Consider the following 288,358-nt stretch of genomic DNA (forward strand, 5'->3'; position numbering starts at 1 on the left):
GGGCCTTAGGGGAGGGGGTAGGAAGAGGCAGAGTGAAGGCAGGGCCTTCGGAAAGGGGCAGAGCATCCCTGGAGAAAAATAAAAGTCAGTGCTTATGTGGAAGCTACCTCTATTCACGTCTTCAAAGAGAAATCAGTGATTTAAGGGACCCCTGGCAGAGTCCTTAGAACCAAAGAAATGCTCCCAGCAGAATCCAGCCTCTCTATTCAGGCATGTTTACAGATACCACTACCCAACTCTGCCACAACACAGTCTCAGCCAGGGGGACCCTACCCCCAAGACATATTTGGTACAGTCCTCTTATCCTTTTATTTCTCAACAGGATCAATAGCATTTTGTTGCCCCCAAACTCAAAACTTAACTGCATGTTAACCAAAATGTTTCAAACCATCACAAAACTGAAATGCAAATGAGGCCTGGCCCATTCAGTCATTTCCCCTTGTTACCAGGACATGCTGGTAGAGATCTCTCTCACCAGCGGACACAGGCACTGACTTCCCCTCTTTCCCCTGGGTGCTTCACCCCCGGTCTGCCCCCAGCCCTGCCCCCACTCCACCCCTTCCATGAGGCCCTGCCCCTGCCCCGCCACCAGCCCCAGAGCACCCACGGAGTCGGCGCCTATGCCAGTGGAGCCCCTGTCCATCTGGAGTTGTCAAGCAGCTCTGAGCTGCTCTTCTCCCTGCTCACCTACAGCGAGCTCACTGCTTTCTTGAGTTTCCGGCCAGGGGGCTTACAGTTGTAATAGTCTGATTTTTCTTAGGTTCGGTTTCCCAAAGGAGCATATGGCCAGCTGATTGGTGAAGTGCATTGACACAGAGTTTAATAGTTCTTGGTATAAAATAAATCACACTTGCAAACTCGGATTAATGGTTGGAATAAAAACAAATCCATTTGACTAGTCATCATACGTGAGGCATGGATCAGCTTTCATGTCACACTCCCCATCAGTACCCGGCTTTTGCAAACTTGGATTAAGGGTTGGAATAAAAACAAATCCATTTGACTAGTCATCATATGGGGGCATGGATCAGCGTTCACGTTACGCTCCCCATCAGTTGGGCCGGAGAAGCTAATGATCCAACCAGCGGACCAAATTCGGTGCTGAATCCTGGTCACCGGAGGCATGTTGCTCATATGCGAAGGAGAATCGTCATATGACGGCCGCTGAAATCAGCCTGGGCCCTATCCAAAGCTTGTTGGAATCGGAAAAGAATCTCTTTTACTTTAGAAATGTCATCTTACAAAGGTTTGTCTCCTTGCACAGCAGTATCCGGTAATAAACACCAACATTTTGATTAACCATTTAATAAATGGTAAAGAAATGGAAGACTTGAGCATCCGACCTCAGTCATGTTTGACTGTTTAGATATGTACTGAGAAAGGAAGAAAGGAAAGAGTGGGATATTTTATCATTCATTCTATTCAATGTTGTCTTTGTTGAATACAAGTGAAATTTGCGGTGGTGTAGAGGATCAGCACAAGTAATATTGTTATTATTATTTGTATGGCAGTAGCAATTAGAAGCCTCATCTGATATTGGGGTCCCCAGTGCACTAGGCAATACACAAACACATACGAAGAAACAGACTCCGCTTCAAAGAATTCACAATCTAAATGGACAACACAGACAAAAGGGTCCCCATTATTCCCAGATGGGCAAACGATGCATAGAGAGAAAAAGCATCTGATCCTGCTCCCATTGAACTCAGTAACAAAACTGTCATTGACTTTAATGTCACAGGATCAAGCCCCGAGTGACCTGTGCAAGGTCACAGAAGGAATCTGTGGCAGAACCGGAAACTGAACCCAGATCAGAAACCAGTGCCCTAAATTGTAAGCCCATCCAGGCATGGAATGGGACTTAGTGACACAAAAGCTTTCTCCATGGAAATTGAATTTCACCCAAATAGTGTTTTACACTCTGGACTTGTCTAGTCAAACATTTAGTTCACGGCAAGTTGGGTTATGAATCTACCCCGCACTAGCCTGCTGCAGACTAATTGTCCACATGGATCCTGTTGTTGTGCATTAACACTTCGTTAATGCACTTTGATCTAGTCCCATTTCAAAGAGCTGTATTTGGAGCACAGTCTGCATATTTCTAACAAATAGGAGATGCCTTGATGTCCACATTTCACTGCTTCCGTTGTTCTTTGCTGATGCACATTGTTTTAACCACTTCTGCCCTTAGTTCTCCCTAATTCCTTTTATAATCTTCAAATCAGGTGTCTATACTTACCAAGGCATTACATAGTCCATTGTTAGATTTTCATTGCATTTTAAATACGTATTCATGGCTGCTTTGTATCTTCAGCGTGTTGCATAATAAATCCTCTTCTGAGCTTCTTCCTTTATAGGATAATTTTTAAACAATCTTTATTAAAATGCACATACAGGGAATATTGATACCTTGAATTTTAAAAGGCCACCAACTGTATGGCACAGTAAACTCTGTGTGCAATTCATATTATTTTGGGGTGGGATTTAAAAGCAACCGCAGATATTCCCATTGAGCAATCCCTTAGGCAGCTTTAAAAAATCTTAGTTCTGGGGTCTAACTACCTGTTTATCATATTATGTGCTTACGTATCAATTTGTTGCACCACAGTGAATTATGGGTGAAAACTGTGACCTCGAAATCCAAAGAAACGTCTCCAAATCAGACCTGAACTGTGAATCAAAATGCTGCTTAAAGTAAGGAAAAAACTTCCTAGTGAATTTACTTAAATTACTACATATGGAATGAAAACACAATCAAGTCAGAGGCTGAATACTGAAAACCTCATACGACCTTCTTCCGGTACTGATTGTTTCTAGCCATTCGATATAAAGGAAGGGCTGTCTTATAAAGAAAAGGAGTACTTGTGGCACCTTAGAGACTAACAAATTTATTTGAGCATAAGCTTTCATGAGCTACAGCTCATGCATCCGATGATGTGAGCTGTAGCTCATGAAAGCTTATGCTCAAATAAACTTGTTAGTCTCTAAGGTGCCACAAGTCCTCCTTTTCTTTTTACGAATACAGACTAACACGGCTGCTACTCTGAAACCTGTCTTATAAAGGTTTGTCTAGTGAAATGGTAGTTTCATATAGGAAAAACAGGCACAAATCAGGCCAAGGATTGTCTTTTCATTATGTGTTCAGTGCCTAGTATACTGGGCGGCTTGATCCCTGAATAGTCCCTTAGCCTAGGGGGAGCCCCAATCGTTGACTGAGATCTCTATGCATTGCTGAACTACACGTTTTATTATTGCATGCATAAAAATACTTTTAAAATGTTTGATTCGCAAAAGAGAAAAAAGGAACAGCTGCAGTTATCTTCCCATCATTCTCACCTCGTGTCTCTTTCTTTTTAATTTGGCAAATCTCTTTTGGAACAGGCAAAAAAAACCATAGATGCCTGAAATCTACGCAAATGCGTCTACTCTTGTTATAACGCAGCTCCCCTGGCAAAACAACTGTGTACAGTGCAGCTGTGTTTGGGAAGCCCCGGTGCTCCTTCAGGCTCCTTCCGTATGCTTTTGTAGATGCAGTCCCAGCGTTTCAGTGTCACTCACCCCTATGCAGGAGTCGTTTCCACGTCTGCATTCTTTGTTGCCGATCCAGTTTTCTTTCTACAGGGAAAGACACGCTTTGTAGTTCTGGGGGCGGGAGGAGGAGCTTTCCCAAGCGTGAGATGATGGGTCATTTTAACTACTCGGCTGCAATATTTTCATCCATTCCAGGCCTAGGGGTAAATGGAAAAGAGCACTGGGTCTCTAGTCCTTACCCAACCTGGAGTCAATGGGAATTTTGCCCAGGTAAGGATGTGGCGAACAAAATGTTGGAAATCATTGAGAAAGGGATAGCTAATAAGATGGAAAATATCATATTGCCTCTGTATAAATCCATGGTGCGCCCACATCTTGAATACTGTGTGCAGAGGTGGTCGCCCCATCTCAAAAAAAAATATATTGGAATTGGAAAAGGTTCAGAAAAGGCAACAAAAATTATTAGGAATATGGAGCATCTGCCATATGAGGAGAGATTAATAAGACTGGGACTTTTCAGCTTGGAAAAAAGATGGCTAAGGGAGGATATGACAGAGGTCTATAAAATCATGACTGGTGTGGAGAAAGTGAATAAGGAAGTGTTATTTACTCCTTCTCATAACACAAGAACTAGGGGTCACCATTAATAGGCAGCAGATTTAAAACAAACAAAAGGAAGTATTTTTTCACACAACACACAGTCAACCTGTGGAACTCCTTGCTGGAGGATGTTGTGAAGGCCAAGACTAAAACAGGGTTCAAAAAAGAACTAGATAAATTCATGGAGGATACGTCCATCAATGGCTATTAGCCAGGATGGGCAGGGATGGTGTCCCTAGCCTCTGTTTGCCAGAAGCTGGGAATGGGCGACAGGGGATGGATCACTTGATCGTTACTTGTTCTGTTCATTCTCTCTGGGGCACCTGGCATTGGCCATTGTCGCAAGACAGGATACTGGGTTAGATGGACCTTTGGTCTGACCCAGTATGGCCGTTCTTATGTTATGTCCCATTTTTGTCTGAATAAGAAGCCTCTCTAAAGTTTTCTCCCTGAAAATGCTAGAGGCTTGTCGGCCATTGGCGGTGTGTTCTTTGCTCAGGCTACATATCAGCAAGGCTAGAAACACTCCCCTCCCCCCATGTTATTTGCTGATTCCAGAGCTTATTTGGATACCTTATCTGGCCATTCCTGTGATGACCCTCACCTCCTTTTTAAATGACATCAGGTCCACCTGACGTGTGTCCAGGATATTGCTGCTTATGTAGATCAGAACTAAGCAGAGGAGAAACAAGATCTGTAAGTCGTTCTCTGCCTGCCCCCCTTGTGGTTGTTACACATAAAGGAAGCTATTTCTTGGCACACGCTTAATCACCCACCCTTGGTTGGGAAGACACATTGCGAAGTTGCTGGCCAGCCAGCAGTAAGTGGCAGACCTGCCCTCAGGACTGGAGTGGGAGCAAGTCTAGGGTGCACCTGTGTCTCTGCCCCCTGAAATCTGGCCACCTCTGTCCTCATATGCAGTTGTACATTTGTCCTGCTGCTTTGTCCTCACCTGATGCTGGGCATAGCTCCCACCTTCCTGCACTCTCTTTTCCCTGCATCCCCTTGGACACTACTCTAGGCATCCCAGTCTTTTGGGAACTGATGCTATGCTCTGGTGCATTGGCAGGGGGGGCATGAACTGCAGCGTTTTTCCTCTGACCCTGCTTTCCTTCCACTAAGTCTCACCCTTGCCTATGCTCTTGGAGGACCTGGCAATCCTCTGAGTTGCACTATTCACAACTGTTCTGTGCTCGTCCACACATCCAGGGGTGGCTCTTTTCTTCTTGAAATGTTCACCTTTATCAGCAACTTGCATGGTGTATGACAGGCCCCGGCCCTGTGAATAGGTATTGAGGTCTTCTGGGGCGAAGGCTAAAGAGAGGGATATTTTTCCTGCTTTCTTATGTATAGGATTTTGCTCAGTGCAGCTTGGCCTTGATCCAAAGCCCATTGAAATCAGCAGGGTAACTCCTATTGACTTCAGATCATGAGCCTTGTGATTAATAATGATGTGAAATCTGTGGCCCATGTGCTGTTGTAGCCCTCTGGTCAGTGGTTTGTGTCCCTCTCTGTGCCTTCACATTCAGTGGATGTGAATCTGTTATAAATATAAGCTAGGTAGGCTGGCTTTAACTCAAGTTGCAAAGACATGTGCTTGCTGCTTGGGAGAGCGCTGGTTTAATTCCTAATGGCAACCAACGTGCTGTGTTAGATGCCTTCCTTTATGTTAAGGAACAGTCTTCAAGATTCACCCGTACAAAGAAAACAAATACAAATATTGTGTCTGTTACAGACCAAAATCCTCAGATGATGTAAGCTGTCAGACTTCCATGGACTTTGGTTGTGCTACACCAATCTACTGTGACTGCAGATCTGGACCTGTGAGTGCAGATAGACTCAGGCACTTATGAAACTGAAGCTCTTGTCTTGTAGCACTGCAGCTTGCAGTGAGGCCAGAAACTGATACATGAAACAGGTGAGTTTATCCTCAGGCAGGGTCTTCAGAGGCCTCCAATGTTGAGGCTTGCTCATTTAATTGAGGGAGTGTATTCTAATCATTAGAGCAGTGGACTGGAAACTAGCTGGGGGATGGGTTCATTCCCCATTTCTGTGACCTTGGGAAAGTCACTTAACTTCTGTGCCTCAGTTTACCCACCTGTAAAATGCCTAAATAATGCATACTTTGCAGTGGGGCTATATTGTTCAAAGTGCAGTTCTGCTTTGAGAAGTGGCTCTGTAAAAATGTCATTGTAGGGGTCCTCGTTGATTGTCTCTCACTGAATTCCACATCAAATGTACTCAGTTTAAAAGTAAAAAGATTCTGTTTCTGGACTTGTCACAGATTTCCTGTATGACCTTGGGCATGTCACATAATTTTCCTTCATCTTAGACTCACCCTCCCCAAACATGGAAATAATAATGCTTTCTTTCTCCCATGCTTTGTCTAGTCTATTTAGATATTCACTGACCTGAAGAGATTACAATCTCTTGTTTGCACAAGACCCAGAACAGTGGAGCCCTAGTCTCAGTTAGGTGTGATTGCAATATAAATGATAATAATAAGGAACAGTCAGGTATTTAGCAGTCTAAATGACGTACGAATTGCAAAAAGGGGGAGATTTGTTTTTGGAAGTCTGGCTCTTATGTTTCGGCAAACCTCAGTCTCACTCAAAAGGCCAAGGCATTAAACGATATGGAACTCAATCGATCCAGCTTGGAAGGATAAAAGACTGACGCTTCCCTGCTGAGATCTGAACCTGTGTTTCTAGGGAGTATAAATAATCTCACAAGAGCTGTTTAGAATATTAAGCCAACACCTCCAGCTGTCATTTAATTGATTAAAGACTACGTTTTATTTTTTAAAAAAATCTATCACAGGACCATTGCGACAGAAGGTTGTGTTCAAATGAAATCTCAAACCACCTGGATTTATGAAGCTCAAAATGTGCATGTTGAATCACATCTTTAAACGGAGAACACGTTTCATGAAGGCAGCTCCCGCGTACATCCCGACCGGACTCCAAGAGCAAATCATGAAGTCAGCTTTACCCACAAGCTCATCCTTCCCCCCTACTGATGTTTAGAGACCAAAATGAGTGTGAGCCTGAAGACGGTTTTTAAAGCGGGGGAGAGGAGGGGAGAATAGGAAGGCAGGGCTGAAAATCAAGTCCTAAAGCTCTCATGGCATTTTGACGAGAGCAGGAATTTGTCCTCCCAACACTGTCGATCACAGTTTTGCCCAGCATCCGCCACCCAAAGGTGGTGGCATTAGTGTGTGGCTAACTCTGTACAGCACCTGAAGTGCTTTGCTAGGAAAGATACTATGCAAACGCACAATATTAATCAGTGGCCTTTAAAACCATGCAACATCCCTCCGTGCCACTCATCTCAGTAAAGAAAAACTCTTGTGGATTATTAAATTTTTTTTGGCATCATGTCTTTCATTGCTACTGCCCACTCCTCTTGTCTCATGGCAGACACTGCTGTCACTACGCCAATTACCAGCATTCATTTAGTCCTCCTCTGTGACCCAATGGACTCCTTGTTCTCCTTCTTTTGACAGTCTTAGAAGGCTCCAGCCAGAGTGGCCGCTAGCTACTGACCCCTCCATAGACAACCTTATTATGGTAATTACACGACTGGAAGCAGCAGAGACCGGGGGGGGGGGGGGGCAATTACACCTGTCCCTGTCCAATTCAGCCAGGGTTTGAATTACTTGGATGGGTCAGGGATGGCAGTGTGCTCAGGTGAACAAAAACTTTTCCTCTATTCTTATGGCCTTTGGAGACAGACATTCCTAATTATGCTTGTCATTAGGACATAATAAGCCCAATTTCTTTAAATGGCATCTTTCTTCATCAAGGAAATTGATGCTCCGTATTATAGAACAACACCACTGTACAGCCCATATATGTAGGGGAAGGGAGGATTATTTGGGGTTTCCTCTCTAGTTGGTTATGCCCTGATTTGCCGTTGTAACTTTTTTTATGTGACTGCATTTCTAATTGCGAGCAACGAAGGCTACTGTTTCGGATAAGTGCTATTTGGTTTTTTAATCGAGTTTTGATGAATTAACTGTTGTATTTTAAGTCCAACACTTTTTTGGGAAGCTGGTCATCCAATACAGCAAGATATACAATGCTAATTGATATATAAAGGCAATGAGCCTCACAAATGGGTCTTCTAGGTCTAAATTTAAGCACTTAAATAGGTGGCTTCATTTTCAAAAGCACTAAGCAGTCATTGACATGAATGGGAAATACTCCGGGGGCTCAGCACTTTTGAAAATGAGACCACTAAATATCTACTTGCCCATTGGCCTGTACCCATCTGGTGGCTTTTGTCTTATACTTAGATTGCAAGCTCTTTGGGGCATGGACTGACTTTATATTCTGTGTGCGTACAATGCCGAGCACAATGGGGTTCTGGCTCATGATTAGGGCTTCTAGGCAGGGCCGGTGCAAGGATGTTTTGCACCCTAGGTGAAACTTCCACCTTGAGCCCACTCCCCCCAAGCCCTGCAGCAGTTCCCCGCCCCCCCTCACCCTGAGGTGCCCCCCTGCGGTAGCTCTGCACCCCCCCTCCGCCCTGAGGCACCCCCCCCTGCGGCAGCTCCCCGCCGTCCCCTCCCTCCCTCCCTTGGCCCGGGGAGCTGTGCGGCAATTCCCCACCGCCCCCTCCCTCGGCCCGGAGAGCCATGTGCGGCAGCTCCCTACCCCAGCTCACCTCTGCTCCACCTCCTCCCTGAGCACGCCACTGCTTCTCCCAGGCTTGCGGCGCCAATCAGCTGTTTGGCGCGCAAGCCTGGGAGGGAGAGAAGCACAGCGGGGTGGCATGCTCAGGGGAGGAGGCGGGGCAGAGGGGAGCTGGGGCGGGGAGCGGTTCTCCTGTCCGCCGCCCACCCCGTTACTTGCTGAAGGCGGCCCTCCCCGCCCTCCCCCGCCCCAGCTCACCTCCGCTCCTCCGCCTCCCCAGAGCCCGCTTTTGGCCGCCCCCAAACACTTGGCGCCCTAGGCGACCGCCTAGTTCGCCTAGTGGTTGCATCGGCCCTGCTTCTAGGGGCTACAATGATACAAATAATAAATAATCATATAATACAACTTTAGGCCCTCATTTGAAACCTTTGGCCAGAGTATCTATCTATGTGGTGCAAAATTCTAATCAACCTCATTTAAGGAGGCAAGAGAAAAACGGTTTTCTAGATTTAGGTAGAATGCACTTGTAGGTACACACACACACACACCCCTCCCCATATGTGTATTTATATAATATTATCGATGGGTAAATTCTAACTATTTTCATTTCTCTTTTCAGCATCATTTATAGAATTGAGTGAATAATATGCAAACAATAGAGCTGGTTAAAAACAAGGAAAACAACTTTACATTTTCGCAAAAAACAAAGAAAAAAAGGGAGGTTCAAAATGGATCTATTTTCCATTGCTTGCAATTTTTCTATAATATTTTTAATCCAAATGATCAGAATTGGGTTTGAAATGATTGGATTTTTTTTTGCTTACTGAAAATCATTTTATCTTACTTTACAGTTTCAGAGAAGAAACAAAAAGTAATTAATGATTTTGAAAATAATTTTGATAAACAATTTGAAAAAATGATAAAAATATGGAAAATTTGTGATTTTTTTCCCCCAAAAGTTTCATTTTTTTGGGGGGGGGACCATTTTTCAATGAAAAATCTTTTCATTCAAAAGTTTTCACCCAACTGTAGGAAAGAGTAATGTATTCAGTGAATTTTACCTTTCTTCCCCTCTCCCCCCATTCAGCAGTTGTTCATAAACAGAATACAAATTTCTCATGGTTATTTATTTGAGATTATCCATAACTTTCTTCATTTGGTCAGTAAAACTAGTGTAAACAGTCCATTTGAATATTCACAGTTTGCATTCTGCTGGTGCAAGCAGTTGTATTTACCACCATGACGCCCCTTGTCATCAGAGTGGGATGATGCAGGGATCTTCATCTCCAGTAGCCCTTGTTGACCTGGCAATAGCCTGTCTCTCTCTGCCTCTTTCATGGCCTAGCCCTCCAACCAGTTGACCTTTCAGTTCTGTTCCCTTCTGGGATAACCAAAGTTCAGTTAAACAACCAAATAAAACATCCAAGCAAATTGTGCTTCTGCCCTTCTTGGACTATTCATGCTGCTTCCCTCAGCTGGTCACAGATTCTATCTTTCCTCTGGTATTTTTCTGCCCTCCCCAAGCTACTTTCTGCCTGCAGAACTTTGTGATGCTTCACACAGCTCCTGCTTATTGTAGAACTGTTCTCCAGGCTCTTCTCCCTGCTCACTCTGAGCTGCCTTTTCTCCTGGTTAGCCTTTGCCAAACCCTTCCCAGAGAAACCCTTCCCACCTCCTCTCTCATGGGTTCTCCACTACTGAGCGCTCCACTCCATTCATGTAGTCATCTATGATCCCCCAGCACCGGGCCGTGAGTAATTACAATTAAGTGTCCCTATTCCATCAGATTCAGCTGGGGGATGATAGCTACCAGGTCACATGCAAGGCTGAGCCCAGCTTGCCTGAGAGATCCAGCCAGCTTGTGACAGCTGGGCTATTTAAAAAGGCACATGATATTGTTTCCTATTTTCTGATTGGTTGATTTATGTAACTGTGCAACATGGACCTGAAGTTGCTCATGGTATAAGGGCTTGAACAGAAAAGAATAGAACAAACTGTGTATTGGAGTTAGGTAACTACGTCACATGGTATTGTGTCTGTTCTGGAATCTGACTGATAAATGTAACTAGCGAAGGTAGTCCGAAGTGTGATTGGTCAACTTTACCACTGAGTGTACAATTTACGGATCTCAGTCATTATGACTAACATAAGGATAAAGGAATGCAAACACACAAGTCTATTGCCTACGGCCTTGCTTTAAAGCCATCGCTGATCAAATGTTATGTAACTTATCTCATCTTTCTGACTTCAGTAGGACTATTTAGGTAAGTAAAGTTATGGGTCCTTAAGTGCTTTGCAGGATCAGGGCCTGTATCTGTAAATACTTCCTGACAGTGAGAGCAATTGGCCCATGAAATAATATGCCAAGATTCATAGTAAAAGACCCAGCATTTGGCACATTTAAAACCAACCAGAACAAAACACAAGTAATTCTGCAACAGGGATCAAACCTACAAAGGCTGCGAGGTGGACATTCTCTATTTGATCTTTCCATCTGCAGGTCCTAGCAACTCAATTCTGGCTTCATTTGCCAATCCAGATTGCCCACACTGAAGTCAGTGGAGCTCCTTGAGGTTTATATAAAATCAGATTCTGGCCCATTGACACCATGATTCTCTGTTTTCCGTGAAACTATGTGTGTTTTATTTTATGTAAATTAATTATGCACCCACCTTGCACTTTATATTAGTAACCCTATGTAACACAGCTCCACTTTAAAAAGTATCTTTATTTAAAAACAAACAAAACCCTAACCCTAACCCAAACAAAACAAAACAATAAGCAAGACATATTTGCCCTGGACCTTCCAAGTTATGGGGTTCTGCATGGGCACAAGTGTCTTCCAGAGCTTTATTCTACTGAGTAATTGATGGAGAGAGAGAGAGAGAGAGAGATTGCACACTTTCATACCACCCCCACCAGGCCCCTGATTCCAGAGGCTGCAAAGGAAGCTGATATAGGGGAAATCTCCCAGACAGGGGGATATGGAAAATTTTTGTTCTCTTTGGACATCTGGAACAGTAGCTAGAGTATAGAGCAGGGGGAACCAGACAATCTTAATTCAGCAAATGCTTTGCCAGTAAATTACTGGAGCATGTTCTGAAGTCACTTTCATGTGACAGTATCTGTCATCCTGCCTCTATTCCTGGTGGACTCATCACCCTAATATCTAGCTACCATATACACAATTAGGAGGGCACAGTAGATGGGCCAGATCCAGAGTATGTTCCTCTCAAATCCATGGATTTCATTTGGATTTACACAGGTGCTGCTGAGATCAGAATCTAGCTGTGCGTGTATGTGAAAATGGATACAACTCTCCTGTAGGGTTGGCCCTATTCCTGGAGGTTCATCTCGACGTAATCTTTAATTAAGATTAATCTGTAAATCTTGGAGACTCCAGGACAATCCTGGAGGGTTGGCTATCCTACATCTCCTGCCCATTTAAAGCCGCTTGCTCAATGGGATTAAGGGATTATGTTTTATGGTAATTTTCCAGAAGCAATGTTGCTGGGTGGTTGTGCTGTGGAAAGGCTAGTGCTTAGTAAGTGTAAAATGAAGTCTGTGGGCAGTATGAATGCAAAATTATTGTGCCAAAGTCAGAGTATAAAACTAGAGTAATACCATTACAGTCAATGGAGCTACTCTGGATTTACACCCATGCAAATGACAGCAGAATTTGACCCACTAAATTTAAATTGTTGCTGGATTCCCCAGACTTACTTCTTAGAATGTCATCACCATGGTGAGGTAGAGTACGTCTACACTGCAAAGAAAAATCTATGGCACTGAGCCTCAGAGCCCGGATCAATTGATTTGGGCCCATGGGGCTTGGGCAGCAGGGCTAAAAATGTCAGTGTAGACTTCCCCCTCAGGCTGGAACCCAGGCTCTGAAACCTGATGAGGTGGGAGAGTCTTGAAGCCCAGGCTCCAGCCCGAACGGGAACATCTACATGGCTATTTTTAGCCCCAGGAGCCTGAGTCAGTGTGGATGGGGCCCCAACAAGAGCTGAATTAAAACAGAACAGAACTGACATAGGCTATGTCAGTACGTCCTGTTCTGTTTTAATTTAGCTCATGTTGGGGGCTCTGCCCACATTTTCTGCATAGAAGCCTCTCCCACATTGGATGGGAAGTTTCCTCCGTCGCTGGCAGCTGCACGGTTCAGTATTATCTACCCCCAAAGGCTCAAAATGTATGAGTCACCACCTCCCTCTGCTGCCGCACCTTTCTGAGCCTTGCCCCCCTGTGATCTAGCCTGGAACCTGGGAGACATGGATTCGATTCCCCTCCCTACCACAGACATCCTGTGTGACCTTGGAAGGTTCACTTAGTCTCCCTGGCCCAGATCTTCCGGGGTATTTATGTACCTAACTCATTGATTTGACTCTCTATCTGTAAAACTGGGATAATAGCCACTGCCCTATTTCACAGGGGTCTTGAGAGGGTAAATCACAAGAGACAGTGAGGCATTCTGCTATTATGGTGACAGGGGCCATATTTGTACCTTAACTAAACAGGTAATCCCATTCCAGTAGCTCTTCGTTCTCTCACAGAGGTAATATCTTTCATTGGACCAATTCCTGTTGGTGAGAGAGGCAAGCTTTCCAGTTTACACAGAGCTCTTCTTCAGGAGACTTTTAAAAATAATATGTTTGGGGTTCCTTTTGTTTGCCTTCTGGTTTCTGAGCTTTGGGTCAAAGCTTCAAGCTTCTCTCTGCAAATACAAAGGCTAGAAACTTACATTTAAAAAAAATACAAGCTGAGATTCTCACAAAAATCACAGGATTCCAGGAGCTCAGTCTTTAAGGAAAACATCAAATATTATGAGAGGTGGTCTCATTGCAGAAAGTGCCTTTGCTCCCAACCCTGGGCACCTATTCAAGGTCTCAGCTAAATATTGACTACTAGTGCCTCTTGAGTGCTAGGAAGAGGCTAGCTACACACTCAGCAGCAGCGCTAGTCAGGAATTTTTCATCAAAATTGTTTTTTGTCAGAAAATGCCAATGCATCAGAAGAACACTTTTTACAAGAGGTTGCAATCCCAGACAAGCCAATAACCTGGTGGCCAGGGCACTCACTTGGAATGTGGAAGGCCCAGGTTCAAGTCTGCGGTCTGTCTGATTCAGAGCAAGGGCTTGAACTTGGGCCTTTTACAACCCACAGGTGTGTCCTAACCAGTGAGTTTACTAGCAATTCTAGGGGGAAAGGGGGATTGTCTCTCAATCTCTGCTGTTGGAGCTCTTGTACTTGGTATAAAGAATTAAGTAGTTTTGGGGCCAGAGAGACACTGTCTCTATAGCCAGGACAGTCACCTGTGATCCAATTTCAATTCCATGCTCCAATGACTATTTCATTATTAGAATAGCAGAGACTGACCCAGTCTCGACCCACCAACAGCCAGTGGTCAAGGTGCACACCTAAGATATGAGAGAACAGCAGACAGAGCTCTGACCCTGGCTTTCCACATCCCATATGAGCGCCCGAATCACCAAACTGTTCATTCTTGTGTGTGCGTGCGTAAAACTTCACATGGTCTCGGTTTCATCCCATTGTGTAATGTGAAAACTTTTGAAATCTCCAAAAGTTTCATGGGATGGGAAAACCATTTCCCACTCAGCTCTCCGCCATGGCCTTAAGGATACGTAAGCAGCTTGGTCAGAGAAGCTCTGCTGTGTTGTACCCCTGTGGCACTGTGGAGAAAGCATGCCACACCTTTCCCCAGCAGAAGTAATGTATGATCTACACCACTGCTGCCTTGGGCATTTTGCCTGCCTCTGTCATACAAGCAGAATGGCTCAGAGCACCTCTACTTGACTGCTAAAACTCCATGCCTTCAGAGAGGAACAATGGCACAACGTGGCCCTTAGCTTGCAAAGCATAAGCTAGTAACGTTCATACCTCGTTTACAGGTATTTTTCTAATACCCTCCCCCGCAGAATAATGTGATTACAATGTTCCAAGAGGTATTTGTGATTGCATTACGTCTTGCTCATGTCTCAGATGGTGAGAGAACTGTGAATCGAAGCTGAATGTAGTGAACGTTCTCTTCCTCGCTGCAAAGCCTAAGCTGAACGTGTTCCCTATCGTTAATCTTTTGCGGCGCCAGGGGAAACATTTTCTACTCAGAGTTGAGCAGGGCATGCTTTTCAGAGTCATTTCGCCTGGGTTTGATCTACGCACGTGCATGTGCTATAGACTTAGCTCTCTACTGACATGGAGATGCAAGTGCAATCAGTGACTTACACAGGATTGGAATTTTGGTTTCCTGGCATTGCCTTTGACATCTTCCTGTTCCCTTTTCCTTCCCCATCCCCTGAGCTTTACTCCTGGAGATCCCTTAGGACCAACTGGTCTTGAAAGGTGAGCCTAGCCAAAGGCCCTTCTTTTATTCAGCTACTCTGCAATATGAAGGAACCCAAAGACAGGTTTTACAGCCCACCCAGACAAATGAGAGTGATTCAGCTTACACTGTTCCCTTAACGACTGTCCAGATCCAGTTACTACATGGGATAACTTGTTCCATGGAAAGTTTTATAGAGACTGTTTATGCAACAACAATTCTGAATGCACCTGACCTAGCTCCTTTTGTCATAACAATACGTACTTACCTACTTCACACAGGAGCTACTTACCTACCTCAAGGGAGTTATGAAGACTGGTCAATTCAATAAGGTTTGTAGAGTGTTTTGAAGATGAAACAACCTGTTTCCTGTAAGCGCTAAGTATCATTATTTGACTACCCTGAGTCACACTTTCATCAAAGAAATAAAGACACTATGGCAAAGAGCTTTCATGAGTCCATTGTAAAAAAAACTTTTGCAAAACTATCTTAAACATACCCAAATCATGATTATACGTACTTTCTGGAATTTTGTCAGATAAGTTTCACAGTGAGGCTCACGAGAATTCCCCTTTGGGCAATGCTGAGACAATGATATTCACCTTATAATTTTCCCTTCGGCTGCCTACTGGTTTTGCTTGTGACAATAATGGGGTTCAGATAATCTTTGTCTCCTCCTAACTAGTATCAGTCCATTACTCAACACACTATGCAGATCGGTTTCATTTGTTGTACCATGTAGCATGCAATATCTTCCAGTCATTTAAAAAACGACAACATGTCAACAACCAGAAAACTACATTTTCTTCTCTGCAGGGTAATAACTCCTAATGCACACAGATTAAAAAACATCCTCACTGCGGACAGGCACTTCAGAGCTACTGAAAAGTTGGCAATTTTAAGCTTTTTAAAGACCACCCAATTAACCCACTTGGTACTGCCCTCAGTAAATCTTTTTAATAACATGACATGATTAAGGTATTCCCTGCGTTTTGATCTATGAAGATTTATGAAAAGTTACTCAGAAACACCTGTGTGGAAAAAAAATCCCCAATCCATCACTGTCTTCTGTTTGCCCATGAGCAATTCTCTTCAGCTGAACTAATGGCACAATGTCAGGTGAGAGCCGTATCTTCACACCGCAGAACTATTTTGCCTTTGGGAATAGAAGGATTTTTTTATGCCTAGTTGTTACCTTTGTGGCAATGTATTTCTGCAACAGATGACGTTCTGAAGGCAAGAAGTGAGTCCACCAGTAAAGTGCATTTTGGTTAAAGAATTTCCTCCTGTTCATTTTCTGATTGATTACCCTTCCTACTTGCAGATTGGGGCCTTCCTCCCTAAGAGCTCAAAGGACTTTGCAGGTGATCACAAAAAGCAGCCTCAGACCATCCTTGCAAGGTCAGGGAGTATTACTAGACCCATTTTACAGGTGGGAACAGAGGCCACATTTGTCCAGAGTGTCTTCTAATTTTGTGTGCTTCCATTTTGGAAGTCCCATGTTAAGTCCCAAAGAGCTCAAATCCGTTAGGGTTTGTCTTCCCTGTAGAGATAACCTGAGCTCTTACCTGGGTGTTGTCTCTAGCCCCCTTCCCATCCACATGTGATTGTGGAGAGTATATGTTATGAGTCCCTTCCTCTGCTGATCCACAGAAGATATGGGTTATTATAACCCCTATCTACACCATATTGCCTCTTTAGCTCACTTTTTAACCACTCAAGCTTTTAGCTCTGGAGGTCCCCAGTTCAGTCCCCAATGTGTCAGCCAAGTTAGCAGCCATCTCATGCATACACACACAAAACCCCGCTAGCTCAAGTATGGTGGTATTTTACACCTGGGCTGGCTAGGAGGGTGGGTTAGAGCCCTGTTCTGCTTTCACTCAGGCTGGTAAGCTGCCCACTTTGTAGTGATGATTCAGGCTAAATCACAAAAATGCCAATAGTCCTCCAGTGCCTTCCAACCATTTCCCCCCATGTGCCCAGAAGGACAGATAAGTTCTCCCACAATTCACTGGGAAGGACTCGTAGAGTGGCTCAGTCAACTACAGCATGAAGAATAATGGGATATGCCCCAGAAGTCCTAGCAACACACACAAGCAAGCGCTGCACCAGTGAGGATGCAATAACTTGAGTATGGCTTTACAGAGTGGCAGCTCACACCGGGTCTAGCCTAACTGGGCTCTGATCACCCAGCCTTACCCTGCAGTGAAGACATACCCTTTCTAAAAATCAGTGCCCATTATTGAAAATGCATGTTCAAGTCACGTGGCCAAAGTCATGCAGAAAAATCTGTACCAAAGCCTAGAACAGAAGCTAGGTAACCTGAGTCCTGGCCCTATTCTTGAACCACAGGACCGTCAATACCCACATATACATCTCCCCAAATACAGTATCCATGCAACAAGTGCATTATAATTTACCATGTGTGTACAGATTAAATATTATCAGAGCAGCTACTCACAGTCATTTCTGAAGTTTTCAGTGCATGAGGATTGAGTAGTACAACTCTATTCCTGTCATGAGCTGGCAGAAATGACTAAACAGTTACAGAGGAATATAAGAATCTCCATACACACAGACTAAATGGTCCTTCAAATCAGCAGTTTGTCTCTAATAGTGATCAGGACAGATAGTTTAAAGAAAGGTTAAAAACACCCATATCTAATTATACAACATGGCACCATTTAAGAAGATGTCTTCTACACTCCAGGCGGTGGCCTGAAATAAAAGGACTGATAGCCTGTAACTGAGTGAACTCACCAGCCAATGTGTTCCCTCCTGGCCAAGCATTATGTTGCAGTGACCCTGCCTCAGTTTCCCCTGCCTCAGTTTCACCTGCCTTATGGCTGTTTGGTGCTGCAACAGTCAGTTTCTTCTCACAACTCTAGCTCTCTGTCCAGGTGGGTCATAATCTCTCTGCTTGTGGAGTATTAAAGAGGCTCACAAGCCAAAAGTCCCATGACCCTGTATCGGGTCATCAGCCCCTATCGCAGCCTTGGTTCTACAGCCCTTTCCCCTTCTTCCTCAAGGAGGCTTTCCTATGCCCCTTTGCTGGGGGTAACAGGGAAACCCAGGCCCACCCACACTTGGTTCCAGATCAGGGCCCCTGTATGAAGATGCTGGAATCAATCTCTCCCAACCCCTTACTGATTCCCCGACCTGCTTCCTACCATGGACCTCCTGCTGCTATTGCTCAGACTCAGATTCAGAGGCTCGGATCCTCCCCTTCTGGTAGCCTGGATTGTACCTCATAACTTTACCTAATCTCAAGAAGACTAATGATGCCCAGGGTAGTAATAGTATCACCATTTTACAGACTGAGACACTGAGGCAGGGAGTGATTAAAGCCTACATTTTCAAACCTGACTATCTAACCATCCATCCAGTTCTAACCTGTTCTAAATCAATATTTAGGCACCAAGACAAGTGGGCTGAGTTTTATTTCACTGGCAGCTGCAAGTGTCTGGCATCTTTTGATCACTTATTGATAGAGTCAGTTGGTATTTTTTTAATGTTGAATTTGACAAACAATTTCTTCCATTATTTGCCTAATCCCCCATTGCACCCATTGAAAAATGAAGCCTCAAGCCTCTCTATATTTCTTATTTCAATTGAACGGGTTTGCCCAACCCTTCCATGGAACAGAAGAATGAAGAGAGAAATCCCAGTAACCTAGAGAAGTCCGAGCAATCAACTCAAAGATTCATAAAGTCACTGGACAGAAACCAAATCATGCAGGCTGACACAGTCCAGGGGTAAGAAAGAACAGGGCTGTCAAACTGTGTTATCCGATTGCAAAAATAGGTTTGCAAATGCCCACAAAATGACTGCAACGCCATGCTAAAAGAATAAATGCCCATGCAGATGGCAAGATAGCTGCCTAACAAGACATCCATCAGCACACAGAATGTCATGTTGGTGCAGATTAGTAGCAGGTCTATAGCTGAAAGAACTGTGTACAGTCATGGTTATGGTGCACGTAATTGCAAGCGTGTATCTGCATGCAGTTTTGCACCTGGATCATTGCACCTCCCTTTTTGGGACTAGCCTTAAACATCTAATTGAAGCACATACAAGAAGGGAGTAAGCTGTTTTACAACGAATCTAAAATGAAGGCATCTCTACACAAATCAGTGAGCTCTGGCAGGCCTGCAGGAAGGAAATGAGGAGGGAAAATATGCTGGTGAGCAGGGAAGGGCAACACTTGTTCTGCTACAGAAAGAAATGGCCTCAAAGCTCGTGGGCTACATGAGATGGCTCACATGGGAGGACATTGAACAAGAAGCATAACATAGTAGTCAAGATTACGGATGGATGAGCCAGTTAGGATGAAAATCCAGTCTACAGTTTTGACCAGACCTCATGCTGAGTCTTTCTCCTTTGTTTTTCTACAGTTAAAACTAAAACTAACTAACTAACTAACTAAAGCCCTTTGAATCACTTATTTTCTCCATCATTTCCTGCAGCTCTTCTTGGTCTGCCCCAGGCCAGAACTGGAGGTGGTAAAATGCTAAAAGAGAGACCGCTAGGATGCAAGTCCGATCCAAATTCTGTAAGAAAAAGTAATTAATAGATTTTAAAGCCAGAAGGGGCCATGATGAACTAATCTAAACTTCTGCATAGAACTGGTCCTAGAATTCCATCTAGTGATTCCTGCATCAAACCCACTAGCTTGTGTCTGAATTCACTGGCAATCATTCAGAAACCTCCTCCCCCCTTCCCCAACATGGGTCATCAGCTGTACTTGAACTCAAAAACACACACACACACACATTCTTTTAAAATATTCTTCTGATTGCTAAGAACATGAGACAGAATGAAACTCACAAAACCATAAGATGGGCACTTTAATTAAATGCAACCTGCTTTGGACTACAACATCCCCCTTTTGCTACAGTGGCTCACTGTATAAGCTCTTTTCTGATCTTGAACAGCTGGGTCTTAAAAATGGGGGGCGGGGGGAAGACTGTGAGAGCTGAAAAAGGTTTGAAAGCAACAACCCTATTCTCCGAGGAACCAAGTGTCAGTGGACTGACTAAGTCTCATAATGGGTATGAGTACGTGCCATTGATCACAGACAATCACAGTAAATTTCCCTTAGCAATATCCAGCAGACCAAACGGTGATCAGTGATAACTGAGCCCCAAGGGATTTACTTGCAGCCCATTCAAGACTAAAGCTACCCTCAAAGGAAGGCAAAAAGAAAAGGAGTACTTGTGGCACCTTAGAGACTAACCAATTTATTTGAGCATAAGCTTTCGTGAGCTACAGCTCACTTCATCGGATCACTGCGAATACAGACTAACACGGCTGTTACTCTGAAACCTCTCAAAGGAAGGGTTAGTCTGGTTTGCCTGAGGAAATTAAATACATTGTTTATGGAATTAGCAGGAATCCACATTAGTCCATATTTTCCAGAGACTTTTGTGACAATAGTTCAATAGCAGGCTTTAAGATAATGTGTATCATGTGGCCTGATTTTCCTCTCACACTGAAGTAACTTCAATGACATTAATGAGTGACTCCTGATTTACAGCAGTGTAAGTTAGAGGAGAACCAAGCCCATGGTGTCCAAAATATCATCTTCAGAATAGCTAGATGCATGCAACAGTCGTATCCCAGGCTCTGTGTCTTGGTTATATGTGACACAATAACAGTTCTTAGCATCCTATGATGTTCAGCTTTATAACTTCCAAGTACCTCTACAAGTGCTAAAACAGTTCCTGAAACAGTTACTCACTTATGACTTCGGTAAGAATTTCCCCTGAGTAAGGAACAAGGAGAACTCTCAAAGTTTGATTCAGTCTAATTGTAATTATTTATGTAGCCCCAGTGTCCTTTACAGATATCGAATGAGACAAGGGGTAAAAGTTTTAAAGCACCTATATGTTTAGGAACCTGAGTCCCACTGACTTTCATGAATGAAGATTTTTGCAAAAAAACCCAAACAACCCAAAAACCCACACATCAAGTATATGTATATGAATGAAAGGGGTTGTGGCTTTCCAGTTGAAATATTTCATTGTGCAGCTGAAAAGTTTTCAATTTGGGGGTGTTTGGATTTTCAACAACAAGTCAAAATTTCCCATAGAAAATAAACTCCTTTAAGGAAAAAAATTGTTTCGTTGAAAAGCTAATTTCTGACAGAAAAATTGCATCCAGCCCTAATTAGAGCTTCTGCATGCCTGTCTTCAGCCTCATGCTTAATCCACTAGCCCAGACTTCCCAAATTCTGGTTTGTGGACTGTGGACCATCTGTAGAGTGCTAGTTAGTCACATGACATTGGCTTCTCCTCCTTGTTTTCAGCTTCCAAATTGCATTAAAAGAAGGTAAAAATTCATTAATATGTTCTTAATGTAGCTTTCTATTTAGCTGCCCCAGGGATGTAATGGGACCACAAATGGGAGAGGAGATAGGGTGTGATTGTGTTTGGGAAGGAGATTGATCTACACAACCGAGCACGGGAAGAGAGGCATTCGTGGGACAAAAGCCAAGTCATGAGTGATTCTGGGTGCATAACTTGAGATACCTTAAAGGGACCCTGATTTTCAGAAAGTGCCCTCTAAAAATCAAGCCCCTTTAAAGTATCTCAAGTTGGGCAACCAAAATCATTTGTGACTTGGCTTTCACCCCACGGATGCCTCTTCTCCCAGGCCTGATTGTGCAGATCAACTTCTGAGGCACCCAAAATCTGTCCTCTCCAGAAAGATGTGCTCGATGCTGTGTCAAAGCCCGAGGACCCTTTCACTAGAGCACCCGACCTCCCCGAACAGATGCAGAAAACATCCCTGATTGTCATTAGCGATAATGCTGCAGCTAGCTCCTTCCCTGCTTTCCACATCACTGGAGCAGTAATCTGACCTTTTCTTTTTGGTACCTCTCTTAAGAATACATGCTGTGGAGCAAATCACATCCACCTATTATATAAAGGAGAAGGGATGTAGCTAATTAAGAACAAGGCAATGCAAACTTTTTTTCCTGAGCCCTCCGGAGGAATTCCCAGGTGTGCTGAGGAAGATATGCTTGGGAAAAAAAAGAAAAGAACTGTTCTGCAGTCAATCTAACAGCACTAGGTCTCCTTTCATGAATTGATTTACCCACTAGGTGACATATTGGCAATTTTCTGTTACCTTCCCAGTGATACGACTAAGTAGATGAAGCTTAAAGGCAGGTCAGATAAAAAGGGTTTAATCTAACAAAGGCAGCCTGAATTTCACATGTCAGGGAAGATGATTTAACAGGGACTAGCAGGTTAAGTGTGATACTGTATCAGGATGGAGAGTCCCTAATTAATATTATGCTGCAGAAATGTTTACTAGAAAACTGAATGACAGAAAGAGCCTGATTCTCCACTCATCGAGCTGGCAGTGTACCCAAGGAAGCAGGAGCAGAGGCATGGCTTAGCTGTGTCGAGTACAACCCCCCATGAAACCAGTACTAGCTTGTAGCGTAGGTGTAACCTGAGAGACAGGCCAAGCCCCAGCAAGTATGCAGTGTAAATGGACAAACGGTAGGAAGGGAAACTGACATTAAGTGACTTGCTCAAGGTCATACAACACTGGTGCCCCTTCTGCAAAGCACACGAGCAAATGTTGAAAATACGTACATAATTAGATACTTTGCTGAACGAGGTCCTAAATCAGCAGGAATTTCTTCAGCTTCTGTGGTGTAAAACCAGTGTAACTGAGAGAAGACTCAGGCCTGATGACTTGTTTGTGAAGCAAAAGACAGTACTGCAGAAAGTTTTATGAATATACCAGGCCAGAGAGATCTGTGAGAAATGCCATTCAGAGACTTCATTGCAATTGTTTTGTTTGATGAAGTCTGAAAAAATGTTTTGGAAAGCGCAGTAATATTGCAGGAAAATGACACAAGACTAAAATGTGTTTTAAGACCTATCAATGAGAAGCCCTACGAAACAGCTGCTGCTTTTTCTTCTTCTTGAATCTGGTTAGAAATTTTCAGATTTGTGATGTTAGATTTTTTTTTTCCAGTATTCACCCTTTTCTCACCAGTTCTTGTTATTATTATGACTTTGCAACACAAAATGGATTGTCACCTGAACACTGTAGGGTGGGATGGAGCCAGGGACGGGGATGGCCCAGATTGTGTTCTCTCTATCTCTCTCTCTCACCAAGACTTTAAATCTCTTCTTTCTTTTCTTGTTGTTTTCCTTGATCTTTAAAATAAAGTCAAGTACATGGTTATTCTTTGCCTACTGAGGAAAAAAAAGTCAATACACTACCAGCGTAAGCATTAGCTTTCAAATGCATGATTGCTCTGCTTACACATTCATCCTTCCATGAGGTAGTGTGGTCTAGAGGTTAGGACACCAGCATGGCGACTCAGGTGACCTGGGTTCTAATTCTGCCTCTACCACTGATGTGATGCCTGACCCTGAGCGAGTCTGCTTGCCTTCCTTCTATTCAGACTGCTGGCTTGCTGGGGCATGGGCTGTCTCTCAGCCTACGTCTACACTGTAAGCCAGGGGCGTAATTCCCCAGCTTGTGTTCACGTACCTCACGCTGGCTCTGATCGAGCTAGCACAAGTATAAATAGCAGGACAGTTGTGAATGGGTGGCGCCTGAACCGCCGGCTGGGGGAGGCTAGCCCACAGCCCCGCCCCTTCTGCCCAAGGCCCCGCCCCTTCCCCCCCCACCAGAGCCCCGCCACCATGACAGCTGGCGCTAGGCCCCTCAGTGCACTGGGAGGATGGGCGGCGTGCCAGGCCATAGCCGTAGAGCAGAAGCAGAGGGCCTGGGGGCGGAGCATGGGCGGGGCCATGCCTGGCTGTTTGGGAAGGCACAGCCAATTCCAGCCTATGGTACTTAAGGATAAGTGCAGGGTCCTGCACTTAGGATGGAAGAACCCAATGCACAGCTACAGACTAGGGACCGAATGGCTCGGCAGCAGTTCTGCGGAAAAGGACCTAAGGGTGACAGTGGACGAGAAGCTGGATATGAGTCAGCAGTGTGCCCTTGTTGCCAAGAAGGCCAATGGCATTTGGGGATGTATAAGTAGGGGCATAGCGAGCAGATCGAGGGACGTGATCGTCCCCCTCTATTCGACATTGGTGAGGCCTCATCTGGAGTACTGTGTCCAGTTTTGGGCCCAACACTACAAGAAGGATGTGGATAAATTGGAGAGAGTCCAGCGAAGGGCAACAAAAATCATTAGGGGTCTGGAACACATGACTTATGAGGAGAGGCTGAGGGAACTGGGATTGTTTAGTCTGCAGAAGAGAAGAATGAGGGGGGATTTGATAGCTGCTTTCAACTACCTGAGAGGTAGTTCCAGAGAGGATGGTTCTGGACTATTCTCAGTGGTGGAAGAGGACAGGACAAGGAGCAATGGTCTCAAGTTGCAGTGGGGGAGGTTCAGGTTGGATATTAGGAAAAACTTTTTCACTAGGAGGGTGGTGAAACACTGGAATGCGTTGCCTAGGGAGGTGGTGGAATCTCCTTCCTTAGACGTTTTTAAGGTCAGGCTTGACAAAGCCCTGGCTGGGATGATTTAATTGGGTATGGGTCCTGCTTTTGAGCAGGGGGTTGGACTAGATGACCTCCTGAGGTCCCTTCCAACCCTGATATTCTATGATTCTATGATTCTATGATTCTACCCACTACCCATGCAGCCGTGGCAGCACAGATGCTGGCAATGGAGGCATCCATGGCTTAACTGTGCTGAGTCTGTACCCACCGGTTTTGGGAGGGTTTGTACTCCGTGCAGCTAAGCCATGCTGCTGCTACCTGGGTGACTGTGGCTACACCGCTATTCACCGAGTAAGTGGAAGGATGTGTACCCGAGCAGGGGACTCACCTTCCTAGCTTGTAGTGTAGACACACATCGCCTCAGGCCCAGAGCCGCCAAGGTATTTAGGCCCCGAATTCCCATGAGGGGCCTCGCTGCCCCGGCGTACTGCTGCTAACGCAATGCTGGGACTGTAACACCACTCCTGCCAGTAATCTTGAACGACCTGATCCGGGCTGAACATACAGCTACTCATCTGGGGCCCGAAGCGGTAGATCCTGAAATGTGCCGGGCCCCCATTTCAGAGCACTGCGCGCCCTCAGCTGCCGCTGACTCACGCTGAGGCTGCTCAACGCCCTCCTAGGAACATTTATGGAGGAAAAAAATCTGCAGAAGGCTCTTGATTAATGATCAGCGTTACTCAATCGTTGAACCCATCTTGTCAGCCCTTCCCACTGTGCCTTGCAGGAGGAATAAAACTTCCAATGTGCCTGGAGCGAATGGCAAAGGGAAAACCACACACAGACCAAGCTGCTGACGAGAGCTAAAACCTGCCATTGAGCTCAGCATCTCTGAGTTCTAGAAATACATGCCTGGCTTCTGGCCACTCTCTAGTCCTGGGATTAAAAATCAACCGGAGCCTTTACTTTTGGACCGTGACTAGGGATTTGGTAGGGACGTCCTTTGCGAGGGTCACTTCCGGGTTCTCGTGTTGGTGATGTCCTCCGTCTGAACAACTGACTCACTCGAAGTGTTTCCTTTCATCTCTGTGTGCAATTTACTTCCAATGCTGCGTTCTGGAATGATACAGCAAAGTGATGTGCCCCCAAGCAGGTCATGAGTCATGGCCGATGTTTAGTTTAAATCTAGTTTTGCATTTCTTTAAGGGAGCGCTGAGTGCCTGCATCGTAAATTAAGTTCATTGATCTTAATCATGAGAAAAAGAACCATGAGACAGACACACAAATCCCTCTGTGTATCTCTCTGGATACCTGGGTTCAACCTCTGATTCAGGTCCTGAGCATTAAGAGAAATATGGTCTTGGGGTTAGCTGCACTGGACTGTCATATTGGGCTCAATCTCTGGCTCTTTCACAGGTTTGTTGTCTGAATTTGAGTAAATCTCTTTAATTTCTCGGGGCTGGTCTACATTGAAAACTTATACTGGCTTAGCTATATCTCTCAGGAGTGTGAAAAATCCACCCCCCTGAGTGACACAGCTGTCCTGACCTAATCCCCAGTGTAGACAGCACTATACTGACAGAAGAATTCTTCCATCGACCTGGCTACCACCTCTCAGGGAGGTGGATTAACTACAGTGACAGGAGAACCCCTCCCATCACCATAGTGAATATCTACACTGAAGTAATACAGCAATGCAGCTGCAATGTTTTAAGTGTAGACTTAGCCTCAGTTCCCCTGTCTGTAAAATGGGGATACTAATACTCCCTTTCTCCTGCAACTTCATCTGTCTTGTCTCTTTATAATGCAAACTCTTCAGGGTAGAGACAGTCTCTTTTTATTTGTAGATACAGAACCTATCACAGGGCCTGTCTTCAAATCACTATAGGGGAGGAAGCTTAGCCACTAGATACCTGCACTGTTCTTGGATCTAATTAGTGCTAATAGATCCTCAATTTCATGGGCACCAGACTCACTCCTACGAATTCGAAGCACACACACACACAGGGACGACGATCAGGGAGTCTAACATTCCTGGCCTGACATTTCATTTTGTTTCAATTGCCACAATGTTCTCTCTAAACTAGGAGGCAATTGAGACTTTCAGGGTTATTTTAATGAAATTAATGTAATGAATTTCATGGAGCCTGCTGATTATTGGCTGTGCCATTTAAGCACATCAGCCAATGAAAAATTCTAATGGGAAGCCCATGACAGCCCAAGCAAACCTACACTTTCCCTACAGCCTAAGCTGGGACTGGAGAAAACTTTTCTGTGAAAACTGGTTTTCAATTGAATATTGGGGTTTTTAACTAAATGAAAGTTTTCGCAAAAAGTGTTTGCTTTCTCGGACAAAATGGAAACCCCCTAATTGAAAAGTTTGTGGTCCAAAACTGAAAACTTTTTGGTCGAAAGCCAGTTTTCAACAGGAAGATTTGGCGTTCTGTTTTTTTGATGAAAAATCAACATGTTCCAAGGAACAGAAATCCAACCAGCTCTCCCCTTCAATCCAACCAATCAGAACGTATGTCACAAAGAGGGAACCTTCTATGAACTACTCACCTTTGCAAGGCTCCGTCAAAAGGAAACACCCCACCGCATCGTTCCTTTTAAAACCCTCACCCTGCAAAAGGGAAAGGGTGGTCTTTTTAAAAAATCCACCATGCAAAGAGAAGGGGAAGAGGAAGCCCTTTGAAGGTGAGGAGAGAACGTCATCTAGTTCTGCTTCTATGAGCCCTCCCTACCCTTTGTGCCCAACACAAAAGAACAGTTGCAAGCCCACTTCCCCCTCTACCAGACACAGAAGTTCTAAGAGTTATATGTAAAGAGAACGTGGCTTTCCAGCATTCAGCACAGTCAGGGCAGAAGCCCACATTCATGGATATTTTTGCTTCTAGGGGACACATGGAAGGTGCTTGCACCAACAAGAAATTGACCCAGTTGCTAACGCACTCTAGTAAGTCCATGGCCACATAGGTCTTCCTAATTATCTGTCAGGGACAACAGGCCTTGAACACAGCTCTACAAGACTCTTGAGTAGTGGCACGTTCCAACCCATCACCCAGTGACCTGCTAGCAGGGACCAGCATAGAAGCTGAACTCTGACAGAGGTCTCAAGTCCTGGGCTCTGATTGGTGGAACACTGGGTCCTGACTCATTCCCAGCTCTTATTTAAATGAGGCACAAGAACAGGAAGTTGTCCATGCAATGGGGTTCCCCTGTTTTGGACTGCTTCGCCTGCAATACTTGCTCCTACTGCCTGACTCTGGTCTCCTGGCAACCTGACGCCTAACACTTGACTCTCAGTTTGCCTCTGGCCTGTCTCAGACCCTGACCTCCTGGTATCTGACCTGGCCTGACTCCTCGTCTGACCACTAGGTTAGACTGCGCATGTCCCAGTGGTGACATTATCAGTACACTGTATGGCTTGATGCTTGGATCTTGGATTCCAAGTTCTTGAGTCGGGAAAGCATCTCTATTCAGGAAAGGACTTAAGAACCTGCTTAACTTAAAGCACAGGCAAAAGTGTCACTGAAGTCAAGAAAAAGAGGACTTGTGGCACCTTAGAGACTAACCAATTTATTTGAGCATAAGCTTTCGTGAGCTACAGCTCACTTCATCGGATGCATTCAGTGGACAGAACAGGAATGGCATCTTAGAACTTAGTAAGTAATCTAGCTAGATATGCGTTAGATTCTGATTTCTTTAAATGGCTGAGAGAATAAGCTGTGCTGAATGGAATGGATATTCCTGTTTTTGTGTCTTTTTGTAACTTAAGGGTTTGCCTAGAGGGATTCTCTGTGTTTTGAATCTAATTACCCTGTAAGGTATTTACCATCCTGATTTTACAGAGGTGATTCTTTTTACTTTTTTTTCTATTAAAATTCTTCTTTTAAGAAACTGATTGCTTTTTCATTGTTCTTAAGATCCAAGGGTTTGGGTCTGTGTTCACCTATGCAAATTGGTGAGGATTTTTATCAAACCTTCCCCAGGAAAGGGAGTGTAAGATTTGGGAGGATTTTGGGGGGAAAGACGTTTCCAAACGGACTTGTTCCCAGTAACCGGTGTTAGACGTTTGCTTGTGGCAGCGAAAGTCCAAGGGCAAAAGGTAAAATAGTTTGTACCTTGGGGAAGTTTTAACCTAAGCTGGTAAAAGTAAGCATAGGAGGTTTTCATGCAGGTCCCCACATCTGTACCCTAGAGTTCAGAGTGGGGAAGGAACCTTCCACTGAATGCATCCAATGAAGTGAGCTGTAGCTCATGAAAGCTTATGCTCAAATAAATTTGTTAGTCTCTAAGGTGCCACAAGTACTCCTTTTTTTTTTTTTTTTTTTTTTTTGCGAATACAGACTAACACGGCTGCTACTCTGAAAACTGAAGTCAAGGACATTCTTAAATTCTTTCTTTCATCAGTATGGACTTAAATGCATGCTTAAGTGCTTTTCTGATTTAGGGCCTTAAAGCACAGGTCCCACTAGTTGAGCTAAAGAAGAATCTTTGTAAACGGCTAGGGGCAAATTATTTACAAAGGGCACCTTATCCAACGTGCTGAGACCTTCTTTGCAAAATATCAAAGAGCAGATTTCTGTTGTTAAAATTGTTTGCAGTGCCCAATAAGCTCAAGCACTGACCTTTGGAGACATGTCCAGCTGACCAGATGTGATCTCTGGGGTCTGTGGTTTGCCAGAGGATGACAAAGAGATGACAGGCAATGTGTCTGCCAACTGGTGGTTGACTTTCCCCATGCATGGAGTCCCCTTTTGCAGTGGCCTGGCTCATGCAACAGCTGAGACTCAAACAAAGAATTCTTGTGGCCTGCCTGCTGACTTGCCTCCTGACAGAGCTGGTAGAATTAGGTTTGTCTCACCTGGAGGACGCTCTCTGCATGTATTAAAGTGGGGACACGTGAATGTGCTCAGGGCTGACTCATTTGGCAAATGGGAATGCTTTTGTGTGAGTTGCAGCTAGTCTGCTGAGCTGTGTAGCTACCTGCCACAACAGGCTAGAAGGGATACACAGCTCTGGCATACTCTGTGCATACACCCCTCCCCCCCTCCACCTTCCCCCCCCCCCCCCCTCGCAAAATCATCACCCTAAAATTCCAGCACTCTGTGAAGGGAGACATTGGGTATGTCTACATGGCACTCGAGAAGTGAGATTTGAGAATGTGTAGTCATTAGCTAGCTCATTAAAAATAGCAGAGAAGTAACAGTGGCTAGCCACTCAAGTCCAAGCCTGCCTGGGACCCTGGATACATACTTGAGTGGCTAGCTCATGCTGTCACAGCTTCATCGCTAATTACCAATACCTCAGTTATGCCCATGTGCGCTGCAATCACACCTCCCAATTGCAGCACAGACATATCCATTGTACCTGTTCTAATGCACTGTCTACATTCATTGCCTTGGAAAGCTTTGCAGGAGGATCTAAATCCAGCTTCAATTGTTGTGGGTTGAATTTTGCACCTGTAGTTAATTGTGGGCACAAAAATTAGTATTCAGACTTTGAAGTACCTGATTGACAAGCACAAACAGGTAGATGGATATCCCATGAGAGAGGAGTCAGTTAGGAAAGCAGTCTCACTTCCCCCCTTGGTACAAACCAGATCTGGTTTATTATCCTAACTGTAAAAGCCCTAGTTTGGACAGAATGGTGGGGGAATGGTAAAATGCTTTCGCTTTTGGTAGTTTGTTATGTTGATTAACAATCAAAGGGCATTTAAGAGCTAATTTGTTAGTCTCTAAGGTGCCACAAGTACTCCTTTTCTTTTTGCAGATACATACTAACATGGCTGCTACTCTGAAACCTGATTTATAATGGCATTTTGAAAGAGCAGCTAGAACAATGGATTGCCTCTGATTTTAGGAGAACACCTCTCAACCTACGTAAATATTTGTACCCGCAATTTATGACTGGTGCAAAAATGCAAGTGAAAAATTGCCCCCTGCAAAAATGGAGTCGGTGAAGAAAATCTGCCTCTCTATGTCCTCTTCACTCTTCTACACATCCACTGCCTGTTGATTTCAGAGAATTAGGGAGTCAATACCTTTGCAAGCATCAGCGTTCGCAATATGGCTTAATAAAAAGTTCTGACATTCTTTCCCGTAATCATTAGCTGTGGCGCTTTGCTTTTCATCACCAATCAAAAAAGAATTTTGGACGAGCAACCTGTTTTCAGTGTCAAACATTTGACCCTTCATGGCTAGATACCTAGTTATGTCCCCTTTCATCAATGCAAAAAAAAAGAAAAAAAACCACCCTCCTTCTTAAGTGTCACTTTACTTTAAACACTAAACCAGTGAAAAATTTGTCTTTAGAGTATATAACATGAAGTTTTGGCATTAATAGAATGTGAGATATTCCCAAACAAGGAAAACACTTACTTACGTTTCCACTAATGGCAGACAAAGTCTGTTCCTTTGCTGTTAATTATTTTCCCAGACTGCCAGCCAAATGAATGTGGGAGTGGAGGTGATTACACAGGACCACAGCCTGCAAAGGGTTAAGCATCCATCAAATCTCATGTAAAGAGAGGGCCAGGCTGTGGCTTGTCTGATTCTACCATACAGAGGAGTAACAGAAGCTGCAGGTAGCAGCAGCCTATTCAGAGCTGCTAATGACATGATGCAGCCCTGTGCAGGTTGTCAGCAGCAGGGATTGAAGCTAGAATCTCTGGATCTAAATGCACAAGCTGCTACTCCCTGAGCTCTAAGATCCAACCCTACTAGTAGACTGTTGCAGAGTCATCATCCTCTAGTGTGGCCCACCCACCACTAGAGGGAGACAAAGTACCACAAAGAGTGGGTGTGACTTACACATACACCCTAGCTGCCAACGTTTTTTTCTTGTGTAGGTAGATGGGGAGTTGGCAGGCGAGGAAAGTAATTGGAGCCAGATACAGGGCCGGTGCTGATTATTCACCCTCTCCAAAGCAACAAGGAGACCCAGGAAGCCAATGGCGACTTTGAGCCACAATCTGGTTCCTGGTCCGCTCCTGGCACAGAACCAAATGCACTGCCCCGTCCTCAGGGTAAAACCATAACCGAGCCCCAATTTATTCAGATGCCACTATTTGAACACAGAAATAAAGTGACTTTTCTAATATTTTAGGCCTGCTTCCATCAATGCAAGCTTAACTCTGCCCTCTTTGGGCGATAGCCCAAGATGCCAGTCACTCACAGACTAGCTCTCTGCCATGACAGATGCTCCTTCAGAATGAAGCACTTGAAGATATCGCTTAGAACCCAATGAGGAACAGCAATTTTTCAAGACAACCCATGTGGACTTGAGGGTACTTTGAAAAATGGTCCGTTAAACAGTAAGCGAGTCTCAAATTTAATTGTGTCAGAACTACTTTGAAGGAGCTTGATTTTCAGAAGGTGGATGCTCACCACTTTCCCAACATCAGGCCCTATTGAGCTGTCTCAAGTTGGCCCCACCAAAAATTGTGGTACCCAAAAACACATAGGACCCAGTCAATTTTCGGAGGATAACTGCACTTTAAAATACTAATAACTAGATCTGTTTAAAATGCTGGAGATGAGATCCAAAGCTGCATGAAACTCGCTTAGGTTTGGGTTTATTTTTAGACTCAGAACTAAGGTTAGGTTAATCAAATCTGCAGTGTGTTAACTTTTGGAGCCCAGTTTCAGGGGGCAATCTGGTTTCACATCAAAACCACGCACAATTTGTGGTTTCACATAGTTATGACAGGAGACGGTTTCTTGACAGAGATTTGCTTTCATTTTTGGGACTAAAGCCAAAGTTCATGACAGTCTGACCCCTAAGAAAGAAAGCCCTATAGTTTTGTGAGGCTTTGCCTTATAACATATCCAGGTATGCCCTTAAAGAAATGTCTGGCTTTATTAGGGAAAATCTTCCTGAGAGAAGTTGGTTTATTTCTTGCCATGTTCACGCACCATTCCTGTTACGGAATGTCAGCAATGTTGCCCCAAGCAAACTGACACAACAATAAATGTATCCACTGGAATATTAAACAGTAAAAGGGCTCACGGTGGCAAAGGGACTGATCGTTTCTGCCTTGTGATTCGGGTTGTCAAATCTGTTTGGTCCATTTTTTTTCAAGTGCATTTTGTTGCATGTTTTGTGCTGAGATTTATGACAATTAGTAGTTGAATCTGTAATCAGCAAGTGGTAACAGATGGGCAGATATATCCAGTTCTGATGACACCTCTGACAGATTGACTTCTTCTCCAAAAATACCTGTGAAGCTTCATATTTTAACTGTAACCATTCTTAGACAAAGTCTTGGCAAGCCTGTCTTGGTGGGGGGGAAGTAGTGCGGGGGGAGGCAGCTCTGAAGGAACAAGTTCTCACAAGCATGACAAGACCCATGTATAACCATTTGGCTTTGCAATTAAAAACATGTTCTGTCTTCCTCCGCATCACTGAGGAAAATGTCTAAATAACATTCCCTCTGAACATTTTTCCTTCTGAATTCAAATGAACTGTGAGGTTCGAGTTTCTATCAGTCGTTTGGTTGTTTTTTCCTTTCTCCCCAGAGAGGCATTTCAGGGGTTTTGCATCTGTAAAGGGCATTGTGTTAACCATTCACTGCATAGTGCAGGTAGGGGAATTACCGCCTAATCTGTTTTGAATCAGATTCCTTATGATCTTTTAACTTGCTGCTATAAACTGGCTCTGAAGTCACCTTGACTTGTCAATTCACCTATCCACGTTCAGATGGCAGCACCTTCCAGCGTCACTGGGCTACATAGATGCGCTCTCTCTCTCTCTCATTCCTTTTGCAAATCCTCAGTGGTTGTTTTGAGGTTTCATCATTTTAAAGCAAAGACCAGAAGATTGCTGACCTGGCTTTTTCTATTCTGACCCCTTAATCTTGTCTCTTTCTATGTCTTGCTATTCCAATCTCTCCCCTTCTCTAGCCCACACTGTCCCTCCAGACAATCTAGCCACAGCAGTTGCAAGAACCCTCCCATCTGCCTGGAAGAGGCTACCTGTGTGTCTTTCTCTGTGAAATCATCTTTCCTTGCCCGCCATTATTTATCTAGGGTCTTACACAGCACTCACCTCCAGAGCAGCTGAGCACATCACAGTCATCAACGGATTTTATCCTCACAACACTGCCTTGTAATAGGGAGGTGTTATCCCCACTTTAGAAATGGGGAACTAAAACACAGGATAGATAGTGTCATGCTCAAAGTCATTAAGGGAGTCTATGGCTGAGCCCAGGTCTCCTGACTCCCAAGTCACTGCCTCATCCACAAAACCATCCGTAGCTTTCTCTACCTCTGCTCTGATTTGTTATTTCAATTTGTTTCCTGGTTTGGGATGCAGTTTGTCTGAAGGCTCTCACACAAAATAAAGCTGTGGTGTATTGTTCTCTGAGAATGATAAATCAATGATGCTAAGTGCGTTGAGATGTTACCTGGCATACAAAGTCTCAGGCTGTGAGAGAATTTGGATCTAATTTTAATTGTTAGAGCAGAAGGAGGAGTAAAAATAACAATTCAATGGTTTATGAAAACCAGAGGGAGTGGTGATGGGAATTCAGCAGGAGGCACTGTGCCCAAATTTAAACCTCAGCATGGTGCTAGGCAGAACCGTGCTGCTAAGGGTGCCAACTTGGACGCAATGCAGAATCCATCCCCTAATCACTAGTGGTCCTCAAAGGCTCCTTGACACGTGTAAGGAGGTGGGCCCTGATACCGTGGTCAAATTCCAATTGCATTCTGCCTACATAAGCAAATATAATAGAATCTGAAGAAAACTCCATTAAAAAAAAACAAACAGCGAAAACAGGTTTTTGTTGGAATTGAGGGGCGAATCCTGCCTACTTTAACTATGGAAGTGGTCCATTTTTTGAATGGGGGCCTAATCCTGCAGCAAAATTCCCATTTCTTTGCTCAGTGAAGGTAGGACCAGGCCCTTAGAGCGTTGTTTGCAACCCAAACATTACAGCATTCTGTTAATATATGAGAACCAGAACTGGAAACTGACTAGACATCAAAGTAAAACTGACTAATCTATTTTAAAAGTGAAAACAAATAGCAAACAAACAGTTTTCAAGGTGACAAAGTATATTTTAAAAAATCTCAGATTTTGAACCATCAAAGGTGTTAGGAATAATAACAGATTTGAAGGTTTAAACCTGAACAGACTGTCTCAACCCGTTGCCAGTTGTGTGGCAACATGTTCTGATGGAGCTCGGCTGTTCTCAGTGGTGGCAGATGACAGAACAAGGAGTAAGGGTCTCAAGTTGCAGTGGGGGAGGTCTAGATTGGATATTAAGAAACACCATTTCACTAGGAGGGTGGTAAAGCACTGGAATGGGTTCCCTAAGGAGGTGGTGGAATCTTCATCGTTAGAGGTTTTTAAGGCCCGGCTTGACAAAGCCCTGGCTGGGATGATTTAGTTGGGGTTGGTCCTGCTTTGAGCAGGGGGTTGGACTAGATGACCTCCTGAGGTCCCTTCCCACCCTGATAGTCTATGATTCTGTGATAAAGTAGTAGACTGGGAATCAACAGGCTTGGAGTCCAGTCCTAGCTCTGTCATTGACCTCCTGCATGAACTTGGGCAACTCACTTCCTCACTCTGCCTTGTCTGGTTAGACCAGGGGTGGGCAAACTTTTTGGCCCAAGGCCCACATCAGGGTGCAAAACGGTATGGAGGGCCGGGAAGGGAAGGCTGTGCCTCCCCAAAGAGCCTGGCCCCCGCCCCCTATCTGCCCCCTCCCACTTCCTGCCCTGACTGCCCCCCTCCGAACCACCCCCCATCCAACTCTTCCCCCCCCGCTCCTTATCCCCGACTGCCCCCTCCCGGGACCCTAGCCCATAACTGCCCCCCAGGGACCCCCCCATCTAACACCCCCACCCGTTCCCCATCCCCTGCCCCCCCCCCGAACCTCAGCCCCATCCAACCGCCTCCTGCTCCCTGTCCCCTGACTGCCCCCCAGGATCCCCTGCCCCTTACCCAACCCCCCACCCCCTTACCATGATGCTCAGAGCAGCATGTCTGGCAACCGTGCCGCCAGGCCAGAGCTAGACACGCTGCCGCTCAGCGCTGCAGGAGCGCACAGCCCCGCTGCCCAGAGTGCTGCCCATGCGGCGGTGTGGCTGCGGGGGAGAGGGGACAGCAGGGGAGGGGCGGGGACGAGGTTCCCCGGCCAGGAGCTCAAGGACCGGGCAGGACGGTCCCGCGGGCCAGATGTGGCCCGCGGGCCGTACTTTGCCCACCTCTGGGTTAGACTATCAGCACTGTTGGGCAGGGGGTGTTGTGCAGTAGCCACCACAGTGGGGCCCCGATCTCAGTTGAGACCCGTAGGTGCTACTTCCACAATATAAATAACAGTCAGTACAAAATAAATGGACGATATTTTTTTAAATAGATACCCAAGGAAAGGCACGATCCTAAATCCATATTTAAGCCTCAGTTTGAAGAGTGAGCAGGTCCTGTTCATGTCACAAGGTGTTCATAACTTCTGAAAATAAGGCCACTTATTTAGGTGCCTCAGTATGGATTTAGCACAAAGGGGTTTAGGTACCCAACGCCCACTGATTTCAATAGGAGTTAGGAGCCTAAGTCCCTTTGAAGATCCAAACCAGGAGCCTAATGGTAAGCACCCATGTTTGACAATCTTAGCCGTAATGCTTGTTTGAAAACGATCTTTAGAAGGGGAGTTAGCAGAAATATTTAGCAGTAGCTTCTGTATAATCAGCACTGAAGAAAAACAAACAAACCCATAACACTTTGGTAATATGAAGTATCTGACTTAAAGCCATGCCAGCACATACAGTCAGAGCTAAGCCTAAAATACAATTGCGCTTTGATATCTCACCATGGTCGGGCCACTATATGACATTACTGTCTATAGTATATGCTATGTTTTCCTGCTACGCACCACTACTGTGCATTCCTTACTCAGCAGACTGGACTGGAAATACGGTGTACATTTTTAAGGGTGCTAGTAATTAACCACTGGAACAATTTACCAAGGAGCAGGGGGGATTTTTAAACCGAGATTGGATGTTCTTCTCAAAGGTCTGCTCTCCGAATTATTCTGGGGAAGTTTTATGGCCTGTGTTATACAGGAAGTCAGGCTACTAGATGATCACAGTGGTCCCTACAGTGGCCTTGGAATCCATGTCACCTTACCTATTTATTACCACATCATAGTAAAATATTTAAAAAAATAATAAAATACAATGTAACTCTTTTTTTTTTCTTGCAAAGCATATTCTTTCACAGAAACAAAAACCACTGGTTGGTTGAAGGAGTTGTTTGCAAGATGGCTAGATTAAATTAATTAGTTAATGTTTGTAAAGTACTTTGAAGATTAAAAACACTATATAAGTGCTATGTATTGTATTTATTTTTATTAGTATACATAGTGAAGGTAGACAGCCAAATAGGTAAAAGGATATGGGCAGGCAGATAAAAATAATTATAATACTTAGCATTTATATATGGCTTTACATCACCAAAGTGATTTACAAACATTCACTAATTAACAGAGTTAAGCAGACAGAAAATAGATATGTTTAGAGTAAGTAGGAGGTAGATTAATAGATAGGAACAAATTCTGCCTTTGGAGATACACACATCACTCTCACTGAAGTTAATGGGGATCACACTTAGGTATCTGAGGGCAGAATTTGGTTCACACATATCTTTAAAGGGATGTTACTTACACCTCTGATAATTTAAATGGAGCAATTACTTTGCCTGTTTCTTCACAATCACTGTATGTTCTCATAAGCAAACTCCTATGCAGGAAAAGAAAGGAATATGAGAAGTCAGAATGAATGAGTTGAAGATGTGAACACTTAGCATTCCATATGAGGGATGGCTGTGTGACCCAGTATCTCTAAAGTATGGGACGAGAGCTGGGTGACTGTAGGATTTTTCAGTACATTGGCAATTCTGAAAAATCAGGAGGAAAAAATTCATTCCGTGGTTTTCATTTTTTCATCCAATCACCAAAATCCAAAAATTGTTTTCAGTTAAAAAAAAATGTAGGACTTTGGTAAACATTTTTGGGTTACCGAAAAATTATTATATTATTATTATTATTAATTAATTTTTGTACCAAAAGCAAAAAAACCTTATGATTTTGATGTCTGGGTTTCTTTCAGTGAAAAATCTTGTCAAAACGTAAATTTTTCAATGATAATTTTGACTAAAAGACCTCTTTTTTTTTTTTACTAATTGCTTTTCAACGAAAAAAAAATCTAACTATCTTTAGCTCTACAGAAAGATTTAATTCTTTGTGTGTCATGTCTTTTCAGATTGTAAACTCTTGCATGGGCAGTGACTGTCTCTTACTGTGTGTGTGTATCCAGTGGGATGCCTGACATTGGTAGGTTCTACCATAACACAAATAACAAATACTAATCATATGTATAGAATGCGGTAAGGCATAAGACAGAGTTGAATAACAGCAGGCAGGCTGAGGAAATAATATATAATATTGTGTCAGAGAGGATGCAGTGCGAACGTGGGAATATGATATTAAAGACACTGCTTCTGAAATTACTTTGCCAGTGACATTGCTGTGCCTACCACACATGGGTGTTGTGAGGATTAATTAATCCTTGCACATGGCCGTGAGAACTTCTGAGGGAAGATGCCGTATGTACGCAAAGCACTGTTGTCATTCCAAAGGGGCTGCGATACACCTATGCCTGTTGCAGCATGGGCTGCCCATGATGGGCAGTGGTGCAACAAGGCCCCGGTGCAAAATAGGTTAGGGGCCCCCTTCCCAATTCCAAAATCTGCCCCCCTTTCAGTTCCCCCACAGCCCCAATCCAGCCTCCCCATCCCCTAGCTTCTGCCTGGCTGCTCTCCAGCCCCTCCTGTGGCCCTCATCCAGCCCCACAGCTCCTGCTTAGCTCTCCCATAGCCCCAGTCCAGCCCTCCTGTCCCTCCAGTTCCCCCCATGATCCCCTCACTCCCCTCCAATTCTGATCCAGCCCCCCCCCCCCAGTTCTCCCTTAACCCCCCACCAGCCTTTTTAGCTCCCCTCCTGGCCCCCCCACTTCCTTAACCCACCCCCAGTCCCATTTCAGGCCCCTACAAGCCCTCCCCCAGATCCCCCCTCAGTCCCCTCCAGTTCCACTCCAATGCCCCCCCACACTCTCCCCATCTCTCCAAGTTGAATCCAGACCCCCCGCTCTGCTTCAACCCCCTTCCTCTGCCCTCAGCAGCTCCAATCCAGCCCCAAAGCTCAACCCTGTTGGCCTCCAGCCTCCTTCCCCTACCCCCCAGCTCTGATCTATTCCCCAGCTTCCCCTCTCCCCTCCCAGGCAAAGTTGTCAGTGTTTTTACCTTGCGCTCAGTCTCCGGGCCCCTGCTCCCCACACATGCCACAGAACTGCAATCCCCCCACGTCTTCTCCGTGTGTCCTTGCCAGCTGCTCAGGCCCAGGGCCTGGGGTCACCCCAGCCAAACAGGCCCCTCATCCCAGTCATCCCGTGCCCTGGTGGGGACGGTGGGCAGCCGCCCTGCTCTCCCCTAGTCAGGTCTCTGCTGTGGCACACTGCAGCTCAACTTCTGCCAGGCTGGCAGTGGCATGAAGGGGTAGATGCCTTGTGGCTAAGTCCAAGCACTCTCCATGGCTAGCAGTGCCAGAAGGAATAGCCCTCCACCCCGACCTCCAGACAGCTGGAGGGAATTTGTATATTCCGTCCGGGTACATCTCCGGACAATGGCTCTACACTCTTGGACGCCTGGGTCCTATCCACAGCACCAGTGAGGACACACGCCTCGTCTATCTCCAGAGAGAGGACGGTACACCCTCCCATTTCACTCCAGACTACCAGGTTCGATATCAAAACCGTTCTCTGGTTACCCCCCCCCCCGTCACCTTGTGGGCCTTGGCGCGACTGTACCACTTGCACCATTGTAGTTATGCCCCTGTGGACGGGGTGACACCACACTCGCTGTGCTGGTGTGTTTTCGGCATGAGCGAGCGTCGGGTCTGGGTGCTGCTGGATGCTGTCGGCTGGGAGCCCGCCCGCCCACTCTGCCGCACCGTCGGCCCTTCCCTCCAGCGTCGCGCTCGCTCTCCCATCTCTCTGACTGCCGTTGCCCAGAGACAATCCACCTTCCAACACGGAGCTCTTTTCCATGGCCTCCCTCTGCCTGCAGACTCCCCATCGTTTACAGGGACGTATTTCCTACTGCCCAGGACTACTGAGAGCCTTTGTTCATTCACGTCTGTAGCTCACTTTGAGAGCCTCAGATGAAAGGGGCTAGAGCCAGGTATGTGCTTATTATGAGCCCTATTCGTGACTCGTTATAGCTGGGTGAAATGTCCAGCTTGCACTGCAAATAGTCTCCGTGCTTGGGGAGCAGGGAGTAGCAGGGGGCAAAGAGGAGGCAGCGGGGTAGGACAGCTCCCCTTGCGGTTTTGGACTGATTTAACTGAAATCTCTGAGGGCTAGATGGTGCCTGGAGGCCCAGCCCGGGACAAGGGGTGGCGTACTTGAGGCACAATTACTTCCCTGGCCCCAGCTGCTGCAGGACAATAGCAATCAGCTGCTGGATGATACCATCAGCAAATTTTAACACTCGTCTACCCTGCTTTGGCTCAGCTGCACTGGACCACGTGTTGGAAGAGTCCAGGGTCCAGGCCACCTCCTGCAGTGCCTCACAGCCCAGCTTATTCCTACATCTCTAGGGTGCGGCGTAAGTGCGGAATCCAAGACGCAACCTACCAGAAATGGTGGGAGGTCAGACAGTGAGATAAGAGCAATGTTCACGGTGTAACCCCTGCGACAGAGGGAGAGAGAGAGAGAGCTCAGTTTATTAAGCCCTTCACAAAACCCAAGCCCTCCAGCTTCACCAACTCCTGCTTAAGAAAAGCTGTGCTTTTTGGTTACATTGGTTTCGTGCAGTGCACCTGTATCATTACAAGCTCCACTGGCCCCACTGTGGAATGCACTACAATTACACTGTTGTGTTTTTCTAGCATTGTGACAGCACACATAAGAACATAAGAATGGCCATATTGGGTCAGACCAAAGGTCCATCTAGCCCAATATCCTGTCTTCCGACAGTGGCCAATGCCAGGTGCCTCAGAGGGAATGAACAAAACAGGTAATCATCAAGTGAGCCATCCCCTGTTGCCCATTCCTAGCTTCTGGCAAAAAGAGGCTAGGGATACCATCCCTGCCCATCCTGGCTAATAGCCATTGATGGACCTCTCCTCCATGAACTTATCTAGTTCTTTTTTGAACCCTGTTATAGTCTTGGCCTTCGCAACATCCTCTGGCAAAGAGTTCCACAGATTGACTGTGCATTGTGTGAAAAAATACTTCCTTTTGTTTGTTTTAAAACTGCTGCCTATTATTTTAATTTGGTGATCCCTAGTTCCTGCATTATGAGAAGGAGTAAATAACACTTCCTTATTCACTTTCTCCACACCAGTCGTGATTTTATAGACCTCTATCATATCCCCCCTTAGTCGTCTCTTTTCCAGGCTGAAAAGTCCAAGTCTTACTAATCTCTCCTCATATGGAAGCTGTCCCGTACCCCTGATCATTTTTCTGTACCTTTTCCAATTCCAATATATCTTTTTTGAGATGGGGCTACCAGATCCGCACACGGTATTCAAGATGTGGGCGTACCATGGATTTATATAGAGCCAATATGATATTTTCTGTCTTATTATCTATCCCTTTTTCTAATGATGCCCAACATTCTGTTTGCTTTTTTGACTGCCGCTGGACACTGAGTGGATGTTTTCAGAGAACTATCCACAATGGCTCCAAGATCTCTTTCTTGAGTGGTAACAGTAATTTAGACCCCATCATTTTATATGCATACACTGTGCACTTACTACATTTGGCTAATATAACAGTGAGGCAAGTGGAATGAGGGCATGGGGGAAAGGTGGGTATGTAGCCAAGGCACCTGCAGGCGATTCAGGAGACCTATGTTCAGTTCTCTGCTTTTCTACTAACCTTACCTGCAGAGCTGGTTGGAAAATGGCTTTGTTTACTATGGGACATTTTGATATTTTTTTCTGGCAGAAACTCTAACATTCCAAAATTCCAGCTGACAATCAAAATATTTCAGTTTTGGGCATTCCATCTTTTGACAAAAATTAAAACAAAAAACACCACAGCAAACAGACTTTTCTTGCAAAACATTTTGCTGCGTTGAAAGGCCAATTTTCCATGAAAAGACAGTTTTGACCAGCAACATTTCTGTGTGACCTTGGATTTAGTCTCTCTGGCCCAGACCTTCCAAGGTATCCAGGTGCCCAGCTCCCTTTGGGGATCTGGGCCTCATTTCCACCTACACAAAGGAATAATGACACTTCCCTACCTCACAGGAGGGTTGTGAGAACAATCGTATTGGAGACTGTGGGGTGGTCAGATAACAGTGGCAGAGGCCAGAGAAGTCCATAAATAGAAACTCATTGAGCACAACAGCAAGCTCCCACATGACCTTGCCATTCAGATTCCTTTGCATTCCTTTTCCTTGCTTTGTCTTTGTGCATGTGCTTTGCCTCCTTACAGAAGCCCCAGTTCCGCCATCCTGTACAGCCAACTAATAAGGTCAATTTCAGATGCAATGCAAGAGGACAATGCATTAGCCCTGGCCACTCTTCTTATTCCCTCTCGCAGGTTCTGCAGGTTCTTCTGGTTTCTCTGCCAAGCTTCAAGCACAAGGGACACACTGATCCCTTCACCATCCCTTCTGCTGCTCTTCAACAGCCCCGTTCTTTGAAGAGCTCTATAGCAATCATGCTACTGAAAAATACCAAAGGACACATTTCCTTTTGACTCCCTCCTCCCCACTTGAAAGCAAGGCCATGAATTGTTACTGAGTAAACAAGAACCCAATAGCTTGCCCAGTGACACATTGAGGCTCGGGGTGATGTAGTACCTGCATCTGACTGGTCTACTCCAGCCAAAACCATCACCTACCAAGTTCAAAAGGATCGTGAGTCTGCAACATATAAGGGGCAGGGGTGTAGCTCTGGAACAAAGCATGTTGCTGTGCAGGGGTCTGTTCTTTAAAACAACTTCCTATAAAATAGCCATGTAGGATTCACCCTGTAAAAAAACAGGCTACTGCTGAAAAAGCCCAGCCTTTCCCCACCAACACGTGTAGCTGGAGCTGTGAAACTGTTAATGCATGTACAGATCACATCCCATGCAGTGTAGCCAATCACGTGACTTGGGCTTGGGGGTGAGAGGGGTGTCTACAGGCCATTGTGCCCCCTGTATGCTGAACCTGCCCACCCCCGTGTATAAGTTAGAGCACCCCCTGGGCTGCTCTAACATACACTCTGCTTCCTGTGGCCTCTTTATGGGCTCTGGCTCTTCCTTACCCTTTCTGATCCCTTTGGACCTAAACTGGAGCAGGGAGAGAGCAGCATCTTGGTCCTCTGAGGACAGAGACTTCAAATCCTCCTGACTATTATATGTGCCATGCAGCTACCCCATTCCCAACAACAGTGCACCCCCCTATAAAGATTGGATAGAATCTGGCCTTTGAGAAATATGTTTGCTGGATGTTATGCCAAGCAAGGTGGTCTGATGGAAATAAAGAGCATTATTGTTAATGAAAGATAAGGAATTTCCCAGAAAGACAATCATTTACCTGGGAGCTGAATTTATTCTCATTATTACGTTTCTATTGAAGTCAAATTTTCACCGTTAAAACTATAACATGCCTGGTTTATTTTTTTAATTCATTTATTTATTTTCCTCTTGTTCACAAGCAGGGCATTTGATTCATTTCTCCATGCAAAGGTAAGTGCGTAGCATTTATTTAAACATAATTTGACTACTGTAGAATTTTAATCAAAATGAGTAACAAGAGATAAAAGGTTAGAAACATCAAGATAAACTTTCCAGAACCTCATAGGTCTGGAAAAGGGACTTTCCCACTGAAGTCTTACTCCTAGGAAAGTCCATGGTAGACCAGTGTCCCTAAGGCAATTTGGTGGCTCAGCAGGTTGCTCCAGCAGGTTGAAAAGGGCCAGATTTTGATACTATTGTTTGTACTGCAGTGGTGCCTAGGAAACCTAGGCATGGCCCAGGACCCCACATTTTCAGACTAGAAATAAGGTGTAAATATTTAGCAGTGAGGCTAATTAGCCACTGGAACCTCTTACCCAGGGTTGTAGTGGATTCTCCATCACGAGTAATTTTTAAAGCAAGACTGGATTTTTTTTCATTAAAGATGTGCTCTAGTTCAAATAGAAATTATTTTGCGGAAGTTCTCTGGTCTGTGCTACACAGGAGGTCAGACTAGAGGATCACAGTGGTCACTTCTGGCCTCAGAATCTACGAATTTATGGATTGAGCTGGGTGCTGTACAAACACAAAACAAACAAAAAAAGATCTCTGCCCCAAAGATCTTACAATCTCAGTATAAGACAAGAGGCAACAGGGGGATCCAGACCAATGGGGAGTACAAGGAAACAAGGAGACAGTGTTGGTCGGCATGACAGGCAGTGGTCTCAGCACCCCAACAACCAAGTCACCATCATGTTTTTGTAGGCCTCACAGACGGTAGCACTTTGTTCCACAAATGGGACCCCTTGAGGTATTATCTTCTCCCCTATACTGATCCCAAGTGGAAAATTAAGCAGACTACAGCTGTTATGTAAATGAGGACGAAGTACAAAATTCTACAGGTAAAATGGAGATGAGTCAGAACTAAAGCCCATGGCTGTATCTGAGATCTGGAACTGGCTGAACATGGGTACAGAGCTGAATTTCAAAAATAACCTTGAAGCTAAACTATGGCTTTTATGGCCATGTGATGAATAGCAATGCTGGATTCTAAAGGAAGTTGTAGCCAGCCTTCCTTGCCCAAGGAGGGATGTTACAGCTCTGGGAGAGGAAAGACAAAGGGAGGTACATGTCCCTCTCCCAGACCATGTCTTTCTCACCTCATACATGCCTATAACATACCACAGGGCCACCCTTTCCTGCCTCGTACAGCTCTGTGATCCCATTGGAGCATAAAGTATGATGTGACATGTCTGTCTGTATCATCACTTGTGGTTACTACATCACTGCCTTCTTTTCTCCTCTTGCTCTGCAACCTCACTTTACCACTGACTGTCAGGTGTCTGATATGGCATTCCGCTGGTAGAAGGGTCTTATCAGTAGCATCCGTTCAGATATGGTAGAGGAATGCAAGAGTAAACCACCTGCGGTGAAGAGTTAAATACCTTTTTAAAAAACTAGTTAGAAGAAAAGGGCGTGGGGGGTAGGAAACCACATTTAGATGCAATACAGCAGTATCACCACATGGTGGAGTCATCAGCAGATTGCACATGCTCACAAGCAATCCATTACTAGTCTACTCTGTCTCAAATGAAAATCCCATAGATCACACACACGCGTAATTACATGGAGGCATATAAAAAGGAATCCATGAGTAGTCTGTTTTTGGTTTGGGGTTTTTGCTCAGCTACAGAGAGTCTGTAGGTAGAAAAACGCAGTGCAGCACAAGCTCATGCCTCATACAATGATGTTTGCAGCTCTGAGGTAGGAGTACAGGTTAGGTAGGCCTACAACTGGATCTAAATCCAAACCCCATATCAGAATATCTCTGAGCTTTGGGGGTACCCAAATGTTGTTTCTGGCCCCTATCTCTATAAAGGACTAAGCCATGCCCTTAATACAAACATCATTCCGGGATGGCGCTGAATTTTGCAGCTCTGGCTGGGAATCTCTCTGTTTGCATAATTACTGATTCTCCCATAAAGGTCAAACATCAGGGCTGATTGAATTCTTTTTAAAATTTGAAATGTGGATGAAGATTTTCAATGGACTTTTGACAAATGAAATGAGGGTGGGAGGAGTTTGGATTCAATTTTCTCAGTTCTCCCCCTGTACCGCATGACTACCACCCGCTTTCCAACGAGAAATAGAACTGGTCAAAACTTTATCAAAAAATGTTCCCAGAGATTCAAATGTTGATTTAAAGAAATGAATTTTGATTGAAAAAAAAAAACACAGAAGAAAGCTGGGTGAAAATGTTCACAATTTTATAAGCATTTGGAACCAGTATGGTCCTAGAGGAAAAGGGGCCAGGTGGGCAGATGCTGTATCATTACCAACAGAAAGGTCCCTCATCTGGAGACACGGAGCCAGATTTTCACCTAACTCCCATTGATCTGAATTTTGATCTGATTGCTTGCATTGATCTGATCCCAGATCTGAACTTTGCATCTGGTTCCTAATCACCATGAAAGGTTGAACCAAAACTCTAGCTCTAAACACCCGGAAATCTGGAATAATTTGGATCCAGATTCAAATGTGAGCAGTTCCAAACTTATCTCAAATCCCTCTCTATTTTTTTCTGAACCTCAGAATGCATGAGCACACCAGCCGTTATTCAGGTAGGCCCCAATCCAGCAAACCTCCTAAGCACATAGTTAAAACCCAGGAGTCAACCTATTGATTTCAGTGGGACCTTTCACATGCTTAAAGTTAAGCACTTATAGAATCATAGAATCATAGAATATCAGGGTTGGAAGGGACCCCTGAAGGTCATCTAGTCCAACCCCCTGCTCGAAGCAGGACCAATTCCCAGTTAAATCATCCCAGCCAGGGCTTTGTCAAGCCTGACCTTAAAAACCTCTAAGGAAGGAGATTCTACCACCTCCCTAGGTAACGCATTCCAGTGTTTCACCACCCTCTTAGTGAAAAAGTTTTTCCTAATATCCAATCTAAACCTCCCCCACTGCAACTTGAGACCATTACTCCTCGTTCTGTCATCTGCTACCATTGAGAACAGTCTAGAGCCATCCTCTTTGGAACCCCCTTTCAGGTAGTTGAAAGCAGCTATCAAATCCCTCCTCATTCTTCTCTTCTGCAGGCTAAACAATCCCAGCTCCCTCAGCCTCTCCTCATAAGTCATGTGTTCCAGACCCCTAATCATTTTTGTTGCCCTTCGCTGGACTCTCTCCAATTTATCCACATCCTTCTTGTAGTGTGGGGCCCAAAACTGGACACAGTACCCCAGATGAGGCCTCACCAATGTCGAATAGAGGGGAACGATCACATCCCTCGATCTGCTCGCTATGCCCCTACTTATACATCCCAAAATGCCATTGGCCTTCTTGGCAACAAGGGCACACTGCTGACTCATATCCAGCTTCTCGTCCACTGTCACCCCTAGGTCCTTTTCCGCAGAACTGCTGCCTAGCCATTCGGTCCCTAGTCTGTAGCGGTGCATTGGATTCTTCCATCCTAAGTGCAGGACCCTGCACTTATCCTTATTGAACCTCATCAGATTTCTTTTGGCCCAATCCTCCAATTTGTCTAGGTCCTTCTGTATCCTATCCCTCCCCTCCAGCGTATCTACCACTCCTCCCAGTTTAGTATCATCCGCAAATTTGCTGAGAGTGCAATCCACACCATCCTCCAGATCATTTATGAAGATATTGAACAAAACCGGCCCCAGGACCGACCCTTGGGGCACTCCACTTGACACCGGCTGCCAACTAGACATGGAGCCATTGATAACTACCCGTTGAGCCCGACAATCTAGCCAGCTTTCTACCCACCTTATAGTGCATTCATCCAGCCCATACTTCCTTAACTTGCTGACAAGAATACTGTGGGAGACCGTGTCAAAAGCTTTGCTAAAGTCAAGAAACAATACATCCACTGCTTTCCCTTCACCCACAGAACCAGTAATCTCATCATAAAAGGCGATTAGATTAGTCAGGCATGACCTTCCCTTGGTGAATCCATGCTGGCTGTTCCTGATCACTTTCCTCTCATGCAAGTGCTTCAGGATTGATTCTTTGAGGACCTGCTCCATGATTTTTCCAGGGACTGAGGTGAGGCTGACTGGCCTGTAGTTCCCAGGATCCTCCTTCTTCCCTTTTTTAAAGATTGGCACTACATTAGCCTTTTTCCAGTCATCCGGGACTTCCCCAGTTCGCCACGAGTTTTCAAAGATAATGGCTAATGGCTCTGCAATCACAGCCGCCAATTCCTTCAGCACTCTCGGATGCAACTCGTCCAGCCCCATGGACTTGTGCACGTCCAGCTTTTCTAAATAGTCCCTAACCACCTCTATCTCCACAGAGGGCTGGCCATCTCTTCCCCATTTTGTGATGCCCAGCGCAGCAGTCTGGGAGCTGACCTTGTTAGTGAAAACAGAGGCAAAAAAAGCATTGAGTACATTAGCTTTTTCCACATCCTCTGTCACTAGGTTGCCTCCCTCATTCAGTAAGGGGCCCACACTTTCCTTGGCTTTCTTCTTGTTGCCAACATACCTGAAAAAACCCTTCTTGTTACTCTTGACATCTCTCGCTAGCTGCAGCTCCAGGTGCGATTTGGCCCTCCTGATTTCATTCCTACATGCCCGAGCAATATTTTTATACTCTTCCCTGGTCATATGTCCAACCTTCCACTTCTTGTAAGCTTCTTTTTTATGTTTAAGATCCGCTAAGATTTCACCATTAAGCCAAGCTGGTCGCCTGCCATATTTACTATTCTTTCGACTCATCGGGATGGTTTGTCCCTGTAACCTCAACAGGGATTCCTTGAAATACAGCCAGCTCTCCTGGACTCCTTTCCCCTTCAAGTTAGTCCCCCAGGGGATCCTGGCCATCCGTTCCCTGAGGGAGTCGAAGTCTGCTTTCCTGAAGTCCAGGGTCCGTATCCTGCTGCTTATCTGAATGCTTTGCTGGATTGAGGCCTCAGTGGGGATTATTTGTTTTCCAGGGATACCTTATTTCCTTCTCTCTTCCCTTAGCAAATCCTTCAGGTATTTTTTGTTTCGCTTTCTGTGCTTTCAGTTTATCCATCCAGAGTAGTGATTTTTGGCACACCTAGTACATTAGATAATTATATGTCAGTTGCAAAACTCTCGGCTCCTTGTCACTAGTCTACAAAGCCCTCTATAATGTTGTAATACAGTGTCACTGATATCTCAATGAGATAACACATAAGTGTCTACTGGCTATATAATTTGAACCTAAGTTAACAAAGAGAACTGATCTTTTAATAAACATACCGTCTATTTTTTGTCAGCTCTTCCTGATAGTGGTTTCGATAAGCAGATTTAGATGTTATCCTCCGATTGCTTCAACGGTATGTTTTCAAGACAGCTAACCACCTCATAATTCCTGAGACATGGCATTCCCAAGCACTCACTGATCGATCACTCGCCCCATGAATTGGTTATGGTCACTGACATTACTAAACCACCCAGTCACTTCTTCTTCACTTGAAAAATCTCAGATCATTATTATGGTCCTTGGATTCCAATTAAGGCAGGAAAAGCAACTTAAGCAATCAGGTACAATAGTGATGGCTCAGACAGTTGCTCACAGAGGGTTAGCGTGTGCCCGTACCTCTAGCCATGAGCAAGGGGTAACACATCACACCACCATTCCAGGAGCAGACCTGGAAAGGAACTTCAGCTGTCAATCATTCTTTCCCTGATTCCTCTCTTCCTCCGGGGGCCAGTAATCTGCAACAGACGCACCCCAGAAGCAAACTACTTCCCCTCCATGCACTGGCTAATGTATGCAGGGATCAAAATCAAGGCTCTATTTCCTGCTCATCTCCCCTGGACCTGTGAGGGGAAGAAACAGCTGTGGGAGGAAGAAGGAACAGCTCCGAAGAACCTTCTCTCCCCACCTTGCTAGTGATGCAGGCAGCCTGTGCAAAGAGGGCCTGGTTCACTGCCTTACTGCCCTGCACAGACAGGTAGGGCCAGTGACAAACCCACCCCACATATTCTGGGGCTCAGGTTCCTTTAGTAGAATACTCATATGTGTGGATGTTTAGCCAAAGAGTTCAATGAATGATCCAAATGTATTGGATCTTTGAAAACTGGCTGGAAATCCTTCAAGAAAGCCTTTCGTTTCTGGTACAACTTGCTTTTGGCAGGGCTAGACATACTGCAACCAGCCTTTCCTACCACAGCTTAGCAGTAGGGTGCATGAAAATGAGGCAACACGGTGGAAAAAAACAGGCTTAGAACCCAGATATCCCAAGCCAGTTTGCTATCCCCTGGGAAGCACTGCCTGCATTTGAAGAAATGCAACTGGGAATATTTTCCCCTTTCTTCCCACCCCCCACCCCACCCCGCCCCTCTACATTTTCTGACAGCTGGCTCTGAAGCTAGCTAATGTGGCAAACAAGTTCCAGCCTGCACTGCTGTTCTCCCACATCTGCATAGGCTGGAAGCCTTGTTAGCCAATCCCCTGGTCCTTCAGGCTTCCTCATTTTATGGGATAAATTAACTCGGTGGTGCCAGAGTCAGAGCTGCCTGCACAATTAAATCTGATGGAGTGAGTGATATACACCCATGGGATAGAAAAGCTGAGTTTAGCTTCAGGTGTCTCGAGTCGGGCAACACAAAAAACCTGGGGGTGCCCAAAACGAATGTCTCGGTGGCACAGTTGGTACCTTGGTTCTAACCCTGCTGCAGTTTCCCCTCCCTTCCCAATAAAAAGCCCTTGGGGCAAACTACAACTTTCCATAACCTCTCCAGGTTCCACGGTGTTGTTATATCGAGTCCTGGGCTATTATCAGGTCTGGCTGCCTCAGCCCACTTAGGTTAGCCCTGGTCTGAATGTGTGTGCATAGTACAGCATGTGCTTCATAGCTACCGTAGGTGGAGAGGGAGGAAGCTGTGTTCCAAGCTCTGGGAATTTCTGGAGGGAGTTGTCTTGCCAGTGGAATGCTGTAACTATGCCAATAAGTGAGAACAAGAGTTGTTCAAAGTCCAGGGAGCGTTCAATCTGAAAAAAAAAATACAAATATAAATACAATCACAACATGAAAGAAGGAATTCAGGTCAGACAAGTGAAATTAGTCCAACGGTCAGCCTCAAGCCAGACTTAATGGATGTTTGGGCACATCACAGAAGGACGAGGCAGTGTGGCGCAATACTCCACGGTCTTTCCCCATGAGAAAGAGCACTGTAGCTGGGATGGTGCAAAACAGAGCTGGGGGGGTGTCGATGGATCAGTTTCCATTGCATCTGCCCAGTTCAGGAGTAATCACTACTCTGGGGCGCTTGCTTTTCACGAACACCAAAATAGTAAGAGACTATTGAGTCCCTAAAAAAACCGCCCTTGGCTATGTCCCTTTTTGTAATGCGATTCCTGATTCTGAGCGTCACTCAAAGTAATATCAGTGTGCAACACGGGTATGATGGCTGAACCAAAGAAATCGCAAGCCTTCTGTTGGTGTGCAGATTAACAGGGACTAAGTCAGCTCACGAGCACCATTAGGAATGGGATATTCTATACTGATTCTTGAACAAAGAAGGCCAGATCCTGAGCTTTTGTAAAAAATCAATGGAGCCATGCCAATTACACCAATTACACCATCTGGTCCAGCTTTTCTGAAGTTGTTATTATTAATTATTGTTATTAATTATTAATTATTATTAATAATTATTTGTATTGCCATAGCATCTAGGAACTCCAGTCATGGACCAGGACCCCATTGTGCTAGGTGGTCTACAAACAGAAGTTAACTCATTGAGCCAGCTGCCTTACCACAGTTCCCCATAGAACTCCTGGTCCGACACTCCTCCACATCTTAGATCAAAAGTCAGTGTTTTTAAACCACAAAGCTAAAATAAGCTTGCATCTGTCTCCTCCACTGGACGGGAGTGGCATGCTGGCATCTCAATAGTCCATCTTGACACACGCTTTTCAAGGTGGACCACTTACATGAAAGATTGTTACTCTAATGTGGTAAAGGAAAGGCACTAGGAAAGGAATCTTCAGGTATACTTTAGAGCAGCTTATTTGGAGAAGTGAAAAATCAAATTATTTGACCAAAACACACGGTTAAAATCAGTGCTGGTCAAATACTAGGAAAATAATCATGCATGCTAGATGCTAGTCATGTAACTTAATGAACTCCAGGAAGGAACTTCAATGTCATTGTGATGGGTGAAGTATAAGAACCTGCATAGAATACAGTAGAATCCAGCTTCAGTCCTATTCATCTGTAGGCAGAACCTTTGGTATTTGCAAATGTGTGAACCTTCACAACTGCTCCAGCTTATTGAACAGTGAACACATGTGGTTGATCCACTAGTGCTGCTCCATAAGCATGTTGCTTCTTTCTTATCTCCTGCTGACTCTCTCTCTCTCTCTCTCCCTTTCCCCTGAGTCCTTCCTTTTCCCTATGACAAACTGGATGAGGTGTATTCAGACCTTCCTCCTCTTTATCCATTCAGGTACCATAAACAAAACCATGTGACCTGGGTGACCAATCTCTAAATTTGACTACCAAATACTAATATTAGATATTTTGTGAATAATCCATAGGTTGCCATTGGTCACCGTAGCAAGGCAAAGTGGCTTCCCTCTGGACTGCAGAGCGAGGGGTCACTACACTTCCCTTGATGGGTGGAGCCAAACCCACCCCGCCCCGCTCACCAGAAGTACTAGGGCAGGACAGGAAATATAAAGGGAGCTCAGGTTTCAGAGTAGCAGCCGTGTTAGTCTGTATTTGCAAAAAGAAAAGGAGGACTTGTGGCACCTTAGAGACGAACAAATTTATTTGAGCATAAGCTTTCGTGAGCTACAGCTCACTTCATGGGATGCACTCAGTGGAAAAAAAAAAGGGAGCTCAGTTGATCAGGAGTCAGGGAAGGAAATGAGCCGGGAGCTAAATCTGTGCTCTGCAACACCCTGCCCCTGGAGGAGACGTACCCAGAAGGGGAGTTGCCAGGACTACCATATGATGTGTACCCAGATGAGCCAGAGGACCTGTGAATCCCAGAGGTACCAAACCCTGGGGAGGTAGGAAGTAGCCCTGGGGCAGCCGACGACTGTCGGCTACGTAGCTGACTGCTTCTAGGTCAGTGTGTTGCAGCTGAATCCCCGCTGATCCAGTAGTGGACCACTCCGCTGCTGTTAGGACCCTGGGCTGGGAGGCGGTGGAGTTGGGCGGGCCCGCATCCCCCTTCCCCAGCCACCCTATCCCTTGGATGGCCGATTCCACACTGTAGGCCAGGAGGCCTGCATCAATCTACCGTCTGCCAAGCTAGGACACTAGACTCGGCTGGGGCTCTCACCCCTAGTGGATCCCTATCAAGGTTCCTTCCCCACTCTGAACTCTAGGGTACAGATGTGGGGACCTGCATGAAAAACCCCCTAAGCTTATTTTTACCAGCTTAGGTTAAAACTTCCCCAAGGTACAAACTATTTTACCTTTTGCCACTGGACCTTATTGCTGCCACCACCAAGCATCTAACAAATATATAACAGGGAAAGAGCCCGCTTGGAAACGTCTTTCCCCCGAAAATCATCCCAAACCCAACACCCCCTTTCCTGGGGAAGGCTTGATAAAAATCCTCACAAATTTGCATAAGTGAATACAGACCCAAACCTTTGGATCTTAAGAACAATGAAAAAGCAATCAGGTTCTTAAAAGAAGAATTTTGATTGAAGAAAAAGTAAAAGAATCACCTCTGTAAAATCAGGATGGTAAATACTTTACAGGGTAATCAGATTCAAAACATAGAGAATCCCTCTAGGCAAAACCTTAAGTTACAAAAAGACACAAAAACAGGAATATCCATTCCATTCAGCACAGCTTATTTTATCAGCCATTTAAACAAAACAGAATCTAACGCATATCTAACTAGATTGCTTATTAGCCCTTTACAGGAGTTCTGACCTGCATTCCTGCTCTGGTCCCGGCAAAAGCAACACACTTACTGAGAGAACCTTTGTTTCTCTCCTCTCCAGCTTTGAAAGTATCTTGTCTCCTCATTGGTTATTTTGGTCAGGTGCCAGTGAGGTTATCCTAGCTTCTTAACCCTTTACAGGTGAAAGGGTTTTTCCTCTGGCCAGGAGGGATTTAAAGGTGTTTACCCTTCCCTTTATATTTATGACAATCCCCTAGACTATGTGGGTGCTCATCCCTTCTGGAGCCCCTAGACTGTGTGGGTGCTCATCCCTACCCAAATTCAGAACTGAGCGTTTGCTGGCTGCCTTAGCCAGGAGGCTTAGGCTACAGCCTGCTCCCTGCTTGTCCCTACCCAAAGGGCTAGAGCTCCAGACTATTGTTGTTTGTTTGCCTCTGTCAGACAGACCCAGAACTATAGACTACTTACAGCTTGGCCCCGCGACCCGAGCCCGAAGGTTCCACTCAATACAAGGCAGAGTGGCCTCCCTCCCCACTGGAGAGTGAGGGACCACTACAGTCACCTTGTGATATTTACTGAGGCCCAGATCCTCAAAAGTATTTCAATGGGAGTTAGGCACCTAAATACCGATGAGGATCTGGGCTCGAGTGTCATCAATACCAAACAGATGAATAAGGCACACACACCCCCAAACATACCTCAAATTTGTCAAATTTTGTATTCAATAAAAACTGTAACACTGTGGGGGGGAGGACACTAAATAGATTGAGTCTTTTAAATATTTTTCATTTAATTTACAACTTCAAACACTATATCACACTACTAATGGTATGTTTATTTCTTGGTGTCACTATAGGGCAGAGTTAAGGTTGTTTAGGTGCCTTAACTGTACATTTCCATACCTTAATACATTGGATTTTTTAAAAGTTTAATCATAGCTCTGAATTTCCTGATTTTACAGTTCTTGATTTGGGCATAATTATAACATCCCTGCAGTGTTTTTATCCTTAACTTATCCCAACCTTAACTTCAGTTCAACATAGTTTTATTTGGTCAAGGCATGTTGCTATGCCAAGTATAATTTTTGCCATTGTTTCCAGGGTTAAATAGTCCAGTGGGACATAGGTGCAGTGTGATGAACAATTAGAATGAAAAGAAAATCGAAAGAGTACAGTCACTGTCCCAAAGCTGGTGAATATTAGCGACACTTGTTCAGTGTTTCATGATCCTCAAAAGGATTTAAGACTTAACTCCAATCTATGGAATTAGGAACCTTAATACCTTGAGGGTCAGGACCTAATTTACTAGAAAAACTGCCTGATTGCAAGAAACATGAACAGGTCATTGCTGAGTCAGAAGCTGGCAGGAGTGTCACCAGCAAATGTTTTTTTTAAATGCACTTTTGGCATTTGGATGGGCATTTCTCAGCCATTTGTTAGGGTTTCTGGAGAAGGGTATGCTTCCCATAATGATGAAGAAGTAGAAAGGAGTTTGGTAGGTGGCTGGCTAAGTTCCTGTTGAACTAATCTTTTAATGCTGTTGAGATTTAATCACATTGTTCATTTAATTACATTGTCGAGGGTGCCTAGAGCCTTGGTCTTTTAATTTTTATTGAAATTGAAATACATAAATAAACCCTAAAAAGTGCTCAATTTGAAGCTATGGTTCACATCACTCTGAAGGCCTGAGAAGCAGGAAGTGACACTGACTAGAAATTGATTAATTAATTTTCAGTCTCCAAAACGAAAAGCAAGATATAAAGCAGGCAGCACATACAATGAAAACTGAACTGGATTTTGAGAAATTCTTTCAGTTTGGGTAATCTAAGTTATTATTTGGAACAAAGATACGAACCGTTGGAGGGTTGTTTTTTCTTTTTCTTTTCTTTCTTTTTTTTTTAACTCCCTACTTATTAACCTGTTAGTATCCCTTTAAGTGTTTATATACTGTACTCATTCTTTTTGCCTAATGTTCATAATTAAGCCCTCATATATGCTTTCCATACTGAAGTTTATAACCTCGGCCTACACAAGTCCAGCACAGAAAGATCTACTGCCTCCAGGCAGAACGAGGAAGCTCTTTAAAGATGAATCATTTTCATAAATGAGTGCAGAGGGAGGTCAGGCCAGGGGACACAGAAGGTTACATGTGTGTCTGAGATAAGGCCTCATTCATCCTCCTCTTACTGTCAGGTCTTGATGGGTGAACATTGCCTTGAGCTCCCATAAAACATGTTGTTTGCAGAAAACTTGCAGGTGGTTCATAAAAAAGTCCAAACTGTTACCACAAAATTTATCTCCCAAGTGCTGGATCTGTTTGTAATAGAAGTGAAGGATCTCAGATAGAAATTAAGTATTGTAGACCGACTTATATGGGCACGGAGGACTGAAAAATCCAACCTGCAATCCAAACACTGCACTAAAAATGTCAACGTATTTGTAGTGCTGACATCTTGACAAGATACGGTACGAGACTGTTAAAGATAAAACAACAACAACACAAGAATGTGAGCTGTTTACAGGGAACGTCTCCCTGGGGTAAGGATGTGGCTAGTTGATGAGAGACTTTTATTGAGGAAATCCAATTTGTACTTGCTGTAACGCTGTTTCAAAAAAGTTTCAAGTGTCTTTCACTACCCTGGTACCCATTTGCACTGCTGCTTTGAAAAGGGTGTCACTGGTTTTCGCTGTTTTTCAAACAGAGTAAGACATTCAGACATCAACAGGCCTGTGTGTTGGAGGGAGGAGAGAGGAAGGTTAAACTGAATGCATCAGATTGACAGCAAATAGCATCAGATGGACAGTTTGATTCTGATTGGATGCTTATCCACTAAGGCCCAGATCCTTATAGGTATTTAGGTAGCTAATGCCCATGGGGAGTTAGGCAACTAATATCTTTGAGGATCTGGGCCTAAAGGCCTAATCCAAAGCCTGTTGAAGTTAATGGAAATTTCTTCAACAGGCTTTGGGTCAGGCCCTAAGAAGACTCAACTGAGATCACCTACTGCTTTCATATAAGGTCCCCAAGAGCCATCAGATGGTAACAGCTTTTGGTCACTACCAACCTGCACAGGTAGAAATGGAAGGCTCTGTACCTCATTACGGTTCCCTGCATGGTCCTGTCTCCTCCTGAAGGAAATGCAAAGTTAGTGCACAAGGCTTATCTTCAACTTGTTTTCTTATGCTTTGGTATTCATAGATTTTAAGGCCAGAGGCACTGTCATCCTCTAGTCTGACCCTCTGTATAACCCAGGCCATAGAATTTCACCCAGCGATTCCTGCACTGAACCTGTAATTTCACTGGAACATATATTGCAGGGGTCATGCTGACCAATATTACCACACTGGTTTCTTGTACTCCCCAGTCTGTCTGTCTGTATACATCTGTTGTCTCTTATATTGTACTTAGACTGTAAACTCTTTGGAGCAGGGACTGTCTTTGTTGGTGGTGTTCTATGTTTGTACAGTACCTAGCAAATGGGGTCCTGGCCTATGACTGGGATTCTTAGGTGCTACCATCATACAAATAATAATCAATAATAATAGTAATAGATCAATGATGTTATGCAAACATGTTGGGCCTGATTGTGCCACCAGTGACACTTGTGTCCCTTGGAATCAAAGCATCCATGGGATTGCACCAACATCACTGAGGACAGAATTTGGCCTCTAGCTATTCCTGAAGACATAGACAATGCAGGGTGAGTTAAGAATGGGATGGAAATATTAATCATGAATTATTTGCTTTGGGGGCCACAACTATACTTTAGGGGGGATATTTTGTTTTGTTTTTACAGTAATTTTAAAAAGAGGCTCTCCAGGCAAGTGTGCGTTATTGCCACAATTGCTGTAGTATTCCTGAGCAAGCAGGGACTCTAAAGTTTCAGTGAATTACACTATTACACTATTGGATCAGGAACATAATGGATGCGACTGGATTTAGTTGTTCCCTCAGACAGTTCCCATTCCCTGTCTGTTTCCATGTCTCTTTCTAGCCTACTTCCGCTGACCTCTCTCGACCTTCCTTTTAGATATATTTGGTGCCCAGAAGATGGCGCTATGCCATAATAACCACTGGGGCTATTGCAGCAGCACCATTCCCAACGGAAGACTCATAGCAGCTTCCAGCTGTTGTGAATGGTTCTCAGGGGTCCTCCTTCTGATCCTGAGGCATGATCCAGCAAAGGGCAGGACACCTCTCAGGACAGAGCCTATTGGTTTTAATGCACTCTGAGGGCACATAATATCTTGCAGCATGCATTTGGCACCTCTCAGATCAGACCGGGAACTGGACACCCTGCTAAACACCCAGTGCCTCACTGCAGCCATTTCCAGGAGAGGTATGTGTGCTCTCACCGACCTTGGCTTGTTTTTGCAGCCCCTTATCCCATCATGTAGCTCACAAGACTGGAATTGGAGCAGCGTTCCACAGCTCGATGAATGGGAAATGAGGAGCCCCAGTCTAATGCCATCAACTGGTGCAAAATCACAAAGCAACTGGGAACCACCAGTCTGTCGTGTCATTTGTGTCTAGGGAGATTTAATCCCCCAATGGCTGCAGTGTCCCCTTTGGGGATCCAGGGCAGCTTTCATTCTCAATAAATGTCAGTGGCGATTTAAGTGGCGGAACGCAGGATAGCAGGTAACTACTGTTTAATGACATGGTACTTAATGAGTCTGACTGGCAAATAAATGCAGGGTGATTACAGAGTGATGACATCTCTCTGCAGATTTCTGAGTAATTGCATTTAGTAGCCCCAAAAGGAATTTCCATATCACCTGCAATGAAGCTTAGATGACAGAGATAATTAGGTCTCTACTCTCAGCAACTTTATAGGTACTTATTTTTTAATTTGCCTTCCCACTACATAGTAATTATCAGAAGCACGATCAGCCCTCCCACGTTAAAACCTGCTGGCAATAGCTAAGGGGAGGAGAACTCCACAAGGTCCCCCTTGCTGAGTCCCTCAACTGCTGCCAGGGCTTTCTCTTTTAGTGCAAAACTACACCAGGGTGGTGAAAGGTGTAACATCCCGTGACTTCAAATGGTTTGGTCCCTCTGCACTTAGTCGCACAGCCTCACTTTCGTTCAATTTCTGTCTGCTGCCAGAACAATCAAGCCACCACGGCAGACACCTGGGCTTAAATCAGCTCCTCCTGCCTCTGTCTCCTCCGCTGGATCCAAATAGAACATGCATTCCTCTGGCTGCTGCTTTGCTCACTGCACCATGGGCCTACTGCCCACCTGCGTTCCACCCCGTGATGATCCTGCCTTGGGTGGAGCCCTCAACAACCCCAGAAGGGGTTGGAATGGGGCCACAAAGCCAATCTCTCACCCTCCTGCTTCCATGCAGGAAAAGTGAGATTACCCTAATGGGGCGAGATGACTTTTCTCTGTGTAATTAAGTGCTTGGCACTGATTATGTATGTAAAGAGGGACATTTGAATGACGCGGGTTTGTACAGGACCTTGAGTTTTGTAATTTGCACACTTGCAAATACCTAGCACTTATATAGCACTTTTCATCCATAGATCACAAGGCGTTTTGCAAAGGAGGTAGGTAGCGTTATTCAGTGGGGGAAACTGGGGCACGGGGAGATGAAATGCCCAAGGTCACTCCCCAGGCTAGTGGCAGAACCAGGAATAGATCCCCGGTCAGAGCCCCAGTCTAGTGCTCTATCCACTAGGCAGCACTGCCTCCAATAAAAGAAGAGGTAGGACAAACTCAGATGCTTGAAACATGCAAGCACACGCACCGCACACATTCTGAATTAGGGGACTCTGTGGGGGGAGCTGTACCCTTCTGAGCCCCTGTGGGAAGGGCCTGGGGCAGCTCCACAGCCCTTCCATGGCTGCTGTGCTAGCCCCTGGGATAAAATAGTAGCTCAGGTAATGACACAGGAGATTGTGGCCCCTGAATCTCCTCCATCCCCATCCCCTCTCTCAGGTTTATGCAGAGCCCAACTACTGCATAGGTAAGGACTGCAGATTCCTCCCACAAACACGCTGTGTGCCCATCAGTTTCTGCTGCACTGAGATCGGTCCGCATCCCCTATCAACCATCACAGACCATAAAGAAGAGGAGGCAGAGGGATAGCTCAGTGGTTTGAGCATTGGCCTGCTAAATCCAAGATTGTGAGTTCAATCCTTGAAGGGGCCATTAAGGGATCTGGGGCAAAAATTGGGGATTGGTCCTGCTTTGAGCAGGGGGTTGGACTAGATGACCTCCTGAGGTCCCTTCCAACCCTGATATTCTGTGATTCTATGATGCAGAGGCATCTGCTTTCTCTGTCCATGCAGCTACTCAGGTTAAAGAAAAGCGAGACGCTGTTTGGGTTACTTGCGTTACATTTCCCCTGAACTACGCAGAGTAGTCTCTGTCTGTGCCCGAGCAGAGGGAGGGGGTTATTTCAGCAGAGAAATATGAAGACCCAGCAATGTGGGTAAGTGTCAGGAAATACCGACGGTTCCTCTGTTGGTGGAATCAAATCGAACGGGTCTGAGCCAGAGTGAGAAACTGTCTAACATTACTTTTGAGGAAGTCCCTTCCTCTCCCAACAGGCTGAGTTAAACAAAATGCTCATGTGGGTATTAAAACATAACGAAAATATCGGTCTGACTGGAAGGGGTCCTGAACTTTGTGAAATACTTTTTACTACTGTCATTTCCTCCACTGTAGCAACAGAGCCTGCTTCCGCGATTAACTCTTTGGGCTCAGAAACCCCAGGCTGCGTCTCTCCTTTAAACAGCAAAGCCAACGGGTTTTTGCCAGTTTACATCAGCTCAGGATCTGGCACCCTTTTTTTGAAATATCAGGCCAGAGGGTGATTCCCTGCAGCTCTGTGCTAACCTGGTGTGATGGTCCACAAGCAAAAAGACCCCGAGAAAACAATGCCGGTGAAAAGCGGTTTCATTTCTGACTTAGTGAAAGGTACAGAGTGGGTTTCTTTGTACATCTCTCTCCCCTAGCCTGCTGCTCATGACTGAGACAAGCAGTCTGGGTGCATTTGAAAACCCCTAATGGGGGCTCTGCTCTGCTGTGCCCTGAGTTACAGAGGTGTAAATCCGGAGGGGCCAAATTCTGATCTCATAGAGGCTGGTGTAAATCTGGAGTAACTTTACCTAAGTCGATGAAGTTACTTTGCATTTGGCTTGGTGTGAGAGCAGAATTTCACCCCTGGCCTGTAAACCAACAGCCAGATTCTCCCCTTACTCCAGTTCAGAATCAGTGTAACTCCATTGACTTACTTTTGATCAATTCCTCTCAGGGAGCCAGCTGCAAAAAATCAGTCTTCTAGCAAAGTACTGGCCTCAGCAGATCCTGGCTCGGGCTGCCTGATTGACTGCACTTCCTCATTGGTGAGGGGGAAAGCTAAGCTGCCACTTCAGCCAGCAGCAGCTAGAGCTTCCGGGCTGCTCAGTGTGCTTCATGCTGCTGCTGGACTTGATCTTGCTTCCTGTTCCTGCTCCACTTCCGGCCCTTTGCCATCCATAACACCGCTGGCTCGGACCCCTCTGCGGTGTTTCCTGACCATGGCTCTAGCTCACCCTTGGCTCTGGCCTTTGGCTTCTGAGCCCTGGCTCTGACCCTCTGCTCTGCTCTGCTCTCAGCTACGTTGCCGGGTGACCCATGGCCCTGATTCTTGACTCTGGCTCTGCTCCGATCTAACCGCTAGGCCTGGCTACCCCACTGGTTCTGACCATTAGACCTGAGTGCCCACATCTAGGTCTCAGAGGAACAGCCGTGTTAGTCTGTATTCGCAAAAAGAAAAGGAGTACTTGTGGCACCTTAGAGACTAACCAATTTATTTGAGCATGAGCTTTCGTGAGCTACAGCTCACTTCATCAGATGTATACCGTGGAAACTGCAGCAGACTTTATATACACACAGAGAATATGAAACAATACCTCCTCCCACCCCACTGTCCTGCTGGTAATAGCTTATCTAAAGTGATCAACAGGTGGGCCGGATCAACGGGGTGGAGGGTGAGAAAACCTGGATTTGTGCTGGAAATGGCCCACCTGATGATCACTTTAGATAAGCTATTACCAGCAGGACAGTGGGGTGGGAGGAGGTATTGTTTCATATTCTCTGTGTGTATATAAAGTCTGCTGCAGTTTCCACGGTATACATCTGATGAAGTGAGCTGTAGCTCACGAAAGCTCATGCTCAAATAAATTGGTTAGTCTTTAAGGTGCCACAAGTACTCCTTTTCTTTTCACATCTAGGTCATGATCCTGGTCCTTCAAACTGTACCATGCAGGTGGACCTGTAGAGCCCTGTTAACTTCAGTGCATTTGTCTACGTACTCCAGGTTGCAGGATCAGGCCACAGACAAAGGTAAGAAATGCAACCTTGCTTGCTGATAAGGGCCAAATTCTGCCTTCCTTCCTCAAAGTAATACCTCATTCCATGAGCAGAGCCACTGGCTTCATTTAGACTGGTTGCAGAATCAGGTACTACTCCAGGTGAATAATGATGGGAGAATCTGGTTGTATATTAACAGATGCTGGTGTAAATGATGAGCTCATAAGCAGGGAGTTGGAGCCAGTGAGTGGGTGACCTGAACAGAAAGTGGAAGGATTTTTAGACTACTGGAATTATATATTGTGACAGGAGCTGGGAGCAAGAGGCACTAGGAGCTGAGAGTGAGAAGGCGTACTGCTGGAGGACTGAGGAGTACAAGCATTATCAGACTCCAGAAGGAAGGTCCTATAGTGAGGATAAAGAAGGCGTTGGGAGAAGGCCATGGGGAAGTAGCCCAGGGAGTTGTAGCTGTTCCAGGAGGCACTCTAGACAGCTGCATTCCACAGGGCCCTGGGCTGGAACCCGGAATAGAGGGCGGGCCCGGGTTCCCCCCAAACCTCCCAACTCCTGATCAGACACAGGAGGAGTTGACCTGGACTGTGGGTTCCACCAGAGGGGAAGGTCTCTGGGCTGTTCCCTGACCCACATGGTGGATCAGCAGAGACTGCGGGGATTGTTCTCCTTTCTTTTTTCCCATGCTGGCCAGTGATGAGGTTAGCTGAGAGAATCACAGGTTTGAGCCACTAGCAAAAGTGGCCAAGCTAAGGGCTGCCGTGAATCTCTGAGGCAAGCAAATCTGTCAATAAGCACAGGACCCGCCAAGGCAGAGGAGGAACTTTGTCACAATATTTTTGGGAAATATGAAGTGTCCATGAGAGATGAGCTGCATCTCTACTGGACACAAGCAAAGAGGTGCTGACATGGGAAATTACCTGGACATTTCCCAACATTTCTTTAAATAGAGAGGACTTTTGAGGGAAATTCCTGAATCTTAGGGTAATGTGTTTACTGGCTATTGTCACAAAGGTTAGCAAGACACAATAAATCAAAGGAGATGTTTAAAATATATTTATAAAGCCGAATATCTTGTATTCATGTGATAAGGACCTATTTAACAGTGCAGTTCAGTGTTACACATGTCTGAGGAAAATAAAAGCAGATAAAGGGCATGGATGAACCAAACGAAATGGGTGCAGTGAAAAAGACACCAAGATACTTAGTTTACCAGGTTTACCAATATAGAAAGCCTGGGCATTACAGGGATTTTCCTACAAGGGGAATTTTCAGAAGCTCTTAGCTCCTGTTGAAGTCAATTGGAGTTTTTCCATTGGTTTCAAAGGGAGCAGAGTTAGGCTAATGCTAAGTACTTTTAACACTCCCATCCTAAATATGCAGCCATGTCACAGGACCCAAGTACAGCACGTTTGTCCCCTGTTCCACTTATAACATGGTTCCAGTTGGTGGAGGGAGGGACCCCAGCTGTTTTCAGTAAGGAGGCTAATGTGCTGGATGTGGCCCAGTGAGAGGCAGCCATTTGGTGAAGCCTGGGGGGGATCTGGCTGCAGAGAGTTGTATGAGCGGTGCCTTTCGTTTCGATCCATGGAGGCTTGTGGGACGCAAATGTCACATAAAGTCTGGGGCCTGACCTAATCTTAAATCACCAACCGAGCCCCATTTGAAGCCAAGTTTCTCCTGCTTTGAATAGAATTTTACACAATTTGGGGGCAGTTCCCATAGTAAAAAAGCCCCAGGTTCATTCATGATTAGGCCCAGGTTGGTGAAATGAGCCAACCCACTGATGGCCATAACAATGCCTTGTACTTCCATCCAGCATCTTACAGCACTTAGTGAATGCTAATAAAATGAGTCTCCCCACCCTTCTCGCCCTGTTGAGAAGACAAGTATTATTATGGATCCCCTTTTTAACAGACAGAACCGTAAGCAGAGGGAGATTGGGGCCAAGAGTTACAGAAGTGACTTTGGCCGCCTCCATTTTTTTGGCTGTTCAAAGACTTAAAAGCATGATTGTTGGAGTGAGAATGTTCAGCATTTTCTGTTAAGTCAGGCCCCCTGTTGGTCTCCGCACTATGCCAGAATCACTAGTTGCTTTAGGGAAAATTGTCCAACCATTGCAAAAGCATCTGCTGATATTGGTGCCCAGCTGGAGTCAGTGGTGTCCCAGCCAGAGGCCTGACTATTTGGCTACTGCACTGGACTGGAACTCAGGAGACCTGGGCTCTATTCCCAGCTTGGCCGCTGGCCGGCTTGGTGACCTTGGGCAAATCACTTCCCCTCTCTGCACCTCAGTTTGCCCATCTCTAAAAGGGGGATGATACTGACCTCCTTTGTGGAGAGCTTTGAGATCTACTGATGAAAGGTGCTGTGTAAGAGTTGGGTGTTATTGTTTACTAGAACTAATCCCTAGCAGAGCCAAGGGAGAGCTCCTGGCTTTAACCATTTCCTTTCCAGCCTTCAAACTTGTCTGACTTCTTAGTTTGAAGTCAGATGGATGTGGCTAGTGGCGGGATTTTGCTGCAAACATCTCATGCCGTTCTACAGCTTTAAAACTCTCCCCTCCCTTCCTTGCAGCTTCAATTTGCCTAGCACCTGCTCTATGCCCATCCTGACTATTTTGGTGTCAGAGCCCTCTCGATCGCACCTCTTGTCTGCTGAACACCCTGTTATCTCTCTCCTCATCATTACCTGCCTGCCTCTCTACAACCCCCATCTGACAATCCCTCTTTTCTCCCTTGTTTATGCTTCTTAATGTCATAAAATCATAGAATATCAGAGTTGGAAGGGACCTCAGGAGGTCATCTAGTCCAACCCCCTGCTCAAAGCAGGACCAATCCCCAATTTTTGCCCCAGATCCCTCAATGGTCCCCTCAAAGATTGAACTCACAACCCTGGGTTTAGCAGGTCAATGCTCAAACCACTGTGCTACCCTCCCCACCAGACTCACTGGAAGACAGCCACACTCCACAATGCACCACTTTCTGTCCTTCTCCTGCTGTTCCATTCTAATTCCCCTGGATATAACGGGCCAGATCTTCAGCTTGTGTACCTTGTCACAGCTCCAGCCAGGTCAATGGCACTAACCCAAGTCCCAGCACTTGAGGACCGGGCCTCACATGCCATATAAATAACTACATGACATAATTTTGAAACTACCTGCAAAAGGTCCATTGTGATATGTCGATAGGAGTGACACTCTATAAAATAACGTCTATGGACTGAAGATCCCATGTGCTGTAAATCAGAGCAGCTGCTCTGGTTTATCAATGGAGTGACGCTTATTTACACCAGCTGAGGATCTGGATCTGGCCATACTATTACTAATATGCCTTGACTGTTTTGCTTGTTCATGTTATTGGAGAACCAGCCGAGATGATAGAGAAGAAGCTGCATGTTCAGTAACGTCTCATCGTCCCTCCGGTTAACAATTCACAGTATCAGAAAGGTGAGCAGGAAATCAGGCACTTTCAAAATGCCAAACAACATCTGTTCCTCATTGAGGAGAATTACAGTGTCTTCTTCAGCCCCTTAACCCTTTAGCCCGCTTTATCTCCAGAAGGCTTTCAACGAATGACACTTGATATGGAAAGTGAATCTCTCATTCTGACCCCCTCCAAGAAGCAGTGGAGAGATTTATTCCAGCAACCCCCGCATTCCCCGAGACGCTCCAGCTGAAGGTCGTGTCAACTTTTCCATTGTAAACCCCTCTTTTCCAAGGGTGTCTTTCCTCCTGCCTGGAATCGGATAGACGAGGCCTCAGCTTGGAAACTATTTTGTTTCTGAGACCAGATTTGGACAGTTGCTCATTTCCGGTTTTTATAGAATCAAAGCGATGGTGAGGAAAGTTCTGCCAAGTTTTTCCCAGAGATTCAGAGTGTCTCAGTTATTAGGGTGTCCAGCGTGAGATGGCTGTCTTTCAGAAAGTGCTCGGCATCCACAAGGCAGGGCGGGAGCTCCCTGAGAATAGTGGGAGGCGGCGGGATAAGAGGGGGACTGAAGGGAGGTGCTGAGTCCCAGTGATGTGGGAGGGACTGGGGGGCTGGGACAATTTTTATAGTTGGGGAGCTGAGAGCCATTGAAACAAACTGTAAACCCTGGATAGAATTATATTGGGATCACCAAAGGTTCAGAAAAGGGCAACAAAAATGATTAGGGGTCTGGAATGGCTTCCATATGAGGAGAGATTAATAAGACTGGGACTTTTCAGCTTGGAAAAGAGACAACTAAGGTGGGGATATGACAGAGGTCTATAAAATCATGCCTGGTGTGGAGAAACTAAATAAGGAAGTGTTATTTACTCCTCATAACACAAGAACTAGGGGTTACCCAATGAAAATAATAGGCAGCAGGTTTAAAACAAACAAAAGGAAGTATTTTTTCACACAACGCACAGTCAACCTCTCGAACTCCTTGCCAGAGGATGTTGTGAAGGCCAAGACTATAGCAGGGTTCAAAAAAGAACTAGATAAGTTCATGGAGGATAGGTCCATCAATGGCTATTAACCAGGATGGGCAGAGATGGCGTCCTTAGCCTCTGTTGCCCAGCAGCTGGGAATGGGTGACAAGGGATGGATCACTTGATGATTATCTATTCTGTTCATTCCCTCTGAAGTTCCTGGCATTGGCCACTGTTGGAAAACAGGATGTAGGGCTAGATGGACCTTTGGTCTGACCCAGTATGGCCGTTCTTATGTTCTTATAATGGAATCCACCTCAAGCCAGGGGGTGTGGCTGCACCCCCAGCATCCCTAGTTCCAGCACCTATGAGAGTGGGAAGGAAACCAGCTGGCTCTAGGTTGGAACAGATGGTCCTGGGGTTCCTAACTATTTTTAGACCCATTTCAGCCACTCTGGGTCCTGCTGTCTGCTCTCCAGACCAATTCTTGGCCACACGATAGCTGCTCCGGCCCCTCTGGTTCTGACCCTCACCTCCACCCTGGGTGTGCACAAGTGTACATGGGGCAGAGCCCCCACAATATTTCCCTTACTGGAGCACTAGCTCTCCCTGCCCTCTCCCCCCCCCACCCCACCCCACCCCTCTTCTACCACCCCTGGGCACCTGACCTCCAGAGATCGGGTTCCTTCTAAGATGTTTCAGGCTGGACACCCAAATACTAAGGCACTATAGCCATTCTGGAAAATCTTAGCTCTTGTTTAGATAGATAGACAGATAGATCTTACCCAAGCAGACTAAAAATTCAGTTGACATTGACCTGGCCATTAGTCTGAAATATGGGACAGAATCTCAGGATTTCTGGGGGGAGGGACTTTAAACAAGACTCATCCTTTCATTTAGTAAAGTAGCCCCTGCCCATCCTGAATACGCTGAGTTGAAATAAAGAACAGAGGATTCTTTGCTGAGCCCAGCTGGGTCGGGTGTAAAAAGGGGGCAGCGTTCCTGCTCCTGGTGTGTGCTCCTCTTGTGTTCATGGAGTAATTCTAGCTGAGTCAGGAATTCCACACCCCTCCCTCCTCCACCCCTCTGTAGGCTGCACTTTACAAGCCACAAGATAGCCCCGAGTGCTCTCAGTCATTCAACAGGAACAAAAGCACTCATATAATAGGCCTAAATTCTGCGCTCAGTTGCAAGCACAGAATGAATGGGATTACACAAGGGAAAGTGAGAGCAGAATTTTGTCCCCTGTATTTTTTGCCAAGAGCTCACAGCGCTGTTTGGGGAGGGCTTGTCTGTAATACACTCTATGGTGGCGTGATTTCTAAAGTGCACGAATGTGTTGCACGTTAACTGGTCCCCTAGTGTCTTTCAGCCTAGCGCTGTTTCCACCGCCGGCTCCAGGCACCAGCGTTCCAAGCAGGTGCTCGGGGGGGCAGTTCCTCTGGCCACGGCAGCAATTCGGCGGCCGCTTCTCTGTTCCGCCAGCCACGGCCGCAAATGGGCAGCAGCTTCTCCCTTTTGCCGTCCGCAGCAGCAGGGTTTTTTCACTGCTTGGGCGGCAAAAACTAGAGCCGGCCCCGGTTGTTTCAAACAGCACGACATTAAAGCCCACCCGTAGAAGCTACACACGCCAGTTAATGTGCCACAATACCTTAAGGCCTGATCCAAAACCCAGTGAAGTTAATGGAAAAGACTCCTTCACTGGGCTTTGGATCAGGCTCTTAAACAATATGGCCTAACTGTAGAACCCTCTCTCAAATAATTAAGAACAGTGAGCAGCAGGAAACAGAGTCATAGATTATAAGGCCAGAAGGGACCAATAATCTGACCACCTGCATAAACAGGTCATGGAATAATTCCCGTTTGAACTAGAGCATATCTTTTAGAAACGTATTCAGAACCTCTGCCAAATGTTAAATGTTGGCAGCGTGGACTGGGGCAGCACAGATAGTAATGGAAATCAAGTTACATAATCAAAGCATATCAGGATAAAATCTGTTCCCAATCAAATCAGTGGAGATTTTTCCATCAGCATCAGTGTGACTAGCAGGATGTTCTCCATAATTATTAGTAAGGCATGAATCTGTTTGGACAACTCACCACTGCAAAAGCTGCATCAATGAGCTGGAGCAGAAGGGAAACGGATTCAGCAGGACAAAGGCATTATAACAAATAACAGCTCTCTGGAGAATAGTGATTCTGGTTCATGACAGCTTCCAAAGTTTGGACATTTGTTTTCGTTCCACATTGGAGCAAAACCGAAACCTTTTGAATGTTCTCATGAAATGGAATTGTGTCAAAATTGTTGTTTCCAAATCGAAAACATGAACTTTTTGACTTGGGTTTCTGTCTCTCTCTTTCTTTATCTGACCAGGGAGCCCTGGACCTCAACAAAATATTGTTGAAGCTCATATGTCTCAGAATGTTTTGGCATCAATGAAGAAATGGTATTAGATAGCAGGAACCCCCACGGATCTGTACTAAGACGTGTGCTGTTCAACGTCTTCTGGAAAAGAGAGTGAACAGTGAGGTAGCAAAATTTGCAGACTATACGAATAGTATATTATTCAAAATAGTTGAGTCCAAAGCTGTCTGAGAAGAGCTACAAAGAGATGTCACTATAGTGGGTAACAAAATGTCAGATGAAATTCAATGCTGATAAGTACAAAGTAATGCGCATTGGGAAAAACAATCCCAACTGTATGTACAAAATAAAGAGGCCTAAATTAGCTGTTGCCACTCAAATCTTGGAGTCATCATGGATCGTTCTCTGAAAAGATCTGCTTAATATACAGCAATAAAAATAAAAAACTAACAGAATGTTAGGAACCATTAGGAAAGTGATACATAATAAGACTGAAAATATCATAATGCCACAATATTAATCCATGGTACACCCACACCTTGAACACTGTGTGCAGTTCTGGTCACCCTATTTCAAAAAAGATATATTAGAATTGAAGAAAGAGAAGGGCAATAAACATGGTTAGGGGTATGGAACAGCTTCTGTGTGAGGAGAGACTGAAAAGACTGGGACTGTCCAGCTTGGAAAAGAGCTGATTAAGGGGGTATACAATAGAGGTCTATAAAATCATGAATGGTGTGGAGAAAGAGAATAGGGAAATGTTATTTACCCCTTCACATAACAAAAAAAAAATTACTTCTTCATACACTGTACAGTCAACCTGTGGAACTTGTGGCTGGGGATGCTGTGAAGGCCAAAAGTATAACTAGGTTTAAAAAAAATTAGATAGGTTCATAGAGGAGAGGTCCATCAATGGCTACACTTCAGTTAAAAACCTGAGGCGGGCCGATACCAGTTAGTCGGGCTCATGGGGCCCAAGCTGCGGGGCTGTTTAATTGCAGTGTAGACTTCCAGGCTTGGGCTGTAGTCCGAGCTCTGGGACTCTCCCACCACACAGGATCTTAGAGCCCAAGTTCGAGCCCTAATCAATCAGCTGATTTTCTAAAAAGCTAGAGTAATTTAGGAGTAGAATCATAGGACTGGAAGGAAGCTCTAGAGGTCATCTGCCATGAGTGCAGAGGACTGGACTAGGGCTAAGTATACATCCCTGACAGGTGTTTGTCTAACCTGCTCTTAAACATCTCCAACAATGGAGATTCCATAACCTCCCTGGGCAATTCATTCCAGTGCTTAACCACTCTGACAGAAATTTTTCCTAATGTTCAGCCTAAACTGCCCTTTCTGCAATTTGAGCCCATTGCTCCTTGTCCTATCTTCAGGCATTAAGGAGAATATTTTTTCTCCCTCCTCCTTGTAACAACCTTTTTTGCACTTGAAAACTGTTATGTCCCCCCCATTCTTCTCTTCTCCAGACTAAACAAGCCCATATTTTTCAGTCTTCCCTCATATGTCATGTTTTCTAGACCTTTAATCATTTTTGTTGCTTTTCTCTGGATTCTCTCTAATTTATCCATATCCTTCCTGAAATGTAGTGCTCGGAACTGGACACAGTACTCCAGTTGAGGCCTAATCATATTGGAGTCTTACTTACAACACTCCTGCTAATACATCCCAGAATGATATTTGCTTTTTTTGCAACAGTGTTACACTGTTGATTCATATTTAGCTTGTGATCCACTATAACCCCCAGATCTCTTTCCGCAGTACTCCTTCCTAGGCAGTCATTTCCCATTTTGTTTGTGTGCAACTGATTATTTCTTCCTAAGTGGAGTACTTTGCATTTGCCCTTATTGAATTTCATCCTAACCATTTCTCCAGTTTGTCCAGATCATTTTGAACATTGATCCTATCCTGCAAAGCACTTTCAACCCCTCCCAGCTTGGTATCGTCCACAAACTTTATACGTGTACTCTCTATGCCATTATCTAAATCATTGATGAAGATGTTGAACAGAACCAGATCTAGAACTGATCCCTGCAGGACCCCACTCAATATGCCTTTCCAGCTTGACTGTGAACCACTGATAACTACTCTCTGGGAATGGTTTTCCAACCCACCTTACAGTAGCTCCATCTAGGTCAGTAGTGGGCAACCTGCGACCCTTCACAGTAATAAACTTGCGGGCCGTGAGACAATTTGTTTACATTCACCATCTGCAGGCATGGCTGCCCGCAGCTCCCAGTGGCAGAGGCCACAGGGACGTGCTGGCCGGTGCTTCCCGCAGCTCTCATTGGCTAGGAACGGTGAACCACGGCCACTGGGAGCTGTGGGTGGCCATGACTGCGGACAGTCAATGTAAACAAACCGTCTTACGGCCCTCCGGTAGATTACCCTGATGGGCTGCATGCGGCCCGCAGGCTGCAGGTTGCCCACCACTGATCTAGGTTGTATTTCCCTAGTTTGTTTATGAGGAGGTTATGTGAAGCAGTATCAGCCTTACTAACATCAAGATATACCACATCTACTGCTTCCTCCCATCCACAAGCGTTACCTTCTCAAAGAAAGCTATTAGGTTGGTTTGAAATGATTTGTTTTTGACAAATCCATGCTGACTGTTACTTATCACCTTATTATCTTCAAGGTGTCTGCAAATTGATTGCTTAATTATTTGCTCTATTATCTTTCTAGGTACAGAAGTTAAGCTGACTGGTCTGTAATTCCCTGAGTTGTCCTTATTCCCCTTTTTCTAGATTGGCACTATATTTGCCCCTTTCCAGTCCTCTGCAATCTCTTTTTTTCTTGTATATGGTGTTGGGTATGTGGTAGGAGAGCAAGATCATCTGCGAAATCCAGGTCTTCAAGGGATGAGAAGAGTGTCCATTTAATGCCTCTTGGCATGTCTTCTGTTGTACGCTGCATTACCCAGTCGATGGCAATGTTGAAGAGGATTGCAGACATGACACACCCCTGATGTACTCTTGTTTTGACTTCAAAACTGAGCTAACTATGATCAACACTGCATGTAAAGTTGAAATAAAAGCTTTTGATTATGTTGATTATACGGAGAGGGATTCCATGTGCCCTCAGAATGCGCAATAGGCTGGTCCCGTGAATGCTATCAAAAGCCTTCTCAAAGTCTATGAAGTTTATGTGGAGTTGCCATTGACATTCTAAGCATTGTTCTATTATGTTTTGTAGAGTGAAGATCTGGTCTGTGCATCCACGCTCTTTCCGGAAACCGACTTGCTCTTTTCTGAAAATGCTATCAACTGTCTTTGATATACACTGGACTATGATCTTACACAATACTTTGCTTGGCACAGATAAAAGTGTGATACCATGCCAGTTATTACAATCATTGAGAGTTCCTTTCTTTGGTATCTTCACTATAACCCCACTGGTCCACTCATCTGGCACTTTTTCCCTTTTCCAGACTGATGTAAATAGAGGGGCCGGGATAGATGCTGCTAACTCAGGATTTACCTTGAACAATTCTGCATTCAAGTTATCCTGTATAAAAATTATATTCTATTATGGATCCTATTTATTTTTTTAAAATACATATTGGATTTTGGAACGTACGGACAATGTACGAAACAGGGAAGCTAGCTCAGGTCACAGCAGAGATGAGATGCTACAGCTTACACATCCTGGGTGTCAGCGAGAACAGAGAGCAAAATATATCATATTTATAATATAAATCCTATTATATTTATAAAATATAAAGAAGGGGAAATAAATCAAATAGATGGGCTACAGCCATTGAAAACAACAAGATTTTAAATGCAGTGAACATGACAGGAAGTCAAAGTGTGAATTTAGAAATGGTGAAGAGGCTGTGTTGCCTGTCAGGATTCTCGTTCCAGGAAGGATTTGAAACACCTCTGTTGTCTCTTGGGCATGGTTGAAGTTGACCTCACTTGTAGAGTCAGAGTTGGGCAATTTTGGGAAGTGGCAACTAAGGGGTTAAAAATATTCCCTCGTTCATTTTCCTCCCTGCTGTTTTCAGAGCAGGGCAGAGTGAGATCACTTGCAAAACTCCAAACACACCTGTTGTGCCTACACAAAAAACCCTGCATTCAACATCTGGGCATGCAACAAGCCCTTAGACACGAATGAATTAATCCTTCCTACAATGCCTCTATGAGTCAGCTACGTGTTGTTAGCCCCATTAACAGATGGGAAACTGCACCGAGAGGTTAAATAACTCACCCAGGACCACAGCGTGAATCCGGAGCTAACCCAAGATCAGGACCCAATCCTGACATGTGCTGAAGGAAATCAATGAGAGTAGAGGAGACTCAGGGCCAAATTTTTAAAAGTATTTAGGCACTTGAAGATGCAGATGGGTGCCATGGCTTTTGAAAATGTCACAAGGTTCCTTGCTGCATCTTTACACAGTTAAATGCCTTTAAAAATCGGGCCTCAGGACCTTGCAAGTGTTATTCAGCTCCTTGCCAGACAGGGTACTTGAAACTTAGGGGTTCCTCACTCTTAGTCCTTCAAGCCAGGCTAAAGGCAGCCAACCCAGACTGCTTGCACAGATGCTCTAGCCCTGTTCCCTTGGGCACAGCATCATGCTCCAGGTTTCTTTGTTTGTTTGTTTGGCCAACCAATTGTTCCCTTGTTTGCAAAGTGTGGCCCCAAGGCCTGATCCTGCGAGGCACAGAGGGGGCCTCCTCAGGTGAACATCACTCACAATGGAGCCAATAATACCTCTCATGGTCTCTAGTCAGAAGGCGCTCTAGCGGCTTGTCTACACTTCAAACGCAACCATGGCACAGCTACGCCACTGTAGCACTTCAGTGTTGATATTACCCAGGCTAACGAGAGGGATTCGCCCCTCAGCGTAGATAACCCACTTCCCCACGATGCACCAGCTAGGCTGATGGAAAATTTTTTCAACTGGCATAGCGCTGTCTAAGCAGGGTCAGCTTAACTACCCCACTCAGGGTGTAGTGGATTTTTCACACCCCTGACCAATGTAATTAAACCGACCTAATTTTCTAGTAGTAGACTAGGCTTAAGGCTCAGCATTAGGGGCCTGATTCAAAGCCGATGGAAAGCCTTCCACTGATTTCAAGGGGCTATAGATCAGGCCGTAAAGCCTTGAATAACTTGTTTAAAAGCATCGATCCCCAAAATGAATCAAGGATAGGGAGCTCTGCAAACACACAGCTGGCTACATTCCCAGCTCCCTCCTCCAAACCTTCAACCGGTGATTTCTGGTGGGGTGTTTTTTAATTTTATTACTATTTGATTTTATTGCAATTAATTTTAATTGCTTGTTTAATTGAATTGAAATGCCATGGAGATTAAATGTGCACATGATGGGGTGTAATTAACGCAATGGCATTGGCACAATCTGGCTGGAGTGGAGCAGAGGTTTGCGCACCCTGTCAGTGACTCACCCCTTTTCTTTTTTGCCTGCGCTCAGTGGCACGAGTCTGGAAGACCTATGCAGCGGGGGCTGGTTTTGCAAGAGGCACTGCCCAATGGCAGGCTGAGCTGAGTTTCCAGGTGGCATTGCTGAATCTTGCTTTGCTTTGGAGGGTTTAATTGTGCTACCTTGTTGAATTAGTGGTGGGCCCTGAGCTAATAAAATTACTAGCGAGGAAAACAGCCTTTGAATCAGGGGCGGTAAAATGAATCCATTCACATAAAGTTCCCTTTTGCAAGTGCATGTGAAGCTGTCTGATGCGTTCTGTCAAGCAATCATATTAGGATAGGGGCAAATTCAACCCATCCATTGTACCAGAAAAACAGCGAATGTTTTCACATCATCATTTTAAAAGCTGATTAAAGCGTTTTGATTTTCCTAACCCCGGGCCTTCTTATTAGCATGAGGGTGCATGGACCTCTCCAAGTTTAAACTCCCTTCCTCCCCCAAAGTGGTGTGTCTAATTGCAGTCTGTGTGAAAGGTGAGGGCGTGTTAGTCAAGACAATGAAATGTTCTTCATATTCAGGCACTCTGGAAAAAGCTCAAGGCTTTGTTTGTCCCTCACTGCTCCACCCTGACACTCCCTAGGAGCAACACAACGTGATCTGTGAGATAATCCCTCCAAGGGAGAAATAATAATAATAATAAAAATTTAAAAAAATCAACCACACACAGGGCAATTTTAGCATCTCTGTATATGGAAAGTGGGTCAGATTTGTGCAACCACAGATTTCTGTAGAGGTGCCAAGTTGCAGGACTGGATCCGATAAGATCTTTCAGATTTCAGCTGTTAAGATCAGGGAGACTCCCTTTTATAGACTTTATGGGACAGATGCAAATAGGTAAGTTGGGCCAGTTTCTTATCTCATTTATAGCCCTGCTAATCCACAGTAACTCTTCGATTTGGATGGAGTTAACTGGATTTACACTGACCAAGTGAGTGGGACATGCTAGCCAGAGTAGGAGTGTTTTACACTCACTTTGCACACAAGGAGCAGAGCAATGGAGAGGCAGGCCCCATGGCTGTGATTTTTAAGGGCCTAGTCCTGCAAGTTGCTGCCTGGTAATATGCATCCTCATCCCCCGGTCAGCTAACTGGGAATTGAGAGTGATCAGTATGTTGCTAGTTTGGGTGAGGTGGACTAAAGGAGGCAGAAACTCATAAAGAGGCTGATTCAAAGCCAGTGGAAGTCTTTGGGGAGACTTCTGCAGGTCTTGGATCAAGCCCCCTCTATTAGCACTAAGTCCATTATTTGAAAACCAGAGCTTTGAACTCCAGCCACATGCCATTGCAACAGGGGAAAGAGCAGTGAGGCATGTGAATCCATCCTGCCCACCACCAATTGTAATCTCGCTGCTGCTGTCAGCATAAATTGCAGGCAACTGTGACTCGGTCAATTGAGAGAGATTGCTTCATGTTTCCTTCTTATTTTTTACCCAGTGAAATAATATGAACTCAGGAGTATGCTGACAAAGTTACAAGGCAGGCAGAAATGCCCTCTAACTCCTCCAGACAACTCCCCTGCTTCCCAAAGAACCCAACCCAGGGTGTTGCAGGGCACTTCAAAGGATTGTGCTGCCATATAAACAGCGACAAATTATAGATTAAGAAAAAGCCTATTGGTGTGACAGATGCAGTCCTCACCGCCAAATGGATTCATCTGTCATTGGTACATGATTGCTCCCTTTCCGTTAAAAGTCCCCTAAGAAAAATGTAAATCCTATGTAAATCCTTTGTTATCACCCGACAATGTGTGCGTCACAAGCTGTATTGGTTAGTACACAGGTCCAGTTGTCTCCAGTCTGCGCAACTCCTCTTTCAAATTTCAAGGTCTTAGCATTTCAGGAGCGAGGGGGCAGGAGCAATTGAAAGCCCCCTGGGACAGGTTGTGTGAGGAAAGGCGCTGGAGGGGGAGAAGGAGCCAGAATCTCTCTAATGAGGAGCTGGTTTTACTGCTTGAAATCATACCAGCTTCAGTTTGAAGTAAGTTCACTCCAGGTTCACAAATACTTTGTCATTAACAGAGCGTGCATGGAGTCATTATAACATACCGGTAGCTCCCATAAATGCGGACATTCTTAGGGTACATACCTATTGCATATTTTTGAAATATGTACAGCACTTGTATGTTAGAGACATTATTTGGTAGCGTACTGCACTTATTCCTAACTCCTTTACATCGTGAATATCAAAGCACTTTTAGAAGTATCCCTTAAGCCCTGCAAAACACTCCAGTCTAAGGGCCTGATCCTGAGAGGTGCTTTGCATCTGCAGTTCTCTTGGGCTTCAGGACCTCTCACAGGTGCTCAGCATCTCTCAGGATGAGGGTTAGACCAATAACTCATTTTACAGATGAGTAAACTGAGGCACAAATCAGCTATATTTGTTTAATTGTTAGATGGCTTGCCCAAGGATTCACAGCAGCATGTTTGTGGCAGGCAGAGATGGAAATAGAACCCAGGAGTCCTGATTGCCAGACCTGGGTTCTACCCACTGGATTTGCCGTCAAAATTGCAATAAAAATCAACAACCTTTACTTTCTCTTTGTGGTTTATATCCCTGTAGGCTGATTATAGTAAGCAAGAATCAATTCTTGTTCTCCTCTCTTGTGTAGGAGGTACAGTGCTTAGAAGTATATATGCTGGGTATGGTTGGCTTGCCTACTGGATGATAAACCAAAGATGGCTGAATAAAATAAAGACAGTGTTCACCGCCAGGCCAACTCTTCCTTGTTTCCTTCTTCTATCCAGTATGCTTTGCATTCATCTTTTTCAGCTTAGTAATCAGGCTTTGTGATTAGAGATGGGCAGAGATATGGCTGAATGGAGAGTGAGACACTGCACAACAGCCAGGAGCGGAAAAGAGAATTTATTTCACCAAGTTTAGGAAGATTATGTAAGGGTGGAGTAAAGCTGAGCCACAAGGGACTTGTGTTAAATTACCCTCAGCTCAGGAAATTCAATAGTCTATTCCATTCTTCACCCTTGAGTGTCCTATTCATACCACATAAGCACAGGATTTATGAGCAGAAAATTTTCAATGGAGATTTTATTGGTCAGATGTGGCAGCCCTTATTCACATGAATAGTCATTGACTTCAGCAAGGCTAATCACACGCTGCAGGACTGAGACCTTCTTGATGGAAAGATTTTTTTAAAAAACAGTTTTTATTGAGCACTGTACAAAGTACCTGTCTGGTTGTCCCAACCAGAACCAGGCACACAAGTTCAGAAGTACACAGCCATGGTCAGCCATGGCTCATAAAGCTATGTAATCTTTTCTAACATCAGGAACAATTCAAGAGAAGGGTAAAGGTTGACTTCATCTTTAATCCAAAGTGGTTTCACCCATCCCTAGCCAAGGCAAGCTCTATTCTGTTTAAGTTGGTGCTTGAAAGCAATTGTTCATTTGAAAGCAGTATTGGCTTCTATCACTTTCAGCTGGCATAGTAGGGACTGTAAAACGTGGCCCAAATTCTACCCTGAATGCTCTGATGTGGCTCAAGCTCAAGGCGATGGGAGCTACATAGCTGTATCCGAGGGCAAAAGTCAGCTCCATGAAGAGAAAGTTTGTAATAAAATTAACCTAGCTAAAATCTATCACCCAGACATCATATGGGTACTTCCGGTGCTCGCTCTACCCTTTGAAAAAATATTTCTTTCTGCAGAAATTTTCCAACCTGCCTAAAATATTTGGATTCTCAGCTGCCATCCAAAATAATAGGAAATAGGGCCAAGATCCTCAAAGGTATTTAGGCACCTAATGCCTTTGAGGGCCTTGGTGGTGTTAAAGTCCCCTGGGCTTTGAAATCTCAGCCTTAATTTTTGGCTAACCAGTTACAATGACATAATGCTGTATGGAGATCTAGACACACATAGATCATGGGAAACCAGCTATTCACTTGGGCCCAGGTTCTACTCTCAGCTATGTGCACGTAACTGCTGCTCAAGCCAATGGCAGTTGCACGCAGAGCATATACCATTGAAAACCCGGCACATGCTAACACTGCAGCAGAGCAGTACTCGAGACGCCATGCTTTCCTCCTAGCCCTAGGTCAGGAAAGAGCGCCAATCCCTCTGCTATCGCTGGGTGCCATCACTAGGTAAATGATGAATTTTTTGAAAGAACTGCATCTGAAGGAAAAATATTGACCCTTTGTGTTAGCTGGCTAATTCCACCAAGGGCTTCTGTATTCCAGTTTGCCTGGAGCAGTGAAAGACGCCAACCCCTGACTCTTTATATTGTCCTCCTGCCTCCCCAATTGACCCCTATTGTTTTGCCATACTCGGGTGTCTCACATATGGCCAAGGTAAGTTGTGAACTGTTAGCCTGGGTTCCTACCTGAGAGTCGGTGTGAAGGTGCTTTAGAAAACCCCACTAGGTGTGTATCTGCATCTTTAGGTGCCTAAATACACTTAACAATCTGATCCAAAGTGGCTTACCCAAGGTTATACAGGAAATCTGGGGCAGAGCAGGGAACTAAACACAGGTTGCCCAAGTCCAAGGCTAGTCGCCTAACCACCGGACCATCCGTCCTTTCTCACCTGATGCCTTCTCAGCAACTGGAGACGTAGGGGTAGCCCCAGCCATGCGGCTGCCAGATACCTCTAAGTTACCCCCCTACCTAATGGAAATCCAGGCCAGTGGAGGATGGGAGCAGCAGACTGGAGACCTGACGCTTCTCCTGTGCTGTGAGGGAGGTGAGGCAGGTGGTGTAAGACCCAGACCCAACTCAGTTGCGAAAGCAAGTAGTTCTCCTTTTCATTTCTGTCAGCCTCGTTGTCCCAGATGGGCCCCAGCCAAGGCCTCAATCCTTCCTGAGTGCTCCTATAGCTCCCTTTGTGGCTCTGCTGCTACAGAAAACTAGGGGAACAAGGAAGGGGGATCCAGGCCCACTCACTCCATCAGGGCCCAACCCAGGGCCTTAGGGGTTTCTCAAAGTGTCCAGACCAGTTATTGTTACATTTTCCCCGGGTCACTTCCTACCAGACTGGAGCTCTTCTATTTGGGGCATGGCCAGTGGCTTACAAGCCTCCCCTGGTCTGCTAAGGCCCCATTCAAAGCAGCCTCTTTTAGGGCTTGCCGCTTCCCACGGTGGGGGTGGGGCAGGAGGGAATCCAGATCCCCGCTGCTAGAGAAGCCTTAACAAAGCTGTAACCACTCCTATCCCAGCTCCCAGGATCAACCTTGCTCCCCGGTACAGCCCACATCACCTTCCCTCTCTTTTCCTGGGCTGCCAGTGTCCTTTTAAACTATTCCTCCACCTGAAGCATGCCCTGCACCTGCTGAGGGGTGGGGGCCCCCCCAGCCTCGTATTTCGCTCCTCCTTGCCCTGTTTCAGTGTGGGGGTCTGTAAACCCCATCACAAACTCTTATGTACCACCTTTAATGGCAGTGATTGAAAGTCCCAATACTCTGCATCTGCAGGTAGGGAGTTCACATGTGCAACCATAACGGTAACATACTTTTGTAATGACAACATTTGAAATGTCCTAATGAAGCCTCTGGCCATGTTATTCCTCCACTAGACATTTAGGCACTGATAAGATAGCAAGGCTAGTCTCTTGCGACATCCCATCAATGGTACAACATGCCCAGACAACTCCTGGCCCAAAAGCTGGAACTTGCATTGACCATTCCTGCATTTGCAGGGCTCTTTGCCTCGCTTTTGGAAATGAAACAGGTCTCGCCGGGCCCTTCAAAGTCCTCGCTGTATAATTTAGAAAACTCTCCTAGTCACATTTTCCCCCCGCCCTCGCATCCCAATATTTGAATCTATCACCGCTCATCTTGTAAATTTAAATATTTCTGCATGACACTCTCACACACGGGGGGGGGGTGAGGGGGGGAGAAAAAACACACACACACACACAAAACCTTTCTCAGAGTAACAGAACTACAGAGCTTTTCAAACTTCCTGTTTCATAGCCCTGATAGAAAAAGTACACCGAGTTCCCATGAAGCACCCTCCTGACATTTCCAGACTTATTAGCCATTTTTCACACTGACTTCAATCAACCTCTTTAATCCTCCCTGGAAAGAGCATTTTTAATTCACCGATTGGCTGATAAGCTTGAAGCCAAAAAAATGATTTACACGTAGATGAATTGTGCTTACAAGATGGAACTTGGAGCATTAGAAGCGGATCTGAATTTCCTATCTGTCATTTTATTTGCCACATTCATTTTTGCTCTGCCATTACCCTTGCTGATTATGATCTTTCAGCGCTATTGGGCTCCTGCTTCCACAGTTTTTAATCTGCCTTTAATCCCATAGATTTTAAATATTCCCCGGCACCGAGAGACTGGAGGCAATTAACTGCCCTTCTGATGCTCTCCTTATCAGTTGCCTCCTTGTATCTCTCAGAAGCAGCCTCAAGACACTTCCAGGCTGACAAATACTACCAGCATTTCTGATGAAGCAGCCGCAGCAAATGCAATGTGAAGTCCAGCTGTGTAACCTGCCTCTAAAAAAATCTAGTCGTTCGAAACTAACTAAATAAATGCAGCGCAGGTCCCTGAATTGCTGTTGCATTTTAACTCAGCCTGAACTGCAACAAACAGATCCCCCCCGCATGGTTTTAGACAGTTGCGGGTCGTTTTGAAGGGTATTTTCAGTCTATTCCCATCCGATTGCTTTGTCAAGTAGAAACAATATGGCTGGGGTCCTAGACCCATCGGGGCATTTATGCTGCCCCCGTGAATGGTTTCCTGGAATGCAATGGAATCTTTGGATCTGGATGGTATGTCCATTTTTCTACATGTCTAAGTGATTTCCATTCATACTTGAACTAGTTTAGACTGTGCAAACTCAACTCTGTCCAAGCTCTGATAGTAAAAATGAAGAATCAAATCAGTATAACACAGCTCATCAAAGGGAGATGTTTTCCATGGAAGATCATCTGTTTATTGGCTCGCAAATACATTTACATAACCCGCCAGGACTGCTTTTTGCTCAACCAGGCCACATGCCCTTAGCTGGGGGGATGTATTGAACTAAATTCCAAAGATTCAATTTTTCCACTCCCTTGCGTTTTGTGTAGTCATTTACACCTGTGCAAAATAAATGCACAGGTGTAAGTGGCCACACACACTGCAAAGCAGTAGAGAATCCATCCCTGTACCTGTCTCTGATGCAGTAACATGTACAGTCAGCTTTAGCGTTAAGACTTTGATCAAAGCAATTCTCTACATGATTCATAAAATTCACTTTATTACTATTCTAGGCTCTGAAAGTGTTACACAGGGGGACAAGTTCACACTCGTTAATGATCCCAGTCTTAGCCTGTTCCCAAGGATAGTTGTGGGGAAGTCCTACTCTTCCATTTAAAAAAATATGGAAGGGCTGTATACATCAGATTTCAAATAGACGTAGAGGCTCAGATCCTCAGCTGGTGTAACTCCACGGACTTTAATGGAGGTAGACTGATTTGCACTAGCTGACTAACTCAATAGATATCAATGAAGCTCTGTCCATTCATCCTGGATGAGTACTTCCACTGAGTTCAACAGAGCTATGCACATTTACACCAGCTGAGGATCTGGCTCCGAAAGTTTATTTATTGGTTTGTGTTACAACATTATGCATTCCGTTCTAGCCACTTTGCTATATTATGCCCATTTCTGTGACAAGTGAGCACCTGGTTGACGTTAGTGGGGAAGAAAAAAATCTGTTTGATGTGTCTGTCAAAACAGAGTGGTAAAATTTTGGAGGACGTACTAGTGTCTCCCAGTGTTCCACTGGATCTATCGCTCCATTCCAAAGGGAATGCCATCAGAGTGCAATTAACATATTTGCATTGTTATCAGGCAACAATTTATAGCTTGCAGTCTTCAGGGGAGGTAGAGTAGAGGGAGCAACCGGGTAAGCTTTCCTGTCTTCATGCTTCAGTCTGAAATGATTATCTCTAAGGGTAAAGAGCACTGCTCAATCTGTTTGTTCAGTCAGTCCTTGTCTCTCTGCAAAGAAGTCCGAATGTGGTGGCAGTTTTGGAACATGTGTCACCTAGGAATTAGACTGAGACCACACATTTATTTCCCAGGCATCATCAAAAAAGGGGTAACAGAAGGAAATAACTTTGGGGCACTGCTGGACTAAAGGTTAAATTTACAAGTATCCTATTATAAAGCCCTTCACTTCCTAGGCTGTTTTTCATTCCGGATTTGTCCCCAGTTGGAGTGAAGAAAGCCACCAAACTGCCGTCTAAGGGCCTGATCCACATTCCATTGAAGTCAGTGGAAAGACTTCCATCGATTTCAATGCTGCTGGAGCGTGCTGTATACGGGGGAAGTGTGAGGTCTCACATTGACTTAGACTGTTCTTTATTCCATCTTCAGCCAAGCTGTGCATATTTACAGATGGGATGAAACAAATGGAATAATTGTTCTTCTTTCGTATAAATTTGTACAGTGCCCAACACAATGATTGGGGCATTGAATACTAATGTAATAAATAATTCATAGATTCCAAGGTCAGAAGGAACCACTGTGATCATCTTGTCTCCCCTCCTGTATACCACAGGCCATGGAATTTCTCCCAAACGATTCCCAGAGCCTCTCTTTTACAGAAACACCCAATCCTGATTTAAAAATCCACCACAACCCTTGGTAAGTTGTTCTACTGGTTAGTAACCTTCACCATTAAAAATGGACACCTTATTTCCCATCCGATTTGTCTAGCTTCAACTTCCAGCCACTGGATGTTATAATAAATAACCATAATCAGAAGAAGAAGAATTAATATAATGAATCGCAACGCATATTCAACCGGTTCATTTTATATAGGTGGTGATAGGCATCACTTTCTGTAGTAGAAAGTAATGGTAACTTGGATTAATTAGTGTTACTAAAATATTGTATATTGTATTTAGTGCCTTGTGATCGCAAATGTACCCACAACACTTTACAAACTAATATACAAACTATTCATATGGGTCCTTTGATCCACCACTGAAGAGCAGCCACCTCTGGGATGAAATACAATTTAGGGCAGTTTCCCAGTCGTTTTAAAATGATACCAAAATCATTTTAAAACGATAAGGGAGACTTTTAAGTAATCAAAACAGAATTGCTTTCAGTCATCATGTACATTGAATTCACACCACAGCAGATGTGTTGTGCAGAAATGGGTCATTTTTCACAGGGAGGCAATTATATGTTACAAGTTTTTTATTTCTCTATCCTTTTTGTTAATGAAACATAAGTAAGTACGCTGAGAACCCAGCAAAATAGCAAATGGCGGTAGTGTCAAATGGAGCGGAGTAAGAAACTTTGTTATATAATGTGAAGAACCTGTGGTAACCATGCTCAGTGTGTGTTGTTTGCTGTGACTTACAGCTTTGCTTAAGCATTTTAAAGATTCTTGCAGGTCTTTTTCAAGCTGCCAGCTCTAGCCTAGGAATTATGGTAATGTGCCACTTCTGAGCCCTCGGCAGGATTTGCAACAGAGAAATCACATCAGCCTATGCTGATTAACAATTCCATTCCATCCAGAGATTTATATAAAAAAACTATCTTACATTTTGCTTTTTAATAAGAACGATCACTATCTCAAATTGAGTCCCAGCAAATTTTAATAAAGGCCCAAGGTTGAGTGGCATTTTGCATGCTGATTTAGCTGTGATTGCTTGCTTTTGATGAGCACCAGCCTGGCATGTATAGCTTTCCTCAGAGCAGGTTTAAAGACCAGTAGTAAGGAAAAGGATAAAAATAAAAACTTCCAACTGCAATTCGAGGTCTTTTCTCTCTGTGATTGATTACTGAATAAATACCTACACATCTCTTCACATTCAGCCCACAAGTAAAATTCCCTACAGCAAAACAGCTGTTTTTAATAGCTTTTAATATACTCTCCTGTCAAACTATGTTAAGTTTGACGGCTACAATTATTTAAAAAAAGATATGATCGATCTATTTATCTATCTATCTTCATGACATCTCATCAATTTAACTAATCTGCTTTCATTCTGGGAATAATGTATTTACAGAAGGGATTCTGTTTTGCAAATTCTTTTGTATTGTGTTGGATAGTACCATTAGTGTTCTGAACCACAGTGGCACATAAGTATGACAAGCTTCCAGATCTCTGTCGTGAGACAGAGACTGTCTCCATCACTGGGATGGTAAAGAGAGGAACAAATAGACAAAGTATTAGCTCTTGAATGCAACACTCTTTGTGTCTGGGGCAAAAATACTCATTAGAAATATGTACAGGGGACGAAAATGATCTTCTCTGAAGTTATGGGGGCGGGAAATGGAGGTTGGCAAAATAGTTTAAGCAAAGCTGGCTCTGTCTGTGTGCGTGTGTATGTGTGGCTTACAAAAAACAGCAACACCCAAAAGTCATCAAGAAAAGAATTCCATTTGTTTTGATTTAGCTTTCCTGCTTCTTCTGTGTCATCACTTTCAATATATGCATTTCAACTTTGCTCATAAAAAATTAACCCCTTCTTGCTCCAGCTGAGGTCACAATGGAGGCAAGAAAGCCCTTTCACATATTTAACCATCAGTCATTAGAAATACTGATCCTCCCCTGCAGTAGCTAGCGCAATGTTCATGAAATAGCAACTAATTCACACAGTTTCCTTTGCCTCCTTCCCTTTGTGGTACTGCAAATGCTCATTTAAAGAAACAGTGTGCAAAAGATGCATTAATGTATGGGAAGGTTATTTACATCTTCCAACATGGGAATTACAGAATTGGAGGCGTCTGAGCTAGAAATGATTCTGTCTTCCATTAATAGAGAAAGGATCTTGTTTTTCAGAGACATTCTGAATATTGCCCTGATTGCCAGTGTGGGACACTATTTTTAAACAAATATTGGTGTTTAATAAATAGCAATTTACAACAAAAAGAAGCAACAACAACAAAATGTGGAATTCCCAATACGTAAGTCAGCCTTCACCCTGACTATTCTACCTGTATGTTACAGTCGCTTCTCCCACTCTTTATTTGGTTTGCGTCAGTCAGGTTGTAAAGTTCTTGGGGCAAGGACTGTGTCTTCTCCCGTGTTTGGAAGAGCCTACTGCATTGTGGATCATTTAGGCTCCGGTTCAGCAAAGCATTTGCGCATGTGCTTAAACCCGTCCCTACTGCACAAAGCACTTCTTAAGCCCATGTATCACTTGTAGTTAGTGAGACTTAAGCATGTGCCTACAGTTACACTTTGCGCTTAAGTGCTTTGCTGAATTGGAGTGGGCTGCTGAATCGGGGTCTTATGGTGCAGACAAAACCTCCTCAGCAGCTGGTCCAAGGTGGTGGGACCCACAGTACCTCCTCCAACATCATCCATTTCTGTTCCTGGGGCCAGGTGCATTACTCCAAACTTGCCTCCACAAATAGAAGTATATAGGACTTTTCATCCAGCTAAGTATTTAAGCACATGCTTGACACTAAGGACATGAACAATCCCATCCTTAAGCTTATGCTCAATTAAATGTGTTAGTCTCTAAGGTGCCACAAGGACTCCTCGTTGTTTTTGCTGATACAGACTAACACGGCTACCACTATGAAAACCATCCTTAAAGCGGATCACGTGCTGGATCAGGTGTTGATGAGAAGAAATTAAATTCAGACGCAATTTTCCCATCCAAAGACAGAAGAGGAATAGAGGGGGCACAAAACAATACTGATACCAGTCTCCACCCTTTGATGTATCTTTGGAAGGTACTCAGAAACAATGGTGATGAGGGCAGTACTGGTTGGATTCTGCATGGTGCTGGGCAGATCAGTTATTCATGGTGCTGTGTGAATAACTGATTTTTCAGTTTCCTGGTAGCAAAAGTTCAAGTTCGCTCTGAACTGATGGTGAAGTTTGGGGGAATTTTTAATGAATTAAAGAAGTTAGAGAAAGTGTGCTTTGGCCCCTCACACCAAATTGTCCAGTGGCTAGAGCACTCACCTGGGATGTGGGAAATCTGGATTCAGGTGTCTGCTCCAGAGTGGGGATTCAAACCTCTGCCTCCCCCACCCCAGATGAGTGCCCTAAACAGGGGATGACTGGCTTGAAGTGGGGGGAGGGGGAGATTCTCCTCAGTTTTGTGAATGACGTCTAAATCCCCTTGTGAATCTAGCCCCAAAATGGAACCGTTTCATTCTGGAAATGCTGAAACAGTTTGTTTCGGCATCTCTGAAATGTCGTGGGCTTTTTGTTTTGACTGAAACAATTTGCCAAAATAGACCCAGATTCACCAAATGTTTCAGTTGGCCCAAATCTGCATTTTTGGGTGAAAAAAGTTTCACCCCAAAAAATTCACCCAGCTCTGGTGCTGAGTACTCTGGCTGCAATCCAGCAAAGCAATTAAGCATGTGCCTGATTTCAGCTGGACTATTTACAAGCTTAAAGTTCATCTGGAGTTTACGTGCATTGCTGGATTGCCGGGATGCTCAGCACCTTGCAGGATCAAGCCTTATTGGAACATATATAGAATGGGACAGAACCGAACAGAGGTATTACTGCAATAGAAATGCAAGTACTCCTGCACACTGATGTTGGTGCTGATAATATTATTAATTATAATAATAACTTCTGATAAATCCTGGATGATTGCATAGTAAAAGGTGGAAAAATGTCCCTAAATATGCATAAATACATAGGTATGAAATGAATTGATATCCTTTTCTTCATTCAAGGGGAAAATCTCTTCCGATATCACTGCATCATCCCGTCTCACTGCAGTAATGTGCCATGTGAGAATAAGACACCACTTTCCGTTTCTTGCCTTTTGAAGTTAATTTGCAATCCTAATAGTAAATCACAGTTGTGTAATCTTGCTGATACATTACAGGGCAATGAAAATTTAATTTTTAATAAGATCTCTACTTGAAAAAAATATTTTTTTAAAAAAAAATTAGAAAGCCATATTCAATCAAAACTGGGTCTTCTGCATGTGATGGCTAAGTTTAGAATGAAAAGCAACATCAAAGAAATGTCTTTTAGTATAATTTCAAATAGCACATGCCACCTTGGAAGGGAATTCTGGAACATTTCTGTAAAATCTAGAAAATGCAGTTGAAGCCTAAGGAAATCTAAATAATAAGCAAGATATAACGTTTTATAGTGAGAGAACACATATATGCCACTGAACATTGCATCTGATCCTCACTAGATGTGAGTAAAGATTACGCAGATGAGTAAGATTTTCCAGGTTATGCCCATAACACACACCTGGGGTGCTTATTAATTATCTGGTTGGAAACATTAACTCCTTCATCTCCAAACAGTGGCATCAAGGTTGGAATGTACTGTGGGGATTAGAAGATAGTGAAGCCCCAGTCGCCAAAAAACGTAAGCACATGCTTAAAATTGGCACACCTAGATAAATCTTTGCAGCACGGGGGCTTCAGCAAGTGCACTTCAAAAGTGTTGTGTACGATTTCTATGTTAAGGGCCAAATTTTGAAAACCACGTGCTCCCATTTTTCTGTCTATCTACATGTTTACATGGCATTCACCCAATAGTATTTTGCACGTCTTTATTTTGCACGACTCTATATCTTGTATATGCAATTTTAGTGCACTCGGAACGATATATTATAAATTGGCACAGTCACATGCAAACAGATCATTGTCTATGCAGAGACATACAATTGTGTAAGGCACACGTCACACAGAATTACGTGTTTTACACGGACATTTTGCAAGGGCTACCCAGAGCATTTTGTTCATGCAATACCCATTTGTGTTCATGGGCATTTTTTTTTGTACTCACAAGCTGCCTGCCTTTGACAGTTTGATTCAAAAGCCCATTAAAGTCAGTAATTGACTTCGAAGAGCTTTGGATCAGACTCAAAATATCTTCCAAAGGTAACAACTCTGGGCCTGATTCACATCTGTGGTGACTGGTTTTATGCCAATTTAACTCCCACTTTTAAGGTGGAGGAAGCATAAACTCTGCAGCTCATGCTGTAACCTGTGGGAAGTCAAGTGACACCCTGGAGCACGGAGCATGTGATCCCAACAAGTCTATTATAAGTAGCAAGTGAAGTTAGGGCCCATTTTGTTTCAATGAATCCTTAAAACCTTTGCGGAGGAAAACCTACCTCACATAGAACTGAACGACAGAGAAGATAGTCAGCAAAAGGCTTAGGGGCTCTCAGATGAAAGAAACATGCAGGGAGCACATACAAAGTGATACCTTTGACACTGAAGTACCCTTTGTCAAATTAAATGGCAAATTCTAAAGACCACATTTTTCTCAAAATAGGCCACAGCCCCTAGTTGTGCTTTGACACCACCCACTTTGAGACCTGATAAGATGCTATCAACAGGCCCTTTAAGTACTTGAGAACCACTTTAAGGGGACCACTGGGGCAATTACCATAAAAAGTGAAAGATATGGCATTTACTGATGGGCGCTTAATCTTGCCCACAATGCAATTGATTTTTCCGTGCAATGTTACCCTGGGATTCCAACAGCGTTTTGTGGCCTGCTGTGCTCATTCAGATTTCTTTTAGTTTTATACATCTGTTTATTTTTAAACTATCATTCTGATTGGTTGGAGTTCTTCCAATAAACAGGCTGGATTTTACTTTTAGGGTCTCCAACATACAATGTCTTTCTTTAGTTAACAAGAGGTCTTGGGGTGAAGAACTGGATTGGGACTGAGGAGATCTGGCTCTGCTGGAGACTTATGGTATGTGTCTAAACTGCACGCTAAGCCTGGGCTCTGACTCAGGTTTCAGCCCAAGCCCCCAGTTCCGTCCACACACAAATGAGTCTGACTCTGGTCAGCAAGTATTCAGGACCCAGGTCCTAGGCCCCTGCTAGGGTGGCGGGTCAGAGCCCAAGTTCTGCTTTGACTTGGGTCCAAGCCGTGTCAGTTTTCAAGGTGGATGCAGCTCAAGCCACTGGAAACCTGTGCAGTGCAGTATGGATGTGTGTAGCACAGCCATGTACAGTTGAGTGGAAGCTTGCAAATATGGAGTCCACAAGCCTGGATCCTGTAGACCCTGGCTTAGCGTGCCGTGTAAACATACCCTTCCTGTATGCTGTTGTGCAGACCACTTTGGATCTAAGGGTACAATTTTCAAAAGCACCTGAGTGGTTTGGGAGCCTAAGCCCCATTTTCAAAAGTATCTTAGGCCCATAGGAATCTAAGGTCTTGTCTACATAGGTAAGTTTCAACAATATAATCTAAAGTGTGAATTTAAACTGGTGCAACCCCACCGCCTCTGTGCCTTATAAACGCCTAAATGTATGGAAATAAGCTACCCTGGTATAAGCACCTTTACACCAGTATAACTGCACCCACACTAAGAGACTGTAGACCCAGATCCTCAAAGGTATTTAGGAGTCTAAATCCCGTTGATTTGAATGGGAGTTAGGTGTCTAAATACCTTTCGTGATCTGGCCAAACTGCTTTAACTAGACTAGTATTGTTACAGTGGTACAGTGCTTGTGTGTAGACAAAGCACCAAGAACATCTCCCTGAAGGTTTGCATTTGGGTTTAACGATATCGTTTTAACAACCGATGTAAATTAAATCAGTGCAACTTTCCCATGTGGACATAGCGCTTTTGAAAAGTTTACCCTAATTCTTCATTGCCCTACACCTTGTGTGGTCTTCTACATCAGTGTCAATCAGATCTCAAATGTGCAATGCTCAGGCAGTGCTGGTGACTGGGGATAGCAGCAGATTGGGAGTGAACACATCTAGATTTCATTCTTGCCTGCCGTTCATTGTGTGCTCTCTGGTGAGTCTGCTAAGCTGTCTGTGTTTATGTTTATTTAGCTTAAAGGTGACCTGTTTTTAAAAATTGGGTTTGTGCCCTTCTCTGATTCTTTATGACCAATAAAGAAGGGATAAAAAGGTTAATTATTGTTTTAAAGGCTTTTTGTCTGCTTGTGTTTTACATTAGAAATTCAGGTCTTGCCTAGCCTGGAACACTCAATGTTGACTAGAGAATGAGTGAAATGATGATATCACAAGAATCAAGTGACTAAATTTTTGGCAATGGCTCATGAATTTGGGTGCCTCTAGTTTTGAATGCCCAGCCTGAGACACCTTAGAGGGGACTGATTTTCAGTGGTTGATGTGCAGCACATCTGAAAGTCAAGGTTTTTCAAGGTATCTCTAGATAGCACCCATAAAGGGAGAGTCTTGTAATCACTGATCACTTTTAAAAATGTAGGTCAAGAAAACAAAAGTTCAGCAATTGAGAAAGGAAGATATTTTTAGCCAAAGTGTTTAAAAATCTTTTTTTTTTTTTTTGAAATAATATTAGCACATGTAATTCTCATATCTAATAAACATTATGGAGAAAAGAAGCCTTTGTTAAAGATTACACACAAACACACACCCATGCATATCACATCTTCTTAGTGAGTCATTAGAACCAGGGAAGAACAGAACCGGCATTCCTGGAATTTCTAAGTTTAGAAAAAGGAGAAAAATCTTTAAAATAGCAAAACAAAATCCACTCAGATGCTCTTTATAATCATAAAGAATCAAAAACAGTCACAACCTCAGTATTTTTTGCCAGTCGCCATTAAGTGTTTCCTCAGTTGGGCTTGTCTTTGTTTGAAAATGCAAAACATTCTAGGGCCTGCTAAATAGCCCCTTGTGGCAAGCACAGTGCATTTGCTGGCCAGCGTGCTAATGTATTACTTGCCAATCCCGCGTTCCTTCCACAAACAAAAACTCCCATGGATTTTAATAGAAACTTGCCACAGGACTGGGACCTTAGAGTAACACACAAAACATGGAAGGGAATTAAGTGCCTCCTGTACTGCACATATGATTATTCTGAATTTGTTTTTATCACAGCTGGCCCAGCAGTAAACGAAGTTACTCCCATAAACAGCTCTTTACTTATGGTTAAAGTGAAGCTACTCGTTCCGGAGTAGAATTTGGAAGTGGATATTATTAGTAAAGTTCAATTTGATGAAGGGAATATTTTTAATGCCCTAAAATCTTAAGATGACCGATGCCCACTCAGAGAATGGAATACAATTAATTGTTTTAATAAACTTGCCATATTGATTATAGTCAATGTCTGCACAAAATTTTGAAAATTTAAACTGCTCCTGCACATATGTTCTGAGAAGCATTCTGATCTTCATACTATTGCATTTGATTCTGGATGTGAAGATGGCTATTTGAAAAAGAAGAATTACTCTTACAGAGCACTTTTTATCCATGGATTTCAAAGCACTTTACAAAGGAGGTCAGTAATATCATTATCCTCATTTCACAGATGGGGAAACTGAGGCACAGAGCTGTGATGTGACTTGCCTGAGGTCACCCAGAAATCCAGTGGAAATAGAAGGTAGATCGTCAGAATCCCAGGCCAGTGCTCTAGCCACTAGGCTCCACATTTGTGGAAAATGCTTCTGCAACATGATTATAATACAGCTTGGTCCCATCAGTACAGGCAAGACCAAAATATGCTTTAATATGAGAAAGGTATTGTCATGTTGATAGCATGTACCCCCACATAGTAAATTTGCCCATATAGACAGGCTCACAGATTTCCCCTACATAGCATACTGCACTTGCAACAATGTTCCTGTAGCCCCTACTCACATGAACAGTTTCATAGAGCAGTTGCACGGGGAAATCTTGTACAAGTCACTCTCTGGGCCCAATTCCCAGCTACACCGCTCTGGCAGTGTGACGTGGTCTTAAAGAATATGGAAATAGACCACTGAGAATCACCCCTGTGCAAAAGGCCTCCCTAGCTGATACAGATATGGCATAATGGCACTTACTTCAGCCCTGCTTGCAGCCCCAGCATTGTGGGTTCACGAAGGAAAGGAAGGGAAGCAGGCCAGGGAAGGGGTATGGCCAGTGCATACTACACAAGAGCTATTGTCTGCTTATCAGGGCTCTCAGGGAGCTAGAGGTGGCAGCGTGTAATTTAGAGCAGCCTAGGGGCTACTCTAGCTTACAGCAGGGGCCCAGAATACAGGCAGCACAAAGGTGGCCTAAAGTCCTCCGCTCTGGAAGGGAGGAACTGAGAATCAGAGCTTTGTGCCTTCCCTTGGCCAGCTCTAAAATGGGGATAACGGTATTTATGGCACTGTGGTCTGAGGCTCAATTACTTAATGCCTGTAGGTTGCCTTGAGGTCATCAGATAAGAAGGTGCTAACCAACTTATTTTTGTCCTCGTAATTTTAATCTTACTGGTGTGATGTCTATTAAGAACAGAAAAGCCATTTCACGAAACAATGGTTAAAGTTCCAGGGAAATCCCTCACAAGAAAGCCATTAATTTGTGACACAGTCCTGCAATATTATCAGAGGATCAAAGAGAGAGCGGGGACTGGACTGTAACTTGCATTAACCTCATTTGGCTGCGACATCCAAGATTCCCACTCGTGTCCAGGGGAGTTTTGCCCGAGTAAAGGCTGAAAGATCCAGGTCAGGTTTTTTTCCCATAAAAAATAAGACGTGCCTGATACTGAAGGGAAGCCTGTTCTTGTTTGTTAATTGGAGATCTTGCTCAAGAATAAGATAACTCTTACTGGAGATTTTATACCTATTACGCTGGCAGTCCTGGCCTCTGCATGGGTTATCGTATCTACTGCAGGCATTTTGTGGCCCAAATTAATATTTCTAAAGTTCTTTGAAATCCTTGGATGAAAGGCACTGTAGAAGTGCAAAGCACTAATTAATATTAATATTGCATATGTGGCTTGGCTACCTTAGAGCTGCAGACAACACACAACTCCTGCAAGGTTTGCAGCCCTGAATCAGCAATGTTCATACAACCAGCCTCCCTTTTCTTCCTCTCTGCCCCCACTCTTTAGGACTTCTGCAGCCTCTGCTTTACTCCCCTCCACAGCCCTTATATACATTCTCCTAGCCAGCCCATTACAGGGCTTGCTCCTGCAAGATCTGAGTTGACCTGGTTGGAATTTTCCAAATGTCAGTGTTTTGACCAAATTTGCTGTTGACATTTGATGAAATAAAAAGGAATGTATTTTATTCCAAGATTTTTGACCTGTAATAAAGCTGCTCAAAATTTTCCATATTTTAAAACAAAAACCCGCCACCCCCCCGCAAAAAATATTTTGTGAACAATTTTGCAAAAAAAAGGTCACTTTTTTATCAGCTCTATCCCTGAGCACCTTCAGCTCCCACTGAATGAATCAAGTTCAGAGAGTTCAGCACTTCACAGAAGCCCAAAGGCCCAGATCATCAAAGGTATTTAGGTGCCTAACTCCCATTCGTCCTAAATACCTCTGAAGCACTGGTTCTCAGTGTTTTGTAAGATTGAATCCATGTAGTATGCCACGCTCATTCTCTTTTGTGCAGCGAACATCCCTTTAGATGGTTAGAAATGCCATGGGAAATTAAAAGGAAAATAATGTCACTTTATATGGGTTTCTGAGTAGCAGCCGTGTTAGTCTGTCTCCGCAAAAAGGAAAGGAGGACTTGTGGCACCTTAGAGACTAAGCAATTTATTCATGAAATCAGCCTCACAGAGGACATTCAGAACACAGGAACACAGAGCCACATCAAAGTCCATCCAGTAGCACCTGCTTATACCAGTGATGAATTTGGCCCGTAAAGTCCTGTCTAATTTGTCTTGAAAATGGGGCTTTTGCTAAAGATCTCCACGATAATAAAATCACGATAATCAGCGTTCATTCTATACACAGCGCCCTACTCGTTTTAAATGTACTGGACATTCTAGGGTTATTTTGGTGATGTGCTTGTTGTAGTTTAATTAGAGGGAGCATCCTGAGATCTGAAAAATCATGCCGTGCCTTTTATGATTATCGTTATACACAGAGCAACAACGATTCTGTTATCAGAACTGAGCGGCTGATGCACTAACCAGAACGTAATCCATAGCTTTGTAAGCTATCTGTGGGGCTAATGCTCGTTAAAACTTACATCAGAGAAGTAAGTGAATACAACTTGAAAACAAATAGGGCTTACATAGTTATGCCAAACTCCCATGGACTTGGAAGGAAGTTTTACCTGAGGACAGAGTACAAGATCAACTCAGTAGAAAATATATTGCACTACAATTGACATACATAACAGCCCTCGCAAAAGAGTCACATAGTTCTTCCCAGCATTAAACAACAAAGAGCATAACATTTTCTGAGGTTAAGAATTGCTGAAGGCAGTTTCATATCTCTCTTTACTACACACTTTTCTTCAGTCTCACTCAATGTCAAAAAGTTCCCTTGGTTATACTGGGCACATTTAAAGGCACAATAGGAACAGTTGGGGCTCATACTGTATTTCTCCAACGTCCATGGAAATACAATGTACACTAAAATAATATTGTGTAGTGTATAAAGCAGGGGCTGGGGAATCACAGCACCTCGATTTCATTCCTGGCTCTGCTACTGACTATACTTTACAAACTTCTTATAGTTCTTAAATCTGCTTCCCATAGATTTCTCCTCATATCTCTCTGCTTCCCTTATAAATTTTCTGCAGTTCCTAGATTCTGATTTATATTCATTACTGTCAACTTTACCTTTTGTCCATGTGTTATAGATTTTTATTTTTTATAGTTGTGGTTGCAAATGAGGTTGGTTTTTTAACCAATATGCCCTTTTCCCTTGATTGTGGGATCATGGCTTTTGCGGCATCTAATACAGTGTTCTTCAACAATTCCCAATTATCAGGAATATTTTTCTGATTAAATTCTTTGTCCCAGCTGATCTGACTTGTAGCTGTTTTCAGCTTTGCGAAATTGGCCCTTTTTAAAGCACCAAGCAAGAGAGAGATAGCCCTGGTCTGGACTTTATTCTGTGTGCGCATTATAAATGTGATTAAGTCATGATCACCTAAATTTAAGTTACCATTAATTTTTCGTTCTGTGGTCAGTTCATCTTTATCTGTCAAGACGAGGTCTCATATAGAATCTCCCCATGTTGGAGGCCATGCTTTTTGAGTGTGGAAATCACTAGAGTAAGTGTGGGGTTATGCTGGGGTAGATGAGAGTTTGGCTCAGCAAGTTCAGATCACTAATAATTAATACGTGCTTGACTAGAGTGTTTTGACGTTTGTTTCTTCGATGTTCGCCAATGCTTTAAGATCATCATGTGAAACGCAATAGCATTCCAAAGAAAGGCAGGGTATCCTTACTATTATTAGCACAGTATATGGCTAAAACCCTATTTCTGCAAAGCACTTAAGCATTTGTTTACGTCTCACTAAAGACACTGCTTAGAGTTAAGCACGTATTTACGTGCTCTGCTTCATAGGGATGGATTAAGTGTGTGCTTGCAATTTAGCACTTGCTTAAGCACTTTGTTGAACTGGGACTCTTACTACTGAAGTGGGGAGAGGCTGAGAACCTCCCTCTCTTTTCCATGGGACTGGACATCCTTCTAAATCCAAGGAACGGCTCCCAGGTGAGCACCTGAGAGTGGTTAACAAACAATAATAATCAGAATTAACTACAATTGATTAAAGGAATGTGGAGGCTCAGAAGTGAAAGGAAGCTGCAGGCACTTAGCATCTCGCAAGAGGTGTCCCTCCCCAAAATAATAAAGGATAATTAGCACGACAGAAAATTTAATCAAAACAGAGCTCCTTCGCCTGAATGGGCAACAGGTAGAGCCGCTGACCATCCCTGTGAAAGACTGGCTGGCATCACTAAGCAGCGCTTAATAATAATAGCATGCGACTCATCACTTGAGCATTTGTATAGACAACATGAAAGCAAGAGTTGTTTGCAATTCATTTTACACTCCACTGCCATTCGTCCGGGTTGCTTCTGGGATGCTCTCTGTTGGATGAAAAATGTTCCAGAATGGTAATTCCCATTGGCTTTCCAGCCAAGATTGAAATGACTCCATCGGTGATGGTACACCGCACTTACTCAGAGCCTAGCAGTGTGAAATTGCAGCACACTGCCTTCTTCTTCCGACCACATTTAGAATGCTTATTAGCAGGGCAATCTGCTAGTGTGACTACCATAACTGTTCTATTGGACTCTCCATTAAACTGCTTGGCTCATATTCTCCTCCTACTGGGACAACCCCAGGAGGGTTTTGTAGTCTTCAACCATGGGCTTGCAGTGGTGTAACAGCGAGGAAAATTTGGCCCGATGAGCCCGATTCAGCAATGTACTTAAGCATCTGCCTAATTTTAGTCTGATCCATAACTCAATGAGGTGCACCGATGTAACACAAAGCAGAATTTGGCTCAGAGTTGGTGGAAAGAAATGTTTTGATGAGTATGGGAACGTTTTATTTCTGTCACCATCAGTGGGAATTTTACATGATCAAGAACTGAAGAATTTAGCCCTTTGTTTTTTAAATCAACAGTTTAATAAGCACCAGAGTTGCGAGAAACTTGCCAGTCTCACATATTGTAGTGTTGGAAACTATTGTGATTTTATTGCAAATCTTGTTACATTTGTGGTTGTTTTTTAAGTCCCAGCTCCTGTAATCATGTGATTACATGAGAATCTCAGCTTTTCTTTAAAAGCTTGGTTGCAGATAAGCATAAAAATGTGAACCATAAAAGTTCAAAAAGCCAAAAAGAAAATTGAAAGGGAAATAAGATTTCTTGTTTTCTTACAAAATCTCATGAATTTTAGTCGTGGTGACTGGCTCTTGATTTTTGAATACTTGGTGTTGGCAATGCTGGTACCTGTATATTTAATTGAATTTATACAATACCTTTCTTATGATGGTGTGATTCATGTAGCATGTGCATTGTTTAATGGGATGAGTTATTATTTCTGATATTTATGTTATATTTTAATATGGTGTTATGTTTCAGAGTAGCAGCCGTGTTAGTCTGTATTCGCAAAAAGAAAAGGAGGACTTGTGGCACCTTAGAGACTAACCAATTTATTTGAGGATAAGCTTTCGTGAGCTACAGCTCACTTCATCGGATGCATAAAGTGGAAGATACAGTGAGGAGATCTATATACACACAGACCATGCAAAAATGGATATTTACCATACCCATTGTAAGGAGAGTGATCACTTAAGATGAGCTTTTACCAGCAGGAGAGTGGGGTGAGGGGAGAGAAAACCTTTTGAAGTGATAATCAAGGTGGGCATTTCCAGTACATTTCCAGGAGTAAACAAGAACGTCTGAGAAACAGTGGGGCGGGGGAGAAATAAACAAGGGGAAATAGTTTTACTTTGTATAATGACTCAACCACTCCCAGTCTCTATTCAAGCCTAAGTTAATTGTATCCAATTTGCAAATTAATTCCAATTCAGCAGTCTCTCATTGGAGTCTGTTTTCGAAGTTTTTTTGTTGAAGAATAGTCACTTTTAGATCAGAAATCGAGAGACCAGAGAGATTGAAGTGTTCTCCGACTGGTTGATGAATGTTATAATTCTTGACATCTGATTTGTGCCCATTTATTCTTTTACGTAGAGACTGTCCAGTTTGACCAATGTACATGGCAGAGGGGCATTGCTGGCACATGATGGCATATATCACATTGGTAGATGTGCAGGTGAACGAGCCTCTGATAGTGTGGCTGATGTTATTAGGCCCTGTGATGGTGTCCCCTGAATAGATATGTGGGCACAGTTGGCAACGGGCTTTGTTGCAAGGATAGGTTCCTGGGTTAGTGGTTCTGTTGTGTGGTGTGTGGTTGCTGGTGAGTATTTGCTTCAGGTTGGGGGGCTGTCTGTAGGTAAGGACTGGCCTGTCTCCCAAGATATGTGAGAGTGATGGGTCGTCCTTCAGGATAGGTTGTAGATCCTTGATAATGCGTTGGAGAGGTTTTAGTTGGGGGGCTGAAGGTGACGGCTAGTGGCGTTCTGTTATTTTCTTTGTTGGGCCTGTCCTGTAGTAGGTGACTTCTGGGTACTCTTCTGGCTCTGTCAATCTGTTTCTTCACTTCAGCAGGTGGGTACTGTAGTTGTAAGAATGCTTGATAGAGATCTTGTAGGTGTTTGTCTGAGGGGTTGGAGCAAATGTGGTTGTATTGTAGAGCTTGGCTGTAGACAATGGATCGTGTGGTGTGGTCTGGGTGAAAGCTGGAGGCATGTAGGTAGGAATAGCGGTCAGCAGGTTTCTGATATAGGGTGGTGTTTATGTGACCATCGCTTATTAGCACTGTAGTGTCCAGGAAGTGGATCTCTTGTGTGGACTGGTCCAGGCTGAGTTTGATGGTGGGATGGAAATTGTTGAAATAATGGTGGAATTCCTCAAGGGCTTCTTTTCCATGGGTCCAGATGATGAAGATGTCATCAATATAGCGCAAGTAGAGTAGGGGCATTAGGGAACAAGAGCTGAGGAAGCGTTGTTCTAAGTCAGCCATAAAAATGTTGGCATACTGTGAGGCCATGCGGGTACCCATAGCAGTGCCGCTGATTGGAAGGTATACATTGTCCCCAAATGTGAAATAGTTATGGGTGAGGACAAAGTCACAAAGTTCAGCCACCAGGTTTGCCGTGACATTATCCGGAAATGGCCCACCTTGAAAATGGAACACCTTGATTATCACTTCAAAAGGTTTTCTCTCCCCCACCCCACTCTCCTGCTGGTAATAGCTCATCTTAAGTGATCACTCTCCTTACAATGGGTATGGTAAACATCCATTTTTGCATGGTCTGTGTGTATATAAATCTCCTCACTGTATTTTCCACTTTATGCATCCGATGAAGTGAGCTGTAGCTCACGAAAGCTTATCCTCAAATAAATTGGTTAGTCTCTAAGGTGCCACAAGTCCTCCTTTTCTTTTTGCGAATACAGACTAACACGGCTGCTACTCTGAAACATAACATAACATAACACCATATTAAAACATAACATAAATATCAGAAATAATAACTCATCCCATTAAAGTGCCACAAGTACTACTTTTCTTCATGTTATGTTATGTTTGTTATGTTTAGGGCTATCAATTAATCGCAGTTAACTCACGCGATTAACTCAATTCACCTCATACAAGTAGTGTAGTTCAATCTCTGTCGTGGAATGAAATTACAAATGCAGATTTTTTTTGTTACACAACTGCACTCAAAAACAAAACAATGTAAAACATCAGAACCTACAAGTCCACTCAGTCCTACTTCCTGTTCAGCCAATCACTAAGACAAACAAGTTTGTTTACATTTACAGGAGATAATGCTGCCCTCTTCTTATTTACAATGTCACCAGAAAGTGAGAACGGGCATTCGCATTGCACTTTTGTAGTTGGCATTGCAAGGTATTTACATGCCAGATATGCTAAAAATTCGTATGCCCCTTCATGCTTCGGCCACCATTCCAGAGGACATGCTTCCATGCTGATGACGCTCGTTAGAAAAATAATGCATTAATTAAATTTGTGACTGAACTCCTTGGGGGAGAATTTGATGTCTCCTGCTCTGTTTTACCCACATTCTGCCATATATTTCATGTTATAGCAGTCTCAGATGATGAGCCAGCACATGTTGTTCATTTTAAGAACACTTTCACTGCAGATTTCACAAAACGCAAAGAAGGTACCAATGTGAGATTTCTAAAGATAGCTACAGCACTCAACCCAAGGTTTAAGAATCTGAAGTGCCTTCCAAAATCTGAGACGGATGGGGTGTGGAGCATGCTTTCAGACGTTTTAAAAGAGCAACACTCCAATGCAGAAACTACAGAACTCAAACCACTAAAAAAGAAAATCAGTTTTCTACTGGTGGCCTCTGACTCAGATGATGAAAATGAACATGCATTGGTCTGCACTGCTTTGGATTGTTATCAAGCAGAACCCGTCATCAGCATGGACACATGTCCTCTGGAATGGTGCTTGAAGCATGAAGCTTCATATGAATCTTTAGCGCATCTGTCATGGGCTTTATCTTTATCTGTCCGTAAATATCTTGTGACGCCAGCAACAACACCTGTTCTCACTTTCAGGTGACATTGTAAATAAGAAGAGGGCAGCATTATCTCCTGCAATGTAAACAAATTTATTTGCCTGAGCGATTGGCTGAAAAAGAAGTAGGACTGAGTGGACTTGTAGGCTCTAAAGTTTTACATTGTTTTATTTTTGAATGCAGGGTTTGTAAATTCAACTTTCATGATAAAGAGATTGCACTACAGCACTTGTATTAAATGATTTGAAAATACTATTTCTTTTGTTTTTTTACAGTGCAAATACTTGTAATTAAAAAATAAATGTAAAGCGAGCACTTTACATTTTGTATTCTGTGTTGTAATTGAAATCAATATATTTGAAAAGTAGAAAACATCCAAAAATATTTAAATAAATAGCATTCTATTATTGTTTAACAGTGGGATTAATCGCGATACACTTTTTTAATCACTTGACAGCCCTAGTTATATTATGTTATGTTAAGCAGTGTTGCCTATTGATGGAGCACTTGACTAGGAATCAGGAGATCTAGCTATGCAAATAACTGATCTTTCCATTCATTGGCCAAACCACAAAAGTAAAAATAGTTTTAGTGGAACAAAACATTTTGTTTTATTTCATTTATTAGGAGGGTTTTTTTTACCTTTAAAATGATAAAATTCAACTAAGAGTCTAAACAAAAACTCATTTCAGCTCTGAACAATTGAAACATTTTGTTTCAGAAATGCCCAAATAAAACATTTTGATTTTTCTAGATTTTTTTACTAAAACAATTCTGTAATTTTGACATGAATTCATTAAATATTTTGATCAACCTAAATATGCATTTTCTTTTGGAGGAGGGGAGTTTTTGTGAAAAATTTCACCCAGGTCTATATTCTATTCCTGCCTCTGCCACTGGCCTGCTGGGTGACCTTGGGAAAGTCACATCACTGCTCTGTGCCTCAATTTCCCCATCTGTAAAGTGGGGATAATGATACCGACCTCCTTGTACAATGCTTTCAGATCTGCTGATCAAAAGTGCTATATGAGAGCTAGGTGTCATTATAGGATATTAATGTATGATTTTATATTTTTGTTGAAATTTATATCATCCCTCTTTGCTGAGGCCTGAGAATTTATCACTGGTAGTCATTCTTCAGTTAAGTTATGATTTAAATGAATGAAATAGGTCTTATCAAGGGATAGAGAATAATGCTATAACAGTATGTTCCTTTTTCTTTTCCTTTTACCTTCTCATTTTTGAAATTTGTACCTTTGATATAAAAATGTGTCATAAGCATTGCACTGTTGCTTTAAAATCATAGCACCTAATATCTACGTTGGGTGGAGTCTGCATATAACTGCCTGAGAGGTGTAAGAAAGTTTGCAGCTTATAAAGGCTGAAGGTCAGTTGCAAGTTTCTTTGGCACTTCTTAATAAAGGTAGTGTGTGTCTTTACATCCTGTGATGGTTTAGAGATCTTTTATTTTTCTGCTTACTCTGGTAGGCAGTTGACCGGGTTTTGATAATGAAATTAAGCATCTTTTGGAGAGCTACGAATGAAAGATATGATTAAAGTGCTATGCTGATTATTATTCTATAACGAATAATGGCCTCAATTCAGCAAGGTACTTAAGCACCAGCCTAATTTTAAGCACACGTGCAGTTCCCTTTGACTTCAATGACACTGGTCATTAGCTTAACATTAGGCACAATGCTACTGAATAAGGACCAGTACGTAAAAATATTAATAGTCATGGATAAAATGCCATTCACTTCCAATGACCAGGGAAGAATTTCAGTGATTTCACGTGAGGTGTGTAATCTAATTTAAATGATACAACTCATGGGGTTAGAGAACGTGGCTATTTTACACCCATTTTACACAGGTATAAAATGACTACAAAATCTGCAAAGCGGTGCAGAATCAGGCCCCTTTCCTTCATCTGTGTCTGTACAGCAATGAACACACTGATGGTGCTGGAGGAATAATAAGTCCTAAATAATAATAAACTCGAGGCTGTCTCTAAAAATGCAAAAAGAAAATGAGTACTTGTGGCACCTTAGAGACTAACCAATTTATTTGAGCATGAGCTTTCGTGAGCTACAGCTCACTTCATCGGATGCAGTGCATCCGATGAAGTGAGCTGTAGCTCACGAAAGCTCATGCTCAAATAAATTGGTTAGTCTCTAAGGTGCCACAAGTACTCATTTTCTTTTTGCGAATACAGACTAACACGGCTGTTACTCTGAAATCTAAAAATGCAATTCACTTTTGAACCTGCCTAGGGGTACTTGGCATTAGAAAGTCACATAGCAACAAACAGATCACAATTCATATTTTAAAAATTCCATGCCTCCACGCCACCAGTCTGACATTCAATGTGCCCCAAGAGGAATAAACAACCCTAGCAGGAAGGGGCAAAAGCAAAAAGTCTGCACTCCAGAAGGGGGGAGGGGAGGAAAAATGCTCAGAGGCACAATTTTACAAATTAAACACACACACACAAAACTAAATGGATATCTGAAATGGCGCAAAAAAAAAAAAAAAAGCCACAAGGAATGCACTGCAACCCAAACCACAGTAACCTCAAAAGAGAGAAGTAATAGCCACAACACAGCATAGATCCCATTTATATCGGGCATAAGAGAAACCTACAAGAGGAGAGAAGACAAATAGGGAATGAGAGTGTTTTGTCGCAACGGATAGACTTCAACGTACATCCTGAGCAAGCCTACGAGTGAGGTGTGTCGCTCTGTAACTGTGAAGGTTTCGTTTTCTGTGCAATACACCTGCAGCTGTCATTTTGCGCCCAGGTATGGTACAGCCCATTCCTGAGAAGGCACACACACACTGTGCTCTCTCAGGAAGACTTCTTTCTTGTTCTTTCTCGTTTTTCTTTCACCTAAAAGGAAAGCCATGCAGATCAAAAATATATGCATGAAAAACATAAACACTAAGGCCAGCTCTCTCTACAATATACAGACAGCTGTATTTTTCCTCCATGCCTGTTACAGATAATGATGCATCGTACACCTTGTCTAGAGTAAGAATTTCAGCCAGTGACACAACTATGCCAATATAATCTCCTAGTCTCTCTAGGATTTGCACCCTGCTTGAAAATGGGGTAAGCTGCAACAGCGCATATCACACTTTATAACAGTTTTTGGCTTGGCCAAGATTTAGGTCATTGTGCCTGTTTTACAGATGGGGAAACTGAGGCACAGAGAAAGGGAAATTGACCACTGTCATACAGTAAGTCATGGCACAGTCAGAATTAGAACCTGGTACTTCTGATTTTTGTCCTATGCATTGGACTGTGGCCCAAACTGCCTCCCATGAGGTTACTGAGTTGACTTGTCTCCCGTGGGACAAGTCACTTGAGTAAGGATCTGCCACACTGGATGCTAGAAGCAGCTACATTTGAGTAGAATCATAGAATCATAGAATCATAGAATATAAGGGTTGGAAGGGACCCCAGAAGGTCATCTAGTCCAACCCCCTGCTCGAAGCAGGACCAATTCCCAGTTAAATCATCCCAGCCAGGGCTTTGTCAAGCCTGACCTTAAAAACCTCTAAGGAAGGAGATTCTACCACCTCCCTAGGTAACGCATTCCAGTGTTTCACCACCCTCTTAGTGAAAAAGTTTTTCCTAATATCCAATCTAAACCTCCCCCACTGCAGCTTGAGACCATTACTCCTCGTTCTGTCATCTGATACCATTGAGAACAGTCTAGAGCCATCCTCTTTGGAACCCCCTTTCAGGTAGTTGAAAGCAGCTATCAAATCCCCCCTCATTCTTCTCTTCTGCAGGCTAAACAATCCCAGCTCCCTCAGCCTCTCCTCATAACTCATGTGTTCCAGACCCCTAATCATTTTTGTTGCCCTTCGCTGGACTCTCTCCAATTTATCCACATCCTTCTTGAAGTGTGGGGCCCAAAACTGGACACAGTACTCCAGATGAGGCCTCACCAATGTCGAATAGAGGGGAACGATCACGTCCCTCGATCTGCTCGCTATGCCCCTACTTATACATCCCAAAATGCCATTGGCCTTCTTGGCAACAAGGGCACACTGCTGACTCATATCCAGCTTCTCGTCCACTGTCACCCCTAGGTCCTTTTCCGCAGAACTGCTGCCTAGCCATTCGGTCCCTAGTCTGTAGCTGTGCATTGGGTTCTTCTGTCCTAAGTGCAGGACCCTGCACTTATCTTTATTGAACCTCATCAGATTTCTTTTGGCCCAATCCTCCAATTTGTCTAGGTCCTTCTGTATCCTATCCCTCCCCTCCAGCGTATCTACCACTCCTCCCAGTTTAGTATCATCCGCAAATTTGCTGAGAGTGCAATCCACACCATCCTCCAGATCATTTATGAAGATATTGAACAAAACCGGCCCCAGGACCGACCCTTGGGGCACTCCACTTGATACCGGCTGCCAACTAGACATGGAGCCATTGATAACTACCCGTTGAGCCCGACAATCTAGCCAGCTTTCTACCCACCTTGTAGTGCATTCATCCAGCCCATACTTCCTTAACTTGCTGACAAGAATACTGTGGGAGACAGTGTCAAAAGCTTTGCTAAAGTCAAGAAACAATACATCCACTGCTTTCCCTTCATCCACAGAACCAGTAATCTCATCATAAGTACTGACAGAGTACTGACATCTGTCTGCTAAAACAAACAAGGCAACCCACCCCAAGGAGAGAAAACCAGTTAGCCATCAGAAAGGTGGTGGAACAAACAATGGTAACGGCTTTAACCATCTAAGGAACTGCGAGATGCTGCCCCATTGTTGTTGAAAATCAAACCCAGGAAGGTAAGCACCTCACAGGGCTGCAGACTGGCTGTTGATCTTTGCATCGCCCTGGCCACAGCGAGAGTGGAAGCCACAACTTACATCAATTTCGGATGGGGCACAAGGCAAATCAGGGCTGGGAGCCTATCCAGATCAAACGTACTATAGCCCACGGTTTCGCTCCTTACCAACCACAGTTACATTTAACAACACATTCGGCTACATTTCAGTTTTACCACACATGCAGCAGTCTAAAGGAAAATGGCAGATAAGCACACTGCCCGCTGCAAGCCATCCTGCCTCCTTCTCAGTGTAGATTTCATATGGTCCTGTGTTTCCATTTTAAATCCATGCTGCACGCATTTCATCTATGGATAAAGTCCACCTGTAGAATAAACAGGCCAACTTCCACTGGGAGCTCTGCTTTAGGAATGATGGCAGAGAGAAAAGGCATTTTCACATTACTTTGTTGAGATATTTCTCCTAGGTCTACTAATCCTTAAATGAACGGTGTCATTCACACGTGCCACTGTTTTGTACCAGATGGAATCAGTTCTCTCATCTGTGTTTCATATGCCTATATTGTAAACAGCTAAAGGAGAGTCTTCTTTAGCTCAAGTGGCAAAGGCCTTTGTTTCTGAGGCACCTAGATCCGTGTTGTGCTTTTGCCGTTGCCACATATCCGACGCATAGTGACAATCATGACGTTAGAAGTGGTAACGGAGGTGTAACAATATTTAATAGTCCCTTTCTGAAAGAGTATCTGAAGGAACGTTATAAACACTATATACCTCCCAACCCCATAGTGAGGTAGGCAAGTATTATCAAACATAAGGCACAGACAGGGTTATGTGACTTGCCTATGGTCAAACAGCAAGTAAGAAGCTGCTCTTGGAATGTAATAACCTGGGATTTCTGACTCCTAGCTATAATGACTGTCTACTACTTGAGGCACCAGGGGGAATTGAACTCCAACCTTCTGGCCAAAGAGCATGTGCTTTATTGCTTGGGCAAAAGGAATAACCCCCATAGCTGGTAGCTGTAGTAAGCTCCTACCCTTCATGTGAATGGTCAATCGAGGTGGCTAAAGAGCCACACCCCAGTATAGCATACGTGGTCATGTTTTTTGGCTATTAAAGTTGAAAGCTTAATGTACTGTGCAGTCAAATCACTCCTGAAACTCTGTGCTTTTAAGTACTGCATTTTATGCTTAGGAAAACTATGCACAGAATATGCTCTCAATTCAGAACAACTGCTGTTATGTCACCCACCTTGAAATTCTCTTGGGGAGCAAATGAGGCACAAATGGACTGTGGTTTTGCCAAGAATGCATAAAACGACATACAGAAAAATTATAATAAACCAACTGCAAAGATTTTCTGGAATGATCCATTAACATTTTTATTACCAGATGTAGGTGTGATGGGTCTGAAGCATCTCCTCTCACCTCCAACACCTGCAGATTCGGCAATGTGCTCCATCTGCCAAGAGGCACTAAACTGTGTTAGGCTGAAATACTGTATAAAAATAATTGTGCCTTGAGTGTAACTGGTTCAGCGCAGGAAAGTTGAACCTCCCAAGCTTCTTGCACTGAGTGGCAAGCTAGAGGGGCTGATCATGCATGGTGCTGAATGCCTCCTGTGTGTGGATGAGCTCCTTCCCCTCATGGAATAAGCCATTCCTGCAGCACTATAGCCCTGTGTCCTAGACTCTGTAGAGTAGTGGTCCGCAAACTGTGGGGCACTCCCCCAGGGGGGTGCAGAGGAACAATTGGGGGCACAGAAGGGCCGGACCAACCCCAATTGGGGGGGTGGGAGCACCATCCAGCCCCGCTTCGCCCCCAGCTCTGCTCCGCTCCGGGCCCCGGCCCCGGCCCCGCCACAGCCCCAGCTCTGCCTCCATCTGTGGCCCCGGCCCCAACCATGGCCCCGCTTCCAGCCCCAGATCCCGACTGTGGCTCAGAGGGAGGGGTGTGGACAGTGGTAAGGGGGGGCTCCAACGAAGAAGTTTGGGGGCGATGCTGTAGAGGGCTGGGGAACTGTCAGTGGGGAAGGGGCAGTCAGGAGCCAGAGGGACAGGACAGGGATAAAGGGCTGAATCAGGCTGGATTTCTGGAAAATATGCTTTAGTCAAACACAAGTTACTGGGATAATTGGGCGACATTCTCTGGCCTGTGTTATGGGGAAGGGGGGGGGCGGGTCAGATGATGATCTAATGGAGCCTTCTGGCCTTGGTATCTATGAAACATGCCTCATTCCCCCTCCCCAGAAGTCCTAAGGGGAATAGCTGGGAAAGTTTAGCCATACTGAGGCTTTGGGCCTGATTCTGAGCGATGTGGGAATGAAAGACGCTCAGGCCCCAAAGGCTGTTTCAAAGCAAGGGGGGAAAGGCTAAACTAAGTAAAGATCCCGTTTTGTTTCAGTTCACTTTCCCTGCCATTAGGCTTCCTAACTGAAGCCAGTTTCGAGCCAGGGTTTACTGTGGTGCTGGTTTTCCTTCTATGCCATTAAAATGCAGGTGTTCAACACAGCAGGAACCTGGCACCAAGCGGTGCATTTCCAAAGCCCGGCCTATACCATTCACCAGTTAATGCCTGAAGAAATCAGACTTGCCCAGGTGCATAAAAGAGGTCAGTGTGCACAGGGGGATGGGGAGGGGAGCAGGGGAGGAGCTCTTTGTCAGCAGGTGGATGGCAGCCCCATGATGAAGGCCTTAGGAGAAATTAATACCAGGCTCACCCTTCAAGATCTGTTCTATGGTATTCTATTCTATGGTATCAGGCCAGGGCCTGATGGGGCATCAGCAACTGTTGATTTCAGTGGGAGCGGTTTTAGGCCAAGCCTTTCTTGCACTTCCCACTAAAAACAGACAGGAGCAGCGCAAACTGAGCAGGAGGTCCAGAGTTCTGCCTAGGAGCCCTTGTATTTATCAACCGATCAGTGCTTGGGTGGCAGATTGCACTCGAGGCTGGCACTGACTGGCTTATGTAAGGGAGGAACCAAATCAGTATTAACGTGTTGTTATTTATACCGAGCCCTAGGTGTGTGAAATACTTTACACATAAATAAGAGGCTGGAAACAAGGAATGAAACTCCTGATTGGAAGCAGACCTAGTGGTTAGAGCACAGGATTGGGATTCAGGTCTCTTGGGTTGCAGTCCCAGCTGTGGCATTGATTTGCTGTGTGACCTTGGCCATGGAATCATAGAAATGGCAGGGCTGAAAGGGACCTCAAGAAGCCATCAAGTCCATCCCCCTGCAGTGAGGCAAGACCACGTAAACCTAAGGACCAAAAAACCCTTGGTTCAAGCCACCGCCCTGTGCCTCAGTTTCCCCATCTATAAAATACAGATAAGACTCATTTCACAGGGATGGGAAGGCTAGGGGCATAATTAGGTAGCGGTTTCAGTGCCAAAAGGTTACATCTTCCAGGCTCCTCAACCCAGTTATTTAACCGTGGTGGATTACAGGGTGGGAAGGAAATGGAGAGCTGCCCTATCCCAGCAGGAGCACTGGAAATATTACTTCCCTGGTGCGCTGTGCCCCCTCTCTGGGCTGGTACAGGGGGGCAATGGCCCCGCCTCCTGTTTGTCCCACCCGCTCTCAGAGTCTTTCTCCTTGGAGGAAAGGAGGAGCAGGTAGTACCTGTGCTCTCCAAAGTGGCCTGGGAGCTAGGGGACGAGGGAAGGGAGGCAGCTTCTTGTTCGACCCTCCATGGCTGCTCACAGTCTCACCCTTTTTTACCTGAGGATCTCAAAAGGGTGTTTGGGGCTCAATTGATTGGTGCTGAGAAGCAGTGGCCAACCCTTCCGAGCTCACTCCTGCATCGCAGCGGTCAGCAGACGGACTTGCCTTCCCCCTTGGAGCCCTGTGCTTGAGGAGACATGCATGTTGCCTGGCTGAAGCGGTTTTGCTGCCACAGTGGAGGTATCTATGTCAGGTCAGCGACGAAACAGAGGAGGACAAGGGCACTGGGCTGCTCCAGCCTTGAGGCCTTTGATCCAAGCCCCGCTGCTGGTCAGAAATCACTTTTGATAGGAAATAGGTCAAAGATCTCAGGATTTAAAAGGCAAAGGCAATCATTTTCCTGTCCCCTCAGCGTGCCTTCCCTTGCACCGTGCTCTGGCAGTTACTCACGAGACATGGCCACCCCTCATTATCATCCACCACTTCAGTACTAAATTATTCAGCGGTGCATAACCCTGCTTGTTATGAATCAGCCTCCGCTCGATTAACCAGTCCCTTTCAGCTGCGTACTCTACAACTCACCAATGTGATAAAACACGGTTATATCACACACAATTACACAGAGCATCAGTCAGGTGCTGTTTTCAGAGGAGCTTGAAGATGTCACGGGGTTAACCACCAACGGAAGCTCAAGCTTCAACAGCCTTTATTAACTCTGCCAGAGTTCCTCACCACACTCTTCCTAGACGCAGAAGGAGCCCCTGCCCCCCACCCCCGTTCATTAGTTTCTTCTCGGACCGCGGAGGGGATAATTACCAAGTAAAAACTGACGCTGCAGCTGTGCATTTCTTATGTGGGTTTTTTTCATACCTACTGGGTTAACCCCTTCTTTGCTAATCCGGAATACGGTTGTTGGTTTTGGGGTTGTTATTGGGTTTTTTTTGCATTTGGTTTTGCTACACGGAAAATCATTTCAGATCCTACTGGTGGTACCTGAAATCGTACCCCAGCCTTTCTCAACCGTCTCCTTCGCATTTCAGAGAATAAGACTGAAGAGGAGGGGAGCAGGGGAATGCATCAACATCTAAGGCCTGATAGTTGGATAGGCTGAGGCTCCTTTCACCTGCCTCCAGCAAGGCAAAGGGACATTAACACCTGCAGTGCAAAAGACCGGCCTGTGTAGAGCGGGCATTGGCACCTGCTCTGCTCCCTGAAGGAAGAGGACTGAGGTGGTGTTGGGGGCATATTAGGGGTGTGACTGGAGTGCACTGAACTACAACTCTTCACTGAGGTATAGGGGCTACGGGAAGAAAGTCATAAGATCCAAAAAGAACAGGAGGACTTGTGGCACCTTAGAGACTAACCAATTTATTTGAGCATCAGCTTTCATGAGCTTCAGCTCACTTCATCGGATGCATAAAAGTGGAAAATGCAGGGAGGATGTTTTTTATACCCGCAGACCATGAAAAAATGGGTGTTTATCACTTCAAAAGGTTTTCTCTCCCCTCACCCCACTCTCCTGCTGGTAATAGCTTATCGAAAGTGATCACTCTCCTTACAGTGTGTATGATAATCAAGGTGGGCCATTTCCAGCACAAATCCAGGGTTTAACAAGAATGTCTGAGGAGCGGGGGTGGGGGTAGGAAAAAACAAAAGGCTGCCTTAATTTACACCACAGGCAGGCATGGAAAGAGCTTTCCTCCACCAACCTCTCTCCTTGCCCCAAGTGCAAGAAGGTAGTAAGTAACTGAGAATCAGGCCCCTTGTTATTGAGCTGAAAGCTTCCCACCTACTTACTAGGATAAGATAATTCCCTTCACTGCTGGAATCACTGAGTGAAATCCTATGGCCTGTGCCATGCAAGAGCCCAGATTTGGTTATCACAATGCTCCCTTCTCCCCTTAGAACCCACAACTCTATTGTGCTTTTAGAATTCCAGAGATATGACACCGAGCCCCATACTGCCAATAGGAAACAGTCAAAAAGCATAAGGCAGGGCCCCCAAAGTCATGAAATTAGCTTAAAAGTCATGCAATTTTAAAAAACAAAACATTGTGTAGTCTTTCTATTTGCCTCCTGGTGACAGACCTTTAGGGCTCGCATTTTCAGACTTTTCTTTACAATGACAAGAGTTAGGCATTTATTATTTTAAAATTAAGAAGATGAGATTGCCATGTAATTGTAGGCCTCCAGAAGCTGGAGGCTTATGTACACCACTAAATATCACAAGATTCCCAATAAAACCATGAGACTTAGCAAAACTGTGGACTAGTCATAGAATATCAGGGTTGGAAGGGACCTCAGGAGGTCATCTAGTCCAACCCCCGGCTCAAAGCAGGACTGATCCCCAATTAAATCATCCCAGCCAGGGCTTTATCAAGCCTGACCTTAAAAACTTCTAAAAGTTTTTAAAAGTTAGTCAGGTAAGACAAGAAAACAACAGGAATGGCTGGGGGCAGAGGGGTTGGTGCAGGCCTTGAGCCCAGCTGCAATAAACCAAAGCAAAAGGATTCCTCGCAAAATGTTCTTCTCCTTGTCCTGTGATGGGGTGTGCAAACCCCACACTAGGCAACAAGGGTTTGCGGGATTATTTTGGGTTTAGCCAGTCCTGCCCCACCCTGCCACACCTGCAGCAAATGTTCCATCTCCTGGACCAATTAAAAGGAAAAGAATTAGTTCATTTGGGTAGCAGAGCAGAGGTGAGCAGGCCTACAGCCCACAGCTCCAGCAGAGCAGAGGGAAGCCTAAGACTCTGATACAGCTGCCCAACGGGGCCCTCCCTGAGGTGTTGGGAGGGGGCCCACCCTGGAGACAATCAAAGAGGGAAGTACCCTGTGGACCTTGGACAGTGGTAACCCCTTTTACATATTGTGGTTTGGGTTTCCCCACTAGGGGAATGCCTTGGACTCAGCTGACTCGTGGGGGGAGGGGAGGAAGAAGCCCAGGAAGGACAGCCTTAAGCAGCCTTCGTTGCCAGACAACTGGTAGCCCAAAGGGCCCTAGGTTGGAGCCTGTTGGAGTGGGAGGGCCTGGGCTCCCCTCCCCACAATCCCCTTGGCAGGAAGTGATTGAAGCTGTGACCACTAGGCCATGCTCCCCAAGTGGGAACCATTACAAAGTGGTGGAGAATGTGGGCATGTGCCCCACCCATGAGAGAAGGGGAGACTGACTGACCTAGGTGGCCAAACCACCTGATTTAGAATAACATGGACTAATGACCAGTGGAGATGGAGTTAGAACAGTTGCTGAAGTGGACGACTGAGAACGAACAGCAACTGCAGGCAGTGCAATAGAAACAGTTCCTGCAGAAAATGGCCGCCCAGCAACTGTTCGGGACTTAGGGGCCCAGGAACAGCAACAAAGGTTAGTTCAACAAGTCATGGCATTAATGCAGCCCCAGGGGTCCCCCTGGTGCTTCTCTGGCAGGGGGCCTGAGCCCAAGCCTAGGAGCCCCACTGGTACCCATGAAGCTCACAAAGATGGATCCCAGCAAGCCCTCAAGCCTGAAGCAGCCCCAGGCCTTCCAACCTCAGCCTGAGCATATAACCTGGGGTCCTCAAGGGACTTCCCCACCCAAAGGCCAGGAAGGGCAAGGGAGCCAAGCATCTGGGGAAAGACATCCCCAGAAACCCAGTTCCCAACCAGCAGCCCCAGGGCTAACCATGGGGACCTGTTTCTCCTGTGGGTGTCAGGGCCACCATTATCAAGAATGCCCCTATATGGAGTGCAGCTATGGGCAAGTATGGATGGCAGAGATCTGTGCCTGGAAGCGTACCCTGACAAAGGTAACAGTTCCTGTACAAAGGTTTCAGAGTAGCAGCTGTGTTAGTCTGTATTCGCGAAAAGAAAAGTGAAACTATTTCTCCATGTTTATCCCCCACTCCCCACCGTTCCTCAGACGTTCTTGTCAACTGCTGGAAATGTCCCACCTTGATTATCACTACAAAAGGTTCACCCCCCCACCCACCTGCTCTCCTGCTGGTAATAGCTCACCTTAAGTGATCACTCTCTTTACAGTGTGTATGGTAACACCCGTTGTTTCATGTTCTCTGTGTATATAAATCTCCCCACTGTATTTTCCATGGAATGCATCTGATGAAGTGAGCTGTAGCTCACGAAAGCTTATGCTCAAATAAATTTGTTAGTCTCTAAGGTGCCATAAGTACTCCTTTTCTTTGTACAAATAAATACGACCAAGATAATAGGTCTAGTAGACCCTGGGTGTGGGCAAACCCTGGTCCGGGACTACTTGATCCCCAACCCTGAAGCCCCCGAGGAGACCTTCTTCCTGCTGTGCATTCACGGGGATATTAAACCCTATATCCCAATGCCCAGGCAGAGGCCACCACAGAGGGAGAACATGAAGCCCCTTGTAGTAGGGCTAGCCCCAACCCTAATCTATCCCATTATCTTGGATCAGGATTTGAAACACTTCTCCTACATATTGAGGGGATGTAGTAGACCTGCTCATGGGAACTTGGAGGAGGTGCCTGAGGGAACCAGAGGGAACCCTGTCCCATGACACTGGCTTGAGTAGGTGAGGAGTGAGACCCCGGGGAGGGGGGTTCCAGCCAAGAGGCAGTGCTGTCAGAAGATCTCCCCCCACCCCCCCCAGGGAGGAGGCGGTACAAACCGTGCTCCAGGAAGGGGACTTACTGACCCAAGTGATGGATCTCATGAAGAACCAGGGGGAAGACAAAACCTTGAGCCACCTGAGGTCGTAGATCCCCACTCGGCTGCACAATACCTCCACTTTGAGCTCCAGGAGGAACAACTACATCAGCTGGAAAAACACTATCGGATGGGGAAGTTCGGTCACAACTACTTGGCCCTCGGCCACATCGATGAGAAGTCATGTGACGGGCCCATGCCATCCCCTCTGCAGGCCACGTTGGACAGGAGAAGACCTTGGCACAGATCTTAGTCCGCTTCTTCTGGCCTGGCGTAGATCAAGAAGTTAAAAACTTCTGCAACTCCTGCCTGGAATGCCAGCTAGTCGGGCTAAAAAATGAGGTGAAAGTACCCCTCATCCCTCTCCTGGTTGTCAATGTCGCCTTTGAATGCACAGGTATAGACCTGGTTGGCCCCCTGGGAAAAAGTGCCACTGGATACAAACACCTATTGGTGATAGTCGATTATGCTACTCGCTATCCTAAGGCAATCTCACTATGTAAAACCAATGCAAAGACTATTGCTATGGAACTATTGAAAGTCTTTGCTTGAGTAGGCGTTGCCAAGGAAACACTCACCAACCAAGGCATGAATTTTATGTCCTCCTTGATGAAACAGATCTGTGATCTTCTGAAAATAAAGAGCCTCCATACCTCAGTTTATCAGCTACAAATGGATGGCCTAGTTGAATGCTTCAACTGAATCCTGAAGTAGATGCTAAAAAGGTTTATGCCAGAAGACCTGCATCATTGGGATCAACTGATCTCCTCTGCCCCCTCCTGTTTGCCATTCGGGAAGTCCCACAATCCTCTATGGGCTTCTCTTCATTTGAGTTCTTGTAGGGGAGACAGCCCCGGGGAGTCCTTGACCTGGTCTGGGCGATTTGGGATGGACAAACTCCGAGAACCTGGACAGATTGTCTGGGAAAACTCCTGGCCACTTCTCCAGAAAGTACATGAGACAGTAAAACAGGAAGTCCAAACCATGTTGGAGCTTGGGGGTCATAGAAGAATCCTGCAGCAAATGGCGAAGCCCTGTCATATTAGTCCCAAAGCCAGATGGCACTGTCCGGTTCTGCATTGACTTCAGGAAGGTCAAGGCAATTTTCAAATTTGACGCCTACCCCATTCCCTGTGTGGATGAACTGCTAGATTGACTAGGCGAAGCTCAGTATATCACCGCCTTAGATTTAACTTAGGAGTATTGGCAAATCCCACTCACACCAGAATCGCAAGAAAAAAACGCCTTTGCTACTCCATTTGGCCTCTATCAATTTCAAACTATGCCCTTGGGACTCCATGGGGCACCCAAGACGTTCCAACGCCTGATGGACCAGGTTTTACAGCCCCATAATTCGTACCCCGCCATCTATTTAGATGATGTGGTCATCTACTGCCGAACATGGGAAGAATGTCTGGCACAAGTGGTGGCCATGGTCTGCTCCCTGCGACAGGCTGGACTAACAGCAAACCCTGCAAAATGTATCCCAGGTAGGTGGTTTCTTCTTTCCCTTTTTTACATTTTGGGGAAAGGCCAGATCCGGCCCCTTATAGATAAAGTCCAGGCCCTCAAGGACACCCCGTGCCCTACCACCAAGAAACAGGTCAGGAGTTTTTTGGGACCCGCTGGCTACTACTGCCGGTTTGTACTGAGGTTCTTGACGATCACAGCCCCTCTCACAGATCCGGTTATGAACAACATCCCCAAGAAAGTGCACTGGGCCGAGGCCTGTGAAAATTCCTTTCGAGAATGGAAAGAACACCTCTGTACAGAGCCGGTCCTATTCAATCCAGACTTCTCCAAAGAATTCATTCTGGAGACAGATGCTTCCATTGTGGGACTGGGTGCTGTTTTATCACAGGAAATAAAGCGGGAGGAGCACCCTATGCTCCATTTGAGCTGCAAACTGTTCCCCAAGATTGGGTCTACTCTGTCATACAGAAGGAGGGCCTGGAAGTAAAATGGGCTGTAGATTCACTCCAGTACTATCTCCTGGGAAACCCATTCAAGCTGGTCACCGACCAGGCCCTGTTAAGATGGCTAAACACCATGAAGGACACAAATCCCTGTCTGATGTGTTGGTACCTGTCATTTCAACCCTACACATTCCAAGTTCAGCACCAAGCCGGGAAAGCCCACCAAAACACTGACTACTTTTCCAGTGAAGGGGGGAGCAATCAGATGGCCCCAGTTGCCCTGGCTCCATCTTGAGGGGGAGAGTGTGTGTTGGGGTGTACAAATCCCACACGAGGCAACAAGGGGTTGAGGGATTATTTTGGGCTCAACCAGCCCTGCTCCGCCCCGCCACTCCTGCAGCAAATGTTCCATCTGCTGGAGCAATTAAAAGGCAGGGAACTAGCTCATTTGGGTGGCAGAGCTGGAGGTGAGCAGGCTTGCAGCTCACAGCTCCAGCAGAGCCAAGGGAAGCCTAAGACTCTGATACAGCTGCCCAACAGGACCCACCCCTGAGACAACCAAAGAGGGAAGTATCCAGTGGACCTTAGACAGTGGTAACCCCCTCTTACATACTGTGGTTTGCGTTTCCCCACCAGGGGAAAACCTTGGCCTAAGATGACCCCCTGGGGAGGTGGACAAGAGGAAGAGGCCCAGAGAGGACAGCCTTAAGCAGCCTTGGCCAATGTGGGCTGCGGGAGGCAGCTGTCAGTACATCCCTCAGCCCACACCGCTTCCCGCAGCCCCCATTGGCCTGGAATGGCGAACCGCGGCCAGGAGAGCTGCAATCGGTCAAACCTACGGATGCTGCAGGGAAACAAACTGTCCCGGCCCACCAGTAGATTTTTCCTGATGGGCTGCATGCCAAAGGTTGCCGATCCCAGTCTAACATTTAAACAGTGTTAAATAAGGTTTGGAGTTTGGTAGACAGAGACCTCCGCCTGCTTTTGTACCAAGGCAAACATTACTGCATTGTCTTTAACTTTTTATTAAAGACACAGAACAGAAGGAAAAAACAGTTAAAACATTTTGAAATGTGAAGTACTGAGGAAGGCTTTTATTTTATCAACATCCCTTGTTCCTTTTCCTTCTAGTCGGAGAAAATTTTTAGAAGAAAACCCTCCTATTTGCCCATAGTGTAGACAGTATTAAAGATGATCAAGACTATTTTGGGAGGGAAAAGAGAAGTTAGTTAGTTAGGACTGGAGCTGTTGTTAAAGTTTATTCTGTTTCCTAGAACACAAGACAAGCACACCCAAAAGGGGAGAGAAAAGAATAGTAAAGGTCAAAAATGCCGCTTCTGTTTCTGGCTTTGACTCTCACTTGCAACCTCACTGCCAGAAAAACACAGGCATGGCATGCTGTTTTATTGCCATTTTGAGACCCGGCAAACCTGTACCAGCATCAGGCTGTTTAGGGCACTGCTTTTAGCTGCCTTTCTGGTCACAGGCTTACAGCAGTGTTGCAAAATATGTGACTTCGGCAGGCTAAGCCAGACTTTTATTTGACAGACGGCAAAAGGACAAGGCTAGGAAAGAGAAGAAATGGGGGGGGAAGGAAAAGGACACAAGGCGGGACAGAGTCTCACATCCCAGGTGGTGTTTGTGATTCAGCCAGAGCCAATGGAAGTGGCAATATCTACTTTAGTTCCTTTCTTGGTCTGGTCTTCTCAGGCCATCTCTCAAGCTCTGGACAACAAAGGCCCAGTGATGTTGTGGTATATCTCAGGGTACCAGGAGATGGTGAGGGTGGTAGCCATAATGGGGAAATTCACTCCATCCCCTTCTTACAGTCAAGAAATGTTGTGCTCTCATTTGCCTTTGTCCACCCCCCAGAAAAAACTGTATGGCCCCCAAAAGGGAGTGGTGGGTGGAAGAGGCCATCCCCTCATTATTTTGTTTACCAATTGGGCCTAATTTTTGACAGAGCAAGTTTGGTTCATTTGTTTCAGGCGCCACACTTGTCTTTAATAAACAAACATGTTTTTCTCACAGCCTGAGTTATATTAGTGAGCCTTTTTGTTTGGACTAATTTAGTCTTCCTTTTGAAGCTTTTCTTCATTAACGTTTATTGTAACAGATTCTTGTACCCCTTTATAAACTTGTATTCGCTTCCCTACTGTGGGGCTCCCAAGTGAGGTAGGCCTACCAGGCCCCAGTTATCAGCACAGGTCTTTCATACAAGCTATATGTAAAAGACTTTACAGTAAGTTATAAGAAATTGGGCTGTATGCCATATAAAATGTATTCCAGAGAACTGCTGTGGAAATATAACTAAGTTTTTCATTTTTTACCAAGACTACATGTACACTATGAGGTAGGGGGGAGATTCCCAGCTTATATACTTGTGCTAAATACTATATATATTCAGTGAGCGCTAGTGGAGGTATAAATAGCCGTATAGCCACCGTAACGTGAGCAGTGGCTGCGTGGCTTAGTTGGTCAGGTATGTACCCACGGGCTTTAGATAGGTTTGTACTCAGCCCGGCTAAGCCATGACACTACTGCCCGTGCTACTTCAGCTAAACTACTATTTATACGCACACTAGCTCTCATCCAGCTAGTGCGACTATATGTACACATGCTGGGAATCACAGCCCTAGCTCATAATGTAGACTCAGCCTAAAAAGTAAAGGCAAAGGTGAAAAGAGATACTTTCAACTAAGGTTTTATATAAGATGAGGTGTCGGCAAGGTAGGAAGACAGAGACCCAGGAAGGTCACTACGGATGGGGGGGGAGATGCATAGGAGAAAGTTCTTGCACCTAATCGTCCATACACACGTATGCATATGCAAAAGGGGGCTGAATTAAGGCTGCACATTAAGGTTGCTTTGGATCAGGCACTTTGTGATGTGGACATAGCTCCACTATGAACTAGATGGAGACAATCAACTAGTTTTAAAAATACATGGCCAAATTTTTCCCTCTGCGGCACCTGAGAGCAAAATTGACCCCAAAACATGTCTGGCAACCCTATCGCTCTTGAGAAACATAACTTGGTTCCCTAACTTCTGGTCTCTATGTATCCACACCACAAAACCACCTGGCAGCCTCTAGCCAGCATTCTTAAAAGTGACTAGTGAATTTGGGTGCCTCAATTCTGCTGAGCACCTGAGCTCTGAAAATGGGGCTCCTTTAAGGCGTTTAAAGTTGGAATCTCAAACACTGAGGCATCCAAAGTCACTACTGAAAATCTTGCCCTCTGATCCGGAGACACTCAGGGCTAGCAGTTTGGGAGGGAAGGACATTGGCAAGAATGAGTTGCGTGGACAAGTATGCCAGACTTATTCAAGTGCAATTAATCCATCACTTTCATACTCACTAAATTCACTTACAAAATGCACTGAATAGGATGAAATTTAATAGTGAGAAGTGTAAGGTCATGCATTTAGGGATTAATAACAAGAATTTTAGTTATAAGCTAGGGACGCATCAACTAGAAGTAACGGAGGAGGAAAAGGACCTTGGAGTATTGGTTGATCATAGGATGACTATGAGCTGCCAATGTGATATAGCTGTGAAAAAAGCTAATGTCATCTTGGGATGCATCAGGAGAGGTATTTCCAGTAGGGATAAGGAGGTTTTAGTACCATTATATAAGGCACTGGTGAGACCTCACCTGGAATACTGTGTGCAGTTCTGGTCTCCCATGTTTAAGAAGGATGAATTCAAACTGGAACAGGTACAGAGAAGGGCTACTGGGATGATCCGAGGAATGGAAAACTTGTCTTATGAAAGGAGACTCAGGGAGCTTGGCTTGTTTAGCCTAACTAAAAGAAGGTTGAGGGGAGATATGATTGCTCTCTATAAATATATCAGAGGGATAAATACCAGAGAGGGAGAGGAATTATTTAAACTCAGTACCAATGTGGACACAAGAACAAATGGATATAAACTGGCCACTAGGAAATTTAGATTAGAAATTAGACGAAGGTTTCTAACCATCAGAGGAGTGAAGTTTTGGAATAGCCTTCCGAGGGAAGTAGTGGGGGCAAAAGATCTATCTTGCTTTAAGATTAAACTCGATAAGTTTATGGAGGAGATGGTATGATGGGATAACATGGTTTTGGTAATTAAATATTCATGGTAAATAGGCCCAATGGCCTGTGATGGGTTTTTAGATGGGGTAAGATCCAAGTTACCCGGGAAAGAATTTTCTGTAGTATCTGGCTGATGAATCTTGCCCATATGCTCAGGGTTTAGCTGATCGCCATATTTGGGGTCGGGAAGGAATTTTCCTCCAGGGCAGATTGGAAGGCCCTGGAGGTTTTTCGCCTTCCTCTGTAGCATGGGGCACGGGTCACTTGCTGGAGGATTCTCTGCTCCTTGAGGTCTTCAAACTACAATTTGAGGACTTCAATAGCACAGATATAGGTGTGAGGTCTTTTTTAGGAGTGGTGGGTGAAATTCTGTGGCCTGCATTGTGCAGGAGGTCAGACTAGATGATCATAATGGTCCCTTCTGGCCTAAATATCTATGAATCTATGAATCTATGAATATGATCTGAAAAAACTCTTCTCTTTTTTGCGGAGGTCTGAGGGCTGACAAATTCTCAGAAACATTGCCAGTATACTGGAGGGCTGATAAAACTCATCTGACTTCCAATAACTAAGTTAAACAAATTGCCAAAGCATTAACATTTACTAAGGAGTTGGATGGGTTCCTCTCTTCACATCTATTGGCTTCATATTCGTGCATCACTGGATACCTAATTCTACCAATAATTCATGTACCGGCATGCTTTAATGACAACTGAAATACCCTGGCTAGCATCTGTGCTATGATCTTCCACTCCCTCTACCTTTACTTTGAACTGAACTGCTTTATTAAGCAATCCCACTATCCACCACTATCTAACTTGCCAAAACCTGTGAGGTTTTCATTTACATGCAGCCTTTTGAATCCCTTCCAAAACCCAGCTAGTATTCAAACACTGTAGGATGAGAACCATAAGTAATTAACTCAAAACCCTTTGGCTAATCAGAAGAACCCCGAAGAGGCTGTTTTACTGATCCCATTAAAAAAAGGTGAAATGCACAGCTCTGCCATTTGGACACAGAGCTAGAAATTGGGCTGAAGTGTTGGTTATAGTGCCAATAACAACCTCTTTACGTCCACTTCATCAGAATGGAAATGTGATCTAACTGTGGGGTTGTAACAGGGTAGTTTGTAAACATGTATAGAGCGGAAGAGCTTCCTTTGCCTGGACTGTTTTATACACACAGCCATTCTGGAAAGCAACTTTCATTTTCTCATTTCTCTCTTTTTTTGGAGGGGAGGTAGGATAGACAGCATGAGAGGCTAAGTGGTATTCAGGTTACCTAAAGCCTACAGCGTACTCTTGTCAACCTGCCAAGAGCAGAGAATAGATTATCAACTTAAATTTCTCACACCCCCACTTGGTGTTTTCCAACAAGTTACCCATATAAAAAATGTGTTCTGCACTCAGTGTCTGAAACACTGAACTAGCACTATTTGGCCTTGTAGGGCCTAATTCTCATTTACATTAAGGCCTGGTCTAGGCACAGCTTTTGTTCTGGTATAACTATATTGGCTAGAAGTTTGATATTTTGCTGATATAGCTAATGTGGATGCAGTTTTATGGCTTCATACTAATACAGCTTATGTCACAATCACAGAACTAGCTGCACGTGTGACTACGTCTCCAGACTCTCTAAGTGCAGCCCTTCAGATCTCAGGCCTTGTGCCTTTACTTCCCTCGGATGGAATCATGTGATTCTCTTAGACCGGGCCCTGGGCTACAGCACCCCACGTAGCAGCCGTGCTTCCCCAGGAGGTCTGACTTGCAATTCTTCCCTTCGGGCATCTGTCAGCAGTGGTGATTACAGTGATCAAACTTCTGATCCCAAAGTAACATTTCATTTTAACAGTAGGAACAAAGCACAACATAAGGGAAGCAGGATTTTAAAACAACAGTCTATACACACAGCTTTCTTGCCTAAAGCCCTACCATCCTGGCATGGAAGGCCTAGCTTCTTCAGACCCCCAAGCGGGTAGCTGAGTCAATCTGTTCCTGTGAACAGCTCCCACAAAGCTCCCTGATCTCTGGACTTTTTAACTGTTTGTACTTCTCTTGAACTGCCAATTCCCAGCCACTGGTGAAACAAGCTGCGTTAATTGGCTGGAGCCAAGGAAGTAGGACCTTCCTAGGCATTTGTCTCTTAACCCCTGAAGTCTTTGCCATGGGCCTTCCTATCTCCTATCATTGTTTCATCTTCCTGCGTGTTACCCCTCAACACTTGATTTAACCTGGTGCAGTCATGCAGTGAACATCCCAATAGCTGTGTCACAAACAATATTTGTAAATTATTACAGAGTAGCCCCCAGTCTGACACAGCTCATTTCCCTTCACGTGCAGGAATAAGCTACTTGGCAGTGTAAAGGGGCCTTAGGTGTAACTGTAATTTACAAGGCTCCTTTATACCTGCTTCATTCCTTGCACAGGATGGACCTGGTCTGGGTCAGGGAAGTGTAGAGAAGGAGGCCGCTGTCTGTAGAATCTCTGCTACATCTGTGGAAAAGGTGTATATAGTGAATGAGGCCAGAGACTGTAGGAAGAGGAAGTAGAGTCTCATGGCTAAGGCAATTAAATGCTGCCCTGCAGATCTGGATTCAGTTCCTGCCTCTGCCAGATTTCCCATGCGATACTGAGCAAGTCACTTAAACCAAACTTTGCAAAGGTGGTCACTAATTCTGTGTTCCTTATTTTCTGGCTGCCCCGCTTGAAATTTTGGGGGTGGCCTGATTTTCAGAAAAAGAAAAGGAGTACTTGTGGCACCTTAGAGACTAACCAATTTTATTTGAGCATGAGCTTTCGTGAGCTACAGCTCACTTCATCGGATGCATGCCGTGGAAACTGCAGCAGACTTTATTTATACACAGAGAATATGAAAAAATACCTCCTCCCACCCCACTGTCCTGCTGGTAATAGCTTATCTAAAGTGATCATCAGGTGGGCCATTTCCAGCACAAATCCAGGTTTTCTCACCCTCCACCCCCCCACACAAATTCACTCTCCTGCTGGTGATAGCCCATCCAAAGTGACAACTCTTTACACAATGTGCATGATAATAAAGTTGGGCCATTTCCTGCACAAATCCAGGTTCTCTCACATCCCCCCCACCCCCATACACAAATGGCCCACCTGATGATCACTTTAGATAAGCTATTACCAGCAGGACAGTGGGGTGGGAGGAGGTATTTTTTCATATTCTCTGTGTATAAATAAAGTCTGCTGCAGTTTCCACGGCATGCATCCGATGAAGTGAGCTGTAGCTCACGAAAGCTCATGCTCAAATAAATTGGTTAGTCTCTAAGGTGCCACAAGTACTCCTTTTCTTTTTGCGAATACAGACTAACACGGCTGTTACTCTGAAACCTGATTTTCAGAAGCGCTGAGTAATCACTGCTGCAATGGAGGTCTGTCTTGCATGGTACCCATTGCATTAAAAGAGAAAATAAAGAGACCAATAAAGCAAACGGGGAAAGAAGGCATCACTGGTAAAGTCACATTTCAAATAAGCTGCATGACACCCATTGAGAAGCCAGGCAGGCTGCACATTTGCATAGATCCAAGCGCTTTAAACTGAGCACTAAAAGGAGATCATTCCCAAATACCCATAACGAAGAAATGTAATCTGACTTGGCAAAAGCAAAAACATTCTCAGTATTCGATGCGAAAGACAGATATTGGCAAATGCTACCGGAGAAGGATAGCAGCTACCTCACCCCATGCTGGACACAGCAGGTAGTTAGGTGGCTGAGGATGCCATTTAGGATCAAACCTGCAATGAAGAATATCAACACAACCAGCAGGGTGTATTACTAGCACTTGCAGGGATCAGCATCACAGCTGATGACATTCTGATGTACGGATGCAGAGACAGTATGGCGGAAGCCAGGGCAGATCATGATCAGCACCACCTTGTCTGTCTGCTAGGAAGCACCAGGGAAGTAAATTTAAAAATAAATAAAAACAACATTTTGTGATTGATGGCTGTGCCATACAGGGGACACTTGTTGACTTCCCTAGGGCTATGACCTGATCCCCAAAAGGGAAAAGCAATACAGCAGATGCCCACCCCTAAAGATATTAAATCATTTCAGGTATTGGGATTTGTTAAGCATCTGATGACATTTCTTCCAAACCTATTTGATGTGGCAAATCCCTGAGGTGACTACTGGACAAAGACGCAGCATGGATTTGGTTACATCAATGCACATATCAAAGAGCTGGGGACCAACTATCCCATCCTGAAATACTACACTGTGAAAAAAGAGGAAACCATGAAGTGTTACGCCAGTGAGACGGAATTTGGGGTATCACTCCTACAAAGGGGACAACCGGTAGCTTTTGTATCAATGTCTCCATCTCCAACAGAACAAATTAGAAAGGAATGTCTTTCAATAGCGCTTGCATGTGACAAACATGACCAGTATGTTCAAGGATCACAAATCGTTCAAGTAGGAAGTGACCAGAAACCACTAGAGAGCCTTTTAAAGCGCCATGCTAGCAGGCACGTGAATGCCTCCAGGGCATGCTACTGAAATAGCAATGCTACAGTTTAGATGTATACTACAAGAAAGGGACTGAGAGGTACAGAGCTGACTTCCTATCCAGATCACGCTTGCAGCATGAAAATATGGCACCCGAAGAATATGAGATCCTCAACCTGCTAGAAAGCATCAACCAAGCCAATGATGTGCCAGTTTCAAGGCAGGGGACAAACCATAAAAGGACAAAGATGTGCCATTGAGAATTGTCTCTCATTCTGTCGGGATGGCTAGATACCGCCTCTCAAGTAGAGCTGGTTGGGAACGAAACAATTTTTAGATGAAACAATTTTTTGTGGGAACATATCGGTTTCACCAAAACTTTCATCAAAAAGGTTTCTTAGGGCCAAGGTGAAATTTCTGGTCAAAATGAGAGAGAGGAAGTGCCCTGCCCCAGAACAGCCAATAGCCTGGTGGTTTTGGCATACACCCAGTATGTGGGAGACCTAAATTCAAGTCCCTGGGAAATTCAGCAAACTATGGACTTGAACCTGGATCTCCCATATCCCAGTAGTGTCCTAATCATATGACTATCGGCTATCCTGGGGTGAGCATCTCTTAGTCTTTGTCAAAATATTTAAATATCTCAGTTTCATCCAGTGAGGAATAGGAATATTTTTGAAATCTCAAAAATGTTCACAGGACAGGAAATCAATTTCCCCCTCGATTCATAGATATTTAGGTCAGAAGGGACCCTTATGATCATCTAGTCTGACCTCCTGCACAACACAGGCCATAGAATTTCACCCACCACTCAGCAGTACCATCAAGAATATTGTTGAGATGAAATGAGAGTACGAGACAACATCATAAATAAAGGCACTCGAATCATTATCTCCAGATCCTTGAGAACAGAAACTATCTCAACAATACATCAAAGTCATTCCGGAATATAAACCTTTATCCAGAAAGCCAGACACACTGTATGCTGGCCACACATGACCAAGGATATCCGAGACATGGTGAGCAGATAGGATACATGTGGAGAAATGCAAGCAAAGCAGCCAAAAGAGACATTCAGCATTTCCCAACAGCCTTGGGAGCAAAGGAGAAATGGACCTTTTTACCACACAAAAACAGTTTTCTTGCAGTGAATTTCTACAATGTACCCAGGAATGGGAATTCAGTTATATTACATCATCACCACACCACAGCCAGTCAAATGGCAAAGCCAAATTGGCAGTTAAAATTGCTAAGATTCTATTAAAGAAAGCTACAGAAAACAAATATGTGGCAAGCCGTTCTTCGGTTGACTTACTGCAGTGTCTACACCGCACTCAGTCGACAGGAGACACTCTCCCATTAACTTACCGTACACTTCTCGTTCCGGTGGAGTACTGGAGTTGACAGGAGAGTGATCTGTGGTCAATTTAGCGGCTCTTCACTAGACCTGCTAAATCGACCCCTGGTGCATCCATCACCACAGTGTCGATCCCTGGTAAGTGTAGACATGCCCTCAGACTACGATCAGAAGAGCTCCTGCCACAATAGCAATGCAGAGGAAGCATGAGCCTATCTCTGGAGAATAGACATGTCCAAACACCACTGCTGTGCAAGGAAAGATGTAGCCATCCTCTTTGCAAACATTACTCTGCCAGTCTTAAGTGTACCAGGTACCTTATTGTTCATGAATCCACATAAGCTAGACCCTTTTCTTCCAAACCCTTCAATGGGATTTACAAGTGCTCAGCTTTGGCCAGTTTGCTATAACTTTGCTGGCAGAGTCTAGTCCCTGAAATTACTTGAGCAAGGATAGATTCTATCTTGGAATCAGAAAAGGAGTACTTGTAGCACCTTAGAGACTAACCAATTTATTTGAGCATGAGCTTTCGTGAGCTACAGCTCACTTTATCAGCTGTAGCTCACGAAAGCTCATGCTCAAATAAATTGGTTAGTCTCTAAGGTGCTACAAGTACTCCTTTTCTTTTTGCGAATACAGACTAACACGGCTGTTACTCTGAAACCTATCTTGGAATCGTCAGCGTTTCCTTTATCTGTTATTTAAAATGGTAAGGATTACCAGGGAAATGAATAAGGGAACAGAGGACTGGAGAGATTTTATATCAATCCTGTGCAAATAAAGTTAATGTGTCTTCCTTGTGCACAAAGATTAACTGTGATTAAGTGCTCCAATATGAAAAACGAAGACAGAAAAATAGAAAAGTGTTGCAGTTCTTAGCCATCCTTCTTAAAATAACTACCATTGTGTTAGGCTTAAAAAGCATTTGCTAAAGTTCTTGTGAAGAATTAAGCTTATTTGTTATTCTTTTAAGATAGAAACAAGAGTAAAGGTAAAGCTGTTAGTCAACATTGTCTTAGAAGATAATGGTTTCTAGATAAGAGTGTATATGGGTCAATGGGAAGCTTCAGTAAATATCTTTCTTGACTGACAGCTCTCTTGATTTTTTCTTTTTTTTTAGCTGGTTTAGTTGTCACTTTTTTTAAACACTCCACCAGAGGTATTAACTGGTAGCAGGAGGAAAGAGACTTTTGTCCACCAAGCCTAGCAGGAAGTGCAACCCTGAAAAGGGATGAAGTGCTACCTAAGGGCTGGTCTAAGCACTGGCTTAACTCAGTTGGTTCAGAAGTTGATTGAGTTCAATCAGGGTGACCTATTAGGGTGGACACGCTTATTTTGAATTAAAGGAGAGGGGGCTTTCCACTAATTTAATTAAACTGGTTTAAAATTAGTGCTCAAACTGTGGATCGATAAGGCCTAAGTGTTACAATGAGTCCGGCTCTTAGGCTAAATCAAGAGATGAGTAGAGGATTCTTAGTCTATGTTTACACTGTGATTAAAAAACCCAAGGCACCAAGTCTCAGAGCCTGGGTCAGCTGACTCGGGCTTATGGCGCTCGGGCTACAGGGCTAAAAATTGCAGTCTAGACACTCGAGCTTGGGCTGGATCCTGGGATGAGACGCCGGGAAGGTCTGAGAGCCCGGGTCCAGCCCAAGCCTGAACGTCTACATTGCCATTTTTAGTCCCACGAGCCCGAGTCAGCAGACCCAGGCCAGCCGTAGCCAGGCCGTGTAGACGTACCCTGAGTGGGGCTAGTATGTGAGGAACAACAGTATTCCCAAGCACTTAAAAAGTGAGTCAGGCCCTAAAAGATCATGAGATTGGCTAAAAATCATGAAACAAAAATACATTTGAGGTTCTTTTTATTGCTATGTCTGGGGTTGGAGTACGTAGGGTTCACATTTTCAAACTTTTCTCTCCAATCCAAAGGGTTAGAAACTTACCTTTTTATTTTACGTGAAAGCAGAGATTCTCATGATAACTTGACTCCAGCAGCTGGGGATTTAAGAAAAAAACAACAAATATCGTGAGACTAGCAACAAAATGGCCAGAGTTGGCCACCTTGAAGTAATGATCGTCTGTCGTCAGGTTCCGATACTCAACTCACCTCAAGGAATACTTTACCAGAAAATAGCCCTGTTGATTTCAGTGGGGCTATATGAAGGGTGAGGTGCTCCTCAAAGTGAGTAAGAGCATTATAGACTGCCCAGACATTATCAGTCTGAGTATGAAATAAGGTAATACTGCAGTGCAGCTATTGTTTGTATCTAAGCCCTTAAACGGATAAAAGCACCTAGAAGAAACTTCCTGTGTGGAATACTTAAAAAAAGTAAAAGGGCAATATCTGTTCTTTGCATTGTGATGCCTTAATCTGAAGGTATTTGAAGCCCTCATGTCACTATGAAGGGCTATGGAAGGAATCTGAGGGCTTGCCATTATTAGAATGTTGGACCACAGAAAGCTTTTATTATAAACACACTAAAGCCTGACTTACATTGATTTGGCTTAATTCAGTAAATTACTGTGCATAATTAAACCAATTTAAGCAAGGTTTAAAGTGGTTTGAGTGCATCTACAGTAGGGATTTGCTCCTGCCTTTCCCCCTCCCTCCCTAAGGCTGCTGGAGCAATGTGGTACTGCATGAGAGGACTCTGGGCTGGGACAGGGAGTTTGGGGGGGGTGGGGGTGAGGATTCCAGCTGAGGGTGCAGGCTCTGGGTTGGGGCCGGGGATGAGGGGATTCAGGACTGGGGATTGGGGTGTTGGGGAGGTGCAGGGTGTGGGCTCTGGGAGGGAGTTTGGGGACTCCAGGCTGGGGCAGGGGATTGGGGTACAGGAGGGGGTTCAGGGTGCTGAGTCCCAGAGGCACTTACTGCAGCTCCCAGGAAGTGTCTGCCAGGTCCCTACAGCGCCTAAGCGGAGGGGTGGCCAGGGAGGCTCCGCGCGCTGCCCTCGCACACACAGGCACCACCCCCATAGCTCCCATTGGTTGCAGTTCCTGGCCAATGGGAGCTGTAGAGCCAGCACTGGGGCGGGGGCAGCCCGTGGAGCCTCCCTGGCCACCCTTCCACCTAGGGCCTGCAGGGACCTGGCAGCTGCTTCCAAGAACTGTGCAGAGCTAGAGCAGACCAGGGAGCCTGCCCTAGTCCCGGGCCCCCACTGTGCTGCCAAGCAGACTTTTAATGGCCCAGTCAGCAGCGCCGACTGCAGCTGCCGGTATCCCTTTTTGACTGGGCATTCCAGTTGAAAACCAGACACCTGGCCACCCTAGTCTCACCTCGGATTACAGTGTAGACATACCCTAAGAAAATAGGTTCCAATACATTTTAATTAATGTGATTTTAAACAGGAATTAGAACCTAGAGTCGACTGGCCAAGTCACATTGAAAAATGTTAATTGGCTGTGGTTAACCGTAGTCTCCCACTCAGCGTTGAGCATGACCAGCTACAGTTATTTGAATTATTACTTGCCCTGTCTACAGCTGGTGAAGAGTCTGGTTTACAATTAGGTTACATTTTAATACACAACTTATGTTCCTAGTCTATATATGGCCTGAGAGATGATAGTAGATGTGTTTTGGCTCTCGTCAGGCAAAATCTCAGATAAAACTTTTTGAGGGATGAAAAATGCAGATCTGGCAACTCAAATGTCTCGCAAATTTCTCTGTTTCACTGAATTGTTTCAGTCCAAAAAAACCCCTTAAAAAATTCTGAAAAAATCAAAACCTTCAATGTTTCTATGTTTCAGTTTGAAAAGTCTTCAATTCAGCGTTTCCTTTCATTTTATTAAAATAACAATAAGAGTGTTTTCAAAAGGGTCAAAATTGAATTTTCAATTTTGTCAAAAGGAAACAGGCTTTTCCCCTGGTTATTTTATTTTATTTTTTTAACTTTTTGTTTCACCAACAAATGTAAAACAAATGTTTTCAGTTTGACCCAAAATTATTTTTATTTAATTTTTTTGTAATTGCCAGTCAACTGAAAAATCTATTATTCACACAGCTCTAGTCCCGGCAATTCATTATGACAGAAAAATAAGCTAGTGCAATTTTGGGCTGTGTGCAAAGTAGCAGCACATCAGGGAGCAGGGATGTGAAAATCCTTCTCTAATGGGCTACGATGAGACCGTACCTGGAATATTGCACTCAGTTCCAGGCATCTCATCCCAGTGTCATAGCAATGAATTGGAAGGAGTTCAGTGGAGAGCACCAAAAATGAGTAGAGCTAGTAAAAGGAACTGAATGCAAACAGCTTGGTGAAGAGGTGGCTGAATGGGGAACCTGACAACCATTTGCAAATGAGCGAAGGGTGTTAACACTAAGGAGGAAGATGCAGGTGCCACAGGGAATAACTAAAAGTAATGGGATAAGAACAGAAGTACAGAAGGACGACCATACTGGGTCAGACCAATGGTCCATCTAGCACAGTGTCCTGTCTTCCATCAGTGGCCAATGCCAGGTGCTTCAGAGAGAACAAACAGAACACGCAATCATTAGTGATCCATCCCCCTGTTGTCCATGCCTATCTTCTGGCGGTCAGAGGTTTAGGGACACCCAGGGCATGGGGTTGCAGCCCTGACCATCTTGGCAAATAGCCATTTATGAACCGATCCTCCATGAATTTATCTAATTCTTTTTTGAATCCCGTTATAGTTTTGACCTACACAACATCCCCTGGCAACAAGTTTGACAGGTTGACTGAATTGTGTGAAGAAGTACTTCCTTTTGTTTGTTTATTTTAAACCTGATGCCTATTAATTTAATTGGGTGACCCCAGGTTCTTGTTATATGGAGTAAATAACACTTCCTTATCCACTTTCTCCGCACCAATCACAATTTTATAGACCTCTATTATATCCCCACTTAGTCGTCTCTTTTCCAAATTGAAAAGTCCCAGTCTTTTAAATCTCTCCTCATACAGAAGCTGTTCAATACCCTTAATCATTTTTGTTGCCCTTCTCTGTACTTTTTTCAATTCTAATATCTCTTTTTTGAGATGGGGTGACCAGAACAGCAAATTTGGTGTGGGTGTATCATGGCTTTATAGTAGCATTATGATATTTTCTGTCTTCTCATCCATCCCTTTCCTAATAGTTCCTAACATTCTGCTGCTGCTCATTGAGTGGATGTTTGGAGAGAACTATCCACAGTGACTCCAAGATCTCTTTCTTGAGTGGTAACAGCTAATTTAGATCCCATCATTTTGTATAGCTGGGAATCGGGATTATGCTTTCCAAGGCACATTACTTTTCATTTATCAACACTGAGTTTCATCTGCCATCCTGTTGCCCAGTCACCCAGTTTTGTGAGATCCCTTGTAACTCTTCACAGTCTGCTTTGGACTTAACTATCTTTAGTAGTTTTGTATCATCTGCAATTTTTGCCACCTCACTGTTTACCCCTTTTTCCAGATCATTTATGAATACGTGAAACAGCACTAATCCCAGTACAGACCCCTGGGAGACATCACTATATTACCATTCTGAAAAGTGACCATTTATTCCTACCCTTTGTTTCCTGTCTTTTAACCAGTTACTGATCCACGAGAGAACCTTCCCTCTTATCCCATGACTGCTTACTTTACTTAGGAGCCTTTGGTGAGGGACCTTGTCAAAGGCTTTCTGAAAATCCACGTACACTGTATCCACTGGATCACCTGTGTCCACACATTTGTTGGACCCCTCAAAGAATTCTAATGGATTGGGGAGGCATGATTTCCCTTTACAAAAGCCGTGCTGACTTTTCCTCAACGAATCATGTTCATTTGCGTGTCTGATAATTCTGTTCTTTACTATAGTTTCAGCCAATTTGCCTCATACTGAAGTTAGGCTTACTAACAGGCCTGCAATTTACAGGATTGCCTCTGGAGTCTTTTTTACATGTTGGTGTCACATTAATTAACCTCCAGTCATCTGGTACAGAAGCTGAAATAAATGATAGGTTACATATCGAGATTATGGTTAATATATGTTATTTATTATTGTAGTGCCTAGGAGCCACAGTCTAAGATCAGGGCCAAAATTGTGCTGGGTAACACTCTGCCCCAATAAGCTTACAATCTAAACATATTATGAGAGACCAACAGGTAAAGAGAGACAGACAGGAGAAGAAGGAAGAGAAAGACACCAATGTAACAGTGAAATGATCTTCTTTGGTCCAGTAACCCACTGGCAAGTACATTACAGGTCCCCCTCTCTGCCTGATCTGCAGAGGATATGAGTGTCTTGCAGCCCCAAATACGGTACTCTGGGTATTAAACTCAAGCTGTAGTAGCTTTTGCTTTTAGCTCTAGAAGTCCCCAGTTCAGTCCCAAGTGAGTGGGCCAAGCTGAAGGGGAACTGTAACCCACATTTGCCTGTGGGTTAAATAAGCAGCAATCATAGCACTGCTAAGCACAGCAAAATCTGGACTTAACAGCAAGCAAAACTTCCTTTAGTTCCATGGCTATTATTATAGCATGGAATTAGCTCTCAATGGAAGCCTGGGAAGCCCATTTAAAATTAAGACTGGTGAACAAATATTTTGTGCAGAACAATCCTACCCTGCATCTGACAGACCTTTGCAGTCTCTAAGACTTCTTTGATTCAGCCACAGCCCAACCAAATGCAGAGTAGGATGAAAGACAGAAAAAACTGCAACCATTAATAACAAGCCTCTTGTCTCTGAGCAGGCAGCCAGGAACTCCTCTTCTGTGTTGTGGTTTTATTTTATCTCCCCTTTTTATTATGCAGGTTGCCATGGCTTGTTGTTGTGACCTGGTCGTTTGCTGCTAGAGGGCCTTTCCACTGTTTGTTTTCTCCTTTGCTTTATCACAGTGGAGCATTGTGGAGGATAATACCAAGAGTGTTCATTGTCAACAGGTGTGTGTCAAGCCGAGGTCAATCCAGTGTCAGACTCCGCTCCTGGTGGAGACACGGGGATGGAACTGGCCGTCAAAGCCAGAACGCATTTTTTTCTGTTGTTTTCAGTGCCAACGCCAAGAATTATCTCACATGGGATTTAAAACCTCTGGAGACCTAATAAGTGGAGGTGTATTTAAGAGGCTTTGATTTGCACGTGTGACATAGTGTCATTAGAAATAATAATATCCCTGGGCGGGAGAAGTTGTTGGGGGAGATGAAGGGGGGAGAAAGGCTGCTAGGCTAAGAAAGGATGAGGTAATGATAACATAATTTCCTAAAAGGGCTACTAATTAACCACAACCCTGGCTCTCAGTGGTACAGTTTTACTCCGTCAGCCTGCTGTATAACAACACAGGAATTCCTCTACAGCCAGGAAAAAAGCAGCCGTGCATTTTTCTATGATAACGCTAGCCAAAAAAAAGAAGTGCATTTTATATCTTTTTTTTTTTTTTTTTTTAAATCCCTGGGGAGCAGGCCAAAACTCCTGGCATGCACAGAAGGGAGGACATGCTTTTCTCCTCCTTCTGCGTAGGTTTAAAAAGGACGATGATCCAATAAAATGACCCTGAGGGCTGTCTCCTTGTGTTGCTATATAAATATAATAAATAGGGATGTAGACACTGGGCCATCAGACCAGTGTGTAATAAAAGAGGGCTGGATTGTGCTCCTGTCTTGCTCAGCCATGCATAGGTGTAAGTGGGAGCAAGGCCTAACACAGGCACACTTCAATGCTTGGCCTAGTTATATCCTGCGTCTGATTTTCCACTGCCTTGTACCTTGTGTCATCATCTAGGCTGCAAATGTGGCCTGATCAAAAAGGTGCAAACGGTTACGCAAGTGGCAGAGTAGAGGAGAACCAATCTCCTTGGGTCCAGATTTGTCGCACAGGGCGGCGCATGTTCACCAGATGCTTCCCACGGTCAGCAAGTGGGTGGAGAGGGGCAGGGAGTAGGTGGAACCTTGGCTCCACTTCCCACCCGCAGGCCAGGTGCAAGGGAGAAGTGTAAATTGCATCCTTCCAAGGACTGCAGTAACTTACTTCCTCTCCCCTGCAAGCAAGAGGGAAACAATGGAGCACGGTGACTCCCCGAGTCACAAATCCTTCCCACGATTGCTCCTGGGACAGAGCAGATACATGCCATCCATTACTCAAGCTAAAGGCTTGACCCAGCCCACCAAAAAAACAGAATCTACAAAGGTTAATCAGGACTCAACCTTCCCGCCATAAGCCAAGTAAACATCGTGTTAGGTAAAAATATATTCAGTCCTCAACATTTGGATCTGGATTATGCACAGCCCAATGTTTGGCCATGTTCATATCCAGGATTTCAACTGGGGCCCGTCTCTCATGTTAACGATAGATAAACTGATCTTCAGAATTAGTAATTCCCCCATGGCTACTCAGCAAGTCAGTGGTAAATCAGGGGATAGAACGCAGCAGTCCTGACTCTCAGTCAGCTATTCTTCAGTCCTCGATAATACTGCCTCCTCAGCCTGAAAAGCAAAAAGTTAGAGAGCGAATGCATATAAACCTGCAGCTAGTCACGTATGTCTTACAGATTTAACCTGAGCAAAGTGAGAGGTCAATAGTTAGCCCAGGAATTGGCAAGTGTGATAGAAGTTGCTTGCATATTTATACCTGCCTCTGGGAATTTCCACTACATGCATCCGACGAAGCGGGTATTCACCCACGAAAGCTCATGCTCCAATACGTCTGTTAGTCTATAAGGTGCCACAGGACTCTTTGCCAATTAAAATAGAGTGTGTAGAAGAGCTGCTAAACCAGGAGAAAATGTGCTTCACTTACATTTCTCTCTTTCTGTTTCTATCCGCAGTAGAAAAATTACTGTTTCCATCTTCAAGCTTCATTAGTGTCTCCTCTCTGACCTTTATCATCCTCCCTGTTTTGGTGAGATCCTCAGCTGATGTAAACAGTTATGACTCCATCACCTTTATAAATGACCTCCTCTTTCACTACAGTTTCCTCCCACAGTTACTGGGCTGTCAGAGTGCACTTACAATTAATACTCTTTAGCTGACTCCAACATCCTCCTTTTGTAGCCATTTACGAATAGTTGCCTTATTTATTATTAGAACTGATTTATTTGAAAAATGACAAAAATATTTGTCAAACTTGTTTGCTTTCCCTTCCTTCTATCAAATTTAGAATTTCTGAAATCTTTTGACCATGGATCAAATTTTCAAAACTACCCAATTGCCTTGGGAGACAAGGTGTCCATCTTCCAAAGTGACTTAGGCACATAAGCCCTTTTGAAAATGTAACCCCAGCTCTCTAGAGGGGAAATAGTGCAAGGGAGGGAATTCCCTTTTTTTTTTTTTTTTTTTTTTTAAATTTCCAAATTTGAAATTTTAACAAAACAATTTCAGTCAGCTCTAGTTACTATGTTCTTGCTATGCCTGAGGGCTATGTGAAAATTTTACCTCCGGTATAGAGTTGCTCAAAAATTATGAGGAAAAAAATCCTAATTTCTTTTTCAAATTTCAAAATTTGAAAATTTAACACAGCCAAAAAAAAAATTAACAACCTCTACTTACTTTTAATGCTCCAGCTGTTAATGCAAGCTGTATTGAAACACAGAATTCGTAAGCTGCCAGAATTGTCTCATGGGATTTATTTGAAGAACAGCAGGAAAAACAAAATACCAGAAACCATGTCCCTCCTAGTATCTTCATGAGGTTAGGATTTTTTTGTAAGTATTGATGAAGCACTCAGGGCTGTACAATACACACATAAAAACACTCCTTGCCTGAAGGCACCTAAAAGCAAGACAAACAAGACAGGACACGTTGGGAGACTTGCAGGAAGGTGTTGCCATAATTAATTGATTAAATTATTGCTACTTCTTCTGTTTGTAGGAACGGATTCCCAGAAGGAACAAGTCTTTAGAAGGATTTTGAATATAGAGCTGGAAGGGGAACTCTTCCCATCCCGTGAAAATTTTTGAGAATTTGAAAAAAAAAAAAAAATCCTGTCCCAAAGCAGGCAGAAAAGTCAAAATCTTAATTAAAAACTAAAAATTAGAAAGTGATGAACTGAAAATCCAATGAAAATAAATATATTAGGTCAATCAAAACATTTCATTTCAGCTTTGACCCTTTTTTTTACGTTTTACTATAAATTAACAAACTTCAAAACAAAGTCATTTCAAAATGAAAAACTTTCATCTAGAAAATGACAACATTTCTCATTTTGACAATTTCAAATCTTTATAATTATTTGAAAAGTTTCCAAATGGAAAATTTGTTGAAATTAACCCTTTTCCTGGAAAAGTTTTGGTTTCTGCAAATCAATATTTTTCTGATGAAAAAACAATTCATTGAAAAATTCCCCACCAGAGCTCATTAGAATATGGGGCCGGGACTGGAACTGGCAAGCCAATCTGTGCTTAGGGGCTGGTCCGAGAGAAGGCTCAAAGATGGGAGTGAAATGATACCATGGGGGCATTGAGCCTGGTGCAATTGTCATACAGAAGACAGCAGAAAGGACAGATAATGTTTGACAAAGCCTTCCCCTATTGATAATGTGCTCTTTCCATCCTATCTCTAAGAGACAGCACATGAGCTAAACACATGATCCCTTCCAATGTGTGATTTACATTGATACCAAAGATAAAAACTGGATTCGGCTCCGAGTGGATATATCCACCAAATCAACTTCAAGTGAGCCTGATGGATTTGTGGAAAAGTCAGCAACTTGCTGCTGGGCTACTGGAGGAACAAGGAGTAACTGCTATGGCAACCACCAGTGTCAAATGACAGAAGCCTGACATCCTCAAATCTACCATTCCAGAGAAAGAAATCCGCAAAGGCCTGAAGAAATGTTTAGCATAGAAAGGAAGAAGCTCAGGAGGTTAAATGACACAACACTGTCTTCTTCTGCACTGAGTCTGAAAGAGAATTAACACTGTCTAGATATGGGGTTCTCAACCTGCAGCCCGTGGGCCACTTATGGCCCAATCAGCACACAGCTGGGGTCCATGTGACATCCTCAGGGCCATACAGGTAGTATATATATTATGTGGAAGCAGTCCACATAACACACAGAGAGCGGCGTATGCGGCCCATAATGGTAAAATAGGTTGAGAACCACTGGTCTAGATTAAAAGCAACGTCCTACTCCCTCATCACCCCTTAAATAGCACCAGGCTGCGGCTGGGGCACTTGGTTGTTCAGTAACACCTCATTCTCAAAACTGCCTTTCAGCACTATTGTCCTCACTCTTGTTGTTTAGCACCTGATGAATTGCATGTGTGCCGCTCTCTTGACATTTACCATGCTGCCTCACTCATGCACTGCTTCACTGCAGGCCACCACATCAGTCAAGATGCAGAAGAAAGCTCCCTGGCTTTGCAGCATTTTAAAAATCTGTTGCCTCCAGGCTGTTCTGCTTTGGTTTCATTCCTTCCCCCTCTGCCTCAAGGACATTCAGTTTGCTTGAGAAAGAAAACGTAAGGATAATAATCAGTGAATGCATCATCCTGTTGGTTGATCTCTCAACATGTGCTAAACTATGCGCACAGCAAGTCAGCAGAAAGATGCTTTTCTGACAGCTACTAGGCCCTTCTCCTTGCATTCCCATGCATTTGTTTCATCCACCTGGCCTCAGAAGGCCCCACATGACCACAACACAGTCTACCTGTACGCAGTCCATTACAGTATCAGGGCTGAAGATTGCAAGGTCTCTAGGGCAGCTAGGGTCTTTTAACAGTGCCTAATACAATGGAGCTCTGACCCTGACTAAGGCCTCTGGCTGCTAAATAGAGAACAATAAATGCTGTGGCCACAGACATTTGAGATTATTATAACATGTCTGCCTTACATAATTATTTCTATTAGTTATTTGTATTACAGTATCACTAGAGGCTATGAATGAGATCAGGCCACCACTATGATAGATCCTGTCAACAATACACGTTGTCAGAGACAGTCCTTGCAATCGAGGCCCACATTGTGGTAGGCACCACACAAACACAGAACAAAAAGATAGTCCCTACTCCAAAAGAGCTTGCAATCTAAAGTGCTGATCCTTGAGGCAGCTCTGTGCAGGACGACCCTGCATAGATGTAGATGCAGTTCCAGGATAAGGGCTTAAATAGACAAAGGGTAGGCGTAAGTGAGACTTAAGTGATACATAGGTTTTGGGTTTCAGAGTAGCAGCCGTGTTAGTCTGTATCCGCAAAAAGAAAAGGAGGACTTGTGGCGCCTTAGAGACTAACAAATTTATTTGAGCATAAGCTTTCATGAACTACAGCTCACTTCATCGGATGCATTCAGTGGAAAATACAGTAGGGAGATTTATATACACAGAGAACATGAAACAATGGGTGTTACCATACACACTGTAATGAGAGTGATCAGGTAAGGTGAGCTATCGCCAGCAGGAGAGCTGGGCGGGGCAGGGGGAGCCTTTTGTAGTGATAGTCAAGGTGGGCCATTTCCAGCAGTTGACAAGAACATGTGAGGAACGGGGGGAGGGGGGGAATAAACGGCGGGAAATAGTTTTACTTTGTGTAATGACCCATCCACTCCCAGTCTTTATTCAAGCCTAAGTTAATTCAGTATTCAGTTTGCAAATTAATTCCAATTCAGCAGTCTCTAGTTGGAGTCTTTTTTGAAGTTTTTTTGTTGAAGAATTGCAACTTTTAGGTCTGTAATCGAGTGACCAGAGAGATTGAAGTGTTCTCCGACTGGTTTTTGAATGTTATAATTCTTGACGTCTGATTTGCGTCCATTTATTATTTTACGTAGAGACTGTCCAGTTTGACCAATGTACATGGGGCAGAGGGGCATTGCTGGCACATGATGGCATATATCATATTGGTAGATGTGCAGGTGAACGAGCCCTTCCTCCCCCCCGCCCCCCCTCGGCTCTCCTGCTGGTAATAGCTCACCTTACCTGATCACTCTCGTTACAGTGTGTATGGTAACACCCATTGTTTCATGTTCTCTGTGTATATAAATCTCCCCAGTGTATTTTCCACTGAATGCATCCAATGAAGTGAGCTGTAGCTCACAAAAGCTTATGCTCAGATAAATTTGTTTGTCTCTAAGGTGCCACTTTTCTTTTATAGGTTTTGGGCTATTCCTGTGCACAGGGGTAAATTTCATAATCACAGACTAAATCCCAGTCTGTTCAATATCACTGAGAAACATCCAGTGTTCTGCAATACAGACTGAAAATGCATCTGCTTACTTAGCCCTGGTCTACACTACGAGTTGAGGTCGAATTTAGCAGCGTTAGATCGATTTAACCCTGCATCCGGCCACACGACAAAGCCATTTTTGTTGACTTAAAGAGCTCTTAAAATCGATTTCTGTACTCCTCCGCGACAAGGAGATTAGTGCTGAAATTGACATCTCTGGGTCAAATTTGGGGTAGTGTGGACGCAATTAGACAGTATTGGCCTCCGGGAGCTATCCCAGAGTGCTCCATTGTGACTGCTCTGGACAGCACTTTCAACTTCGATGCACTAGCCAGGTACACAGGAAAAGCACCAGGAACTTTTGAATTTCATGTCCCGTTTAACCAGGGTGGCGAGCTCATCAGCAGAGGTGACCATGCAGAGCTCATCAGCACAGGTGACCGTGCAGTCCCAGAATTGCAAAAGAGCTCCAGCATGGACTGAACAGGAGGTACTGGATCTGATCGCTGTATGGGGAGATGAATCCGTGCTATCAGAACTCACGACCACCACTACCCCACCCCTGTCTGTGGACACCTGCAAGGGGGGAGTCTTACGCAACAGGGATGAAGATTTTGGGGATGAGGAAGAGGAGGAGGAGGATAGCGCACAACAGGCAAGCGGAGAAACCGTTGTCCCTGACAGCCAGGAACTGTTCATTACCCTGGAGCCAATACCCTCCCAACCCGCCCAAGGCAGGCTCCCGGACCATGAAGCCGGAGAAGCCACCTCTGGTGAGTGTACCTTTGTAAATATAATACATGGTTTAAAAGCAAGCGTGTTCAATGATTAATTTGCCCTGAAGACTTGGGATGCATTCGCAGCCAGTTCAGCTACTGGAAAAGTCTGTTAACGTGTCTGCGGATGGAGCAGAAATCCTCCAGGGACATTATTAAGGGGACATTCAGGGGCGGCCGTTCCTGCTGAGCAGTTTGCCTGTGGCTGAAAAGAAATCATCCCCGCTTTTAGCCACGCGGAGGTGGGGGGGAGGGTGCCTAGCTGTTCATGTTTGGCTGGCAGGGATCTTCCCTGATACTAGTCACGCGGTGGGAGGAGGGATGAAGCAATCATCCCAGAGAATTGGAGGGGGAGGGGGGGGCTAGTTGGGTTTCTGCTGCACGTTAACCTGAAAACCACAGCCCCTCCTTTTAAATGGCCAACCCAATGGGTGCTTGGTATGGGAAAGGAGGGCACTGCTGTTTGAAACAATTCCCACATGTTATGAAGGCTGAAGAAGCTGAAAGACTGTGGCTTACCATGGCTCCCTGTAAGCTGAAATCTGTTGCCCGGCTCTGCGTGTGTGATCTCTAACACCAAACCGGCAGGCCCTCAATATAAGAGGCAAAATGCGACCTTGTACTGAAATCACATGTGCTATGTAATGTTAGCAGCTTGGTTCACCATGAAAGAGTCTACCCATTGTTCTCTAAAATATGTCTCTTTAAATACTGCTCTTCCTTTTTCCCTCCCGCTGCTGCAAATGTTTCAACGCTCCCCCTATCATCTCCATCCCAGAGGCTAGCGCAGATGATAAGGCAAAAAAAAAAAAAGCACTCGCAATGAAATGTTCTCTGAGCTTATGCATTCCTCCCGCACTGAAAGAGCTCAGCAGAATGCATGGAGGCAAACAATGGCAGAGTCCAGGAAAGCAGAAAATGAACACGAGGACAGGAGGGATGAGCAAGATGAGAGGTTGTGGGAGCAAGAGGATTGTATTGTATTGGCAGCATGATGAGAGGAGGTAGGATGCAATGCTGAGACTATTGCGGGATCAAACTGATATGCTCCAGCATCTGGTGCAGCTGCAGGAAAGGCAGAAGGAGCACAGACCGCCGCTGCAGCCCCTGTGTAACCGCCCGCCCTCCTCCCCAAGTTCCATATCCTCCTCACCCAAGAACACGGGGGGGGGGAGGTGGCTCCGGGCACTCCACCCCAGAGGATTGCCCAACCAACAGAAGGCTGGCATTCAATAAGTTTTGAAGTGTAGTGTGACCTTGTCCTTCCCTCCTTCCCTCATCCACCACCCCACCAGGTGCTTCTCTCCTCCCCCACCCCTCCCGAGCTACCTTGGCAGTTATCCCCCTATTTGTGTGAGGAATTAATACAGAATGCATGATTTTGAAACAACAATGACTTTATTGCCTTGGCAAGCAATGATCGAAGGAGGGGAGGGTGGTTGGCTTACAGAGAAGTAGAATGAACCAACGGGGCGGGTTTTCATCAAGGAGAAACAAACAGAACTATCACATCGTAGCCTGGCCAGTCATGAAACTGGTTTTCAAAGCTTCTCTGATGCACAGCGCACCCTGCTGTTCTCTTCTAATCGCCCTGGTGTCTGGCTGCATGTAATCAGCGGCCAGGCGATTTGCCTCAACCTCCCACCCCACCATAAACGTCTCCCCCTTACTCTCACAGATATTGTGGCGCACGCAGCAAGCAGCAATAACAATGGGAATATTGGTTTTGCTGAGGTCTAACCAAGTCAGTAAACTGCGCCAGTGTGCTTTTAAACATCCAAATGCACATTCTACCACCATTCTGCACTTGCTCAGCCTATAGTTGAACAGCTCCTGACTACTGTCCAAGGTGTCTGTGTACGGCTTCATGAGCCATGGCATTAAGGGGTAGGCTGGGTCCCCAAGGAAAGCTATAGGCATTTCAACATCCCCAACAGTTATTTTCTGGTCTGGGAAGTAAGTCCCTTTCTGCAGCTGTTCAAACAGACCAGAATTCCTGAAGATACAAGTGTCATGTACCTTTCCCGGCCATCCCACATTGATGTCAGTGAAATGTCCCTTGTGATCCACCAGTGCTTGCAGCACCATTGAAAAGTACCCCTTGCGGTTTACGTACTGGCTGCCAAGGTGGTCTGGTCCAAAGATAGGGATATGCATTCTGTCTATTGCCCCACCACAGTTAGGGAACCCCACTGCAGCAAAGCCATCCATTATGACTTGCACATTTCCCAGAGTCACTACCCTTGATAGCAGCAGCTCAGTGACTGCATTGGTTACTTGGATCACAGCAGCCTCCACAGTAGATTTGGCCACTCCAAATTGATTCCCGACTGACTGGTAGCTGTCTGGCTTGCAAGCTTCCAGAGGGCTATCACCACTCACTTGTGAACTCCGAGGGCTGCTCTCATCTCGGTATTCTTGCGCTTCAGGGCAGGGGAAAGCAAGTCACAAAGTTCCATGAAAGTGCCCTTACGCATGCAAGAGTTTTGCAGCCACTAGGAATCATCCAAGACCTGCAACACTATGCAGTCCCACCAGCCTTGTTTCCCGGGCCCAGAATCGGCGTTCCACGGCATGAGCCTGCCCCATTCCCACCAGGATGTCCAAACTGCCAGGGCCTGTACTTTGAGAGAAGTCTGTGTCCATGTCCTCATCACTTTCGTCACCACACTGCCGTCACCTCCTCGTCTGCTTTTGCAGGTTCTGGTTCTGCACATACTGCAGGATAATGTATGAGGTGTTTACAATGCTCATAACTGCCACGGTGATCTGAGCGGGCTCCATGCTTGCCATGGTGCGGTGTCTGCAGGAGAGCACAGCTGCAGTGGAAGTGGTGGCTGACGATAGATGCCACGAGAATAGATATTTATAGAGAATGATGAGAGGACCAGCGAGGTGGATTCATGAGAGCAGGAGAGCAGAGTTGCAACGGAAGCGGTGGATGACTTTGGTTAGCATCACGCACTTTTCCCAAGAAAGAACACATGGACCCGGGAGCCCATGACAGACAACATGGAGAAATTCGCTATTTAGACAATAGCAGCAGAGCAGAGTTGCAGCAGAAGTGGTGGATGACGATGGTTAGCAGTCCTACTGCACCATCTGCTGAAAGCAGTATGGCGTCCACACAGAAAAAAGGCATGAAACGATTGTCTGCCATTGCTTTCATGGAGGGAGGGGCGACTGACGACATGTACCCAAAACCACCCGCGACAATGTTTTTGCCCCATCAAGTATTGGGAGCTGAGCTTAACCCAGAATTCCAATGGGCGGCGGAGACTGCGGGATAGCTACCCACAGTGCACCACTCCATAAGTCGATGCTAGCCATGGTCGTGAGGATGCACTCCACCGACTTAATGCGCTTAATGTGGACATACGCAATCAACTGTATAAAATCAATTTCTAAAAATCGACTTCTATAATATCGACCTAATTTCGTAGTGTAGACATACTCTTAGACTGTTAACTCTTTGGAGCAGGGACTTTTTGTTCTGTGTTTGTACAGCGCCTAGCAAAATGCGGGCCTGGTCCATAACTGGGATTCCTACATGCTACTGCCTACAAATAATAATCTGCCACCTTGGTTGCAGAAACTTTAAGAGTATTTAAAACAAAAGTGATTGGGATTATTTCTTGCATTCCTGCACTTGTGAAGCCAGGTGTCAGTTACCTGAAGGCCAACTGTACAGACCTCTGAGGGAGAAAAAAATTCTAACGCATTGATTTAAAACATCTCTAAATATGATATAAACTAGATTTCATAAACACACAAAAATGTCACAATTTTGTAGTCCGATGCCCAGGTGTCTTCTGGGATACACATTCTCTGTATCTAGCTGGAAAGCAGATACAAATATTCAGCTAATAACACTCCATGTGCGCATAAGAGTGTTTCTTAAACTCTAAGCAGTTGCAAAAAGGATCTGGTTCAATGCCTCAGGTCAGTCCCATCTGCCAGTAAAATAGGCAGGACTGTGGTTTAACAGTTTTGCAGACACCTTGAAGTAAGAGTAAAGCATGAGCAACTCCTAAGACGTGTGCTTTGCTGCTTTTTCTGTAGCTTTTTTGTGTGTACGCGTGTCTCTCTGATCCGTTAACCAGAGTCTCCGGTGGAAGGTCAGCTAGATATGAAAGTGAGCATGACTCACTAGTGCCTAGGCACTTAGATCACAATGAAATATTTAATGAAGTGCTATACAAAGTTAGTGGAGAAACAACAGAGAATATGATTGGATTGTTTAAAGACTCTTCCTCATTTTGCCACTCAGGATCACGGATATTAGAGATGGAAAAGCCTAGTTATTAACTTCCTGACAGTGCAGGATTATTCCTTACAGCACATATGCTAGTGGCTTTGTCCACTAAATCTCTGGTTACCAAAGATCACTGATGGCCCATGGACCACTTGCTTGGTAATCCATGGAGAGTCAGTAGGGCACATTGGACTGGATCATCCATTCTATTTCCAGCTGCTATGCTTCATTAAAAGTTAAAGGCTAAGGAAATATGTTCCTTTTCTATTTAGGCAGTTGTTGTGTTTGCCTGAGGGATGTTACATGATCACAAGTCGGGGGGGGGGGGGGGCGGTGGCCTACTCTATGGAAAAATGTTCCAGAGCCCCCCGGATTGACAAGGCATCCTGGCTTCCATTTCAACCATGCATTCCCTTTAATCTTTCAGCCTTTCCTTTGCGTACTGTAGGCCTGCATGAGTAACGGCATGAAAGGAGAGAGGGGGGAAAAAACAGGATTCATGGTCTGGTGGTTAAAAAGCACAAAGCTTGGTAGTTAGGAGACCGCGGTTCTATTGCTGGCACAGAAATGCTGTGTGACATCATTCAATCTCCTGGCCCTCTCTGTGCCTCAGTTTCTTGATCTATAAAATGGGGCTGATGAGGACAACTTTCCAGTCTTAGGCCATATGCTACACTGGTAAAACATTCCTAATGTGGACACTGCTTATATCGACAAAACTGCAGGTTTCCCAGTATGGCTTATTCCAGCCTTCCCTCCACCCCTGAGTCCAATAAGCTATATTGGCAAAAGCACAGTTTTGCTGGTATAATTGCATCTACACTAGGGGGGTTTGCAGCTGTGTCGGTTAAGCATCACACCGCTTCTCACCCTGGACTGACAGAGCTATGCTAAGCAAAGGTTTGTAGTACAGATCTGGCCTTAGAGGGTTTTTGTGAAGGGTAGCCCTAAATGATTGCTATGTAAAAGGATATAAATGCTTTTCATGCCTTTCATCTTAGGATCACTATAGGATTACATTTCTAGGCACCAAAGTAATTGGCCATATTTTTACAGAGGGCTCAGCACACTGGGCTCTGACTAGGGCTACTTGAAAACTTTTAGTTTTCAGACAAAATTGTTTTTGAAACGTTGACATTTTCCATGGGGGCATTTGAGGCCTGGGGGAGGAAAGGGGGAAATCAAATTCAACCAACTCTAGTTCTGCGCTGCTTGGGAAATCTGGCCATATGTGTCACAATGGGAGCGGTTGGGATTTGAGCACTTTTGAATATCTGATCTATCTGATCCTTATGCAGGTGTCTAAATGAGACTTTAGATCTCTGGAAAATTTGGCCTCATTTGCAGGTGTTGAGCACTTGAAAATCTAACCACAGGTGCTTTGCAACTATCGATGAGTTAAATTTCACAGAGAAGTAGGTGCTGTTGCTCCCATTTTCCCATCATTATAAATCGTTGTGAGATTCCTGGATCGAAGGCATCATAGATGTGCAAAGTATTATTATTATTATATGAGATCTGCTGGCATAAGCATAATTCATAAAGCTTGTAGCCCAGAGGAATATGAGATGTATTGTAAAAGGCATCCCTGACCTGATTTTTGAGTGGCATGACATGAAAAAGTTTCTCATAAGGAGGAACGAAAGTAAAGAACTGGGTGGTATAAATGGATATTTCACCTGGCAAGGAAAACCTGGAAGCAGAGGATTGTAAAAAGCAGGCTCGGTAATTATACAGTATTTTACTGCCAGTAAAATGTGAAGGGGAAATAAGAGAAGGCTCCTTCACTAGAAGGAAAGACTAGCTCCACTTGCCCACCTAAAGGGTAATAATGGTCATGCTGGGAGTGTTAAAGTCTTTGAACTGTGTCTAAGTACCAGTTCTGTTTACTTTAAGGAAGGAAACTGTCAGGTTCTGTTTGTTCACAGTGAGCCCCAGCCACAATGCATCTGATGGATTCGGGACTAGCAAAGTGGCAAATCAAGTATAGGAAACAAGAGGTTTATCACAGGAGTAGATTTACGGAGATAAAAGTAATCAGGGGGCTGCTGGGCAGTTCTTGTTTGCCATGAAACTTGACTACAGGAGATGGGTCTTTTTTTAAGGCTTTCTGTGGTTAGGGGAGCAGGGTTAAAACCAAACCTGCCCATTTCATTGTGCTGTTCTTGGCCATCTTCAGGTACTTTGGAGAGAGGCAACTTTTAAAAGGGATCATGTTTCTACCTTGTAACAAATCCTGGTTGTGATGTGTATGGGATAATTGCATTCCTGAACAGGTCACGAACTCTGAGCTGGTTTTATTTTTGTCCCTGAATTTAAACTTAATAAAAAATTAGGAAATGAAGCATCCTATAACTTATGCTTAAACCTGCAAAGCTTATTTTATAAGGATAGGTCCATGGTTTGCTATTGAAGGAGCCCTACAGTTTATAAAATTACGTACTCAGCCTGTTAGCTGCTTGCTCAACATCCGTACCCATCACTCTGACATGTTCCTTTACTTGGGATACCGGGTGAAACAATCTAAAATAAAACCCCGCGAAGAAGTTGGCACTCTTTAAAATATTAATACTGTGATCAAATTTAAGGCACAGCCTCAATGATTCTCACTAAGACAGTCTGCACAGCAGAACATTCTCACAAAATTAATTTTGTGTGCTTTACTCCTCCTCCACCTCTGTCCTGTCTGTTATAGCCATGTGTCATCTCTTATAATATACTTATGATGTGGTCCAGTGAATCAAGCACTGGCCTGGCAAAGTAGGATATGTTCTCAGCTTTGCTCCTGGCCTCCTGCCAAACTGCAGACAAATCACTTCCATACTCTGGGGCTCAGTTTCCCCATCTGTAGAAAGGGGGCCATGATACTTACGAGACCATGCCAGAAACTGGAATTCCTGTTTTGCAGGAAATTTTGAAATTTCAAAATAAATTTGGAACATAATGAAATTTGGAAATTTCCCACAGAATGGGAATTCCAAAATTCTGTTTTGAAAATGTCAAAATGACATTTTATTCTGATCTTTTCTATATGTATCCCAGGCTCCCCAACGTCCCTGAACCCCAACAACTGCCCAGCAACTTGGGGAGCCAGGCAGCTTGGAGCCAGGGCTGCCAAGGAGCCAGGAGCCTGGAAACCATAGAGTTGGGAACAGTTTTCCACTGGAAAACAAAATTTTCTGACAAAATTTAAATTTTCCCATGGAAGTTTTCTTATGCAAAATTCCTGACCTGCTCTAATACTTACCTTCTCTGTATAGGACTTTGAGATCTATGGACAAAAAGTGCAATATAGGAATTAGATATCATTGTTGCAGGCCCACTGAAATCAAAAGAAAGGCTCTTATTGACTTTTGTAAGCTTTGAGTCAAGCCTTTAGAATCTAAGCTCCCTGGGTAAGGAACTGTCTTTTCATTTTGTATTTGTGCAGCACCTAACACAACAAGGCCCTGAGCCTAGATCAGGGCCTTTAGGTACTACCACAACACAAACAATAGATTCTCACTTAGGGCTACATTGTCACTAGCCCTTATGAAGCTGTGCAAGGTAGTAAGGCCCATTCTCACGCTCTCTCTGGCCCAATGACTCTTACATTGTTTATACACAGTGGAGTAGATTCAACAGCAGAGATTGAGGCTGCCCTACATTAGAATATCCCATAGCTCAGTGGTTAGTGCACAGTCTTGAGAGGTGTGGGAGAATGGCCATACCGGATCCATCTCGCCCACCATCCTGTCTTCTGACAGTGGCCAATGCCAGGTGTTCCAGAGAGATCTTTGAGTGATCACCCTGGTTCACATCTTCCCTTCTTCCAGCACAGGGGGACCCTGGAGCTGGGTCTCCCAGGTGACTGCTCTAACCAGTGGGCTAAAAGCTGTTTTGCGTAGACTGAGGTAGGCGCCAAACTCATTTTCACAAGGAAACACTCAGGCTCCTACGTTGCCTGACTCCAAGAGAGGGGTTCTTAATTCTGGCTCACAAGCAGAGATAGTTGCCTAGGTCACACCCCTCTTGTTGGCATGTCCCATTGGCTAGTTTAAGTGGCTCCCTGCCTGGCTTTTGTGGATCGCATTGTTAGTGCCTCTCCTCCCCACTATGCATTTTATTGGGAGCTTAACAACCTAACTCAGGCTTTGTGGATCCCGTGTTGTTCCAGTGATTTTCTAGACACCTAAGTCCCTTTGTAGATCTGGGCCTAAGGGACCACAACCCCCCGCCAATAAACATACCTTGCCCTCCTTTGTACAACCTGCCCGGATTGCTAGTCGGGGCACAAGAGAGCTGGCTTCTAAGGACCACTGCTTCTCATGACCAAGTGGGTGGAGTGAGTGCAGAAAATGATCAACGCCTTGGGTGAGAGGTAAATGTCATCTTGTAAAGAGCTGCAGTAACTTATTTCTCCCTGTAGGGGGAGCAAGGAAGACAATAGAATCATAGAATATCAGGGTTGGAAGGGACCTCAGGAGGTCATCTCGTCCAACCCCCTGCTCAAAGCAGGACCAATCCCCAATTATTGCCCTGATCCCTAAATGGCCCCCTCAAGGATTGAATTCACAACCCTGGGTTTAGCAGGCCAATGCTCAAACCACTGAGCTATCCCTCCCCCCAGATATTACAATATTACTTGCCATTTTGAAAATCTCAACAACTTCTATTAAATACGGATGCAGGGGCCTAACTCGAAAAATGAGGCTTTAGTAGTTTGTCCAAAGTCACAGGGAAATGGCAGAGCCCTAAATAAAAGACTGTTTGGGCTTCCATTCCCGCCACACAAAGAAAAGAAGGCTTGTCTAATACACCTTCTTTAACACCTCTCTAAAGCACTTCCGTAAATTGTCCCAGGTCAGCTCTCTCCAGCTCTAAAAAAAAGCCTTACAGATGTAATACTAAAGAAACCAGTGAATCCTGGCTAGATCTGCTGCTTAGATAGCAGAATCTCAAAATGAAAGGGGACATTATGATTTCAGACATCAACAATAAAGGAATAAAATGTTTATAGCCTAATTGTTCCTTGAGCAAACAGAGACAAGACACGACAAAGCTAAACATAGTAGCCAAAACTTCCTTTCAGCACCCGAAAAAGGGACGTCACTGGACCACGAGCTTGTGAACTGATGCAGAGAGAATAAAAAGAATTAGAAATCACCCCATGGGCCATTTTTGCCCTGACTTTTCTCCTTTTTCTTTCCTTCCCTTTAGCAAGAAATCTGAAACATTGGAGGGCCTGTTTGTTGCTGCTGCTTCTCATGTGCCCACTCCTAGAATATCAGATATTCCTAGAGTTTATCTATAGAGTATTTTAGAATTTTTAGCCACAATGGAAAATATGAGTGCCAAGCCAAACTTGCTGAATTGCAATTTAATGACAAATCCACCACATTGCAAATCCTGTCATTCCATCCCTGGGGAGGCTAAAAAATAGGAGCTAGTGTTCAACTCTCATCTTTAAGTACTGTTTAAATTCCCATGGAATTCACTCCGCTTATTATTGCCTATAACTAAAGCCATGAACCCCCACCTAGAAGACCGTTAAAGAAAGAGCTACTGAATCCTTTGCTCTGTTTTTTAAATAAGTTAGCAAAGAGTTTGTGCGAGGTCAGTGCAGGCCTAGCACCCAGGTCTCTAACGTGACCTTTTCCACTGGCCTGAACCAGAATTGCAGCTGTGCTAAGGCAAAATAAATCCCCAAATGAATGAACCGTGTGTCAGTCAGACCTGTGGATCTGTTGATAGAAATGTAGATGAGGTCACCGTTCAAGTGTCGCGCTGGAGTGCAAGTTTGATGAAGCTGGGTATGTACTGCCGCTGGTAGAGATGGAAGTGAAATGCTTATGGAGCCTTGGGTATGATGTTGAAAGTGTTGCATGCAATGGGAAGGTAGAAAGGAATGCACCAATCTTTCCCCTCCACTTCTGAGTGCCATGTTTTTAAGGTTGCAAGCTTGACTGATACAAACATAGCGTTTTGTTGACAATTATCTTTGGCAATACAGGGGTGTATATGTGCCCTCACAAAGACCAGGGTCCTATTCTGCTAAGCTGTCTTCTAACACAGAGGAAGAGATAGTGCTTCCTCAAAATGGTGAATATTTCAATAGACAAGTAAGACAAGGAAAGTACTGGTTTCCCTATGTTAGTAATGGGGATCCAAGACACAGGACATTACATTGTATGCACAGGGTCACGTAGGAAATCCGAGACAGAGTCAGGACTTGAGCCTAATTCTCTTGAGTTGTTGGCTAGTCCAGTCACTTAACCACAAGACACTTTCTTCTCATGGTGTGAGCTATGTGCGGGGTGTCCTAAGGGGAATTGTGTGGTCTAGCAAGCTAGCTGCCCATAAAGCATGTGACTTAGGCTATATCTATGCAACAAACCAAGGGTGTGATTCTCCTGCTCGTTTACGCACACTCTCATTGAGCTATTGCAAGTATAAATAGCAGCAGAGTTTTGGGAGCACAGGCAGAGGCGGTGAAGGCATGACTAAGCAGAGCAGACCACACACCCACCTAAAAATGGCGGGTTCAGACTTAGCAGCGTTCAGTTGTGCTACCACGGCGACACTACTCCTGATGCTCAGGCTAGTTCTCATGGAGCTGCCGTGAGTATATGGGAATCACCTCCCCAGCTTTTAGTGTCGACATCGTCTGAGCATACCCAAGAAGTCTGCTTCATAGACCAGAGTGGGTCTCAGCTCATTTGTGCCCTGTGCTCCAGGTTCCGTACAGAAGCATGAAAACCCTGCCAGTTGAAACTCTCAGGATTTCCTCTTCATAATTTCATGAGGGTGGTTGGATCCTGCCCATAAGATGTTCATAGCTCCAACCTTCGAGAACCACATATATCCCCTATACACAAAGAGGACCCTGACTTCGGCTGGCCTCCTAGCCCTCCGGAGCCTTTCCATCACGGCTCCCCGACCCACACCTATGATACCTTCCACCAAGACTAAGTTCATTTAGAAAGAAATATCCATGTTAAGGAGATGATTTCAATCTGAGTATTCAGCATAGTCTGGTCATGCCTGCCTGCTTAAGGGAAAGCAAATGTTCAGAACAGGGAGGACAGAAATGTCTGTCTGCTAAATCAGAAGCCAAAAGACAGGCCTGGTCCTTCCTTTCTGAGGCCTGAAAGAGAATGAAGGGAAAGTCTGAGGCTTCCTGTCTTTGTAATGAGTTTACTAATTAAACATTAATTGTGAGCCTCCACTGACCAACATTTAAATGAGGTCTCGGTGCCAGGAATTAGGCTATTGTGGTGGAATTGTTTATCTGGACAGGAAAATGACTTTCTAAACAGCAGATTCCTGCGTGTTAGCCAAGCGGTAGAGGAAGTTCCATATGCAGCAGCATATGACGTAATGGGCAAAGTTCCTGGGGATTTGGCCTGGGGGCTAATTAAATGAAGCTGCCCTGTCCCGAGTTAGTTCATGCAGCATTTCGTGATCACAACCAAGAGCATTCTTATCTGCCTACTGCCTCCTGTTTCCTTTTATTTTCTATCAAGAGGTAAGTTGGATAGGGCACGGAGCTAGGAACTCTTCCAAGTCAGTCTTGACTCAGCTGCTGGTCCAACTGACTTAGGCAAGATACATCAGCCCATCTGGGTGGCACAAGCTCCTACTGTGTCAATGGGGATAGCGCTCATTCACCTGCCTCATCCGGATGCGGATTAAAAATATGTGTGTATCGTACTGAGATTGCAAGCTCCTTTGGGCGGGGACCATCTTTTCATTCTGTGTCCGTACAGCGCCGAACACGATGAGGTCCTGGTCCAAAACTGCAGCTCCCAGACACGACTGCAATGAAGTAAAATAATGAAATGATAACAATATAGTTCCTTGAAAATGGATAGGGCCGCATAAGTGTGATTGTTCTTTTATTGTTTCCCTCCCACCACCAAGTTTTCAGTACCGGTGAAATCACAGATGAGCTCAGAGGTCTCTTCCAGTCCTGTGTTCCTATAGGAGCCAATGATACAATACATTACGATGAAGGGTCTGTGAAGCCCATTTGGGTCAGTAAATGCAAGTCCGAAGTTCACTAGGGATATCAACTTCACGTGTCCAGTTAAAGGTTCACCATTCCCTCTCCTTCACCAGAATAAGCCTAGGACTGTCTTTCATTCCCCACCTGCCCCAAAGAGACCTTTTCCACAGCAGCCACGAAGACCCTCCCTTTATCAATAGGCCTGGGATTCTGTAGGTACACCCTGGTCAAGGGGCCGGATTAAATCCATCCTTTTATGTTAAGCTACTTCTGAGGAGGAATGCACTGCAATAGCCTTCCCTTTTGATGCCTCTGGGGAGCAGCTGTCTGCTCTGTTTCCCTTATCTTTGGTGTTCACGGGGTAGCCCGGCTGCCCGCCACGCAACATTGGTATCTTCTGAGGAACAGCCTGCAGGCCTAGTCTTCAGGCTTGCTGGGACCAGCAATCCTGCTTCTGTTGCTGCTTTGGCTTCTTAAAGGGAACTGACGATGACAGCACAGAGCGGACAGTACACTCAAAGGGAATCCCTCAGTTTTAGATTTTTAATCCACACCTAGGGTGACCATACATCCATTTTGGACAGGACAGTCCCTTTTTTAAGCCCTGTCTCAGCCGTCCTGACTTTTTTGGCAAAAATTGGCATTTGTCCCGTTTACTCCTGCTGACTTGACAAATGCCCCCTTTTGCCAAAAAAGTGGAGTGTGGTACGGAGCAACGTGCGGGGAGGGAGGGGAAGAGCAGCGATGCCAGCCCCTTGCAGGAGGGCGGGGAGGCAGGGCTTCTGCTGGGGAGAAGGCAGGGTTCTAGCAAACAGCGACCGCCTCTTGTGGGGGGCAGGCAGGGTTCTAGCAAACAGCGACCGCCTCTTGTGGGGGGCAGGCAGGGTTCCAGCAATCCCAGCCTCGCACAGTGGGCAGAGAGGGGACATGGGCAAGCAGCTTGGCCAGCCCTGTGCAGGGGCAGCGGGAGGGGGAGGGCTGGCCCTGCAAGGGCAGAGAGCAGGAGGGCCAGCCCCACGCGGTGTACTGTTTTCCATTTGGTCACTTATGGACTTAGGAGAGCTGCTTTCCCTTCTCTGCTCCACCAGAGACTTCCTCTGTGACCTTGGGCAAGTCACTTAGCTGCTCTGTGCCTCAGTTTCCCCTCTGTAAAATGGGGATAACAGTCCTTCCCTCCTCACATAGGTGTTGGGAGGATAAATTCATTAAAGATTGTGAGGTACTCAACTACTACTGTGATGGGGCCAGATAAATACCTAATCTAGAGAGCTGTGCAATATGCTACATCCAGTAGGCTCCACCAGTGGAGATTAATAGCTACTCCCACCACATCCTGTCCCCACCCCCGACCTCCAGGTGAGGGACAGAGGTCGGCACAGCAATCTGCACCAACAGTAGCCAATATGGCTTGGTGAGTTCTACCTGAACTTTCGTCCTTTGCTCTGAATTTCCCTTTTGTCTTTTTTTTTTTTGGTGGGTTTACATCAAACCCTTGATATTATGGGTGGTTTATTACAAATACTGGGGCTGAAATCTTGATTTGAAAATGTATTTGGCCATTATTTATCTGGCGGGGGTGCGGGGGGGGACTGGTTTTACCAATTAGCCTTTCATTTTATTTTAGAAATTGATGTCAAGGTAGTAGAGTGATAGCCTAAGCTATGCTGAAAGGTTCTATTAGTTTGGGGAGCCACAGTGTTAAGCAATTCCAGCTTGCCTGTGAAAGGGCAGATGGGTCCTGCTGATCAGGCTGGTGGCTGAATGTAGTGCTTTATTGTGGAATAGCCTCAAGCCACATTATCCGACAGGGACATAAACTGGGTTCCCATCAAGTCCAAATTAAGCTCTTGTACTCCGTGCCTTTGACAGAGGAGTCCCATTGGATTCCAGCTACTGAGAACTGTGGAAGAACTGCCCTCTTCCTTTCCCTCCCCTCAGAAATGATATACCTTGAGGAGGGTTGTGTTTGTTTAATTCTAGGTTAACGGCTAAGATTTCCCACCGGTCAGAGCAGCCATGCTAATAAGGCACAACAGAGTAAAATATCCCCAATTATCCCTGTTCTTTTGAAGTGCCAAAGCATTGCAGCACAGCTGAGAGCCTGATGGGAAATCCTTGTAGTGACTTGCACAGCAGAGATTTGGTGGTAGTTAGCATAAAGGTGATTCTTTACTGAGGTTGCTGGACACAGACTGGACTCTATAGTTCCCTCAGACTAATTAAACAGCCTCTCACCAAAAACAAATGAACACTGAACTCAGAATAGCCACTTGGGCATTAAAGTCCATAACTTAGAAGCATAGAGTTAGGAGGGACCGCAAGGCTCATCTAGTTAATCAATAATTCTCCACAAAGATCCCAGGTGAATATTATCAGGGCTAATCCCCTGACCAGGCCACTGAGAAGAGTCTTCCTTCCCTACCCCAGCTTCACCCAGAATTGGTCCCCAAGTAGGCACCGCCAGCCATCTTTATCTGGCATGCTGGGCCCTGATTGGTCTGTGCCTGCTTCTAGCCCTTCTAAGTGCAGAAGGACCAACTCTTGTTGGTTTTATCTGCCGCTGATCATGAGGGGCCTCTCTAGGCAACCACTGGAGGTCCAAACTTGCTGTTCTTCCCTTCTAGCAGGACAGCTTCTTAGGGAAGGGTGTGCCAAGGTATTGGCGCATCTATCAGGGAGTAACAAATGTGGGTATATCATGTTACAGGGCTTCCGTAAGGTCTGTCTTGGACTCAATAGTCATGGCAAGAAGTGTTGTCTACATTACATTGCCTTTCCCAGAATAAGAACATAAAAGTGGCCATAGTAGGTTGGACAACAAGTATCCAGTTTCTGACAGTGGCCAGTGTCCGATGCTTCAAAGGGAATAAACAGAACAGGGCAATTTTGAGTGATCCATTCCTAATCATCCAGTCCCAGCTTCTGGCAGTTGGAGGTGTAAGGACACTCAGAGCATGAGCTTACATCCCTGATCTTCTTGGCTCATAGCCATTGATGGACCTACCCTCCATGAGCTTATCTACTTCTTTTTTTAAACCTCGTTGTATTTCTGGCCTTCACAACATACCATGGTGACAAGTTCTACAGGTTGGATATTCACTGTGTGAAGTACTTCCTTCTGTTTGTTTTAAACCTGTTGCCTATAAATTTCACAGGGAGAACCCTAGTTCTTGTGTGACGTGAAGGGGTAAATAACACTTCCTTATTGACTTTCTCCATATCATTCATGATTGTGTAGACCTCTATCAACCCCCCCACCCCACCTTAATCATCTAGTTTAAAAGATAAAGTCCCAGGCTTTTAAATCTCTTCTCATACAGAAGCCGTTCCGTACTCTTAATCATTTTTGTTGCCCTTCTCTGCATCTTTTCCAATTCTAATCTATCTTCTTGTTTGTTTGTTTTTTAAGATGAGGCAACCAGAACTGCAATCAGTGTTCAAGGTGTGGATGTACCATGGATATATATATATAGTGGCATTATGATATTTTCTGTTTTATTATCTATCCCTTTCCTAATGGTTCCTAGCATTCTGTTCGCTTTTTTGACTGTCGCTGCACATTGAGCAGGTGTTTTCAGGGAACTATCCATGACCAAGATGACGGCAAGATCTCTTGCTTGAATGGTAACAGCTAAATACAGTAACTGATCCATGAGAGGACCTTCTCTCTTATCCCATGACAGTTTAGTGTGCTTTAGAGCCTTTGGTGAAGGACCTTGTCCAAGGCTAGAATGCTCTCTTCTCATCAAAATGGATGCCCAGACCAAGCGGGTAGACTCTCTTAACACAGAACTCCCAGTCAGAAAGGTCCTTTCAACAAGGCGACTAACGTGCTTAAAGTTAGGTATGTACCTCACTGCATCAGGGCCACATTAGTGGGAATTATACAAGTGGAATCCATCTAGAAGCAGACCCTAAAGTCAAGCTTTATAAACCTAATTTCAGTCTTCTCTTTGGGTCTCCTAACCTGCTCCAAGCTAGCTGAGCTCTATTCATTTTCATTATTTTGCCCCTTTTCGAGTGTATTCCAGTTTCATGACAAGATAATGCAATGAACAGCCTTTGCAGTGATACCCTGTGGTCATTCAACATAATTAGAGCCCAGTTCTCAGCTGGTGGCCATGTAAGTCCATATGACTCCACTGAAGTCAATGGAGCGATTTACAGCAGCTGAGGATCTGGTCCCTTGTATTTAGTGGAATCATTTTTCTATTCAAGAAAAGAATTTACATATAGCTTGATTCTCTTCTCACCCCAGTTTGACACTGCTGTAACTCCATTGACATCAGTGCTGCTCCTGATTTATCCCTGTGTAAGTGAGGGGGGACTCAGCTTTCATAATTTCAGCAGATGAAGCTAACTATAAACTCTCTCACATATTCACCTTTATTTAGAAGTATAGATTTTCTTGAGCTACAAATGCTAGATCTGGACTTCTTTTTCTCTGGTCCCTATTACAATAGCATCTGAGCACCACAGAATCTTTAATGTATCACAATACCCCTGTGAGGTAGGGAAGTACTCCTATCTCCATTTTACAGATGGGCAACAAAGGGACTAAGAGACTAAGGCTAAGTGGAAGTTAGAAGCCTAAATACCTTTGAGGATCTTGGCCTCAGTGACTTGCCTAAACTCACACAGGAAATCTGTAGCAGAACAGAGGATTACACCCACATGTCTAGACTCTCAAGCTATAGCTCTAACCACCAGACCATTTTCCTCCCCTAGCCTACCCCCTTTATTTGGGGTGCTCAAATCCAGAGCTTTAGGTCTTAAAAATAAAAAGCTTACATTCCACTAATGTAAACCTGTGTCAATGAGAGGCGAATGAGGCTTCAAATATCCACGCCTTAGCTATTTATGCAGAAGCCAGCCAGCTCAGGTGTATTGGCGTCAGGATCTTTCTTTTGAGTTTCCTTAACTTGCATTTTAGGACGTGTTTACATGAAGCAGCAATGTGCACTGTGGGGGAGGAGTCATTTCTAAAGCACACTAAGATGTTGCCACATTGGTTGGTCTGTGGAGACCCTGCCGGTGCAAACTAAAAGTTCTCTAGTGAATTTTAAGTTTAAACAAACTAAAAGTTCCCTCCTGCTAGGGTCTGCACAGACCAATTCATGCTCAGCATGTTAGTTTGCTTCAGAAATCACACCCCTGCAGCGCTCATTGCTCCCCTGTGTAGACCAGCCTGGAGTCTGAAAAAAACAGAGTGAATGGTGACTGCTGTTTGGGTCTCTGAATCTCTGCTGATCCCCACAGCTCCTCTGCCACTAAGGTTAAGTCTGATTCAGAAATTATATTGTTGTCACAGAGCTCTGGGCTTTGGTAACATCTCTGACTAACATACAGCAAGGAACTGTACCTTTCACATCTCCCGAAAGCTTATGCTCAAATAAATGTGTTAGTCTAAGGTGTCACAAGTCCTCCTGTTCTTTTTATATATGGAGGGTGACACACATCCCCATTGAGAAGTTAGAGTATGCTTCGGGCAGACAGGAAAAATCAGGAAAACACACACATGTTTATAACTAAGGGGATTGCCTACACTACACCAACACCACATTTTCAGGTGAATCCCAGCCACTGAAGAAGTGACAGTCTTGCTATACCCATGACTAGGCTGAAGTGACGACAGGTATGTTAAATTCATTCAGCAGAGAGGGCTGAATTGCATTTTTATTTATGGTCAGTGGACCGAGGTGTGGGGACCCCTGGGCATAGAGAGAAAAGGCTGGATCTTGGAAACACCAGAAGCAGAAGTGATAAGATTTGGATACAGCCTGGATGTGTGGGGCAAAGGAAAGGGAGGGGTCAAAGATTACTGGTAATGGGTTAATAATGGAATCTGCAACTTTAAATTGTCAAGGGGCAAGGGGAAAGAGAGGGTATAACCAGGATATACATTAAACTAGGAACTGCCCTGCTAGAACAGGTCCATCAAAGTGCAACAAATCCATGGCCACCCACACCCTTCATGGCTGTCAGCATACTGTACACACAGACACTCAGAACTTCCTGGTGGCAATGGGAAGAAAACTCAGCTGCATCTGCTCTGAAAGCACAGATTCCTAGCACTTGAGCTATAGGGAATCCCCAATATCCATGAGCAGTATAGGATCCATGACACACAGCTAAGAAGTTGAAATTCCATCCAGGAGAGGGCTGTGATACATGGACACTAACACACTGGAACAGGTCCTTCTAATCTGCTGCTCTGTTTCCAATAGTGACTAATACCAAATACTTCAAAGAAAAGCAAGACCTCTTCCATATTGCACCTAGACAGCTGTACAAGGAGAGGGAGATTATTCCCGATGTGAGATGATACCGCATCAGGGTTTGATAACCTTGTGTTTTCCTTACTTTCAAGTGTAATCGAATGTACAATGCATGCAGCACCTCCTTAAGGGACACAGCAATGGGCATTTTCCAGCAATATGTATCTAGATCTCTTAGGAACGTCTGTGGCCCCTATTACCAGGGTATCCGAGTCCCTCACAATCATTGTGAGATAGGAAAGTACTTCCACCATTTTACTGATAGGGACCTCAGGCAAAGAGGTGTTGTGACTTGCCCAAGGTCACACTGAAGGTTTGCAGCAGAGCAGGGGATTCAACCCCGGTCTTCAGAATCCTAGTTTACCACGCTAACCATTGGGCAATCCTGTCTCCTAGTCCACCCTCTGGACCCTCCCCCCCAGCCACCACAACACTGGATGCTATTTAGCAGGTATGATGGAGCCTGATGTTCAGACCATGTATCCCACAAAACTAGGAAACCAAACCCCAAAACAAGCCATGACAATAATAATCCTTAGCGTTTCTATAGTGCCTTATATCCATCTCCACGCAAATCTGTCAATCAGAATTCCAGCTAAATAAACATCTGTCGCAGTGCCCTGACACTCAGCATGGTGAGGCTCTGTCAGCTGGCCATGGGAACTGAACTCCAGTGGCAGGGGTTCTCTCCCAGGAGAACTCAGCTCCAGGGAGTTTTTTCCTAGCTTTTTAGGTGCATCATAGGGCCACAAGATTGGCCAGACTGGCTCAGGCTCAAGGTCCATCTAATCCAGTATCCTTTCTCTGGTAGTGGCCAGATGCTTCCGAGGATGGCATAATAACCCTCAGCAGGCAAAGGTGGAATAAACTGTCTCCCACGTAGGTCTCATCATAGTCTCTTAATAGAGTTTGGCTTAAGCCCTGAAGCACAAGGTTTAATAGCCCTTCCAAAATATTACGGTCATGAATTATAACTCCAGGTATTCTTCAGATCCCTATAGATAGCCAATACATTTTTGAATCTTGTTAATTTCTTGGCCTCAGTGACTTCATGTGGCAATGAGTTCCACAGCTTAATTGCATATTGATAGTACCAGGAACAGTCATGCAGCTGAGCTTACCTGCTGTGATCAGGATATTAGGGGGAGAGGAGGCCTTTCAGCTAGATGGGTCCCAGATTCAACCATTTAAAGATTCCCACCAATACCCTGCATTGTCCCAAAAGTGAGCAGGAAGCTAGCACGACTGGAGTTCAGGTGTTAAGTGTTCCTTGTGTCTTGTCCCACTCGGGGCAGGCAGGCATTGGCACGATATGTCCCTTTTTCTCGGTATTCCTTAAAATCTACAGAAGGATAGATGTGATTCAGCAGAAGTGATTTCCATGGTGTGACATCGAAAAGAAGCTTGACAAAGTAATCCCAGGGTTTAGAAAACCAGATGTACTTGAATCTTTAGTACCTTGGCAACTATACGCAGAAAATACTTTCGGCAGTATTTAGGATGCCGTATTTAAGAGATGGACAAGTCGGAGGGGATGAGCGGCTTAGGGAGAGATGCACCTGTGTTGCACATTCATCTCAACCTAATACAGACGTGTATTCCTCTTTCATCTTTCCTGTCTCTCTCTCCCTAAGATCTTATTCTGGCAGCCACCTCTGTAGTGCCTGAGCACCTGCCTATTTTATCTCTCTCGTGTACCTTTCTACTTAATTTCATTCATTTATTTACTTTTAAATCCAACGCAATCTCTTAAAAGATATATATGTTGTCTCAATACACATCAACTCCAATGACATATATTTTTACTGGACATCTCCCTGTCAAGCATCTTAGTTTGTATAAACTAACAACGTCGAAGCCTAAGGTGATGCAGGTCCAAGAGCTCACTTGTTGCATTGGGACAATTACATTCTCACTGCACTTTGATGATTAAGGCTGCCAGTTCAGAAATGCAGTTTAAACATGTCCTTAAGCCTTAAGAACAAATTGAACAATCCCAACGAGATAGCTGTGAAGTAGCTGAGAAAAATTTATATCGTTTTTGTAAGGAATGACAGTGATGAGATAAGACTGGTTCAAACCAGCTAGTCTAGTACTCAGACCAGCTGTGGCCAGAAGGCAGAGCTTCAGATTAATAGATGTTAAGGCCAAGGGGGACCATTAGATCATCTAGCCAGACCTCCTGTATGACACAGGCCATAGAATTTTACCCAATTACACTTGCATTGAGCCCAATAACTTGTGTTTGGTTAAAGCATCTTCCAGAGATGCAGCCAGTCTTGATCTAGTTTGCTAGTTTAAGAACATAAGAATGACCATACCGGCTCAAAGAAATGGTCCATCTAGCCCAGTGACCACTGCCAGATGCTTCAGAGAGAATGAACAGAACAGGGCAATTACTGAGTGATCCATCCCCTGTCATCCAATCCCAGCTTCTGACAATCAGAGGTTTAGGGACACAGAGCATGGGATTGCATCCCTGACCATCTTGGCTAATTGCCATCGATGGACCTACCCACAAGTAACTTATCCAATTCTTTTTTGAACCCAGTTATATTTTTGGCCTTCACAACATCCCCTAGCAATGAAGAAATACTTCCTTAGGTTTATTTTAAACCTGCTGCCTAATAATTTAATCAGGTAACCCCCTGTTCTTGTGTTATGTGAAGAGGTATTAAAACACTTCCTTATTTACTTTCTCCACATCATTGATTATTGTATCAACCTCTCCCATATCGCCCCTTAATCATCTCTTTTCCAAGATGAACAGTCCCAGTCTTCTAATTTGTTCCTGTAGTTAATCCCTGTTTAAAATGGGTGCCTTATTTCTACTTTTAGTCTGTCTGGTTTTAACTTCCAACTTAGTTCTCATCATGCCTTTCTCCACTAGATTAAAAAATCCTTTAGTACCCCATATTTTTGTCCTGCGAAGGTACCTATCCACTGTGGCCCAATCACCTCTCAGTCTTCTTTCTGAAGAATTAAACAGATTGGGCTCTCTTGAAGGCATGTTCTTCAGCCCTCAAATCATTTTTGCAACTCTTTTCTGCACCCTTTTTCAAAATGTGGGCACCATAGATGGAGACTCTCAGCTGGTGTAACTCAGTGTTACTCCAAGTTACAGGATCTAGCCCATAAACTCCATAATGCACCTAGCTAACTGTGCAGTGACTTACACTGGCTTGTGAGGAGGGACAAAATTACTTCCTGACCACCTCAGATAATCATTTTATGCCCTGAAGCCTGAGATTTGATTACCTTTACCATTACTTTAACGTGAATAGCTATTAGCAGTTGTGCAGCAACTTATTTACATTTAACAATATAACAATAATACCTTCACCATGTCTAACCATCCAGGAAATTTCACTTGCAAATTATCATTTTCAATTATTCAATATTAATTTAAGGGACATAGCTATCGGTCCAATTGCAATATTCATTTCTCTATGTCACCTTCCATTCAAGAGCTACAGATTTTTTTTGTAGAATTAAAAAAGTATGTCCTCTTTGCCCATAAATATTTCATAAGCTGTTGCCAAAGGAGGCCTCAAAGTGCAAACATCATGAAATAAAAATGGAAAAACCCTTATCAAGTCTGGGGAGGGGAGACTGATGTATAGAGCTGGCTAGAAACTGGAATTCCCTTTCTGCAGGAAATTCTGAAATGTAAATAGAATTTGTTCCAAAATGGAACACAAAATGAACATTTGAAATGCCCTGCGGAACAGGAATTAAAAAAAAAAAAATTGCAGAACGGTCAAAATGACATTTTGTGTCAACTTTCAAAATGTTTCCAAGACTACCCCAAACCCTGGCAGCCTGGGCTCCAAAAGAGTTTTGAACGAGAACCTGCCCCCGAATCAGGGAGGACAGAATTTCTGGGAGCCCTGACTCCAAGGCTGCCCACCTAGCAAGTTGCGGTGGAGGCTGGGATCCTGGAAGCCCTCATTGCTGAGCACCTAACACCTGTTCATCAGAACTGGTGTTAAAAGGTAGGGGGCGCCATAGTGCTGATAGGATGACTTGAACTAGGTCAGAGCTTGAACTAGGACCCTGCAGAGGTAATACCATAAGCTACTACAGTTTGTACTAACTAGCCATCCCTATACAAATGCTGCTGTAGCAGACACACGGTGATGGGTTACACAGATGAGGTTTGGGAGGCCCTAAACATTTTTAGGGCCACAGTTATTAAACTTTTCTAATCAGTGAGGGAGGATGGCCTTGTGATTAATCACTGGGTTGGAACTCAGGAGCCATAAGGTTACATCTCAGCTCTGCCACAAAAAGACCTTTCTTCCTCAGGGACCTTGGACAAGGTCTTTTTTTAAGGACTTTTGGAGGCAGGGGGGTCACGGAAAACATTTTTCGTCCCGGGAAGCAAAACACCTAGGGCTGACCCTGGGCTAAGGGATAGAAGGTTCCATCCCATGCTTACTGAAGTTAGTGGCAAAATGTTTTTTGACGTTAACAGGAGCAGGACAGGGCCCTGACTTCCATTGCAGGGCAGAGATGTACGTTTTTCTGTGTTGGCCAAATCCCAGCCCTTTATTGGGGCCCCAGATTATCTGAACGGAATAACCATTAACTGAAGCTTATATTGGTCAGGCATCCATTCTTGCGTGTTTGATGACTGCTGCATTTTAATGAGCCTATGAGGAAGGTTACAGACAGAGTACAAATGAGGGCTTGACCCTACTATGTTGCTGAGTGCATCCTGAGAGATGATGAGCTACACTGGGATCAGCCCAGAGTCAGGAGTGGTATGTAGGGTGTCTGGGCACAGGGGAAGGCTGCCCAGGGGTTAGGGTACTAGCTTAGCTCTTGAAAGACCTGAGTTCGTCTTCCTGCTCTGCAACAGGCTTCCTGGATGACGCCGAGTAAGCCATTTACCTTATCTGCAAAATGGGGTTAACAGCACTTCCTTGCCTCAGAGGTGTAATGTGAGGATAAATCCATTAAAGATTGTGAGGTGCTCAGCTACTATGAGGGATATGTAAGTACCTCATATCACTCCATAGCAGGAGCACTTTGGGAAAGAATTGTGCCTCAGAAGTAATCCTCCCCTTGCTCTGAAAAGGGAAGATGTTTATTCAACCCATTTTAGGGGGGTTGCTTACTCCTAGGAGGGAGGGCAGGAACAAGACATCTGCCCCTCTCTTCTCCCTCCCCAGTGACCCACATGCTGGGGCTATTGACTCCTACCCTAGCAACAAGAGCAGCCCTGGCTCAGTCAGGGAGGGCTTTACTTGGCTGCCCAGAGGATTAAGGGAGAGGAAGAGATAGGGTAGGGCCTAGTCCATTTTGAGTCTGCAGAAGTCCACCCAGAGCATTGTGGCTGGCTTGGGCCCTAACACAGCCTGTGCAGCAACAGGCATTGTCAGCCCATTAGCAAAGTATGATGGGTCCTTTTTGTGCCTTCTCAGGAAGTTTTATACAAACATAGGCTCATTTGTGGTCACTGAGTTTAAAACAATTACTCCCACAAACAGACCAATAGAAAGCAGAAATAGACTGAATGTGTATTTTTCAGTTTGTGGTCTGTTCTGGGTTTAAATACAAAGAGAGAGTTAACAAAATGAATGACTGCATTGCACCTTGAAGGAGATTAGGAAGCTAGATAAGCCACCCATATGTTTATCTCTGACAGCCATTACAACATTACATAGCCAATATATAATTCAATCAGTTTTGATGACAACTTTCTTTCTTTACAATAAGAGCTGTTTGGTTAAATCCTCCCAAATCAAACCAGCCCATATATTGGAGACAGTGGTAATAACTGTGGCTCTGCCTTTTGGCTAATAATACTTTATGCATCCAAGGATCATTAAGTGCTTTACAAATGTTAATGGCTCAGATTGTAAATTTTTGAGAGCAGAACAATCCTTTTGTTCTCTGTGCAGCACTTAGCACAATGGGGTTCTGGTCCTGACTGGGGCTCCTAAATGCTTCTGCTACACAAATAATACGAGTAATAATGAATTAAGCCTCATAACCCTCTGTGAAGTGGCTCAGTATTATATCTGCATCTCCCTTTTTTAATTGAGATTTATTGGCTTTCTAAACTATACACTCTAGCTTTTCCAGAAGTTAGCAAGAAGCAATGACAAAAGCAACGTGGCCTAGTGGACAGTGCATCGGCCTGGGCTTCAGAAGACTTAGCCTGGTGGGTGTCTTTGGGCAAATTACTTTCCAAGTCTGTGCCTCAGTTTCCCCATCTGTAAAATGGAGGTAATGATACTGACTTCCTTTGAAAAGCACTTTGCCATCTACTGATGCAACCTGCTAGGTATTGTTGTAGTGGTCACATACATTACAGGGAAAAACATAATTGAAATTGTGGAAATTGTTTGGCCTGTGTTAGATGTGGCCTTAGCATCTATGAATTTCAGATAGGTAAACTGAGGCACTGCGAGGCTAAGGCTAAAAGCTTCATGGGTAGGGGCATAAAGTTAAGCCTCTAAGGTCATATTCAGACACCTAAATCAGTGCCTTGGTTTTCAGAATTGCTGAGGGCACGTAATTCCTCTATGACTCCAGTGAGCGTTGTGGATTCTCAGAACCTCTGAAAAGAGTCCACTTTAATTTGGGTACCTAAATATGGTTATAGGTGCCCATATTTGAAAATTGAGGGTGGTATTTTCAAAGTTACCTATCTACTGTATTTAGATGGCCAGTTCGCATTCATTCTAAAAGGGGACTGGGCATCCAAACCCATAAACAGCTTTGAAAATCGCAGCATTTGAGCCAGAGGGGCAGATTTACCAAGTTTTCTAGGCATCAAAATGTAACCCTTCTGCCCGTCAGAGTTGGCAGCAACAAGGGCCAGGTTCAGTATCTAGGGGTTCCATTCCAATACACAACTGGCTCAAGCCCCGACCCAGTGACCTGGGACAACTATATACCACCCCCGCTGGGCGCCTCCAAGAGGCAATACTTCTCCTCTCGCAAGCACAGAGTCTGAGTGTAGCAAAAGCCTTTTAATAACAGAGAGGAACAATGTGGCATTATGTTGGGGAAACTCCACCAACAGGCTTCATAACACAACCTATGAGCAAAAAACCCACCACAAGCAAATTGGGGCATGTCCTTTCCCTTTGGTTCTTGAGTCCAGCAACCAAAAATCACCCAAAGTCCCAAAAGTCCAACAACCCAAAAGTCTCTGTCCCTGGTCAGTGCAGCCCCAGAGTTCGAAAGTTTATCTGCAGAGCTTTACCTCCCAACCTGGGTGGAGATGGGGGGGGCGCATTAAGGGGGCACCTTATGTGGTCCAAAGCCAATCACCCCACCTCTCCTCTCCGCTCCGCTCCATTAGCTCTCCCGCGAACTGCTCTGCTCTGCCAGCCGTCCCGTGAACTGCTCCGCAATATATCTTCAGACTCCCCCACTACTTAACACAACACTCAGTGATTTCAGCTCTTAGTAAGTTTAGCTCTTTTACAATTTCACTTGTAGTAGGGGAGTCTCAGTGTTAGTGCACCATTAGCCCAAAGTGAATTCAGCTCAGCAGCCTATAACTAAACTTTTAACAGAATCAAAATTAGCTCTGATATTCTACAGTGGAGAGAGGAGAAAGTACAATTAGCACACAAGACCCTTACCAGGAGGCCCATACCACCAGATATTAATACCTCTCCCCAGCCTTTCTCTATTCATTGGGTTTTGGAACCCATGACCCTTGCCTAGCGAGCGCTACTTAGTTGATGGTGAGTCCCTCCATCATAACAAAAGGCCAAGTACAGTTTCACTGTCCTTGATTCACACAATCAGGATAATAACAGTTTATTCCTGCCCCAATAACAGAGAAACTGGGGCTCCTACAGCAGCCAAAGTGACCATCGAGGCGGGGTGGGTGTGCCTATGCAAATGAGATCAGCCCCTGAAGTTCTTTTCCACAACCCACCATGACTCGCCACCAGATGTCAGGGTAGAGCTCATCCTGACTCTGCTTACGTAAAGATGCAACTAGGTGGCCTAGTGGGATTCACAAAAGCACCTGAGTGAGTTAGGCACCTGGCTTCCATGGAAACTCAATTGCCTACTTGGCATCTTTTTAAATCCCACTAAGTGTCTAAATACCTTTGTAAATCAGTCCCTAAGTAACATGCTCATAATAATACCTAGCACTTTTCATTAGTAGATCTCAAAGCGCTTTATCAAGACGTTCAGTATCATCCTTGTTTTGCAGCTGGAGAAACTGAGGCACAGAGCAGTGACATGACATGCCCAAAGTCACTCAGAAGGCCAGTGGCTGAGTTAGGAACAGAACCCAGTCCAGTGCTCTATCACTAAACAGCACTGTACTACCTGTTCCCTATTTTAACCACTAAACCACACACCAGTTCACTGCATGCATGCATGGTGATGGGTAAACTGTAATTGGACTGGTATCACTATAGTTACGCTTTCATAAACATTCCCAAAATGATCGGCTGATCATAACTCTATTATAGTCTATTAACGTATCATTTCAGGAGATTGCTAGGATGTTTATTGCCTAGTTAAAGCTTTGTAGGTTTTCTTACCCAAGAGCACAGAAAGGGGCTTATCTGTTCAGCTATTCTGAATTCTGAGGTAATTTGCCCTTCTCATTGCTATGTATCAAGAAAAGAGGCAAATACAGAAACTGTCATTTATTCCACTAATGGAATTAAAAATGAATGCGGTCCAGAGTAGTAATCAATGCCTTCTTCATTGTGATGGATTATGACTTAGCTAAACAATGTGACCTTTAATTGTCTGCAAATGTAATTTCCCAAGGTCTCCCATGTACTGTATGGTTAATGTCTCTCTCTGAGCTTCCTTGGACAGATACAGTTCTCTGTTTTAAGCCAAAATAATAATTTAATGTGAATGTAGTGCTGGCAAAAAGGTGCCATGTTGACATTCCTGGGTACTCAAATACTTCGTTTGTTCAACAAACTAAAGCATAAGCAATGGAAAGGAAGGCTACCCCATCGCTCCCCTCTCAATCTGCCTCAACCTTGACCTGGGAATATTGTCTTTGGGACTGGAGACTTGGAGATACTTCAGCCTCCATGATCTAGTCAATTTCTGGGCCGTCTGATAAGGGTTTATCTTAAGTACTTCACACATTTACAAAGCTTAAGGCCAGAGGGACCATTCAGATCATCTTGTCTGACCTCCTGTATATCACCGACCCTTAAATTTCACACTGTTACTCCTGTATTGAGCCCAATAACTTGTGTTTCTATCTTCTAGAAAGTCAGCCAGTTTTGATCTGAAGGCATCAAGAGATGGAGAATCCACTACTTCCCTTGGCAGTTTGTCCCAATGGTTAATCACTCTCACTGTTAAAAACTTGTGCTTAATTTCTAATGTGAATTTGTTGGTTAAAGAACACTTTAGTACCTGCTACTTTTCCCCTTGAAGGTACTTACACTGTAAGCAACTCACCGCCCAGTCTTCATTCTGATACATTAAATGGATAGAGCTCATTAAGTCCCTCAGTGCAAAATATTTTCTCCGGCCCCCCAATAATCTGGGGGGATTTTTTTCTTCGCCCGCTCTAATTTTTCAACATCCTTTTTAAAATATGGCCACCAGAACTGTATAATGCTGTCTGTAGCGGTCAAATCACCTCCTACTTCTACTCATCTGTTTATATAGCCAAAGATCACATTAGTCCTTTTTTGCCACATAGCATCACAGACTGGGAGTTCGAGTTCAGTTGCTTGTCCATTATGACACCTAAAATCCTCTTCAGAGTCACTGCTTTCCATACAGTCCCCTATTCTGCATTCCTTCCCAATGTCATAGTCTCTGAGCACGTCACAATATTAAATGTATTTATCCTGACAACATTTCTATAAGGGAGGGAAGTGCTATCATCCCTACTTTGCAGATGAAGAACTGAGGTACAGAGAAGCTAAGTGACTGTCCCGAGGTCAAACAGAAAGTGTGTGGCAAAGCAGGGAATTTAATCCAAGTTTTCCCAAGTCCTAAGCAAGTGTCCTAATCACTCACTGGACCATCCTTCTCTAACTGTACTGAAATGGCTTTTTGTTTCATTTTGTTTTGTGAGGCAGACAGCCAGTCAAATTATGGGGAACTTGTATCTTAATTTTACAAAGAATTGCAGAGAAAGTTTTAGGAGCTACCTCCCTTCAGAGCAGATTCATATTTGAAAGTGTGTTAAAACACAGTCCAAATATGGGTCATCTACTTAGCAGAATTCACCATGCTCAGGCACTATGTCACAAGACCGTAGTCCCCTGCCTGTGTTATAATTTGGTTTGACCTAACCAGTATGGACGGTACCAGGTAGCGTGCTAACATGGGCCCAGAGATGGATAACAGTGCTGTATAAATCGGCTCCAAGGCTCCTCACTGATCATTTTCAAACATGGTTTGGCCAGCCATGGACATTGATTTATACAGTTTGGAGATATTGGTTGAACATGATTCATCAGGAGTTATGTATATATCTCTCTAGTCTCCCCACTGCCCGCCATCACCAAAGCATCCGAGCACTTGTCTGAGTGCATTTTAACCCCTTTCAGGCACAGCTTCCTTCTGAATGTAGACAAGGAGCTGTAAGATGGAGAGTTGGACATGCCGTATCCTCCATTGTCAGTGATGGGGTTATGCTGGGACTTAAAAGAAAACAGGGGGAAAAAAAACAGAAATGGAAATGGAAAAGAAGACCTGGAAAAGCAGGGGAGCAAAGGAATTGCATGTCTCACAAGAGGCTTCACATCATCTTTTCTCTCTCTCTTTTTTCCAGAAGTCCACATGTTCAGTTGAAAGCTTCCAAGCCTTTCCACTACTGTTGCATACATGGCACATTGTAAGCCAGTTTGCCTGCCTTGTTCACCCCTCCTGTCTCTAACTAAACAATAACAAGGACAACAACCGCATGAAATTTACCACCCACACACTATTCACCTCAGAGAGGTGCTAATTTCAGAGCGCAGTGGGGGGTTATTTACAGGCTAACATTATCAAGCACTCTAGAAAACAAACACTCATCTGAAGTGGACACCTTTGTTTTGTTTTGTTTTTTAAAGCATTTCCTTACCCCATTCTCCGCCTCCTTCCCTCCCACTGTCAAGGATGGATACTTTGCAAGGCCCAACAAGTCTCCATAGCAAGACACTCTGCTCACCTGACTTGCTGGAAAACGATTGACATTTTTCCCCATTTCCAAATGATCATCACTTTTAAAGTTGGAATGAGTTTGGGAGGATCTATGCAGTGTTGTTGTAGCGAAATTGGTGCCAGGGTATTAGAGAAACAAGGTGGGTGAGGTAATATCTTTTATTGGACCTACTTCTGTTGATGAGAGAGACAAGTATTCAAGCTTACACAGAGTTCTTCTTCAGGTCTGGGAAAGGTACATGGAGGCTATGTCTACACTGCAATTAAAAACCCAGGCCAGCTGACTCAGGCTCGTGGGTCTCAGGCTAAGGGGCTGTTTAACTGCGGTGTAGACATTCAGGCTTAGGCTGGAGCCCAGGTTGTAGGACCCTGCGAGCTGGGAGGGTTCCAGACTTCAGGTGGCAGCCTGAGTCCAAACATCTATAGCCCAATTAAACGGCCTTTTAGCCCGAGCCCCATGAGTCTGAGTCAGCTGGCACTAATTGCATCACAGAGCATCACAGCTAAATACAAGGTGGAACAGATTGTTTAGCATAAGGAGTTAACATGTATTTCAAGGGACCATTCAAGGTGAAGTGGCTTGTTAACATCCATCCAGTCACAGGGGGGAAAGGAGAAAAGGGGCATAAAAGCTGGGGGGGAGGAGGAGGAGGGGAGTTTAGTGGGTTATAGATTGTTGTACTAAGCCATAAATCCAGTGTCTCTGTTCAGTCCATGATTTTTAGTGTCTAACAAAGTTGTGAATTTAAGTTCCTATCTTTTGAAAGTGTTGTGCAGGTTTCCTTTGAGGGCGAGGACTGAGAGGTCAGATACAGAGTGATCCTTTGCAAACAGTGTTCACCCACAGGTGACATGGTGGTTTTGTTTTTTGTCTTTCTGTGTGAATTCATTCAAGAGAGAAGTGATTGTCTTGTTCATCCACATAGTTGTTATTGGGTCATTTAGTGCACTAGATGAGGTACACCATGTTGTGATAGGCACATGTAGGACCCATACATCTTGACAGGTGTGTTGTGGGGGGTATTGATCATAGTCGCCGTGGAAATATGTCTGCAGGTTTTACATCTGTTGTTCTGGCAGGGTCTGGTGATGCTTTGAGTTGGTGTGTCCTGGTCTGTGGGGAGCTTGCTTCTGATGATGAGCTTGGCAAGGCTGGAGGAGTTGGTTGAAGGCCAGAAGAGGGGGCTTAGGAAAAATTTCTTTCAGGATATGATCCCCATCAAATATGGGTTGTAATTGTTTAATGGTGCCCCTTATGGGTTCCGGTGTGGGGTGACAGGTGACAACAAGCTGTGTGCAGTCAGAGGGTTATTTCCATATTGAAGCAGGTTCTCTCAAGGTATTTGGGTGGCCCATTCCATGATGCAATCTACTTCTTTGATGGAGTGTCCTTGTTTGGTGAAGGCAGTTTTAAGACTTTTTTTCTCAGAGCGTATTCTGTGGTATCTGTGTGCCTGGCTGTAGATAACAGATGCCTTGAGATTGTTAGGGTGATTAGTGGATCTGTGAAAGTAAGTGTGGTGATCCATGGGATTCTTGTAGATAGTTGTCTATAGGGTTCCACTGTTCAAGCTGATTGTAATGTCACTAAAAGTCCCAGACTGAACAGAGACATGGTTTATTACAACAATCTATAACCCACTAAACTCCACCCCCCAGATTCTCCCGCTCTTTTCCCCCATGACAGAAGAGATGTTAACTGGCTACTACATCTTGAATGACTCCTTGAAGTATGTGTTAACTACTTATACTAAACAACCTGTTCCACCTTATATTTAGCTGTGACACTCTGAGTACCTTTCCCAAACTTCAAGAGGAGCTTTCAAGCTTACAAAGCTCATCTCTCTCACCAACAGAAGTTGATGCAGTAAAAGATATTACCTCATCCACTTTGGGAGGATCTGTCAGTAAAAATCAATACCTCTCCCCATCTAGGCATGGCCAATGACAAGTGACCTTGGAAGTCCTTGCAGCTGGCTGATCGATATGGCCAATTGGCATGAATCTGATTAGCCAAAGGGAAGTGGTTCCATTAAATATCTCTGCCCCCTTAGGAGTTTACTTTTATTACTTGTATAATAGTAGCAACTAGAGACCCCAACATGCTATGCACTAGACAGCCACCACCACAGAATGAGACAGCCCTGACTCCAAAGAGAATACAAACAAAATAGATAAGACAAAGGTGTGGGGGAAAGGAAATATTATTTTCCCATATTTTACAGATGGGGGAACTGAGACAGAGAGAGATTAAGGGCATGTCTACACTGCCCCGCAGTTGAGACTACAGGAGCAGGAATAGCAGTGTGCACCAAATGGCTGCAATGTAACTCCCCCAGGTGGGCTAGTGAACAGAGGGCTGCAAACAGAGGCATTTGAGAAGGAGAGCCCCTGCTGAAAAAGAAGCAAGCACTCAGGCTTGGTGTGAGTGGGCGAGCTTGTTTGTCTGTTTGGCTTTTATTTTGGCTTGCTTAAAGTTTATAGTGTGGTCTATTAGGGACTGTGTGTTTGGGGACTGTGTGGGAGTGGGGGACAGAGGCTCCTAGCTGCTAGCTGAGTGGGGACTAGCAATGCTCTAGCCTCCTGTTCTTTGATCCTTGTGCACCCTGTGTGTTAACGAGGGGGCAGGGCTGACCTAGGAGCAAAGGGCTTAAAAGCCAGATACTAAGTGACCAAGGCGAACTAGCGAACAGAGGGCAGCAAACAGGGCAGTTTGTAGGTGGGAGAAAGAATAAAATCAGCATGGATCAGAGAGGACACCTCGCTAATGCCAGCACTGCTCCTAGCCCCTCCATTTGCACTTGTGTCTGACAGAGACCCTGACCATGGATGCCTCTAACCCGGTCCTGGTGTGGATTTGCAAAGACTGTGACCTGCATTTCCTTGTCAGAGAAACCAGCCTGGGGAGACTATCCATTGTGAGAGGTGTCCACTGGTAGAATCACTCAGGAAGCAGGCAGAAGAGCTACAGGAGGAGGTGGCTAGGCTGAGGAGCATCCACGAGGAAGTCCTTCAACATATGCATATGGAGAGACCTCTAGGGTTGAGGAAGCAACCCAGCTGAGACGACAACATAGCACCACCATGGGAGAAGGAAACAGCACCTTCACAGGGAGGAAACTGGCTTCTGGTTACTTCTGGCAGCAGGCACTGTTCCACCCCTGTTCCCAACCCACCATCCATAGGGATAAAAAAAGTATGCTGCCATGGCAATGAGGGATGAGGAATCCTCCCCGCAAAAAAATAAGGTAGAGGAGGAGAAGCCAGGTACCCCTAAGAAGGAGGATCATGGTCACCACTCCCAAGAGGAAGTGAAGGGTGGTGGTTGTCAGCAACTCCCTTCTAAGGGGGATGGAGACACCCATCTGCAGGCCTGACCTGACATCCCGGGCTCAGGTGTGCAGCCTGCCAGGGGCCTATAACAGATACATTCTAGAAGCATTGCTGAGGATCCTCCAGCCTGCTGACTAGTATCCCATAGTGCTCATGCATGTGCAGATCAGAAGTGACTACAGGTCATGGGGAGCAAGGGCGAAGGATTGGGGGTGGAGGTGTTTTTCTCATCGATCTTTCGGGTAAAGGGTGGGTGCCCAGGCAGATACAGACACATGCTGGAGGTGAATGCATGGCTGCATGGATGGGCTTTGGCTTCCTCAACCATGGGATGCAATTCCGAGAAGAAAGACTGCTGAGCAGAGATGGGGTTCACTTATCAAGGAAAGTGAAGAGTATCTTTGAATACAGACTGGCAAGCCTAGTGAGGTGGGCTTTAAACTAGGTTTGATGTGGGCAGGAGACAAAAGCCCACAGGAAAACCCAGAACATGGAGAGCTGGTTGAAGGGTTGGAATCTGGGGGAACATGGGCAATCACAGTAGGGACCAAGTAGAGACAAGAGGGAATATAGAGGGGAAATCTAATGAACATCTTAGATGTCTGTACACTAATGCAAGAAGTGCATGGCATGAACAGGAAGCATTAGAAATACTAGTGAATAACAACAATTACAACATAATTGGCATCATAGAAACTTGGTGGGATAATTCATATGACTGGAATATTGGTATAGAAGGGTACAACTGGTTCAGGGGTAACAGTCAGGGGGAAAAGGGAGGAGGTGTTGCCTTGTGTATCAACAATGTATACACTTGCACTTAGCCTATGATGGAAGTGGGAGGCAGACCTGTTGAAAGTCTCTGGTAAACATAAAAGGGGTAAAAAACAAGGGAGATGTCATGAGAGGGGGTTACTATAGACCAGGGATTGGCAACTTTTGGCACGCGGCCCATCAGGGCAATCCACTGGTGGACCAGGAAGGTTTGTTTACCTGGAGCATCCACAGGGTTTGGCCAATCGCAGCTCTCACTGGCCACGGTTTGCTGTTCCAGGCCAATGGGGGCTGCGGGAAGCAGCACGGGCCGAGGGATGTGCAGGCCGCCGCTCCCCGCAGCCCCCATTGGCCTGGAACGGCGAACCGTGGCCAGTGAGAGCTGCGATCGGCCGAACCTGCGGACGCTGCAGGTAAACAAACCAGCCCGGCCCACCAGGGGCTTTCCCTGACGGGCCGCATGCCAAAGGTTGCCAATCCCTGCCATAGACCATCTAACCAGCCAGATGAGGTGGATGAGGCCTTTTTTTAAACAACTAATACAATCATCCAAAGCACAGGACTTGGTGATAATGGGAGACTTCAACTACCCAGACATCTGTTGGGAAAATAGTACAGCAGGGCACAGATTATCCAACAAGTTCTTGGAATGCATTGGAGACAATTTTTTATTTCAGAACGTGAAGAAAGCAACTAGGGGGAGGCTGTTCTAGATTTGATTCTTACAAAGAGGGAGGAACTGGTTGAGAATTTGAAGGTAGATAGCAGCTTGAGTGAAAGTGATCATGAAATGATAGAGTTCATGATTTTAAGCAGTGGTATTAGGGAAAACAGCACAATAAAGACAATGCACTTCAGGAAGGCAGACTTTAACAAACTTAGAGAATTGATAGATAAGTTCCCCTGGGAAGGAAGTCTAGGGGGAAAAAGAGTTCAGGAGAGCTGAGAGGTTTTTTAAAGAGACATTATTAAGGGCACAAGAGCAAATTATCCTAACTCGTAGGAAAAATAGGAAGTCTGGCAAGAGACCACTCTGGCTTACCCAGGAAATCTTCAATGACCTGAACCTCAGAGAAGAGTCACACAAAGAATGGAAACTATATCAAATTACAAAGGATGAATATAAAAAAAAAAAAAAAACCAACCACCACAAACACACAGGGACAAAATTAGAAAGGCCACGGCACAAAATAAGATTAAATTAGCTAGGGACATAAAGGGTAACAAGAAAATATTTTACAAATACATTAGAACCAAGAGGAAGATCAAGGACAGGGTAGGCCCATTACTCAATGACGGGGGGAAGACAATAAAAGAAAACACAGCAATGGACAAAGAGTTAAATGCCTTTTTTGTTTCAGTTTTCACCAAAAAAGTTAGCAGTGATGGGGGGAATCTCTACACAGCAACTAGACACCCGAGGTTGGCCCCTGCCAGCCCACTGGGGCTCATGGGTCTCGGGCTGCGGGGCTGTTTCATTGCTGTGTAGACTTCCAGGCTCAAGCTGGAGCCCAGGCTCTAGGACCTTGTGCGGTGGGAGAGTCCCAGAGCTTGGGCTGCAGCCTGAGCCCGAAGACTACACAGCAATGAAACAGCCCCTCAACCTGAGCCCCAGCCAGCTGGCACAGGCCAGCCGTGAGTTTTTCTTTGCTGTGTAGACATACCCTGGATGACTAACATAGTGAACATCAGTGTAAATGGGGCACGATCTGAAGCTAAAATAGAAAAAGAACAAGTTAAGGGATTACTTAGACAAGTTAGATGTCTTCAAGTCAGCAGGGCCTGATGATACACATCCTAGAATACTAAAAGAACTGGCTGCAGAGATCTCTGAGCCATTAGCAATTATCTTTGAGAACTTGTGGAGGATGGAAGAGATCCCAGAGCACTGGGAAAGGGCAAATATAGTACTCCTCTATAAAAAGGGGAATAAGAACAATCCAGGGAATTATAGACCAGTCCAGGGGTGAAAGTAAAATGGAGCTCTTACCGCTACAGGGCCAGCTCTGCCCCCCTCCAGAAGGGGTGGGGCCTCAGACGAAACGGGTAAGGCTGGGGTCAGTGTCCCCCAGCCAGCCCATCTGCGCTGCCTGGCCCGCTCCACCTGAGGCTCCAACGGCGATTTAAAGAGCCTGGGGCTCCGGCCACTGCTGATGTGGTAACGGCAGTGACGGCCAGAGCCACAGGCCCTTTTAAATCACAGCCCCAGGGTGGCTACTTCTTTTGCCCCACCCCCGCGACAGTGGCTGGAGGGGGGCAAAAGGGGCAATGACATTAAAGCGCTGCAGCAGTGTCCTTAAAAGCGCTGCCGCGGCAGCCCTTTAAAGCCAGCGGTACGGGCCGGTACTGGCGGCTACTATTTACCGGTACACCATACCGGCCTGTACCGCCTTCCTTTCACCCTTGGACCAGTCAGTTCATTTGCCCCATAATCTTTCCAGGTTCTGAAGGTAAACAATCAATTTGTAAGCACCTAGAAGAAAATAAGATGAAAAATAACAGTCAACGTGGATTTTTCAAGAATAAATCATATCAAACAAATCTAATATCCTTCTCTGACAGAGAAACAAGCCTTGTTGATAGGGGGAAGTGGTTGATGTGCTGTATCTTGATTTTAGTAAGGTTTCTGATACAATTTCACACGACCTCATAAACAAACTAGAGAAATGTAGCCTAGCTGAACCTCCTCTAAGGTGGAGGCATAACCGGTTAGAAAAGCATACTGAAAGAATGGTTATCAATGATTCACAGTCAATCTAGGAGAGCAAATTGAGTGGGGTCCCCCGGGGATTTGTCCTGGATCCAGTTCTATTCAATATCTTCATAAAGGATTTGGATAATGGCATAGAGAGTGCATTTATAATGTCTGTGGATAATACCAAGCTGAGAGGGTTTGCCAGCACTTTGGAAGACAGGGCTAGAATTCAAAATGATCCTGACAAACTGGAGAAATGATCTGCAACAAATAGAATGAAATTCAATAAGGACACATGCAAAGTATGACACTTAGGAAGGAATAACAAATTGCACAAATACAAAATGGGAAATGACTGCCTAGGAAGGAGTACTGCAGAAAAGGATCTGGGGGTTCTAGTGAATCATAAACTAAATATGAGTTAACAATGTCATACTCTTTCAAAAAATCTGAACAACATTCTGGGATGTATTAGCAGGAGTGTTGTAAGCAAAACATGAGAAGTAATTCTTCTACTATACTCAGTATTGATAAGGCCTCAACTGGAGTATCATGAGGAGATAGTCCAGAAGAAAGTAACAAAAATGGTTAAAGTTCTAAAAAGCATGACCTACGAGGAAGGATTGATTAGTCTGGAGAAGAGAAGACTGAGAGGAGACATAACAGTCCTCAACTATATAAAAGGTTGTTATAAAGAGGAGGGTAATCAATTGTTCTCCTTAGCCACTGAGGACAGAATAAGAAGCAATGGAATTAAATCGCAGCAAGGGAGACTAAGGTTATACATTAGGAAAAACTTCCTAACTGTAAGAGTAGTTAAGCACTGGAACAAATTACCCAAAGAGGTTGTGAAATCTCCATCACAGGAGGTTTTTAACAACAGGTTAAACAAACACCTGACAGAGATAATACTTAGTCCTGCCTCAATTAAAAGGACTGGACTAGATGACCTGTTGAGACCTTCCAGTCCTACACTTCTATGATCCTGTGATTCTATGGATGCTGTGGGCATGAACTAAAAGGTTCCTAGTTCACTTTAGCATATTCCTTTTCAAACAGGACTACGTTAATGCGAAGTAGAAACCTTTTAGTTCATACCTGCAGAGTCCATATGGGAGAGTGACAGTGCAGCACGGCTATTCACACTCTGATTGAAACAGAAGTGTAGCCACAGCAATGGGAGTGACAGGAAGTACTAGCTGACGTGAGTATGTACTGATAGTCTCTAAGGGGATTAACTTGGGGGCAGCTCTCCCCTCACACCGCCACCACCACACATCTATTTTTAGCATGCTAGCTCAATCGGAACTGACATGGGTATGTCTCCTTGAGGTGGAATTTACACCTTCCAGCTTGAGTGTAGACAAATGTTAAGTGACTTTTTCACAGTTACTCAAGAAGTCAATTAGAGAGCCAGCAATTGGATCCAGAACTCCTGAGTCCCGATCCAGTAAAACAATCCTTCTCACCCACTTGAAATGCACTCATTCCTGTTTACAGCATGCACTAGTGAATATTTAGGCACCCGAAACAATTCAGTCATGAGAACAAGTTGATGTGTGCTTGGAAGAAACAACCAATCGAGAAGTCAATGATCAAATTGAATGACATTGAATGACGATCTATCTGACATATCCTTTGAAAGCAGTGTTACGGGATGGGGAGGGAACAAACAGCTCATAAACTAAGGCATAAAATAATTATTCTAGTAAGGGAAGGGGAAGTGTATCCTCCAACTCTTGGAAAATTGCAAATGAACCTTACCTGGTAGATACGTCTAAAACATATCTCTGCCAGGAGCACCCATTTCTCAGTTACACAAGTAGATCTCCATTGCCTTGCTGGAGTTATTCCTAATTTACATAGGTGTAAGCCAAACGATAATCAAGCTAAATGTTTTCAGTGGTGCTGGTTGAAAATGTTCTGGTGCTGGTTTTCTGTTGGAAAATGCAGATTTGACAACTTTGAAATGTTCTGCAGGAAGATATCAAAATTTTTGAAACAATTAATTTTGATACGGTAGAACCATGTTGTTAAAGTCAAAATGTTTCACTTAGATTTTATCATTTTGACTTTTGCTACATTGTATTGTATTATATTATAGTTGAAATATTTTGACTTTAATATATTCTGAATGATAACATTACATGAAAGTAGAGTGGATACAGTTAAGACAATATGTCATTTAAATTTTTCTCTGAACAAAATTTCAGAATTTGAAAATTTTCTCTTCCTCATTTAGAACAATAAATAAATAAAAATATTGGAATTTCCCTCGGAAGGGGAATTCTAGGTTCTGACCAGTTGTAGGTTTCAGCAAACAGACTGGTACTACCACAAGAAAACACAGCAAACAGTCTAACGTTGCATTTAATGGGATGTTATCTAGATACAATAATTAATAACAACATTCTTAAACTCCTAAAGCCACCATTTAGTCCTTCTTCCAGTCCCTCCTCGAAACTCACCTCTGCTGTACAGTCTATGAAAAACCGCCATCTGATAATGGTTAGGCAGGTGGTGAGTCGTGAGTGCTGATACAGATCAGCTAAAAATTGTTCACACAGCTACTCTGTGCTAAAAAAGCCTAAGACATTGAGATCCATTGAGTTAGGCACCTAACTCCATTAGGTGCTTTTGTGATTCCCATTAGGGATCTATCTGCATCTTTAGGTGCCTAAATATCTTTGTAAATCTGGTCTATACTTAAGTACCTTGCTCACGTGATGCCTAAAAGGACACCCTGGAGTTGCTGATATATTCATGGATGTGGTATATAATCACAAAATATATTTTCCTGGGAAGTTTTTCAAACTGTCTTGCACATATGTTTGCTTTATAAAATGTCATGCTGAGAGAAGAACTTCTCTTTTAGATGAAGAGGGAAAGAGTTGTCCCATGGGTTGTGTTTTCAGAACACAGATAACATTTTCAAGAGTCTTAAGTCACTTTTTGAAAATGAGACTTGGGCATTTCTGAAAATTGTATCTATGATCCTCAGGTGATGTAAAACCATTGGCCCTTGGTGTTTTATGTTTTCTCCATGTATGTGTACAAAACAGTATTTAAAAAAAAAAACCCACACATCATATTAAATTGATAAGGCAGAAAGACTCACTCTTTAGGAAACAACAAAGATGACCTTCATGTGTATCCAGTCTGGGCAAAGATTTGGATGCCTTCTGAAATCAAGGTTTCAGATGCAACCCTGCAACTGAAACAGTGCCAAGAGAAGGGATGCAGGGGGGCGCTTAAGATTTTCAAGCAAGGAAATCTACTTTTTAATGTTCAATCCCTGCACAGTCCATGAACAATGGGCTGATTTTCTGCTCTGGCAACTGAATCATGCTGTAATGTAAATAATATGCTATCATACAGCCCTCCCCTTGACAAAAGTTAAAAAAAAAAAAAACCTAGCACGTAGCTGGCTACACTCATACTATTCCTCATTAAGTACATCGGGATGGGACAGCATTAGACACTTGTGAAAAAGTCTGCCAAGAGAAAGTTTTCGTTTTCATCAATTTATTTTTAGTAGAGCAGCTGGGAAATCCAATGACTGGCTGAGTGGAGGGTTGGAGCACAGAGCGGAAAAAATGGGATTTGAAATACATTTCAGGATCTCTTTACCCAAGAGTGAAAATTCTAGCAGGGAACTATCCTGACCTAACTGGCCAGGAACAGCCCCTTTCCCTACCTTCCTCAAACCTCCCTGCAAACACTTACTATGGATGGAAGGCCCAGGTTCATTCTAATTACTGGTGCTAAGCACCTCCTGATGACCATCCTCAGCCTTCATTGATTTCAGTGAGGGTATTCAGCTGCTCTCAGGTGGTGCCCGGTATTTTGCCTTCCTCTGTAGCATGAGGCACGGGTCACTTGCTGGAGAATTCTCTGCTCCTTGAAGTCTTTAAACTACGATTTGAGGACTTCAATAGCACAGATATAGGTGTGAGGGTTTTTGTTTTTTTTTGTAGGAGTGGTGGGTGAAATTCTGTGGCCTGCATTGTGCAGGAGGTCAGACTAGATGATCATAATGGTCCCTTCTGACCTAAATATCTATGAATCTGGCCAGATCAGGCCCACTTTGAAGTAAGGTGTGGTATTAATATATGTATATTATTCTTAGAAGCCGATTGCCAAAGTACCTGAATGCTCTACAATAATTATTAAAAGAACAGATTGCCAAAATTCATTCAAAAAGTCTTGCCCTTAATGGAATCTCAGCTGGCTAACAATGTTCAATCATCCAGAACAAAAAAAATGTAACCAAAACAAAATGATGTTTGGCCAGAAGCTTGGCTGAGTGCCTCAAGTTCGCCACATTTGGGTTTGGATGGGAAGCAGTTTCCCAAGGTGAGAGGCTGAAGACAGAGGACTCCAACAGCCAAGATGCCGCAGCAGAGCTCAGCTGTCAAGATGGCGTCAGGAAGGAGACATTGTCTTGAAGACTTGGCTCTAGGGCGGGTTGAACAATTATACATTTTGAAACTTTTTGACAAAACTAATTGGACAAATGTTTCAGCTAATTTTTCACAGAAAACTCACCCTGTTTTGCAACTTGGACTGACAGGGGTCCCAGGCCACATAATGCATTAGAGGTTATCATTAGCATCTTCAGTTGCACCAAGGACCAAATAAGTTGTCAGTGTAGTATGGGGTTGAACCACACATGTAACATGCTCACATCAAACCAACTGCCTCGGAAAGAGAGCTCTCGTGTTCTGAGCCTTCCAGGTGCTTTTCAAGGGACAGTATATCAGTAACCCTATCCTGGAAGCAACAAAGGCTTGAGTAACTGAGGGGAGGTCTATGCAGAGAGGGAAGTTCTCAGCCTCCTGGCTAAACCACAGAAATGTAGCTACCAACATCTTTAGATATCACAGTGGTAGGCACTTCACAATTATTACAGACTTATTACAGACTAGAAAGATAGTGCCATCTCATCTATGAGCCTAGGGTTGATCTCTCCAGCTAAACTGAGGTAAAGGGTGTTACCCTGCATCCAGACTAGGAGACAGGTCACGGTTAGCCAAAGCATGCTTGCTACTCTTGACCACTTTTCCTAGTCTTGACAAACCTCAGGGATGAGTTTAAGTTACAACACGACCAGCTGGCATGATTGTAAAGGTGTTAAACTGTGCATACACTGGGGCTTTGATTTGACTAAGATTTTTCAAACGTGTATCGTTAGAACATATTAACTGCCATATTCTAACTAGTAATGCCACTGAGCTCTTATATAGTGCTTTTCATCAGTAGATCTCAAAGCACTGTGAGACGGTACCATTACTCCCCTTTTACAGATAGACAAACTGAGGCACTGACAAGGAAAGTGACTCATAGCAGCTCACTCAGAAGCAGGGGCATAGAACCCACAGTGTGCAAGGCTGAGGGCAGAGCCTCTGTTCACTAAACCATTCTTCTTCCTAACTAAGTCTCCTTCTAAAAGTCTAACATGTTGCCTATAACACCCACTAAGCTGGCTGAAGCCTGGAGGGGAATCAGCACTACACAGCATCAGGATACAAAGACAAAACTATTACAACTAATGTAGTCTTGGAGGACTCCTAAGGGCTCCCAAAATTAACAGTAGAGTTAGACCACTGTAGATTCAACTGTTGTTTTGCTCTTTGACACACTGATACTTCTGTGGTTGCAGACCCACCGTGCCCTGCTAAACCCCCATTTGCAAGCATTAAGGGAAAGTTTACCATATTCTTCCTTGGCCTCTCATGATCATTCAGAGAGACATTAACTCCTGTGCTGAGAGGGACACAAAGCCTACAGACCATGTAAGCCCAATGTGGTGGCCAGGTCTCGTCTACGCACAAAATTTGTGTGAATTTAACTAAATCAGTTTAGAAAATGATGTCGTTGAATCAGTGCTGCCACTGATTCCTTACTGACTGAAGCTAAATTGAGTTGGTTTCTGTTAAACGTTTTGAAAGAAACAAAAACTTTTTTGTCTTAAATTTTCACAAAAAATACTGCTTACTTGTCTATGAAAAACAACCCCCTTCCCAAAATTTCACTTTTTGGTAACAATGTGCAGCCTTTCACCCCCAAAAATGGAAAATTTTCATTCAGAAAAAGTCTTCTTTTTTTTTGTACAAAAAAACAAAAATATTTTCATGGAAATTTTTCCAACCAGCCCTAATCAATATAAAGTTGCCCTGAAAGTGATTTAAGAATGCTCACACAAGGGAACAGCACTAATTGGATACATTTCTGCTTAATTAAATGGGTATAACTACTGTGTGTAGACAAGACTTTAGCCACTGTGCTAACCATCTGGGCAGCAGTGAACTGCAGCCATAGTGATTCCATGTGTAATGTCTCCAGGAAGTGAGAAATTCACAGTAAGGGCTATTCGCTGTGGGCCTAATTCTGATCTCAACAGCTAGTTCTTTGACTCCTTTGATATCAGTAGCATCATAGCACTTAGAAGCCCCAGTCAGAGACCAGGCCTCCGTTGTGTTAGGTGCTGCACAAACACAGAACAAAAAGACAGCCCCTTACCCAAAGAGCTTACAGTCTAAGTATAAGACAAGAGACAATAGATGGAGACAGACAGATGGGGGAGTCTGAGGACACGGTGAGACAGTATTGGTCAGCATGGTAGGCAATAGTCTCAGCACACCAGCAGCCAAGTTGTTGTTGTGTTTTTTGTAGGTCTCATGGTTGGCCCAGAGGAGGCATTTTAATTCTATCCCTCTAGTTTGAGGGGCCCAATACTTGGGGGGGAAACCCTGGGGGCTTCAATTTTTCATGTTCTTTTCTGGTTCAACTTCTATTGTGATTATTAAATATGGTGTATTTGTGAAGTGTTTGGGCCCCAGTTCTACAAAGACTTGGGCAAATGCTTAATTTCAGGCACCAGAATAGCAGTAGGATGACTTCAGTGGGACTATTCGTGTGTATAAAGTCAAGCAGGTGCCTAAGTCTTTGCAGGACCCGAGCCTTACAATTCGCACAGTTCTATGCGAGACACAAAACGAACAGTTACACACTCTCACTTGTAGGCACTTATGCAAACTACACATGTGAGCCTACTGAGATTACCATTCGTATACCATTCACAGAGCATTTTCTGACCTCTCCAACAAGGGCTTGATCTAGTGCTCACCAAAGTCAATCAAGCGTCTTTCCATTGACTCCAGTGGACTTTATATCAGGCCATAACTAAGCCAATAGAAGCCTGCGTCATTGTTATTTTTAATTATGACTATATGTTAAAAGATGACATTGTTTTTGCTACAATACATGATGCAAAATTCAGAGACACCCTGCCTCAAAGAACTTACAGCCGCCAATGGAGCTGTGTTGCCAGCAAGCTAGACCAAGGGCAGAGATAGTGTGAAGGCAAAGAGAAAATTCATAAGACCATAACATAAAAATGGCCTTACTGGGTCAGACCAACGGTCTATCTAGCCCAGTTCCCTGTATTACAACAGGGGCCGGTGCCAGATGCTTCAGAGGGAATGAACAGAACAGGGCAATTATGAGCGATCCATCCCTGGCTGTCCAGTTCCAGCTTCTGGCAGTCAGAGGTTTAGGGATACCCAGAGCATGGCGTTGTGTCCCTGGCCATCGTGGCTAATAGACATTGATGGACCTAACCTCCATAAACTTATCTAACTCTTTTTTAAACCTACATATATTTTTGGCTTCCACAACATCCCCTAGCAACAGGTGCATTGTGTGAACAAATACTTCCTTATGTTAGTTTCAAACTGCTGCCTATTAATTTCATTGGGTGACCCCTGGTTCTTGTGGTATGTGAGGGAGTAAACAACACCTCCCTATTCACTTTCTTCACACCAGTCATGATTTTATAGACCTCTCTCATATCCCCCCTTAGTCATCTCTTTTTTAAGTTGTCCCAGTCTTCTTAATCTCTCTTCATATAGAAGTTGTTCCATACCCTTAATTTTTTTATTTTTTGCTCTTCTCCCAGACTGTATTTTTTTTCTCAGGGAGTAGATAATCTGACCCATCTTTGGAGACTATCAGCCTGATCCAACATTCAGCTCAGAAGTCAATGGGAGACTTTCAATAGACATTGAAACAGGCCTTTCACATTCATTTGGCTTCAGCTGCTACCACCAATCTTGCAGCAATAGGAGTCTCTAGTAGGGCTGGCCAGAAAGCAAGAATTCTGTTTTGTGAAAAACGTTCAGGTTTCGACATTTGTTTCCATTCCACATTGGAAGAAAATCAAAATATTTTGACATGTTTTGCAGGGAGGAAAAAAAAGGATAGATAGACAAACCCTTCAGAGGCAGATCAAGTCTCCTGGGGCCCTGGGCCAGATCAAGTGTGGGGGCCCTGGCACTGGAACTGTGGCCCCGCCCCACCCCTTCTGCCTGTGGCCCCACCCCCTTTCCGCCCCTTCAGTCTGCAGCCAGGCCCACGGCCCCACCTTGTTCCGCCCCTCCCTCCCCTTGCTGGCTTCTTTCCACCCCTCCCCCCTTTTCTCCCCCTGCTGCAGCCCTGAGACCGGAGAAGCTCTGTGCCTCCTCCAGGCCTGGGGCTATGATTTTTCTGTGATTTTTCTGGGTGATTTTTCTGGGGGTTCCAAATTGGCCGGGGCCCATGCCGTAATCCACCACTGCATATACAAACTTTGTAATAACCAAAAACTCAATCCTTAGGGCACCTGCCTCTAATAGGGGGGCCCAGGTGAATGTCCCAACCACTGGGCTCCTCTGTCTCCCCAGAAAGTCCATCCCAGAGCTGAGAATTGTTTTTGTCAAAACCAATATATTGCTACAAACATTTTTAGTTTTGACAAATTGGCCTTTTCCAGCGAAAAAATGTTTTGTCATAAAATTCCCAACCAGCTCTACTCTCTCGCTACTTGAGCTAAGCATTTTTCTAAGGGAGTAGAAAGATATATAAAGATCTTTAGAAATATATTTTCCCCTAGGAAAAAATCAGAATTGCTTCCACATGTAAGGAAAGTGGTTTGTGGTTTGTGATAAAGAGGATCTGTCAAATGAATGGCCAGCTGGTGATTCATGTCCACTCTGCATGTATTGTTTAAAGTGCTAGTTTAAAGCTGTAGCTGGACTTTTTTATTGTGTTGCAAAGTTAAGAACCTATTATAAAATGCTACATTCTAAAAAGTGTGGTTTCGTCATTTAAAAAAGCAATAAATATTGCTGTAAGCATGACAGATTTATTACTAATTCTGTAGGGCCACATTTTCAACAAGAGCCTCTAATGGTGGGCCTGCAACTACGCACCTGCTGTCATTAGAGGCCCAGCTTTCAAGGTGCAAGTAATTCTGAGCAGCAATGATGGAATCTAAGGCTTCAATACTGCAAGGTGCTGAGTACTCTCAGCACCTAAGGGTGGGATTTTCAAAAGTGCTCAACATTGGCCTTACTCTGCTCTTACTGGACTCACCTCCTATTGATTGCAACAGGCCAATGGTGAATGCTCTTCAAAAGCCCACCTCTAATGTCTTTGAAGGCAGCTAATGGTGTTTATCACCAACCCAGCATGCACAGCACCAGACATGATCTGATCCTAACACCTGTCTAAGCACCTGATTAGTGGGGGGACATCAGGTAGGTAAATACCTAAATATTGTTGCCCTTTCTTCTGCTTCCAGTGTCCCATTCTGATCCCGGTCATTCCTCCGCTGAGCAGTAGCAGATGTTCAGGTCCTTGCAGGTTGGCTTCCCAGACAAGGGAAAGTCAGTGGTATGGAGTATGGGAATATTCTGAGTGTAACTTGCTTTATTTACACACATACACCAGTCCTGAAATAAGATGGTCAAATAGCATACAGGGCATTCCCTTTTTCCAGGGATCTCAGCCCAACTCCAAGGCTCAGTTCCCAAGGAACAACAGCCTCAAGAGCCCATGGTTCTCCTGCTGTTTGTACTGTTCCCTCTCTCCCAAAGCTGCCTTTATAAAAAAAAAAAAAAGACCATGCAAAACCCAAAACTAACGCTAATAGAGTACGTCTTCTTGCTCACACACCAAGAAGAAAAACTTAGAAGACAATGCATAACAGTGCCTTGCCATAACTATATTATCAATTGTGCCTGCAACAATTAGTGCCTCCCGTTGACTGCAAAAAGAAAAGAAAGAAAGAGCCAGTAAGACTAGAACTCCTTTTAAAAATTTGGGCATGATTATTTTATCCTGGGCCCTATTAAATAGTATTTGCAATCCAAAACATGTTTTAAAAACCATAGTCCAGTTGTTTGTTAGTTTAGTACTCTGAGGGTAAGTATGCACCGCACTAAAGCCTGGGCCATACTGCTCAGTTGTCAGAGAGACCAGTGATTAAAGGCAATAGAATTTGTACTACCTTAAAGATGGTTGTTGAAAAATTGGAAAGGGTTCAAAAAAGAGCTGCAAGAATGATTAGACATCTGGAAAACATGCCACAGAGTGAGATTAAAGAAGCTGAAGCAACTGAGTTTATCTAAGAGAAGGTAAGAAATGACTTGAAAACAGTCTACATGTATCTACATGGTCAAGAGATTTCGGACAGTAAGCGGCTGTTGAATCTAGCAGGAAAAGACATAACAAGATCCAGTGGCTGGGACCTCAAGCTACATAAATTTAGACTAGACAGGAGATACAAATATTTAACAGTGAGGGTAATTAACCACTGGAAAAAATGTACCTAGGGACATGATAGACATCACCTGAAGTCTTTAAATTGGGACTGGATGTCTTTCTGAAAGAGATGCTCTAGATCAAACAGAGGTTATGGGCTTGATGCAGAAATAACTGGGTGAAGTTTCTGTAGTCTGTGTTACGCAGGCGGTCAGAGTAGATTATCATAATGGACACTTTTGGCCTTAAAAAAATCCATGAATCTAAGATTTTTCTAGATCAAAGCTAAAGGTACTGTGGAGATAGGGCATCCATTTCTAGAAATGTCAATCTAGTACTACATTCAGGTACATATATCAATTATTGCAGAGCATAACAACTGCACAAAAGATTTAACAATTTATATTACTTTCCTCCAGATGAATGTCACACGACTCCTCTTTAGATCTGCAAAGCTGGGTTGCAAAGCTCCTGAAAATAGGCCCTGTCATGAGATGCAAGCTCTAGGGAAGGTGGGGTTGTTTTGGGGGTTGGGGAGGAGGGGGAGAAGAGGTCGGGTTTCTGTATCCAAATTGGTTCACCTCAATAATTACTTTATCAGATTTCTAATGCATCTATCAACATGGCATCCAGCTGCCAGTTATACTGTGTTTTAGAGATGTATGTGTGTTTATAAAATCAACTTCATGAGAAATATCTTTATATCGTAAGCTGGGAGAGGAAGGGTGGCTTCGTAATTAAGAGAATACATTGGGACTCAAGGTTCAATTCCCTCAGATTTCCCTATCATCTTAAATCCTGATCCTGCAAAGGCTTATGCACCTGCTTTACTTTACCCCAGTGTGGGCAACATGAGGCAGGAGCATAAGTGTTTGCAGGATCAGGGCCTTAATCGCTCTGAGCCTCAGTCACTCATCTGTAAAATGGTGATAATAATCCTTTCTTCTCCAGGGTGGCCAGGTGCCTGGTTTTCAATCGGAAAGTCCAGTCGAAAAGGGTGGAAAAAAAACAAAAACCAAATACCTTGCAGATATCTGGGAGTTATATAATCAGGGTTAACTGTTAATAAGTTGTGGTCTTCCTATATATATACCTACTGACCGGACACCCGAAGTCCAGTTATTGTAGGCGGGGAGGCATCGAGTCATCACCCACGCCAGCCCCTACTCGGCCAGGGCCACCTCCTACGTGCATCAGGCAATTGCAGCTCCCAGCTCCAGGTCTGCAGACGAGTCCCTCCTGACCTACCGAGAGGCGGCCTGGGAGGGGAAAAGCAGTGAGCAGCGGAGGGAGGGGGAAAGAGGAGAGAATGGGGGGCGGGGCCTCAGAGGGAAACGGGAGGGCAGGAGCTGGGCCTCGGGGAAAGAGGCAGGGCAGGGGTGAGGCCTGGGGGAAGGGGCAGCGCAGGGTGAGTGTTAGGGGAGAAAGGGTGGGGCAGGGAAGATTCCAGTACTCCTGCTGGAGTGTCTGGCTTTTCAATATTACAAAGTTGGCAACTCTACCTCCGTCCTTTGTCCACCTTGTCTATGTCAATTATAAGCTCTGTGGGACTCACAATGTGTTGTACAGCAGCTGGCCAATCTCAGTTAGGCTCTGGAGGGCTATGCGTACAAATAATAATCTCGCTATCCCATTTCTACTGCACCTATCACCATGAAGTGCAGGTGTCCATTGTATTATGTTTTATATATATCATCAAATACATCACAGATCCTTGCCTGTAATGCACCATCTTCTTGGTATTTTTCTCTAAGGGGAAGTCAAGGGAACAGAGATGACAGACAAATCCTATTTAAAGACAAATATATCCTAGTGACAGATCACTGAATTGTTTGAACTTTTCTTTCAATGTGCAGGACCCAGCCAAAAGCCTAGGCATGGTACATTTTTTCAAAATTATTATTAAAATGCCTACAACAGTGCCCAGCTTGTGTTTAGTTTAGGAGGCCCATTGCATCAATGGTTGTTTTTCCAGTTTTGCGTTCCTCTAAATGTCCTTTTTGCCCTTCCCTTGTGGCCTGTTTTATAAGAGGGCCTGGCGAGGAGGAAATGTTCGAGTTACAATATGAGCTATTCACTCTGGCTGGGAAGCAAGGCTATTGTCACCCAGTATGGGCTACTCACTTTTACTTCCTCTATGGAAAAAAAAACAAAAACCAAATACCTTGCAGAGATCTGGGAGTTATATAATCAGGGTTAACTGTTAATAAGTTGTGGTCTTCCTATATATATATATATATATATATAATCTGATTAATTATTGCAATGTGCTGAGAATAAAAATGACCAGGCTAGTGGTGTGAGTCCAGAAGCCAAAGGTCCTGTAAATGGGAAGACTCCCAGGGCCTTGTAATGAGTCATATTCTAGTCCAGGGGTGGCCAACCTGAGCCTGAGAAGGAGCCAGAATTTACCAATGTACATTGCCAAAGAGCCACAGTAACACATCAGCAGCCCCCACATCAGCTCCCCCTTCCCTGCTCCCAGCGCCTCCCCCTCACTGGCAGCTCCACCAATCAGCACCTCCCCCTCCATCCCCGCACCTCCCGATCAGCTGTTTTGTGGCGTGCAGGAGGCTCTGGGGGGAAAAGGGGGAGGAGTGACGGCACGGCAGGCTCAGGGGAGGGGGTGGGAAGGGGTGCAGTGGGGGCAGGGCCTGTAGCAGAGCCGGGGTTGAGCAGTGAGCACCCAGCACATTGGAAAGTTGGCGTCTGTAGCTCCAGCCCCAGAGTCGGGGCCTATACAAGGAGCCGCATATTAACTTCTGAAGAGCCGATTGTGACTCCGGAGCCACAGGTTGGCCACCCCTGTTCTAGTCACTGTGCTTTGCTCTGCTGGAGCAAGACAGTCCTCAGCCCAGCACATCTGACTCCAGGGGATTTCCCCTATATGGAGGGATCCTTGGGTGACATACAGCCACTGTGGAAACGCCTGTGCCATCCCCACCCTCTCACCTCTCTGTCGATGGGTGTGGGGGGCTGGCCAGGGGGGTGCTGACATTAATCCCTGGTTGCTGTTGGAAACTGATTCAGTTCATGCCTTCAGGATGGTCTAACCGAATCCAGGGAACTGGCCCATACAGCAGCCCCAGGACCAAGGAGCACAAAGGACACCTCTCCGGCCTCAGCTGTGCAGGTATCTGAAAGGATACTTCATTCCCTTTTGCCTCTCCACTGAGACTGCCATCACAGATGTCAGTTAGTGGGAAGGAAGTGTGGCGTTGCGTACTATGATGTGGATACTCGCCACCAGGAATGAGACTAAGACCCTGGCCCCATTGAAATCAAGGGCAAAACTCCCATTGATTTCAACAGGGGAAGAATTTTACCCCATAAACTCATTTCATATTGGACGCAGAAGAGCCAAAGTCCATTCTGAATAGTAGAATACTCTGTTGGAACATGAATGCTATAGTGCAGGGGTTCTCAGACTGGGGGTTGAGACCCCTCAAGGGGTCATGAGGTCATTACATGGGGGGTCACAAGCTGTCAACCTCCACCCCAAACTCCGCTTTGCCTCCAGCAGTTATAACGGTGTTAAATATATTTAAAAGTGTTTTACATTTATAAGGGGGTCCCACTCAGAGGCTTGCTATGTGAAAGGGGTCACCAATACAAAAGTCTGAGAACCACTGCTACAGTGACTCTAATTGGGCTATGCTGCTTTACACCAGCTGAGGATCTGGCCTTCAGTAATAGCTGTGCAGCTCTGATATCAATGGTAGATTTTGCCCTTGCCATTCTCATTTGCTAGACTACTTGGTAAACACACTTTAAATGTGTTAGATTACTTGGTAAAGATGCTTTAAATTAGTTAGTGAGTTAGCTTCAGAGGTCATTCCTGAGCACGCCTTTTCAGTTCTTCACAGATTTTGTTCTTTCTTTCACTCTGCCTTGTATGGTAGGAAGTGAGGCAGCCATCCCAAACTCACACCTCGCCATCACGTGTTCTATTTATAATTCTAGCTATTTGGCGATCTAGCTAGCTCTGTCTGCTTGACTCACATCTTCTAGCAACAAAGTGCAGCTGCCTCTGGGGTAGAGCGCAGCAGCGGTTTAACAGCACACAAGCAATACTATGCAGCATTTCAAAAGAAGCAGCATGCCAAATCCAGCTGAAAGGGAAGCAAGAACTATGCAGGCAAAACGTTATTTCCTGAATTGGAATACGGACCAGCCCCAGGGAATAATAGACTCTCAGAGTGAGTGCAAGATTTTTTGCACTTTTAATACAAAGTTGCATACAAACATTGCTAAGATCAATTCCAAGATAAAAACATAAGATATTTTGCATTTCTTTAGCTCCTAGCAACCAAGGAGCTCAAAGCACTTTATAAAAATTAATTAAGCCTGCTAACACCCTTGTAAGGAACGTACTATTAATCCCTGTTAAAATGGGGTAAACTGAGGCATAGGGAGGTGAAATTACTTAGCCAGTCAGTGGCTGATTCAGAAATAATGCTGAGGAGTCCTGTACTCTAAAAAACTGGAGAAGACAAGGCGCTGGGCAAACAAAAAAAAAAGTCTTTAAAAGGCTATGATGAGTGATATTGTCTGAACAGCTATTTAAGTATCCGATTCGGTGGTGCCACCGGGGTCAGAGACAGACAGTCTATGTTATGGAAGTTCTCCGTCCCATCTGGGGGTCAGACCATTTTCCCTTCCCCCACTCTAAATAATGCTGGTGCTGGCTGTGTTAGCTGAACATAAAGCTGCTGATGCTAACCCCTCTAATATTGACATACCAGAGTATTATGTGCTTGTAATCTAGCCAGAAAGGTAGATCTAGTAGCTATAGCAAGCCACTGCGAGAAAAAACTCATGGTTACTATTCCAGGTTTTAACACTGACTTGTTACACAGCCACCCACAAGTGACTAACAGCTGTATGCCTCAGTTTCCCCATCAATGACACAAGAGGAAAACTCCCTCAAAACAGGGCTGTCACTGGGGTTGAAGTGTGCTAGAGAAGGGGAAAGTATTATTACCTGCCACAGTATTAAATGATGAAATTAAAGTATCTTTTTAAAAGCAGCTGTTTGCTCTTTTGTCTCAGTTCCACAAATCACAAGTAGAATTCTCTGGAATAGATTTCCCCCCACCCCACTTTTTTGGAATTTGACCCTCTGCTGATGCAAGATTTCTGACAAATGTTTGATAAGAATGTCTGGCTGAGTCCTCCCCTCCTAGCCATACCCAATAAGAACAAAACCTGTGGACCTCGTGTGCAGGGTCCTGCTCTAACCACTAGACGACACTCCTTCCTTGGCAGAAGAATCCTGGATCTATTTCAAGAGATCCATTTAGACACTCTCCAAAGTGAAAGGCAGGAGAATAGATTAGCCCCACTGGCTCAGTAGCAGAGTGATCTGCACTGTTAAGAGAGGGGGAATGTGCTTAGCTCACCATGAAGGGGATTTTCCCTCTGGAACTGATTAAGGAGTGACATTTATAGGCTCAGGAGGAAATCACATCCATTCCAAGAAGACCACACAAAAGTGGTGGCCATAACCTGGGGCACTGGGCTCAGCTAGGAGACTCTGTCCAGTTCCTAGAGGAAAGGCGTCCACATAACAAACCCACGGCCACCAGTGTCAGTAATTGAAATCCTTGTTGTTCATCCCAGCACACACACCAAGAATTAAATGTTGGGGGACGAGCTGCCCTCTCACCCTAGAAGAGGCCTATATTGGCAAGACAGAGTGCCTGACACCTGCTCAGCTTACACCAACTCTATGATAAGCAGGGAATTAGGGCTGCTAATATGACATCTCTCGGGAGACCTAAAACAGAGAATCGATTCTCAAGTGGCTAGGAAAACGAGGGGCTCTGGAAAGGCAAATGGCACAGACTCCCCCAGCTCGAGCAAATGGCATCTACAGGATGTTTTGCTCTCTCCCTTTCCTGTTTTCTCTTCTGTGTGGGCTGGCTTTTTTTTTTCCCCCTCCTTTTCTCTTTCCAAGCCATCTCTCAGGCCAGTGCAGGGGATTCCATCTTTACTTTACTCCTGGGGCAACTTGGAGGAGATTTAAGCCATGTCGAATACTCCCCAAGGGTAAAAAAAAGGGGACACCTTCAATGGGCACCTTCCCACGCTCTCATCCCAGCTCCTGCCCCCCACCAGAGAACAACACAGAGCAAAAACTGGAGCACGACCCCATGGGATGTTTGCAAAATCTTTGGAGCCAGGTCGCATCGTTTACGTTCTGCCTCATGTTGGAGGCTGTGCACGGCTGTCCCATTGCTGAGTAGGCTCCTCCTAAAGCTCTCCAGCACATGGAGGGGTGTGCAGGCTGTCTGCCATCCCCGGTGCACCCACCCAGCCAGACCTCATAGGCCAGAGAAGTGGAACCGTGGCCTCCCCATCCCTCCCAGCTCCCAGCTAAGTGTTTTCAGGTAGGAGGGAGTGGTCTCCGTGCTTCCTGAAGCACAGGAGCTGTGATGCTGCCCTGCTCTTAAACAGGGGGATCGAGGTGGAGAAGGCTCCTTCTGACCACCCCACCCATAGAGAGAGACATCTGGCATCATCCAGCATTTTCCAGGCCCTGTCTATGGAAACTGTCCAGTAGGGTACCAATAAGTACTAACCATGGTGGCAGTTTTGTGATGCAGACAGCTCCCCAGGAGGGACCCCATCCAGTTCCCAGGGAGTAACAGGAGACTTTCCATTTTCCTCCATGGGAGCAGATCTTAGGGACTAGAGCAAGATGATCCCCACCCTCCCCCAACTCATTTCGTAGAAGCTAGAGAGGAGGAAAGGCCCTATTAGCTCATCTAGTTCATCTCCCTGCTGGTACAGGATTGTTCCCCCATCTCATACAGGTCACCAGGCATTTGGAGATCTTATTCACTCGGCTTCAGTCCTGCTCACTCCAGATCAAACAAGTAAACTCATCTGAGTCTCCTAAAGCAATGGAGGTTCTGTGCCGTGCTGGCCACCTGGAGTTTTGTACTAGCACGACAATCACTTCCTTTATGCTTCTAAAGAGGAAAAAACAATACCTGCCAGTGGGGCTGGCTTTGAGCATCACCATGAATGGGGGAGAAAAATAGATTGTCTATGCAAAATAGGTGCCTTGGCCAAGACACCCCCACAGGCACTGCCTGGCAAGCCAGCGCTCCGTCGCCAAACGTCACTTCACCTTCAAAGTGCACGCTGCAGGGCAGGCAGGGTCCAGGCCACGCGACATTTGCTGAGCCTTCCCGAGCTAAAGATGCAGCGTCTGCGGCCAGCCAGGCCCTCCATGCAAAAATCAGGCTAAACGATTTGAGCGTTAAGTGTGCTGCACAAAGAGCCCAGACGAAGTGCAAAGATCAGCAGTATTTTTTCAAACCTGTTTTGAAGATGCTTCTGAGTCTTCCCATCACTACTCAGATACTGCTGCCTATCCTCATGACCACAGAATATTAGCTCCAGTAGCTTTTTAGCGACTCAGCTTTGCCACAGCTTCCTGCTTTTGAGCTTACCCTCTGCACTCGCCTGGAGACTTGCCAGCCCTAGCTTTCACTCAGACTCAGCTCAATCTAGCACAAGATGGGGGATGGGGGCGGCTTTTTGTATGGGGGGTGGGGGGAAGAGTCCAAACGTACCTGAAGAATACAGAACAGCTGCTGTTTCTTCTGGGTCCTCCTGTTAGAGAGAATGAAGCAGTTCACAGCACTCTCTTTAGGAGTATGTCTGGGCTAGAGGCTTTTACATATTGCCAATTACCCCGAAGTAGCTGACACATCCCACTTCCCGCCCCCACCCTACCCCGCCACACACACACACACACACACACACATTTGCTCCAAGCTACAAACATTGCGGATGTACCCTAGGGATCAATCTAACTGTTTATAGCCTGGAAAAATCATTTGGGGAGTCTGCACACTAACATTTCCAAAGATGTTAACCACCTCTAGTTAACTGGCAATTGATTAACTAGAGATCAGATCTCTAGTGAGGGCAAGCCTGAGGGTGTGTGGCAAGTGGGGTGTGAGTGGGCTGGAACATAAAGGAAATGGTGGGGCTGGCACTGGTGGGCTATCTAACCCAAGGCCAGGTGCCCTTGATTTTGCTGCATGCACACTGCAAAGGGGCGGGACAGGGGGTAGGTCACAGCTCCATATGCTCTGCCCGTCACCCCTAAGTGAACATGCCAGCTCAGGTTCAATACACACACCCCAGACACACCGGTAAGAGCTCTGAATGCGGATGGTAGGGGGAGCTGGGCCACAAGCTGTGGCAGAATATGCAGCAAGCCTGCAGGGTAGGCTTTCCCTTAGTGGTGTTTTAACAGGTGTTAACTGACCCAAATGTAAATTCGAATGCAGAGTTGTGCTTACCCCCAGGTTAGGAAGAAATGTTGGGGTGTGTCTACACAGCATTTTGGAGTGGATGGGAGCGAGCGTCCCAACCTGGGTCAACAGATTCAGGAGAGTGGGATTCACGCTAGGGTTCTATTTTTAGCGTGAGCGTGAATCCCGCTCTCCTGAATCTGTTGGCAGAGCTCGGAAGTCACAGCTGGGTCTCTGAAGTTTAGGCTGCCCCTCTTAGGCTTCAGAGTCCAAGCTTCAGCCCAACCCACAACTTCAAAACACTATCTGTACAGATCTAGTGCAAGCCCCACTAGCCCCAGTCTGTTGACCTTTAGAATTCCGAGTTCGTGGCTTCATAGATTCCAAGGTCAGAAGAGACCACTGTGGTCATCTAGTCTGACCTCCTGTACTACACAGGCCATAGAACTTCCCCAAAGTAATTCTCAGAGCATTTTTTTTTTTAGAAAAACATGCAATCCATTTAAAAACTGCTACTGATGAAGAATCCACCAGAGCTGGGAGGCTCCATCTGGCTCCCTCCAAAGTGCTGTGTAGACATACCCTTTGGGTCCTGGAACAAACATCTGGGTGGTGCCTACCCTAGAATTTTACAGGCGTGCTAATCAACCTGTGTGAAACTAGGACTCAACATTCAGGTGTGGACGTGCCCGTAGGGCACTTTCCTCGGAAGCAGCGTGGCCTAGTAGACAGGACACTGGTCTGGCAGGCAGGAGAAAAGGAGTCTATTTCTGCTGCTCTGCCACTGGCCTGCTGTATGTTCTTGGGCAAGACACTTCCCCGCTTGTCGTCTCTCCAGTCTATTACATTGCAAGCTCTTTGGGGCAGGGACTATGTTTCACTACCTATGAGTCCAGCATTAGCACAATGGGACCCCCAGCCTCCTTGAGACCTCTAGGTGCTACTGTAATACAAATAATGAGCCCGCTTCATCTGTGTCATAAAGCGCAAAGCGAATCTATGTCACTATCTGTCGCTCCCACACCCTTTGTCACTGCCTGACATGCCTCAGGGTCCGCAATAGCCTGTATCTGTTGATCTACCCTGCCTGTTGCAAAGCCTAGTTTTTCTGGGGGGGGCTTTTGGTGAGTGTAAGGTGGGAGCACGTTCTGTCTTTTTTGTTGTCAAGGTCTGTCTGGTTTCCTCTGTGACACAGTGAGGTTTGGCTGCTGGATTTGTCTTTATTGTATGATCTGGGGTTTTAAAGGCTCCTGGGGGGCCATTTTTCACAGTCTTAGAAGTTGAAAGAAAACTAAAAAAGGACCAGTCACCCATGCACTGGTCCTTGCTCTCTTAAAGGGCCAGTGTCACCTTGTGACAAAGACCATGTGGCATAACACATCCAGAAGTCAAGGTAGAAGAAGCGTTAGAGATGGAGAGAAAGGTGAGAAGTAAGGTACCTATCTTCTTCATTATCAGACTGACTGAATGCTTTGGTTTAGTATTGGACCAATAGAGATGCCATACTGGCCATATTCAAGAAAGGAGAGAGTTTCAATCTAAATGTACTGCACCACAGCCAAGATTTGGAACAGTCAGAGCTAAGTAAGAGAATAGACGCATCATCTGCTATGAGAAGAAACCACTGGAAGCAGGTTGAGGGCACACAAGAGCAAATCTATCGGCATAAAAATAATTGAAGGGATGAACCAAACCTTCAGATCCGAACTCTGCCGCTGAATGTATTATCTCTGTAATGGGGTGAACCAGCCTGGAATAATCTGAGCAAATCCAAATGTTCATTTGTCCTGGGTGTTCAGATTATAGCAATAGGTTTCGGGCTTTGAATGTGGGTGCAGAGCCGGTGTGTGGGCTTTTGGTTCAAATCAGCCACTCATATTTTTTTAAATCATCCTCTGAAAGGGGGGCGGAGGGGCACATTTCCAGACTTTGAAAGAATGTCACCTTGTTCCGTTCCTCGGCTAGAACAGTTGACTTCCTCACCTGGTGAAGAGGGTCGCAGGGGAAACAGCTAACTCATCACTTCTTTCTTTTTTTCTTTTTTTGTCAGTTAAAACTACAAAGAGACCCTACAGAAGGTCTTATCCGTTCTTGTCAAACTTCAGTTGGGAACGGCAGGTAGAAGCAGCAGGTTGGTTTCTCTATTTCACCACGAGGGTGCTATAAATAGAAGCCTGTGAGTGTGGCTTTCGGGCTCTCTGAGTACATATGCTTCACACCTTCTTCTCCCGTCCTTTTTTTTTTTTTTTTTTTACACCCACATACACATTTGCATGTCACCATACCCGCAGAGACATACATTTTCCACAACATGCACATTGAGCACACACAAAAAAAAGAGTTACACTGTGTGTATGTTTGTGTGCTGCTGGTTTTATTCCCAAGTAAACACAGCTTCCGCAGCCCTAAAAGAGAGACCCTTCCCGTGCCTGTGAAGTCACTTCGCTCTCCTGGATTTCACATCTCACCAAACATATGTAAATGCTTCTCTGACATGAAGCTGTCGCTTGGTGTTATTAATGGTGTGGCTACTGCTGCTGCAAAGACATGTGCCGTTTCAAAGCCCTGAGGAGTATTAAAAGGTAAATTGACCCAGATCCTCAAAAATAGGTGAGCACCTGACTCCCACTGATTTCAATAGGAGTTAGGCACCTAAATGCCATTGTGCCACTGGTCTAGTATATTGGGAGTAAAGTGAATCCACCCCACCAGAAGGGGAGCTCCAGAGCAGATTGTACCTCGGGGGCGGAGTCAGATCCCTGATATGGAAGGATGAGGGTGGGGCTACAGCTATGTGTCTATTTCATCACTCATGACAACCCAGTTAAGTAGTGATCAGGACAGGCTGTAGGCGCCTCCTGCAAGGTCCTAAGCACTCTGAGATCCCATGGACTTCAAGCAATGGAAGGATCAGGCCCCTGTTTTGCATCAAGGCTGCTTCCTGTCAGAAGCTTCAAAGAGATGAAGCAAGGTGCAGCTGCTCTGTTTTCTGCTCACTGTACCAGGAGGAAGCTCTGATTACTTTGCCTGTGTCAGAAAATCCAGCAACCATCCTGCAGAGTGTGGCATTCTCTTGGTTATTTCAATAGTTTCACATTCTTTTTAGTTGATCAGTAATTTTGATTTTTACATAACACATTCATCACACTTTGTATTGTGGGGCAAAAATGAACTTCCCAGTTACTTTTCCAGAAGTTAACCGTAAGTTTTTTTCTTATGCCAAAATGCAGCCTTTCAACCAGTCATCTTCTAGTCAGGAGTCTTTGGTCTGATAGATTAATAACATGGGTCCAGCAGGCTCATGTTCAGATTTAGGGCTGGTTGAAGAGGGAGGAAAATATGTGTGTTTTTCAATTCTCCCCTCCCCTGTTTTTTCATAAATATTCACATTTTTGTTGAACTTTCAAAACTCAGAGGATATTGGCCCGCTGTATAGTTGGTTCAAAATGGAGGGAAGATAGAAAAATCCAGTCAAATTGTTTTCTTGGTTTTTGTTGACATTTGATATCACGATGAGGATTTTCACAGAAATCTTGAAATTCAAAAGATGCTGCAGAACTCTGTTTAGATCGTATTATTATTATTATTTAGCGACCTCTCCTATTGAACTGACATGACACACCAATAGTAACTGAACCCTGCCTAGGATGACAGCATCTTGTAAGGCCTTGAGCTGCTATATCCTGCCTGCACAGAAACTGAATAACAGCCTCCAAGAATTGTTTCTTTTATTGACTCATGTCCATGCACTGTGGGCAATGTACGTACCTTAGAAAAGGAAGTCTGTGTGTTAGTGAACTAGATCATGACCAAAAAACTGAAAAGGCCTATCCTAGTTTGTTTGTTCATTCATTAAGTAACAGCACTAAACCCCTCCCTTTAAAGAAAGAAGAAAAAGCGAAAGAGGGGGAAAAGAAAGAAAGAACACTAGTCTCAGCTGAGTTAAACACAAAACCAGTGTTGATCAGTAAAATTAAAAAGGAAGGGCTCAAATTAGGGGACTTTATCAGAATACACTGAGTAAACATTATCATCCCAACCCACTGCTCTGCAGAACCCTACGGAGGCAATGGACATTACCTGGTTGAATTTTGCCCATGATCATTCCTGTATGGAATACCATAAATGTAACCCCATAGCCCCAAAAGACCATTTTATACGATATGCTGATTCTTGGATTTTTAAGGGTACATCTACACTGCAATAAAAGCCCCACGGTACAGCTGTGGCTGGCCCAGGGCAAATGACTTGGGCTCCCGGGACTCAGGCTGAGGGGCTGTAAAATTGCAGTGTAGGTAGTTTGGGCTGGAGTCTGGGTGCTGAGACCCCACATTGGGGTAGGGTCTGAGAGCCAGGGCTACAGCCCAGGCTCGAATGTCTGCATTGCCCTGCAGCCCGAGAGCCCTGTGAGTCTGAATCAGCTGACCACCGGGACTCTGAACTCTCAGATTCAGTGCCTCAGGTTTTTTATTGCCATGTTGACACACCCTAACTGGCCAGCTTGGCTGATGCCAAAAGCAGGTAGATGAAAAGACCCTAAGATTTAGGGTATCTCTACACTGCAATCACAGGGTGATTAGCTCGTTTAGATGTGCCTGAGCTAGCTTTGATCTACATAGTTTGGGTACTGGAGCAGTGAAGCTCTGGGTAATCACTCAAGGCCCTAGCCCGTACAGAAACCCATGCTGCTGCAGCTTTACTGCTCCCGTACCCAAACTAACTAGATTAAAGTTAGCTCAGGCACACCTACACAAGCCGCAATCTCACCCCAGGATTGCAGTGTCGACGTACCCTTAGTGATAGCACTAGCTGGGTGCCCAGAAATAAAATGGTGCAAGGATTAGCAGCAACCAGAGATTTTGCAGACGATGGGATGACATTAGTAGCAGCAGCATCTCCATTAAAAGTTTCCACCATGAAAAAATATGTCGTGCAAGGGTGTTTCACGTGGCACGTAACTAGGGGGACCAGATACCAAGTGTGAAAAATCGGAACGGGGGTGGGAGGGGTAATAGGAGCCTATATAAGAAAAAGCCCCAAATATCGTGACTGTCCCTATAAAATCGGGACCAGATACCAAGTGTGAAAAATCGGAACGGGGGTGGGAGGGGTAATAGGAGCCTATATAAGAAAAAGCCCCAAATATCGTGACTATCCCTATAAAATCGGGACATCTGGTCACCTTACACATAACTGACTTCGACAGACTGATGCTGCTTTCCACTAGCTGAGAATCCGGCCCGGTTACGCAGTTTAGAAGCTAAATGTGTGAAACGTCTTGCTCTGCTGTTTTAACTTGACTGCAATGTGTTTACGAGATAAACAAATAGAAAATTCTTGTTTGATATTCAGTATATCCCTCACTTGACCTTCAAAGTGACTCACGTGTTCTGAACAGCAATCCAGGGAACAGCTCTGGGATAAACATTGCAAGTGAGACATCTTTCAGAGTTTCAGGGAGCTCAAGGCCAGAAGGGACCGTTAGTTCATCTAGTCTGACCCCCTGTAAGTTGAAGGCCATTAAATCTCACCCAGGTACCCCTATGTCAAGCCCAATGCCTTTAGTTAAACCAAAGCATTGCAGTGAGCTGTAGCTCACGAAAGCTCATGCTCAAATAAATTGGTTAGTATCTAAGGTGCCACAAGTACTCCTTTTCTTTTTGCGAATACAGACTAACACGGCTGTTCCTCTGTAAACTGTCATGTGCCACAGGCAGACAACAGGAGAGACGGAGTGTCACCAATGCCTGAGGTGCAGGCAGAGATGATTAGGTGAGATGCCCCGATGATCCTAGCAGGTGACCCATGCTCCTTACTGCAGAGGAAGGTGAGAACCTCCCATGGTCTCCACCCATCTGACCTGGAGGAAGATTCCTTCCTGACCCCTAACTCTGACCCTGTGCATGACCCTGTGCATAGAAAGGGGACTCCTTGTATCGCGTCAGAGAACTGATGTACCCTGCCCAGTGTCCCATAAATTTATACTGGGAGGTAAATCCAAGGTAATGCTCTTAGTTTCGGAACACAGCATACAAAGATACATCCTCACAAGATTTTCCTCTTTTTCAGTGGCTCTCAGATTTTTCTAGTACCACGGTCCCCTTTTTTATACCATGAGCCCACCTGGATCCCTCCTCCTGTCTAACCAGGATGCCTTTCCATTTAGCAATATGGGAAGGGGGTAGTGACACCCCCATCACATAACTGTTTATGACACCCTAAGCTAAGTACCCTCACCATATTCTTTGCCTTTAAAGGCTGACAGACCCAATAAAGAACCATGCAGTATGCAGAGCCTGCCTTGCAAGGCTCTCCACCCATTTTGAAATTCAACCTCTCCAGTGTTTCTGTGAGGAAGGAACAGTGGGGGGAGGGGAGCTCCCTGTAAACGGGGGAAGTGGAGGGAGGCACAGAGACTGTCTGTACCTCAATAATTGGGGTGGGGGACAGTAATGGGGGTGGAGAGAAATGCAGCTGGCTCCAGGGTAGGAAGGAAGTTCACAGGGGTTCCTAACTACTCCCAGGCCCATTCCAGCACCTCCACGTTCTCCTCCCTGCTTCTCAGCCCAATCCTGGGCCCTGCAACAGCTGCTCCGGCCCCTCTGGGTCCCGCCCTTTCCTCTGTCCCCTTCCCCACACACATGTGGAGCCCCCACAATATTTCCACTAGTTCCCTTGTCCCCTCATTTCCACTGCCCCTGGTTTACAGAGCAGTAAACTGAGTTGCAGAAAGGTGACACGTTTTGCCCTGTTTCAGAGGAACAGCCGTGTTAGTCTGTATTTGCAAAAAGAAAAGGAGTACTTGTGGCACCTTAGAGACTAACCAATTTATTTGAGCATGAGCTTTCGTGAGCTACAGCTCACTGATGAAGTGAGCTGTAGCTCACGAAAGCTCATGCTCAAATAAATTGGTTAGTCTCTAAGGTGCCACAAGTACTCCTTTACGTTTTGCCCTACGTCACACCATGAGGCAATTGGGAGTAGAACCCAAAAATCCTGGCTCCCAGTCCCTCATCTAAGTGCTAACAATACCAGCTATACTAAAATTAAATATAATTACATCATTTCTTTATGGCCTCCGAAGTCCTTGTCTTTAAAGAAAAAAAAACGGGGCATCTCAATAATGTATTATTTAAACACCCAAAGCATTCATCCCCCAGGCAACCCATCCAGAATAATGGAAACACACAGGCGTGCACCGCAAACCACCACTCATGCATACAATACAAAGCAGCAAGCACAGATGTTACACAAGAATTCATGAAGCAATTCTTGGGGGCCAAGAAAGAAGCAATACCTGAGAGGGAAGCTGGGTTCAGAGAGGATTTTCCAGGGGCCAAGAGGAAAGGGGCATTTGGGAGGGAGATTGGGCTGGGAAATAATGTCAGCATAGGGGAGTGGAGTGATTATGCTGGAGCCGTGTTTCTCAGGAGTCTGGAAGATGAGCAAGAGGATGACTGAGGTGGAATCATGGTGCTGGAGGGCTTGGGAGAGAAGCAGTAGCTGGGAGGGGATGATTGGGCTGGAGCCATGGTCCTCGGGGGCCTGGGAGAGAAGCCACAGATGGGAGGGGATGTTTGGGTTCATGCCATCACTCTCAGGGGTGTGGGAAAGAAGCTGCAGGTGGAGAAAGGATAATTGAGTTGCCTCCGTGGTTCTCGAGGGTGTGGGAGAACAGCGGCAGCTGGGAGAAGCATAATGGGTTGGATCCATGGTTCTTGGGGTCTGGGAGAGAAGCAGCAGCAACTGGGGAGGGTGGAGGCATGGTTCTGAAAGCCTGGGAGAGCAGCAGGAGGTGGGGTATGGAATGGGGTGGAGCTGTGGATTTCAGAGACATAGGAAAGAAGAGGCAGATAAGAGGAGTTAATTGGGATGGAGACTGTTCCCAGGGATGGGGGAGAGATGGGGAAGCTTGAGGGGCTTATTGAGGTTTTCCTTCACTCTGGTTCCATCTAGGAACTGGAGCATTAAGATTCTGAGAACAGAGGTTGTTCTCTCAGCATCTCCAGCCTCGGTGGAAATAGGAAACACCAGACGTTTTGCTACATAGCCAGTTGTAAAGAAATTTCCAGCCCCACTGGCAGACCCAGGATGTTCAGACATTCTGGATAAGCCTCCACGTTTCTGAGGCCTCACCCAAACCTCCGAACCTTTTCAGGATCCACCGCACGAGAAGCTGCCAACGTGGATCATGTTCCTTGGATATTAAAGAGTGTGGGACTTTTTCAGCTTTGTAGCATAGATCAAAGAATCATAGATTCATAGGACTAGAAGGGATCTCAAGAGGTCATCTAGTCCAGTCCCCTGCACTCATAGCTGGACTAAGTATTATCTAGACCATCCCTGACAGGTGTTTGTCTAACCTGCTCTTAAAAACACTCAATGATGGAGATTCCACAACCTCCCTAGGCAAATTATTCAAGGGCTTAACCACCCTGACAGTTAGGCAGTTTTTCCTAATGTCCAACCTAAACTGCCCTTGCTCCAGTTTAAGCCCCTTGTTTCTTAGCCTATTCTCAGAGGTTAAGAAGAACAATTTTTCTCCCTCCTCCTTGTAACAACCTTTTATGTACTTGAAAACTGTTATCATGTCCCCTCTCAGTCTTCTCTTCTCCAGACTAAACAAACCCAATTTTTTCAATCTTCCCTCATAGGTCATGTTTTCTAGTCCTTTAATCATTTTTTGCTCATCTCTGGACTTTCTCCAATTTGTCCACATCTTTTCTGAAATGTGGCACCCAGAACTGGACACAATACTCCAGGTGAGGCCTCATTATGAGCATTACATTTTCCTCTCCCTGAGGAGTTCACAGCCTGGCCTAAGCAAATGCAATACAAATTATAAATGACCGGATGCAAAATTGGAAGCAGAAAGCAATGTAAAGTAGATCGGCATCAAAAAATGGGTTGTAATGAGGGTGGAGGGCATTAAAGAGGGGATTGGAAGAAGGAAGTCTTCTGGACCTGATCCAAAGCCCACTGAAATCAGTGGGATTTTCCACTGACTTCAGTAGGATTTGGATCAGGCCTCCAGTGCAGAAGAAGAAGGAAGCAAAGCCAAGTGGAGGGACTGGCATATGGAGTAGAAGACAAACGGGAGAGGATTCAGGGCCCCACAGGACATGAGAGATACCATCACAAGCATCACAAGCAGGGTTGGTGGGAGCCTTGAAGCGGATGTGGAGGACCTTGAACTATATGAAAAAAGAGAGGAAGCCAGTGAAGGGACTTGAAGAATGTATTGCTGTGAGCAACAGGTGAGGAAGGTGAGGAAGGCGATTTTAGTAGCAGTGTTTTGGGCAGAGAGATGAGATGCAAGGAAGCCAGAAGAGAGGAGGGTGTAGCAGTCCATGCTAGGGATGACTAACATGGAGGCCCGTTAAAATATGATGGTAGGGGTCGTCTTTGTTGTGACTTTGATTGCACTCCCAACATAAAGCAGTTACTCCTCCCACAACACACCAAACACCCTCCTTCCCAAAAATCTTGTCCAAAGGTTTCGGTAGGCAAGAGGGAACACGTATGTCTCAATGAAAAAACATCCTGAACCTTTGTCAAAAGTTCAGACCCAACCCAAACTGTTTGTTTTTTGAAGTATGAAACTTAATTTTTGCACATCTCTGCACTTCCATTTCTAGTCCTGGCAAAAGAAAGGAAATACCAGGAGAAAAATGAATCTTGTGGTATTTCTACCCTGCCTTAATAAAGGAAGTGATGGAAATCCCACAAGGTTCCCAGCATTATATCCAGATCAAACATGTTCATATATTAAAAATTCTGACTTGCCTTCCATGCTCAACTGGCCTGGGACTTTGCATATCGCAACAAATCTGTGCAGGTTTAATCTCACAAGACAAACAAGTCTGCCCAATTCTCTTCTCACTAGCCATGGGGTAAATCAGGAGTAAGTCCACTGATGTCAATGGAGTTACACAGGTGTAATGCCAGAATAAAAGGAGAAGACCATCCTGGGTGCCTTTTATGGATTGTTTTTGTGCAGCAAAACAAACATGAAAACTGGAATGTTTGCTAGAGATAACTATGGGGAAAACTGGCAACTTCTTATTTATGGTCTTTGTGTCATGTGTTCTTTATCTGTAAATGTACAAATCTGATCCAGGATTGAAAGTCTTATAATCTTATGTGGATTGGTTATTGTCAGGTTCCAGAAAGTTACTAGAAGAGATATGGAGCTTTCTTCCATATCATCTTTATCTGGTACCTGCTCAGAAGATAAAGGATTCATTTGTAATGCCCAAAGTCATTGGTTTTGCATAGGTGTAATCCAGGAAAGAATTAGCTACCCTTGTGTTTTTGTCATGTTGAAATTCTGTTTATGCGGGTTTATTTATGTGGTACCATGTATGTCTTAGTTGATGATGTGTCTTTTCATTTATACTGAATTGCATCACAGGATGCGTGTGTTCCAAGATTATAGCTGTATTTCTGACCTGTGTTTTCTTTTTTTATCAGTAACTAGCAAGAAAGGAACCATAGAACCAATTAACAAAGGATTTTTATGAGACTGCAAGAGTGCAAGCCAGAAATAAAATTATAATTTGCACCGGTTATCTGAGGATCTCTGTTTGCAGGAAGCAAACATGACAAAATGAACACTCACACCAACTCTGTGTAGTAGTTGGGTATCATTATCCCACTGTCACTGATGGGGAAACTGAGGCATAGACAGTGCCATTGTGGGTAGACCCCACAGGAACCCTGTTTGAGAGAGCCTCCAAACCCATGGAATTTGAGTGAGTGGTGGACGGGCCAAACCCAAGTGGTGCTGCAATCCTGTGTGCCGATTCACCCAGAGCAGGGAGCTGGGCCCAGCCCCGCGGGACAGAAACCACTGTTGTGGGATGAGTGTGAGGCGGGCTCACTCTCCAACACTCCCCGGGTCTCTTTCATTGCTGTGGTAATTCTTTTGGAAGGTGGACAGCCTCCATTTCAGATTTTGCCCTGGCCCCCAAAAATCCTCTGTGCGGCCTAGGGCATAGAGAGATAAGTGATTTACCCACACAAGAACTATGCTGGCAGGAAAAAACCAAACAGATCTACTGACCCCAGGAGTGTAGATGTCACACATCCGTCCTTCTTCTCACAACCTTTTTAAGAGGATGGGTTGTCACTGCAAGGGCAGGTTGTTGAAGATGCAGTAACTTTTCGCGCATCAGAAACATCCACAGTGGTAGTTTGTGGCAGGATAATTCTAATATTCACTCCCTGCTAATGCACGTGTAACCCACACACCTTCTGGGTGTGGTGTTCTGTCCCATCTAGTGGCACCAAGACCACTTAGAGAGAATTAAAATGAGTCTGCTCTACAGTCTTAGCTAAGAGGCGGGTGGCTTTTAGCTCATGCGGTAGAGGCTCATGCACTAAGATCTAGAGGCCCCAGTTTTGATCCTGCTAGCTGACAACCAGGCTCTGTCAGTGTTACACAAGCAGTTCACATTCTCCACTGGTGGAAGATGCATCTTTTGGTAGATTACTCTGGAAAGGTACATAGTCTGTTATTGTACAGAATGCTGCAGTGTGTCTCCTTAGCAGACCTGTCCTCCACTCTCCACTGGCTTCCAGGGGAATATCAGGTCAATTTCAAGGTCAAAATCCTTATCTTCAAGACACATGGGGTAGGTCTGTACAGCTAAAAAAGAAAAAAACCAAAGCAGCAAGTCTGACTCGGGCTCACACTATGGTGCTAAAAGCAGCCATGTAGACGTTCCAGCTCAGGTTGAAGCTCAGGCTATGAAGCCTGGGGAGAAGGTTTCTGTAGACCCAGACTCACTACTGGGATTTTTCTTTTGTTTTGTTTTCTTTTTTGCTGTGGAGATGTTCCCTCTGTGGCCTTGGCCTACAATATCTAAAAGATCATCTAAAGGCCTGGGATGAAGACCGTGGTTGACAACTCCACCCCCCAGCCAGAATGCAACTTTCTATCATAAGAGTAAAACTCATCTGGGCTGGAAATGGAGCTTTCTTGGGGGTTGGTATGGAATTAACTTCCCTGAGAACTAAGGACCATTGCAAACCTAACCTCCTTCCACTCCAAGTGCAAGGTACATTTCTTTGACCAGTCTTCTCTGACCTAAATACAGAACAGTGTGCATATTTAAAACACAAACAAACCAACCCAAACAAAAACCCTACCATAACGAACCACTCCACTGCACACACAATTCTCTCCCTGGGGCGAGGATGAGAGAGAGAATGAACTGCACATGCCACTACTGGAAGGCACTCGACTACTATGGTGACAATGGTGGAAGGAGAATCTATATAAAAAGAATTCTTATGTAGCTATCCAGGCCCATATCTGAAATATGCCTGTGACAAAGTCCACCCAAAATTAGTGTAAAGCCACATCCTCCCATTACACTTTTAGCAACATATAATGCAGCTAACATATGGTGTACCATTCTTCCCTGGCAGACTAGCCGCGGGGAAGGAAGGGTGTATATGTGAGTTTGTCCAGCTTCAGAATGGAGTTTAATGAGGTAGCATAACCCTTAACTCACAACTGAAGCATCCATTAGTAGGTTACATTTTCACAGCATCGAGGCAATATATTTCATACCGTTTTCCAAATGCCATTTAACATCAGCCATTTATTTTTTCTACTTTTCCCACAAGGGCTTTAATGCAGGATTTGGACACCTTTCAGAAGGCTCGTGTGATGTAATGCATCTGAGAGACATAACAATACATGTGGACTTTGGGAAATGTTTTTTTAACATGAATAAAAATAACAGCTTTTTTCAAAAGACTTTTTTAACTAGGTGGCAAGGATTCCTCACCCCCATCCCCCACTGGTCTTAGATCTTCATATAGAGTCTAATCCTCATTTGGCCAAAAAGAGAGGGTGGCCTTATGCAGTGATGAGCTGCCAGAAGCTGAAGAACCGGTTCCTTCAGTCACTCTGGGTCTTCGGCAGCACTTCGGCGGCACGTCCTTCAGTCACTCTAGATCTTCAACGGCACTGAAGGGCCTGCTGCCAAAGTGCCGGTGAAGACCCGGAGCGAGTGAATGACCCCCCGCCAAAGTGCCACCGAAGACCCGGAGCGACTGAAGGACCCGCCGCCGAAGTGCCGCCGAAAGACCGCAGGGCCGCCGGGTGAGTAGAAATTCTCAGGGGAGCCTCCCCAGCCGAGAGCTCAGGAGGGACGGACAGGACGGTCCTGGGGGCCACATGTGGCCCGCAGGCCAGAGTTTGCCTAACCCCTTTAACATCCGGTTCTAAACCGGCTGCAAAATTTAACAACCGGTTCGCGCGAACCAGTGCGAACCAGCTCCAGCTCCCCACTGGTCTTTTGGTTAAAGGAGTGGTGTAGAACTCAGAAGATCTGGGTCCAGTTCCTAGCTCCATCGACCTTCATGACTTTTGTTTCAGTTCCCCACTTACAAAATGAAGCTATAGGTGTGTTCTCTTCCTGCCCTGCATTTCTTGTCTATTTAGATTGTAAGATCTTTGGGTCAGGGACCGGCTCAGACTATGTGTATGTACAGCACCTAGCACCATGGGGGCCTGATCTCAGTTGGGGTGTCTAGCTGCTATTATAACGCAAATAATAATCATCCTGAAAAGAGCTAAGCACGTGCAACTCCCACTGATTCCAGGAAGAGTATAAGTGGGTATAAGTGCATCTCTGTGAATCAGGCCCTTAGAAGGGCAATATCTGGAGATCCCAGAGGTTTGTATCGGGTAATTGCCCCCTGTCCTGAGGGCAAGTGTGGTGCAAGTTTCTATTCGGTCATCCCTCATGTTCAACATGCGTGTGAGGCTGCTGTAGTTTCTGCCGATTAAGGACTGAACCCAGCCTGTTGCAATATTGTTACAAACAATTTACACAATAAGTTTGGGCCTTCTTTCCTTTCTCTTTGCAAATCGTTCCCAAGCCAATCCCGATCTGACCCGTCGATTCTAGGGTTCCTAAGTGGTAACGATTTTCAGCCCATGGGCTTGTCTGCAAACTGGTCACTTTGACTATTCGCCGTTTTTTTATTGGCAGCGTGTGAACGGTCACCTATGCCCTGTGGCATTGCTTCCGCTCTGGGGCATGTCTGCCCTGCACTCGGAGGTGCGACCGCAGCCTGTAGGCATACCCAGTCACGCTCGCTTTAGTCTAGCTAGCGCAGCTAAGAATAGCAGTGAAGACATGCATGGCAGCACAGCACATGGCAGCACCAGGAACCCTTCACCGGTACTCACATTCCTGGTCCACGCAGGGGGTTTGGGCTGATGCATTTTCACTGCTATTTTTAGCGGTGCCAGCTAGAATAAGGTTAGTCGGGGTGCACCTGCCAAAGCGGCAAACACACGCACCTATCACTGGGCGGCTGAATCTTTTTTAAACAGCATGACAAATGGACACATACATTTTCCAACTGAGTATTCATTTAGTGAACTTCTGGCATTTGCAAATATTTGCATGACTAACCAGGACAACTGTCTGAAAACTCACGAACAATTACGAATGAGAAAGGTTCTGCCACCCTCACCCATGTTTAGGAGTAGTTTACTCCATGAGCAAGCCACAGATCCTCAAAGGGAGTTAGGTGAAATCAGTGGGCATTGGGTGCCTAAGTACCGAGGAACATCTGGTTCTAAATCCCATTTATGATAAAGAGGCCACTTGAGAACCTCTCAAGCTGAGTAGAGATATCAGAATCTGGCCCAGTGGGAGTCCATGAATAACAAAAGAGCAAACCCACCATTATCATGAATGAAAATATTTGTGAACCTCTGCTAGTGTCATTCAGCCAGTTCCAAGAGCGAGTAAAGACCTTAGGATTTGACCTGCTGTCATTTAATATGTTATGAAATCCAACTATGTACAGAAATGGAAGATCTAATGTTGACAGAAACAATGGGGAAACAATTTTATTGGCTTTCCCAAAAAGAAAATAATCGGACCATTAACCAAAAAGTGAATAAACCATATTTGACAAGAAAGACAGAGCCATTTGGCTAGAGAAAGATATATTAAAAAAAAAAGAAAAACTTGTCAAGTATTTGTTTTTTCTTTGAAAGCTTGATAGCAATTGTTGTAATTGCTTGTGTCTACATGGCAGATGGGCCAAGATAAATTGTAGTAATTCTCATATAATATTGTAAAACCCCCCAAAATCAACTTCAAAGAGAATGTCTGATACCCATTAAATCCCAAAAGTTCACTAAATAAAAGCCACCACCTACCATTTGCTTGCTTAGATCGCTTCTGCATAGGCTCACAGTCTATGAGTATTTGTAGGGTGTAGCACCAAAGAAGCAGAAGAATTGCTCAGGATGTTTCAAGGGGACATGACTACCAGTGATGCTCTCTCTCAGGCCAACAGATGTTGTGTGAAGATGCTGAGGAGTGCAGGACTTTCACCCCATCCATTTGTCAACCCTGACTCTGCCATCACCACATAAGGCTAGGTTGGGTAACTACATCTCTTAGCAGCCCCAGTGCGCCTTTTGCAACCCCCAGTTCTGTCAGCCAACGTGTCTTTTGGATGAGACCCAGCCTACTTGTCCCTTGTCTTGGAAATGGCTGGTTCAGGGAGGGTGGTATAGCAAAGGTAGCATGAAGTTGTGTGTGGAGAGGGGATCAGGGAGGGCTCCATTTTCCCATGAATAGAGAGATCTTATGTTCATCCCTGGAGGGGGCTAGAGATGGCTGCAGCCCTGAGAGATCTGTCCCTTTGATGGGTTCCACTTGGAGGTGGCTGAGAGGATGCAGGTGAGGTGCTGGCAGTTGTCCGTGTGCCCTGATGCCTTGAGGAGGGAGAAAACATGTGGGGGGGCGTCTATCCTGATAATGGGAGAACATGACAGTAGGGGAGTGGGTGACCAGTGACAGCAACCAAAAAGACAATTGGTCAGGATTCCCCTTTGCTGTGATTTAGCTCAACAGGTCGACCTAAGCAAGCTGCAGCAATGAAGCCCAGATGAAAAAGGTCTCTTTCCTGGAATTATTGTTTTGGGGGAGATCAGCTGGCGATCATATCCATTACTGAGACCTAATTGAATGATGTGGCTGGTCTAGTTTTGGCCCAGCTCATCTCCCCTTGTGTTCTCTACATTTTATTAGCCCAGTGAAGGTCATAAATACCTGAAGATGCTGGGATTATATTCATCTGATCATCGAGGCATGGGATGCTCCACCCACGATTAGGAGTTGTTTGAGCACATTCCAGTCCAGAGGTGGGCAAACCACAGCCCGTGGGCCACATCCAGCCCATGGGACCCTCCTGCCCGGCCCCTGAGATCCTGGCCCGGGAGGCTACCCCGGCCCCTCCCCCACAGCCTCAGCTCACTGTACCACCAGCGCAATGCTCTGGGCAGCGGGGCTGCGAGCTCCTAGGGCCGCGCATCTGCAGAGCCCGGCCTGCCCGGTGCTCTGCGCTGCACAGTGGCATGGCTGGCTCCAGCCGGGCGGCACGGCTGTAGCTCTGCCAGCCACCGGTGCTTCAGGCAGGGGTAAGGGGGGATTGGATAGAGGGCAGGGGAGTTCGAGGGGGTGGTCAGGGGGCGGGGGTGTGGACAGGGGTCGGGGTGGTCAGAGGGCAGGGAACGGGGGAGTTGAATGTGGGCAGGGGTTCCGGGGGGGGGCAGTCAGGAAGGAGGGGGAGTTGGATGGGGTGGCGGGGGACAGTCAGGGGCAGGGGTTCCAGGTGCAGTCAGGGAGAAGGGGTGGTTGGATGGGGCAGGGGTCCCAGGGGGGCAGTCAGCAATGAGAGGAGGGGTTGGATGGGGCAGCAGAGGGCACTCAGGGGTGGGGGTTCCAGGGGCTGTCAGGGGACAGGGAGTGGTGGGCGGTGGATGGGGCAGGGGTCCCGGGGGGGGTCCATCAGGGAACAGGGAGGGTTGGATGGGGCAGGAGTCCCAGGGGAGGAGTGTCAGGGGGCAAGAAGCAGGGGCGGGGCGATTGGGGGCAGGGGCCGGGCCACGCCTCGCTGTTTGGGGAGGCACAGCCTCCCCTAACCGGCCCTCCATACAATTTCCAAAACCCCATGGGGCCCTCAGGCCAAAAAGTTTGCCCACCCTTGGTCTAGTGTCTTGTGGCAACATTATTTTTAGGATTAAGGTGGAATGCAGGCCACCTCCATCCCAAAGTGGAACTCTTATTGGTATCGAGGAGCTGGAGTCTGGTTTGTGTCATGTGTGGTGCCAAGAAGGGCTCGGTTGGTTCAACAACAGTCTTTGCCTTCAGAGCATGGCCAAGAATTTGCACAGTCTGCATCTTTCTTGAACTGTCAGTGTCCTGATGCCCCGAATGTCCACGGTGTTATTTCCTGGTTTCTTCTAGCTGGCTTTGATCCTTCATGAGGCAACTCTCTGGGACAAAACTGGCATAAAGTAGGAGTGAATCTGGCCTTTCTGAAGTAAAACTGTAGTATTATTCCAAGACAATTTGGAGGTCTAGATGCCTAGGATGATGATTCTGCGAGACGTATACCTCCATATGCCTCAGACTTCAGGAGACTATGAACTCCATGGATTTGTGGAGTGGTTACAGGAAATATGCACAGCTGCACATAAGCTTGGTGTTGTTTGAGGGTTAGAGCTGGAAGTTTACAAGGTGACGGCAGTTCTTTTGCCACAGACTGTTAACTCATACACACACGAACTGAGAGAATCCAGGCTTCTCAGAAGCGCTGCTGTGACTCCAGATTCATCCTAATGGACGAGTGAGCTTTTACCTCACGTACTGTCTCTCTACCGCTTTAGTGCACCAACATAATTGTTACCGTCCAGTGGCACTGACTAAATGCTTCTGGAGCACCCTCATTCTGTAGAAGATCATAGATAATTAAATGTTTCCTTTCCCACAGCCTGTCCTAACTCCTGCAGCCATGGAGATGATGTGAAGAGAGAGGATGGAGCACTAATGGGGGTTGGGGGTGGGACGATATGCTTTCAGGCAAATTATTAGAGTTGGTCAGTCTATTTGCGATGAACAATTAATCTTGAGAATTCTGCACCTCCTCTGTTCCCTTATTATCCCTGACCATCTTCTGCTTCTGCTTCTGCTTCTTTGTCTTCTTTCTGAAGTAGGATGGATCACACTAGAACCATCTACAATGAGCATTCATTCATTATTCATTCACCCAAGTGGTTGTTTTTCCTCCCTAAGTGGATGTCTGTAAATATGGTACAGTATTTTCAGGCACAAATACATGTACACTTGCAGATAGGTGCATTGGGGCAGGGATGTCCATATCTGAATGCAAACATGAATATTAAAGCCATTTCCATCAAACATTTACCCCACATATTAATCATGTTCACTCTCCAAATTCATCACTTCTCCAAAGGATGGTCTTGTGGTTAAGTGACTCAGGAACTCTACTTTCATATCCTGCTACAGACTTCCTGTGTGATATTGGGCAAGTCCCTTAATCTCACTATCTTGTCTCTTTAGACTGGAAATTCTGCAGGGCAGGGTCTGTTTCTTACTTTGTGTCAGTACACCGCCTGACACAATGGGGACCCTGCTCTCAGCTGAGGCCTCTAGGTGCTACAGTAATGTGAATAATAATTATTAATAATAATTGTGTGAACACAGTCACACCTGCCTGAATGTCTGTGAACGCTGGGGGGGAAAAGGGGGATTACAAATACCATTGCACTGAATTCACTGCTTTAATTCTCATGAATGAGCACAAGTACTTTCTGTAGCATCCACCCAGGTCTACCAACCATTAAGAGTCACTAACAGCCAATTCCTGGTCCCATTGGTGTTAAATGACTAAGTCCTGTTGATTTCAGGGGGAACCAGTATTTTTTCCCTAATAGATCACTTGCACGCTGTGGTGGAGGCCCACAGATCATTTTTATTTAAATCTTTTCCATAATGAGGGTGAAGAACGGTCAAGTGGAACAGCCTCCGGTTCAGAGATTTATAACTGCTAAGCCTAGGAGGGGCCATTACGGTCATCTAGTTTGACCTGCCACATAATGCAGGCCATAGAATTCTGTCTGGCCATTTCTGTATCTGACTACAGCTTCTGGTTGGGCTAGAGCATATCTTTTAGAAAGACATGTCCAGGCTTTGTCATTGGCAGTCTGGTGGCTCCCATCCCCCAGTCAGCTGTTCACCGATTAAGCAATTGAGCATGAGCCTAAATACAGGAGTATTCCTCACCTGATCCAGACAGAGCACCCCACTAGCATTCTGACGTCTCCATCAATACCAAAGGGCCTCATTAATAGGGTGAAAAGCGACTCTTACGGAGGTTTAATTTAAAACACACATGCCGTTCTCCTGTCCCTTTGAGGAGATCCTGTGGGATAATTTAAAGTCTCCTTCTTATACAAACACTACCATCATTTCCCCTTCTTAACAATAAAAGGACAGTCAAGCTAAGTAAACAATCCCCTTCGGAGCTGTGTCTAAGCAGGAAGGTTCTCTACTCCTCCAGTGCGAGCTGCAATTCTTTGAATTATTGTTTGTATTAATAACAACACTGACTATAACAAAAGACAAGAACAGGAACTTCCTCAACAAACTTATTAAATGTTGGTAACGGGGGAGTTGATGTTGCTGACGTCGAATGGGCAGCGTGTTGACAGAGTAGAAAATAGTGAAGCCGGATCTTCAGCTGCTGTGGTTTCGCTAAAGTAAAATAGAATCTTTGCTGATTTACACCAGCTGGGGGGAATCCCGAACAGGAATGGCATTTTGGGCTTAGTGCCCTTCATCCACGAACTCGAAGTGTTTCACTCCTGTTAGTTAACCTCACATTGTCCAGGTTATTATTGCACCCATGAACATGTTGGAAAGCTGAGGCCCGGGGAGGGTAAATAATGAGGCTAAAGTCACACAGTGGCAAAGCTGGGAATAAAACCCAGGTATCCTGACTCTCAGTTCCCTACTGCAAGTACTAGATTGGATTTCCTTTCCCTCTCTGAGACATTTACTTTGCATCTACACAATTCTAATTCTTTTCCTTCTTTCCCTCATTTCTGCCCTATGTTCCACCCCCAATGAAACCTCACTCGGCATCCTCCCATCTGAAGAGGAGCTCACGGGTCTTTCAAAGCCCAGCAATGGCAAACTATAATCAACTGCTGAGTAATGCAAAGCATACCACCCCTTCTGTCACCAGGTGCCAACGGCACTGACTCTGCAGCCCCGACTAGACCACGAAACTAGAGAGCAGGTCTGGGTTAGCCAGAGGGGAGCGCTACCATGGGCCCTTTACTTTTCCAAATCAAAATTAATCTGCCACTGCTTAGCGAGACCACTTTGGTTCTCAAGTCAGTTTCCCGGTAGAACACATTTCTCATTCCGAAAATATACAGTGCCAGGATACTTACGTTATTTTTCTCCAATTCCTCATCTTCTTGCTGCCTTCCGCTCAAGGGGCAGGACTCACTTTAAAGTCAGTTAGGAGAGATCTCCAAGGTACTGGCACAGGTGACAGCATTCATGACTCAAGGGGTGGCACTCTCCCCTCTGCCAGCGTAGAACCAATGGCACAACATGGTGTATGGGGGGGCCCTGCCACTAGAGGTTCTGTCATTCAGATTAAAAGCGGAACCAAGGTTAGCACCCTCTAAGGCTGTTAAGGCTGGGATTCTCAACTGTCCTGAGAGAGTTAGGAGGCCGTCTTCCACTGAAAGTCAATGGGAGATGGAGTTAGGGGCCCACCTTGCACTGACTGCCAATGAGAGGTGGGTGCCTTAGTCTCCTTTGAAAATCCCAGTCTACAGGTACTATGTGATTTTTGCAAAGGTAGGAATGTCCTGGTGTCCAGGGTAAATTCCAACTGGATACTTTCCGTTCTGCCCACCTAAATTCCTCCTGCTCTTGTGCGGTGTTGCAGTGCTTTGTTAAACATCTGCCATGTAAAGCCCCAGAGCTGGCTGCATTTCAGCAGTGGGCAGAGTCTTAGATACAGTTTGTAAAACTCCCTTGTTACATTTGGAAAGTGATTTGAGACGCTGCTGGTTAAAAGGGAATATATAAATGGGAGATGATTTTCCCTTGAACACTAGTACAGTCGTTCTCAACCAGGGGTCCGCACCCCCCCCAGGGAGGGGCTGCGAACCGGTTTCAAGGGGCCCCAGCATCCCACAACAAAAGCCCTATGCCCCGAGTCCCGGCGCCCCAAACCCTGGTGTCCCCCGCAGGGCTGAAGCCAGGAGAAGAGCTGCGCCGACCCTGAGCCTCATCACTGCTTGCAGGGCTAAAGCCAGGTGCCCCAAATCCTGTCATCCCCCATGGATCTAAAGCCCGGAACCTTGGTGTCCCCAGGGGGCAGAAGCCTTGAGCCCTCTCTCTCACCCAGACCTCTGAGCCCCCCCATTCCACAGATGAAATCCTGAGCCATGCCCCCCACCTGGTGGTTGAATTCCAAAGCCTTGTAGGGCTAAAACCATGAACCCCCCTACAACACACCCGGTGGCTGAAGCCAGGAGCCCCAAGACCCCTTTGCTTGGCCCTGGAGTTTTTATAGTATGTTGTGCGGGATGGGGGGACTCAGAAAGAAAAAGTTTGAGAACCCCTGCACTAGTAGATGCATTGTGATTAAAACACTGCATTAGCACTCAGGAGAGTTATGTTCTGTTTGACTTAAGCATGTCACTTAATCTCTGTGTACCTCAGTTCCCCTTCTGTAGAATGGGAATAATAACCCATTATCTATTTAGATCGTAAACTCCACGGGGCAGGGATGTTTCTTACTATGTGTTTGTATAACAGCTAGACTGATGAGTTCCTCATACTGATTGGAGCCTCTCTGTCCTACCACACTATAACTAATAACAGTTATACAAAGAAATGGGGTATAACTGGATGATTTAGTTGGGGATTGATCCTGCTTTGAGCAGGGAGTTGGACTAGATGACCTCCTGAGGTCCCTTCCAACCCTGATATTCTGTGATTCTATGATATCACTAAAACCCCCAACATGATTTCACACAGTTTACACAGAAACGGTTGTGATTTGTGTCCCAAGCGCAGAACCTATGAACTCCCTCCCCCACCAGTTTCCTAGCAATAGCACATGGATGGACTGCCTAGCTTTAACTTTAAACACTCTAGGTTCCAGCTGATGGTTCTGTTATGCTATTTGATAAACAAACCATAGTAAACCCATGTAACTCGACAGCAAAGCCAAAAAACCCCGAGTGCTTCTCCATCTCTTCACTGGGATTTGCTCCCACTGAGGGCTACAAACCATCTAAGCCAGTTAAGTGGCGTGCCGTTGCTGTTTTGCCACAAATGACATCACCATTTGGCTTTCTGAACATACCTCTTTGGCTCTAGCCCTTCTGGCTTCTCTCCATGTAAACAGGGCCTGATTAATGTTGCAGAAGAAGGGCTGTGAATCACGTATTCCATTCTCTTATGGGAAGTCAGAATGTCAATTTTTCCTAGGTTTGAGTGCAGAGAATTGGGATATTTAATGCAGGAGCCCTAGCAACAGACACAGAAACTGCAGCCCGAGCCCGCAGCTGCAAGCTTCCCAACATACTTTTCTGTAACAGCAGCTGATGAATCACTCGCTGGAAGACATGCACTTGAAAAACCGAAACTGCATTCACCGATTCTGTCTCTTACCCAGCCACAAGCACATTACAAGAGCATTCTTTGATAAGGAGAACACACACACACACACAAATCTCCGCCCGGCCATTTAGACCCTGAATGGCAGTGCGCTGTACAGCCACAGATGTTCAATCTTCAGTCCTGGGTGGTGCCGTTTTACTGCCCATGGCACCCACTGCGGCTGACATGTCCAGCTGCTTGCCAAGCTGAATGTCTCTCTGATCTTTAGCCTTGTAAAGCCGACGAGGTTGAAAACACGGCCGGCTTTGCAGAACAGCTCATGCAGTCTGTGACAACACTATTCCCTCCCCCCTTAGAAGGCAATCTGTGTAGCCTTTGAAACAGTCCTCTAATCTGCGTCTAAGAATTCATGTGTACAGTGAACCAAGGCAATAAGATAGCAGAATGCCCCAAAAAAGGCTCCTTGATACCGGTGGGGTGCAACACTATTCCTAAACAAGGTTGACTTGAGGGTGTAGGTACCAGTGGCAAATGACAAATAAGTAACACTCTGACATGTTTTGTTTCCTGATAATGTTCTGACTAACTGTACAGCATACAAACAAGAAACAGTTAGTGGTTCAGTGGAAGACCGAAGCAGGGGCGTGCTTGTTTGCAGAAAAGCAATTTTCCTACTTAAATGTAGTTGACTATTGCCTAACCAATAACACACTCCGTTGCCTATTTTACAAAGCACCCAAGTGACTGAGGAGCACAAGTCCCATTGAGTTTCAATTGGACATGAGCTCCTAAGTCGCTTAGATGCTTTGGAAAATCCCAACCAGAGTGAAAAACCTTTAGGCTGAAATTTGTTCACATAAGAGCTAGGTATTAACAATTACTCTTATTGTTGTTATTATTAATGATGATTGGGAAAATACTTATGACTTGGGGATGCATTAACAGAAATCAGAATCAAGTGTTTAAACATAAGCAAAAAAAATTATTAATTATTATTATGATGATTTTTTTCAGGGGCACCTGAGGTCCCTCATCCATCCATAGGGTCCATTGTGCTCAGTGCTGTACAGATACTCAGGAAATTACATTCTCTGCCCTGGAGAGACCTCACCTCACCATCCTTTTAGCCGACGAGGAGCCCACAGACCTTCTTGCAGAGCCCAGCCATGGCAAGCCTTAATCAACTGCTGAGTAATACAAGGCATACCGCTCACTGCTCCATGGAGTGCAAAACGCACTGGCTCTGCAGCACACTCAGGCCCTACTTGAGCATTTATCTCACAGTGTCAGTGTATGTCAACACAGCAACAAGATACCCATAGCTGGCATGTGCTAGCCCACTTAGGTCGTGGGGCTCGAGCTGTGGGGCTGTTTCCTTGCTCTGCAGACTCCGGGCTTAGGCTGGAGCCTGGGCTCTAGGACCCTGTGGGGCAGGAGGGTCCCAGAGCTCAGGCTCCAGCCAGAGCCAAGAAGTATACCCAGCCATGAAACAGCCCCACAGCCTGAGCCCTGGGAGCCCAGGTTGGCTGGCAGGGGCCAGCTTCCGGTTTTTCTTTGCTGTGTAGAAATACCCTCAGAGCTTGATCCTGCAAACACTTATTCACATGCTTAACTTTACTTTCCTGAATAGTCCCACTGAAGCCAATGTTGCTACTCATGTGACTAAAGCTAAGCATGTGCAGGATCAGGGCCAAGTGTTTATGTAACTCAGCCTTGCAAGCTAAGGGATAGAGGGGCTTCTTTCTGCATTCTCTCACTGTACAGAATCACTTAAATATAGGGAACCTCTCCTGGAAATTTCCCAGTGCTTGAAGACATTGACTGTCTTTGACCTGAGTTGCTATTTGCACTTTCCAAACCTCGAGGAGACACGTGCAAGGATCCCTGTCTGCGTGCTGTGTATCTGGCTGGCTCAACTCCAAAGCATGGGCAAACAATGAGGAAGTTAGGAAAGGCACAAAGTTTGCCACTCATTGTAAATCACATTAATTTCAGAAGATCAAAGATCACACTCACTCATACCAGGGCTTCAGAAACATCTGGGAAGATTTTTACATAACTCATATGCCACACGCTTTGTTTTGGAGCCATTCATACTGGATGCAAAAGAAGTCTGATGAAAGTTGATACAATTTGTCAGGCAGATGGAGGCATGAACAATTTTATTCTTTAAAGACACTAATGAGTGCAGATCAGGTAGCAAATTCCTGCTGAGATTCTACATGTTACTGCACCCTATGATCTAACCAAAACAAAATTCTCAAGCACTGAAAAGGCTTTAAGTAGCAATAAATTAATAATACAGTAATCCACATTAAATTATATTTATTGGCTGAATCGCTATTTATTAATACATTTCTATTAAAATAATATGTATAATTATTATTTGCACTACAGTAGTGCCCTTTGGGCACTACTACTGTAGTGCAAATAATAATTATACATATTATTTAATAGAAATAAACCCATAGTGTTAGGTGCTGTACAATCACAGGACCCATAGTTTTAGGTGCTGGACAATCACATAGTGAGTGATAGTCCCTGCCCCTAAAAACTTACGATCTAAACAGGCAAGACAGACAAAGAGTGGAGAAGATAAACAGAGGCACAGAGAGGTGAAGAGTGGGATTCACAGAGGGAACTTACTGCCACTTAAGGCACTTACGCCCAAATTTTAGATTCTCAGAACCTCAGAATAGGCACATAGCGGTGGGGGTTAACCTCTCTCCTCGGCATTTCCTACTGGCTAGCTAAGGTGGTTCCCCACTCAATATATTGGCTTCTGTGAATCTCTTTTTTAGTAGCCTAACTCTCCCCATGCACTGGATAAGAAGCCTAACTCAGGAATGTGAATGCCACTTGACAGCAGGGAGCCAAAAAGTTGGGTGTTGCAACACTGAGCCTAAGGCCTGGTCTACACTAGAAAGTTAAGTTGGTTTAACTACGTCGGTCAGGGGTATGGAAAATATACATCCCTGAGTGGTGTAATTAAACTGACCCACGTCTCCGTGTAGACATTACTCGGACAACAGAGGAATTCTTCCATTGACCTAGCTACTGTTTCTCAGGGAGGTGGATTAACTATGCCCAAGGGAGCATCTCTCCTGGTGGTGTAGATAGCATCTATACAACAACAGTGTTTTAAGTGTAGATAAGCCCTAAGTCATGCACCAGGTTAATGGCAAAGAAGAGAACTGAACCCAGGCCCTGTGCCTACTAATCAGTGTCCTACCCCCTAGACCACACTGGCACAACTCTTCGATACTAAAAAATATTTTACAGCAATTCAATGCAATGAATGATCATTCATATCTTCACAAATTCCAAGGCCAGAGGGAGCCATAATGATCATCTAGTCTCACCTCCTGTATAACACAAGCCATAAAAAGATCATGATTAGAGATGGGTCCAAACTGGAACCTTCTATATCCAAACACCCCTGAACATGGGGAAAGTTTGGAACAGATCTGAACTTCCCTGCTTGTACCTAGTTCTAAATGTGATAGGGTGTGCAGAGAAAGGAGACAGACAGACATAACTTGTGAAACTTACTCTACACCAAACAGGAGGCAATGAGGCAAGATCTAATGGATTTTTTCAGTTGTACAGAGAATGAAATTGACTTGGGTCATGTGTTGCATATTTCATTCCTATATATCCAAAATAGGCATGAGTGAATGAATCACTATAAAATCAGAACTGACATGAACTCATCACATGGGGTTGGCACAGCATTGTGCTGGCTACTGTGAAGGATGTTTTTCTGCAGTGGTCTAACAGGATGGATCAGATGACTTAATAGATGGGCATTTTCCACCTCTAACATCTATGGATGCAGCTCTGCATTCCCTGATTCCATTTGCAAGGCAGATTGTCTTCTGCCTACATCAAGAATGACTTGACACACTGTGGGGAAAATCTGACTGTGTGACATCTCTTAACAGAAGAAGAGAGTGGATAATCTTCCAAAATTCAAGGCAAAGGTGGTGTGGTCTTATGAAATGAATGTGGTCTTAGGCCCTGAACTTAAGAGATCTGGGTTCCATTCCTGGTTCCTCGGGTGGGTGACCTTGAGCAAACCACTTCATCTCTGTGCCTCAGTTTCCCCCCTTGTGAAATAAGGATAATGACACTTATCTCCTTTGTAAAGCACTTGATCTACTGAGGGAAAGTGCTGTGCAAGAGTTAGTTGTTATTATTACCTACCTTAGGTACTTCTTTGATCCCAATTACCATAGGATCTCAGCACCTCACAGTCTTTAATGAATTATTCCTCACAACACCCCTGGGAGGTAGGCAGTGCAATATCCTCATTTTATATATGGGGAACTGAGGCATGAAGTAACTACCTAAGATCACACAGAAAGTCTGTGGGGGGAAGAGAGTATCAGATGCAGGTCTCCTAAATAGCAGACCAGCATCCTCACCACTGGACCAGCCTCGTCTTCTCAACAGTTGCTGCACTGAGCCTCCAGGTTCTTTGAGATTTGTCCATTGTGAATCTCAAAGGACTTTACAAAGCAGTGGGTTAGAGATATTGGTCATGCAGTCACCTATCAGGCCAATGCAACAATCGCTATGTCCTCACCGGTAGCCTCAGGCATTAAAATCAGTTTGTTGGGTGAGAGAATGGGGAACTGAACACCAGACTTTGTCCCTTACGCGCTATCTACACGGGGGATTTTTCCTGATTCCAAGCACTGGCAGCCAGCTACTAGTCCCAACCTTGAGCGTAGATGGGATAAATTGCTATAAGCCACTATTAGCGCTGGGACAGCAAACCCTGGTTTCGAGGGGTGAGCTGCACTGGTGCAAATAGCAGCGTTCCTGTTCTAACCAGGGCTTTGAAAAACACTCCACATTTGTGTGTCACCCTCCATTGAAAGGCAGTCACCTCTGGGGTGGGTGGAGGGAGGAATCCAGTTGACACAGAGCCCATTTTTACACAGCATTGAGGAGGGAGCGGGGACTGCACAGGCAGCTGGTGGGGCTAGAGGGGGAACTTGTCTGATTGACCGTGAGGTTTGCTGTATTCAAGACATCCTTTTACAGGAGAAATAGACACATATTTTTTCTAGATAGTGACTGCTCACAGAGTGCTTTGGAGATATACAAGGTAAAAGGATTTATTATATCATCATAATCTTAATCATATCTTACTTTTATATTGCACCCTCTATACAGAATGTATCTTAAAATGCTGTAGGGAGTCTCCTCAATTATTATTATTATTATTATTATCTATATTTATTTCTGGCACTCTAATAAGCATTTTCAGATACAATTGCCATGCAAGGTGCTATATAAAAATAAGATGATGATGATGATTGATTGATTGTAACCACCAGGGAAAGAGAGATCAGAGAAATGGAGGACAGGTTCCCTGATGGCCTGTGTCTTACAATAACAGAAATTGCCCGGCTGGTATATATTTGCTGAAAACTGACTCATCCTCATTCAGAGCCTGACCCGGGCCCTTTGAAATCACTGGAAATACTTCCGTTGACTCCCGGGGGCTTGGATTAGGCCTTAGTGCTTGACAGGATACTAATAAATAAATACCAAAAGTCAGAGTGGTCGAAGAGATAGGAGAGTGGGCTAGAATACAGGACACCTGGGTCATATTGCCTGCTTTACTACTGATCTGCTGGGTGACCTTGGGCAAATCACTTCAGCTCTGTTTCCCCCCCACCCTTTGACATCTTGTCTATTTAGATTGTAAATTCTTTTGGGTACGGATCATCTTTTACTCTGAGTACCTACATCACTTAGCGCAGTGGGGCCCTGATCTTGGAAAGGGCCCATGAGCGCTACCATTTTGTTAATAATTATATTAATAACCAAGCTCTTTTTGAAAGACAATTATAACAAGGGGCTGCTTTTGTTCTTCTATGTTGCCATATACTTTGTCCACTGCTAATAAATTACTAGGTAATAGAGATCAAATGGAAAAAAATAGAAATAATTATATGCCTGAATAAATGTTCCATTTCACATATTATTGTCCCTGCTAGAATATACAGTACCGATGTGTATTGCAAAAGAAACAACCATTGATCTCTTTACAAGGAAACAGGTAGGATTGTATTATGTAAATATTACCTCATTTACTGTCAACAAATGTGGTTTTATTTTCACCTTACAAGTTCATGACAAACTCTGGAGTCCTACAGTATCATCTAAACACTGACTTGGATTTCCAGTTTGTAGCCAATTTTTGAAAGACAAAAGGCCACCTTCAGACCTGGGCAGATTCCACTGACTCCAATATAAATTTTGGGCCAGATTCTCCATTGGTGTAAATCACAATTGCCATTGAAATCCATGGAAATCATCAGCAGAGGATCTGGCACTACTGTATCTGTTTTATTCCAAGGTTGAATTTGCCCCAGAGAGACAGAGCCACTGAGAGAGAGGACCCAATTCAGCTCTAGCATTAGCAGGTGCATCCCTTTAGATAACTACGGGGTATGTGGCCCAGATCCTGAAAGGTATTTAGCCTGATTTCAATGACAGTTAGGAGCCTAAATACCTTTGTGGATCTGGACCCGTGTGCATATGTGATCCATGTGTTTCACTTAGATACATCATTTGTAAGTTAACATAATTCATCCATATCTCTTCTGTTTAATAATGCCAGCATAAAAACAGAGCTAAGAGCTGATTCTTTGTAGCTTGTGGAAGGGAGTGTCAGGGAACTGGTTATGACTCCCTGATTCTCTGTCTGGCCCTGCCTCAAGACTCAGGTCTAAGCTGCCTGGGTGCTGACCTGACATGAGCCAACTGGAATTAGTTCCCAAGGGACCATCTGCCCGCTGTGAACTGCAAGCATGGATCACACTGCCGCCATCCCCAGCCTCCACCCCTTGTTGCCCCCAACGTGTCCACACCCCATGCCAGGGGCTGCAGGAAGGATGGCACAAAGGCCAGCTCAACTGTGCCATGCTGAGGGCATCCCCAGCTAGATGTTTGTAGCCAGTCTCTGCTCTGTGGTGAAGAGGGAGTGGAGAAGAGCTGAGAATCTGCCCCAGTAACTAACATGCCCGTAACATCACTAGTTACATGATAGTTTTCCAGTTCTTTTCAATGGGTCCAGTATTGCAAAGACATACATTGGTGGGGAACATTCTTCACACAGCAATCTGAACACCCTCAGTGGGACTACTCACACGAGTATCGTTACTCAGCGGCATAAATTTTTTTTTGCAAGATCAATCCTTAAACTGGTGAAATAAACTGCTTTTCGTGTATTTTTTACAGTATAGTACAAGTCCAGTACACAGGATTTAGGACGTATTCAAATTTCAGCATGTGCTTCCCAAAATGCGTTATTTTAAAAGCAACTGAATAATATTCAAACAAAGACAATTAGAAAACGTATGTTATACCCCATAAAGTAGAACTACTTTGCTAGGCATGAGGGATGCTTTTAAAGAGAGTTAATCCTTTTCCTTTCATGCAGTTTCATAAAACTGATTGATAGTAACATATGACAGGACAAGCATTGTGTCGGGATAGTATGCTGACAGGAAATACTACCTCGTGGTTAAAACCAGAGGCCTGGGAGCCAGCAGATGTGTGTGTCTATGTCATGGATTCGTCATTGGAAGAAGAGAATGGTTTTGTTCTGTGAACTTCATCCAATATGTGACTTGGTTGGGCTTGGTTTTTTTCCTTTTTTCTTTAGTTATTGTTGTTCTTTCGGGGGAGGAAGGAGTTGTCTAAGTGGCATGTGTGTCAGTAATGGCAAAAATCCACTATCTAAGAAAAGCTAGTTTTTAATACACATGAAAACTGAAGGCCCATTCTCCCCTCCCATTGAAATGTCTACAGAATCAGGCTCTTGGGGACGGGGGATGGGAAGAAAAACTCAGTGGGGTTCCCTTCAGGGAGTTTTCTCCAAATTATTCCGTCTCGAGGCCATGCCAAGATGCAACATTATCGTTTAGTGATGTAACACCGTGACATCACAACGCCAAGGTCACCATTCAAGCTCCTTCAAGGGACTTCATAAATTCACACCCAACTATATCTCTGCTGTCATTTCCTGCAACTCTCCCTTTTTCTTCTGAGGGCTCCTCCCTAATCTCTCTCTCTCTCTCTCCATCTTACAGCTTCCCACTTTCCATCATGTTGCCCCTGCATTTGGAACAATCTCCCACTCCTTGTCCCCTTTCATATTCACGAGGAGTCAGTAACTTCATGTACTACAGTACGTGATACCTCTAGAGTTGAACACGCTTTAATATTATGATTATGATTATCACTAGCATTCATTATTTGTATTATTGTACTGCCTAGGAATCCTGGTCATGGTCCAAGACCCTATAGTGCACAGCAGCAGTTCAGGACAGGCAGTGAGGAAGAACACCACCCGCCGCTGAAAGGTCAGAAGAGACTTAGGCAGAATGTAATCACTCAACATTTGAATCTTGGCCAGGTCACCAGCATTAGCTCTCATACCAAAGGGACTAGATTTTCATAACCTGAATGCACTGTAACTCATGCACACAAACAACAGGATAAACCTAGGCAGAGTCCATGTACTCCTTGACATCAAGCACAAATAGGTTTTGAATAGAGACCAGGTTGAAAGGCTTGGGGCTTATTGCCTAAAAGTGGTGAGGACTTCAGTATTACACTCTATCTACAAGAGAACAATATCCTCAGTACTATGCTGGGACATTGGTGCAGCAATGACGTTGGCTATGTCGACATGGGAAAGTTTGACAAGTCATAGTTTGACACTCTAATTATTATATCGGTGTAACCTGCATGTGTACACTCTTACTCCAGAACAGGAATTCCAGAAGAGCTTAAACTGCTTCGCAAGTGACATAAGTTAAACTGAAAAATGTCACTCATATTGGAATGAGAATGTCTCTCCAAGGAGCTAGACCAGTATGACAATCCGTTTAAATTCACACCTCAGGTTATACCAAAAAACCTTTCCTACATAGATAAGTCTTCAGAGAGACAACATGCCCCCATGGGATCAATAACCAATACCACTTCTTGAAGCACGCTAAGTATATTTCCTTAGAGTCTCCCATCCAAGTAACAGAGTAGCCTGATGCTGTTCAGTTTTTGATTGCTTAGAGAAGATAATTCCAAGGTAGTGCGTTTACAGAAGAGCTACTACAGCTAACCTCACTATCAAAACTGCCTTACTAGCAAGTGCTACCATCATCAGGAAGATGCAAATAGCCAGCACGGACAAACCAATATCTGATTCACCTCATTCTTTCAAATGAGTCCTACAAAATTACTGCAGTGAAACCCCAGCTTTCAAATCAGGCAATCACACCAAACTCTTCCGCATGTGGCTTATATTTTCTGTTTAAGTCCAAGAGTCTCACCCTGTTTTAACCTCTCCTTCCAAAAATACTGCTACAGCTCCACTACCCATTGACGCATAGAAGTTAAAAATCATATCTTCGGGCTTCCCCCATAAGTAATGCCTTGTCAGTGATAACTACCACTGCACTCCAGCTACTTGCATTTGATTAAATACTTCAAGGCTGCACTGAAATCCAGCTTCCACAGATCCTTTCCTGGCTTCTCCATCCCCCTGCACCTTGGCTGGGGAGTTCAGGTCCGGAAACTTGTTACCATTGCAATAATCATTTCCTAGCCATGACTGTAAAAGGGAATTATAATTCCCCCAATGTAGCAAGGTCTAAGTATTATCATCCCAGTTATGTACTAAACCATAGGCTTGCACCAGTTACTTTTATGGCTAAAAATAAAATAATGTATGCTTATGTAACTTATATATAATAACAGGGCTTCTCTCTCTCTCTCTCTCTTTATATATATATAGTCTGTTATTTCAATCACACAAACTACAACACTTATTTGCAATAGAAAGGAATCATACTGATTCATAAGGTCTGAACAAGTAGCCTGTGTCCAAAGAATGATACTCACATTTGCATTTCTATTGTTCCTTCCATCCAACAATCACAAAGAGCTCTACAGAAATTAGTGACTTTATCTCCCAAGTGGCTGCTGTATTGTATCCTCATTTTATAGAAGGGAAAACTGAGGCACAGAGCAGTTATGGACCAGAGTCCCATAACCTGGGATCAATGTGGGTATCAAACTATGACCCTGAGTGACTAGATATAGGACGCCCTTGACAGAGCTCAGATCTCTAACTGCCCCACCTGCATTTGAGTTCCATGACCAGATTCTTTTCAGTTTGAGTATAATGGACATTCAGGGCCTGATCCTGGGAAGTGCTGAGCATCCTTAATTCTCAGACTCGGGAGGTACTCAGCACCTTCCAAGCTCAGGGCCTTATTAGGCTTACTAGAACTAAAGTTTTCATTATGCTGCCCAAACTGCAGTGTTTCCTGCTCTCATGCTTTGTGTTGTGATATTTGGGGCTTGTCTACTTGGCCCTGTAGTTCAGACTAAAAGGGTGTGAACCGTAGTGCACACCAAAGTGCTGTGCTGTAGCTCTCCCATGTGGATGTGTAACCCACACACCTTCTGGGTGTGGTGTTCTGTCCTATCTAGTGGCACCAAGATCACTTAGCCAGAGAAAGTTAGTGAGACTGCTCTACAGCCTTAGCTACCAGGCAGTTGACTTTTAGCTCACGCTGTAGTGGCTCAGGCATTAAGCTCCAGAGGTCCCCAGTTCGATCCCATCCACTGCCAACCAGGGTCTGTCGGCATTACAAGTGGAGGCTTGTCCGGTATTTCAACTGGGAAGTCTCTGAAACTCCGGATGTGCTTCCTCAGCTAGGAGAAGTATGTAATCCATACACCTCCTGGGCATTCTGTGGCATTGAGACCACTTAGAGTTAAATGAGTCTGGTCTGCAGCCTTAGGTAAGAGCCTTTTAGCTCATACAGTAGAGGCACATGCATTAAGCGCCAGAGGTTCCCTGGTTCGATCCCAACGACGACCGGGTCTGTTGGCATTACGGATGCCATGACACAAACTTACAGGTCCCTAGTTAACGATAACATAGTTATAGTTTGAAGAGGAATATGTAACTCAAGCGAGGCACCTTTTGGTTTGCGCTAGCAGCAGCCACTTGGGAGAGATACAGCACAACACATGGGTGCAGGATGCAATTCACAGCCCTGTAATCCAAACTAGGGGGCCCTGTAGACAACCCCTTTGTGTCTTTTTTAAGTTTTAGCTCTTGGAGTCATGTGTTTATGTGAGAATCTCCAATTTCACTGCAAAAATAAAGTTTCTAACCACCATAGTTTCAGAGAAAAGCCTGAAAATATGAAGCAAGTGATTCCTAAAGGCTCAGAAAGCAAATAAAAAGAGCCCCAACATTATTTTTTTAAAATCTCATCCTTTTTAAGACATTTTCATTAGGAGAGACTAATTCGTGTTGACAGGGGTTGCCAATAATGAAACCAAGACATGTAGTCTCCACACATTTCACCACTGTGAAATGCATTAAAACGGGCATTAGGAGGATGAGGGCCAATGGTAATTTATATAAAAGGCCAGGATTTTGGTGCAGATTATGTCATGTTCTTCTGGCCCTTTCCCCTTCTTCCATCCCTGCCCCCGGCACCATTTTGCTTGCCGTCTGCGGGGCTGCACTTTTGTTTCGACTGACCTTCAAGCAGATGTCCCGAGTAAAGGTACCAGTGGGAAGAAATGTCACAGAGCCTAGTCCCGCTATTGAAAAGCAGGCCTCTAAAAGGCTGAACAGATGGCTTAGAGTCCCCAACTCCATGGTGAGGATGCTTGGCAGCAAAAGGAACGCTGACAAAAAAGGGAAGCTGATATCATCGCTTGCAGGGTCTGACTAAAACCAAGTTGGTTTATACATGGAGCATTGTCTCACGCCTTTGCCTTTACCAACTACTTTCCCTGGAAAGCATGAATGCTCTTTCAAACAACAACAACAAAAACCCTTTCCCCAGCTTATACTAATTAATCAGGGTGCTTATTTTCTTTATTTCTTTCAGAAAAACACATTTTTATCTATTTGGAATAATGTCAAATTCCTACCACTGTGATCTGTTCTAAGGCATTTTATCCATTTTGGTCTATATTACTGCAGCTATTTACTTTTTTAAACTACCGTGTGTGATTAGATAGATAAATAGATAGATAGCCCAGACCTGAAGAAAAGCTCTGTGTAAGGTCGAAAGCTTGTCTCTTTCACCAACAGAAGTTGGCGCAGTAAAAGATATTACCTCCCCCACCTTGTCTCTCAAATAGACAGATAATTATCCTTTTAAACCTCTTTAGTTATCATTACTTCAGCCCCTTTCCACCACATAAAAGGCCAGAGCAGCATAAAGGTCCCTAAAAGCCCACCATCAATCGGCGAAGGATTCCCCAGTACAGGCACTGCAGAAGACAGCTGTTAGGCTGCCTTCGGAGGACCTTTCACAAGCCCTGGTACTGGGGGTAAGTAAGGGGTGGGAAGGGGATGAAAGGGGTGTCTCAGGGGTGGGGCCATGAGTAGACTCACCTAAATCAATGAGTGAGGTGCCTCTAATGCAGAGGAAAGTGATCAGAATCTGGTCATGATAATGAGTGCTGAGCCCAGACTGGAACCTCAGAACTAAACAACTCCCCTTCTGCGCCAGTCTTGAAGTTTGGGAAGTTCACATCCAGTCCCAGGTCGAAATGTCTTAATTTGGTTCCGTCTCTATAGCGAGCCACCCTGGAAAACTAAATCTGAACACTGTTGAATTTCCAGGATTTAGATCCAGATGTTATGAATAAATGGCCAAGCTGTACAGTCTGAGAGATGGTTGTATATTTCATCACAACATTAATTCTTGTGAGTTGTTGCAAAGACAGTATCTTTCCTTATATGGAGCTACATATGTTATTTCAATGTACATATCCCAGAGGGCCTTGGGAGCTTTTTTCAGGTGTAACAACAGCCATGTATAACATACTCACATGAGGCCTGGTCTTTCATGATGCTGAATGCCCCTAACCCAGTGGAGACGGATGGCCTTGTGGTTAAAGCACTAGATTTGGGACTGGGTAGATGTGCATCCGATTCCTAGCTCTGCCACAGCTTTCCTGAGGGTCCTCAGGCAAGACACCTACTCTCTCTGAACCTTGGCTGTCCATTTGCAAAATGGGGATAATAACATTTCCCTACCTCAAAGGGTCATTGCTGCATGGCTATATACATTTTAAAAGATTGTGAAGGGCTCAGCTTGTACACTAAGGAGGCCATATAAATAACTGAGACAGAGTATTATGACTATCTGCTTGTAGGGTATGGATTAATGTTGCAGTATTAACACACTAAAGACAAGCTGCTGATATTTTTACCCAAACAGAACTGCAATGGGAACTATGCCTACATGAGGGCTTTAGGATCAGGACCTCAATATATAGTATGGTCAGTGCCAAAGCAAGAAGTGGGATATAAAACACACCTGAGTCAGTGTGGCCTAGTGGCTGGAGTAGCAGCCTGGGTTTCAGAAGTCCTGTTTTCTATCTCTGGCTCTGCTACTGGGTGACCTTGAACAAGTCATGCTGGTACCTCAGTTTCCCCATCAGCAAAACAGGGATAATAATACTGACCTGCTTTGTAAGGCACTTTGATATCTACTGATGAAAAGCACTATAGAAGAGCTGGGTGTTATTATTGTAGTTTTATTCTGTAACGTCGTTGTGTCTGATGCAACATCCTAAAGGCCGACACCGCATTCCTCACACAGCTTAGCCCAAATTCCCATTGGCTTCAGAATTTAGCTCATGGCTTCAAACAGGAATGTTGGGCGTGCAAAGAGTACAGGACAGGGCTGTGTTATTTGGTGGAATGCCTCAGCAGAGGAAACATGTGGTCACAGTCAGCGAAGTCTTTTCCTCAAGGGAGCATGTTAAGAAGAAGAAGTAAAATAAATATATCAGTCACAAAGACTCCTCCATTTCAGATTCTACTCCAGTACTACTGTGTAGAATTGTCTTCTTTTCTGTCTCCCAAGTAGCCATGAAATTGCTACTAATTTGCCTAAGCAGCTCTATATGGGGAGATGGAAACTGATCTGGACTTAACCCCTTGTTCTCTAGGAATGCCAGCTACAACCCGTCACACTCCCTTATCATGCTACTCTATTTCCAGCCCTTAAATCCCCAAGGAAGGATTTAATCTCTGTCACCAAAACAAAAATGTGTGTGTTTGGATTTTTTGCATCTGTCAGGATTAATGCTGTTTAAGTGATGTCAAACGTCTCCTGGTTGGATAGCCATATATTTACTCAATATGACTTTCCAATGGAACCTTCATATTTTGCTGTATAAAGAAAAAAAAAACTCTGAAAAAAAGACAAGAGCAATAAATCCCAGAATTTTCTACCCCTAAACTGGTATTTTTAATCACAAAAGCACAAAGAACCCCGAGTCTCTGAAAATGAACATAAAATAGGGTTGCCATTTAAGAAAAAATGTTCACTAGCCCTTCAATTTCAATTTACTCGACTATAAATCCATGAGCTACTTAATCAAATATTCTGCCACTTTAATTGTTTTATCTTGCTTTTATGTTAAATTTCACTGAGTTACTGCTGGCACAAGTCTTTGCATTATAGAAAAAAATGTCAGTGGATTGGCCCTAATTAGTATAAAATTCAAACATTGGTTTGGAGCATTAGCCATATTGAAGTAAGCTTTTGCAATTTAACTGGTTCAGTGAAACCAGTCTAAAAAGAAGAAGGGGGTGGGGGGTCTAAGTTGGATTAATATGGTTAGCCATCCATCTATTGTCAAATTCTGGAATGAGTTCCCCAAGCCTTCAAAATAACAGTAATTTTTTAACAAGTCTTTTGAAAACTGTCACTTTGTATTATCTTGTGAAGCATTAAAACTCTATTCTGGTGTCTTTTCAAATTCCCCAGCCTTAAATCGGTTCACTTAAGAATAGCAGATGCTTGCCTGTACTAGCCCAATCTTTCCCATGAGAAAATATATCAGTGCAATGTACTATAAAGATCTGGAGTCAAACTCCAGTGTTTGTAATGAAGGGCATTACCCTGATATTGTGAAAGACAAGAAATTGTCCCTGGTGGATCATTCAGTTTTGTAAACATGGGCGGGGGGGGGGAGAGAGGAATTTGAATTCACTCTTATTGACTGATAAACGCCTTCTCGAAAAGGCCTCAGGGGACACTTTACTAGTTAACTAGCATTGCTGATCAATCATTTAAAACAGGATAATTTAAGGAAGATCGTGATAAAGCTGAGTCAGTCAGCACACAATATGGACAAAAGTAGTGGTAGATTTAAATGGCAAAATCCCAGTCTGGATCAGGATTTTGAATACTCTTTAATTCAGGAGTATTTAGATCTGGAGGGTTTGGTTCAGTCTTTTATCAAGATAAGGACTTTTGGGAAATTTCAGATGCAGATCTAGGTTTACATTTCAAATACAGCCATCAGTTGCAGTGGAGGCATGTTCAGATCCAAGGGGATTGATCCACCATAATAATAGAAAGAACAGGAGGACTTGTGGCACCTTAGAGACTAATAAATTTATAAATTTGTTACGGTGCCACAAGTCCTCCCGTTCTTTTTGCAGATAGAGACTAACACGGCTGCTACTCTGAAACCTGGCATAATGATAGAAGCTGTCAAGGTTCCCTCCCCACTCTGAACTCTAGGGTACAGATGTGGGGACCCGCATAAAAGACCCCCTACGCTTATTTTTACCAGTTTAGGTTAAAAACTTTCCCAAGGCACAAATTTTGCCTTGTCCTTGAACAGTATGCTGCCACCACCAAGTGATTTAGACAAAGAATAGGGAAAGGACTACTTGGAGTTCCTATTTCCCCAAAATATCCTCCCAAGCCCTTATACCCCCTTTCCTGGGGAGGCTTGAGAATAAACAAGATGAGCACAAACCAGCCTTGGATTTTTAAGACCCAAAAAACCCAATCAGATTCTTAAAAAAACAGAACTTTATTAGAAGAACAAAAAAATATAAGAGAACAACTCTGTAAGATCAGAATGGAAGATAATCTTACAGGCAGTCAGATTCAAAATATAGAGAATCCCTCTAGGTGAAACCTTAAGTTACAAAAAGACACAAAAACAAGAATACACATTTCCTCCAGCACAGCAAATTTCACAAGCCAAAACAAAGAAAACCTAACACATTTTCTAGCTAGATTACTTACTAACTTTACAGGAGTTGGAAGGCTTGCATCCTTGATCTGTTCCGGCAAAGGTAGCACACAGACAGACAAAAGCCTTTTCTGCCCCCTCCAGTTTTGAAAGTATCTTGTCCTGCATTGGTCATTTTGGGTCAGGCACCAGCCAGGTTATCTGAGCTTCTTAACCCGTTACAGGTAAAAGGATTTTGCCTCTGGCCAGGAGGGATTTTATAGCACTGTATACAGAAAGGTGGTTACCCTTCCCTTTCTGTTTATGACAGAAGCCATTGGCAAATTTCAGATCCAGACTTACATTCAAATTTTAATGACCACCAGTGTTCAGGGATCCAGATTTTGGTTTTAACCCACCATATAAAAGTGAAATCCTGTGAACCAGGGGGAAAGAAACCCCAATACCATTTGCACAGAAGCTGTTGAATTTCAAAGATCTTTTTAACAAACCAAGAATGAGGAAGTATAAAAATGTGCATATCTGCTTTACAGCAGATAAATGCAAATATTTCGAATAGCAAAGGTTTTTACCCTGGAGTTTTACCTGCTAACATTTCCTTGTTTTGAATTATGTAGATCTGCAATGGGGGAAAAACACAACACTAGTTCTAAGGGTACAGAGCTCTCATCTCATTTTAATTAAATGTTCTCAAAAGCAGAAAGATACATAACTGTGGGGTAAATTGCTAGAGATTTTTTTTAAGGATCTCTTTACGGCTTTGAGAACCAAGCTAGAAAGAAGGGTATTTTAAATATTTCAAGGGAATCAGTAACACAAAACATTGTGTCTAACTTTAAAAACTTGATATATTAAAATATAGATCAAAATCCCACCTGAAAAAGGATACCATACACTATACACATATCCTAAATGCTGAGGGTATACTAAATATAGGGGTCTTTTGCCAAGATTCTCAAAAGTAACTTGTCATTCTGGGTGCTTCCGACTTGAGACCTCTTAAAGGGGTCTGGTTTTCAGAAGGGGGATGCTCAGCATTTGAGGCACCGCAGGTTGAAACACCCCTCACAAAAAGTTGGGGAACCCTTAATTGCTAGTCACTTTTGAAAATTCTGGCCTTTTCATTCCACCATTTAAAGCCTGACCCCAAACCTACTGAAGACAATAAGAACATCAGAACGGCCCTATTGGGTCAGATCAAAGGTCCATCTAGCCCAGTGTCCTGTCTTCTGACAGTGGCCAGTGCCGGGTGCTTCAGAGGGAATGAACAGAACAGGTCATCATCAAGTGATCCATCCCCTGTCCCCCCATTCACAGCTTCTGGCAAACAGAAAATGGAAAGAGTCCCATTGACTTCAGTGGGCCTAACCACACCATATTATTAGGCCAGGTAGGTATCACAACTGGTCAAAAAGCTACAACCTTCTTGATTCTGCTCTCATTTTTGGCACTGTAAATTCAAAGTAACTTCACTGAAGCCAATGGAGTTGTGTTGGGGTAAATGAGATCAGAATCAGGCTGGTTAAAACAAATAAAAAGTGATAAGGAAGTTGGGCAGTGATAATATATCCTGGACCAGAGTCCAAGCTTCTTTACCAATGGCTTCGATATAGGGACAAATGCTGGCAGGTGCATAAGCACTTACTGTTGAACCCCACAAGCAGCAGTGGGAGTGTAGGGAAGAAATGGGATATGCTTGTGTAGCTCCCCACAAAAACCCATAGAGAGCCTGTTCTGCAGGACATTATTGGGTACTGCCAAGGAATTAGAGGGGTATTGATCCAGATAAAGAGATGGTCAAAAAATCTTGACCCTTTACCAAACAATGAAATTATTGACATTTTTCCTCACCATTTCCACACCAGCTCTACCAACATTTTAATTCTCATATGTTCCCTGACCTGTCTATGGCCCCCATGCACATGCCCCTCTACAGACTGTTGCTAGCTGGAGTAATATGCTTATGTCTGAGACTGATTAGAAGCAGGAATTTGGTGCATATTGAGGCCTGCATTCCTTGCACATCCTAAAATCCCATTGCTAGCAATGGGAACTAGCAGTGCAAAACTTCTCCAGAGGGAGTTTGGTAGGTACAACTCCAAGTAGAGCCAATGGAATTCAGGATTTAGCACACAGAGGCCCAACCAAGACTAGAGCCCCACTATGCTTGGTGACATACATACACATGATGAGTGACAGTCCCTGCCCTGAAGAACATACAGTCTAAATAAAGAAGACACCCAGATGGTGGGGGAAAGAAATATTATTATACCCATTTTACAGTTTGGGAATTGAGACCCAAAGATTAAATCTCTTGCCCGGGATCAAGAATTTTGTAATAGAGATGTGTAAAGGGTCCAGAGCATCATAAAGGAGCCCTAAATACCCCATATCATGCCAGGTCAGGATTCCCCTGGAACAGGCACTACGGAAGACAGCAAGGCTATCTTCAGAGGAGACCCTTGCAAGTCTTGGTGCCAGGGACAGGCCAACCTTGCTAGTGGCAGGATGGGCATGGCCACAGCTCAAAGCATTGCTGAAATTCCAGGCAGCACTGCAATCCATAGGACATCCCAGGGAGGTTGCCATAACTCAGACAGACCCCAAGACTATCTAAATTACATTGGAAGACACAAAATAGCCCAGGAGTGGAATGGCACAAAGGTGGCTTAATGCCACTTAAGCCCTGACCTCTCTCCTAAGCTGTGAGTTCTCTCCTCTTTGAGGTGCAGCACAGAATTTCCCCCTGGGAATTTCACCCAGACCTACTGAGTCTCAGGTTATTGCCTTAACCACAAGTCTATCCTTCTCAACCGCCCTGTGTCATCTTTCTCAGGGTATTTGTGTGTGGTCCTGTCTTGGAGAGGAAGGCTCAGATAAATGGGAAAGCAGAACTGAGTCCATGCTGCTGTTTGCAAAGTTTGTTACAGCTATTTGGGATCCTTTCAGAGGAATGCTCTATAAATGCAAGATAGGAAGTTAAAAATTAATTAATTATTATGATTATTACATATCAGACTAGAGTGGTAAATAATACCACTAATTACCACATTGGCATGCATCTAGTGAAAAGAGGCGCAGATCACATCCTGGTGGGATAGTATTAATATTTTGTGCTAATGGAATTTTCTGATTAACAACCATATATTACAATATTTGAATAACTTTTAGAAAGATTCGTTCTTCTGTTGGGAGTATATTTTTGGGGTCCCCTCGCCAAAATTAGGCACTAGACAAAAGAAACACTGAGCTTTAAAGTTATAGAATTTGGAAACTTCATGTCTGTGCAGTTAAAGGTGATTTAAGAAACCGAAAATAATTATTTCACAAATGAATATGTTAAAGCTGTAAATTGATATATCAAAAACCACAACCTCAATATAGCAATTTGTCTTTTTTTCCTTCCCCTTCCCTGCAATAGTATATTCCACAGCTGCCTGCCAGATAATGTACTGATTGCAACTTCCTGAATTTACAGAGCCTTTAAGTCTAATCTCATGAGCCAGCCTAAAGGGCTTCTTCATCATCCATTGAAATGCCAGAATAATTGAAATTGTCTTCAGCTGACAGTCAGGCAATAATGAATATTTTACTTTGCTAATTGCATGTCAAGGTTACATATAGCACTGCAAACAGAACAAATCCAATGGATCTCATAAGCAACCTTTCCCAGCATGGGTTGGCTCTAACCTTTAGCATGTGGTACAATACCTACTGCTTCCCCTTTTCACGGGATACCTCAAGTGAACTGATGCCCTCCAAACTAACGTAGGTTGGGGGGCGAGATAGCTGCTGCATGATCAATGCTGTCACTAGTTTTCTATGACTTTCCAGAGGCAAACAAAAGTTTGGGAAAGGTTGTAGTTAAAGGCTTCCCCAAAGGAAAACAAATAAGGAAATGCACAAGTAGTCAGTCAAAGGGGGTATGGTATGAAAGAGACTTCTGTGTGAGTCAGTCCTGAATAAACTCCTCAGACTTCTCTTAGATACAGTAAGAGTTCTCTGATCTAAATGGAGTGATTGTTCAATGGTGTATAAAGAAGAACAAAAGGATCATAAATTTGTTACTCTTTCTAGAATAAGTGAAACAAGTATGAAATGTACCCAGAACAACCACAATAATAATTACATTACTATTTATCATGGCAGTGCCTGAAAGTCCCAGTCGAGATCTATTTATTATGATAGCACCCCTGAGATTGCGCTAGGTGCTGTACATCCCTGCCACAAAAAGCTATCATCTAACTAGACAAAGGGTGGGAGTAAGAAAATATTGTTATCTTCACTTTACAGATGGGGAACTGTGGTACAGGGAGATTAACTGATTTGCCCAAGGACACATAGGAAATCTGCAGGAAAGGCAGGATTTGAACCCAGATCTCCAGAGTCCTGGCTCATAGGACTAACATTTGTCACTTTAGAAAAGATCATGTGAATTCTACAGCTGTGTAGAAATGAGATTTTCCATCCCCCAAATATATTTCAATATTTAAAAAAAAAATTCACTCCAAATCAGAATGAAAAAAAATCTTGATTTTTTTTCACAGGAAGGAAAGAGGAGAAAATATCCATTTCAGGAGAACCAAAACAGAAGTTTTCAGCTTGATCGCTGCCTGAGCTCCCCTGCTGCAAACCAGGGGGATGGGCAGGCTGGCTGCCTTGCTCCCCAACTGCCTGGATTCCTGGGCTGCCTGACAACCAGGGATCCTGAGAGCCCAGGGGGCTGACCAGCCAGGGACTTGGCCAGCCCAGGGGGCTGACCAGCCAGGGACGTGGATCCCTAGGAGTTGGGCTGCCCAGATTCCTGGCTGGCTTGAAACAAGGGGTGATCAGCTACTGCTCCAGCATGGACTCTAAGGGAGTCCCAGGAGAAGGGGGCTCCTACAGGCCATGTGGCATCTGCCCCCAGGATCCACAGCAGAATCTCGCCATCCACCGCTAGATTGCATTGCTTTCCCTGGCACGCATAAAGCACATACTATTCTGTTAGCCCCTTTGGATGAGGGGGGAAGTTCTTTGCAGGCTCCCACTTACTAAGGAAGGATTACAAGCATTCGGGCCAAATTCATCCCTGGCGTAACATAGCCAAAGACAGTGTCATTGTGCCAGGGATGAGTATGGCCCATTGTGCTTTGATGTAAATATTCATGCTGGAAGTCATAAGGATGAGCTCTATCCAACGCCTGATGTCCAACTGATTGGGGAGGGACCTTTCTGGGGCTGAAGGAATAATTTAGAGGCAGTTGTGATCAAAGTAACTATGAGGTTCTTTTGTGCCTTTGTTAATCTTTACTCTAATACTAGCTGAGACAGGACCAATTCCTGAGGTCCTCTTTGCCCAGCTTCAGCTCAGGAAAACGATCCTTATAGTTCTCCTGAGTTAAGAGTGAATAATCGCTGAGGACTGGATCATTGGGTCACTTCCCCCGTGAAGAAGAAAAAGCCACCTCTACTGTTTGGTTTAGAGGAGTTCTATTCCTTCCCAGCCCCTAGACAGCTAGGGCCAAATTCCTCTCTATTTAAATGCTAACGGGACTGCCTCAGAGCTGAATGTGGCCCCTAATGCCGATGGGGCTAATAGTAGGCAACAAGGCCAGATCCCATTCAGGAACATGGCCTAGCTTCCTGATTCTCCCTGCCGCTTTGTACACTCACCCATGGGTTGGCCAGAATCTGACCCTAAAGTGGAAAATTAGGCATCATGACTCCCAAGCCTGTTCCCAGCTCTCTAACACTGGCCATCCATGTGCCCTTGTTCAAGCCAGTTAGTCCAAAATTTGTAAAGGTGAGTGTTGAACTTAAACCCACATTTAATCATACCATGTAATGGGCTGCTTTTCAGAGGGGCTGCAACCCTCTTGTTCCTAAAGGTGACGTCACTTGGAGCTGTAGGTGCTGAGCAAATCAGACTGTTTATTTACATAAATAAGTATCGACATAGGATGGAGACAAACTTTAGGCACCCATCTTTGACAAAGGTTAGCCTTTAACTCTCGGGTGCTTCACTTTGAGCTTGTTGTGTAGAATGGGGAGAGGATAATCCCTACCCACCTCGCGTGATTAAACATTCCGAGATCCCCTCGTGATAGGTACTATGGAAGGGCAAAGTATTAAACAGGTATTAAAGAGTACATTGGTGTGATCTGTTATTGAGTAGAGATGAGTGTCCAAATCCTCTGCTGATCTAACTCCACTGACTTGCACCAGGCCTTCACTTTAGGCATTCACCATTCACCACAGAACTGGGATAGACTCATAAGTCATGATTATTATTAAATATATTACACCTAGAGGCCCCAGCTGATATCAGGGACTCATTGTGGTGGCTGCTGTACACAAACATAGTAAGAGAAAGTCCCTGGCCTACAGAGATCACAGTCTAAACAGACAAAGCATAGGCGGTAAAACAGAGGCTCAGAGTGGTGAATAGAATCCTGGTCTCCTGAGTTCCCATCCAGTACACTGTCCAGAGCACCACATTCCCTATTGATTCCTAGCTCCCTTCTCTAGCTCCAATTATGCCAGGAAAGAATGTGACCCTAAGTGTTCTAGATTTCATTTCTTGCTTTGAATATCTTTAACACGTAATAAAGATGTTAAAACATAAAAAAAGAAAAGTTAAACTAAAGTAGTTCTGTCTACCCCAGGACACTGCCCAATATTCTGTTAAGCTGCCACATAAGGACTCTGTAGCAAGAATGAAAATATTGTTTCAAATGGTTGTAAAAGCTTTAATGAGATCCCTAAACTCTGACCATAGGGCTAGGAACAAGCAGCTGGCCACCCTTCATTCAGCTTCTTGTTTCTGTACTCAATTAAACCTGACCTGTTATTAGTAAGTTTTTGATGCCCCTGTAATGAGAACATGAAACTTATTCAAGGCCGCAGCCCTTGTTCCTGAACAGCTGGTAGGAGCGAATCAAAGTGGAATTTCACGCCCAATGAACACGACAGAGAACCTTAAATATGTGAAACAGTGGAAAGTACTTTATCCTTTAGAATTAATTTTCATTTATTTAAATTTTGATCTTAAATCCCCATGTAAAAGGATACACAAAGCCCGGGGTGTTGCCAAAATGGAGTTGCCACATCACCAAGGCTCCACTGATGTCAATTTTGACTAGGGCGACCAGATGTCCCAATTTTATAGGGACAGTCACAATTTTGGGGGCTTTTTCTAATATAGGCACCTATTACCTCACAACCCCACCCCCCCCCACCCCCCCGATCTTTTACACTTGCTATCTGGTCACCCTAATTTTCACCAGCTGAAAATCTGGCCCAGAATACAATAGGAGTCAACCAGTATAAATCAATTAACACATCAGCACATTTCCTTCCCCCAAACCAAAACACACTTCAGCTGATAGATCATTCAACTGATCTTTCAAATCTCTAGGCACCTGAGCACACCATTAATAATACAATTAAGTATATTCACTGTAGTAAAATAATATGATCATAACAAACCAATAGATACAAAGAGCTTGCTTTAATCCAGCTCAAGCACAGAGCTAAGCCCGAAATTAGTTCGTTAGCCAAGCCCATTGTGGCCAGGTGTGACAGGGCAATACCTGATAGCTCAACAGCTGAGCATCAGCCTTACGCTTTCTTTCTCCCTGTTTTCAGTGTTATGCAGGAAGCCTGCAGCAGGGCTGATCCGGAGGTGCTGCACAGTTCAGGTCACATGCTCAAATAAATTGGTTAGTCTCTAAGGTGCCACAAGTACTCCTTTTCTTAGTATGGATATGAATTTCCCCAGAGTTCAGACGTGTTTGGGTCTCTCTCTCTCTCACAGGAATATTGAGAGGGCTGCATTTAAATTAAGGTTTCAGAGTAACAGCCGTGTTAGTCTGTATTCGCAAAAAGAAAAGGAGTACTTGTGGCACCTTAGAGACTAACCAATTTATTTGAGCATAAGCTTTCATGAGCTACAGCTCACTTCATCAGAAATTAATTAGTTCTTGGAGATGTAGATGTAGATAGTTGGTGAGTTAGTTAAATGCAAAACCAGAAAAGGAATCTAAGAGCCACGTCCTGCTGCCAGCATGAGTGGTCTGCAATATTGTTGTAGCTGCATAGGTCCCAGGATATGAGGTAATATCTTTTATTGGACCAATGATTGTTAGTAGAAGGCACAAGCTTTTGAGCTTCATTGTGAAGCTTGAAGGCTTGTACTTGTCATGACCCATGGATCTCAAACCCAGGCCTAATAGGAGCAGCTACACTCCAACCCTCAACCTGGCACGCGCTGACAATGGCTTACCTGGGACCCATGCAGCCCAGCCCCAGGGTAAGCCTCTGCCCCTGAGGTCTGATGGGCAGAGTGCCAAAGTGGCTGGTTGATCAGCCCACTGGCCCTGCTTAAGTCAGCATCTGGAAGAGGAAGCTGTGTGAGCGATTGGGCTCCACCCTGCCTCCTCCAGCTTGATTTCCTGCCATCCAGTCCCGACCTGACTCCTAGCATCTGATCTGTGGCTCCTGACCTCCAGTTTGGCTCCTGCCTCTGACCCTCTGGTATCCTACTCCAGCCTGACTCTGGTTCCTGCCATGTGGTTCTGATCTCCAGTTGTCTCCAGCTTCTGGTATCCTAACTCTTGACTCCTGTCTCACGACTGCAGACTCTGGTTCTGACTATTCGGTCCAGCCGCTTATGACATGGCTGTGACAATACCTTCCACAGGGGTGCTGGAACTGGGGGGCAGGAAGGGCCATGCCCGCCTAACTTTTAACATGAGTGTAGTTTGGGAGGCAGGGGGCCGCATTGCCCCCTCCCCCCCTCAAAACTGCAAGCCTCGGGCAGGTGCGAAGCAGGGCTGGCAGGGGCTGTCCTTCGCAAAAGGGTATCAGCTCCCCTACTGTGAAGCGCAAACCCTGCCAGTGGCACCAGTCTTTTTCCAGTGGGAGGAGGGGTAGTTGGGTCTTGTCTTTGAGCCTTCTTCCACACTTCCCATATCCCAGGAAAAAAAATCTCTATCCTGATGCTCTGATACTATGGTGACGGGCTGCAGTATAAGCCCCATAAGACACCCCAGTTTGCCAGGCTCCCTCCTGCCTGACAACCTACTTATTCCGCAAGGACGACAAACAATGAACCATGTCAACACCATGTCATCAACACTCCCATTTCATAGATAAGCAAACAAAAACCTTCTTCAAGCAAACAATCACCATCCGCCAAGGACCACCTTCTTTGTGCTTGATCTGCCTTTTAGGTTACAAATTCCTCAGGGAAAGGAGCATGTATTTATTTACATCTTGTACAATGTATTGGCACTTCATAAATAATGAACAGTAAAATAACCAAAATGGGTATTGTTGTTATTACAATATCATCTACAGGACTTGATTAAGACCAGGGCCCATTGTGCTAGGTGCTGTGAAAACATATTCTAAGTGGTAGCCTGCACTTAAGTACTTACGAGCTAAACTGATAAAATAAGGAATGGGAGAAATGAAATATTATTATCTCCATGTTACTGCTGGGAACTTAGTTACAGAGATATTAGGTGACTTGCCCAAAGTCAAACAGGAAGTCTGTGGCACAGCCAGGAACTGAACTCTGAGTGCCATTCCAGTGCCCATGTAACAACATTTACCATTAAATTACCACACATAGAAATATATATATTTGGGGGGGGGGGGAGGAGGAGCACACTCCTCCCCCCTAAAGAAATCCTAAGTTAAAAGAACGTTGTTAGGGTTGCAAAGTCAAGCACTGAAAACTTAGGACATGCCAGAATTAAGGTTGCCTGTGCCATAGGGGCGCCGACTCCGTGGGTGCTCTGGGGCTGGAGCAGCCATGGGGCAAAATGGTGGGTGTTGAGCATCCACCGGCAGCCCCCCTACCAGCTCCCCCTCTGCCTCCCAGTGATGCCCACCTGCCAGCAGGCCCAGCTGATCAGCGCCTCCGCGTCCTTCCCCGCGCCTCCCACCGGCCGCAATCAGCTGTTTCACGGCATGCAAGAGGCTTGGGGAGGGTGGGGGAGGAGCGAGGGCATGGCGGGCTGAGGGGAAGGGGCAGGAAGAGGCAGGGCAGGGGTGGGAAGTGGTGGGGCGGGGCCTTGGAGGAAGGGACGGAGTGGGGGCGGGGCCTGGGGCAGAGCCAGGGATCGACCACCCCCCCCCCCACCCCCGGCACATTAGAAAGTTGTCGCCTGTGGCCTGTGCAACCTTAATTCGTCCCCCTTGTGTATATGCAGTATGATACAGTCTTCAATTACATGATCACAAGACCCCTGTCTCGCTCAGAGCACAGGAACGACCTGCTGTGTTGCTGTGTGTGTGTGTGAATGTTGTAGAAGCAGTATGTTAGTGTACGTTTGACACGAGATTTGTATAATTTACTGTGAAATTTACTCTTTTCGTGTATCACAGTCTGCACTCACATGTAACATATGTATATGAGGCGTTCTGTCTGGGCATATGAACCGCATGTGCTGTTTTACACATCAGTTCAGGTCCATGCAGTTTTGACTTACACCTCTATTTGCTGCATCAGGCATTCCACATTACCCTATATTTTCATTTTTACTTAAACTGCCATATAAGTGACCTTGCCCGTTCACCCTTAAAATTCCACCCAACCGAAAGCTCCAAGTCCTGCCTTCAGGCCTGTAACTGTGAACGCTGTATCCCAAGACAATGGAGCTAAGAAGAAAAAGAAACATTCCACTGGGCCTTGTGTGTGTGCGTGTATCACGTGTGGTGACGCAAAATACTGGCATGCAAATCAGCGCAATCACTCCATTAGCTTGTTAAGTATTTTGGAGCCATACCACGCACAGTAAGAGCCACCAGCCACAATGGAAGTATCGTGGCCATTTGATATTCATGAGAGGAGGAAAATTTAAGAAGAGAAAAGGAGGGGGGGGGAGGGGAGGGAAAGGTAGTGTGGGCTTTCTAATGTAAACACCATTATCATCAATTCACTCCTTGCACTTAGGGAATGAGGAGACTAAAGGCCTTTCTGAACTCCTATTGTGAGCCTGAGCTATTTACTTTAATTAAGAGGAGACAGAGTGGATTATTGTCTCAAGGTAAGGGGTTGGGAAGAGTCAGAAAATTACACTCTACCTCACTGCACAACAAAGCCGGAGTAAGACACAGGCTCCAGACGAAGCAAAGTCTGAAAGACGTTAGCTTTTAATCTGGATTCATCCTAACTAAGGAACAATCAAAAAGAAGCAAGTCTCAGACCCCTCTTGCTAAGCAGTAGGTGCAATATTACATTGGTTGTCACTGCCAGGAGCTGCACTGCAGTTTAACGTTGGGTCAGCGGAGGGATTTTTTGCCTCTAGACGGTTTAGAATTTGGGTGCAAGGATTTATTCCAGGCTCAAATTTGCTACACGAAGGCATTAGTTGTGGAATTGTATTTTCTCCAGCCCCTCCTTCAAACGCCATTCATGATCAATATATTCTTTTAAAAGACATCTACAATTTTTAATGCAAAGCTGTCACCTGGATGAAGATGCTTTTATTTCAAATTTTATTTTATTTTTTGGCTCTTGTTGAGTTCAAATGGTTTGGATTAAAAAGAAGAAGAAGAAAAGGAATATGGCAAGTGACTCATCCACAATATTGTTTAATTTGGCATATGGAGACCCTCCCGCCCCCCATCTCCTGGGAGGTATCTAATGCTGAGATGTTGTTGCTTTGCATCACGGTGCCCACTTTTACTCAGCACACACTAAATATGTATTAAGTCGGTCAAGCATGTCAGCTTCTGAAGGAGTTGCCACAGTTTGCTGGGTAAATAATGATCTTTTTTATAAATCACCTACATACGTATCTACCCCAAAGACTATGGTGGTGGTGGCTAAGGGGAATGCTGATTTGCCTTTTAAAAATTCACACTGTATGTGTTTTTAAGTCACTGCAGCCTGTCACATTGATTCTTATACATTCCAGGTAGGGATTTGGGCCAGATTCTGCTCTCAGGTACAGCGATGTACATTCTGAGTAACACCACGGAACTCAGCAGAGTAAAGTCAAAATGGGCAACCAGTTTGCTCAGGGCAATTACTCAGGATTTCCACCACTCTAACAGAAAGGCAAGGTGGGTGAGGTAATTCCTTTTATTGGACCAACTTCTGTTAGAAGTGGTAGAAGTGGGGAGGCCCCGAGGCCCTGCCCGTGCTTCTCCCCACCCCCTACTCCTCCTCTTCCCCCGAGGCCCCGCCCCCAGCCAGGCTAGAAGCTGGACCCAGGCAGTGGTAAGAGCTGCCCATGGAGCATTACATAGGTGTTGGAAGTAAGGGTGCGGGGACTGCTGCTGCACCCCCTGGCTTGAAGTGGTTTCCATTATATAGAGAGTTTACAGTTTGGTTCAATGGCTCTCAGCACCCCCACTACACAAATTGTTCCAGCACCCCTGGAGCATTGTGATGATTAATAAGTTAAAGCACAATACAGATATTATTGTATTGTATCATTGTCATGCTATAGACATAGACTATGCAGTATATCCGGGGTCGGCAACCTGGGCCACGTGAGCTGATTTTCAGGGGCACTCACACTGCCCGGGTCCTGGCCACCGGTCCAGGGGGGCTCTGCATTTTAATGTAATTTTAAATGAAGCTTCTTAAACATTTTTAAAACCTTATTTACTTTACATACAACAATAGTTTAGTTTTATATTATAGACTTATGGATGTTAGTACGTTAAAATGTATTACTGGCATGCAAAACCTTAAATTAGAGTGAATAAATGAAGACGTGGCACACCACTTGTGAAAGGTTGCCGACCCCTGCACTATATGTACCAGTAGTTTACAAGGCACATGTATTTTAACTGTATATAATTCAATACACATTTTTGAGGGATACTAATGCTTTCTGACACCATCTTCCCCAAAAGCTTTTAGTCTTAGGATCAGAGAAAGCACTGATATAAGATAAGGAACCTCAGCTAGCAAAAATTGACATAGTTCCTATGAAGTCAACAAAGTCATAGAATATCAGGGTTGGAAGGGACCTCAGGAGGTCATCTAGTCCAAAAAGTCATTGATGTTTCTCCTGTATTGAAGTCAATGTAAGCATGTTGATTTACCCCAGTTGAGGATTTGGACCCTTCCGTTAAGTTTCAAGCAAGAAAGGAGCATAAACATGATAATCATGGCCATGTCTAGACTAGGAAAGAAGGGCAAGTTTAACACAATGTTAGTTAGCACGTTTTAGCTATGACACTAACTAAATACTAGTGTAGACAGGAATTAACCCCTTTAAAAACGTTAGGTGGTCATTGTCCACTCTAGGCTGCTCTCTAGGCTTGACCTCAATCAGCTGACATGCTAAAGGTGTCAGACCTTGCCTGCACTTTTAAACATGACCTAAGTCAGACATGCTCACATTGGTCCAAGGGACAGACATTCATTCTGTTAAAGGAGAAGAAAAGAACAGGCTGGAACAAGGCGCCTCCAAGAGCAGTTCCCATTGAAACTGAAGAGTGGGCCTCATCTGTCACAAGAGAAGCCACTCCAATCTCTTCTCCAGCAACCCCAGCCAAAGGGTGTCGGGCAGCGGGCCTGCTGTGGAAGATCGAAGAGGACTGGAGAAGCACAGAACGTTGATGGGGGGAAATAACAGCAAGGCAGAGTAAACGCTGGCCACCACGATGTTAAGAGACAGAGGAACTCAAAAGTAATTTTCCTAAACTTTTTAAATATAGCTTTAAATATTACTAAAGCTTAAGCTGTCGCACACAAAGGCAAGTTTCCTTTGAAAGAGTTCCAGAAAACCATGAAATGCTGTCGATAAAGCTATGCCAATTTGTAAAGCTTGCCACAATCTCTGGCTCACGTTTTCTCTCTCTCCCTCTCCTCTCTCCCCGCTCCATTTTTTTCCCCATTCTTTCTTTCTAAAAGCTCCCTGCACTTTGTGAGTCAGAGAGGCTGTGATGACAACAAAAAAATCTTTATTTCTGAAGCGGGAACATCTTCTCGGCAACAAGGACAGAGTGTGCAACGTCCACATTTGATTTATTCAGTGGAAATAATGTCAAAGTGGCATTTGCAAAGGCAGATAAAAGATTTTGATGGAAAGCTCCTAGCGGGGGTGATGTAAGTAAACTCAGTCGAGTTTTTTCAGCCTTTATTAGCAGTTGTATTTGGCCTTAATTATAGGTTTGCCTGGGCCTGACATTTTGTCCGTGTGTTTGCCTGGAAAGATTGAAGCAGTGATAAGGGTCTTATCTTTTTTAACGAAAAGAAAAATATGTTTCACTCCTTTTTAAAAAAAATTGGATTTCTCATTAGCTTAATTGCAATGTTACTTAAGTTAGGTTTGTAGATTAACACTATTTATTGTATTATGTTAGGACTTAGAGGACCCAGCTGAGACTGGGGCCTTATTGTGCTACGTGCAGTGCATACACATAAGAGACAGTCCTTTCCCTAGCGAGTGTATAGCCTAAGCACACAGACAGCCAAAGGGTAGGAGGGGAAACAGAGGCACAGAGAGAAGAAGCGACTTGACTAAGGTCATGCTGAAGGTCAGTGGCAGAGCCAGGAATAGAGCCCACATCTCCAGATTCCCAGTCCACTGCCCTCCTACTTGGCCTGATCGGGGCCACCCTTAGGATCAGGCAATCAGGGTGCCAATTTCTAGAGTTGCCAAATCAACATCCGTGCCAACATCTGGGGGGAGAGGGCAGATTGTGTCGTTCCATTTTTTGCTTGGCCATTCGCAGGGCACCAAAAATATTTTCCACCCTGGATGACAAAACACCTAGGGCCAGTCCTGGGCTGATCCTTTGCTTCAGGCAACCTTACATTCCTCCTTCAAAATCTTCCTCAAGATTCACTTCTCGTTAGGCTTCCAGTGCTGACCTTCACGCCTGGCATCTTATTGGTCCCTCACACTGCCAGGGTGGTAAAGCACAAAGAATGAAAAACAATCAGCTCAGAAAAACCACATTCAGAATCGAATCTAACAAAGGCACTAACAAGAGGGGATGAAACTGAAGCCTGAGTCTTTTCATGATGTTACTTCCTGTAGGGGCCACCCTTCCCTTGTTTCTTACACCTCGCTGGGCTGTGGAGAATTCACCACTGCAGCAGTGACGAGAAGAGTAGCCAGGGCAAAGTGTCTACACAGAAGTGGCACGTTCCTTTCTTTCTCCCCATGATGGCTTCTCCAGATCGATCCTGGGAGAGGCCAGGTGTATGTTAGGATGGATCTGAGGGGCTGGGACATCCTGAACCAGTTTTTTAACTGGGAATTGGTCCTGCTTCGAGCAGGGGGTTGGACTAGATGACCTTCAGGGGTCCCTTCCAACCCTGATATTCTATGATTCTATGATTCTATGATAACCCTGGTGATTCCTCATGGTTATGGGGTGGGACACAAGTCAGGACATCTTTCTGAACTAGGGCCAAACCAGAACCTGGCTACTCTTGTAGAGGAGGGGTAAATCCAGTGTGGGGAAGAATTCAGGTGATGTTTGACTTAAAGATCCTGGAAACAGTCCCTCATGTCAGGGCAAATTTGCCCGCCCCCTCCGCAGCAATGAATATCCTCCAGGCAGCATGCAGGGCAGATCCTTCAAGCTGGATGAGGCAGGGCATGGATGACAGCACGCTGCCCCCTGCTCAGGCTTATGGTGATAACTTGTAAGCTAATTATAAGGATCATTTCACCCATTGTTAAACTTCAGCTTCCCCATCGGGGTGAGCTACTTTTTAGCTGCCAACAGTAATGCTACCATACTATTTTAAGCCATTACGTAAAGATTGTGCTGTACCCAAATGAAGATAATGCTATATCCTATGCCAGTGCTTCTCAACCTTTCCTGACAACTGTACCCCTTTCAGGGGTCTGATTTGTCCTGCCTACTCCAAGTTTCACCTCACTTAAAAACTACTTGCCTACAAAACCAGACATAAATATACAAAACTGTCCCAACGCACTATTACTGAAAAGTTGCTTACTTTCTAATTTTTATCATATAATTATAAAATAAATTGATTGGAATATAAATATTGTACTTACATTTCAGTATGTAGTATGCAGAACTGTATAAACAGGTCATTGTCTGTATGAAATTTTAGTTTGTACTGACTTTGCTGGAGCTTTTTATGTAGCCAGTTGTAATACGAGGCAAAAATCTAGATGAGTTGATGTACCTACCCCCTGGAAGACCACTGCGTGCCCCTAGGGGTATGCGTAACCCTGGTTGAGAACCACTGCCCTGTGCTAAACTGCAGGGAGAATTGTGTGAGGTAGAACCTCATAACCCAAAGGACAATCTGTGCGCTGGATGGAAAGCCCCAAAGAGGAAGATTCTATGTGTTGACAGTGTCGGGTCCATGTTTTGCTGCCTTCTAAACTACACAAATTCATACCAGAGAAAAGGTCAAGCCCAGCTCATAAAATACCAACCTTCAAGACCACCCACCACTCCTTTCCACAGCCTTCTCCTCAGAGAAAGGCCTTTTATCTTCTTTAGTGCAGCTTAAGAGCCCATGCAGACAAAGGGACTGAGGCAAATCTACATAGCTCCTTTGGTTCAGATTTACACCAACTAAAGATGTGGCCCAGGGCTTTGAGCACCTTCTACAAGGTGCTGAGTACCCTAAACTCCCATTCACTTCTCGAGCACAGCAACTTACAGGAAGCATTCAGGGCACTGAGGTGGCCAGCCGCAAACATACAAGATAAGTCAGGGCAAATCATATCTCTAGTGCCACCCCACATAGTATGGAATAGGCATCATCTTGGAAGAACCAATCTTGCAGTGGGCATGTGGCACTGAGATTAATGTCACTGTGATCCTTCTGCCATAGCTCAGAGGTTTGTGCAGATGGGTTTCCACAAGATCTACTGCTGCTTGAAGGTCTTCTCCACACCTCCCCCATTGCATTTAGCCTGTCCTCTCCTTGGTGCAATAAAGCTAAGGGGATGATATTGCAGTCTAAGAATGGAATAATACCCACCCCACAGGAGTTGCTGTGACACCTAAACAAGTACTCTTAACAAAGGTCTTTGAGACACTCTGAAATGTACCGTAGGGGGTATTTATCACCCCTGTAATGTCTCAGCAGTAGCCAAGTGTTTGACATGGGACGCACTGCTACCCTTCCTATAGGAACTACCCGGTTTCAACTGAATGGCCAAGAGAACAACAGTCTTTACCTAGACACTAGCAGTTCTAGGAAAACGTCTCTCCCTTTGTCCCTCCAAAGGAGCATTTTGTATTAGTGCTGGAGACCAGTAAACTCTCCTCTACCTGGTGTGTGTATGGCTGGTACAGTCACTCAGTATGGGGGAGGCAAGAGAGGAAGACAAGATTCAATGAGCTGCACCTACCTCTCCAAGTGGAATCGCTTGCTGCACACTTCTGCCTCTTTTATTTTTAAATAACAGACTCTGTGGAAAACCTCCCTAAAGGTGCCATAGAGCTCTGGATGATGGGCCATTGGCATGCAAGTAGCAGACAGGATGCCAGCTTCCTACTCCAAGTTGCCACCTTTTGCTTACCTGCCAAGACAGCTGGGACTGGGACCTTACCAGATTCAGATTTGGGAGCTGCAGGGAGTCACAGCCATGATGAATGCAGGGAGCATTCTCACACACCTGGGCAGAAGAAAGAGGAGTGGAGGGAGAAGGAGTAGGAGAAGGGAAAGGAGGAATGAGATTGATGGAAGTAGGAGGCGAAGGGGAAGAGACAAGGGTGGGAGAAAGGATAGATGTAAGAAGGATTAAAGAGGCTGTAAGAAGGAGAAATGGAATAAAGGAAAGGAGACCAGTTGAACATTTTGATCTAGCTGGCCAACCAGGATTTCCCAAAATATAATCAGGATAGTGTCAAATTAGGAAAAAGAGGTGGTGGTATTCTTCCAACCACCATCTCTTTGAACTCAAAAATTTGCTCTGTGTCTGTGGTTCCCAAAATTTTTTCCCCAGGTATCCCTTTGGCATCTGATTAGATGGCCTGAACCCTTTTCATTTCTGGTACTACCAGAATGCCCCCAACAGCATGGGAATGCCCCTGCCAACATGGCCGCTCATAGAATCATAGAATATCAGGGTTGGAAGGGACCTCAGGAGGTCATCTAGTTCAACCCCCTGCTCAAAGCAAGACCAATCCCCAACTAAATCATCCCAGCCAGGGCTTTGTCAAGCCTGATCTTAAAAAGCTCTAAGGAAGGAGATTCCGCCATCTCCCTAGGTAACCCATTCAAGTGCTTCACCAGTACTTCATGGCTCATGCAAGGTCACTAGGGGAACCATACGTCCCATTTTAGCCAGGACAGTCCCTTTTTTAAGCCCTGTCCGAGCCATCCTGACTTTTTTGGCAAAAATGGGGTGCGAAGGAATGTACGGGGGGAAGGAAGGTGAGTGGCGATGCCAGCCTCGTGTGGGGGACAGGCAGGGCACAGGCAAGCAGTGAGGCCAGTCCCACCCTTGCTCAGGGGGAAGGCAGGGCTTGGGTGAGCAGCGACGCCAGCCACAGCCTTGTGTGGGGGTACAGGCAGGACTTGGGCAAGCAGCTCAAGCCAGTTCCACATGGGGAGTGGGGACAGGACTCAGGAGAGCGGCTTGGGCCAGCCCCGCACAGTGGGAGGATTCGGGTTTGGACTAGCCTCACACAGTATCCCATGTTCCCGTTGGGAAAATATGGTCACCCTGAAGGTCACACTATGTGCAGGACACCATTTTGAGAACAAAAAGTGTATCCTCCATGAGGCAAAAGTGCCAGAACACTATTCTGGCATGTTCTGGACCTGTGTCACGGAATAGAGTCTAGGCATCTGCAGACTCCATTTTGGGAACCACTGCTCTAGTTCAGACAAGAATTATATCAGGGAAGTCTTATGGTCTGTGTTATCCTAGAGATCAGACAAGATGATTACACTGGTTCCTTCAAGCCTTGGAAACTATGAATCTTTCTGAGTTTCTTTTCTGAGTCATCTCGAAGGCGGGTAAAGCACCAAGACATTCATTCCACGCATTCATTGTCTGAAACTTCAAAAACTATGACTTTCCTGACCCACAGGTGCTTCCGCATGTTTCTTCATATGTTTCCATGAAATATAGGTTTGGAACAAAAAATACCTTTCCAGGATGCAAAGCATGCCGGGCTGTCGTGAAGGTATGGGCAACAATAAACAGTACGACAGGACTATCACTGAACAGCGGGGGGCAGAGATTACTGACACTTAGCAGCGAATTGTCTCACAGCTGAAATTCAACAAGCAAGATTGGCTTTGAACTACATGGAGGACTAGGTAAAAAAAAAATACAGCTAGGGACATTGCATGTATGTACAGCAATAAAGAAGATCTCATTTGGGAGCTCTAGGTGCTACAGTAAATAAACCGATAATAGTCATGTCATTTGACTGTATTATTAATGATGAGTTAAGGCACTTAGCGTCTTGGATAGGCATATTTTTAATTTAAATCTATTCAAATATACTACTAATTATAATATTACTCAATTTTCCAACAACTACTTTCTATAATCAGTCCTGATTTCTGCAAACGTACCCAGAAGTCACAAGTGTTTGCCCTATAGTTTATGTGAATAAATTTCAACCTGTTGGTTGTTTGTGGCCTATTCACTTGGACTATTTGCTCTTCATGGTGAGTGATTGGTTATCTAAGCCCAAGTGTACACTAGAAACTGTTGCAAATAAAGGTGCAAGTGGTTAGAGGTGTGATTTTCTTTGATATTTCTATACTGCCAAAAACCCTTCATGTAGACAGGGTTACACTGGCATAAAAGTTCTTTTACCACCGGAGTTTATTTTCCTTGGTAAACCAGTATAACAGCCAAAGCTCTTCTAAGATGTGCCCACACTAGGAGATGCACTGATACAGGTGGACCAGTCTAACTATACTCGCAAACCTCTTCTAGTGTAGACCTAGCCTAAGTCAGTTGGTGTTTTTTCTGCCCTCTGATTGGATGACTAGCCATTTTTAAAAAGAGAATGATCAAATGATGAGTGATGAATAACAAATAATGAATGGCAAATGCTCTTGTTCATGCATGAATCCTCTTGTTCGTGTTTGGATATGAGCGCTCAGATATGGACTAGCCAATCCCCAAACATTTGTGTTAACAAGAGCCTCTTTACGCATATTGAACAATAAGTCCTATGAATGAGATCGAACCAAACAGCTATTCAAGATGTTCATGGGCACTGTTTTGCAGTATTTGACCAGCTCTAGTAATAAAGGTTAAAAAAAACTTTCCAGATGATTGTGATAATCTAATATTGATATTGTGATAGCTCCTAGAGGTCAACCAGCTCAGAACTCCACTGAGTTCAGCACTGTACAAACCTCATAAATGGTAGTCCCTGCCCCAAAGAGATTACAGTCTAAAAGACAAGACAGACCATGTGGGTTGGGGTGGGAGAGCTGGAGCAACAAAAATAATAGTGTGTGAACCATTATTAGGCAGTCAAGAGTGGCAATCACAGCTCACCGCTGACTGACTGGTTACTCACTGGTTGTGGGACATCGGAGCATCCAAATTCTGCCCAATTAAAAGAACCATTGATCACTTGTCAGGAACCTCCTGGATGCTTAAGTTGGAAACAAATGGAGCATCCTGTGGCTGGCCTGCACTTTGAAGTCATGGAGATTGAAGTTCCCACTAGGAAATGCTCTGTCTCAGCTCAGCTGCTCAGATCAAGATGGAGCAATACACACTGAGATCTTCAGTCTTCATGGGGCTACGTCTCCAAATATAGCTCCACAGCTCCCATTTGTCCCGGGGCTGTATGTTGGCTATGCCTGTTGTATAATATTCACTAAAGGCCAAAGCCCAGCTCAGGAAAGTATCCTGTGACAAAGTGTGAGTAGACCCTGTATTTCTGTGGTCTGAACACACCCAGTAGGGGGAATTCCCTGATCATTCCAGTGGGAAAACAGGAGAAAATGGCAAACTGTGTTTCTGTTTTCCTTGGTCTTCCGATCACAGCCAGCCAAAGAAAAGATTAGGTGGGGGAAGAAATGTATCTGTCTGCTGGTGGCTTATTGTTTTAGCAGAAGTCTTTCTGCATTTGATTACAGAGTACATACAAAAATTGGGAAGCAGAAGTTATAAAAGAAAGCAAGGAAGCTGAGAAATGGAAAGATCAATTGCTAATCCCCAGAAAGTACTGTTTGCGAGCAGCCCGTCTAAGTTGAGAAATCAAAACCCAGTCCTCATAAAATAATCATCACTAGAACAAAAAAGCCTGCAGCATAAATTATTTCCATTGGACCCTATAATGCAAACTGTTATTTTTCTACTCTAATGTATCACTCTTGCTTTCAAACCGTGTCAAAGTCCTTCGTCTTGACACAGTATTAGAGGTTCTTCTGCTCGCTGTAGCGCTAGCTCCAGATATGATATCTCCATCAACATCATGGTTTCTACCTAGCAAATTAATTCAGAGCATGTCGACAGTGCGTAATTTTTTAGTTCTTTCTTCTCTCATATTTTCTTTGTGTTTATGTCTGATTCAGTTATCACTAAAATACACATTTTAATTGTATTGTACAAGATTCAAACTTTCCCTGCTTTGAACATTCACAGAAACATTTTCACTCAACTTACCTTCACCGCTGCCTGAAATCCTTGCGGAAAGTTGGCATGTGTACAACATGGTGCATATGTCCAAACTTACATATGACTTCCTAGCGCATATTTATATATTTGGACAAACCTACAGAGGAATAAATAAGCACAGATGAAGTCCACCACGGGGACAGATTTTTCAAACCTCTGTGTACGCATAAAATATGCAATTGGCATCCGTGAGTACTTTCTATGTGTGCAAATGGGCACATTGCATAATGAAAATCTGCCTGTGAATGTAATTATTGTTATTATTGTTTATTATGTCTACAGTGCCATAGGTGTGCATGGCACTTTACAAACCCAGTGCCTGAGCCAAAGCCCACGAAAGTGATTGGGAGGCTTTCCATTAATTTCAGTTATGGGGCCCAAAGGGGCCCCAACCTGCAAAAACCTACGCGTGCGTTTAATATTAAGCTCATGAGTAGCCCAAATTGAGTCAGTGGGATTACTCACATGCTTACAGTTAAGCATGTGCATAAATGTTTGCAGGATCAAGACCCAATCCAAGATAAGGTTCTCACCCTGAAGAATTTACAAACTAGCTATCTAATGTGTGTGTATGTGCTTACACATATGCTGTACTCTAACATAATATTACCCAAGTATAAAATAAATAGTTGCATGACAAGTGAGATGATAGATTAGCTGGGGCAGCAGGGTTTAAACTTTAAATGCTGTAAACTAAATAGACATGAGCTGGGAGGGAGGGATAGCTTAGTGGTTTGAGCATTAATTGCTAAACCCAGGGTTGTGAGCTTAATCCTTGAGGGGGCTGTTTAAGGATCTGGGGCAAAAATTGGGGATTGGTCCTGCTTTTGAGCAGGGGGTTGGATTAGATGACCTCCTGAGGTCCCTTCTAACCCTTATATTCTATGGTTTAACCTGGCTTTGCTCTTCCCATCCTCCCTTGCTTTTAAGCTGCCACTTACCTCCTGGGGGCAGGTTTCCTGCAGCCTCCTCTGGCCTGTACCTTATCTACTAAATCTGTTGTCAGTCATTCCTGTTCTCTTCCCTGCAGCGTTATGCAGCAGCTATGGTCTCTGAGGGACAGGAGAGGACAGTAAATGCAGAGCATGCATGTCTGAGGGGAGGGCTCAACTGCAAAAATACCATCAAATTTCAGAGCACTTAGCCTGGTGAGTTCTTAACCCTGCATCTGACAGCAAATCAGTAGAGGAGACAAAGTACATTTGGTTGTCTCAGCACACTTCCTAGTGGGCAGATGTTTGTATCGTTAAAAAGCACCTACAGTACAATCCGCAAATGTGCCAAGGACTGAAATTTTGCCTGGAAAGTGAACATCCCTGGAGATGGTCTGGCCTACTCAGACCGCTGGAGCAGTGTAGGAATGATTATGCTGCTGAATTTCCACACTAATCCTGTTTGTGCCGAAATGACCAAAACTTAATCCCATTGATGTCCGCGAGAGTTTGTCACAGACTTTAATGGGCTTGGGATTTGACCCAAACGAGGACATCAGTTTCCAGGAATTTCATTCTGGCACTTTTCACCAACATTAAAGTTGGCAGCAGGGTGGGGGGAACTCACTCCTTTACCCTTTCGCAGCTAGTCCTCTCTCTGTCACTCTCCTCCAAGAATCATTCAAATGGTTAATCAATTCTTCCTCAAAGCCATGAAAACAAGTGACATTTAAAATAAGAGCAATAATAATGATGGAAAAATCCATGACAACAAACTTCACACCGGCCTTAACTTGGACCTTCATCTGTCCACCCGGCATGTCATGCATCTGTACTGAGTTGTGTGGACGTTTAGATTGCAATCTGCTTGGGAGATGGACCACGTAGCTTAGAGATGGGCCTGAGCTGCAAAGTTTAGATCTTGAGGCATGCTTAGCCAAAACTTGGCATTGTGTGTGTAACAAGGTGCCATCTTGGCCAACGCACCAGAGATTGAAACAGGGACCTCCAAAGCTATTAGCATGAGCTGCTAAACCTCCGTACCTGAAGATGAACCAGATTCCTACCATCACTGGATTGGGCACAGAGGGGGATCTGTAGCATACACTGCATACACTGGGTTACATCTGTCTCCACCTATCTGTCCATCTGGGTAAGTGACAGCATCTAATGCACTGGATTATGGCAGAGAAGACTGTCAGTGCTCAATAAATCATCAATAACACACTTCCAATATCTACCTAAACTAAGGGGCAGCTCCTTAGCGGGTATGATTTGGCATAGCACCGTTGACTTCAATGAAGTTCCATCAATTACACCAGCTGAGGTTCTGACCCTACCAATATAATTCCCCGTTCTGGTTCTAGCGAATGAACAAACTGCTCCATAGTGCCCCTACCTTCTCCACTTTTATGCAATTCTATAAAACCCACATAGAGTCTGACCCAAAGCCCATTCAATAGGAGCTCGTCTGTTGACTAAGGGCAGGTCTACACACAGGGGAGCCGGAACCGGGGGGCGGTCTGGGGGCCATGGGCCTCCCACTTTTTACCAGCCATAAGGACAAGTGAGGGGGAGAAAAGGGGGGCCTTGGAGGGAAGAGGTGGTGCAGGAACGGAGCCTTGGGGGGAGGGGCAGCTTGGAGGCAGGGGCTCAGGGGGAAGGGGCATGGTTTGGGCACTGCTGCCCCAACACACACACACTTTTAGGGACCTTCTGCCACTCCTGCCTGGAACCCTCTCCTGGAGTCAGGGATCTAAGGCCTTTCTCGTGCAAAACACCATGGTTGCAGGTCTTAGTGCCCCTCCCCCACTTATAACTTTTAGCCCAGTGGTCAAGATGCTAACTGAAATGTGGTGCTGGTCTCCCATTCTCCAATGCATATTTAATTATAGATTAACTGTGCCACCAGGGGATACTGACAGCAACCCACCCCAGAATACCCGATGGCCCAGTGGCTAGGGCACTTGGGGGACCCAGGTTTAAATGGCAGAGGAGAGGTATTGAACCGCAGACTGGATGAGTGCCAGAACCACTAGGAGTCCTTGTGGCATCTTAGACACTAACAAATTTATTTGGGCATAAGCTTTCATGGGCTAAAACCCACTTTATCAGATGCATGGAGTGGAAAATACAGTAGGCAGGTATAAATACACAGCACATGAAAAGACAGGAGTTGCCTTACCAAGTGGGGGGGTCAGTGCTAACGAGCCAATTCAATTAAGGTGGAAGTGGCCTATTCTCAACAGTTGACAAGAAGGGCTGAATACCAAGGGAGGGGGAAATCACTTTTGTAGTGCTAATGAGGCCAATGCAATTAAGGTGGCCCATTTCAAACGGTTGACAAGAAGGTGTGAGTATCAGCGGAGGGAAATTTGTTTTTATAGTCACCCATCCACTCCCGGTCTTTATTCAGGCCTAATTTGATGGTGTCCAGTTTGAAAATTAATTCCAGTTCAGCAGTTTCTCATTGGAGTCTGTTTTTGAAGGTTTTTTGTTGAAGAATGGCCACTTTTAAGTCTATTATTGAGTGTCCAGGGAGATTGAAGTGCTCTCCTACTGGTTTTTGAATGTTATAATTCTTGATGTCTGATTTGTGTCCATTTATTCTTTTGCATAGAGATTGTCTGTTTGGCCAATGTACATGGCAGAGGGGCATTGCTGGCCCATGATGGCATATATCTCATTGGTAGATGTGCAGGTGAATGAGCCCCTGATGGTGTGGCTGATGTGCTAAAGGTTACAGCACAGAAAGGGAGGAGAGGAGAGGGGCACGTCCTTCTCCTCTGGCTGTTTCATTCAGGATTAGGCAATCTCAGGATATGCCTACTAGATTGGGCCCATAGATGAGATAGGTGGGGAGAACGCCTCATTTGAGAATCCCACTGGGACTGAGGCATGAGCTCAGGACATAGGTGGCTGTTTGCACACGCACCAGCAGAAATTTAGACACCTAGGGGTCTTTATCTGCAGGAACTTAGGCACCAAGGGGGTTTTAAGCACCTACAGGATTAGGCAGCAGCTGAACACAGATTTGGGGGAATCTAAATTTTGGTCTTAGGTGCCTCACTCCCTTTGTGGATGTAGCCCTCAAAGCCTCAGTTTCCTATCTGTAAAATGGGGATAGTATTAACAATGGTGAGTTGCTCAGATAGCATGGTGATGAGGGCCATATAAGTACCTAGATAAGTAGAAGTGACCAGAGAACGAAGTTATATTTTACAGACTTGATCATCTATGATGTGCATTCATATCCTTCCCCCATCCCTTCCAACCTTCCAACACCATAAAGAATCAAAGAAAGAAGAAAAGGGGCATGGGGAGTTGGGGAGAGGAAGAAACATGAAGGAAAGCTGTTGTACAAGTGTGACATTGTCTTGTCAATTAAGTATCTTCCAAGAATTCTTCCAAGAGGTAATAGTACTTTTGGCCCTCCCGTCATTTGACTATGCTCCTATTCAACACTGAGAATAAAGTTGGTTGAGGTTTGACACCTCTGCGTTATGCACTCATTTTATTTCAATGCTGGTAAACCTCAGCATTTATGTTTGTAGTCATTCGAAGGAAAGTCACACATAATAGCTGTCTTATTAAATCCAAGCCATTTATAATGTCCCAGTTGTGTTGTCCTTTCTCACATTGAATAGAACCTTCCTACACACACTCTCCTGTTGATTGGAATGGATTTATTTGTCAGCGATGTGCCGCGACATTTTTTAGTCATGCATTCAATTCTACACTTGCAAAATGGCATCCTTCTCAACGATGTGACAGGGCATGCAAGGTCACGCTGTATGGCAGATGCCATTTTGCTTTACAGAATGGCATCCTCCGTGCATGTTCGGAGGCCAGAAGAATCATCCAGACGGTACAGTCAACCCAGGGTCATGCAGTGCAAGCTATCAGCTGATGCTTAGAGGATGAGACCCTTGCCAGGCCCCGACCTCATCCAGCCACACCCTTTATGTGGTATTAAATCCCACCAGCAGTTCTATTGCCCCCACAGTTCTTGTGGTGAGGATGTGAGTACAATCCTTGGCCAAAACCACCTTTACACCTCCCGCAATCATGTGCCGACCAGGAGACTGAACCAGCTCCAGGTACAAGTCAAAGCAGCCAAATGCCTCCTTTAACTTGCATGAGCTAAAAAAAAGTCCCATAGAGATTATTCTGAGGATTCTGACAGCTGAGGAATGGTGGGATGGAGTTTATCATACTCTGGCTCTGCGTCTTCCTGCCTCTGACAAGCACCTCCAGTTCCTGTTACTTTCCTTCCCACCTACAACTGGACTCAACATGCCCCCTGCACAGGAAGGGTCCAGTAGAGGCTGGCATAGAGTCAACATAGCCAACTTTATGCCAGCACAGGGAATCCTCATCAGCCCTTTTGGAGCTGGTTTAAGGTCTGGCCTTGTGTATCAAAAGAGGTTTACCTCACTGAATTATTTTCTGCATTGACCCACACAATGGTAATGATGTACTGCTGGAAGTGCAGTTTTGTGCTGAGGAGGAAGTCATGGCTAATGAAAAGTCTGAAACCTGATTTTCATGAGAACAATGGAGCTCCTTCTGCAAAAAGTATCCTGCATGTATGCTGGGAAAGAAACACTGACTCTGAAGGTTGTGAAAGAGTAGAACTGAGGAGGAAACAATTTCCTGTTCTGCAGCTCTTTTCAAGAATTCAGCATTTTTTCTCATCTCAAATAAGATGAAAAGTTGAAATCTCTAATATTGGCAAATGGAAAAACTGACATTTTTTTTCAGTTTGGCTTGACTAAAACATTTAATTTCAATTTCAACCTTTTTTTCTTCTTCCCCTTGCCTTATTTTTAGTTTAACTGGCTTACATTTTGAAACAAAGTCATTTCAAAATGGACAGGCAGAATTTTTCATTTAGAAAATGTCAAAAATTTCAAACTTTTTCCCCCAATACTTTTTCGAATCAGGAGTTTTGCTGAAGCCAAACCTGTTTTGTGTACAGTTTCAATTTTGACAAATTGGCATTTCTTCCACCAAAAATGTTTTGTGGAAAAATTTCACAAATGTGCTCTAACCACATGAGACAGAAGAGAAAAGGGAAAACTAGGAAAACACAGTACCTAGGCCTTTGAGAGCCCACTGAACACAACAGACTATGGACTATGAAATAAGAACTGCCACCAACTTATTAGGCTACAGCTACCATCTGTGTAATTTATGTCTCATAGACCACTGTAGTGACCTTTCTAGGCTGCAACTAGCCAAGATCATAGTCCAGTGCTTTGCTTTTTATTTGTTTCTTCTCTGTATTGCTTTTTATTTAAATACAACTCTCCCTTGGAATCGATTGCTTCTCACAATGGGGCATAAGTGCTGATTGAAGAGTACAGAACACAAGAAATGCTCTGCTTTTGGGGAAGAGGAAGCAGATGCAAGTAGCTAGGCCAAAGGTGAGAAGGGTAATAAAAAGATGCCCAGAATAGGCTATAAAGAAACATAGGAGTTGCATTACTGGTTAAGACCACTGGTGCATCTCTTCCAGCATCCTCTCTCAGACAACAGCCCACACCAGATGCTTCAGAGGAAGGTGAAAGGAACCTTAAGGTGGGTGCTTAACTTGTCCATAGGGGAAGTTTCTTTTTGCCCCCTCAGAATTTGGCTCATGCCTATGAGGTTTTACATCCCTTCCATTTTTTTCCTCCTGTTCATCTATTGTGACTGTGAATGTTTTCATTAAACATATACGTCTCCAGGGCTTTATTTTAACACTGCTAAGTTCTAAGGGCAAGATTTTCAGAGATATTGCAGCATCTAAAGATGAAGACATACACCTAGTGTGACTTTCAAAAGCGCCTAGGCACCTAATTGCCATTGGAATGAATAGAAGTTAGGCCCCTGGGCACTTCTGAAAATCCCACTTTTGGTCTGAATGATTGTTACAGTCCTTGCTCACAGATCCTAGTGAGCGCCTCCTCCTGGCCACCTCCTTGGACTGCTGGGAAGGGAATCCAAGCCTCTCTCTTCTGGATACCCGCAGGTTTGCTAAGCTTCTGGAGCTTCAATGGACTCCAGCCACTGCCCCAATCTTGGGGTCCCTAGATACACTCTCAGGGTGCACCCCCACTCCAAATATTGGAACCCACTGTCCAGCCACTATCTCTTCTGGGCACAGTGCTGACTCTTCAGTCTCCCTGGTACTTAAACACCACTCTCTCCAGAACAGGTTTCAGAGTAGCAACCGTGTTAGTCTGTATTCGCAAAAACAAAAGGAGTACTTGTGGCACCCTAGAGACTAACCAATTTATTTGAGCATAAGCTTTCGTGAGCTACAGCTCACTTCATCGGATGCATTCAGTGGAAAATACAGTGAGGAGATTTATACACACACAGAACATGAAACACCGGGTCTCCCCAAAAGTCTCCCCAGAGCTCTGCATGCGTGGGCAATCCGGCAAATAGTTTAACTCTTTGGGGACCACATGAGAGTTAAAGCAAGGAATACACGCTTTGCAAAGGAACATCTTAAACACACGTCACTCTTAGGAACCGTGTTTGCAGTGCCGTTGTAGCCATGTTGGTCCCAGGATATGAGAGAGACAAGGTGGGTGAGATAATAACTTTTATTGGACCAACTTCTCTAAGTGAAACAGCTGGTCTCTCTCACCAGCAGAAGTTGGTCCAATAGAAGATATTACCTCAAACACCTTGTCTCTTTCTTAGGAAGCTTAAGAGATGTACAGATTTAGGGGGAAAACAACAAAATCCTGCTGACAATTCCCTCCTTCAAAGACATTACTACTCGTGGAAGTCTTTGGGGTTTTGGTCAGTATGTCGCCCCCACTCCCCAGTGCCATGCAAGAGTGTTCTGGGCCCCGCTGGATGACTCATATCCAGGGCCCTCCCAACCCTGGCCAAAAACAAAAACAAACAAACAAATTGCAATCATTACCAAGTACTTTTTACAAAGGGACCTTCCTGGCCTTCTTTGAAGCAATCTCATTAATTAGCTCATCCAAGCCTATCCACCTTGCTTCCGAGTCCTCTGTAGAAATAACAGCCAGATCGCTTAACCTTTTCTGCCCTGTGGACATTGTTAGATAGGTCTTGATTAATTTTAACTTGCTGAAACTTTCATTAGCAGCCAAGGTTACAGGAAGACAGAAAAAAAATACACCATGCTGTTTCTGCGTTAAGGAAAGTCACATCTAAAGATCTTTTGTGAATGTAAGTAAGGAGCTCAATGGGCATCTTTGTTTCCAAGGCATCCTTAAAGATGTACTTGCAAAAACTAGCAAAGACCTTAAGGTCATTCTCAAAACTGCCAGAGTTTAATGGCTGCTTGCTAAATTTCCAACATGTCTCTTTAGGTCTTTGCGGCTGATACTTTTCAGTTTCTTGCCTGTCAAAAAAGCATAATTTTCTCCTACTCCGTCATACTTACACAACCTATCATCCAGTTATGTTACTATTGTGTCGAAGATGAGGCTGAAAACCTTGCATTCAAAAGGGGGGATTTGATGACTCTCCAACCTTTGCAAATTTGCCTGGCATTACTTTACCTTCTTCAAGATGGTTTCTCTTTGTATTGCATGGGTATTCCTGACATTTCAGCCCATGAAGCAGCAGCTTCCTTAAATGCAATGAACCCAGAAGACTATAATTCTGATAAAGCATCTCAAAGACCCCCAACTGAACCACAAGCCGTTGGAATGTCAAGATCCAGACGCTGCCATTTTTTGCTCACAACATTAAGTTTTGAAAAGATAGCAAGCCACACCTTGGCCAAAACAAGAAATGAAATGTTCATTTGCAAGCTATCAGACTTCAGTTCTGGCACAGGACTGTGTGAAGCTTTGATCTTGCCTAGCACATCAATATCACCCTCAAGCTGGTTTCCAAGTGAATGGATTGCCTCTACCCCTGCTGACCAACTTGTCATGCTTTTGGCATTTTAATGTGATGCTACCATGCTTTTTCAACACATCCTAATGACTAGCAGAAGTGGAGATCAGGGTATACAATCTTTGAACAATTCCAAAAAATAGATCAACTCAGGAAACAACCATTGCAGAAGCTTCTCCAACAAGATTCGGTAAGTGGGCAGCACCTGGGACGAAAAATGCATACTGATTCATCTGCTGAACTTGACTTTCAACATCTTTGGATGCTGTTAGCTCCATTGCCATAGATTTGTCCCCTGAAATCAGCCATATCTAAACTGTATTTTTTTCAGCATCTCTAAAATAACATCTGTAATTACAGGCCGCCCTTCCCTGTTTTCATATGAATATCAATGAAATCTAGAAAGCATTAATTGGAGATCCAAACAGTCCATTTAGGGCTTTAATTGGACAAGGCTAGGGCCCCATGATGGGGGGAAAATACATCAGGGCCTTTTATGGGCCCAGGCCTCTGGTTCCATTGGAACTATTTGAACCCCCCCTTCACACAGCCCTGTTCTCCATTCCACTTGCTCCGTCTTCTCTTTCTGGTGGTATGTTTCTCCCTGGCTTAGGGCTTGTCTACTCTACAGAGTCTTTGCCAGTACAGCTATGTCAGCTGAGCTTCCTAACAGGGCCTCCTAATTGAGTTATCGTATAAGCCAGGGATCGGCAACCTTTGGCACGTGGCCCGTCAGGGCAATCCACTGGTGGGCTGGGACTGTTTGTTTACCTGCAGCATCTGCAGGTTCGGCCGATCGCAGCTCCCACTGGCCACAGTTTGCTGTTCCAGGCCAATGGGGGCTGCAGGAAGCGGCATGGGTCAAGGGATGTGCTGGCCTCCGATTCCTGCAACCCCCATTGGCCTGGAATGGCGAACCGCCACTAGTGGGAGCTGCGATCGGCCCGCTGCAGGTAAACAAACGGTCCCGGCCTGCCAGCAGATTTCCCTGAGGGGCCGCATGCCAAAGGTTGCCGATCCCTGGTATAAGCCAACAGAAGGAGTTCTTCTGACGGCGTAGCTACACAAACCTCCCCAAACAACATTAGCTATGCCAACGGAAACACTCTGTCTGCACAGTTGTGTCTACACCAGGGTTTTGGCAGCATAGCTCTGTCAGCTAGCGGTGTGATTTGTCATGTGCTTAACTGAGATAACTATGACATCCTCTGTAGTGCAGACTAAGCCTTAGAAAGCCTATCTCCTTTTAAAAAGCATTCTGTAAACCCTTCTCTTTCTGTCCTTCTGTTGAGGAAGTTCCATGCTGCAACCACAGGAGTATTGTACTGGGCAGAGGGTCATTAAAAGACAACACGCAAGGCTGTTCAGTTGCTGATGGCCTTTGAGGGCCCTCTCGTTCCAGTCATCCCCTTGACTGTGTGCTTCAATATACACTGTAACTGCCATGTCGGATTGCACCGTCTCGCGTGTGTCAGGCAGTGGCTGGTGCTTAGGGGCTTGTCTACCCTGGCACTTTATAGCGCTGCAACTTTCTCGCTCCGGGATGTGAAAAAACTGAGCGCAGCAAGTTTCAGCGCTGTAAAGTGCCAGGGTAGACAGTGCACCAGCGCTGGGAGCCGCGCTCTCGGTGCTGGCGGATAGGCCCTTCGTGGAGGTGGTTCTCCCAGCACTCTGCCAGGGCTCACCCCTAACATTGCCAGGGTAGACTAGCCCTGGAGCACCAGCCACTGCCTAACACAAGTGAGACGATGCAGTCCAACATGGCAGCGTATAGTGAAGCACACAGTCAGTCTGGAGGCTGAAACACAAGACAGTTTTCACAAAATCAGACTGGAGACGTAGGCATAACCTTGAGACTGTCGCATTGGTATCTTGTGGCAATGAGTTCCAGGGGCTAACTGTGTTTTGCATAACAAGTTTTCCCTTTTATCTGTTTTAAATTAGCTACTTCTCTATTTTCACTGAAAGGCCACTTGTTCTTGTGCTATAAGAGAAGGTAAATAGGTGCACCCAATCTACTTTTTCTACACCATTCATAGTTTTGCATAATTTTATCACATCCTTTCTTTCAGGGGTCACCATCACAGGGCCTAATCACATCAGCCACACTATCAGAGGCTTGTTCACCTGCACATCCACCAATGTGATATATGCCATCATGTGCCAGCAATGCCCCTCTGCCATGTACATTGGGCAAACTGGACAGTCTCTACGTAAAAGAATAAATGGACACAAATCAGATGTCAAGAATTATAACGTTCATAAGCCAGTCGGAGAACACTTCAATCTCTCTGGTCACGCGATTACAGACATGAAAGTTTCTATATTACAACCAAAAAACTTCAAATCCAGACTCCAGCAAGAAACTGTTGAATTGGAATTCATTTGCAAATTGGACACAATTAACTTAGGCTTGAATAGAGACTGGGAGTGGCTAAGTCATTATGCAAGGTAACCTATTTCCCCTTGTTTATTCCTACTCCCCTCCCCCTCAGACGTTCTTGTTAAACCCTGGATTTGTGCTGGAAATGGCCCACCTTGATTATCATACACATTGTAAGGAGAGTGATCACTTTAGATAAGCTATTACCAGCAGGAGAGTGGGGTGGGAGGAGGTATTTTTTCATGCTTTGTGTGTATATGAAAAGATCTTCTACACTTTCCACAGTATGCATCCGATGAAGTGAGCTGTAGCTCACGAAAGCTTATGCTCAAATAAATTGGTTAGTCTCTAAGGTGCCACAAGTACTCCTTTTCTTTTTGCAAATACAGACTAACACGACTGTTACTCTGAAACCTTTCTTTCTTGTGTCCTTTCTGAATTAAACAGTCCTGAGCTTTTCCAACTTTCTTCAAATGGAAGCCTTCCCACCCCTTTAGTCATTTTCATCTCTTCCCTCTAAACACCTTTTATTTCTGCTGTCCTTTCGGAGACAGGTTGATTGTAGTATTCCAAGTGAGGGCTTACTATTGCTTTATATAACAGCAGTATAATAGCCTAGAATATCCTAGAATATCAGGGTTGGAAGGGACCTCAGGAGGTCATCTAGTCCAACCCCCTGCTCAAAGCAGGGCCAATCCCCACCTCAAGGACCAGGCCCACCTCAAGGACTGAACTCGCAACCCTGGGTTTAGTAGGCCAGTGCTCAAACCACTGAGCTAGCCCTCCCCCCGGTTTTGCCTGGGATGATACTCTTTTCTGTCCCAATCCTGATGAATCCTAACATTTTGCTTGTTTTCTGGTACTCAACTACACACTCAGCAGAGGTAGCACAAATGGAGAGCATGGGTCTGTGCTGCCATAGATCTGTAGATCTGAAGGCCAGAAGTGACCTTGAGATCATCTGGTCTGACCTCCCATATAATACAGGCCATAGAATTTCACCCATCTACCCCGTACTGACCCCAAAAACTTGTGTTTGGCTAAAGCAACTCTTCCAGAAAGGCATCCAGTCTTAATGTGAAGACATCAAGCGATGGAGAATCCACCATTTCCCTTGGTAGTTTGTTCCAATGATTAATCCTCCTCACTGTTAAAAAATATGTGCCTTATTTCTAATTTGAACTTTTCTGGCTTCAGCTTCCAGCCATTGGTTCTTGTTATGCCTTTTTTTCCATTAGATTTAAGATCCCTTTAGTACCCAATATTTTTTTCCCAGTGAAGGTCTTTATACGCTATGATAAAGTCACCTCTTGATCTTCTAAGGAGAATAAGAAAAAGTTATTTTGTTAAAATAAGTTTTGTCCTCTGCAAGGATTCTGTTCAAGCGATAGTGGATGGAGGCAAGTTTCCAGTCATTCCTTCTGGCACGTGACTCCTTTTTGACTATGTGGCACTGTGAGGTCTCTTGATCAGTCTCCTTGTGGCAGGGCTTTATAGGCTTTCCATTGAGGACTTGTGCATTTATTGGCACAGGCTACCATAATGTGAGTAAAGTCTTTATGCTTTCCCATGTGAGAAACACCCAGTAGCCTGGATATGGTGTTTAGAACTCCCTCCTCTCTGTCAAGATCACTCAACGGGAGCCTACCATGAAGTGCCAAAGTGTTACTCAGGGTGAGCCAGTACTGAAATGAGAGTTAAATATTGCACTCACAGAGCCCTATTCCCTAACAAAATGACAGGTTTCAGAGTAACAGCCGTGTTAGTCTGTATTCGCAAAAAGAAAAGGAGTACTTGTGGCACCTTAGAGACTAACCAATTTATTTGAGCATGAGCTTTCGTGAGCTACAGCTCACTTCATCGGATGCATACCGTGGAAACATGCTGCAGACTTTATATACACACAGAGATCATAAAACAATACCTCCTCTCACCCCACTGTCCTGCTGGTAATAGCTTATCTAAAGTGATCATCAAGTTGGGCGTAATAATACGAGGGGAGTGAAATGAACAGCTCTATAGACCAGGGTGAAAAGACATGCCTGCCCAGCCAAGATTTGAAATGAGCTGGAAAGTCAATGATCCAGAGATATAAAAGCTACAGAGAAGACCCTCATGCTGACATTGGCAAGATCATGTGAAGGGAAAGAGAGGAGGTCAGTGCTGGTGAGTGGAAGAGAGAAGGAGGGGAACAGAGTGAGAGAATGCTCCTGAGATAGGCTGGAAGAAATCCATGAAAGTTCTGGAGACAAGGAGGCTCCTTTCCATGTGTGAAAAGGTTTAGGATTCAACTCTTTTTGATGTAGTTCTGCACACATCTCCTCCTGGCCTGCCTTCCTTCCTGTCCCACGGCAGACATGCCATGGCAGGATGTGGGCATGCTGAGCAAGCTCTTCAGATAAAAGAATTAGAGATGGGCCCAAGTTACAAAACTGGATGACGGGTCTGGATTCAGATCTGAATATAAATCAGCCATGTCACAAACGTCAAAGGGATTTGGATTTGGCATTCTGGTTATGCATGTTAGAGAGAGATGCTTGAGTTGTAGCGTTTTGATTCAGCTCTGGAGCTGGTCTCTTGCAAATGTAGTCTTTCTGCCAGATGTTCTGGACAGCAAATAGGGTCAGGTTCAATTCTCTAGTAGTTCATTCTGAAAACTTAAATACTCCAGCTTGAGCCCCCATCCAGAAATCTGGGACACTATATACACCACCCCAGCCACCCTTGACGGGTAATACTTTCCCAAGTGCAAGCACTGAGTTAAAACAAAGAAAATTTTAGTAGGGGAAAGAGGGGAGAATGAACTTGGGAAAGACCACAATTAGTAAATGAATATACATTATTATAAAACTCCCACTCCACCACACCCTTCTCCTGTGTGTTTTAACCATAGTCCCATCCTCAGTCCTCCTTTTGCAGTTGTGAGTGACTAATGTGTTTTAGCCACTTCCCTCCACCTCGGTTCCTCCTTCACAGTTTATTGTCCAGGGCTGGTGGAGTTCAGGGACTCTGGTGGGTCAGTCTCCAGCCCCAAAGGAAGTGCTGTCTGGGCTAATCTGGGGGCTCTACCACCTGACCCAACTAAAGTGACTTCAGCTTTGATTGCTGGGTAGAGAGACCTGCACCAGAGTCCCTCATGTAGACTGCTCATCTCTGTAGCTTCAGCCCACACTACCTCAGAACCTCTACCAGCCTCAGCTCCAGTACACCACCTCAAACTTATCCATTCCCTTTAAGTTGCCGCTGTACTAAGTTTTTGGAGGGAAGTCAGTGGTCTACAGACCCTTAACATAGTCCTTACTGCCAGCACAAGGTAGAAGCCCTCTGCCTCTCTTCAGCCCTTGTCAAGCTCCATTACCTATCTTTGCCTCACTATGGTCTCAGTGAGGGTAACCCCTCACTGCAGGTATATTTGGTGCTGCTCTCGTGTCTTTTTGTTTCTTAACAGGGTCAAAAGCATTTGGTTGCCACCAAACTCAAAACTTAATTGTATTTTAATCAAAATGCCCCCAAACTGTGGCATAACTGAAATGCAAATGAGGCTGGGCCCATTCAGTCATTCCCCTTGTTCTCTGAGACATGCTGGTAGAGAGTTTTCCCTCCTCAGTGGAGCCCCTGACCATCTGGAGTTGCCAAGCAGCTCTGGGCCTCTCTTCTCCCTACTCACCAACAGTGAGAAGAGCTTCAGGCCACAGGGCTTACATGAAGATCACATCTGGAGCCCTGGTCTGGACTATCTCTAAAAAGAAACTCTGGAATACACAGCCGAATGTGCGAACGTGATTTTGGACAATTATGAGTTATGGGCTTGATTCAGGAATAACGGGGTGAAATTCCAGGGGTTGTGTTATGCAGGAGATGAGCCTAAGGGATCAGAATGGTCCCTGGACACCTTCAAATCTGAATCTACGAGTCTGTGGCAAAGATGCTGAGAAAATGAAACGGTGACAACTTACTGAAATCACCTATCTGATGTGGGATCAGGTGCTACAGCCACACTCACCCCAAGTATGTAAAGGTTCTTTTAGTCTCACAGAGTAGCAGAAGATTGGCCCCAGTGCTAAGGGCCCTAATCTTAGAGGCTTGGGTTCAATTCCCCGCTCTGTCACAGGATTTCTGTATGACCTTAGGCAAAGTCACTGAGGCTCCCCGTGCCTCAGGTCCTTCTGTAAAACTGGGTTGATACTAATCCTTTCCTAGCTCAGAGGGGTGTGGTGAGAAAAAATACATTAAAGACTGTGAAGTGCTTTACGATCCACTGCTGAAAAATACTATATGAGAGCTAAGTCATACTGCTGTAAATGCAAAAATGTTTTTTTTCAAATGCAGTGGCTTCATTTAATTCAAACAAGTGGCCCATACGGAGCCTGCTACCTGGCTGTATGGCACATAATATCATTTGGGACAGAGACAGCAGGACTGGTGATGTGCTTGGGGCAGGGTAGACAACTGAACAGTAAGCAGAGACTGAACATTGGCGCAGGAAGCCAAGCGAGAGAAGTAGTTTGGCTGGAGAATCTGAACACAGGGGGTAGCTTTTTTTTACCTTCCTCTGAAGCAGCTGGTACTGGCCTTTGTCGGTGATGGGATACTGAATTCCTTGGACCACTAGCCTGACCCGGTATGACAGCTCATATGTTCTGCGATGTTGAAACAAGAAAGTCAGTGTTAGGAAGGTAGTATTACCTAGTGGAGAGAGCACTGACTGAGGACGCCAGAGACCCACATTCTATTACAGGTTCTGTAGGTGGCCAGTGGTTTCATTTTAGAAAATGGAGGGTGGGGAGCAAAGTTGTGTCAGCATGTGGATCATTCTGTGCGATTATATAACTTACTTTAAAGTAATGGGTGAGGGACAAAAAGTAGAAGACATATAGATCTATGAAAGGGGAGGGAAAACCCAGGTCTGGGAGGGAACAACTGCTCCTCTTACCCTATAGCAAATAACACCCCTGTAGGGAACCTCAGGCAAATCACTTCATTGCTCTGTGCCTCAGTTTCCCCTCTGTAAAGGAATATTGACCTCCATTGTAAAGCCTCTTGAGATCTGCTGATGAAAAGTGCTTTATCAGAGCTAGATATTACTGTCATCGTCCTCTGTTGGCTCCTTCTTCTCCCAGTGAAGAATCAACACAATCTAGAAGCCTGTCTCTTCTTCGGTCACTTGGATCCCAGGAAAATTGAAGTCACGAATGAGGAAAGGGTTTGTTTTTTCCCCAGAGAAAGGAATTAAAAGCTGCTTTTCCTACTTGAACACAGATTAAGAATATTGGTGCAATGATAACAGAAATCAAAGCTAGTCAGGAGGCCCTCAAAGCTGGTCAAAAGGAATTAAAAGACAGGATAGAAGCATCCCTAAAAGAATTCAAAGAGGATTCAGAAAGTGTACAAAAAGGAACTGAAAGATAACCTCAGGCAGAGAGTAAATCCAGACAGTTGGGGGGGAGGGGAAGGTCCTGATTCACCAACTGCCTGGGGGATGAAACCAAGTTCAGTGGAGTTACACTGATATAAAACTGAAGTAACCTAGTCCTGAAGACCGTATTGGAAGGGACAAGAATGATGGCATTACAATTAGTACAACTAGTCCAGTCAGATCTAGTAAAACAGATTCATGGGGGCAGCTGCAGCCTGGGCAACCTGGATCTCCAGGAACTATAAAAAGCCTTTGAGATGGAGAAAGCTTTTGGTAGGCTTGAATGGGAACGCAGGATCTACTTTTATATGAAAGGCGCTACACAAAATGAAGCAGCGGTTCATTGTATAAAGTGCTCATTGTAAAGACTCTGAACTGGGGCAGCTTGTGCAATTAAGAAGTCACAGATTCTGAATTGCCTATTGAAAGGATGACCTTTTGATCTCTTCTGAATGCATTACGTATACTCCTGTGACATTTAGATCCATATTTAATTTTAATCCACTCTCAAAGTGCCATGTTGTAGCTGGAGAAGGAATAATGTTTATAGATTCCAAAGAGAGGTACCCTCCCAGCTTTGCTGGGCCAAGTTATTTTACTAGAGTTTGAAGTCTTGAGGATGGAGGCCAGGATGTGAGGGGAAGAATGGGCCCTATTGAAGACTCACAAAAAGGTAGTGTAAATATGAGCAAAGAGAGAAACATGCCGCTTCCTCCTACATAATGGTTTTTATTTAAAAAAAAACAACATTCTTCCTGGGAGGAGTAATAATAAGTGGCACATCTGTTCTTTCTGGTCCTGCTTCTACAGTATGGTGTGTCCCAGGTTTAGGCCCGGAGTGTGAAACTGACAGCGTGAAACTATTAGCTGAGTGGTCTGCGTATCGGGAAGGGCATGAAAGCAAGCTGAAAATTGCCGAGAAAATTGGTCTCTTGAACTTTGTGTTTATTTGTCGGGCAGGGGGGGAATCTCTCCAGATTGTCCATGAAATCAGTGCTGGAAACCAGATGTGCTTGTGGCAGCTGAGGATGGGAGAATTCATTTCACACTTATGCAGACCTTGTGGATTTACCATGAGTGCTGCTGGGTTTGTATTCTGCTTAGAAGAGCCTGGGCCAGAAAAGGTGGGAGGAGAGAGGGAAAAAAGTCCAATGAGAAAAAAACCCAAGCTGGCAAATGGAGTCAGGAAGTCCTCTGGGGACATTCCACAAGGCTTGTTCAACAAGGAGAGGGGGTCTTAAGGTAAAGGCACTGGACTGGGACTCTATGCCCTGCTCGGCCATAAATTCCCTGTGTCTCCATGGGAAAGTCACTGAGGGTATGTCTACATGGCAGCTGAGAGCGAGCCTCGAAGCCGGGGAGACAGACTCACGTGAGCATCGCTTGAGCAAGCACCCTAAAAATAGCCGTGTGGATGTTGCGCCATCGGCAGTGGCTTGGGCTCCCCACCCAAGCTTGGACCCACAGGGTGGGGCAGGCTTGGACTAAGGCTGCTAGCTCGAGCTGCAACGTCCACACTGGTATTTTTAGCAGGGCGAGCTAATGCAAGTCGGTCCACCTGGACCAGGAGGCTAATGCAAGTCTGTCTACCTGGGCTGCTCCCAGATGCAGGGTAGAGATACCCTCCATCTCTCTGTGCCTCATTTCTCCATCTTGTCTATTTAAGGTCTGATTCTTCTCGTATGGGCTCTGGTTTTACACTGGTGTAACTTCATTGGCTTCTTTGGATTTATTCCTGATTTATACCAGAGTAAGAGTAGTAGAGTTTAATGCCAGAAGAGACCACCAGATCATCGAGATTGACCTGTACATCACAGGCCACCAGCACCACCCAGAACCCACACACTAAACCCAGCAACCAAAATTAGAGCAAATTATTACAGCCCCCACAGATTATTATGTGCCACAGGCAGAGAAATAGGTGGACCAAGGCTTCCTCATGTCCACAGGGGAGCTCGAACCCGCTCTGCCCCAGACCCCGACCCCTACTCCATCACTTCCCCCAAGGCCCTGACCCCACTCTGCCTCTTCCTGCCCCTGCTCCACCTCTTCCCGCCCCATTCCACCCCCTCCCCCCAGCGCCTCCTGCACGTTGCTGAATAGCTGATCGTGGTGGGTGGTAAGTGCTGGGAGGGAGGGGGAGGAGCTGATCAGCAGGGCCCGTCGGTGGGTGGGAGGCACTAGGGAGAGGGGGAGGAGCTGATCGGCAGGGCCGCCAGTGAGCACCCACTATTTCTTCCCCGGGTGCTCCAGCCCCGGTGAACCCACGGAGTTGGTGCCTATGGACCAAGGTGCACCAGGGCCTGGGGCCCCACAGGGGCAGGGAAATGATTATGTGAGATACAGCCGGATAATCCTGAGCAAGAGGAGAATTGACCTCTTAGATTGTAGGCGGGGGCTGACTCTTACTATACGTCTGTACCGTTTCTAGGACACATTGGGGCCTCAGTCTTGGCCAAGGCCTCTAGGCACTACTGTAAATACAAATCATAATAATAGGAGGTATAGTCAAGATTCACTTCTTGTTTGGGGGAAGGGTGGTGTCTGCCCACAAGATACCTTTGTGGTTTTAGGTTTGGTATACACAACCATAAAGGCATCAGGCAAAAGTGCACAAAGATGAGCTGCAGAGGGGCCCCTGGTACGAATCTCAGATCGAGATTCAACTTTTCCCACGTCTGAAGGTGTTCAGGACTGGGGGTGTGTTTCGGCCACATCTCAAAGGTTAATCAATAGAAAAGTATACTCAAAGCAGGAGAAACCCCTCTGCAGTTCTCCTTTGGGGCTAGATTTAAAGCCCAGTGAAGTCTGCAGCGACCTGAGGCTCAGACCCTTAGAGAAGAAAGTAGAGGGGATTTTAAAATATTAATGCAACTGGTGGGATGGGTTTCAGAGTAACAGCCGTGTTAGTCTGTATTCGCAAAAAGAAAAGGAGTACTTGTGGCACCTTATAGACTAACCAATTTATTTGAGCATAAGCTCCGATGAAGTGAGCTGTAGCTCACGAAAGCTCATGCTCAAATAAATTGGTTAGTCTCTAAGGTGCCACAAGTACTCCTTTTCTTTTTGGTGGGATGGGGTGAGCTCTATGTTTTATCTCTCTTTGTGGACTTCCCAAAAGCCACTGCTGTCCATTGGTGTTTTCATGTAAAAAGCTGATCAAAATATTCCCAATCTTATACTTCTTTAACCAGGCAGAAACTCCCATTGATGTCAATAGAAGTTTTGCCTGAGTAAACAGAATGATTAAGCCCAGTGGTTTTCTAGTGAACAAGCATGCCTAGCAGGCAGAGCGGGGCAAGCCCCTTCGCCCCAACCCCATTTCCCCAGCAGGAGCACCGAGGGGGGCGGGGTGGACTGTAGGTGGAAGTGCGGGGGGCACTTGCTCTGGTCCAGGGCCCCACAAACCCCTAATCTGCCTCTGGCCACAGACCTCAGACAAATCTCCTAGTTCCTCTGTGCCTCAGCTTCCCTTCTGTAAAATTGGTATAGTAGTACTTTTCTAATTCAGAAGGGCATTGGAATGCTACATGCATAAAGGATTGTGAGGTGCTCAGATACCGTAATAACACCCATATAAGTACCTACAACTGATTTTTAAATAGATCTACCTATATATCTATTTTTGTACAATGTCACTGTCTGCCTATTTATATGTAATCCATAACGCTCTAGGAAAGGTTTGCAGTGTGCGGTAATCTGATTATTTTCTAGCAAAAATAGGGAACAAGAAACTTTTATCTTTTTTAGCTCTGAGTAAGAAATGGTTTAACTGCTAAGTTTAAGAAAACAAACAGGAAGTGGTGACATTCATACCTTCAGAAGAGAAATCCCAGGACAAATAACCATTTCCTGCCTTACGAGTTCATCTAGCTAGCCTTATGATCTATCTCAGTCCCCAAAGAACCCTGAGATCTACCAATATAAGATCTGTGGTGAAAGGAATCGATGAGTATCTGAACAAACAAACACTTCTTAATCTCCAGTGCTGATTTCTGTGCCACTCATACCGATGAAAAAGTGACATGAAATATTTGATGACTTGCAGAAGCCCAAAGGACCTCTGCAGCTTCCTGGCTACAAAGTGACTGAAAATGAATCTGCTCCAAAGCATGCAATGTAGTTGTAGCTACGTCAGTCCCGGGACACTAGACAGACAAGGGGAGGGGAGGCAATGTCTTTTATTGGACCAACGTTTCCTAGACCTGAAGCAGAGCTCTGTGTAAGCTGGAAAGCTTGTCTCTCTCACCAACAAAAGTTGGTCCAATAAAAGATTTTACCTCACCCTCCTTGGCCCTGCTTCAATGTGGCGATGTGAAAACGGCACCTTCTTACTCAACAGATCTGGTTTCTAGCTGTCTTTGAGTCATATCTGTTTACTGTGTCGACAAAAACCTTTTTACTATTCTTAGCCTCACAGTGACAAGAGCATGAGTTAGGTTCCATTCTGCCTTACACGTCTGCAACTAAATCCCAGCTGCAGAGCTTGTATTACCAGGGATGGCGAGAGATGAAGTTTCCACAGTTTTGGGGGTGTTTAAATCCACAGTTTTGGTTCAGCCTGTAATAAAAATGAGTGCAGAGCTCACGTCTAGATCTAAACTGGTGCTCAGTTACTAAGATGATGAACTCTGACAGAAAGAAAGAAAGAAAGAAAGAAAGAAAGAAAGAAAGAAAGAAAGAAAGAAAGAAAGAAAGAAAGAAAGAAAGAAAGAAAGAAAGAAAGAAAGAAAGAAAGAACTGCAGGATTGTCTGGAACTAGCGGTTTTGGTTCTGGCTCATCTCTAGTGATGAGCCAAGAATGCAGCTTCTCTTTCAGACATAAGGTTGAGTTTGCTGTGTAGAAAAAAGCAGGTAGGGTCTTGCAAACAGAGCTGACTTGCTATGGAAGCCATTGAGTGGGAATTAATATGAAATCCCACAGAGTTACTTTTCGGAATACCAGCACACAGAGTGATTTCCCACACAAGTACCTTTAGTTCTGCTTCTTCTTTCATAAACTTCAGACATTCACTAAAATAGCCACTTAACCCCCAGCTGGGACAGTGCCTGCCTAAAAAGCGTTTACAGAAAGAGGTGCAGTTCCATGAGCACCTCATTGGGGTCTAGTCTGACTTTGGTATATAACTTCCATTAATATTAGTAGAGGCTACACATGGGAGGGGAAACAAAGTTCATCGCTTCTGTGTTTTCATCCCCTGGCTGGCAAAAAAGAAAATTCAGTGGTAAAGTGGGGGTGGTGTAGTCAAGCTACTGGCACCAGATCTTTTCATGTTCTAACATCCATAATTCTCTGATTAACTGGTGTTGACAGAAGCAGCACAAACCATGCAGTTAGTGGACTATAAGCCATTTGTATAGAGCAAAAGAGTTCATTGAAGGCCAACATTATACTTCTGTTTATAAAATCAGATTGTAAAATCTTTTCCATGTCTAAGACCAAAATTTGCCTACAATGTATTAGATCCCTGCACTAAAAAGCATCTGAACTGTCTCTCATTTACCCTTCCATTATTCCATCACAGTCAGGGTAAGACAGAGGCACTGTAGGTCCACGCCTAGGATGCAGTTCCTGGAGTCACATGCAACTACAATGTCATCGGGCTGTGGCATGGAGGTGGGCCCAGGGAAGACCCCATGTGGGTTGAGCTTAGGGCCCCAGATTGCTTTAATTTGTATTCCCTTTATTCCATGGATCCTATACCCAGAACCCTAGACAAGCATATGTCACATATTTTAGAAACTGCAGATCCCAAATTATGTTTGTTTGTTTGTTTGTTTTTACTACTACACAGTTGTCTTGGGGCTTGTCTACACAGGGAATTAGGCCAGAATAGCTCCTCATGTGGACACTGTTCTGGAAAAAATACACAGGGAATTAGGCCAGAATAGCTCCTCATGTGGACACTGTTCTGGAAAAAAAGTCACTTTAATATAGTAAGTTTTATTCCAGAATACAGAGTCAACACAGGGAGCTAGGGGGAGTTATTCTGGAACAGCTATTGTAGAGTAGCTTATTCCAGGCAATTTCATTGTGTAGACAATCCTTTGGAGAAGGTTTTATGCCTTAGGGCCAAATTCTGCTCAAAGTTACAGCAGTATAAATCCAGAGCAACTCCATTGTGGAAAAGTACTGGGAGAATTGGTGCATGAGAAGGGGAACTGAATAAACAGAAAGTAAACTCAATCATTTATTTTACCCTCCAAGCAGACTGAAATGCCAAAGGGAAACAAAGAGTATGAATGGTGACAAGTCATTAGATTTGCAATTGTTCCTCCGTTGTAATGCCTAATAATGCTATCGGCAGCAAAGATAAGGAAAAAAGCTAACTATTGAGGGAGACTTTTATCTGAATTTTATTTCAGCATTCTTCTTCAGCATCCTCTCCAAGAATCAGATTCACTGCACAAATGGAAAAAAAAGCTTATCTAACACCTGAGACAGTGATTGAACAAATCAGCTGTTAAGACAAAATGAAAAAGGGAAAGGGAAGGCCATATCAGCCAACTAAAATTGAAAGGCCTGAACACATCAATGGAGGGACCCTAATGGACATATACTAGGTGAAAGTTCCAACAACAAGGTCCATGCACCAAATAAGGACTGACCTTCACTAATCCAGATAGAGGTTTGAGATGAAGAGCAAAGAACGGCTGATTTTAAATGTCTGGAGGAACATAGAACTGGAAGAAACCTCCTGGGACATCAAGGCTAGTCTCCTGCTCTCTCAGGCAACCTCATTACATAATCCAATTCATAAATTTATCAAGATCCATCTTAAAACTAGTTAGATTGTTTGTCCCCACTGCTCCTCTTGGGAGGTAATTCCAGAACCTCACTCCTCTTATGGTTAGAAATCTTCTTCCAGTTTACAGCCTGAATTTATTCACAAACAGTTTTTCCCCATTTGTTCTTGTGCCAACACTGTCCGTTAGTTTAAATAGCTCTTCTCCCTCCTAGGTGTTCGCCCCCTGCTGTATCTGTAGAGAGCAATCTTATCATTCACAATCATATAGGCATTCACTCAAATACTTTTGACTTAGCACTCAAGTAGGTATGGCCTTTAAATGTCTTTAATAGTCTTTAGCCACTTTTTAGACTGTTTTTGGATGCTACTTGTCTCCACCACCATCAAGATCATCAAAAATCTCTTTAAAAGGGTAGGATTTTTTTTTTAAACCAAACAAATGGGCGGACCAGCATCTTGCTGCACTTAGCAGCTACACATCGGGCCAGTAGGGGAACTGCACTCAGATCCCCAAGAGAGTGCCAGCCAGTCCCAATTCAGTAGAAGAGCAGTGGTATTGGGTGGTTAAAAAAGAGGGATGATCCTCAGGGCTTTTTGTGGGACCCAAAATACTTCTCCGTCCTATCCATGCAGCAAAAATCCCCAAACAAACATTAACTTGGCTACTAGCAACTCCAAATCTGAGATCAGATTCCAATGCAAAATTTTCAGCCTGACTAACCTGACCAACCAAAATTTGACCAACCTGAGTTTGGAAGAGCATAACTGGGCCGTTGACTATTGAAGGCTACTGACTTTAGTGGGATTACTCACATGTTTAAAGTCAGGCATATGCTTAGGTACCTTGCTAAGTGGGAGACTTAGAGACCAATGGAGACCCAGTAGAAATCAGGTTGTAAGCAGAGTCAGGATGAGCTCCACCCTGACACCTGGTGGTGAGGTGTGGCAAGTTGTGGAAAAAAACTTCAGGGGCCAATCTCATTTGCATAGGCACACCCACCCCGCCTAGAATGAGGCCAAAGCTGCCCATATGGTCACTTTGGCTGCTGTGGGATCCCCAGTGTCTCTGTTATTGGGGCAGGAAGAATAAATTGTTACTACCCTGATTATGGGAACTGTGCTTGGAACTGTACTTGGCCTTTTGTTATGATGGAGGGACTCACCACCAACTAAGTAGCACTCACTAGGCAAGGGTCATGGGTTCCAAAACTCTGTGAATTGAGAGAGGTTGGGGACAAGTATTAATGCTTGGTGGTATGGGCCCCTTGGTGAGGGCCTTACATGCTAATTGCACTTCCTCCTTTCTCCACTGTGGAATATCAGAGCTAATTTTGATTCCATTAGGAGTCTAGTTACAGGCTGCTGAGCTCACTTTGGGCTAATGGTGCACCAGCACTGAGGCTCCCCTACTACAAGCTGAATTCACCAAAAAGCTGAACTGACTAAGAGCTGAAATCACTGAGTGTTGTGTTAAGTAGAGGGGGAGCCTGAAGATATATTGTGGAGCTGCTTGTGGGATGCAGAGCAGTGCATGGGACAGCGGGAGCTGCTTGTGGGGTGCGGAGCTGGTGGAGCGGAGCAGAGTGGAACCCTATGGAGCTGCGGGGCAGTCAGCTTCAGATCATGTAAGGTGCCCCTTACCCCTCTTCCTCTCCCCCCCAAGATCTCCACCCAGGTTGGGAGGTAAAGCTCTCCAGATAAATTTTCGAACTCTGGGGCTGCCCTGACCAGGGACAGAGACTTTTGGGTCATTGGACTTTTGGGATTTTGGGTGATTTCGGGTTGCTGGACTCAAGAACCAAAGGGAAAGGACATGACCCAATTTGCTTGGGGTGGGTTTTTGCTCGTGGGTTGTGTTGTGAATCCTGTTGGTGGTGTTTCCCCAATATAATGCCACATTGTTTCTCTCTGTTATTAAAAGGCTTTTTGCCACACTCAGACTCTGTGCTTGCGAGAGGGGAAGTATTGCCTCTTGGAGGCACCCAGCGGGTGTGGTATATATTTGTCCCAGGTCACTGGGTGGGGGCTCGAGCCGGTTTTGCATTGTGTTATTGGAATGGATCCCCTAGATATTGAACCTGGCCCTTGTTGCTGCCAATTCTGACGGGCAGAAGGGTTGCAAGGTAATGGATTGCAATACAGTCTGCAGGAATTTCCAATGGGGAAGCAACCAGAGGCTTAGTTATATCTCCATTCTAGGCTTAAGGCTGTGTGATGAGCTGTGTGAACTCTCTTTGAAATGTTCACTGCACCTTCTCCAAATGTAGCACGGCTTTTACACTAGGGTGTGCTCCCCTATAGTATCTCCATATCCCCCCACTTCCTGCCCCTTGCAATGCAGACTGTATGGTAAAAGCCAGAACGGAGTCCATAAACTTAGGATGGCAAGCTCTGAGGCCAGATTCTCATCTATGAGCCTCCCCTTCGTGCCACTCAGGTGGGACAAAGCTGGATGGAATCTGGCCATAGCTAGCCAGCAAGGAATTTCCCTGAAGGAAGAAGACTCCTCACTAGCACACAGCTGGCAGAGCCAATTCCTTCACCAGGGCCACTCCCTCTTCCAGTTTAGGGAGCACAATGGAGCGGGAAAGGGTTGTGTTAGGTCTCTGCTATGCTAATCTTCAGCTGGTGTATGGACCCTACAGGACCTTATGCTGGTGGCCTGAGCTAGAGCCACCTCATGTCAAATCTGGGGCCAGCATAGACCAACCAGCCCACAGGATCAGGGAGTGGTGACCAGGCCTCCTTACCATTCCCCCTGAGTGGAGTATCTGGTCCTGACTTTTTAAATCACTGACTTTCTAAACCCCCTGCTCTCCCCACCCTGCCAAAGGCAATCAAGCCAGAGTACCCTGAGCCTGGAGGACCTTCTTTCAAAGAGACAGAAACATACATCAAAAAGTTTTGACAGTTAGCATTACAATGAGCCCATTCCAACTGCAATGACCTCATTGCTGCTCATTTTTCCTGGCTACCAATTAGTTTATGAACCACTTTTAACATTTAGAAAAGTGTTAATGAATCAAATGTTTACATATAATGTACTCCAGGAGCCTGTACATTCCAGCCCTGGCATCCTTTGAATTCACATTCCACATTTCAAATGCCCACCTGGTCCCCAGCCACTGCAAGATGGGTGTTCATTCAGGACTTAATTTATTATCCACCAATATATATTTTGGGTTGTGTCGAGCCTTGACTTATCAGAAACCAGCTACACTGTCAGTTGTGGCATAACTGAGATGGGTGAGGAGGGCAGCGCAGACACTGAAAGGAGAGAAAGTAACTGGAGAACCAAGGAAACATTTGTCCATCCAGAGGGGTGAACATTAAAGCAGGGGCACAAAGTGTTCAACTGGCCAATTCGCCTCACTCTCCCACGGCTTGATCCTTCACAGCCTTATTCGGACAAGCAGCCCTCGCTCAGGTGAGTTGCCCTGTTTGTTATATTGTGTCTGTGTACGGACTACTTACTTGAACAAGGCTCGGCAGAACTGAACATCTGGACTATAAAGGCCTCTCCATCATCCATATACATTTTTGGGTCTGATCGTATTTGTCCACTTGGGGCCAGATGTGATGCAGAAGCAGGCCTGATCTGGCAACCCTGACTCACACAGCCAGTCCTTACTCACGTGTGTAGTTCCATTGCCTTCAAACTCCAGTTGTCATCCTTCCATGGGAACCCCAGTAGAAAGGCTTCTGCGGTGAGTAATGGAGTTGGACGTACAATGCCATAGAAGCAGCATCTCCTCTCCACTTCCACTCGGGCAGCAGGAAAATCCTCTGTGCATGCTACTGCAGATTACACCCAGCCAGTGGGGCCCAATCCCACCCAGCCAAAGTTCCCACTAGCCTCCCAGTGGCCTGATTGTTAGAACAGGCTGCTAGTTGGCCGATCTCTGCAGACACTTCATTCCCAAAAGTTTTTGTGAGAGGAAATCCCTTCAGTGATGAAGAGATGGAACGTGAAAAAAATGAAGGTGGAGGAATAGGAGAGAGAAGGAGGCAGGGAGGCAAGGGAAGATGAAAAGGAAGTGGGGGAATGACAGAGGAAAAAAGCTGGTGAATAATAGGGTGAATATGGAAAAGAAAAGAATCTCTACTTTTTTCTTTTCTGTCTTCCCACTTCTTGTTGCTTGCTCTCTTTTTTTCTCTTTTTTTGAACTACCCTCTTTTCTTCTATTTCAGATGTGTTTATTTGAAATTCTTGCATCCAGAAAGAGGAGAAGGAGAAATGGTATGTACAAACTCTAGGAGGCTTCATTAAGGCTTTATCTGAACTAGGAAATGTGGTGTCAGAATTCTGATGGGCTGCTGTTCAACCTCGCTAGGTGCTTATCTCAGTCTTGTTTGATGGCTTGGAGGCTAGCTTGGGTTTAGGTAGCACAGGTTAGCTAAACCCAGCCTAAGACGAGATGTCTTTCTAAGGAACATGCTCCAGCTCAACAAGAGGTTATGGGCTTGGAAGATGAAATTCTGTGGCCTGAGTTATTCAGGAGGTCAGACTACATAATTACGGTGGGCCCTTCTGGCCTTGAAGTCTATTCCTTCAGGTATCCAAACTCAACCAATTTCCCTTGTCAATGCAAAGCACAACAAAACAGCAAGTCAGCATATTCCTCAGCATTCCAACTCCCATTGCACCTGCAGGTCTGGGGGATGGACACATGCAGCTGAGAGTACAGATAAAACAGGAACGGCCCACTGTACACAGAACCTCTTGGAAAATTGGAACTCAAGTCCTGCCCCCAGTGAAGTCAATAGCAAAGCTCACCTTCACGTAAGTGGCAGGAAACCTCCTATGTTAGAATTCAAGAGGAATTTTTATTAGCACCTGCCCAGTTATTTACATATATGTATCTATTTCTCCATGAATCCACTGAACTCTTGCTCCAGACTAAAGCACTGGCAGGCAGGAAAGCAGCCTATTCAAACCTACTCAGGCTCCAGTGCCTGGGAATCCACACCAGAAACCCAAAAATGACAGAAACAGTTATACATTATTTCAGTAATGACAAGTAAGCTTTTCAGTACTTGACCCAACAACCTTCACCCCTCCTCCCACCACCCACCCACCCACCCTGCAGGCACTGAACCCACCCTTTCAACTGGACTCGTAAATTTCCATCATAAAGTTGAGTGGCAGCTGACAGACTGGAGTGGAAGCCTCTCTCACACTCATCTGAGGCACTTTTCCTTTCCCCAAGGCCTTAGCAGGGACCTGTTGTAATTAAAGTATTCTAGGTATTGTAATTGAAGTATTCAAGGTCTCTAGCATTTCCAGTGAATATAGACAGATCATGCTTTCCTTAAGTGTAACACTGAGCTCTTACTGCACAAAAGCTATTGTTTAGCCATTAATTTGCATGGTTTTAGTTTGTAACCAAGGTTATCCATTGCAAGAGAGGAAAATGAAACAGTTTTGAAGCAAAAATAAGTAGTTCTGTGAAAAACAGAAAAGACTTACCTTTGCAACTAGATAGTGCCACTGATCTTGCCAAAACAGAAGAGAAAATCTGGTTTCCAGCTAGAAATCATATTCTGCTTTCATTTATACAGATGCAAATGCAGAAACATTGCCTTGGCTTCCATGGATTTACTCCAGAATTACACCAGCATAACCAAGAGCAGAATTTAGCTTGTTGTGTTATTATTTTCTAACCCAAACAACCTCTTAGTAAAATAAATTTGCTGAAAGACTTACTGTAGGGACCGGGGCACCTGTCAAGTAAAGGCTTTTTCTGAACACCCACAAAAAAGTGAGTTACATTTTCAAATAAAGTCGACAAAATTGAAGTCTTTGGCTAAAATGCCAAAATATCTTTGATAACAAATGTACACACCTATAAAAACAAAAGTTCAGTCAGAAATTCCAATAAATGGACCTAAGGTTCAACTAGAGCCATACAGCTGCGAAAACATAAAATATATCTGATAGATTTTTTGAAGCAACAGCCTATGAAAAGTCTTGTACAAAAATTGGACTTGGCTTTGGTTTTGTTTTTTATTTCAATGCTTTACTTTAAAAAAAAATACAGATTTTTCAACTATCGAGTCCTAACGGCAGGTACTGTTCAAATGGGACCATGTCTTATAAATCATGAGACATGATCAGTGACCCTTCTGCAGTGCTGCAAATAAGGAGACGAAAAGAAATAAAAGTTGAAAAATAAGTGTGAGTGAGACTGAGCCAAAATCAGATCCTAATCTGGTGTAAATTGGCATCTATCAAAGTGCATGGAGCTGCACAGATTTCCACTGGTTGAAGGATTTGTCTCCATCTCACAGTGAAACCAGAAAAGATATCTGAGAAAGTCTAAATGCCATCATGGTACAAACATTTTGAGAAAATAAAAAAGATAAACTGAAATAATTAGGGAAATGGGCTGTCAACATTAAACAAAGCCCTGTCATCCATCCAATGAAATCCAAGTTAAATAATGGATTCCAAAGGAACTTATTAGGAGTAGAAAGATTTTCCTAACATTTATGCTCTCATTTTACTGGACAATGTACGGTCTGAGTTTCTATTAAGCCATTATTACATTTTGCAGATGTCATTTTGACACATTTTTGAACCAGCTTGAAGCCCTTGTTTATTCAGCTTTCCCCTTGGGCACATCAAGAAGTTGTTCTCTTGTAATTCCAGTTCTCCTTCGGCTTGGTGCACCTTTAACAGTCCTTGTTTTGTTATTAACGCAACGACTGACTGACAGGGGTGACTGGGTTTTGAAACAGCGCCACGAAAGCCACTCTCTCAAGGCAGTGGTGACATAAAGGTCCATATAAGGGAAGTTCAAAGGAAACAAAAGACTTTTCAAATGCAAAAATGTGATTGCAAATGTGCTGTGGAAAGAGAAAAGCCATCTTTTTTCCAAGTCAACTCAGCCTAGTCTCCACTTAGCCTTTATTTGAAAATACTGTAGTAGTAATGGTGGAAGTTCTAGAATAGACAAAAGGTCTGTAGTCACAACTCTGTTATTAAGAACCCTGTTGTCTAGGCCTGCTCTGGGCAGTATAATATGACTAAGCCCGGATCCTCGAACATATTTAGGTGCCCTATTCCCATTTGAAATGAATGGGAGTTAGGCTTCTAAATACCTTTGAGGATCAGGACTCTGGTGCTTAAAATGGTTACAGCCACCAAAAGCCTCTCTAAGCTAGCGCTCTCCTCATTGCTACTATTGGTGGAGCTGTGCCCAGTTTTACTAGGGATGGGAATTTGGTGGGTTTTTTTAGAAAAATGCCTAAATGAGTACAAGGTATTGCAGATGAACCCACCTCTCTGGACCTCTCACCATCACCATTACCTTTGCTGAACAGTCTGGGCACCAGACGGTCCCCTTCATGCTCTCTCTAGAGTGGGTACCCCAGCCTGTCTTAGATCATCTGAGTGCAGCCTGGCTCACCACCTCTGAGTTCTTCAGGTCAGCAGGAGAGAATTCTTGCTGCCAATGCAATTTTAACAGCTGCTGTTTCTTCCTTCAGTGGTGGAAATGGGCGAGCCAGAAGCTGGGAATGTATGACAGGGGATGGATCACTTGATGATTACCTGTTCTGTTCATTCCCTCTGGGGCACCTGGCATTGGCTACTGTCGGAAGACAGGCTACTGGGCTAGATGGACCTTTGGTCTGACCCAATATGGCCGTTCTTATGTTCTTATGGTCTCTAATTCCTGCTCCTGCCTCTCTTTTCACTATTTGTTTCCTAAAAAGACTGCCAGATCCTTCTTTCTGTGGAACATCACAGTTTAGGGCAACTGCATCTGTATTCCTCCACCATGGTCCACCAAGGGGATTTATCCTTCGGCTTCCAGCTCCCCAGTCATCACACCCCTTGAGCGGAGACATAGAATCATAGACTGTCAGGGTTGGAAGGAACCTCAGGAGGTCATCTAGTCCAAGCCCCTGCTCAAAGCAGGACCAATCCCCAATTTTTGCCCCAGATCCCTAAATGGCCCCCTCAAGGATTGAACTCACAACCCTGGGTTTAGCATGCCAATGCTCAAACCACGGAGCTATCCCTGCATGCGTCTCTTTATCTCCTAACTGAGCTTTTTCCAGGCTGCAGAGCTCTGTGGGTGCACTGTGATATCCGCAGCAAGCCAGACTGCCTAAACAGGCCAGCATCTCTGCTTTGCTTTCTCTTTGAAGGCCACGAACACAGTAATTGCCCCTGGTTTTAAGTTACTGCACAGCTTTTTCTTGGTAAGCACATTTATCCTTACGGTAAAAGCATTAGAGAGAAAAAATATTTAAAACAACAAAATAACCAACACACGCGCTAATAAGCTTGCCAGAGATCATTCCCCCATCCCATCCCCACAAGGGCTCTGTTTGATGTCAGTCCTCCCAACCCTTCCCTAAGGATTGGGGTCCTCCCTTTGGACAGAAGGTCCTGTCCATTGGCTGTGTCAGAAAAAAGGCCATGAGTCAGTTTAAACACAGGCTATTTATCCCAATCCCTTTCTTTGTCTGTTGGCCTCTGGAGAATCCAGTTTGAGCTAGTATAGGCAAGTCTCTACAAGAGGTGGTACCTGAGTGAATTTGTCTAATCACCCCTGGGACATTACACCCCATTTTCTTCATAGACATATTGTTATGATATGAATATGGCATAACTAAGATATGTTTTATGAAAGATGTGTCATGTGAGGTATCATTGAAAAGATTATGATCTACTGTATGTGTTTATCCAATCTGTATGCATCTATCATTTCTGCATCTAAAGTTAGGAATATTGTCTATGTAACAATTACAACTGTGTGGGTATGTGCTTGGAAAATGCCCACCAGACAGTAAGCAATCAGCCTTAATGGGCCATTAGGAAAAGACAATGCATCTTCGAAGATGTGGATTTCCCATCTTCCCAGGAGTTCCTTCCTGTGGACCTTGCAAATAAACCTTGGTTGCCCTAACATTGCAAGGTCATGTGATAATGTCACCTGGTACAAAATACCACCTTGAACATTGCTGGTACTTTTCCACTGGAAACAAAGGCTTCCCGCCTTATCTAAATTCTATTTAAGGCAGGAAAGCAAGGCAATCTGGGCTCTCCATTTGCCTTCCCACCCGAGAAGGAAGCTCCTGAAGAAACCAAGGAACTAACCTAGGGGAAGGCATGGGCTGAGTCCAGGCTGAGAACAGGAGTCTAGCCTGTAAAGAGACATAAGTTGCACTCTGAGCTGTAGAAACTCTACAACCTGCCTAAACAACATTTAGGGTGAGAAATTACTATGTGTAACCTGTTTCTTTAGTGTATTAAGCTTAATTGCCTGTTCTGTGTTATTTGCTCAGTAATCCGCTTTGTTCTGTTTGCTATCCATTATAATCACTTAAAATTTACCTTTTGTAGTTAATAAACTTATTTCATGTTTATAACATAACCCAGTTTGTGCAATTCATATCTGGGGGGTGGGGGGCAAGAAGCTGTGCATATCTCTATTCACATTGAGGGAGAGAGCAAATTTTTATGAGCTTGTGCTCTGCAGATCTTTCTATACAGTGCAAGACAATATAATTTTGGGCTTATACCCCGAACGAGGTGTGCACGTGAGTGCTGGGCAATCTCTGAGCTGATTCCTCCCACAACAGGCTGATCTCAGTGTCTCTGTGTCCATTTGCAGCTGGGTGTATCCCTACCTGTGTATGTGTGCTGGAGAAGGCTTGAGGGCCTGGCACAGCGGAACAGGGAGAGGAAACCCAGACTGGTGGAATGGGAAGAGCCAGTGGGACCCCAGCATATCAGGTGGCATCCGGGAGGGGTGGGGTCCAACCTTAGTTCCTGGAGGGCTGTGGTCACCATCCTCTATGGAATTACATACAATCCCTGGCCTGCAATGATACATAAACTGAACTCAGTAAAATCTCCCAAAGATATTGCAGGAAATTGTCAGATCTGTCACAGGGCTGGACCAAACTCCCAGATCCAAGCACCCATAAAACTTTGTGTTGCTTGAGATCCAAAGTGAATTTGGAAGCTCTAATGTCAATATTTAAGGAAAGACTGGGTAATAGTTAGCATTACTGTTGACCTGATGTCAGCCAACTTTCGGTATTAATGTTCACCTGATGTCTGCCAAAATATACATATCCCCCAGACAATACATAAGCTGAAACAGCACAACTCCTTCAATGAGTGTAATTAACCTTTTACTGTTTTTATGATCCCCTCCAACCAATAGCACAGAGAGAAGTTATTCGGTTGACTCCCTGCTGGAGCTGGATGCTTCTCAAAGGGAAGGCACAGAACTGGCTTTAGAGTTTCTGGCTACCTCTGCCACAGTCTTTAGGCCTGATTGTTATTTACACTAAGCTCCCTTTACATTGCTCTGGCAATGTAAAAAGGCCTTCAAGGGGTTTTCAAGATACTGGGATAGTCATCTCCTCTAACAAATGGTGAAAAAAAAAAAGAAGTCACCAGCCACTAAACTGGGATATTTCATGTCCCTCTTTGACTACTGAGCAATAATGGGCCCTAGTAGAAGATAATGGAGAATGAAATACTCTTATCACTTCTGTGTATCGCAGGAGAAAGTTATGGATGTGGAAGTATATTGAACATCCTGCCTTCATTCTGGAATCAAGATAGAAAACCAATGAAGGAAACAGAAAAATTAATATGCTGAAATCTGTTTAGTTTTAAGGACTTCAAACCTCTTTCACAATAGTGTAAATCAGTGTCCCTTCACTGAAGCCAATAGAGTTACACCTGTGTAATATTTGTGAAAGCCAGAGCACAATCAGGCACTTAGAGCAAAATTCCGGCCCTACCACTGAAGTCAATGGGGGTTTTGCTATTGTTTTCCATGGAGCCAAGATTTCACCCTGAGCCTCTTTTAAAGTATTTTAAGGTTTAGATTCTTTTGTTTTCCTTTGTACTGATTGTAAAGAAAATGTCATGATAACAGCTTACCTGGTTTTATGTCATCAATTTTATTATGTCATTTTTGAAAATGTGAAGGAGGGTAGGAGCCTTCATCCATTGGCTTAAAATATTTTAAGTTAAAATGACAGCTCTATAATTGCTAAACCAGTCTTCCCATTGGGCCTAGAATGACACCCATCAAAGATGCTCCCTACTTTACCTTCTGCTCATACGACCTTTCATTCCCTCGGCCATAAATAACATCCCAGTGCATCACCCAGTCCAGAAAGCTTGTGTACAGTGTAGTCCTCATACAAATCACTTCTCCCAGCTCCTGCATGTCCTGGACCTGTTTACAGAGTTCTCTAACTATAAAAGCGAGCAGGCAAAAGTGCATGAAATGTCATAGCATTTCTGCCCCTTCTCATTCTTTCAGCATGCAGCTGA

General features: G+C 44.7%; 1 long non-coding RNA gene across 6 annotated transcripts; it reads right to left on the minus strand.

Annotated features, from left to right (window-relative positions):
* Positions 1 to 9,876: 9,876 nt before the first annotated feature.
* Positions 9,877 to 192,920, minus strand: LOC142070661 (uncharacterized). Of its 6 annotated transcripts, none has more exons than XR_012666608.1 (7): positions 192,840 to 192,920; positions 176,434 to 176,606; positions 126,324 to 126,375; positions 124,392 to 124,559; positions 56,213 to 56,276; positions 50,141 to 50,272; positions 47,914 to 48,349 (listed from the first exon to the last, which is right to left on the minus strand). It is a non-coding gene; the product is annotated as an uncharacterized LOC142070661 (long non-coding RNA). The 6 variants fall into 6 exon arrangements; XR_012666606.1 differs by having other exon boundaries at positions 176,434 to 176,643; positions 192,840 to 192,908; XR_012666607.1 differs by lacking the exons at positions 47,914 to 48,349; positions 176,434 to 176,606 and adding an exon at positions 9,877 to 13,485 and having other exon boundaries at positions 192,840 to 192,918.
* Positions 192,921 to 288,358: the final 95,438 nt, after the last annotated feature.

The sequence above is a fragment of the Caretta caretta genome, chromosome 1, assembly GCF_965140235.1.
Source record: "Caretta caretta isolate rCarCar2 chromosome 1, rCarCar1.hap1, whole genome shotgun sequence".
NCBI classification, from domain to species: domain Eukaryota; kingdom Metazoa; phylum Chordata; order Testudines; family Cheloniidae; genus Caretta; species Caretta caretta.